Source organism: Coregonus clupeaformis, chromosome 21 (genome assembly GCF_020615455.1).
Source record: "Coregonus clupeaformis isolate EN_2021a chromosome 21, ASM2061545v1, whole genome shotgun sequence".
Taxonomy (NCBI): Eukaryota; Metazoa; Chordata; class Actinopteri; order Salmoniformes; family Salmonidae; genus Coregonus; species Coregonus clupeaformis.
Window position 1 is genome coordinate 15,333,424 of NC_059212.1, and position 288,358 is coordinate 15,621,781.

The following is a 288,358-nucleotide window of genomic DNA, read 5'->3' on the forward strand; positions in this document are numbered from 1 at the left end:
GGTGCAGTAGATTCTCTCTTTCCACCTCAGTGATCATTTGGCGCGTCTGACTCCTGTGACTCCTGCCTTCGTGAAGTGGCAGTTACCACCTGCTCCCCATGACCTGAGTGCTGCTTGTCTCAGTCTAATTCAGGGACATGTTGGCAGAAGCCATTTGAGGACCACACAGTGAGTGAAGGACAGTCCTGGTTGGCTGTCACTGCCTGGATGACTGATGATGCAATTAGTGCATTCATCTTAAGATAGATAGGCACAGTATGTCAAGCCATTTGATATTGACTTGCCCATACTACTTGCAGTCTCTCTACACTATATTCGACCAGCTATGCAGCCTATGCAGCAGCACAACATCAGAATAGAACATTCTGTCGGATCGATGTGTGTACATGTACTGTAAGCCTCAGTGGCCATGAGATAATTGCATGCTTGTCCATGTCTTGTGTCTCGCAGAGTATTTTATGGCCTGTTTTGTCATGTTCCTCCAGTGTGATGTAAAGCTATTGATGAGACAAAGAGAACCTCCAATTGAATCCTCCGGAGTGCCTAGCCTTTATTATGACGAGAATCGTCTTTGCTTCGATAGCCCTGATTCATTACTGTAAATGAGTTAGCCTGGCCCTTCGCCAGCCAGCACCACTCCCTTGAAAGAGCCTTTCATAAAGCCAATGCTATGGTGGAATATGGTTATTATGAAAGCAACCGCTAATGGGGCTTTGATGAGCGTGCTTGAATTCCAGATGTTGATGTGAAGAGGAGATCACGCCCCCAAATCAAAGATACTGTAGTTTACAAAAACAACATCAGCAGGTTGTTAGAACTTGAACAGTGTATCATCTTAAAACAGAGTGCATATTTGAGTTTTATCTGATAGTCTCATGCTTTACCTTATTATGCCACTTGTTCCCTTACACAAACGTACATACACACACACACACACTCTCTCACACACACACACACACACACACACACACACACACACACAAACACACGGTCGGTAGGTGACGGCCCTCAATCTAATTTAGCTCTCACTGGTGACCTCCCTCACCCTGCATTGATAGCAGCAATGGGTGATAGGGTCAGTCTGCTAGGGACTGATAAACTCAGTGCACAGCGGCAGTCCGTCCGACAACGCTGAATGCAATCACTCAGAATGAGCCAGGCATCGCTGGGTCTGAGTGTTGGACCTAATCTGTCTCCATAGCAACTGTCCAGGTACGTCTGACTGTGACTGCAGTCGGTCAGCCAGCTGGGAGAGTTGAAGGGAGACAGCGTCAGCGTGGTAACACAGTGCCGTTACAGAGGGAGAGCCCTGATGAGTTATCTTGGTGATTATCATATAAAGATAATGGTGTTAATTGCCTCTCACAGGGCATGTATATGGAGATTGGCAGAGCTGTGAGAACACCACTGAGCTGCCAGAGAGAAGAGCCACCAGGGCTGAGAGTGGCAGGACAGGACAATACTGTAAGATGGAGGGGAAAGTAACCTCTCTGTCTCCTCCTGTTCTTGGAAGTTGTGGAATTTCTACAGATGGATTGTGTATCAGGTATGGGCTGAAGGTAATGGTGGATTGGACAGTACCATCTGCCCCAACATCAGTCATTTTAGGTGTACTATGGTTTGAATTTTGGAATTATAAAAAAAAATCCATTATTTTCTAGCTCATCTTGTTCTGTCAATGGTTAAGGAATCCACTCACCTTTAGGCTACAACCTGTCTCTTTTCATCCTAGGAAGGTTACTTTTTGTAGATTGACAATACAGACAGATCTATGTCTGCTGGTGAAGTTTAAACACAATAATTAACATGAAAACCTTTTCCAGCCTGAAGCTGCATCTGAAGCTGAAATGCATGAAATATTGAACAATTAATATTTCAGAATTACCCAGAAAGTGTGTGAGATTGATGAGATTGCTTAATTAGCAGGTGATGAGATTGCTTAATTAGCAGGTCCCATTCAGATTCTCTAACCATCTATTTGAAACCCATGTCTCCTGATCCTATCATCCTAACACCAGCGCTCTTCTTCTGTGGTGGCAGAATGGTGGGTGTGCGGTCCTCGACATATCGTCCCTATTATAGATGTGAATGTTCCTCACAGCCCTGTGATATACAGCTCCATTTGGTAGCGATGCCTGATGTTTCAGGGGGAACATGTCTTATTAAAGCAATAAAAATGACTCCAATAATGTTTAATGAGCTCCCCAACTGGAGAAAAAAATGCAATTTGGCTTTTTAAAGATATATTACCTTATCTGTCTTTGTCTGTCGGATAAAGCCGCATTTTGAAGTCTCTAATGTTCTCTTTTTTGTGCCTTTGAAAATATTAAAATGAACGTAAGTATTGATTGGAACTAGAGGCTGCAAAAGAGAGACACTCTATCATCTTCTCTGCAGGAAGTGGGAGGATAAACTTTTTAATGACGTACAGTAAGTTTTTCCGATAAGAAGAAAATAAGTTTCATGTATTGTACAGCTCTTAGCTACAGTAAATCTAAAAAAAGATTTGCATGAAGCCAATATAGGTTGAAATCTTGTTAAAATAAAAAATAAATAAAACATCTGGTGTCATAAAGGTGTGTCTGTTGACCTTGTTGGTCTCGTTTTACTGATAACTGTCATCAGTGATATGTTTGTACCAAGTTAATGTGCTTACAAAACCCCATGTCTCCTCAAATATAGTTCATGTTTGGAATGCCAGTGCCAGTGGATTTGTAACAATAGAGTTTACCTGAGGATTATTTGGTTGAATCTCAAGTATTATAGGATTACAAGGGATTATGTGTTGAACTAGATTATGAGTTCAAATGTTAAAACTGATACGGTACTTGACCTGAGACACTCTGATTGGGATCTGTAATCAAAATAAGCGAAGCATGTTGTGATGCGTCATTTTTCTTTACATAACATTGTTTATTTTTAGTTGCCAGACAACTACTGAAGGCCATTCTTCCTGTGGAGTTATTTACAACATGGACCTCTGTCTATACTGTCCCTATGCACAACATGGTCTGACAGGAACATTCATCAACACAATAAATTGAGGCTTGCAAATACACCCTTCAGAACCCGTTATGAACTATGGCAAAATTTTACTGAATTCACTTAAATCTGAGCGTCCATCAGTTTCTGACCAGTTTTTTTTTCTACGTTATCTTGCAGCTTGGTGAGGAAACCTTCAACAGAGCCAAGCTCCTGAACGTGGGCTACACTGAGGCCCTGAAGGATGCAGAGTATGACTGCTTCATCTTCAGCGATGTGGACCTCATCCCTATGGACGACCGTAACCTCTACCACTGTTACGACCAACCACGACACTTTGCCATCGCTATGGACAAGTTTGGCTTCAGGTAGATCAATTGTATTATGTACTCTCACTCTCATGTACAGTGCCTTCGGAAAGTATTCAGACCCCTTGACTTTTTCCACATTTTGTTATGTTACAGCTGTATTCCAAAATTTATTTTTCATCATCAATTAATGACAAAGCAAAAACTGGTTATTAGACATTTTTGCAAATGTATTACAAATAAAAAACGGAAATATCAAATTTACATAAGTATTCAGACCCTTTACTCAGTACTTTGTTGAAGCACCTTTGCCAGCGATTACAGCATCGAGTCTTCTTGGGTATGACGCTACAAGCTTGGCACACCTGTACTTGGGGAGTTTCTCCCATTCTTCTCTGCAGGTCTGCTCTGTCAGGTTTTACTGAGAAGTGGCTTCCATCTGGCCACTCTACCATAAAGGCCTGATTGGTGGAGTGCTGCAGAGATGGTTGTCCTTCTGGAAGGTTCTCCCATCTCCACAGAGGAACTCTGGAGCTCTGTCAGAGTGACCATCGGGTTCTTGGTCACCTCCCTGACCAAGGCCCTTCTCCCCCGATTGCTCAGTTTGGAACCACCAACTTTCAAATTTCTTGAAATTTTGTGTATTGACTGACCTTCATGTCTTAAAGCAATGATGGACTGTCGTTTCTCTTTGCTTATTTGAGCTGTTCTTGCCATAATATGGACTTGGTCTTTTACCAAATAGGGCTATCTTCTGTATACCCCCCCCCCCCCATACATTGTCACAACACAACTGATTGGCTCAAACGCATTAATAAGGAAAGAAAGGCACACCTGTTAATTGAAATGCATTCCAGGTGATTACCTCATGAAGTTGGTTGAGAGAATGCCAAGAGTGTGCAAAGTTGTTATCAAGGCAAAGGGTGGCTACTTTGAAGAATCTCAATTATAAAATATATTGGTTACTACATGTGTTATTTCATAGTTTTGATGTTGTCACTATTATTCTACAATGTAGAAAATAGTTTAAAAAAAGAAAAACCCTGGAATGAGTAGGTGTGTCCAAACTTTGGACAGGTACTATATATATATATAATTTTTAAATGCCAGGATCTGGAGTGAAAGTCAAATCTGACAACTGCCTCAATGCTTTGACAGTTATTTTCCTCTTGCAGGCTTCCTTACGCGGGGTACTTTGGCGGGGTTTCTGGGCTGAGCAAAAAACAGTTTCTCAAGATCAATGGCTTCCCCAACGAGTACTGGGGCTGGGGAGGAGAGGATGACGATATCTATAACAGGTAAGGCTGCATGGCAGAAATATTCCAAAAAACACCCATCAATCCCAGCACCATACCAGAAAATGAATGGTGCAGTCATTTTATTTGACATTTAGTTTAGAGCTGATACAGTAATTTGCATATTGGGTAGAATAACTCTCAGACCAATGTCCTTGCTACAGTATCACTAATCGCTACTTTAACAGCTGTACTTTAACAGTTTTGAATTATTTAATGCTGATAACATTCTAAAGGCACAGATAAGGTATTAAAAGAGTGAAGTAGGCATAGCTACATGTCTTGTTAAACGCAAAATGTATGCCTGGCCTTTACTTTATCATTGAAATACTTATTTCTTGAATGTCCAGATAGAATGTCATTGTTCTTCCCGACCACATTCTGTCACAATGCTGCTAGCTCACAGACGGTCCTGATTTCAAAGTGTACGTTTGTGTCAAACAGCAGAGGACACAGAGCAGCAGTTACTAATTTCACTGACATTTGTTTAGAGTAGAATAGATCGCTCTTTCTTGTCGTCTACCACCTTCCCTCTAGCTCAGGTGATACAGTGAGGGAAAAAAGTATTTGATCCCCTACTGATTTTGTACGTTTGCCCACTGACAAAGACATGATCAGTCTATAATTTTAATGGTAGGTTTATTTGAACAGTGAGAGACAGAATAACAACAAAAAAATCCAGAAAAACGCATGTCAAAAATGTTATGAATTGATTTGCATTTTAATGAGGGAAATAAGTATTTGACCCCTCTGCAAAACATGACTTAGTACTTGGTGGCAAACCCTTGTTGGCAATCACAGAGGTCAGACGTTTCTTGTATCTGGCCACCAGGTTTGCACACATCTCAGGAGGGATTTTGTTCCACTCCTCTCTGCAGATCTTCTCCAAGTCATTAAGGTTTCGAGGCTGACGTTTGGCAACTCGAACCTTCAGCTCCCTCTTTAATGCCTTGGCCGTGTGTTTTGGGTCATTGTCATGCTGGAATACCCATCCACGACCCATTTTCAATGCCCTGGCTGAGGGAAGTAGGTTCTCACCCAAGATTTGACGGCACATGGCCCCGTCCATCGTCCCTTTGATGTGTTGAAGTTGTCCTGTCCCCTTAGCAGAAAAACACCCCCAAAGCATAATGTTTCCACCTCCATGTTTGACGGTGGGGATGGTGTTCTTGGGGTCATAGGCAGCATTCCTCCTCCTCCAAACACGGCGAGTTGAGTTGATGCCAAAGAGCTCGATTTTGGACTCATCTGACCACAACACTTTCACCCAGTTCTCCTCTGAATCATTCAGATGTTCATTGGCAAACTTCAGACGTGCATGTATATGTGCTTTCTTGAGCAGGGGGACCTTTGGGCGCTGCAGGATTTCAGTCCTTCACGGCGTAGTGTGTTACCAATTGTTTTCTTGGTGACTATGGTCCCAGCTGCCTTGAGATCATTGACAAGATCCTCCCGTGTAGTTCTGGGCTGATTCCTCACTGTTCTCATGATCATTGCAACTCCACGAGGTAAGATCTTGCATGGAGCCCCAGGCTGAGGGAGATTGACAGTTATTTTGTGTTTCTTCCATTTGCGAATAATCGCACCAACTGTTGTCACCTTCTCACCAAGCTGCTTGGCGATGGTCTTGTAGCCCATTCCAGCCTTGTGTAGGTCTACAATCTTGTCCCTGACATCCTTGGAGAGCTCTTTGGTCTTGGCCATGGTGGAGAGTTTGGAATCTGATTGATTGATTGCTTCTGTGGACAGGTGTCTTTTATACAGGTAACAAACTGAGATTAGGAGCACTCCCTTTAAGAGTGTGCTCCTAATCTCAGCTCGTTACCTGTATAAAATACACCTGGGAGCCAGAAATCTTTCTGATTGAGAGGGGGTCAAATACTTATTTCCCTCATTAAAATGCAAATAAATTTATAACATTTTTGACATGCATTTTTCTGGATTATTTTGTTGTTATTCTGTCACTCACTGTTCAAATAAACCTACCATTAAAATTATAGACTGATAATTTCTTTGTCAATGGGCAAATGTACAAAATCAGCATGGGATCAAATACTTTTTTCCCTTACTGAATGTGACTTCCAACATTCTATCTACGAACCCAACTCTCTGTTCCCAAAGTGTTAATAAAATAGAGCGTTTTGGATTGGCCCCATTCCGTGGGATGTGGGACGGTATTCTGGGGATTATTGCATCACAGAGGCTGGCAGGATGTGCATTAGCTTGTGTGTGTCTGCCCGAGCCCTCACGTCTAAAGAGAACACTTGATTGGAGGGATGTGGTTGGTGGGCTATGGGAACTTTAATAGCATGATAGTAGCTGCAATAGATTTGATCCATGAAAGCATCAAGATTTCCCCAGAGATGTTTCCTTCAACAGAGCTATTTTTGTTTCAGTGGATGATGTGGGATGCGCTGGGATATTATCCTCCTGCATGCTGCTGCTTGTACCAATACATGAGCGTGAAAAGCTAAATTCAACATTGTAGACACCAAAATAAGCATATAAAAAAGAGCATGAAGGTTCTCTTTCATTGAAATCCAGAACATTTTCAGGCCTCACTTTTTTTTTATACCCTTTTATATAAAGCAATTTGAAATGCCCTTGAATATACACTGGATGTCATGGCCAGGCAGAGAGGGACTGATGGTGATGGTGTTAGGCTAGCTTGCAGCAGAGTGAATAGACTCAGGCTACGTCCCAAATGGCACTCTATTCCCTATATAGTGTACTACCTTTGGCTCTGGTCAAAAGTAGTGCACTATATAGGGAATAGGGTACCATTTGAGATACAGCCCTAGACTGGGCTGTGACTGGGGTGATGCTGTAGGTCTCTCCCCTAGGCACCCGGCGAGATGGTAATGTGTGAGTGATGGGGCCTGGGCTGTTGCTGGTGTCTCTCTTTCTCTCCCCCTCTCTTACAGCCCCTGTGGGGATGGCTCCTTTCCCTGGGTCTAGCTGCTACAGTACATGGCATCCTAGCCCAAATTGGGGCCTGCAAACACAATCCCAGCTCGGGGGAGTCCATGTCCCTGCTCAGCGCTTTGAGGCCGTGCCCACAGTCTGTTAATCAGAGTTCCATGGGTGCCAGAGCGAAGGGATGTCAGTGACAGCACTCTTCCCTCTTTAAAATCACATCTTCTGTGTAGGCTAGCCTAAAAAAACACAAGAAAGAGGATTTCGACACCCACCACCTCAGATTGTTCTGAAATCGTTTTTGTAGTTAGTAACAGATACGATTAGCATTCCTGAAACATTATTTTGTTTAAATATAATTTGATCTCTGAGAAATTAAGCTAATTGATTGCACCCAAATTGGCCATTTTAATTGATAGGATTCAGATTATATTCAATAAATATAGTACCCAACATCCGATTTGGACTAAACTTCTTCCTACCAAAGAGTAAGACACAAAGGAATCCCAACAAAATGTAAAAAGCCACCCACGGAACCCCCACACCCTATGCCAATCCCACCCCAACAACCAGTATACAATATCAGTTCTCTATATTTGACAAGTAGTATGAAGCTGTGGCTTGTAGTATTGCTTCTCCATACTATGTAATGTAGATAACCCAGCCACAAAGACAGAACAGCTTTCCCAGTTTGACAACAGATGCCGCTCCGGCGGGAGAAATCAATAGGCAAATATCACAGCCCATCACAACACTGGTGGTTAAGTAATACTGTGAATCACTATCATTCCAATATTAGTGCCAGATATATCTGAAATTACAATGCAAAAATACAAAAATATGTGTAGCACCTTTAAATTCTCTGAGATCAAATTACATTTTAACAATATAATGTTTCATGAATGCTAATGTTACCTGTTTCTAACTACAGAAACGATTTCAGAACAATCTGAGATGATGGGTGTGAAATGACACGGAACGATTCCTATGACTTGTAGAGAAAGAGAGAGAGTGCTTCCTTTGTGACAGTAAGGTTCAGTGGATTCAGCCTAAAGCAGGGACTGCGCCTGCCTGGAGTGCACTATGTGTCACTGGCATACTGGCTCAAAATCCCACATAGTAATAATAGCTGATGCCTCACACACTCTGTGATGTAGCACAACAGATCTTCCAGAAATGAGGGAGGCTAACTCGGATTAGAGTGATTAAGGGGAGTAGTGTGTTACACACTGTAGTTCACAAGAGGACAGTCACCAAGAATCCAACCACAGTTATTCTTAGAGCAGTAAAGACAAAAAAAATGTTTTCATGAATCATGATGCACTCTGCTCTCTATGTTAAGACCTCAAAGTCTATTTTGTGATATTTTCATTTTATCATTTATTTACATCATATCTTGGTTAGACTGCATAGGCTATACTCTGCTGTAACTCCAGTGATAGCATAGCACAACTAGTGTTATGGCGCGGTAGTGCACTCAGAGACTGGTTGCCAGCAGGATAACAAAATATTGTGGGGAGTTCCTCGTTTATTGTAGTGCTTTTGGATCTGTGCCATGCTGTCAGAACCTGCTGGGGAAAATCCCTTATGATTTTCTTGGAGGGAATACCTCATGTTACAGACGGTGCCAACTTCTCCAACAATGATGACCCCCTTTTTTTAAATAATCATACGTCTTCAGAAAAATGCCTGGGTTGATTTACCCCCACTCAAATAAACAGTTAAAGGGGGAAATGTGGTTATTTTCCGGCATTTTTAATGGGCTGCCTTGGGGTTACCTCCTCCTGATGTCTGTCCATTATCCTTCTTTTGTTAGAAAATATCTAGTTAAAGAAATTATTTTGAAAGTACATTTAGACGACACTCTTATCCAGAGCGACTTACAGTTAGTGAGTGCATACATTATATATATATATATACTGGCCCCCCGTGGGAATCGAACCCACAACCCTGGCGTTGCAAACGCCATGCTCTACCAACTGAGCTACATCCCTGCCGGCCATTCCTTCACCTACCCTGGGCCAATTGTGCGCCGCCCCATGGGTCTCCCGGTCGCAGCCAGCTACGACAGAGCCTGGATTCAAACCAGGATCTCTAGTGGCACAGTTACACTGCGATGCAGTGCCTTAGACCACTGCGCCACTCGGGAGGTTCATTCAGACACTTCATTTAACTCTATGGTGGTCCTTAAGGGCCCAATATCCTCATCTTACTAAGTACCATAATATTGATTAACTCACACCTGGATTACCCAGGCAAGGCTAACCATTGATTGGGAGATAGAGCTGAGACTGAGCTCCGTCATCACTATACAGTTTCATTGAGTGAAGGAAGGAAGGGTAGACAGAAATAGCTGGAGGTGATGTTGGCAGTACTGGAGAAACAGATAGATGACACTATTTTCCCTGCTTCCTGTAGAGCCTATTCACCCTGAGACCACCAACCGGAATGGAAGGAAACTTAAAAAGCTCTGTCTCTATCACCCCTCCTGGGCATGTACGTACAACTGAAGAGCAGCAGATCCATCCAGTGTCTTGGATGGGCAACTCCTTGGCTGTCAGCATCTGTGCAGTGAAACACAGAGACCTGGAGGGACAGTTAGGGACATATTTACTTCTACTACAAGGTGACTAACTGTCAGAGCTCCGACTATCTCTGGTGACAGAGACAGACAGACAGACAGACAGACAGACAGACAGACAGACAGACAGACAGACAGACAGACAGACAGACAGACAGACAGACAGACAGACAGACAGACAGACAGACAGACAGACAGACAGACAGACAGACAGACATGGTCTGTCTGGTGGCAAGTGCTCTCCCTGGCCTAGACATACACCTGGCTGATACTGAGAAATATACAATCCCAAGTCATAGCCTATTTCATGGGCATAAGTGGTCCGTCCGTACATTCACTATCATAGGACTTTCCGTAACAAACATCAACAGTCCAGACACTATCTAGTCTACATTTCATAGTGCACAGTGTCACTCTGCTGTGTTCTGTCTTTAATAGAAGGAGGGAGATAGAGGAGAAAAATGCTAGCTTTGGCAGGACACTCATTTCTCGAATGCCCATGTGTGGCTATTTCTAATTAGAGGGAGACAGGAGGGAGTGGATAGAGAGTGGGCAGGCAGGCAGCAGAGATTGAACCACCGCAGTCAGCAAGACAGACAGAGCACTCACTCAATCCAACATGAACGATTTCAGCTTCGCTGCACTCATCTCCTCTTCTCTCCCCACTGGCTTCTTTCTCAGCAGCACTCCATTCATTTCGGTTCTGACAGAGTAAAATGAGGTAATGCCGCAGATTCCAATTCCCCTCGACTCCAAGAGTCTTAATGCATTTAAGAAAGACTTGCGAGAAATGAAAAAAAAGCTGGAGAAATTCTTCATTCATTCAATCAAAAGGGCACGCAAGGCCAAATTAGCTGTCTGGACAGCTGTATCAATATTACCACTCTGACTCAGGAAAACAATTATTTATTGTAAATTTTTTGTTGTAATATTTAATAGGTACACTGAGAGTGAATGATATCAGTGGCAATGTTAGAATACTAAGGAAGTCAACAAAGGGACAAGCATTGCAATGTGTATGTATTGAGAGAGAGAAACCATTTTGCAGTAATGTCAACCATACAACAAACATACACACAACTGACAATGTAATCCTACTTCTGTTTCTTCTCCTTTCTCTAAGCCTGAATAATACTTTGCTTTCTTAATCTAGGACAACAGCAGTGGCGATTTTAGCATGTCAATCTTGGTGGGGCAAACTAAAATACAAATGTTTTAGATACATGCCAGCAAACCCACCACACTACACAACACAACACTAAACAATACATGAATTGCACTATAACGGTGACAAACGGTGCCCACACACTGTTAGGGCCTACATAAAGCTGTCCCAACAGCAGAGGCCCAACAGCAGTCCCTACACCTTACCACTGCTACACCTGGCTATCAGTGGAGCCTTGTCTGGCAGCGAGACAGTTCATTCAGCCACATTTACTGCCTTTTAAAAGAACATAGCTGATATGGCTGACTTGCTTAAACAAATGTGGTTTCTACTGACAATTGAGATGTACAAACTATGGAATAAGGGGATGACGAGCGGATAAGAGGCAATCCGTAATTTCAATGAAGACATTAATGAGCGAGCTAGGACGGACGTAGTCAATATAACTATTTGTTCAGCACTTTTGAAATGTACAGCGACAGAATTCAGAACATGGGCCGTTCTTACAGTATTCTCCCTGTACACCAAGTCAGAACCGTAGGATAAATAAAGGGGGCATATAAGCAGACAATGAAAGCTCTTACAATATTCGATGATGACATTTCTCTAAAACAGGATATAGGCTAAATGTGCACCACAGAGTCAGAACAGTAGGGTAAGTTATGAGGGGAAAAGGGACCAAATTATGAGGGTGAGGCACATGGGCTACCAACAGCTTACTACCCAACATACACTTAGTATTACTTTCTTAGCTACAGTATACATATCTCCCTGGAATATTAAATCATTTATGCAGCAGCATACAATAAATTTTTGGACTCACCTTGTTGTGCTGTGCTCACTTGAACAGGAAGGTGGCGCGGCGGTCCTTCGTGGGCAAATTTTGTCATCAAAGTCTGGCATTCTCTGGATTTATGGTGCTTTCAAGACAACTGCGAACTCAGAAAAAAACAAAGTCGAATCATGATGACGTCAGTGATCTTCAGGTCGGAGCACTAGAAAGAGGCCAGAGTTCCCGATTTGCAATTCTGAGTTGGATGACCGTCCAAAGCGTATTTTCCCAGTCGGAGCTCGTTTTTTTTCGGAGTTCCCAGTTGTCTTGAACTCAATGAAATCAGATTTCCCAGTTCTGAGTTTCCAGTTGTTTTGAGCGCGGCAGTAGTCCTGCTGGATTGACACCATGGCCAATGTTGAATGTTTATCCTTTTAAGCTTGGAGAAGAGACCCTTAAACCTAGACATGGGACCACACACCCACTCCACTGAATAGCAGGCTAGTGATTGCTTTGCAATGTTTGCAGTTAGCCACTGATTCCTTCCAAACCACTCATTGTTGAATTTGCTATTTCCAACTTGTTGTGTAATGTTTATGTCCAATGGCCGATGAGCACCGATACGTTTTATCTATTATTTCTCTTCATTATTTCTCTTCATATGACAAGGATTAAAAAGGACTTGCCAGTAGATTGTCGACTTGATTCATGATGATGACTGCTAGCTTGCTAGCTAAGATTTTGAAAGTATGATGTTGACATGATCAGTCCAATCAAAGCTGCTGTAGATATAACGTGATTTGACGTCATTTTATTTGTGGCCAATGACCTTGAGCCTTCTTGGATGGGCACTTCTAATGTAACTCTATGACAGCCCCCAAGGGGCTTGAATTTTCGAGCTCTACCCTTAGATTTGGAGGTGACGTAGTGTCCCCATGAGTGACAGAACACTGAGCCAATCACGGCGCAACTAGAGAACATTACCAACCCCTACGCTCCGTAATTTCCGCTGGCTGCCCCACCACCACAGAAAGCACTGAGCTCGGCTGAAACACCTGCATTTTGGAGCTGCCTTACTCAAGAAAGCAAAAAAGAGACCAAGTTTGTATGTGGCTTTATTAACTCAATTTTTTATATATATTTTTACATTGTTTGATATGTGATACGTAATAATGCCAAAATAACATGCAAAGCAGGCATCTCATTTTTTATATAAAAACTATTTTTTTGCTCTGCCCCACCTGCCCTGAATGACAGGTCGCCACTGGACAACAGATATCTTGCTTCTCAACAAAGAAAATCTTATCTCATTGTGCCTGAAAGCGGAGTGAAAAACATTATGAAAACAATCTGTTGTGCAAGGTCAGAGGTTATTTTTCCTCTCTTTTTTAGTTTCTACCAAAAATGCTTTGGATTATATTATATCGCTCAATGCTCTCTCTTCATCATGCCCCCTCTGAGAGTTTTGAAAAGTTTTGATGGAGTTCAAGGAATCTGGTTCAGAATGAATGCGCCCACAGATCCTTGGCACACAGCGCTGTTCAATACGATTGAGCCAATTTGGTGTGCTCGTTGGGCTGAGACGGCAGCATGTGAAAACATGGAGGAGAGAAGTCAAGCTAATGAGTCGAAGGGTGCAGCAGCAGCACATGGCTTTTGACTAAACAGAACAGTAAATTATGATAAAGAAAACCTGTCAGAGACCCATGTTGTCGATGCATGTCTCATACAGTACAGCTCATGTCACGGACACTACATCTTACAATACATTCACATCTTCTCCTAAAGTAAAGAAATTGTAAAAAAAAAAAAAAAAAAAAAAAGGATGTATGCCTTACCTCCTTCTGATGTCTGTCCATTGTCCTTCTTTTGATAGAAAAAATCTAGTTCAATAAATTATTTTGAAAGTACGTTCAGACACCTGTTGTAATTTAACTCTATGGTGGTCCTTAAGGACCCAACATCATCAGCTTACTGTGCAAACTACCATAGTATTGATTAACTCACACCTTGATTACCCAGCCAAGGCTAACCATTGATTTGGGAGATAGAGCTGAGACTGAGCTCTGTGCCCATCCCCCTGCCTGCCCTCTTATCTCCTTGAAATCACTGCAGATGGTTGGAGCTTTTTCCACCTGATACCTTGAAACCACAGTTAACACTACAGAATGTCTTGAAGCCAAAGAAGTCACTGAATCGTTCAGTTTACAGCTGGTCTGTAACTGGCCTGAAGTGGATGATAATCATGTAGGTGTACAGTATTTGACACATACCCAGTTGGCCAGTTAGTTTAAGTAGCTTCTGCCAAGCCCTAAATGAGCAAGGTATACATACCTATTCTGGTTGCATACAGTAGGCTTCATCCCAAATGGCATCATATTCCCTACACAGTGCACTACTTTTGACCAGAGCCATCCCACTGGGCACAAACTGGTTGAATCAATGTTGTTTCGATGTAATTTGTCAACGTATTGTGACGTGGAATCTACGTAGAAAATACATTGGATTTGAAAAAAGTCATCCACGTAAACAGGTTGTTTTGTGGGTGAAATTTCAACCACAGGATTATGTCATCGTGGTAACCAAATTTCAATATAGACGAACCTTGTATAAAATATGTTGAATTTGTACCTTTAAAACAACGTCAGATCTCCAACGTTATATCCGCTATCAGAAAAATATATAATAGGCTGGGCAGCACCTCTTACTGGAGAACTGATCTATCTACAGCTACCCTTTGGTCTCCCATCCATGGTTTTAACCAAACCCAGCTCTGCTTAGCTATGATATTTTTTACTGACTATTACTTATGTGCTATCGTGCGAATGATTGGTGAGAGAGCTCCACTTAAAAACTAAATAGATTCACTGTTGCTATCGAAGCCATTCCAAAGGGTAGGTTTAACAGAGCAAATGAAATATGACCATACTTTATCACTCATATACAGTGGGGGAATACTCATTTGCAGAAAAACAGCCCCAAAGCATGATGTTTCAAACCCCATGCTTCACAGGAGGTGTGGTGTTCTTTGGATGCAACTCAGCATTCTTTGTCCTCCAAACACGACAAGTTGAGTTTTTACCAAAAAGTTATATTTTGGTTTCATCTGACCATATGACATTCTCCCAATCCTCTTCTGGATCATCCAAATGCACTCTAGCAAACTTCAGACGGGCCTGGACATGTACTGGCTTAAGCAGGGGGACACATCTGGCACTGCAGGATTTGAGTCCCTGGCGGTGTAGTGTGTTACTGATGGTAGGCTTTGTTACTTTGGTCCCAGCTCTCTGCAGGTCATTCACTAGGTCCCCCCGTGTGGTTCTGGGATTTTTGCTCACCGTTCTTGTGATCATTTTGACCCCACGGGGTGAGATCTTGCGTGGAGCCCCAGATCGAGGGAGATTATCCGTGGTCTTGTATGTCTTCCATTTCCTAATAATTGCTCCCACAGTTGATTTCTTCAAACCAAGCTGCTTACCTATTGCAGATTCAGTCTTCCCAGCCTGGTGCAGGTCTACAATTTTGTTTCTGGTGTCCTTTGACAGCTCTTTGGTCTTGGCCATAGTGGAGTTTGGAGTGTGACTGTTTGAGGTTGTGGACAGGTGTCTTTTATACTGATAACAAGTTCAAACAGGTGCCATTAATACAGGTAACGAGTGGAGGACAGAGGAGCCTCTTAAAGAAGAAGTTACAGGTCTGTGAGAGCCAGAAATCTTGCTTGTTTGTAGGTGACCAAATACTTATTTTCCACCATAATTTGCAAATAAATTCATTAAAAATCCTACAATGTGATTTTCTGGATTTTTTTTCCTCAATTTATCTGTCATAGTTGACGTGTACCTATGATGAAAATTACAGGCCTCTCTCATCTTTTTAAGTGGGAGAACTTGCACAATTGGTGGCTGACTAAATACTTTTTTTCCCCACTGTATGTTATTAACAAAGTGATGGAACACCCAATTCCCCTGTGTGAAAACGTTATTGCCCCATTACACTCAATAACTGGTTGTGTCACCTTTAGCTGCAATGACTGCAACCAAATGCTTCCTGTAGTTGTTGATCAGTCTCTCACATCACTGTGGAGGAATTTTGGCCCACTCTTGCATGAAGAACTGCTTTAACTCAGCGACATTTGTGTGTTTTCAAGCATGAACTGCTCGTTTCAAGTCCTGCCACAACATTTCAATTGGGATTAGGTCTGGTCCATTCTAAAACTTCAAATGTGTTGCTTTTTAGCCATTTTCATGTAGACTTGGTTGTGTGTTTTGGATCATTGTCTTGCTGCATGACCCAGCTGTGCTTCAGCTTCAGCTCACAGACGGATAGCCTGACAGTCTCCTGTAGAATTATCTGATACAGAGCAGAATTCATGGTTCCTTCTATTAAGGCATGTCGTCCAGGTCATGAGGCAGCAAAGCATCCCCAAACCATCACACTACCACCACCATGCTTGACCGTTGGTATTTTTTATTTTATTTTTATTTTATTTTAAAACCAGTTGAGAACAAGTTCTCATTTACAACTGCGACCTGGCCAAGAAAGCAAAGCAGTGCGATAAAAAACAACAACACAGAGTTACATATGGGGTAAACAAAACATAAAGTCAAAAATACAACAGAAAATATACAGTGTGTGCAGATGTAGCAAGTTATGGAGGTAAGGAAATAAATAGGCCATAGTGCAAAATAATTACAATTTAGTATTAACACTGGAATGATAGATGTGCAAGAGATGATGTGCAAATAGAGATACTGGGGTGCAAATGAGCAAAATAAATAACAATATGGGGATGAGGTAGTTGGGTGGGCTAATTTCAGATGGGCTGTGTACAGGTGCAGTGATCGGTAAGGTGCTCTGACAACTGATGCTTAAAGTTAGTGAGGGAGATAAGAGTCTCCAGCTTCAGAGATTTTTGCAGTTCGTTCCAGTCATTGGCAGCAGAGAACTGGAAGGAATGGCGGCCAAAGGAGGTGTTGGCTTTGGGGATGACCAGTGAGATATACCTGCTGGAGCTAATACTACGGGTGGGTGTTGCTATGGTGACCAATGAGCTAAGATAAGGCAGGGATTTGCCTAGCAGTGATTTATAGATGACAGACATTACAGTGAAATGCTTACTTACAGTCCTTAACCAACAGTGCATTTATTTTTAATAAAAAAAGTAGAATAAAACAAAAAAGTGTTGAGAAAAAAAGAGCAGAAGTAAAATAAAATAACAGTAGGGAGGCTATATATACAGGGGGGTACCGGTGCATAGTCAATGTGCGGGGGCACCGGCTAGTTGAGGTAGTTGAAGTAATATGTACATGCGGGTAGAGTTAAAGTGACTATGCATAAATAATTAACAGGGCATGTTTGGCAGCATGAGTGAAGGAGGCTTTGTTGCGAAATAGGAAGCCAATTCTAGATTTAACTTTGGGTTGGAGATGCTTAATGTGAGTCTGGAAGGATTGTTTACAGTCTAACCAGACACCTAGGTATTTGTAGTTGTCCACATACGCTAGGTCAGACCCGCCGAGAGTAGGGATTCTAGTCGGGTGGGCGGGTGCCAGCAGCGTTCGATTGAAGAGCATGCATTTAGTTTTACTAGTGTTTAAGAGCAGTTGGAGGCTACGGAAGGAGTGTTATATGGCATTGAAGCTCGTTTGGAGGTGTGTTAACACAGTGTCCAAAGAAGGGCCAGATGTATACAAAATGGTGTTGTCTGCGTAGAGGTGGATCTGAGAGACACCAGCAGCAAGAGCGACATCATTGATATACACAGAGAAAAGAGTCGGCCCGAGAACTGAACCATGTGGCACCCCCATAGAGACTGCCATAGGTCCAGACAACAGGCCCTCCGATTTGATACATTGAACTCTATCTGAAAAGTAGTTGGTGAACCAGGCGAGGCAGTCATTTGAGAAACCAAGGCTATTTAGTCTGCCAATAAGAATGCGGTGGTTGACAGAGTCGAAAGCCTTGGCCAGGTCGATGAAGACGGCTGCACAGTACTGTCTATTATCAATCGCGGTTATAATATCGTTTAGGACCTTGAGCGTGGCTGAGGTGCACCCATGACCAGCTCGGAAACCGGATTGCATAGCGGAGAAGGTACGGTGGGATTCGAAATGGTCGGTGATCTGTTTGTTAACTTGCTACAGCACAGGCGATCAGGAAGCACGGCTGTTGAATTGCGTGTTCTAGCGGGCCGGTGCTAGCAGATGGATCTTTGTGGTCGTCGCAACGGGAAGCCTGTTGAAACCACAGACGATTACGTCGGCAGACCAGTCGTGATGGATCGGCGGGGCTCCGTGTTGACACTAGGAAGTCCCGTCCGGGTGACAGAGAGGTAGATAGCCGGGAGATGGGCCTGACTCGAGGCTAGCTCAAGGCTGATTAGCCAACCACAACATCCATTCGGTTGCAGCTAGCTAGTTGCGATGATCCGGTGTTAAAGGTCCAGTGATTCAGTGATTCCGGCAGAAAATCCGATATGTTCTGGGTCGATAACGCGCTGTGCAGACTGCCCGATAATAGTCCAGGCTAGAGCTGGCTGGTAGGTAGTGCAGGCCACGGACAATGTTGAAAAAAACCGCTAATGGTGGCTAATAGCAAGTAGCTAGTTAGCTGGTTACTCCCGTCCAGTAGACAGAGAGGTAGATAGCCGGGATATGGGCCTGGCTAACTGGTGCTTGCTTGGTACTTACTGTGGAATGCAGTGTTTGGTTTTCACCAGGCATAATGGGACCCATGTCGTCCAAAAAGTTGACTCAAGTTTGCCAAAAAGCACCTGGATGATCATCAAGACTATTGGAAGAATGTCCTATGGACAGATGAGTCAAAAGTACAACTTTTTGGATGACATGGGTCCCATTATGCCTGGCGAAAACCAAACACTGCATTCCACAGTAAGAACCTCATACCAACGGTCAAGCATGGTGGTGGTGGTGTGATGGTTTGGGGATGCTTTTTTTATGAGATAAATGAAAGAAGTATGTAATTGTTGTGTTCTTTGTTAACTTAGGTTCCCTTTATCTAATATTAGGTTTTGGTTGAAGATTTCATAACTTTCAGTATCAAAAATATGCAAAAGTAGAGAAAATTAGAAAGGAGGAAATACTTTTTCACGGCACTGTACATCTTTAAATGTTGATATTTGGTTGCGTTGTCAACCAAACACAATTGAACATGACTTTTGTAATACAATAAATAGCTATTTATTGTATTAGCTATCTAGTTACATTAGTTTTTACAAACTAATGTAACATTCAACCTTGAAATGAGGAACACATCCATTGCCACATTGAGGTTACTGTAACTATAAATGTCTTCTGATGTAATCATGTAAAGCGTGCATGTTCAAGATAGCATGCATAGGTCATCGCAGGTCTCTGAAGATCTTATGCGCAGAATCTCGAACGGCATTGACCACTTGCACCATGTAATCTATAGCCATTAAAAGCTTTGAAAGGCTGGTCATGGCTCACATCAATACCATCATCCCAGACACTCTGGAGCCACTCCAATTCGCATACCACCCCAACAGATCCACAGATTACGCAATCTCTATTGCACTCTACACTGCCCTCACCCACCTGGACAAAATTAATACTTAATAATGCTGTTCATTGACTACAGCTCAGCATTCAACACCATAGTCCCCTCTAAGCTCATCCCCAAGCTCAGGACACTAGGACTGAACACCTCCCTCTGCAACTGGATCCTGGACTTCCTGACGTGCCACCGCCAGGTGGTGAGGGTAGGCAACAACACATCCGCCACGCTGACCATCAACATAGGGACCCCTCAGGGGTGTGTGCTTTGTCCCCTCCTGTACTCCCTGTTCACCCACGACTGCATGGCCGTGCATAACTCCAACACCATCATCAAGTTTGCTGATGACACGACGGTGGTAAGACTGATCACTGACGACAATGAGGCAGCCTATAGGGAGGAGGTCAGAGACCTGGCAGTGTGGTGCCAGGATAACAACCTCTCCCTCAACATCATTAAGACAAAGGAGCTGATCGCGGACTACAGGAAACGGAGCGGTCAGCACGCCCCCGTCCACATTGATGGGGCTATAGTGGAGCGGGTCGAGAGGAATTAACATGGTCCACTCCACACACACACACACACACACACTTGTGAAGAGGGCACGACAGTGCCTCTTCCCCCTCAGGAGGCTGAAAATATTTGGTATGGGCCCTCAGATCCTCAAAATGTTCTACAGCTGTACCATTGAGAGCATCTTGACCCGCTGCATCACATGGTACGGCAACTGCAAGGCACCCAACTGCAAGGCGCTACAGAGGTTGGTGAATACGGCCCAGTACATCACTAGGGCCGAGCTCCCTGCCATCCAGGACCTCTATACCAGGCGGTGTCAGAGGAAGGCCCCAAAAATTATCAAATACACCAGCCACCCAAGCCATAGATTGTTCTCTCTGCTACCACATTGCAAGAGGTACCAGTGCACCAAGTCTGGAACCAACAGGACCCTGAACAGCTTTTACCCCTACGCCATAAGACTGCTAAACAAGACTGCTAAATAGCTATCAAATGGCTACCCACTGCTGCTACTGTCTTACTGTATCTATCCTGTTGCCTAGTCACTTTAACCCTACCTATATGTACAGTGGGGAAAAAAAGTATTTAGTCAAATCAAATCAAATCAAATCAAATCAAATTTTATTGGTCACATGCGCCGAATACAACAGGTGCAGACATTACAGTGAAATGCTTACTTACAGCCCTTAACCAACAGTGCATTTATTTTAAACAAAAAAGTAAGAATAAAACAACAACAAAAAAGTGTTGAGAAAAAAAGAGCAGAAGTAAAAATAAAGTGACAGTAGGGAGGCTATATATACAATAGAATAAAGTGACAGTAGGGAGGCTATATATACAGGGGGGTACCGTTGCATAGTCAATGTGCGGGGGCACCGGCTAGTTGAGGTAGTTGAGGTAATATGTACATGTGGGTAGAGTTAAAGTGACTATGCATAAATACTTAACAGAGTAGCAGCAGCGTAAAAAAGTATGGGGTGGGGGGCAGTGCAAATAGTCCGGGTAGCCATGATTAGCTGTTCAGGAGTCTTATGGCTTGGGGGTAGAAGCTGTTGAGAAGTCTTTTGGACCTAGACTTGGCACTCGGTACCGCTTGCCGTGCGGTAGCAGAGAGAACAGTCTATGACTAGGGTGACTGGAGTCTTTGACAATTTTGAGGGCCTTCCTCTGACACCGCCTGGTATAGAGGTCCTGGATGGCAGGGAGCTTTGCCCCTGTGATGTTACTGGGCCGTACGCACTACCCTCTGTAGTGCCTTGCGGTCAGAGGCCAAGCAGTTGCCATACCAGGCGGTGATGCAACCAGTCAGGATGCTCTCGATGGTGCAGCTGTAGAATTTTTTTGAGGATCTGAGGACCCATGCCAAATCTTTTTAGTCTCCTGAGGGGGAATAGGCTTTGTCGTGCCCTCTTCACGACTGTCTTGGTGTGTTTGGACCATGATAGTTCGTTGGTGATGTGGACACCAAGGAACTTGAAGCTCTCAACCTGTTCCACTACAGCCCCGTACGATGAGAATGGGGGCGTGCTCAGTCCTCTTTTTTTTCCTGTAGTCCACAATCATCTCCTTTGTCTTGGTCACGTTGAGGGAGAGGTTGTTGTCCTGGCACCAGCACGGCCAGATCTCTGACCTCCTCCCCTATAGGCTGTCTCATCGTTGTCGGTGATCAGGCCTACCACTGTTGTGTCGTCGGCAAACTTAATGATGGTGTTGGAGTCGTGCCTGGCCATGCAGTCATGGGTGAACAGAGAGTACAGGAGGGGACTGAGCACGCACCCCCTGAGGGGCCCCCGTGTTGAGGATCAATGTGGCAGATGTTATGTTACCTACCCTTACCACCTGGGGGCGCTCCGTCAGGAAGTCCAGGATCCAGTTGCAGAGGGAGGTGTTTAGTCCCAGATCCTTAGCTAAGTGATGAGCTTTGAGGCACTATGGTGCTGGAATGCTGAGCTGTAGTCAATGAACAGCATTCTCACGAGGTGTTCCTCTTGTCCAGGTGGAAAAGGGCAGTGTGGAGGCGAGATTGCATCATCTGTGGATCTACATAGCGGTATGCAAATTGGAGTGGGTCTAGGTTTCTGGGGATTATGCTGTTGATGAGCTATGACTAGTCTTTCAAAGCACTTCATACAGACGCTAGTGCCAATGGTCGGTAGTCATTTAGGCAGGTTATCTTAGAGTTCTTGGGCACGGGACTATGGTGGGCCCGTTTGAAACATGTTGGTATTACAGACTCAGTCAGGGACATGTTGAAAATGTCAGTACACTTGCCAGTTGGTCAGCACATGCTCGGAGTAATTTTCATCATAGGTACACGTCAACTATGACAGACAAATTGAGAAAAAAATTCCAGAAAATCCCATTGTAGGATTTTTTATGAATTTATTTGCAAATTATGGTGGAAAATATGTATTTGGTCACCTACAAACAAGCAAGATTTCTGGCTCTCACAGACCTGTAACTTCTTCTTTAAGAGGCTCCTCTGTCCTCCACTGTTACCTGTATTAATGGCACCTGTTTGAACTTATTATCAGTATAAAATACACCTGTCCACAACCTCATACAGTCACACTCCAAACTTCACAATGGCCAAGACCAAAGAGCTGTCAAAGGACACCAAAAACAAAATTGTAGACCTGCACCAGGCTGGGAAGACTGAATCTGCAATAGGTAAGCAGCTTGGTTTGAAGAAATCAACTGTGGGAGCAATTATTAGGAAATGGAAGACATACAAGACCACTGATAATCTCCCTCGATCTGGGGCTCCACGCAAGATCTCACCCCGTGGGGTCAAAATGATCACAAGAACGGTGAGCAAAAATCCCAGAACCACACGGGGGGACCTAGTGAATGACCTGCAGAGAGCTGGGACCAAAGTAACAAAGCCAACCATCAGTAACACACTACGCCGCCAGGGACTCAAATCCTGCAGTGCGAGACGTGTCCCCCTGCTTAAGCCAGTACATGTCCAGGCCCGTCTGAAGTGCATTTGGATGATCCAGAAGAGGATTGGGAGAATGTCATATGGTCAGATGAAACCAAAATATAACTTTTTGGTAAAAACTCAACTCGTCATGTTTGGAGGACAAAGAATGCTGAGTTGCATCCAAATAACACCATACCTACTGTGAAGCATGGGGTTGGAAACATCATGCTTTGGGGCTGTTTTTCTGCAAAGGGACCAGGACGACTGATCCGTGTAAAGGAAAGAATGAATGGGGCCATGTATCGTGAGATTTTGAGTGAAACCCTCCTTCCATCAGCAAGGGCATTGAAGATGAAACGTGGCTGGGTCTTTCAGCATGACAATGATCCCAAACACACCGCCCGGGCAACGAAGGAGTGGCTTCGTAAGAAGCATTTCAAGGTCCTGGAGTGGCCTAGCCAGTCTCCAGATCTCAACCCCATAGAAAATCTTTGGAGGGAGTTGAAAGTCTGTGTTGCCCAGCGACAGCCCCAAAACATCACTGCTCTAGAGGAGATCTGCATGGAGGAATGGGCCAAAATACCAGCAACAGTGTGTGAAAACCTTGTGAAGACTTACAGAAAACGTTTGACCTGTGTCATTGCCAACAAAGGGTATATAACAAAGTATTGAGAAACTTTTGTTATTGACCAAATACTTATTTTCCACCATCATATGCCAATAAATTCATAAAAAATCCTACAATGTGATTTTCTGGAGAAAAAAAATCTCATTTTGTCTGTCATAGTTGACGTGTACCTATGATGAAAATTACAGGCCTCTCTCATCTTTTTAAGTGGGAGAACTTGCACAATTGGTGGCTGACTAAATACTTTTTTTCCCCACTGTACATACAGTGCATTCGGAAAGTAGTCAGACCCCTTGACTTTTTCCACATTTTGTTACGTTACAGCCTTATTCTAAATATGATTAAATAGTTTTTTTCCCTCATCAATCTACACACAATACCCCATAATAACAAAGCAAAAACAGGTTTTTAGAAATGTTTGCCAATTTATAGAAAATAAAAAACTGAAATAACATTTACATAAGTATTCAGACCCTTTACTCAGTACTTTGTTGAAGCACCTTTGGCAGCGGTTACTGCCTTGAGTCATTTACATTTTAGTCATTTAGCAGACGCACTTATCCAGAGCAACTTACAGGAGCTATTAGGGTTAAGTGCCTTGCTCAAGGGCACATCAACAGATTTTTCACCTAGTCGGCTCAGGGATTAGAACCAGCGACCTTTCGGTTACTGGCACAACGCTCTTAACCCCTAAGCTACCTGCTGCCCCTGCCGCTACCTGCATTCAACTGAAATGTCTTCCGCATTTAACCCCACCCCTCAGAGAGGTGCGGGGGGGCTGCCTTAATCGACATCCATGTCATCGGCACCCGATGCTAAGGCTTGTGCTTCAGTCAGAAACAGAAATGATTCTAGCTAGTTCATTGCTGGAGTGAGTAACTGACGGCATAAATAATGAGGAAGTTAATTAGCGGGGATAGCTTTGTCTCGACTCTGGTGTGGCTGGGGTGATAATCCACAGAGAGAAACTGGCTACAGGAACAAAACTGCCTGCTTTACCTTTCCTGCCAAAAGCTTAAACTGATGAGGGAAAACAATTGCCAGATGAACACCCCGTCCTATCAGCACATCTACAACAAACATCATCTGCAACTCCAAAGATTGATCAAGGCTGAAACAAAAACCTCTAGAGACCACAAGCCTTAAAATGAAACTCAGAAATAGTGTAGAAAAAAGGAAATCCAGTTTTAAAATATTTTATTCAAAATAAAATGTTTATGCCCACACCAGGTGGTCATTTTGAGGAGTGCCCAAAATTTAGACAAGGCGTAAAGTATCTAGGGGACCAGGATGGCGCATCCCCTTCACCGGTGACACTCAAGCTGGACTTGAGGACAGATGTTCTAAATAGTCAGATGGATGCTGAGGTCCTAGTCCTGCTCCATGGGCTCCTCACAGGTCCCCGTGTCCAGGCTGCCGCTCTCCATGGCGCCCTCTCAGGAGTACTGCTGGAGGGAGCAGGGGCTCTCTCTTCCCTGGCTCTGCTCTCCTCACTGCTACTGCTGCTGACGCTACTGCTGCTGCTGACTGGATCACTGCCCTTATCGCTGTCCCGGGCCTCAGGGCTCTCCAGGACGCCAGCAAGGGCCTGCTGTTCTGACTGGTCCATGTCATTACATTCCTCTTGGGAGCCACAAGGAACCTCCCTCTCTGCCTGCTCGTTCTCCCCGGGGTCTGCTGATGGCTCCAACTGTGTGCTCGATGGCTCTTGGTCTTCACAAGTCCCAGCAGTACTGGGAGCCTCACTTTTCTTCTTGTCGTCATCCTCCTCCTCCTGGACAATGGACTCTTCCACTTTCGACAAACTGTCAGTGTGGCCGGGTCTGAGGGTGTCCCCCTCCTCCTCTTCATCCTCCTCATCCTCTTTGTTGAACTTGAGCCTCTTCACCTCGTGTTGCTCCGCCTCCATATCCTCCTCTTCATCGTCCACATGGTGCTTGTTCTTCACAGAGCTCCCCAGGGTACTTGATGCCGACACCTCACTGGAGGGTTTGTCGTGTCCCTGCTCTGTGGTAGGATCTTTGTTTTCTGTACTGTCCGGTAGGCCGTTTGTCGCTAGAGAGAGCTTTGGTCTGTTCAGCGGCCTGGGGGTCCCTGGGCCATTCACTTTCCTCTCTGTAAAAGCAGATGAGTTCCCAGGCAACATAACACCATTCATTCTATTCACACCACTGCATCCGTTTTTCTCTGAAGTAGGATGCACACAGCTGACCACCATCACATTCTTCTCAACACCTCTGAGGAATTTCTCTGTCCCTGTGTAATTCCTCTTGGGTTCTGTAAGCAGCTCACACAAACGCTGGATCGTAAATGGAATTCCATTGTATCCATTCACAATCTTCAGTATCCTCTCCTTCATGTCCTCAAATGGAATGGACTCCACATTGGGATTGGCTACCCCCCTTTGATCGGGTGCTGAGGCTTTGAAGTCGTCCATCACCTTCTCCATTTTGAAGAGGAAATAGCTTTTAAACTGGGACCACTGAACAATGGTTTCTCCAGTCTTCGCAACATGACACAGAAACTGGTCCAGCAGGGGAGCCACTTCTTTCTTCCCTTTATTGTCAAAGTCTTTGAGCGCCTCTTGGAGTGAGTCAATTTCCATCATGTTGAGTCTTCTTGGGTATGAAGCTACAAGCTTGGCACACCTGTATTTGTGGAGTTTCTCCCATTCTTCTCTGCAGATTCTCTCAAGCTCTGTCAGGTTGGATGGGGAGCGTTGCTGCACAGCTATTTTCAGGTCTCTCCAGAGATGTTCGATCGGGTTCAAGTCTGGGCTCTGGCTGGGCCACTCAAGGACATTCAGAGACTTGTCCCGAAGCCACTCCTGCGTTGTCTTGGTTGTGTGCTTAGGGTCATTGTCCTGTTGGAAGGTGAACCTTCGCCCCAGTCTGAGGTCTGAGCGCTCTGGAGCATGTTTTCATCAAGGATATCTCTGTACTTTGCTCCGTTCATCTTTGCCTCGATCCTGACTAGCCCCTGCCGCTGAAAAACATCTGTAGGGATGGTGCCAGGTTTCCTCCAGATGTGATGCTTGACATTCAGGCCAAAGAGTTCAATCTTGGTTTCATCCGACCAGAGAATCTTGTTTCTCATGGTCTTAGAGTCTTTAGGTGCCTTTTGGCAAACTCCAAGCGGGCTGTCATATACCTTTTACTGAGAAGTGATTTCTGTCTGGCCACTCTACCATAAAGGCCTGATTGGTGGAGTGCTACAAATATGGTTGTCCTTCTGGAAGGTTCTCCAATCTCCACAGAGGAACTCTAGAGCTCTGTGAGAGTGAGCATTGGGTTCTTGGTCACCTCCCTGACCAAGGCCCTTCTCCCACGATTGCTCAGTTTGGCCGGGCGGCCAGCTTTAGGAAGTGTCTTGGTCGTTCCAAACTTCTTCCATTTAAGAATGATGGAGGCCACTGTGTTCTTGGGGACCTTCAATGCAGCAGAATTTTTTTGGTACCCTTCCCCAGATCTGTACCTCGACACAATCCTGTCTCGGAGCTCTACGGACAATTTCTTCGACCTCAAGGCTTGGTTTTTGCTATGACATGCACTGTCAACTGTGGGATCTTATATAGACAGGTGTGTGCCTTTCCAAATCATGTCCAATCAATTGAATTTACCACAGGTGGACTCCAATCAAGTTGTAGAAACATCTCAAGGATGATCAATGGAAACAGGATGCACCTGAGCTCAATTTCAAGTTTCATAGCAAAGGGTCTGAATACTTATGTAAATATGGTATTTCTAAAAACCTGTTTTCACTTTGGCATTATGGCATTATATTATTGTGTGTAGATTGCTGAGGAAAAAAATGCATTTAATCAATTTTAGAATTAAGGCTGTAACGTAACAAAATGTGGAAAAAGTCAAGGGGTCGGAATACTTTCTGAAGGCACTGTAGCTACCTCAATTACCTCGTACCCCTGCACATCAACTCGGTACTGGTACTCCCTGTATATAGCCATGTTATTTTTACTCTTCATTGTTATTCGTTATTCACTGTGTATTTATTCCTTGTGTCACTATTTCTATTTTAATTTTATTTTTTATCTTTAACTCTGCATTGTTGAAAAAGGACCCGTAAGTTAGCATTTCACTGTTAGTCTACGCATGTCTGTTGAAGCATGTGACAAATAACATTTGATTTGAACCTATACGAATTTTTCTCTCAATTTCCCTCACTTAATCCTTAGTGTGGTTGTTTCTGGGTCATGAATACACAAGGGGATTACTTCGAATCCACTCTCTGCATTATGTATTACCAAGCCATCTCTCTGGTGTTACTGGAAGAAAATACACAAACCCTAACACAACACAAATACCCTAACACACACACGGACACAAATACACGCACAGACAGACAGGCACTCACGTGAGCACACACACACACACACACAAAGACACTGTATATGTTATTGATCTCCATGTACTCCAGAGAAGGAGGGAGGTTCAGCGAGAGGCACCAGCTAGCTTAGCGACCCAGCTGAAGCAACGTGATGATCACATGACAAATGCAGGGAGGGTCATTTTTTTCTCCAGGGGCTTCAAACGGATAAAGAGCCAAGGGGGGATATTATAATGACCTGATTTGTTCAAGCAATCCAGCAGCTGGAAGCAGCATTTTACTCAAACAAATGGCTTTGTTTTCCAAGACAGTTAGCATGGCGGCTTAGGCTGGTCTCTTCAGGAACGCTAAGAGACACTTAATGGGAAGAGCCTGGATTCTCTTCAATCTGTTCTACTGAATTTGTTTTCGTAAATGTTTTCTTTGACTTGCTTGGCATTTTCTTCTCATCTGGGCTAATGAGGCTTTGATGGCGGGATGCAGAAGCAATGTGTTTTGCTGTTTGTTTGTCAGTCAGTAAGAGCGAGGCCCACAGATACAAACTGTCAGGCTTGGCTGCACCAATAACACAGGAGATTTTGCATGAATCAGAGCATTACAGAGAGAAATAAAACCATTTCATCCCATCTTGGGGACCAAACATTGTAAACACCCAAACGGTTCCATATCGCTCCGTAAATGAATATAATTTCTTATTTTCCTCCCTCTAGGTCTAGGATAGGCTTTAGTTTGTACAGATTGGTTGTCTACAGTCAGTGCCTTGCGTTACCCCATTTGTGTTGCATTACAGCTTAACTTGAGATTGCTATTACAGTGTCTCGTCATGGCTGGCATTGCTACAGCTGTTTTGGAGCAGTTATGACTTATATTTCTATGGCTGTAAGTGTGATCATGGTCGCTTCCCAAATGGCAACCGACAGTATTTCCTATGTAGTGTACTTTTTTTGACCAGGGCCCATAGTGCACTATGTAGGGAATAGGGTGCCATTTGGGACGCAAACTCTAAATGATTCTTTCTAAAGCATGACTCCTCTGTTGTAGGATCACCCTCAATGGGATGAAGGTGGTTCGACCGGACGTACGGATTGGCCGCTACAGGATGATCAAACACGAAAGAGACAAGCACAATGAACCCAACCCACAAAGGTTTGCATTTTATTCCTGTATTTTCCTCCCTAGACACTAGCCTGGCCTCAGATTAGTTTGTGCTGTCAACAATGACATAGAAGTTGGCAAGACAGCACAAACAGATCTAGGACCAGGCTACATTTTCCTCCCTAAACACAACATTCGTTCTAACTACAGAAGGTACAGAAAGTGCAGTTTCTGGAGCTATTGCTCAGTTACCAAAGTTGGCTTTTTGATCAAGGTTGTCTCACACATTATACTACCATCTTATGGTTGAAGGCTGCTTTAAGATGAATCCCCCATCTCATATCCCATAGATTTGGCAGGAAAATAACACCTCACAACACCCCTCATAGAAATGGATTATCATTGTTTATTCACTGCTAAGAGGGCTCTTTCATGCATGAATAGCCAACCCATCAATGACTCTAAAAAGAGCAGATCGATAACAGCATGGCTATATGCAGCGCTGTTAGTTGTGATTGTTCCCAAAGCCCAGAACCCTACAGGTCTGAGCTGCAATTTGCAAAACATTTATTGCATAGCATGAGTGGACTTACTTTTGTAGCTCTTTATCAGAAGCAGGCTTTTTGTAGTAGTTAAACGTCCTTTCTAAGTGTAGCTGGAATTTAGACCGAAAGGATTTGACAAATGTGATTGATTGACGTTATTACATTTGCCAAGGTCCCGTCTTGCGCTGCGCAGAATATCAGATCTTAACAACGATTGGAGAAGTGTTTAGCATCACCAGTACCACATCCTTATGATATATATCTTGTCAAAAATGCAACATGACTTAGGAAGGCCACCAAAGATTCAGAAATGTCCATTCCCAACAACAACATTTTCCGTCTAGATAGAACTGCCAAAGGGGGCGGAGTTGCAATCTACTATTTGCATCCTGTAGCACTAACTCCAAAAAGTTTTGGGACACTGTAAAGTCCATGGAGAATAAGAGCACCTCCTCCCAGCTGCCCACTGCACTGAGGCTAGGAAACACTGTCACTACCGATAAATCTACAATAATCGAACATTTCAACAAGCATTTTGCTATGGCCCTCTCCACCGGCTACCCCCCCATCAGCTCTGCACCCTCCGCTGCAACTTGCCCATGCCCCCCCCCCGCTTCTCCTTCACCCAAATTCAGATAGCTGATGTTCTGAAAGAGCTGCAAAATCTGGACCCCTACAAATCAGCTGGGCTAGACAATCTGAACCCTTTCTTTCTAAAATTAGCCACCGAAATTGTCGCAACCCCTATTACCAGCCTGTTCAACCTCTCTTTCGTATCGTCTGAGAACCCCAGAGATTGGAAAGCTGCCGCAGTCATCCCCCTCTTCAAAGGGGGTGACACTCTAGATCCAAACTGTTACAGGCCTATATCCATCCTGCCCTGCCTTTCGAAAGTATTTGAAAGCCAAGTTAACAAACAGATCACCAACCATTTCGAATCCCACCGTACCTTCTCCGCTATGCAATCTGGTTTCCGAGCTGGTCATGGGTGCACCTCAGCCACGCTCAAGGTCCTAAACGATATTATAACCGCGATTGATAAAAGACAGTACTGTGCAGCCATCTTCATCGACCTGGCCAAGGCTTTCGACTCCGTCAATCACCGCATTCTTATTGGCAGACTAAATAGCCTTGGTTTCTCAAAGGACTGCCTCGTCTGGTTCACCAACTACTTCTCAGATAGAGTTCAATGTGTCAAATCGGAGGGCCTGTTGTCTGGACCTCTGGCAGTCTCTATGGGGGTGCCACATGGTTCAATTCTTGGGCCGACTCTATTCTCTGTGTATATCAATGATGTCGCTCTTGCTGCTGGTGTCTCTCAGATCCACCTCTACGCAGACGACACCATTTTGTATACATCTGGCCCTTCATTGGACACTGTGTTAACAAACCTCCAAACGAGCTTCAATGCCATACAGCACTCCTTCCGTAGCCTCCAACTGCTCTTAAACGCTAGTAAAACTAAATGCATATCTCACTGGTCATCCCCAAAGCCAACACCTCCTTTGGCCGCCATTCCTTCCAGTTCTCTGCTGCCAATGACTGGAACGAACTGCAAAAATCTCTGAAGCTGCAGACTCTTATCTCCCTCACTAACTTTAAGCATCAGTTGTCAGAGCAGCTTACCGATCACTGCACCTGTACACAGCCCATCTGTAATTAGCCCACCCAACTACCTCATCCCCATATTGTTATTTATTTTGCTCATTTGCACCCCATTATCTCTATTTGCACAACATCTTCTGCACATCTATCATTCCAGTATTAATACTAAATTGTAATTATTTTGTACTATGGCCTATTTATTGCCTTACCTCCATAACTTACTACATTTGCACACACTGTATATATATATTTCTATTGTGTTATTGACTGTACGTTTTGTTTATCCCATATGTAACTCTGTGTTGTTGTTGATTTTATCGCACTGCTTTGCTTTATCTTGGCCAGGTCGCAGTTGTAAATGAGAACTTGTTCTCAACTGGCTTACCTGGTTAAATAACGTTTTTTTTTATTTTTTATGACTGCAAACAGAGATCTATACACTACCGGTCAAACATTTTAGAACAGCTACTCATTCAAGGGGTTTTCTTTATTTTTGAAAACTATTTTCTACATTGTAGAATAATAGTGAAGACATCAAAACTATGAAGTAATACATATGGAATCACGTATTAACCAAAAAAGTGTTAAACAAATCAAAATATATTTTATGTATTAGAATCTTCAAATAGCCACCCTTTGCCTTGATGACAACTTTGCACACTCTTGGCATTCTCTCAACCAGCTTCATGAGGTAGTTACCTGGAATGCATTTCAATTAACAGGTGTGCCTTCTTAAAAGTTAATTTGTGGAATTTCTTTCCTTCTTAATGTGTTTGAGCTAATCAGTTATGTTGTGACAAGGTAGGGGGGTATACAGAAGATAGCCCTATTTGGTGAAAGACCAAGTCCATATTATGGCAAGAACAGATCAAATAAGCAAAGAGAAACGACAGTCCATCATTACTTTAAGACATGAAGGTCAGTAAATCCGGAAAATTTCAAGAACTTTGAAAGTTTCTTCAAGTTCAGTCGCAGAAATCATCAAGCGCTATGATGAAAGTTCATTAGTGTTACCAGCCTCAGAAATTGCAGGCCGAATAAATGCTTCCCAGAGTTCAAGTAACAGACACATCTCAACATCAACTATTCAGAAGAGACTGTGTGAATCAGGCCTTCATGGTCGATTGCTGCAAAGAAACCACTACTAAAGGACACCAATAAGAAGAGACTTGCTTGGGCCAAGAAACACGAGCAATGGACATTAGACCGGTGGAAATGTGTCCTTTGGTCTGGAGTCCAAATTTGAGATTTTTGGTTCCAACCACCTTGTCTTTGTGAGACGCGGTGTGGGTGAACGGATGATCTCTGCATGTGTATTTCCCACCGTAAAGCATGGAGGAGGAGGTGTTATGGTGCGGGGGTGCTTTGCTGGTGACACTGTCTGTGATTTATTTAGAATTCAAGGCACACTTAACCAGCATGGCTACCACAGCATTCTGCAGCGATATGCCATCCCATCTGGTTTGGGCTTAGTGGGCCTATCATTTTGTTTTTCAACAGGACAATGACCCAACACACCTCCAGGCTGTGTAAGGGCTATTTGTCCAAGAAGGAGAGTGATGGAGTGCTGCATCAGATGACCTGGCCTCCACAATCACCCAACCTCAACCCAATTGAGATGGTTTGGGATGAGTTGGACCGCAGAGTGAAGGAAAAGCAGCCAACAAGTGCTCAGCATATGTGGGGACTCCTTCAATACTGTTGGAAAAGCATTCCAGGTGAAGCTGGTTGAGAGAATGCCAAGAGTGTGCAAAGCTGTCATCAAGGCAAAGGGTGGCTACTTTGAAGAATTTGTTTAAAACACTTTTTTGATTACTACATGATTCCATATGTGTTATTTTATAGTTTTGATGTCTTCACTAATATTCTACAATGTAGAAAATAGTAAAAATAAAGAAAAACCCTTGAATGAGTAGGTGTTCTAAAACTTTTGACCGGTATTGTATATGAAAATATGTTCATGTTTCCGCCCTAACTATGGGAGTTGTTTGCCCAAAGACGGGAAGGCAGGCGACAAGTTTAGGTCCAAAATAAGCCCATAGAAACACATTGGGCTTATTTCGGCAAGAGTGAAACCTCTCGCTTTGCCGCTTCCTCTCTGCTGCAAAAGATACAAGTAGGAATGTCTGACTGAAATACGGGACACATCGACTTAAAATAGTGGTGTTTGAATTTGTAGCTATCCTGCACACATAAGTATGTGGACACACATTCAAATTAGTGGATTCGGCTATTTCAGCCACACCCGTTGCTGACAGGTGTATAAAATCGAGCACACAGCCATGCAATCTCCATAGACAAACATTGGCAGTAGAATGGCCTTACTGAAGAGCTCAGTGACTTTCAACGTGGCACCGTCATAGGATTCCACCCTTCCAACAAGTCAGTTCGTAAAATGTCTGCCCTGCTAGAGCTGCCGCAATCAACTGTAAGTGCTGTTATTGTGAAGTGGAAACGTCTAGGAGTAACAACGGCTCAGCCGCGAAGTGGTAGGCCACACAAGCTCACAGAACGTGACCGCCGAGTGCTGATGCGCGTAGTGCATAAAAATAGTCTGTCCTCTGTTGCAACACAAACATAGGCACAGACACATGGATACACACACGATAACATTCGCACTATACACACGTACACATGGATCTTGTGTTGTAGATATGTGGTAGTGGTGGAGTAGGGGCCTGAGGGCACACAGTGTGTTGTGAAATATGTGAATGTATTGTAATGTTTTTAAAATTGAATGAACTGCCTTAATTTTGCTGGACCCCAGGAAGAGGCAGCAGCTAATGGGGATCCATAATACATACAAATACAAATACTGAGTTCCAAACCTCTGGAAACAACGTCAGCACAAGAACTGTTCGTTGGGAGCTTCGTGAAATGGGTTTACATGGCCGAGCAACCGCACACAAGCCAAAGATCACCATGCACAATGCCAAGCGTCGGCTGGAGTGGTGTAAAGCTCACCGCCATTGAACTCTGGATCAGTGGAAACGCATTCTCTGGAGTGATTAATCATGCTTCACCAACTGGTAGTCCGATGGACGGATCTGGGTTTGGCGGATGCCAGGAGAACGCTACCTGCCCGAATGCATTGTGCCAACTGTAAAGTTTGGTGGAGGAGGAATAATGGTCTGAGGCTGTTTTTCATGGTTCGGGCTAGGCCCGTTAGTTCCAGTGAAGGGAAATCTTAACACTACAGTATACAATAACATTCTAGACGATTCTGTGTTTCCAACTTTGTGGCAACAGTTTGGGGAAGGCCCTTTCCTGTTTCAGCATGACAATGCCCCCATGCACAAGGCTTTGGTCCATACAGAAATGGTTTGTCGAGATCAGTGTGGAAGAACTTCACTGGCCTGCACAGACACGCTGACTGCAAGCCATGCCTAATCACCCAACATCAGTGCCCGACCTTACTAAAGCTCTTGTGGCTAAATTGAAGCAAGTCCCCGCAGCAATGTTCCAACATCTAGTGGAAAGCCTTCCCAGAAGAGTGCAGGCTGTTATAGCAACAAAGGGGGGGCCAACTCCATATTAATGCCCATGATTTTGGAATGAGATGTTTGACGAGCAGCATGGTGGTGGCAGCATCATTCTGTGGGGATGTTTTTCAGCGGCAGGGACTGGGAGACTAGTCAGGTTTGAGGGAAAGATGAACAGAGCAAAGTACAGAGAGATCCTTGATGAAAACCTGCTCCAGAGCGCTCAGGACCTCAGTCTTGGGCGAAGGTTCACCCTCCAACAGGACAACGACCATAAGCACACAGCCAAGACAACGCAGGAGTGGCTTCGGGAGAAGTCTCTGAATGTCCTTGAGTGGCCCAGCCAGAGCCCAGACTTGAACCCGATCTAACATCTCAGGAGAAACCTGAAAATAGCTGTGCAGCGACGCTCCTATTCCAACCTGACAGAGCTTGAGAGGATTTGCAGAGAAAAATGGGAGAAACTCCCCAAATACAGGTGTGCCAAGCTTGTAGCGTCATACCCAAGATGACACGAGGCTGTAATCGCTGCCAAAGGTGCTTCAACAAAGTACTGAGTAAAGGGTCTGAATACTTATGTAAATGTGATATTTCAGTTTTTTTTTTTATACATTTGCAAAATTTCTAAATGCCTGTTTTTGCTTTGTCATTATGGGAAATTGTGTGTAGATTGATGAGGGGAAAAAAACTATTTAATCCATTTTAGAATAAGGCTGTAAGGTAACAAAATGTGGAAAAAGTCAAGGGGTCTGAAAATCTTTCCGAATGCACTGTACATTATTGGGTCATCTAGTATAGGACATGCTATCAGAAATGAATTACAAGGCTTTTTGTGTAGAAGTCAAAAGTGTGTAACGTCAGCTAGGCTACTTTTGTATGGGTCAGAGTAATTGCTTGCTGAATTGACACCAATTGAGTTATATAAATCATAAGAGCAGAGTCAGGGTCGGTCACGTTGGCTTTATGACAATCAATACATCAGAGGCTGATTGAATCTGTCACTGACTCACTGTGTGATAGACATACAGTGAGGGAAAAAAGTATCTGATCCCCTGCTGATTTTTTATGTGTCACGCCCTGACTCAGGGGACTCTTATATGTTGAGTCAGGGTGTGAATATTCTATGTTGTGTTTATCTATGTGAATGATCTAGTATGTGTAGATCTATGTTGGCCGGTGTGGTTCCCAATCAGAGGCAGCTGTCGCTCGTTGTCTCTGATTGGGGATCGTACTTAGGCAGCCTATTGGCACTCGTTAGTTGTGGGATCTTGTTCCGTGTTTAGGCTAGTTTTGTGTTCAGCCTTTGGACTTCACGTTTCGTTTGGTTTGTTGTTTTGTCATGTGTTTATTCGTTGTAAATAAACATGTATGCATATCACGCTGCGCCTTGGTCTGACCCGTCCTTAAACGAATGTGACAGAAGATCCCACCAAACACGGACCAAGCAGCGTGCCCAGGAGCAGACAGCCTGGACATGGGAGGAGATCCTGGACGGAAAGGGATCCTGGACATGGGAGGAGATTCAGGCTGGGATGGATCGCCGTCCTTGGGAGGAGACAGTGGAGGCCTGGTATAGAGAGGAGCAACGGCAACGCATAAGGCGCCGGCCGAGGAAGAAGCCCGAGAGAAAATGTTGGGGGGGGGGCTAAAAGGGTGGTCGGGGAGCGATGGAGAAGAGCCCCGACCACTGTACTCGTGGGGGCTCAGGGTGGAGTCCTCACGGGAGGAGGACTGGGCGCAGAGAGTGAAAGACTGGTACAGTCGGAGATCTCTGACGTCAGTTCCCAGTCCGGTACACCTCGTTCCTGCTCCTCGCACCAAGGCAGTGGTGCATGTTCCCAGTCCGGACTTCACGTTTCGTTTGGTTTGTTGTTTTGTTGTGTGTATATTTGTTGTAAATAAACATGTATGCATATCACGCTGTGCCTTGGTCTGACCCGTCCTTAAACGAACGTGACCGTATGTTTGCCCACTGACAAAGACATGATCAGTCTATAATTTTAATGGTAGGTTTATTTGAACAGTGAGAGACAGAATAACAACAACAAAATCCTGAAAAATGCATGTAAAAAATTTTATAAATTGATTTGCATTTTATTGAGGGAAATATGTATTTGACTCCTCTGCAAAACATGACTTAGCCCTTGTTGGCAATCACAGAGGTCAGATGTTTCTTGTAGTTGGCCACCAGGTTTGCACACATCTCAGGACGGATTTTGTTCCACTCCTCTTTGCAGATCTTCTCCAAGTCATTAAGGTTTCGAGGCTGACGTTTGGCAACTCGAACCTTCAGCTCCCTCCACAGATTTTCTATGGGATTAAGGTCTGGAGACTGGCTAGGCCACTCCAGGACCTTAATGTGCTTCTTCTTGAGCCACTCCTTTGTTGCCTTGGCCGTGTGTTTTGGGTCATTGTCATCCTGGAATACCCATCCACGACCCATTTTCAATGCCCTGGCTGAGGGAAGGAGGTTCTCACCCAAGATTTGACGGTACATGGCCCCGTCCATCGTCCCTTTTGATGCAGTGAAGTTGTCCTGTACCCTTAGCAGAAATCCCCCCCCCCCCCAAAGCATAATGTTTCCACCTCCATGTTTGACGGTGGGGATGGTGTTCTTGGGGTCATAGGCAGCATTCCTCCTCCTCCAAACACGGCGAGTTGAGTTGATGCCAAAGAGCTCGATTTTGGTCTCATCTGACCACAACACTTTCACCCAGTTCTCCTCTGAATCATTCAGATGTTCATTGGCAAACTTCAGACGTGCATGTATATGTCACGATCGTTACAGGAAGCGGACCAAGGCGCAGCGTTGAAAGCAAACATATTTATTATACGAATGATCACACGATCAAAACAACGAAACGTGACGTCCTTGGTTACATAAACAAACCAACACGGAACAAGAAACCACAACACAAAGTGAAAAGACAGACAGTTAAATATGGCTCCCAATCAGAGACAACCAGCTGACACTCGTTGCCTCTGATTGGGAGTCACTCAGGCCAACATAGATATACAAACATAGACTTACACACCCTGGCTCAAGATAACATAGTCCCCAGAGCCAGGGGCGTGACAGTACCCCCCCAAAGGCGCGGACTCCGACCGCGCCAAACAACCACAACAGGGGAGGGACCGGGTGGGCACTCCGCCTCGGCGGCGGATCCGGCTCGGACATGACCCAGGCACGGGTTGTGCTGGACTGACGACGCGCACCCCTGGCTTGGTGCGTGGAGGAGGAACGGGCCTTACCAGGCTGACGACGCACACCGTAGGCTTGGTGCGTGGAGCAGGGACAGGCCGGACTGGGCTGACGGAGCACACCACTGACTTGGTGCGGGGAGCAGGAACGGGCCGGACCGGGCTGACGGGCGCACCCTGACTTGGTGCGGGGAGCAGGAATGAGCCGGACCGGGCTGACGACGCGCACCACTGACTTGGTGCGGGGAGCTTGGATGGGCCGGACTGGGCTGGCGACGCGCACCACCGACTTGGTGCGGAGAGCAGGAACGGGCCGGACAGGGTTGACGAAACGCACCACAGACTTGGTGCGGGGAGCAGGAATGGGCCGGACTGGGCTGGCGACGCGCACCACAGACTTGGTGCGGAGAGCAGGAACGGGCCGGACAGGGCTGGTGACGCGCACCACAGACTTGGTGCGGGGAGCAGGAATGAGCCGGACCGGGCTGACGACGCGCACCACTGACTTGGTGCGGGGAGCTTGGATGGGCCGGACTGGGCTGGCGACGCGCACCACAGACTTGGTGGGAGTGGCAGGAACAGGCCGGCCCGTACTGGGAACACACACCACTGGCCCTACGTGGGGATCAGGAACAGGCCGGACCGGACTGGCAACACACGCCAGTACCTCTCGCCGTGCCTCTACAACCTCCCTCCCCCCTGGTGACCAGTGACTCCCGTAACCTGGCGGCCTCCTCTGCCAACCCGCTGGACCGCTCTATCGTGGCCTCCTGCTGCCCCGACGTCGTGAGCCCCCCCCTAAAAATTTTCTGGGGGTCTCTCCTCCCCGTGGGCCAGGCCTCCATCATTCTCGCCAGACTCTCACCCCACTGCTCCAAAGTCCAACCTCTCTCCTCTTCTCTTGGCTTGGCCCAGTCGAGACTCCTACTCCACTGCTCCCAAGTCCATCCTCTCTCTTCTTCACGCTGCTTGGTCCTGTTATGGTGGTTTCTTCTGTCACGATCGTTACAGGAAGCGGACCAAGGCGCAGCGTTGAAAGCAAACATATTTATTATACGAATGATCACACGATCAAAACAACGAAACGTGACGTCCTTGGTTACATAAACAAACCAACACGGAACAAGAAACCACAACACAAAGTGAAAAGACAGACAGTTAAATATGGCTCCCAATCAGAGACAACCAGCTGACACTCGTTGCCTCTGATTGGGAGTCACTCAGGCCAACATAGATATACAAACATAGACTTACACACCCTGGCTCAACATAACATAGTCCCCAGAGCCAGGGCGTGACAGTATATGTGCTTTCTTGAGCAGGGGGACCTTGCAGGCGCTGCAGGATTTCAGTCCTTCACGGCGTAGTGTGTTACCAATTGTTTTCTTGGTGACTATGGTCCCAGCTGCCTTGAGATCATTGACAAGATCCTCCCGTGTAGTTCTGGGCTGATTCCTCACCGTTCTCATGATCATTGCAACTCCACAAGGTGAGATCTTGCATGGAGCCCCAGGCCGAGGGAGATTGACAGTTATTTTGTGTTTCTTCCATTTGCAAATAATAAATAGTTGTCACCTTCTCACCAAGCTGCTTGGCGTTGGTCTTGTAACCCATTCCAGCCTTGTGTAGGTCTACAATCTTGTCCCTGACATCTTTGGAGAGCTCTTTGGTCTTGGCCATGGTGGAGAGTTTGGAATCTGATTGGTTGATTGCTTCTGTGGACAGGTGTATTTTATACAATGAACAAACTGAGATTAGGAGCACTCCCTTTAAGAGTGTGCTCCTTATCTCAGCTCGTTACCTGTATAAAAGACACCTGGGAGCCAGAAATCTTTTCTGATTGAGATGCAAATCAATTTATAACATTTTTGACATGCGTTCTTCTGGATTTTTTTGTTGTTATTCTGTCTCTCACTGTTCAAATAAACCTACCATTAAAATTATAGACTGATCATTTCTTTGTCAGTGGGCAAATGTACAAAATCAGCAGGGGATCAAATACTTTTTTCCCTCACTGTACAGGCAGACAGAAAGGCAGACAGGCAGCCCGGTTCACTGGAGTTAAGGTATTAAAGTCTCTGATGTTTTAATAATAAGTACATAGAGGAAGGATGCACAAGAAGTCGTCACTGTCTCAAAAACCTGTTTTATTTCCTGAAAAAAACTCCTTATTTTATCCTTGCATTATTATGTTGTATCTATCCTCACGTGAAAAAGCATTATGCCTCCAAAATTACTCTTAGCTCAACAAATTAGCCTTGTTTAACATAATTATGCAGATTCTGCTGCAAACCCAGTCTTACCCTCCACACACCAGGGCATCCTTCAGTGTATCCAGGAGAGAGTGGTTCTAATCTCCTACCACAGCCAGTGTTTACTGTTTACCAACGAGGATGTTTTTGTTGATTAATGTTGACTACCTCTACAGCTCTGTTAATGCCCCCACCCCGCTCTGTTTGGTCAGTAGGAAGTAGGAGATGTGGTTTAGACATGGTAATGAGACATTAGGCTTGCCAAAAGAAGAATGACTACCATTCATCACAAGTCCAAAAGATTAGTTAGCACTGCCTTGCACCGGGGCTCATGCATATTAAATCAGTGGATACAAGGCTTCCTCCTTCCACAGAGTAGCATCATCATCAAATATCCATTCATAAATCATTTCATGTTAAGATGGTTTTATGGCTTTTTTACCTGCTACCTTGCCGAAATGAGTAGACACCAAAACATGAATTAGGGAAGCTTTTAGTGACTTTTAGTGACTTTAGTGCAGTTTTCCATGCTATTACAGTCCATATTTAAGTAATATGTGAGAATATCTCAGATCTCTCCAACACAGGCCTCGTTGTGAGATCATTGAGAGACTGATTAAGTACAGTAGTAGAGCATAGTCAGGCTATTGCTTTTAATCTTCTCTCCTCTTATAGATAAATCTCTCCCCTATCTCTCTCTCTCTCTCTCTCTCTCTCTACCCCCCTCTCTGTCACTCCTTCCCCTCTCATTTAAAGGGCTCTTAGCCTAAAAGTAATTTAGCTTTAATTTAGATTCCAGACTAGATCTCTGTCTATAGAAATCTCTGTTTAGCTGTAACTGACAAGGTGCTGCTGCGGGATTCTTCTTGGGTTGAGTTGGAGTGTGTCGTAATGGGTTAATGTCCAAGCCCTGTGTTGCTCAGTTGGTAGAGCATGGCGCTTGCAACGCCAGGGTTGTGGGTTCAATTCCCACGGGGGGCCAGTATGAAAATGTATGCACTCACTAACTGTAAGTCGCTCTGGATAAGAGCGTCTGCTAAATGACGTAAATGTAATAAAAATACATCTTGTTTGAGCCATTCACTTTTTTTTTGAAGATTTAATATTCACTGCTGGCGCTCTCTGCCTGCACACAGCTACTGAAGCAGTTTATCCATGGCTCTTCTCACATAGTAAAAGGACATCTGAGAAAACCATGGGACATTGTAGCCTTGGCATTGGACAATGGATGACTGTTACAGATGGATGATTCCTGTATTTGTCCTCTGAGTTCCAGTACATGCCCATATCACCACCTATTGGCCAATATGGGAATAACAAGAAACATGCAAAACCAACATGTATGTTAGCCACAATGATGAAAAAGTAAAACATACAATAACATTTCACTGCTTGCTACAATGCTAATATTTCCCTGTAATAATAATGAGTTTTTCCCTCATCTTCTCCAGATTCAACAAGATCCAGAACACCAAGAACACTATGAAGAGAGATGGGATCAGCACGTTAACGTACCGCGTGGTCCAGTTTAAGAAATACCCTCTCTACACCAACATCTCTGTGGAGATCGGCAAACCTCCGCCCCGGCCTTTCAGGGGATAGACAGATCGAGAGACCCGGCCTTGACATGGAGAGGGAGGGAGATGGGGCAGAGAACGGTAATGCACAGCAGAGAGCCTCCATCTCTGCCCCCACCTCTACCTCCCTCAGCCCGAGCCAGACCCAGATTCCCCCCCATCGACATGGGCTAGGAGCCCTCCCAGACCCCTCACAGCCCACTCTGAGTGGGGATACATAGCCATTGCAGTCCAACACTGCCCACAGCTCAACGGTTACGGCAGGCCCCCAACCTGGGACGCTGACTCTGGGGGGACTAATCAGAACATACTATATCGGCACAAAATGAATGTGTACTGTCTGTGCCTGCATCTAACGCAGGCTTTCTCCATTTCCCATGTCTCTGCCGTTGAGAAATGGTTCTGGAGCAGAGCGACATTGTGCACCAACTCCGGTCTCTCTTTGGTCTCTTTCTTTATGTGGATGGAAACAAGTTTGAGAGACATACAGTGAATAAAGACCTCCTGGTTGTGGATGGGTATGACTATCTAAGGAACTGGTTTTGACCTGTTTGTGGAGAAGAGAGGTCCAGTAAATAGAACAGAAGATGAACTTCTGGCATGGTTCTGACAGGTGATCATCAGACGTGTTCTGACGTGTTCTCACTCATAGAGGTTATAGTAGATAGTGATGGGAGTGTAAACCTTTGCTGTTTGACAATGGATTCAATACAGTTTTAGAAGAGGATCATCTCTTGCTCAAAATACAAGACTCTACTAAATGTTTTCTTTTTAGTTTCAAAATAAAATTATAAGGCATTGATAACCTAGTGGTGGAAATTGTGAATACTGTTGATAAGGAGAGTCTAGTATGGTGAATATTTGCATTGTAGCATTCATTCCATCCATTCAAAGGCAGAAGCACACTGCACTGAGGTGATAAGAACAGAACGGAAGTTAGTTATTTCCTCAGGGTGGATTCCCCTAGATTAAATGGAAAACTAGCCCACATACAGTAAGAAAATATCAAATATCATATTACTATTAACACTACCAGTGTATGAAAGCCTTTTAACATCTGAAGTAAGTAAGCTTTTTCTTCTCTCACTCTCTTCTCCTTTTTTTGTACTGCCTAAACACCAAACTGATGCCTTCAGAATTTTTATGAGGGCCAATGATAAGGAATGCTGCATTCTGGGATTTTTAAAAACAACATTCCTGTTGTGTGAAGTGACGTGGAAATCTTTTTGTACTATCAATGGTTTTCTTGACCAGGCTTGAGTCAGTGAGTATTTACCCGTTTCCCTTCTGTTTATTTTTAAGAGCCTTTTAAAGTTTGAGTGCATTTCCCTTTTTTTTCTCGACAACACTCTCCACTGCCTTTTATTCCTCTCTCTGGCTCTTCCATACTTCTCTCTTTGTGCCGTGTGTCTGTGTGAACACCACAATGTTTTTCTGTACTTGGCCGTCTGATGAATACACAGACAGCTGAGTCTGAAGCACACTGCTCCTCTATAGAAATATCAGGAGGACATCAACAATCCTTTCTCTCTCTCATTTCTCTCTTCTCTCTCTCATTCTGCTGCCTTTTCATTTTGGAGTGCGTTACTACTGGTGTGAGTTGCTGTGCCCTTGGAAAAGAGAGCACCTCGCAAAGTGAATACTCTACTCCCCATTCTACACTGGAGACCGATGTCCTTTTACGCTACTCTATTTATCTGTAACTGTCAAATGGATTTACTGTGTATGTACTGCTCCCTGATAGCTGTGGACCACAGGATTTTGAATTTCACATATTCCTGCCTATGGTCCCAGTATAGTATGATTCATCAGGCTGCCAAGCTTCTACTTTTATGTTCCATGCTGAGGGAATAATTCTCCAAAAGGCTAAATATACTACTTGGAACTTTGGGAAGGAGCTTTTATATATAGCTAGCATCATCATTACCTAAAACCTGTTTAACAGAACGAGCTCACTACTGATGTAGCACACAACCCTGAAAATGCTTGGTACTAAAATTTTATTCACTGGTTTCATTAAATGAAATAATTTGGGGGGTTTTCTGCTGATGATGGCTTTTTATCATAACTCCAGTCAAAGATCTTACTGTACAATTGGTGGATATTTGGTTTTCTGTACAGTAGACTACAGGATGTGATTTGTGTACATATCAGACTTGTAGACTCACTCAACAGCTAGTAGTGATCATTACAGGTGCATGGACAGGCATTATCATGTAATTTGTGTTGTTAACAGAGGAAAACATATAATAGAACTCAGTCTGTTCTGTTGACTTGATATCTATATAGAGATCATGACCCAAGTAGGCTACTACAGGAATAATAAATCCTATTGGTTCTATTATATCAATCTAATCATGAATCATATTGGTATATCCATGATATTATCTTATTTGGCCTATAGGCTGTATTCTGCCCCACTACCCCACACATAGTGACTGTGGTATAACATTGTAGGTACTGTATAATACAGATTTAATATGATGCGTATTGACAGGGGGACCTTTCAGCATAAGCTTAGAGACATCCTTCCCAGGACTGTCTCTCTCTCTCTCACAACTCGCCAGCTTTGAATCAGTGATAAAGCACCACTCCTTGTCTGTGTCCCAAATGGCACCCGATTCCCTACATAGTGCACTACGGGGCTCCTATGAGCCCTGGTCAAAAGTAGTGCACTATATAGGCAATAGGGTGCCATTTGGGACACACCCCTCTGTTCCCACCCTCCCCGCAGTCAACTATTATTATCTTCAGTTTGTCCTGGTAATGTATAATTGCGGGGCATCAGCTTTTTTCGTTGACCATGTTTTTGATGCAGCCTTAAGTAGGAAAAGCTGGAAGGTGGAATGCTAATGTGCTGTCCACCCTTTGGAGTGTGTCTGAAGTTCTCTCTTCATCCATCTCCTGTTGGCAGACATTGCACAGCATCCTACTTCTTATACGTTTCAACCAAAGGCTCATTGAGCAATCTTTTCCCTCATTGTCAGAGTTTAAAGGAAGTGGTGGGTAACTGAAAGAGGAACATGATAGGGTGAGGGCATTGGAGAACAACATCAACTACTGACTGCCTCGGGCCTTCAAGCCTGAGTGCATTTTTAAAGATTCACTGTATCTATCTAGGTTTTGTACATTGAATGTTGAAAATGTTATATCTTATATAGAATGCATAATGTCATATCAAACCTACTTTTTCTATACAATCAATAAATCTGATGGTAAATGAGATACACTCATGTGATTGGTTTGTTTTTCCTTGCCAGATGAGAAAATAGGTTTCACATGCATGTTGTCATCTTCGTCCCAAATTGCACCCTATTCCCTTTATAGTGCACTACTTTTGACCAGGGCCCCTTTTGACCAGGGCCCATAGGGCTTGGTCAATTAAGTAGGGAATAGTGGTGCCATTGGGATGGATCCGTCCACAGTCCTGACAAGGGGGCTGATAATAGTTTATTTCCTCCATTGTTTCCAGTTGCCATGGCATTCAAAGAAACTTCTAATACATTTCTCATTCACTCTGTCTTTGGGGCGTAATAGAAAATAGAACATGTGCTGAGACTGAAGAAAATAGAGTGATGGTTAGAAAAACTCCTTCTGCTTTTAAAGACAAAGTGGAATTGGTAGCGGTAAAACATATTTTTTATTTTTTTCTCTCACAAGTAATTAAAATGGTTGAGCCACTGCTGTTCTTTCGACTAGTAAGTATTTATGTCAGAGGGAGGTTAAGAAACACAATCACACTGCATTGCAGCTCAAATTGAAAGGCTAAAACTACTTTGCTTAGACAGAATCTGGCTCTAAGGGGAGGCTACGCCTAGATTAGAAATTGTTTGCATTAGCCAAATTCTAATATAATATCTACTAATAGCAGTCTCGACCAAGTCCCGCTCCCATCAGTGGATGCATTACAAAGAAAGGATAATTCCTAGGTTGTGTTAGAACTATGTTCATACTGTCTCAGAGATAAATCCACAGCATAACTTGGTTGAACAGAAAACGTAACAGTTATTGTTAAGATGCCAGCACTGTCCCCAAACTGTCAACAACAGGGATTTGGGGAAATTGGACAATGAACCGCTGGCATCCCCTTACTGACAAGACATCCAGTGTGTAATAAACATCCTACTACACAACAATGGCACACTGTAGACAGCATAGTTAATGGACATACAAGGACATACAAATACATTTTATTTTCACTTACTGTAAGTTTACATTGGGTTTTTAATGAAAGATGGAGGGAGTTACAAAAGGCATGGATTAAAGATAAACAACGTACAACAATTCAATAACATAATCAAGAGACATATTAGGAGAGTCGACTGGAGAGGTGTAATCAGAGCCTTTCCTGAAATGACAAGGCTTGGATGTTGGCATGTAGTCTATCCATATAGTCTATCCATATAGTCTATCCATATGGTATATCCATATAGTCTATCCATATAGTATATCCATATTGTCTATCCATATAGTCTATCCATATAGTCTATCCATGTAGTCTATCCATATAGTCTATCCATATAGTCTATCCATATAGTATATCCATATGGTCTATCCATATAGTCTATCCATATAGTCTATCCATATAGTCTATCCATATAGTCTATCCATGTGGTCTATCCATGTAGTCTATCCATATGGTCTATCCATATAGTCTATCCATATAGTCTATCCATATAGTCTATCCATATGGTCTATCCATATAGTCTATCCATATAGTCTATCCATATGGTCTATCCATATAGTCTATCCATATGGTCTATCCATATAGTCTATCCATATAGTCTATCCATATAGTCTATCCATATAGTCTATCCATATAGTCTATCCATATAGTCTATCCATATTGTCTATCCATATAGTCTATCCATATGGTCTATCCATATAGTCTATCCATGCAATGGTCCCTTCAAAATGGATGTGAAGGAAGCAAGTGAACAGCGTATAGTATATTCATGTTCATACCAATTTATTTGTATTTACACTGAACAAAAATTATAAACGCAACATGTAAAGTGTTGGTCCCATGTTTCATAAGCTGTAATAAAAGATTGCAGAAATGTTGTGCACACATTTGTTTACATCCCTGTTAGTGAGCATTTCTCATTTGCCAAGATAATCCATCCACCTGACAGGTTTGGCATATTAAGAAGCTGATTAAACAGCATGATCATTACACAGGTGCACCTTTTGTTGGGGACAATAAAAGGACAATCTAAAATGTGCAGTTTTGTCACACAACAGAATGCCACAGATGTCTCAAGTTTTGAGGGAGAGTGCAATTGGTATGCTGACTGCAGGTATGTCCACCAGAGCTGTTGCAAGATAATTTAATGTTAATTTCTCTACCATAAGCCGCCTCCAACGTCGTTTTAGAGAATTTGGCAGTACGTCCAACTGGCCTCACAACCGCAGACCACGTGTATGGCGTCGTGTGGGCGAGCGGTTTGCTGATGTCAACGTTGTGAACAGAATGCCCCCATGGTGGCGGTGGGGTTATGGTACGGGCAGGCATAAGCTATGGACTACGAACACAATTGCATTTTATCGATGGCAATTTGAATGCACAGAGATACCGTGACGAGATCCAGAGGCCCATTGTCGTGCCATTCATTCGCTGCCATCACCTCATGTTTCAGCATGATAATGCACGGCCCCATGTCGCAAGGATCTGTACACAATTCCTGGAAGATGAAAATGTCCCAGTTCTTCCATGGCCTGCATACTCACCAGACATGCCACCCACTGAGCATGTTTTGGATGCTCTGGATCGACGTGTACGACAGCGTGTTCCAATTCCCGGCAATGTCCAGCAACTTCGCACAGCCATTGAAGAGGAGTGGGACAACATTCCACAGGCCACAATCAACAGCCTGATCAACTCTATGCGAAGGAGATGTGTTGCGCTGCATGAGGCAAATGGTGATCACACCAGATACTGACTGGTTTTCTGAACCATGCCCCTACCTTTTTTAAAGGTACAGTTGAAGTCGGAAGTTTACATACACTTAGGTTGGAGTCATTAAAACCTGTCTTTCAACCACTCCACAAATTTCTTGTTAACAAACTATAGTTTTGGCAAGTCGGTTAGGACATCTTCTTTGTGCATGACACAAGTAATTTTTCCAGCAATTGTTTACAGACAGATTATTTCACTTATAATTCACTGTATCACAATTCCAGTGTGTCAGAAGTTTACATACACTAAGTTGACTGTGCCTTTAAACAGCTTGGAAAATTCCAGAAAATGATGTCATGGCTTTAGAAGCTTCTGATAGGCTAATTGACATCATTTGAGTCAATTGGAGGTGTACCTGTGGATGTATTTCAAGGCCTACCTTCAAACTCAGTGCCTCTTTGCTTGACATCATGGGAAAATCAAAAGAAATCAGCCAAAAAAAATGTGTAGACCTCCACAAGTCTGGTTCATCCTTGGGAGCAATTTACAAACGCCTGAAGGTACCATGTTCATCTGTACAAAAAATAGTACACATGTATAAACACCATGGGACCACGCAGCCATCATACTGCTCAGGAAGGAGATGCGTTCTGTCTCCTAGAGATGAACGTACTTTGGTGCGAAAAGTGCAAATCAATCCCAGAACAACAGCAAATGACCTTGTGAAGATGCTGGAGGAAACAGGTACAAAATTATCTATATCCATAGTAAAACGAGTCCTATATCGACATAACCTGAAAGGCCGCTCAGCAAGGAAGAAGCCACTGCTCCAAAACCGCCACAAAAAAGCCAGACTATGGTTTGCAACTGCACATGGGGACAAAGATCGTACTTTTTGGAGGAATGTCCTCTGGTCTGATGAAACAAAAATAGAACTGTTTGGCCATAATGACCATCGTTATGTTTGGAGGAAAAAGGGGGAGCTTGCAAGCCAAAGAACACCATCCCAACCGTGAAGCACGGGGTGGCAGCATCATGCTGTGGGGGTGCTTTGCTGCAGGATGGACTGGTGCACTTCACAAAATAGATGGCATCATGAAGAAGGAAAATTATGTGGATATATTGAAGCAACATCTCAAGACATCAGTCAGGAAGTTAAAGCTAGGTCGCAAATAGGCCTTCCAAATGGACAATGACACCAAGCATACTTGCAAAATGGCTTAAGGACAACAAAGTCAAGGTATTGGAGTGGCCATCACAAAGCCCTGACCTCAATTCTATAGAAAATTTGTGGGCAGAACTGAAAAAGCGTGTGCGAGCAAGGAGGCCTACAAACCTGACTCAGTTACACCAGCTCTGTCAGGAGGAATCTGTCAAAATTCACCCAACTTATTGTGGGTAGCTTGTGGAAGGCTACCCGAAACGTTTGACCCAAGTTAAACAATTTAAAGGCAATGCTACCAAATACTAATTGAGTGTATGTAAACTTCTGACCCACTGGGAATGTGATGAAAGAAATAAAAGCTGAAATAACTCATTCTCTCTACAAGTATTCTGACATTTCACATTCTTAAAATAAAGTGGTGATCCTAACTGACCTAACACAGGGAATTTTTACAAGGATTAAATGTCAGGAATTGTGAAAAACTGAGTTTAAATGTATTTGGCTAAGGTGTATGTAAACCTCTGACTTCAACTGTATCTGTGACCAACAGATGCATATCTGTATTCCCAGTCATGTGAAATCTATAGATTAGGGCCTAATGAATTTATTTCATTTGACGGATTTCCTTATATGAACTGTAACTCAGTAACATCTTTGAAATTGTTGCATGTTGTGTTTATATGTTTGTTCAGTAAATTATGGATCCCCATTAGCTCTTCCTGGAGTCCAGCAATATTAAGACAGTTATATACAATTATGAGTCTCTGACATTATGATAGTGAGTTGTTTATAGTTTACAAACCTATAACATTCATAAAAAAACATAGTTGCTTACACTTGCCTTTAGCTTTCAGAACCTGACAATTGTTTTTCATATCTATAATGTTCCATTTGTCACGCTCGTCTTGAGAAGAAGCGGGCCAAGGCGCAGCGTGATATGCGTACATATTTATTTCAGTGTACACACAACGAACAAAACAACAAATGATACGAAACGTGAAGTCCTACGGTTACACAAACCAAACGGAACAAGATACCACATTAAACAAATGCCAAACGGCTACCTAAGTATGGCTCCCAATCAGAGACAACGAGCTACAGCCGTCTCTGATTGGGAACCACCCTGGCCAACATAGAAATACCAAACTAGAAGCAACACAACCTAGAACAAAAAACATAGAAACTAACACCCTGGCTCAACATACGAGAGTCCCCAGAGCCAGGGCGTGACAGTACCCCCCAAAGGCGCGGACTCCGACCGCGCCAACCAAACACAACAGGGGAGGGACCGGGTGGGCACTCCGCCTCGGCGGCGGATCCGGTTTCGGGTATGACCCCCACTCCCTCTCTAACCCCCCAAAGCGCCCCTGGTCCGGTCTGGCCCTGCTGGCCGGAGCTGGACTGAATACTGGTGGAGCGGATTGCTCTAGCTCCGGAGTGGAGCAGCTGACCGGTGTCGGACCAGGCACCGGTGGAACAGGCACGGGCTGTGCCGGACAGACGACGCACACCACTGGCTTGGTGCGGGGATCAGGAACAGGCCGGACCGGGCTGGCGACGCGCACCACTGTCTTGGTGCGGGGATCAGGAACAGGCCGGGCCGGGCTGACGACGCGCACCACTGGCTTGGTGCGGGGAGCAGGAACGGGCCGGACCGGCTGGACGACGCCGCACCACAGGTTTAGTGCGGGGAGCAGGAACGGGCCGGACCGGGCTGGCGACGCGCACCACTGGCTAGGTGCGGGGAGCAGGAACGGGCCGGACCGGGCTGGCGACGCGCACCACTGGCTTGGTGCGGGGAGCAAGAACGGGCCGGACCGGGCTGGTGACGTGCACCACTGGCTTGGTGCGAGAGGCAGGAACAGGCCGAACCGGGCTGGCGACGCGCACCACTGGCTTGGTGCGAGGGGCAGGAACAGGCCGAACCGGGCTGGTGACGCGCACCACTGGTTTGGTGCGAGAGGCAGGAACAGGCCGGACCGGGCTGGCGACGCGCACCACAGGCTTGGTGCGAGGGACAGGAACAGGCTGGACCGGGCTGGCGACGCGCACCACAGGCTCGGTGCGAGAGGCAGGAACAGGCCGGACCGGGCTGGCGACGCGCACCACAGGCTCGGTGCGAGAGACAAGAACAGGCCGGACCGTACTGGGGACACACGCCACTGGCCCTACGCGGGGATCAGGAACGGGCCGGACCGGACTGGCAACACACCCCTGTACCTCTCGCCGTGCCTCTACATTCTCCTTCCCCCTGGTGTCCAGTAACTCCCGTAACCTGGCGGCCTCCTCTGCCAACCCTCTGAACCACTCTATCCCGTACTCCTGCTGCCCCGTCGTCCACGGCGTGAGCCCCCCCCTAAAAAATGTCTGGGCTTGTCTCTCCCCCGTGGACCAGGCCTCCATGGTTCTCGCCCAACTCTCACTCCACTGCTCCCAATTCCAACCTCTCTCCTCATCACGCTGCTTGACCCAGTCGTGGTGGTATCTTCTGTCACGCTCGTCTTGAGAAGAAGCGGGCCAAGGCGCAGCGTGATATGCGTACATATTTATTTCAGTGTACACACAACGAACAAAACAACAAACGATACGAAACGTGAAGTCCTACGGTTACACAAACCAAACGGAACAAGATACCACATTAAACAAATGCCAAACGGCTACCTAAGTATGGCTCCCAATCAGAGACAACGAGCTACAGCCGTCTCTGATTGGGAACCACCCTGGCCAACATAGAAATACCAAACTAGAAGCAACACAACCTAGAACAAAAAACATAGAAACTAACACCCTGGCTCAACATACGAGAGTCCCCAGAGCCAGGGCATGACACCATTCATGACAAATTCAAATACAATGGAGATGGTATACCTCAATTAATATCCATCAAAGTTGGTCAAAAAACCTTCCAATAACAATACTAGACAAGTGTAACATCCCAAAATGTAGGATAGTCCCTATAATCTACACTACATCAAAACATTCTTACTAGTGTAGAAATACATGGCTACTTCACTGGCTTAATCCTTGTTTAGAGTATACACACAGTTGAAGGAGGCAGTTACCCCCTCCTTCAACTACATTAGGAAAGGTTTTGGGCCAAGGAATGTTCAAAAGATAGTTCACTCCCAAATCGAAGTTAGTCAGATGTGTTTTCAGATTTCAAAAGTGGTCTAATATCAAGATGAGAATCATAATAATATGCCATTTAGCAGACACTTTTATCCAAAGCGACTTACAGTCATGCGTGCATACATTTTTGTGTATGGGTGGTCCTGGGGATCGAACCCACTACCTTGGCGTTACAAGCGCCGTGCTCTACCAGCTGAGCTACAGAGGACCAGAATCATGAGATGGTCCCAAACCATCTGTTGTGTAGATCCAGCTATCTGCCTCCATCCCCCAAAAAATAGAAATTATGAAAATAGATAGTGCCATTCTTTCCCATTAATTTGGGATGGAGGCTTATAGTTGGATGTTATAATATATATAATAAAATATACAGTGAGGGAAAAAAGTATTTGATCCCCTGCTGATTTTGTACGTTTGCCCACTGACAAATAAATGATCAGTCTATAATTTTAATGGTAGGTTTATTTGAACAGTGAGAGACAGAATAACAACAAAAAAATCCAGAAAAACGCATGTCAAAATGTTATAAATTGATTTGCATTTTAATGAGGGAAATAAGTGTTTGACCCCCTCTCAATCAGAAAGATTTCTGGCTCCCAGGTGTCTTTTATACAGGTAACGAGCTGAGATTAGGAGCACACTCTTAAAGGGAGTCCAGCTAATCTCAGTTTGTTACCTGTATAAAAGACACCTGTCCACAGAAGCAATCAATCAATCAGATTCCAAACTCTCCACCATGGCCAAGACCAAAGAGCTCTCCAAGGATGTCAGGGACAAGACTGTAGACCTACACAAGGCTGGAATGGGCTACAAGACTATCGCCAAGCAGCTTGGTGAGAAGGTGACAACAGTTGGTGCGATTATTCGCAAATGGAAGAAACACAAAATAACTGTCAATCTCCCTCGGCCTGGGGCTCCATGCAAGATCTCACCTCATGGAGTTGCAATGATCATGAGAACGGTGAGGAATCAGCCCAGAACTACACAGGAGGATCTTGTCAATGATCTCAAGGCAGCTGGGACCATAGTCACCAAGAAAACAATTGGTAACACACTACGCCGTGAAGGACTGAAATCCTGCGGCGCCCGCAAGGTCCCCCTGCTCAAGAAAGCACATATACAGGCCCATCTGAAGTTTGCAAATGAACATCTGAATGATTCAGGGGAGAACTGGGTGAAAGTGTTGTGGTCAGATGAGACCAAAATCGAGCTCTTTGGCATCAATTCAACTCGCTGTGTTTGGAGGAGGAGGAATGCTGCCTATGACCCCAAGAACACCATCTCCACCGTCAAACATGGAGGTGGAAACATTATGCTTTGGGGGTGTTTTTCTGCTAAGGGGACAGGACAACTTCACCGCATCAAAGAGACGATGGACGGGGCCATGTACCGTCAAATATTGGGTGAGAACCTCCTTCCCTCAGCCAGGGCATTGAAAATTAGTCGTGGATGGGTATTCCAGCATGACAATGACCCAAAACACACGGCCAAGGCAACAAAGGAGTGGCTCAAGAAGAGCACATTAAGGTCCTGGAGTGGCCTAGCCAGTCTTCAGACATTAATCCCATAGAAATCTGTGGGGGAGCTGAAGGTTCGAGTTGCCAAACGTCAGCCTCAAAACCTTAATGACTTGGAGAAGATCTGCAAAGAGGAGTGGGACAAAATCCCTCCTGAGATGTGTGCAAACTTGGTGGCCAACTACAAGAAACGTCTGACCTCTGTGATTGCCAACAAGGGTTTTGCCACCAAGTACTAAGTCATGTTTTGCAGAGGGGTCAAATACTTATTTCCCTCAATAAAATGAAAATCAGTTTATAACATTTTTGACATGCGTTTTTCTGGATTTCTTTGTTGTTATTCTGTCTCTCACTGTTCAAATAAACATACCATTAACATTATAGACTGATCATGTCTTTGTCAGTGGGCAAACGTACAAAATCAGCAGGGGATCAAATACTTTTTTCCCTCACTGTATATAATATATGCCATTTAGCAGATACTTTTATCCAAAGCGACTTACAGTCATGCGTGCATACATTTTATTATTTATTATTATTATTTTATGTATTGATAGAAGATTGTGTGGGACGTGAACTCATCTTGACATTAGACCACTTTTTAAGTCAAACTTTGATTTGAAAGTGAACTGCCACTTCACAAGTTCATTCATTGATAACAGCTCGAGTCCTTTGGAATAGGTTTAGGTTTAGACAAGAGAACACAAATACATCCACATTTGTGCTACATGCTACAGTACATGTCAGTTAGTGTCTCTTCCTCTTCTAGTCCTGCTGATAATTCATTCTGGGGTGAAGTTTCCCCATGGTACAGATCTAGGATCAGTTTCTCCTCCCCCAATCCTAACCTTAACCATTAGTGGGAGGAAATGCTAAACTGACCCAAGATCAGTGTCTAGGGGCAGCTTCACCCTACACCGGGGCAAATGACTGGTCCTACTTTACATTAGTTATTCTGGCTAGCCTCTTCAGGGGTGCAGTTACGTACGCGGGCACAGGTGGCCAAGCGGTTGCCCTCCCAGTAGCCAGCGTCACCTGAGTCATGACAGCGACACTTTGTGCAGGAGTCCACCCATACAGGTTCCCCCCCTGGGATCACATGGCTGCGGGTCGAATCCACATAGCAGTTGGGCCCTGGGGAAACACACAATCATTTTTGTTAACTTGCCATCTGGTTGTGATATTTTGCATTGTGCTTCTCTTTCCATGAGGATAAACTATCACCCCTACCATAAAGAGGAGAGGGTATTTTCAGTAGAAGTTGAACTACAGACAATAAGACTTGATTAACTGTGAATTTCTGTAATTGAAAAAACGATGTATACTTAATTGCGTGGTCATAGACCACCTAAAATCAAACCATGAATGCATCTTCAACTGGCTATTTTCCAACTCGATAAACTTCCTTTAAAAAAGCTATTGTGTGTCTCAGTAGAACAGGAGAGAGTGGATCGGTCATTGGTAACGGTGTGTGAAGAGCATTATTTCATGCTGATATAGTTATTTCTTCCCCCCACTACTTCCATTTGTTTGGATAAATGATCACCTTCATACAGTATATTGCTGCTTGTGGTGCTGACAACAGTAATGTGACAAAACTAACAGCATGCATCACAATAAGGGGTAAATTATGAAGAACTGTTTCTGCACAGAGAATAGACAATGTGAGGAATCTGAACATCAACTTCCCTGTATCTCATCTCCCTTTGCCTAGAGTAGAATAAATTAGAATGCTTCATTGTCAATAAAGAATTTGATGACCTGTGATATCACACAGTCACTTACTGTAAGTGTGTGTGGAGAATAAGAGGTGGCATTTGAGTGAGTTTTGCTAATTATAATGTAGGAATCATGATTGTAGCTAGCTGATATTGACACTGATGGATATGCTAGCTTCTACTTAGGTGAGACATACTTAGACAAGTTCCTTATTTCCCTATTTCCCTTAATGTTCTATATCATCCACAGGAGATTACCCACTTCTCTGTCTCTCCAGGACATCTTTTAAAAATGAGTCATCCGTTCGCAGGTTCTATGTAATAACCATGAGGTCAGTTCACTTACCCTCTGGGCACTCTGGGCAGCACTTGCCATTGGTGTAGACAGGGTTGACGCAGGGCGGGGGGGCACAGTCTGCCACCAGGCAGCGGGCGATGCCATCACTGTCACAGGTACACTGCTCGCACTCATTGGGCTGCCAATCACACAGAACAGAACACAGGCTGTCAGAGACAGAGGACAGCGTCCCAAATGGCACGCTATTCCTTTTATAGTGCACTACTTTTGACCAGAGCCCATAGGGGAATAGGGTGCAATTTGGGATGCAACCACAGACATAGTCCTACCAGTGTTCTTTAGACTGCCACTGGCAGATACTGTATCACTGTTAGACATGAGCAGTTGGACGGAAAATACCTCCCAAGACGTTAGTTCTCATTTATAGAGACAGGGCACTCGATTGTACAATGATAAGACTGACTTATGCAGGTGCTTTAAAGTGAACTGTGACAAGGTTAACTGTGACAGCATTTTGGTTTTCGTGAGCTATAAGCTTTGGTGTACATGCTACACTATATCCCATTTCAAGATACATCTGAAAAAGATAAGTCTGACATATGTAACCATAATGCCATGTTTAAGATGTGCTTATATATGTGTAATGTATGTTTTATTGTATTGAGTTAATGGAAACCGTTAACATATGTTTTCCCTGTCATGGTATTGGATGTTTATCAGCATCTCTGCATGTGGTTCAGATACAGAGGTTGGGTTAAATAAAGTGGAAGAAAAGAACACTATGAGGCTCTGGGCTTAACGTCTCTGAGCTCATCCAGTGCTGTGTCAGAGGGCTCTGATTACCCCCTTAGGGATCTCCCATTAACCATAATAACCTCATCAAGAGGACAATGAGCCAACAGTAAATCTCACTGGATTGGCTTTTCTGTTGCCAGAGTTGTTTCATATTCTAATTCATTGACTGAGGGGGTATTGAATTTCTGCTTGGCTTTGTTGGCTCTGCTTTCCTCTTTCCATTGAAGCAAAGGAAACAAATCAGTGGGCTGAGTTTATTCTTCAAGGAGGTTGAACTGCGGCTAATGATTCTGCTGATCACAGCAACAGACAACAAATCAATAGCACAGTAACGCAATCAGAAACAAGAAACACAGATGTAATTAGAAACAAACAACAAATATGACTGAAGAACCCATTCAATATTATGGATGAGGACTATGAAAGAGATTATCAAAACATTTAAATGGGCATCCAGAAGAACCTCAATATCAAGTGGGTGATTTATGTCTATATCTGTTCTCTCAATTTACATCTGCACTGTCACATTTGAATAGATTGGCTGTAAGTGTAGCAAGATTCAGTATTTAACAGCAGCATACTGCCTCCATGTGACAGTATCTCCACAAATTACAGACCCTGTCAGTAACAGCTTTTCAGCTACTATCATAACTGAGCAGTGTAAAATTAACTAGCTACACTTTATCCAAATGTAAAAGAACAATAGGCCTTCATAGCTGTAGTAGTAGTTCTACAACAAACCACTGGGTGGCGCAAATCATTCATATTCGAAATTTCATCACCATGTAGTGCCAAAAACAGCCCGACGCCCAGATATGTTTCAGTGAAGAAAATACTATAAAACATACTGCAGGGTGAGTTATTCTGGGCCATACAACGTTTCTGTAGTGATACACTACATTACCAAAAGTATGTGATAACAGCCTCCCTTTGCTGCCATAACAGCCTCCACCAGATGTTGGAACATTGCTGTAGGGACTTGCTTCCATTCAGCCACAAGAGCATTAGTGAGGTCGTGCACTGATGTTGGGCGATTAGGCCTGGCTCGGAGTCGACGTTCCAATGAATCCAAAAGGTGTTTGATGGGGTTGAGGTCAGGGCTCTGTGCAGGCCAGTCAAGTTATTCCACACTGATCTCGACAAACCATTTCTGTATGGACCTTGCTTTGTGCATGGGGGCAGTGCCATGCTGAAACAGGAAAGGGCCTTTCCCAAACTGTTGCCACAAAGTTGGAAGTGCAGAATCATCTAGAATGTCATTGTATGCTGTAGCATTAAGATGTCCCTTCACTGGAACTAAGGGGCCTAGCCCGACCCATGAAAAACAGCCCCAGACCATTATTCCTCCTCCACCAAACTTTACAGTTGGCACTATGCATTCGGGCAGGTAGCGTTCTCCTGGCATCCGTCAAACCCAGATTTGTCCGTCCGACTGCCAGGTGGGAAGCTGATTCATCACTCCAGAGAATGCATTTCCACTGCTCCAGAGTCCAATGGCGGCGAGCTTTACATCACTCCAGCCAGGACTATCGTTTCTCTTTGCTTATTTGAGCTGTTCTTGCCATAATATGGACTTTTACCAAATAGGGCTATCTTCTGTATACCCCCCCTACCTTGTCACAACACAACTGATTGGCTCAAATGGATTAAGAAGGAAAGAAATTCCACAAATTAACTTTTAAGAAGGCACACCTGTTAATTGAAATGCATTACAGGTGAGTACCTCATGAAGCTGGTTGAGAGAATGCCAAGAATGTGCAAAGCTATCATCAAGGCAAAGGGTAGCTACTACATGATTCCATATGTGTTATTTCATAGTTTTGATGTCTTCACTATTATTCTACAATGTAGAAAATAGTAAAAATAAAGAAAAACCCTTGAATGAGTAGGTGTTTGACCGGTAGTGTATATGAAAAGATGTTCATGTTTCCGCCCTAACTATGGGAGTCGTTGGCCCAAAGACGGGAAGGCAGGCGACAAGTTTAGGTCCAAAATAAGCCCATAGAAACGCATTGGGATTATTTTGGCGAGAGTGAAACCTCTCGCTTTGCCTCTTCCTCTCTGCTGCAAAAGATACAAGTAGGAATGTCTGACTGAAATACGGGACACATCAACTTAAAATAGTGGTGTTTGAATTTGTTGATAAAATGTGGGACATGATTGTTTGGTGCGGGACAAAGGGCCAAAATGCAGGACTGTCCAACAGAATCCAGGACATGTGATCACGCTACTTATTTCATATTTATAAGAGATGTAGCTATCCTGCACACATAAGTATGTGGACAGGTGTATAAAATCGAGCACACAGCCATGCAATCTCCATAGACAAACGTTGGCAGTAGAATGGCCTTACTGAAGAGCTCAGTGACTTTCAACGTGGCACCGTCATAGGATTCCACCCTTCCAACAAGTCAGTTCGTCAGATTTCTGCCCTGCTAGAGCTGCCGTAATCAACTGTAAGTGCTGTTATTGTGAAGTGGAAATGTCTAGGAGCAACATCGGCTCAGCCGTGAAGTGGTAGGCCACACAAGCTCACAGAACGTGACCGCCGAGTGCTGATGCGCGTAGTGCATAAAAATAGTCTGTCCTCTGTTGCAACACAAACATAGGCACAGACACATGGATACACACACATGATAACATTCGCACTATAAAACACTATGTCTGGCGCAAACCCAAACCTCTCATCACCCCGAGATGTTTTTCATCGGCAGGGACTGGGAAACTGGTCAGAATTGAAGGAATGATGTATGGCATTAAATACAGGGAAATTCTTCCAGAGATTTGAGACTGGGACGGAGGTTCACCTTCCAGCAGGACAATGACCCTAAGCATACTGCTAAAGCAACACTTGAGCGGTTGAAGGGGAAACATTTAAATGTCTTGGAATGGCCTAGTCAAAGCCCAGATCTCAATCCAATTGAGAATCTGTGGTATGACTTAAAGATTGCTGTACACCAGCGGAACCCATCCAACTTGAAGGAGCTGGAGCAGTTTTGCCTTGAAGAATGGGCAAAAATCCCAGTGGCTAGATGTGCCAAGCTTATAGAGACATACCCCAAGAGACTTGCAGCTGCAAAAGGTGAATAGTTATGCAAGCTCAAGTTCTGTTTTTTTTCTCTTATTTCTTTTTTTTTTGTTTCACAAGAAAACATATTTTGCATCTTCAAAGTGGTAGGCATGTTGTGTAAATCAAATGATACAACCCCCCCAAAAAAATCCATTTTAATTCCAGGTTGTAAGGCAACAAAATAGGAAAATTGCCAAGGGGGTGAATACTTTCACAAGCCACTGTATAGTGTATATCAAGAGATATGTGAACAATAAATCAAATACGTTACTTTTGAATAACATCTCCAGTTTGGAAGCGCATATTTGTGCACAGACAGACTTTGGAGCGCCGACTTCAGGAGGTAGCAAAACGACCAACATGACAGTAAGAGGAAAATCAATATACATCAGTCCACTCAATAGACATTTGAGAAGTAAATGACATCCCAGAAATATTGTTTATTAATTCCAGGCAAAGTTTCACCTGATCATCTCGTGCCAAGTAGGGCAATATTTATTATAGCCTACCTGGAAATGTTGTTCCAGTTCATACACCTCTCCCCGGTACTCGCAGCCTATCTTCTCACATCTTGGGCAGCAATCAGTGGGATAGTGGCTGACATGGATGCAAGCCGCGGGCAAAGAGGTGCATTCCGTCCTTGCACAAGAAGACCCTTCTGTGGTGCATTCACACTGCGTGCAGTGGTCCGAGTCTAGAAAGTACCATTCTCCCACATAGTAGACGCTGCCGTTCGCATCACAGGTGTTCTCCTGTCCAGCCACAGAGAAAGCCAGACCGACCTGGACACAGAACAGTAGAGACATCACGGAACGCATAATCCCCATCGAATAGCGTTTATTTGAAAACATTTTCGTGACCAAAAAACTATCCAAAAAATACTAACGAGATTGTGTTCCAGTGTCAAGGATTTAAAAATTCCAAAATGTACTTTAGTGTTTATGGTCATAGAGCAATTTCTACCACATTGTTGAAGAATATAAAATCTTCATAACATTTCTTCAGATGTCCTAGCCTAAAACCTTTCTTAGGTTATGTTCTCAGATCCGAGGCAGACATTTGCAGAGAGGGGAAGTTATTACGCCTCTATGTGGATTATGTTTCAATTCACACGTGACTACCCAGTCTAGTGCTCAGACTCTGCTCCTCGGTCAACTGTCTGTGAGCTATGGCATACTCATTTATGGTCAAATTATGAAATAAATAAGATTAAATTATTTGTCTTTTTTTAATCGTGCTATTTTATGAATTAACAGATTAATTAAGATACATTTGGTTATTATAGAGAATACATCTTTCACTTTGTATTCAAACTTGGTCATGAAATTTGAAAGTAAAAAATAAATAAATGCAGCCTATTATATAAAGCTGTAAAAATGTTCCCGTGGATTTTCTTTTGAACATTTTTATTTACATCAGCCTTGTGCTAGAAATAGTTTATTCTAAGCATAGGTAGAGGGAGACTGATCTCGCGATATGTCTGCCTTGGAGACAAGAACGCTTACACTGGATACAGGAAGCAACAAGGTAAGTTTACTATTTTTTATTTACTAGCATGTTAGTTCCTCTCAACAGTTGTAAAATGTAGAATTTAAGGACAAATATAACGTGCATTAAATAAGTAAGTGAATGATGTTACTGAGACGCTGCACTTTCTTGTAAATGCCCTTATTCTAGACAAACTAGCTTGCTAACATTTCCCAATTCCAGTTAGATGCCAATGCCAGGCAAGTGAGGCAACCAACCCACGCTAGCATCCTTGTTGCAAACCGGCAGGCTAGGAAGCAAAATACTTATAGCCCATACATATTTCACTGACTACTTGAAATTCTTCCCTCTGTTATACAACTCCTAGATAAAGTGCCTCATGGAAGAAACCGAATGTCCACAATCAGTGTGGAATCTTATCGTGGACCATGTCCCTGAGTCAGAGCTCCCAGAGATCCGGGTCCTTCTTGGAGAGACTCTGATTGACATATACACAGAGATGTATTCTGAGGTAAGGACCAACACATCTCTGTAATGATTGATAACCCGTGTAGCTGATTGATAGTCCCGTGTAGCTCAGTTGGTAGAGCATGGCGCTTGCAACGCCAGGGTTGTTGGTTCGATTCCCACGGGGGGCCAGTATGAAAATAAATAAAAATGTATGCACTCACAAACTGTAAGTCGCTCTGGATAAGAGCGTCTGCTAAATGACAAAAATGTAAATGTAAATAACGGAGCATGAGCATTGTTCCAAACATCTGCATTTAGGTAGCAATCAACAATAGCTGAAAATTACACTTGGCCAAAACAAGGGTGGAAAACAATCTAACAAAAATAGATGACATGAAACTGTGGACATGCCACCATCACAAGAAGGCATTTGTAGTCTTTGAAGTAGCTCTAGTTTAGCAGCCTTACATGAGTGAGGCTGTACATGCAGCTATTTAAGACTAGATCCTCAGATTGTTCCAAAACAACACACTCACTGTGGCCCTTGAGACTATCGTTAGGCCTACGCACTGTTTGTTCTGAAGCCAACTACCCCGTCTGAAGATGGTATCAAGTAGCCTAAAACAGGGACAGGAAAGCTGTCAGCCAAAAAGGCTACAAATAATTTTCATAGTATTATACTAAACTGGCTGGGAAATACAATCCATTAAAAATGCAGGAATAACTTAAAATTTATTGGGTAATGTTGGGTTCATATTCAAAAAGGGAAAAGAAATACAGTACATTTCAAACCACAGATTTCCTGTCTAGGTCATCATACAGTTACGGTATGTTCTGATAGGGGCAATGTTTTAAATATCCATGCTATGTCAATTAGTTCCATATTAGTGCAATAGTGTAATTACATTCAAACTATACAGGCCAAATTGCTAATAGAAGGAGAACCCTGGAATAGTTGACTAGAACAAAATGACACAGGCCCTCAAATGAGCTAAACAAGTCAGGGGACCAATAAAGGGGTTGAGAGGGCTAATCCTGTCTTGTTGGGAAGACCATTATGAACGTACACTGAGTATACAAAACATTAGGACATTCCATGACAGACTGACCAGGTGAATCCAGGTGAAAACCATGATCCCTTATTGATGTAACTTGTTAAATCCACTGCAATCAGTGTAGATGAAGGGGAGGAGACAGGTTAAAGAAGGATTTTTAAGCCTTGAGATAAGAGGGTAGATTGGCAAGACAAAAGATTTAAGTGTCTTTGAATGGGGTATGGTTGTAGGTGCCAGGCGCAGCGGTTTGAGTGTATCAAGAACTGCAACGCTGCTGGGTTTTTCATGCTCAACAGTTTCCTGTGTGTATCAAGAATGGTCCACCACCCAAAGGACATCCAGCCAACTTGACACAACTGTGGGAAGCATTGGAGTCAACATGGGCCAGCATCCATGTGGAACGCTTTCGACACCTTGTAGTCCATGCCCCGATGAATTGAGTCTGTTCTGAGGGCAAAAGGGGGTGCAACTCAATATTAAAAAGGTGTTCCTAATGTTTTGTACATTAGGTTCAAAACTCTTTAGATATCCCGGAAGGACTTAAGATTTCTAGTAAGTATTAGAACAAAGCACAGAGCCCTATTCACTCAACCAGCCTTACATTTCCCTCATTCATTTTGTTTAGCTTTCTACCCAGTAGTAAATTAATGCTTTCCCTCAGCATTAGATCTCTAGATGAGAATCATAGTAATACTACCCAGATTGGTCTTCTCTCCATCAAGGTCGCCATTGTTTGCAGCAGTTCAGAGAAAATAACACAGGATATGACACAAGGCACGTTTTCTTGGATCTCTGCCAAACCATGTGGGTTTGAGCTATCATGTTCTCAAGACATTAGTAATGCCTGTGTCACTGGGTATGGTATAGGGTACAGTCAATGTTTGGTTTGTTGATGGATAGCATGACAAAGCAATAATTCGTTTTTGAATAAAGAAAATATTTTTTTGCCTATTTCAGTTGTTTATCACATTCAACTTCTTCAATCTCCATTTTGAAGTAACGTTAACAACAACAACATGTCAATAACCCAGGTTAACCGCACTGTAATTCCTCCCCCATTTCGTGTGATGGGTTTCACTTGGAGATTTACAAAGCAGTGAACAGCTTGTTACTGTTGTTAGCATCCTGGGGGCTCACACCATAAACACCTGACTGGAGAATGGCTGGCTGGGGCATTACAGGAAGCAGTGTGTGGCTGCCTGGCCGGAATTCAGCTAGACATAGTGGTAGTGTGTGTGTGTGTGTGTGTGTGCAAAACACAGGGACCGACCATGTTTAAAAGTTCTAATTTGGACAGCAGTGGGCTTTGAAGTTGTCCTTTCCATGGAGCATAGGAAGTGAATGTCAGGGACCAGGTGTAGAAAACGTTAATAGACTCCAGACTTTACACTTCTTTACCAGCGCTGTGCCTCTGCCATCAACCAGACTATTTGCTTGACTTTTTCTCTTTCCTCTTTTGTTTTCTTTCTTTCTGGCTTAGGGTTGCAAAGGGAGGGTATATTACTGGAAACTTTCTAAGTTTACCAGTAAACTACCAGAATGTTAGTATCTTTCAAGGTCATCTAGTGGCCCTTTTGGGTTCTTCAGATTATCACAGGTGTAATTATCTATGGCCCTCTGTAAAATATATGAAATAATTAATTAAGGTGATTTTAAAATAAAATATATAATGACAAAGCTGTAAAATGTTATTCTAAATATAAACTATCAACTTAGTGAATACCATTGGTGTTTAATATGAGGGTTTCAGCACTTTTATTTATTTTACTATGCCAATATATATTTGTTGTCAAACTAGTGGCAGTTGTGAACACAGTCAATAGTTGGAAGAGTTGCAGAGTTGATTAAAAATAATGCCATTATTGATTAGATGCTTTTCATTAATTAGGCTATTTTCTATTGAATCATATGGTCTATCTACTAGAAACTCATGGACAATATGGACACAGATATAAGAAATGTATACTATATATAAATATATTAAAATTATTCAAGTATAAATTACCAAAGTCATGATAGGTTGCCATAGATTTTCTGTTAATTAGGGATCCCCTGTAGCTCAGTTGGTAGAGCATGGCGCTTGCAACGCCAGGGTTGTGGGTTCGTTTCCCACGGGGGTCCAGTATGAAAATGTATGCACTCACTAACTGTAAGTCGCTCTGGATAAGAGCGTCTGCTAAATGACTAAAATGTAATTACCAAAATGACTGAAGTTTCTGGTAACTTTAGTAAATTACTGGTATCTTTGCAACGCTAGTCTGGCTACAGTTTTACAACACTTTCCAGCAGTAGCCTCTTTAATAGTTTGTTCCGTGGAGGAAGTGTTTTTAAAGAGTAGGGTGTAAACTTGTTGGGGGAAACCAGCCAACTGAAAACACATGCAGTAGTTCTATGCCCAACAGTGGCCAGAGCACAGAACTAAATAGAACACATGTGAATTATAGTATTTCTATGGGCCAGGGTCTCAATTTAGTATCATGCCAAGGCATCAGCTACTCTTCTTGGGGTCCGGCATATTAAGGCATTCATAAAATAATTTAAACACTACAATACGTTCATAACAGATTTCACAACACACTAAGTGTGTGCCCTCTGGCCCCTACTCCACTACCACATATCTACAACACAAAATCCATGTGTTCATGTGTGTATAGTGCGTATGTTATCATGTGTGTGTATGTGTGTGTCTGTGCCTATGTTTGTGTTGCTTTATCTGTTTAAAAAAAAATCTGATTCTACTTCTTGCATCAGTTACCTGATGTGGAATAGAGTTCCATGTAGTCATGGCTCTGTATAGTACTGTGTGCCTCCCATAGTCTGTTCTGGACTTGGGGACTGTAAAGAGACCTCTGGTGGCATGTCTTGTGGGGTATGCATGGGTGTCTGAGCTGTGTGCTAGTCGTTCAAACAGACAGCTCGGTGCGTTCAACAAGTCAATACCTCTCACAAATACAAGTAGTGATGAAGTCAATCTCTCCTCCACTTTGAGCCAGGAGAGATTGACATGCATATTATTAATGTTTGGTCTCTGTGTACATCCAAGGGCCAGCCGTGCTGTGGTCAGGTGCCACAAAGTCCCTCTTTGTGGCACCTGACCACATGACTGAACAGTAGTCCAGGTGCGACAAAACTAGAGCCTGTAGCACCTGCGTTGTTTATAGTGTTGTTAAGAAGGTAGAGCAGCGCTTTATTATGGACAGACTTCTCCCCATCTTAGCTACTGTTGTATCAATATGTTTTGACCATGACAGTTTATAATCCAGGGTTACTCCAAGCAGTTTAGTCACCTCAACTTTCCACATTATTTATTACAAGATTTAGTTGAAGTTTAGGGTTTAGTGAATGATTTGTCCCAAATACAATGCTTTTAGTTTTTGAAAATTTTTGGAGTAAACCACCCATTCTTGCCACCCATTCTGAAACTAACTGCAGCTCTTTGTTAAGTGTTGCAGTAATTTCAGTTGCTGTAGTAGCTGACGTGAATAGTGTTGAGTCATCCGCATACATAGACACACTGGCTTTACTCAAAGCCAGTGGCATGTCGTTAGTACAGATTGAAAAAAGTAAGGGGCCTAGACAGCTGCCCTGGGGAATTCCTCATTCTACATGGATTATGTTGGAGAGGCTTCCATTAAAGAACACCCTCTGTGTTCTGTTAGACAGGTAACTCTTTGTCCACAATATAGCAGGGGGTGTAAAGCCATAACACATATGTTTTTCCAGCAGCAGACTATGATCGATAATGTCAAAAGCCACACTGAAGTCTAACAAAACAGCCCCCACAATCTTTTTATCATCAATTTCTCTCAGTTATTTGTAAGTGATGTGCTTGTTGAATGTCCTTCCCTATAAGCGTGCTGAAAGTCTGTTATCAATTTGTTTACTGTAAAATAGCATTGTATCTGGTCAAACACCATTTTTCCCAAAACTTTACTAAGGGTTGGTAACAGGCTGATTGGTCGGCTATTTGAACCAGTAAAGGGGGCTTTACTATTCTCAGGTAGCGGAATGACTATTGCTTCCCTACAGACCTGAGGGCACACACTTAAATTGAAGATATGGTAAATAGGAGTGGCAATATTGTCCGCTATTATCCTCAGTAATTTTCCATCCAAGTTGTCAGACCCCGGTGGCTTGTCATTGTTGATAGACAACAATCGTTTTTTCACTTCTTCCACCCTCACTTTACGGAATTCAAAATTACAATTCTTGTCTTTCATAATTTGGTCAGATATACTTGGATGTGTATTGTTATCATTTGTTGCTGACATGTCATGCCTAAGTTTGCTAATCTTGCCAATGAAAAAATCATTAAAGTAGTTGGCAATATCAGTGGGTTTTGTGATGAATGAGCCATCTGATTCAATGAATGATGGAGCTGAGTTTGCCTTTTTCCCCAAAATGTCATTGAAGGTGCTCCAAAGCTTTTTACTATCATTCTTTGTCATTTATCTTCGTTTCATAGTGTAGTTTCTTCTTCTTTTTATTCAGTTTAGTCACATGATTTCTCAATTTGCAGTACGTTTGCCAATCGGTTGTGCAGCCTGAATTATTTGCCATTCCTTTTGCCTCATCTCTCTCAACATTTCACATTTACATTTTAGTCATTTTGCAGACGCTCTTATCCAGAGCGACTTACAGTTAGTGAGTGCATACATTTTTTTTCATACCATTTTTAAATTCCTCATCAATACACGGGGCTCTAACAGTTTTTAAAGTCATTTTCTTAATGGGTGCATATTTATTAGTAACTGGGATAAGCAATTTCATGAATGTGTCAAGTGCAACGTCTGTTTTCTCCTCATTACACACCACGGACCAACACATATTCTTTACATCAACAACATAGGAATCATTACAAAACATATTTTTTTATTTCACCTTTATTTAACCAGGTAAGCCAGTTGAGAACAAGTTCTCATTTACAACTGCGACCTGGCCAGAGGTCCAGACAACAGGCCCTCCGATTTGACACATTGAACTCTTATCTGAGAAGTAGTTGGTGAACCAGGTGAGGCAGTCATTAGAGAAACCAAGGCTATTTAGTCTGCCAATAAGAATGTGGTGGTTGACAGAGTCGAAAGCCTTGGCCAGGTCGATGAAGACGGCTGCGCAGTACTGTCTTTTATCGATCGCGGTTATAATATCGTTTAGGATCTTGAACGTGGCTGAGGTGCACCCATGACCAGCTCGGAAACCGGATTGCATAGCGGAGAAGGTACGGTGGGATTCGAAATGGTCTGTGATCTGTTTGTTGCATGGGCAAGTTGCAGCGGAGGGTGCAGAGCTGGTGGCCGGGGTAGTGGTAGCCAGGTGGAAAGCATGGCCAGCCGTAGCAAAATGCTTGTTGAAATTCTCGATTATTGTAGATTTATCGGTGGTGACAGTGTTTCCTAGCCTCAGTGCAGTGGGCAGTTGGGAGGAGGTGCTCTTATTTTCCATGGACTTTACAGTGTCCCAAAACTTTTTGGAGTTAGTGCTACAGGATGCAAATTTCTGTTTGAAAAAGCTAGCCTTCGTTTTCCTAACTGATTGTGTATATTGGTTCCTGACTTCACTGAAAAGTTGCATATCGCAGGGGCTGTTCAATGCTAATGCAGTATGCCACAGGATGTTTTTGTGCTGGTCAAGGGCAGTCAAGTCTGAGGAGAACCAGGGGCTATATCTGTTCTTAGTTCTGAATTTTTTGAATGGGACATGTTTATTTAAGATTGAGAGGAAAGCACTTTTAAAGAACAACCAGGCATCCTCTACTGACAGAATGAGGTCAATATCCACCCAGGATACCCAGGCCAGGTCAATTAGAAAGGCCTGCTCGCTAAATTGTTTTAGGGAGCGTTTGACAGTGATGAGGGGTGGTCGTTTGACCGCGGACCCATTACGGACGCAGGCAATAAGGCAGTGATCGCTGAGATTCTGGTTGACGACAGCGGAGGTGTATTTAGAGGGTAAATTTGTCAGGATGATATCTATGAGGGTGCCCATGTTTACAGATTTAGGGTTGTACCTGGTAGGTTCGTTGATAATTTGTGTGAGATTGAGGACATCTAGTTTAGATTGTAGGTTGGCCGGAGTGTTAAGCATATCTCAGTTTAGGTCACCAAGCAGTACGAACTCTGAGGATAGATGGGGGGCAATCAATTCACATATGGTGTCCAGGGCATAGCTCGGGGCTGAGGGGGGTCTGTAGCAAGCGGCAACAGTAAGAGACTTATTTCTGGAAAGGTGGATTTTTAGAAGTAGAAGCTCAAACTGTTTGGGCAAGACCTGGATAGTACGATAGAGCTCTGCAGGCTATCTCTACAGTAGATTGCAACCCCACCCCCTTTGGCAGTTCTATCGAGACGGAAAATGTTGTAGTTGGGGATGGACATTTCTGAATTTTTGGTGGCCTTCCTAAGCCAGGATTCGGACACTGCTAGGACATCAGGGTTGGCGGAGTGTGCTAACGCAGTGAATAACTCAAACTTAGGGAGGAGGCTTCGGATGTTAACGTGCAAGAAACCAATGCTTTTACGGTTACAGAAGTCAACAAATGATAACGCCTGGGGAGTATGAGTGATACTGGGTTAACATCTACAGGGCCTGGGTTAACCTCTACATCACCAGAGGAACAGAGGAGAAGTAGAATAAGGATACAGCTAAAGGCTTTAAGTAGTGGTCTTCTAGTGCGTTGGGTACAGATAAAAAAGGGGCAGATTTCCGGGCGTTGTAGAATAGATTCAGGGCATTATATACAGAAAAAGATATGGAAGGATATGAGTACAGTGGAGGTAAACCTAAGCGTTGGGTAACGATGAAAGATATAGCATCACTGGAGGCACCGATTGAGTCGGTCTCCGCGTGTATGGGGGGTGGGACAAAGGAGCTGGGCTGGGGGATCTACAGTGAAATAGTACAATAAGAAATAACCGAAACAGCAATAAGCAAGGCATATTGACATGGGAGAGAGGCATAAAGCAATCACAGGTGTTATTCGAGAGAGCTAAGACAACAGCTGGTAATGGCGACAAAGTTTGGACTGAGGCTAAACATAAACAGGATGCGGTACCGTATAAAGGAACAGTCCAGCAGGCATCAGCTGTATAGCTGAGTTATCATAAGGTCCGGTGAACAGCAATAGGAGAGTTCGGAGGTAGTTCGGGGGCTGCTATAGCACTGGCGAGCAAGAGGCCACGGCTAGCGTGTGCTAGCAGGCCGGGGCTAGCAGATGGATCTTCATGGTCGACGTCGTAACGGGAAACCTGTTGTAATCGCATCAGACGATTTCGTCGGCAGACCAGTCGTGTTGGATCGGCGGGGCTCCATGTCAACACTAGGAGGTCCCGTCCGGTTGACAGAGAGGTAGATAGCCGGGAGAAGGGCCTGGCTCGCGGCTAGCTCGAGGCTGATTAGCCAACAACAACGTCCATTTGATTGCAGCTATCTAGCTACGATGATCCGGTGTTAAAGGTCCAGTGAATCAGTGATTCTGGCAGAAAAACCGATATGTTCTGGGTCGATAACGCGCTGTGCAGACAGTGCAGACTGGCCGATAATAGTCCAGGCTAGAGCTGGCTGGTAGGTAGTGCAGGCCACGGACAATGGTGAGAAACCGCTAGCGGTGGCTAATGGCGAGACATGGCTACTATATTAAGATCACTACATCCGATGGATCTGGATACTGCTTTCAATAACATTTCTGGAGCATTAGTAAAGATGTGATCAATACATGTTGATTATTTCATTACTGTGCTGTTTGTAACTACCCTGGTAGGTTGACTGATAACCTGAACCAGGTTGCAGGCACTGGTTACAGTTTGACGTTTTTTCTTGAGTGGGCAGCTTGATGAAAGCCAGTCAATATTTAAATCAACCAGAAAATATACCTCTCTGTTGATATCACATACATTATCAAGCATTTCACACATGTTATCCAGATACTGACTGTTAGCGCTTGGTGGTCTATAGCAGCTTCCCACAAGAATGGGCTTTAGGTGAGGCAGATGAACCTGTAGCCATATTACTTCAACAGTATTTAACATGAGATCCTCTCAAATCTTTACAGGAATGTGCTTCTGAATATAAACAGCAACACCTCCACCACTGGCATTTCTGTATTTTCTGTAAATGTCATAACCTTGTATTGCTACCACTGTATCATCAAAGGTATTGTCTAAGTGAGTTTCAGAGATAGTCCGAATATGAATGTCATCTGTTACTAGAAAGTTATTAATTTCATGAACCTTGTTTCTTAAGCTACATATGTTAACATGGGCTATTTTGAGCACTTTTCTGTGATGCTTGCTTGTTTTCATTGCTTTACTGGAACATTTCGCAGGTCTTTCTGATACTGTATCTCATCATTCATAATGACTCATCGCTCTTCATTATAAGCCTAAAGTTACACAGCGTAGTCTCCTGATGTCCTATCCCATGTCTCCCCATGTTTCCTACTGCCAGGTGACAATGTGGCAGCAGATTTGGCAGACGTTGCGCCATAAAAAGGGTAACAGGCCGAAGTCCCCTCGCTCCCCCCTGGCTGACCCCCCTGCTATCAAGGAGCTGCTGAAAGCTGAGATCCAACTGCTGCTGGGCACCGTGAGAGAGAGAGCATCCCAGGAGGGCAGGTGAGGAGAAGACTCCTGTTTGATTACAAAAACTACTCAACTCCATGTATGCATCCCAAATGGCACCCCAGAGCCCATAGCACTCAGGTCAAAAGTAGTGCACTATGCAGGGAATAGGGTGCCATTTGGGACAAAGCCCATTACTATGCAATTACAATGCAGTTACTGAAGTCCTACTGTACGTAACAACAACATGTTTATGGCCTATGAATCATTGTTGGCAACTTGTTTGAATATCAGCACAAGAAGCCCTGGAAGAAAATACTATTAAAACCCTGTGGGCATTCCTTCCACTTCCTCTTCTTGTTTTCTCTTCAGGTTGGAATTGATAAAGCATTTATGAAATTGTCATACACCAACACTTCTTCTTACATCATGATGTTGGATTAGCCTAATGGTTGAATTTTGGGGAAATAAAATGTTTAGATTTTCATTAATCAGACAGAGGACCAAGGAGAACGTGACATTGTTGGGATGGATGTCTGTAGATCTCGTTTCCCAGGCCAGGCCTTTTCTCCCCATCTTTCTCTCCCTTCCTGTCTCCCTGCCGGTCTTTGTTAGTTCCATGTGATAAATGTTCTGAGCCCATTAGAACCATTGAGACTTTTATTTCCACTGGAAAAGGGTTGGGCCTAGGGGTCATGACCCTTGTTTCACACTTTGTACCTTTAGTTTTCTTCAACAATGAAAACTTTAAATGCTAACTGTGTTTTTAGTCTGTTACAAATGGTTTGGTAATAATTGGAACAAAGTGTAGGGAAGGGAAAGGGGATACCTAGTCAGTTGTACAACTGAATGCATTCAACTGAAATGTGTCTTCCGCATTTAACCCAACCCCTCTGAATCAGAGAGGTGCGGGGGGCTGCCTTAATCGACATCCACGTCATCGGCGCCCGGGGAGCTGTTGTTGTTGGGGGTTAACTGCCTAGCTCAAGGGCAGAATGCCAAAAAGCAGTAATTTACAGGTACCTATGTGAAGGGGAGGCCTGTCCATCTCTCAGCAACTGGTAGGAGGCTCTGAAGAATGTAGCTCTGCCTCAACTCTGCCCATATCATTTTAGTTTTGTTGCTATTTAGGAAAAACACAAATTACTGAAGATTGTTTCCAATTTATGTGATACACCAGTTCAGTATTTTGGCAGTGGCTATCTCACAAAAATCTCATTCATAGCTATATTGTAACTTTAAATCAGACCACCTTATCTGCAACATCAGATTTTGCTGAGACTATGAGACTATTAAAAGGTATTCTAGGAATGTGTATCCTTTCATAGTTGTTGACATTCTGAACCAAATCCAAACCATTGAGGGATTATTTCACTTAAAACAAACCCCGGCGGCACTTACAGTCCTGTGTACAGATCAACGAGGTGATGCAAAGACTTTGGGTATCAGTGCCATGTTAACCCTGCTACCACGTAATGCTTTGAACACCTGCCCAGTTCCAACCACCCTGCTGCCTGCCGGTTGGTCCTGTTGGTCTCTGCCTCTGCCCTGTGTTTCTGGTTACGTCCCAAATGGCACCCTATTCCCTACATAGTCAAGGGCTCTGGTCAAGAGTAGTGCACTATGGCTGTGTTTACACAGGCAGCCCAATTCTGATCTTCTTTTCACTCATTAGTCTTTTGATCAATTGGATCAGCTCTGAAAAAGATCTGATGTGAAAAGATCTGATGTGATTGGTCAAAAGACTATTAGTGGAAAAAATATCAGAATTGGGCTGCCTGTGGAAACGCAGCCTTAGTAGGGAATAGGGTGCCATTTGGGATGCAGCCTGTGTGTATATCTCACATGATCCCCTGTCTTTGATGAGCTAATTAAGACATCACTGTAAATCAGCTGAACTGCTTTCAGGACAAAGCTGCTGGATCATTTCCCTTTAATATTGCTCCTGGTTTGGGCCTTTCTCTTTTTCCTTGCCCAAAGGAAACTGTTGAGTTGACTCAATACCCTACAGCCTAGGGCTTTAATGAACAAGGGTGTCTGAGTAGAGTGGCTAGAATTAATCTTTCTTTGAAAGTGAACTGATTTAATGGACCTGGTTGGCAACTGTTTGGACCACCTCTCCCCTTGTGTGGTTGTCCCTCCATGCCATTGTCTTAGTGATTTGTGGTCGGCATCCTCAGTGCAGCTGCACCTGTTCCATTATGGAGAGAGAGAGAGGGGGTATGCTGAATTCCCATTGAGTAAAGACTCTACTCTGAATAAATAGGCTTCAAATGGCGGTTTGTTTTCTGAAAGCGGGCCCAAGGAGGTCCTAAATTCTCGGAACGGAACTAGTATAACAATTGGAGCTGGAGGAGCTGGGAAGTGGGTTAAAAGTGGCTGTGGTTGTGGTGTAACTTATTTTACATCCGTAGTTTATCAATGTTCCAGGACGGAGGGGGATTTGAACTGTCTTTTTTTTGTGTATTGTGAACATGGTGTGGTTTTTGATGTTGGGGCAGGCATCTGTGCCATTTTTGTTAACTGAGATCAGGACTTCTTCTCTCTCGGGGATTAAGATGCTTAGTGATCTATACTACACTGCCTCACAATGTAGTCTCTGTTCCTATCATCACAGAGAGACTGGGTAGCTCCACTAGCAGCCTGCCACTGAAATGGAATTGTTACATCTACTCACCACCCCCCCCTTCCTCCACACACTCTTGTTCACCAGAAGCTGTGCACTGTAGTGTGAGACTGAGGCATAGGACTCAAGAGCTGCAAAGCTTCAGTAGAGTCAGTATTTTTATATTCCTTTGATAATCATCTTTGCTGATATATGGGTCCAACTTAGAGCTATCCACAATTGATCCACTATTGTGTCAATCAATACTACAGATCCGCTATTGAGTCAATCCTACTGTTAGGTTCTTTCTAAGTTCTGGTTCAATAATCCAGACGGATACCAAAGAAAGCTCAGGCTAGATTTATTTACCACACACCACATAACCGCAGCTGCAAAGAACACCGATACAAAGTCACAAGCACAAATATTTCTAACTTCCGACTGAGCCACCCTTCCCAACTAGACCCCCCCTTCTGTGTCTAGGATGAACAATCAATCTCTGTTGCTGGGCAGGTGGTGTTATCACCCCAGCTTGAGTCCGGAACCTTGGTTCTCCTCCACGCCTCTCACAGGACTTCTTATCAGTCAGGAGAGGCCTTGAGTTAGGGAGTACACATTCTTGCAGTCCACTAGATAATTATTATTCTCATACACAAAGAGCTTAAACCTAACAATACTTTAAATCCCTAAGAATATATATAAACTGTATATTCATATTAAGAGCATATACAGTAATGGTATAGAACAGTGAAGATATAAGACAGTGTTATAGAACAGTAATTACAATCTATCAGCTCTAATTCCAGAAACTTGGCACCTATTCAACCCTTATAGAATCATGCTTGCCCTCAGAGACAGGCCCCCGTTGTACTTTCCCTCTGCCCAAATACAATGCACATAGATCATTCCATCTAACCCATAACACAATAATTACTACTGCTAGGCTAATTATACAATTATAAACAGATTAAAACGGGCTCAAGTCTGTATCCAACAATAAGCTACGGCATTGTTACTTGGTTTGGTAACCTGACAGTGCAGCTCAAAGCCCAAATCTTGAGACTGACCAAGACAGCAGGGAAGATTATAGGCATGACACTTCCCTCCAGGAGACCATCCTCAGACAGGCCATTAAGGTCATATTGGACCCCACACATGCACTGAACATAGAGTTCCAGCTGATGCCATCAGGGAGGAATATAGGGTACCTAGATGCAGGCATGATGTTTTTGTCCCCCTGTCAATTAAACTGCTAAACAGCAGGGGAGACACAGGCAGACTAGGGAGATAACGGACTGGAGCCTGGCTTGTTGGCCTTCATCATGTGGAACTGCCACCTAGTCACAGCCTTGCCTTGCATGAACTTATTAACTTTTTGTGTGGGTTGGGAGGGGGGTGTATGATGGGATGTTATTCTATGTATGTTGTGTCAATTGATTCTATGTATTTATGTGGAAGCAGCAGCTCTATCTATTGTCCAAGTCACATTTTCCCCTTGGAGACAATAAAGTATATCATATCATATATCACAACAGGCCGTAGCCTAGAATGTTGGCTTTGGCCAAAGGAGAGGATGTATTTTGTAAGCTTTTTGGGTCATTAGTCTTGCCCCCCCCCCCCCTCGAGCAGTATTTCTTTGTAATGTGATTTCAAAAAGGGGGTTGGGCATCCTTGGCCAGCATCTGCAACAGCCTTTTTTCTGAAGATCAAAAGCAGGTGCAGCTAAATGGCAGTGTCCACTCTGTGGCAGCCTTCTGACTAAAGCCTCAGTGTAGTAACATAACATCCCCACTCTGAAACAGCTGGGGTGTTCTCCACAACCATAATCCAACAGACCTTGTTCCATGGCTGGTGACTCTTGGAAGGAGATGAAAGGCTGCAGGACTGCTGCTGCTATAACATTCCCATTTCTCTCTCTCTATCTCTATCTCTCTATCTCTCTATCTCTCTATCTCTATCTCTCTCTCTCTCTCTCGCTCTCTCGCTCTCTCGCTCTCTCGCTCTCTCGCTCTCTCTCTCTCTGCTTCACTGCTTTAAACTTTTCAGCATGGGAGTCTGAAGATTAGGACAGGGGGTTTTGTCATCCTATTCCCTCCTCTCTGATGCCTTCACACTATGTTGGGGGTTATTTGTTTGTATCTATTTACTTTCAGGGATGGAGACGCAGACTTGTTCCGGTACAGTCCTAGTGTGGTGAATTACGCCTTGAGTGTCCCTAGCAACCATTGTGACACTGTGAATAGTAGGCCTACCTCTAGTGGAATACAATTCAGCCAGAGCCAACAAGCAGAAAGGTTAGTCTGACTGTTAAGAGTTAGATACTTTCCCATACTGTAATACAAATGCCACAACACAAGAGGAAAAAGTGCAGCTGAAAACACACATTGTGTATTTCTTGTTATCTGTCATATGGATAGACCTTAGACATGCGTTTCTGGTCCCACAGGTCCTGTTCGCGGAGCTCAGTCACTTCTACTACCAGCCAAGATGACATTGATGCCATGAGACACAAGCTGAACATCACTCACATAGACGACATTGTGGCCCACCTCAAGTAAGTGACTAATTGCATCAGAGCAACTGTTCCAAAAATTACCAAGTAGAGATTTTTAGGCAATGATCCCTATAAAATGCAACCCATTTGAAATGAGTATTGCGATAGACAGTAGTAGTTTTAGTATGTCTGCCGTCAATGCATTGCAGATTCTATGACTTCAAGATCTTAGTCTGTGTCCTGCAGAGTCCCAGACAGGAAAGACCATGAGCTATGGGGTGAATGTGAGCCACAGTCAGAGAAGTGCTGTAATGAAATGAATACAGCTGTGGGACTGTGGGAAAGGGACCCCCTTCTCCTCCTCCTCAGACATTCCTCTGTGCAGTCATATTTCTCTTCAGACTTCTGTCACTCTGGCCCTCTCTAAATCTGCCTGTTTGGACAGACCAGAAATGTCCTCGTCATTGTACACACATGGAGTTACAGTAAAGACAAAGGGGCTAGCTATACGATAGGAGTACTGGCCAGCTTCCATCTACCCCGCTGTATCTCTTTTTACCTTCCTCTGTTCTCGTTCCCTCTATCCTGTCCTGGACAGTCCCTGGTCTCTCGCTCCTGGTCATCGTTCCCCTCTCCCCTCTCCTTTTCCCATGTCTGGCTCCCCTCTCTCCTGCCTGTGTCCTCCACCCTGGTTCCCCTCTCCTGCCTGTGTCCTCCACCCTGGTTCCCCTCTCCTGCCTGTGTCCTCCACCCTGGTTCCCCTCTCCTGCCTGTGTCCTCCACCCTGGTTCCCCTCTCCCTTTCCCCTGGCTTCGTGGCAGCCAGAGCCAGGCATCTGGAGCTCCCCTACCCACCTGGGCCTGTAGGGGAATGCAAACACTACCTTGGAGGGGAGCTGGGGGAGAGGAGGAGGGGGTGGAGGGTGGAGGGTGGAGGGTGGGGGACAGCCAGCCCTCTCCTCTCTCCATCCCCTCACAGAACAAAACAACCCATTGTAAGAAAGTGAATACCAGATCTCAGCATGCAGAAGATTCCTTTGCTTCTAAAAAAGAAAGAAGTGAATTAAGTCTACAATAGTTACATAACTGAGAAAGAGAAATAGGCCACTGCTCCCTCAATACCATAAGAAAAGTCTTAAAGTGGATGTGGATGTAGTGGTCCCTTTGTGGACTATAACATACTATTGTGCAGACTCAGTCTCTGCTTTTGGCTGTCTGTTTAGGATTCAAGGTCGTATTCTGTGAAAACAGGCGGCTGAGTTCCTGGAAAGCTGCACCTTGATAGCATGCTAAGTTAGAATAAATACATTTGAATTGTTTTTTGTTTAACGCTATTCACTTTTCTTTAGTTTATTAGTGTATAAATTCTAATTTATGAACGGTCATTAAATGCTATGGTTTTAGAGTTTGACTAACAGTTGTGTTCTCTCTTCACTACCAGATCAGTCCTGTCAGAAGAATGTGAGGTGCTGAAAAGCCAAGTTCAGTTTCTGCAGGTAAGATTCGGTTTGATTCCAGTCAATACCAGATAGGTTGCTATTTTGGAAAATCACACTTTTTTGTTCCAATTTAAATATAGTCTGTGCTCTGAGAAAATGTACTGCATGTGCAGTAGTCTATGTGCTTGCACTGAGATACAGGGTATGCTGTACCCAAGGGTCTGAGTAATAGCCAAGGCCATGAAAATGAGATAGCCAGACTATAATATGTATTTGTATTTATTATGGATCCCGATTAGCTGCTGCCAAGGTAGCAGCTACTCTTCCTGGGGTCCAGTAAAATTAAGGCAGTTTATACAATTTTAAAAACATTACAATACATTCACAACAGATTTCACAACATATTATGTGTGTGCCCTCAGGCCACTACTCTACTACCACATATCTACAAAACAAAATCCATGTGTACGTGTCTGTAGAGCGCGTACAGTGCCTTGGAAAAGTATTCATCCCCCTTGGCGTTTTTCCTATTTTGTTGCCTACAACCTGTAATTTAAATGGATTTTTATTTGGATTTCATGTAATGGACATACACAAAATAGTCCAAATTGGTGAAGTGAAATGAAAAAAATTACTTGTTTCAAAAAATGCTAAAAAATAAATAACGGAAAAGAGGTGCGTGCATGTGTATTCACCACCTTTGCTATGAAGCCCCTAAATAAGAGCTGGTGCAATCAATTACCTTCAGAAGTCACATTATTAGTTAAATAAAGTCCACCTGTGTGCAATCGAAGTGTCACATGATCTGTCACATGATCTCAGTATATATATACACCTGTTCTGAAAGGCCCCAGTCTGCAACACCACTAAGCAAGGGGCACCACCAAGCAAGCGGCACCATGAAGACCAAGGGGCTCTCCAAACAGGTCAGGGACAAAGTTGTGGAGAAGTACAGATCTTTTAACATACCACAGAGCACCATTAAATCCATTATTTAAAAAATGGAAAGAATATGGCACCACAACAGAGAGGGCCGCCCACCAAAACTCACGGACCAGGCAAGGAGGGCATTAATCAGAGAGGCAACAAAGAGACCAAAGATAACCCTGAAGGAGCTGCAAAGCTCCACAGCGGAGATTGGAGTATCTGTCCATAGGACCACTTTAAGCCATACACTCCACAGAGCTGGGCTTTACGGAAGAGTGGCCAGAAAAAAGCCATTGCTTAAAGAAGAAAATGAGCAAACACGTTTGGTGTTCACCAAAAGGCATGTGGGAGACTCCCTAAAGAAGGTACTCTGGTCAGATGAGATTAAAATTGAGGTTTTTAGTCATCATGGAAAGCGCAATGTCTGGCGCAAACCCAACACCTCTCATCACCCCGAGAACACCATCCCAACAGTGAAGCATGGTGGTGGCAGCATCATGCTGTGGGGATGTTTTTCATCGGCAGGGACTGGGAAACTGGTCAGAATTGAAGGAATGATGGATGGCGCTAAATACAGGGAAATTCTTGAGGGAAACCTGTTTCAGTCTTCCAGAGATTTGAGACTGGGACGGAGGTTCACCTTTCAGCAAGACAATGACCCTAAGCATACTGCTAAAGCAACACTTGAGTGGTTTAAGGGGAAACATTTAAATGTCTTGGAATGGCCTAGTCAAAGCCCAGACCTCAATCCAATTGAGAATCTGTGGTATGACTTAAAGATTGCTGTACACCAGCGGAACCCATCCAACTTGAAGGAGCTGGAGCAGTTTTGCCTTGAAGAATGGTAAAAAATCCCAGTGGCTAGATGTGCCAAGCTTATAGAGACATTCCCCAAGAGACTTGCAGCTGTAATTGCTGCAAAAGGTGGCTCTACAAAGTATTGACTTTGGGGGGGTGAATAGTTATGCACACTCAAGTTTTCAGTTTCTTTGTCTTATTTCTTGTTTGTTTCACAATGAAAAATATTTTGCATCTTCAAAGTGGTAGGCATGTTGTGTGAATCAAATGATACAAACCCCCAAAAAATCGATTTTAATTCCAGGTTGTAAGGCAATAAAATAGGAAAAATGCCAAGGGGGGTGAATACTTTCGCAAGCCACTGTATGTTATCGTATGTATGCATGTGTCTGTGCCTGTGTTTGTGTCTCTTCACAGTCCCCGCTGTTCCATAAGGTGTGTTTTTATCTGTTTTTTAAATCTTATTCTACTGCTTGCATCACTTACTTGATGTGGAATAGAGTTCCATGTAGTCATGGCTCTATGTATTACTGTGTGCCTCCCATAGTCTGTTCTGGATTTGGGGACTGTAAAGAGACCTCTGGTGGCATGTCTTGTGTGGTATGCATGGGTGTCCATGTCCATGCTGTGTGCCAGTAGTTCATACAGACAGCTCGGTACATTGAACATGGCAATACCTCTCACAAACACAAGTAGAGATGAAGTCAATCTCTCCTCCACTTTGAGCCAGGAGAGATTGACATGCATATTATTAATGTTTGCTCTCTGTGTACATCCAAGGGCCAGCCGTGCTGCCCTGTTCGGAGCCAATTGCAATTTTCCTAAATCCCTCTTTGTGGCACCTGACCACACGACTGAACAGTAGTCCAGGTGTGACAAAACTAGAGCCTGTAGCACCTGCCTTGTTGATAGTGCTGTTAAGAAGGTAGAATAGCACTTTATTATGGACAGACTTCTCCCCATTTTAGCTACTGTTGTATCAATATGTTTTGACCATGACAGATTATAATCCAGGGTTACCCCAAGCAGTTTAGTCACCTCAACTTGCTAAATTTCCACATTATTTATTACAATATTTAGTTGAAGTTTAGAGTTTAGTGAATGATTTGTCCCAAATACAATGCTTTTAGTTTTTGAAATATTTAGGAGTAACTTATTCCTTGCCCCCCATTCTGAAACTAACTGTAGCTCTTTGTTAACTGTTGCAGTAATTTCAGTCGCTGTCGTAACTGACGTGTATAGTGTTGAGTCAGCCGCATACATAGACACACTGGCTTTACTCAAAGCCAGTGGCATGTCGTTAGTACAGATTGAAAAACGTAAGGGGCCTAGACAGCTGCCCTGGGGAATTCCTGATTCTACCTGGATTATGTTGGAGAGGCTTCCATTAAAGAACACCCTCTGTGTTCTGTTAGACAGGTAACTCTTTTTCCACAATATAGCAGGGGGTGTAAAGCCATAACACATACGTTTTTCCAGCAGCAGACTATGATCGATAATGTCAAAAGCCGCACTGAAGTCTAACAAAATAGCCCCCACAATCTTTTTATCATCAATTTCTCTCAGCCAATCATCAGTCATTTGTGTAAGTGCTGTGCTTGTTGAATGTCCTTCCCTATAAGCAAGCTGAAAGTCTGTTGTCAATTTGTTTACTGTAAAATAGCATTGTATCTGGTCAAACACAATTTTTTCCAAAAGTGTACTAAGGGTTGGTAACAGGCTGATTGGTCGGTTATTTGAGCCTGTAAAGGGGGCTTTACTATTCTTAGATAGCGGAATGACTTTTGCTTCCCTCCAGGCCTGAGGGCACACACTAGTAGGCTTAAATTGAAGATATGGAAAATAGTAGTGGCAATATCGTCCCCTATTATCCTCAGTAATTTCCCATCCAAGTTGTCAGACCCCGGTGGTTTGTCATTGTTGATAGAAAACAATACTTTTTTCACCTCTTCCACACTTACTTTACGGAATTCAAAATTACAATGCTTGACTTTCATAATTTGGTCAGATATACTTGGATGTGTAGGGTTTGTTGCTGACATGTCATGCCTAAGTCAAAATCATTAAAGTAGTTGGCAATATCAGTGAGTTTTGTGATTAATGAGCCATCTGATTCAGTGAATGGTGGAGCTGAGTTTGCCTTTTTGCCCAAAATGTGAAAGCTACCATGGAGAGAACAAGCCTTTCACTCCTCCGAAAGAGCTGGCTGCCACCGACACAGGCCTACAGCTGCCTGTTTAACACAATGGAAACCAATGTAACCTGTTGTTGACCTAATGACAGTCATCATCACCAAGCCCTCCTCAGATGGACCTGATTAACTTCAACCGCTGTTAACAATGTGCATATTATTATATTCCCTGCATACGCCCAGCCTGCAAGCTACTGCTGAGGCCAGAGGCACTATGTTTTGCTAAATGCCCTGCTGCACAAGATTGATCCTCCTTCAATCAGTCCAAGTTCCTACTGTACTCTCCTCTACAGTCTACAGACTGGGCCTGGCTGCCTCTCTGTCCTGCTCATCTGGCACTGAAGGAGAGAGAACTGAACAGATGGGGAAGCCTGCCCAACAGATGGGGAAGCCATCTCTGTATGTGCTGCAACACACATCTCCAACCACTATCACACGCAGGACACATCCCTGAGATTTAGGGACTAGGATAGGCTAGAACAGAGCCAGTTTGTCAATGTTTGATCTGTTAGGGATGTTTATGCCACCATTTTTGTGGTATGTTAAGCGCAATTCAAAGGCATAATGAACAGAAGAAAAGTACTTGACAGCAATTTGTACAAATATAGGTATAATGTCCCACTTCCCCGAATGGGAGTTGGAGGATTTAATTCAGTGACTTGGCCGTGGACCAGGACAGTAAAGTGCTCTGTCCCTGCAATGATGCTGTTTTCAAAGAGATGCAATTTTAGGAGTAAGGCCGGTGGGCAGTCTACGGTAATGACTAAATTACCACAATATCTCATGATCCTCGAGCTTGGAAAGTATGTAGACTAGTCGACATGGTCCCAAATAGAGGTCATATACAGTTGAAGTCAGAAGTTTACATACACCTTAGCCAAATACATTTAAACTCAGTTTTTCACAATTCCTGACATTTAATCATAGTAAAAATTCCCTGTCTTAGGTCAGTTAGGATCACCACTTTATTTTAAGAATGTGAAATGTCAAAATAATAGTAGAGAGAATTATTTATTTATTTCATCACATTCCCAGTGGGTCAGAAGTTTACATACACTCAATTAGTATTTGGTAGCATTGCCTTTAAATTGTTTAATTTGGGTCAAACGTTTCGGGTAGCCTTCCACAAGCTTCCCACAATAAATTGGGTGAATTTTGGCCCTTTCCTCCTGACAGAGCTGGTGTAACTGAGTCAGGTTTGTAGGGATCCTTGCTCGCACACGCTTTTTCAGTTCTGCCCACACATTTTCTATAGGATTGGGGTCAGGGCTTTATGATTGCCACTCCAATACCTTGACTTTGTTGTCCTTAAGCCATTTTGCCACAACTTTGGAAGTATGCTTGGGGTCATTGTCCATTTGGAAGACCCATTTGCGACCAAGCTTTAACTTCCTGACTGATGTCTTGAGATGTTGCTTCAATATATCCACATAATTTTCCTTCCTCATGATGCCATCTATTTTGTGAAGTGCACCAGTCCCTCCTGCAGCAAAGCACCCCAACAGCATGATGCTGCCACCACCGTGCTTCATGGGGTGGTGTTCTTCGGCTTGCAAGCAGCCCCCTTTTTCCTCCAAACATAACGATTGGCCATTATGGCCAAACAGTTCTATTTTTGTTTCATCAGACCAGAGGACATTTCTCCAAAAAGTACGATCTTTGTCCCCATGTGCAGTGGCAAACCGTAGTCTGGCTTTTTTATGGCGGTTTTGGAGCAGTGGCTTCTTCCTTGCAGAGCGGCCTTTCAGGTTATGTCAATATAGGACTCGTTTTACTGTGGATATAGATACTTTTGTACCTGTTTCCTCCAGCATCTTCACAGGGTCCTTTGCTGTTGTTCTGGGATTGAATTGCACTTTTCGCACCAAAGTACGTTAATCTCTAGGAGACAGAACACGTCTCCTTCCTGAGCTTTATGATGGCTGTGTGGTCCCATGGTGTTTATACTTGCGTACTGTTGTTTGTACAGATGAACGTGGTACCTTCAGGCATTTGGAAATTGCTCCCAAGGATGAACCAGACTTGTGGTCTACAATTTTTTTTCTGAGTCTTGGCTGATTTCTTTTGATTTTCCCATGATGTCAAGCAAAGAGGCACTGAGTTTGAAGGTAGGCCTTGAAATACATCCACAGGTACACCTCCAATTGACTCAAATGATGTCAATTAGCCTATCAGAAGCTTCTAAAGCCATGACATCATTTTCTGGAATTTTCCAAGCTGTTTAAAGGCACAGTCAACTTAGTGTATGTAAACTTCTGACCCACTGGAATTGTGATACAGTGAATTATAATTGAAATAATTTGTCTGTAAACAATTGTTGGAAAAATTACATGTGTCATGCACAAAGTAGATGTCCTAACCGACTTGCCAAAACTATAGTTTGTTAACAAGAAATTTGCGGAGTGGTTGAAAAACGAGTTTTAATGACTCCAACCTAAGTGTATGCGACTTCAACTGTAACACTGGTCTAAGTAGGAGAAAGATTAGACTGAGAAGGTGGTGTCGCGTGTTATCCTTTTACCACTGCACTGCGGGAATAGTAGGCTGTTTTATTTTCAGAGTAAAAGGACAGCCATTTCTGCGAAGCAGGGTTTGGGTTTCAAGTCGACGCTCCATTGAGAAGTTGTGGGCTGTGTACATCCCAAATAGTACCTTATTCCCTTTATAGTGCACTACTTCTGATCAGAGCCCAATGGGTTAAATGTCATGCACTACATAGGGAGTAGGGTGCCATTTTGGAATTTACCGCCAGTCTGGTATTCCATCTCCCTTGGCAGCAGTCTGAGCCGGGGTAGTCTAACCACCCTCCTCTCAGACCTCACATCTCAAATGAATAGCCTCCTCTGTAACTAGATCACTCTCTACTTCTGTTTGTTTACATTTCAAAAAACCAAGAGGATCAGCTAGGCACTCGACAACCCTCCGCTAGCTAGACAGTGGGGAGTGGGGATGACGCATAGCTCCATGATACGTCAGTGGCACGCAGTGAGACTTTGCGTAAATACCTCAAAGCAAAAAGCGTGGCTGGTGGGAGGGAGGTAGGCTGGTTTTCCTGCGGATGAGACACAGAGACACTTGACCCCTGTGGTAGCCCCCAGACCCCATCCTCCTCATACCAGGCCACCTCTAGTAGCATCTCTAGTAAGGAGGATTCCTCTGGTGGTGGGGCTCCTAGCTATCTGAATATCTGAGTCTGAATATAGATGTTAAAAGAGAGACCAAATCCTTATGGAATGAACACTGCTGCTGCTGAATCGTTTAGTGGCTCATTCTGCATGTAACACCCCCTCCCCTCTCCCTCCAGTTTCATTATTTCTCATTTGTTATATTATTCCAGCTCACCAGTAGCTGGCTCCCGTAGTTGACCTGTGGTGTTATGTCTTGTCTGTGGGATTTGTTGCTTGCAGGATAGTGTGGAACAGGAGCACCAGAAACAGCATGATGTCACTGAGGCTCCAGAGCCCACTGTAACAGGTGAGTGATACACTTACTGTACAGTCATACACTATTAGGGTTTAACAATTCTGGTAACTTTACCAACATTCTCAGGTTTTACAGAAATCCTATTTGGAATATTCCTGGAATCAGGATGGAAAAAGCAAGAAAATCTAGCAATCCTCCAACCCTAAAAATGTTTTGGGGAAAGTTACTATACATTTTGCAACCCTAACAGTAATACACTATCCTGGTTGACATAACAGATCTATATTGGGCCAGCTGAACACCAGAGCCCAGAGTTAATAGAGGTGACTGGGCCCAGATCCATAATAGTTTCATGAGTTCTGGTGTTTTCCCGTAACATGTGAACTACACTGCCCTGACAATGACTGTCGTTCCGTTTTGAGGTATACATTAGTGTCCTAAGTCTATTGACATGCAATGCACACTTCCTAAAAAAGACTAACCAAAAACACAGTTGCTTTTCTTTATTATTGTATTGACCTGACATAAATGACTGAGTCCTGACATTTCTGCTATATCTAGAAGTCAATCAGATAAATTGAGCCTTACTACCATCTAGTGGTTTATTGTTACAAAATACTTTTACTTCTAATTTTTTACATTTTGCAATTACGAATAACCAGTAGAAGCCAGTGTTGTCAAGCTCTCATCTGCTACAAATATTGAACAACATTGCAGCTTGAGTAAGTGGAAACAGTTAATGAAACTCAAGACACAGATAATCAGGTGAAAAAGATAATGGTCAATAGAGTGGTAATTGAACTCTGTCAACAGGTATTACCTCTCCCCTCTCAATGTCCCGTTATCTGGGGCTTTGCGTCTGACGCTAATTTCAAACAGGCCGACCCGGCTGTCAGTCTTCTCACCATTTCCAGTCGGATTGCGGGGTGTTGTTAAACTTGTCAATCCCATGTCATTGTTCCCCTTTCTAATTGACTTGATCCAGAGTTGAGCCCTGGTGTTTCTTTCTCTGTTGCAGAGTAGAATGAATCCCTGGGAGGGTGTCTCAGAGCAGGGCGTGTAGCTAGCTGTCATTCTGACAGACATCATTTGCAGCTTAACGCACTTTAAATGGAGGCCTGTCACTGTATGCATCCCAAGGGCACCCATAATCCCCATGATGTGCACTAGTTTGGGTTTTGGTCAAAAGTAGTGCACTTAAAATGGAATAGAGTGCAGTTTGGGATGCTACCACTGTCACCAAGCCACAGCAGAGAAGAGCAGCCATCTATAGGGGTATTCTAATCTCCTCTTCCTAGAAAAACTGCTCCACTACACAAGTAATATATTTCCTCTTTTCTTTTAAGCAAAATGAAATTGGTAAGGGCCACTGTGGTGGTGGTGGCTGTATGTCTGTCGACCATGTGGAAGTGTGGGTTGGAAGATGGCCCTGCCTGCCTGCTCTAGAATAGTGTTGTAGAAATGTGTGTGAATGATTTTCTCCTGGTGTCGGTTGATTTACAGAGCTGAAGGAGGAGAGGAGAGTCATCCAGATGGATCTGAAGAGGCAGAGTCTCAGTCTCAGCCTCACCTACTGTCCCTCCTCCTCCCCTGTGGAAACACGCCTGCAGATGAGATCCAGGTTGGCCTCCAGTCTGCTCTATACTCTCCTTTCCAACAGATCCAAAATACCTGTTTTACAACTTTCTGTTCTGTGGATTTACAGGCATTCAGGGGCTTTCTAAGAAACCTTACGGCATGGACAGTTCCTATCTCGTGAAAGGATCTTAAAGCATCATAGGGCTAGATGTGTGATCGTTAGAGTGTGATTGAAATTTAAAGGCAATGTTCCCGCGTTAGTGGAGACTGCATTCATGGTAAACGCTTCATGTTGGCTCAATAGGAAATTACCTTTTACATTTCTATCGCGCAATATGTAACACTTCAGCGATACAGATTGAATAGAACCCCTACTTTAAAGGTTTAAAGGTGTTAATGGCGTTGTTACTCTTCTCAGGTCGACAGGATGGACAGGTTTTCCTGCGGATGAGACCCAGAGACACTTGACCCCTGTGGTAGCCCCCAGACCCCATCCTCCTCATACCAGGCCACCTCTAGTAGCATCTCTAGTAAGGAGGATTCCTCTGTTAGACAGGATGAGAGGCCAGCCACACAGCTCACCCAACATCAGAGGACCCAGCCCTCTCCAACCCTCTGAATATGAACAGCTAAGGACTTACAGCCAGAGCTCTGAGGCTTCCCACCCCTGTAACAGAGGACCCACCACCACCCAAGACAGGGACAGCTACCGACCACCCCTGGTCGCCTCTGCCAGTACAGTAACAACCCTTGGACCATACCTTAATCCTGCCTCAGAACAGAGAGTAAAGGGCAGAATTTGCAGGCGTAGTGGTCAGGCTGTGACTGAGGGAGCTCAAAGACATGATGACTCATGGTCAGACACAGTAAACAGCTGGCCCTGTCTGTTTCTGTTGGACACCGTACTCTAGGCTCCTCCACACAGCCTCCTGGGAGCAAAGGGAGCTGTGAGCAGATGAGCCCCGTAAGCATGTTCCACCCTGCGCCCCCCGCCATGCAGAGGACAGCCAGTAGAGGGCAGAGTGCGGGCAGGCACCTGTGTCTGCCACAGGGGGACAGCCTGGTCAGCTCCTTGTGAACTAAACTCTTTACTACAGAAGAAGAGGATACACAGGCAGCCTAATTCTGATCTTTTTTTAATTAATTGGTCTTTTGACCAATCAGATCAGCTCTGAAAAAAGATCTGATGTGATTGGTCAAAAGACTGATTAGTGGGAAAAATATCAGAATTGGGCTGACTATGTAAAGGCGACCTCTGATACTGTAATGTATGTTCTACCTGCAGTCTGGTCAATGTATGTCACTCCTAAAATGAGATATCCTCACAAACAAGTGTCTTATCAGAGGTCAATAGTACTCATACTTGTAAAAGGGATGTCGTAATCTCTTTAATATAAAGAATTTGAGTGCTGGCATTGGCTATAGTCTTCCTCAATGAGCCAAGAGGCACAGGGATGTTATATGGTGATTTTCAAGAGACTGATAGAAGACCTGAAAGAGAACACAAGACAATATGGTTGAATGCTTTCGAAATTATTAAACATTTTATCTACCTATTCAACCATTTAATGAATGTATTTGGATAAATGTTCAAATGTCTGTAATACATGTTTTATTACGGATCTGCTTTCTCCCATCTAACAAAAGCGATTACCTGTTCAGAAAGAGAAAACACTGCATGTTGTGTAATCTAGATGGGACATAAACCACACTTGAGTGATCTTTAAAATAGATTTTATTTACCATTTGTAATTGAACAGTTTACGATATACAGCTGACATGACTAAGACAATTCGATGGATTTTGGCCCCAAGGTTCAAGAGACATGGTTAGATATATACACTGCTCAAAAAAATAAAGGGAACACTTAAACAACACAATGTAACTCCAAGTCAATCACACTTCTGTGAAATCAAACTGTCCACTTAGGAAGCAACACTGATTGACAATAAATGTCACATGCTGTTGTGCAAATGGAATAGACAACAGGTGGAAATTATAGGCAATTAGCAAGACACCCCCCAATAAAGGACTGGTTTTGCAGGTGGTGACCACAGACCACTTCTCAGTTCCTATGCTTCCTGGCTGATGTTTTGGTCACTTTTGAATGCTGGTGGTGCTTTCACTCTAGTGGTAGCATGAGACGGAGTCTACAACCCACACAAGTGGCTCAGGTAGTGCAGCTCATCCAGGATGGCACATCAATGGGAGCTGTGGCAAGAAGGTTTGCTGTGTCTGTCAGCGTAGTGTCCAGAGCATGGAGGCGCTACCAGGAGACAGGCCAGTACATCAGGAGACGTGGAGGAGGCCGTAGGGAGGGCAACAACCCAGCAGCAGGACTGCTACCTCCGCCTTTGTGCAAGGAGGAGCAGGAGGAGCACTGCCAGAGCCCTGCAAAATGACCTCCAGCAGGCCACAAATGTGCATGTGTCTGCTCAAACGGTCAGAAACAGACTCCATGAGGGTGGTATGAGGGCCCGACGTCCACAGGTGGGGGTTGTGCTTACAGCCCAACACCGTGCAGGACGTTTGGCATTTGCCAGAGAACACCAAGATTGGCAAATTCGCCACTGGCGCCCTGTGCTCTTCACAGATGAAAGCAGGTTCACACTGAGCACGTGACAGAGTCTGGAGAACGTTCTGCTGCCTGCAACATCCTCCAGCATGACCGGTTTGGCGGTGGGTCAGTCATGGTGTGGGGTGGCATTTCTTTGGGGGGCCGCACAGCCCTCCATGTGCTCGCCAGAGGTAGCCTGACTGCCATTAGGTACCGAGATGAGATCCTCAGACCCCTTGTGAGACCATATGCTGGTGCGGTTGGCCCTGGGTTCCTCCTAATGCAAGACAATGCTAGACCTCATGTGGCTGGAGGTGTCAGCAGTTCCTGCAAGAGGAAGGCATTGATGCTATGGACTGGCCCGCCCGTTCCCCAGACCTGAATCCAATTGAGCACATCTGGGACATCATGTCTCGCTCCATCCACCAACGCCACGTTGCACCACAGACTGTCCAGGAGTTGGCGGATGCTTTAGTCCAGGTCTGGGAGGAGATCCCTCAGGAGACCATCCGCCACCTCATCAGGAGCATTCCCAGGCGTTGTAGGGAGGTCATACAGGCACGTGGAGGCCACACACACTACTGAGCCTCATTTTGACTTGTTTTAAGGACATTACATCAAAGTTGGATCAGCCTGTAGTGTGGTTTTCCACTTTAATTTTGAGGGTGACTCCAAATCCAGACCTCCATGGGTTGATAAATTTGATTTCCATTGATAATTTTTGTGTGATTTTGTTGTCAGCACATTCAACTATGTAAAGAAAAAAGTATTTAATAAGATTATTTCATTCAGATCTAGGATGTGTTCTTTTAGTGTTCCCTTTATTTTTTTGAGCAGTGATAACGTACCAGTACTGTGTTCATTTCATTTGTGCTTTATTCTCCCTTATGATATAATTTACATTGGCATAACATCGTGTCTACTCTGCTGAGTGACAACAGTTTACTCAGACCATTGGAAATACCTTATTTCAAAATGGAAGTTTGTATTATTAGATATGTTATAAACACATTACTTGATTTAAAGTGCTGAAACAACTTGTAAAAACACTTTTATGAGTAAGAAATTCAGAGATCTCTGATTGTAGCGAACCACAGAGCAGATAAATCAGTTTTAGTACAGTAGAGGCTTACTATCAATTTCCAGAATTGGTAACATATATTCATCCCATATATAGAATACTTACTACAGTGATTTCAATATGAGTTGATGAACAATTCATTTCTAAACAATGTCAAAGATATTAATATTCATCCAATGTGTCCTTGAGTGCACATTTGACACTACCTGCTTATGTTTATAATTTTAAAGGCAGGGTCTCACCAAATGATAAAATGCCAAGTTAATGAAATAATCCCAGTGACAAAAAAAGGAAGAATAAGATGAAAACAAAGTCCCCCAATACATTCATCTAATGTAATTTCCTGTATTTACGATGTTATTTAGTATTTTATTCAGATCCCCATTAGCTGAAGCAGCAGCAGCTACTCTTACTGGGCCCTAAACAATGTTACTGATTATGGTGTTTGATTTCCTTTTCTTGTTTTGTAAATTACTCCTCCACCAAATTGAAAAGGCCAGTCTGTTTACGCAAACGAATTTACAGCACAGTCGCTATATTGTAAACAGATGTGACTGTAGTACAGTACCACAGTGTTGGCATTATTACTATGTAAAATAGATTAACACTTATTATGTACTTTCCCCAACAGTCATGTAGCTGCAGACATGTCATGTACCTCCAACAGAACATACTGTTAAATGCATTCCTTTGAATTTCAAGTTTCAACCCAAACTTTTGTTTGGCAATACTTTTGATATCAGCTGCCTTTTAGAACAAGATAAAGGTAGTGTCATTGAACATGGATGATAAAACTTGACGATAAAATACATGTTTGTTTAGTACAAAAACAAAATATCTCTTAAAAAGGTAGATTGTGTTTTGTTAGATGAAAAGATGGATAGTTACTGATTGATTAGAATTATATGACATCAATACTGACACTATCCTGATCTAAAAATAGTAGTCAGCAGTAGGGTATCCACTACACAGAAATACATATTACACTAAACATTGGCAAATTTTATTACAAGAAAATAAAAATACCCCGCCTACCCCCAAATAAAAACATAAAAAAACAAACACCAGTTCCAATTTTTTTTTACATTACTGTACAAGTATCTGCTAGAGGAATAATTCCGGGGACAGCAGAGACCAAAGGGTTGCAATAGCATGGTGGTTATCCTAACTTACTACTGTTATAAAGAGAACTACAAGTCAACAGTTCAACAGCAACAGGAAGAAGAAGTAAAAGCCCTAGAGGACTCCCTGGCCTGAGCCGGATGTCGAGAATAACCATACATCATTTAATTATGTTATCAAATTATGTCTTCTGGGCCATTATATACTAACCCACTTTATCTCAACCATTTAAACTCCTTATTACCAAAATGATATGTATCCATATTGTGTTTAGAACTTGAAGACACACATATCAGTTAAAATCATCATTATTATTAATATCCTGTGCTATCGTCATTCTCCTCTGCTTTATAACAGATGAATTAGTGTAGTCGTACTGTGCTTCTGTCATCATCACAGGAGAACACACTAGTCTGTTTCCATCTGAAGTCAAACTTGAGTCTGTTGTGCTGTATCTAACCTACTGGTGTGCTTGTTTTTTTTGTTTAAATAACCAATGACTTTGGGTATGTCCCAAATGTCACCACATTCGGGACCAAATAACACCTATCTACTACCCTGAGTGTCAGATATGCCTCCTGTTGGACTGCAACGTTTCATTTCCATTTAGGATCATGTCTGGATAGTTAACTGTCATTACACTTTTAACACCGTGAAACTGAAGTAACATGGAAGTGAACAACTCATAGTCATATGACAGCAGAAACTGGATTTATGCAGTCAGATAAAAGATGTTGAACATTATATACAGTGACGTACTGGCTAAAGAAGAAACTAAAAAATCGGAAGTTTCACTAAGATGCGATGCTCTAGCACTTTAGCAGCTACATTGCCAGACTACCTCTCTCCATCAGTGCAGGCCAGGCAAGGACACAGTGGATTTACGATGTTACCACAGACAGGTCGTTGCCTCACTGCAACACAGATGTAACAGAGCAGAGACGAATGCTTCAAATTAGATGGAGAGATGGGACTTCTTGACAATTGCCAATTCCAGCAATCTGTGAGAGCACTACTCCCACCCTAAACCCAACCCCCACAGCATCCTGTCACAAAGTGACTGAAATACATGTCCCTCCCACTCCAACCCCCTAAAATAAAACAATTACCAATAAAAAAATCAAGTCATGGATGAGGAATGGTAAACATTACTGTTATTTCTTAAGATGCTGTTGCTTCTTTACAAAATCAACACGTTTTCCATATAATTATTTACTATGTTACTTTACAATAATAAAATATAAAAATAAGAACATTCTATAGAGAGAACGATACTATACAACTACATATAAACTACATAATTCAGTAAAGATGACTGATGTTTTTTTTTAACTCCTTCTCCAGGCGAATCAATGGCCTCTCTCCTTCCTGTTTCCACATCCAATCACACCACTACGTGGCTCAGAGCTTTAAAATGCCTGTAAATACATGTATTTTCCTCTGCAAAGATACCTGCTGATGCAAGTCTCTCAGTTTTGAAAAAGTTAACAAAGACACATACTCCAGCTATGCCACCGAGATATTAAAGTTCATGCATGTTCAACATGTTTTTTGGTAACATGCCTGGTTGGGGCAAATCCTACTTGTGAGTAACAGAGGCTATGAGGCAACACCACTGTGTACTCCCTCCTCGATATGCTAGCTGCTTCGGTCCTCAATCAAACGCTCCCTTCACAAATGAGATGCCACAAGTGAGATGCCACATTTCGAGATGCATTTCCCACGGAAATGCCTGGAAGACTAAAAGAGAGATGGCACTTTATTGTACTGAGTTGCATCCATCCATCCACCCATTTGTTTTTGTGTGTGAACATGTTATGGTTGTCTTTTTCTTAGCTCCCTCTCTTATGTAAAGCCTACCATAATCATAGAAACATTTACTCAGTTATTGAGTAAATGTGTTCAATAAGTAGGAAATCGTTTTGGGACCCTGAGAATGGGCATTAGGAAGTGATGTGCTTCAGTCAGGGTAGCTGTTCAGAAAGCTGGAGACCAACATTCTCTGTGTGTGAGGGGGGTTGGTGCTGTAATGTATGTTAGTTGTTTGCCATCATTGGAAGTACAAGGGCTTAACTGTGTAGTTAGTCAAATTAAATATTTGTCAGATCAGTAGCTAAAAAGCCATTGGCTTACTCCAATATGAGTTGTTATGGGTAACCCTAAAGCAGCATACGTAACAGTCTGAGTAATGGAGACTATATTGTATTAGAGGGTACTGAGAGCCAAAAGCTATAACGTAGATCAAAACAGCAGAAGGGAAAGATCAGTCCCTAGAGTGGTTCCATTTGGATGTCTACAGCACTGACCCAAAGAACACTTGGCCTCCAGCTTTAAAAACCCCAGCACTGTCACTAGAAAAGTTGCCAATTCCGATGGATATCTTTACAGATGAAGGAGAAAAATGTTGTCCCTCCCCTATTGTGCCATGTACACACAGTGTGTACACACGCCTGCATAATATGAAGAGGAGAAAAAAAAAAGCATTATTAAATGACGTCGAAACAAGAAGTTAAATTATTTTGGATGACGACCAATTTAGAGAGGTTAGAAATAATAAGCCCTTACAATATGTAAAGGTCTCCAGTGAGCGGGCTCTCCCCCACGTGCTGTGGGAAAGGGTGGTTGGGTGGGGACTGGCGCAGGCCCAGGAGGGGCCTCTATGTGCTGGGGGTAGTGTTGTGTGCTGTGGAGCCGTTGCTGCCCTGGATGGTGAGGCTGATCTCATCCCTCTTCTCATCCTCCTTCTCCTTCTCTTTCAGGGGACACACCTCCACCTCTCCATCTGAGCCTGGGGTGGCGTAGAGGCCTATCCGGTGCTCACTCAGGGCCGGGCCCCACTTCATATCTGGCTTGCACGAATTCTTCAACCGCTGTAAGGGGTAGAGGGTCAGAGGTCAACGTGATGGGAGCAACATAGGTTTATTATTTATTACTAATTAGAGGCAGGTAAAGCAGTTGAGAAAATTATGTAATACAAGTTACGTAATAACATAACACCAATCGGGTTCTCCCTTTTACCATTCATTTCTTTCAGATCGAGCACCACTTCGACTAAATGTTCCATTTAACAAACAAAACAAAAACAACACTTTCACCAGTCTTAGAATACCAACCACATCTGCTTCCAACACTAAACACAGACAGAGCTCTACTAAAAAGATCCTGTGGATTTTACCTCTAAAAATGTGGTTCCCTCAGACTTGCCGATCTTGTAGAGAGCATAGATGGGTATGCAGATGACGGAGGACATGGCCATAAGGAAGCCGATGGCTAGGGACCAGCCAGGGTACACGTAGTCGTTGTAGGTGATGGGCTTGTACTGGATCACTGTGAAGATCAGGATAAACTGGAAATACAAAGACAGAGAGGGACTATTCATGTCAAGTTCACAGAGATCCTACAAATCACTAGTCACTCTGTTCTATATGTCATTCTATGGACAAGTACATGAAAACTTTGAAACAGACCAACATTGACATTTGCATAAAGTCCATACAGTATGTTCATCAAGTTGTGTCCTAGGTCTAGGTCATTCTGTTGCAGAAAGATATTTTGCACAACAGGTTTTGTTGAGAACAAGGCAAAAGTGAAAGTCTTGCCATACAGATGAATGGAATGCAGAGCAGGTGAAGCCTCTAAAACATGCCAACTCCGAGGCCGTGGAGTGGTAGCTACTGGAGAGGGGGCTGATGAAATGCTCTTACAGATATGATGATGGGGGACACGAATCTCCAGCAGACCCGGAAGAAGATTGGAGGGGGGAAACCCAGCATCATCTCAACATCCTTGAAGTATTTCTTGTGTCCTGAACACAAACAGTACAGCTTGTTGTCAGTCATTCAGTCAGTTTGATTAGCTGTCACCAATAGCCTTGGCAGAGTGTTGTGGACAATATATATTTATAATCAAGGAAAGACAGTTGGACTCACCATAGACGTACATAATGCAGATGCACATGATGCAGGAGATGATAACCAGAGAGAAACTAGCAGCGTAGTTATCCATGAGCAGCAGCCAGTAGATCCCAGCCTAAAGACATGAGAGCACAAGTGGAGAATACAACATCAGTATACATCCTGAATATTTGTTTGGACTAATGATTATACCCCTGAATAATTAAGTGTGTGTTTATGTGTGTGTGCGCACATGCATGTATATTAGGGTTGAATGGCGGGAACCCGGTTACCAAGATTTACCGCCCAAAACAACTCCCTTTTCCCGGGATAAACAACAGCAAGAAACTGAAACATTATAATCAATGATTTCTATGAGCTGTTAAATTATATGCGATGTCTAAATCTGGCTTCTCTACGGCCTTCTCTCTGCATGAATCATCAACGCTCAGGGTGGGGACATACAGACCATCTCAGTATGGAGCGCAGTTCACAATGCATGTAGACCTATCATCTCATCATGGTAACTTTTTTTCTTGTGACAGGTAGGCCAACATTTGCTGCAGCATAGTCTATGCTACAGTAATATAAAGACAGAATGCGCGTCTAATTAACCATCTCCATCTCAGTGGAGGCTGCTGAGGGGAGGAAGGCTCATAATAATGGCTGGAATAGAGTCAATGGAGTGGTATCAACCACACGGAAACCACGTCTTTGATACCATTCCATTGACTCCATTCCAGACATTATTATGAGCCATCCTCCCCTCAGCAGCCTCCACTGCTCCATCTGGCTTTCGGGGGTTTAATTGTAAAGATTTTGTATTTATTTTCTATTGCAGCTGCAGAGTTTTAAAACAGCCTATCACTTAAATATTGTTGCTTTAAATCCATGCACGTGCGAGCACTCTCTCACAGTCTTTCTCTCTCCATCAATTCCATTCAAATTGCATCCAAAATAGATAATCCTGTTCAAGATTGAGATAGATAGATATACTAGCCTACCTCTTTCAGGTAATACATTCAATGCAGTTTTAGCCTTATATTTAGCTAATGAATGATGGGTTATGCATAATAAGCTTCTAACTTATAGCCTCTGTCTCTTGCGCAATATGCACGCACCTATGCTTCGCTGGCCTCCCTCCTTAAAAAACGCTCCTTAGCTCTTGGAGTCCCATGGAGGAAAAGCTAGACTAGAATAGCTTGCTGGACATTTTTTCTTTAGCATTTCTTATTCCGATATACTATTCGAAGAGGGACGCAAGCTCTTGTTTGCTGAATGTTAAATACAGCAGCCAATAGAACTCACGGGTAGTTTGAAGAGCGAACGTGCGATGGCGGTAGGCTATAACAGTTATTTATTCAGACCCATTCAATCTTTGTGAAGACAAATGAAAGCCGTCTGCATCTAATTCTAGTCCTATATTATTCAAGCATGTCATTAGAATGATGAAGATAAGGACAACAAAACTTATTTCATTTATCTGTTGAAAGCGAGGAATGAATGAAGCAACAACAGAGAGAGAAAGAGGAGGTAGGCTAATAACATTAGGGGAAATATTATATGAAAGGTATATATGCGCCAGCCTACTAATTATACAAATATTATATTTCAAAATTAAAATCAAATTCGCTAGCCTAGATTTGTACTTTGTAGGCCACATGTGCTGCACCCGAATTGCATGTTCTCTCCCTGCTTTATCATGGGTTTGAACAATGTGTGTATTTCCAGTCCATATAATACAGTATTTGGTATTTTATTAGGATCCCCATTAGCTGTTGCGAACTCTTCCCGGGGTCCACACAAAACATGTAGTCATTTAGCTTTTCTGGATTTTTTTTCTCATTTTGTCTGTCATAGTTGACGTGTACCTATGATGAAAATTACAGGCCTCTCTCATCTTTTTAAGTGGGAGAACTTGCACAATTGGTGGCTGACTAAATACTTTTTTCCCCCACTGTAGCATTGTATTTGGTCAAACACAATTTTTTCCAACAGTTTGCTAAGAGCTTGCAGCAAGCTGATAGGTCTGTTGTTAGAACCAGTAAAGGCTGCTTTACCACTCTTGGGTAGTATAATTACTTTGACTTCTCTCCAGACCTGAGGACAAAGAATCCCCCCCCCAACTAACTTTACAAAATTCAAAACGTCTTTTTTTTATGCATGAGTATGATGGCTCACTGTTCATTGTAGCATTTCATGCCTAAGTTTGGCCACTTTGCCAATGAAGTAATCATTAAAGTAATAGGCAACATCAAATGGTTTTGTGACGAATAAGCCATCTGATTTGGATTGTTGAATTCGTCTTTCTGCCCATAATTTAAAGTACTCCAAAGTTTTTTTTGCATTACTCTTTATATCGTTGAGCTTAGCTTCATAATACAGTTTCTTCTTCTTTTTGTTGAGTTTAGTCACATAATTTCTCAATTTGCAGTAAGTCAGCCAGTCAGATGTGCAGCCAGACTTATTAGCCACTCCTTTTGCCCCATCTCTCTTTTTACCCCATCCACATAAGAGTCACAGCAAAAACTTTTGTATGATCTCTTATACAATATTTTAGGCCCAGCTTTCAGAACTGGCTTTCCTGGATATAGCCACTATATTGTGATCACTGCATCCAATGGGTACGGATACAGCTTTAGAACAAAGTTCTTCAGTATTAGTAAAAATGTTAACAATACATGTGGATGATCTTGTTCCTATAGTGTTTGTAAACATCCTGGTAGCTTGATTAATAACCTGAACCAGATTACAGGCACTGGTTATAGTGAGAAGCTTCCTCTTGAGCGGACAGCTTGATGAAAACCAGTCAATATTCAGGTCCCCAAGAAAGTAGACATCTCTGTTTACATCACATACACTATCAAGCATTTCACACATATTATTTAGATACTGACTGTTAGCGCTTGATGGCCTATAGCAACACCCCAAAAGAAAAGGCCTATGATGTGCCAAGTGAACCTGCAACCACAACACTTCAATAACACTTGACACAGTCCCGTGTAGCTCAGTTGGTAGAGCATGGCGCTTGCAACGCCAGGGTTGTGGGTTTGATTTCCACGGGGGGCCAGTATGAAAATAAAATAAAATGTATGCACTCACTAACTGTAAGTCACTCTGGATAAGAGCGTTTGCTAAATTACAAAAATACATATATATTCTCTAAGCATTACAGGAATATGGCTCTGAATATATACAGCAACACCTACCCCATAAGCATTCCTGTCTCTTCTATAGATGTTATATCCTTGTATTGCTACTGCTGTATCATCAAATTAATTATCTAAGTGAGTCTCAGAAATGGCTAATATATGAATGCTATCTGATGTTAGCAAGTTATTGATTTCATGAACCTTATTTCTAAGGCTACATATATTAATATGGGCTATTTTCAGCTCTTTCCTGGGTAGCATATCAGAGATAGACATCATATGGAAAAGAGCAAACAAAGAAAGATACAAAAATAATCAGTTGGTGTGTGCTGCGGGGTTGACGCTACAAACCCATAGGCTTGGGTCTCTCATCCCTTCCAGGCTTTTGGGGGGAGGGTGGACAATGAGCCTGTCATAGCGGATGTAAGCAATGTCCCCACGCGCTCTGGCAGCTTTCATGGCTGGGATAAGTTATTTCCTCTTCTGACGCACAGCTTCCGGATAGTCCTTGTTGAGGAAGATACACATTCCTCTCAAGTTCTTGGCTCTTTCCAGAACAGCTACCTTGTCCTTGAACCTCAGGAAGTTGACCACTATCGGCCTTGTTATCATGGATTCACATACAGAACTGATGTCCTCTCTCAGTGATTTACAGATTGCTGTCATCTTGCCTTTATCTGTTTAAACTCATCGAGCTGACCCCGGGAGAACTGCAAACTGTTCTTCAGGTCCTGGACCTTTCTGGTCAGGTCGTCCATTCTTTTATTAGTTGACTCCACCAGTATTGGGACACTTGAAGCTAGGGAAGATTGAAAACAACAACAAACAGCAGGGATCTAGACAGCCACAAGCCCGGGACAATCCTCAGTCCCAGCCACAATGGCTAACCGCGTCGCGGGCTGCGTTCAAGCCCTCAAGAAAACCCAGGCGCTAGCTTGATAGGCAACTAGCTAGCAGATAGGCTAGCTGCTATGCCAATCAGCTCATCAGACCTGGCCTTGGTCGGCAGGATCACTGGACAGATAGTAGCGGTCCCAGCAACTGATGCCAACCGCGTCGCGGGATCCAAACTCAAAAGGTAGCTAGCTACTAAGAAACTTTTCAATAGACTTTCAAAACTGTCCAAAACAACAAACCGAACTCTCCCTCATTCCGCGTTCAACAGAAAGTGGCGAAATGCATACTAAGAGGACAGTATAATACAATACAGTACAGCAATACAGTTCACACTCAAAAAGATTAGCCTACTGGAGCTAGTTTCATTTATTTACCCAAGAGAGCATATACCTAGCTACATATATGGGATTTTATGTTTTTCTGTCGTGCATAATGTGCAGTAGCCTATATATCATATATGTATTGGATAACGCCACAATCATTTGGGCTTTTTTGGGCTTAGGCTCATAAAATGTATTTAATGTAGCTAAGGCTCATAAAATGTATTTAATGTATGGATCATCAGGCTCAGGTAGCGTCATGCTTGAATTTTCGATCAAAGCTCTAATCAAATCCAGACACAGGCCTATTTATATGCTTTTGAATGACACTTCCGGTTTTGGCGGAAATACCGGGTTACCCGGAAGAAACGTGATTTATTCTTGGGATGGAACATTGTAAAATACCGGGAAAATATTCAACCCTAATGTGTATTTATGTGTATGTTTGTGTGTATGTGTGTGTACACATCTCCATTACCTGTGTGGTGAGCGGCACCCCCAGCAGGAAGCCCACTATAGCCACTCCTCCTGTGACCACCGTCTTGTTCCTAATGATCCAGTCAGTACCAATCTCATCCACGATGGCTGTCACCAGGGTCTCCAGCAGGCAGAACTGCACACAGGGACACATTGACAGGTCAACACTCAGCATTGACTTCTTATATCTACTTCTCTCAAAAACCCACTTTCTCCAACATGAAAACCCCCCAAAATCAACATGTGTCAAGTTGAGCCCAACTGACTACATTCGGTCATGCAGTCCTTAAATTATATCGAAAATTAGTCCTATTAGACAGGGGTTGCATCCCAAATGGCACCCAATTCCCTACATAGAGCCCTAGGGTAATAGGGCGCCATTTGGGACACAGTCAGGATGTCATTGTGGCATGGTTGACTGACTCACTTGCGTCCCCAGGCCCAGCAGGATGAGCATGAAGAAGAAGAGCAGGGACCAGAGGGGGGAGATGGGCAGCAGAGTGAGGGCCTCTGGGTAGGCCACGAAGGCCAGGCCAGGGCCGTGGTCGGCCACCTCAGATACATCCACGTTCAGGTGGTGGGCCATGAAGCCCAGGATGGAGAAGATGACGAAGCCTGCATACACGCTGGTCGCACAGTTGGTGATGCTGATGATGATGCTGTCTCTGTATGGGCGACCAATCAGAAAAGAGAAAACAGGAAGTACATTTTATTAGTAAAAACCAAGAAATAGTATGCGTTTTATAGGTTTCTGTGTAGGTAACCACTAAGAGGCAATCTGTGCATTTCACCATCATACATACTTCCAGTGCAGATTCATGCATACTAAACAGTCTAAATATTAATTGCATAAGCAAAAATTATGATCATACTAAATAGAGAGAGGTGTGAGAAAATATTTTTCCTGGTTTCTAACAACTGGTGGGTTTATCAGTCACTACACTATCATTGATTCATAGTATCCCGTCCATCATTTCACTACTTTCACCACATGGTGGTGCTATAGAGAAGAGAAAACCTCTTCCAGTTTCCAAGGGTGCTTTGAGTTTGACTACCGTAAACTACAATGAACAATGCAACCGCAGGTTTAACCTCTATGGGATTGGTGTCCCGTATACGGGACGGTTGATCTAACGTGCGCTAATGTGATTAGCATGACTGTTGTAAGTAACAGCAAACTTTCCAGGACATAGACGTCTTATATGGGCAGAAAGCTTAAATTCTTGTTTATCTAACTGCACTGTACAATTTACAGTAGATATTGCAGTGGAAAAATACCATGCTATTGTTTGAGGAGAATGCACAACAACAAAAAACTTATCACGGCAACTGGTTTGATACATCACCTCTGAAGGTAAATAATGTACTTACATTCAGTAATCTTGCTCTGATTTGTCATCCTAAGGGTCCCAGAGATAAAATGTAGCATAGTTTTGTTTGATAAAATCAATTTGTATATTCAAATGTAGGAACTGGGTTCTACAGTTTGAACCCCTGCTGTCTCTTGCGCCACACCCACCCCGCCCAGCCATCTAGATGTGTGAAAGTTTGTGTATAAGCTAATGATACATCATGTATGACATTCCTGGGAGTGTGTAAACTTACATTTCGTATTACCATATCATTTGTGTATGTTCTCTATAGTTATGTACTTGAAAATGTAGCAATTGACCAATTTGGCACATTTCGGCAGACTTGATACAAAATAGTCCAGTATTGCAATGCTTCACTGAATCAATCTGAAACTTTGCACACACACTGCTGCCATCTAGTTGCCTAAATCTAAATTGCGCCTAAACTGCAATATTATATTGTGGCCTTTCTCTTTCATTTCAAAGACGATGGAAACAAAAATAATAATAGAAAACACATTATTTTTTGTTTGTATTATGTTTTACCAGATCTAATGTGTTATATTCTCCTACATTAATTTCACATTTCCACAAACTTCAAAGTGTTTCCTTTCAAATGGTATCAAGAGTATGGATATCCTTGCTTCAGGTCCTGAGCTACAGGCAGTTAGATTTGGGTATGTCATTTTAGGCGAACATTGAAAAAAAGGGTCAAATCCTTAAGGTTAACAGGAGTCAAAAAAATACATTTTGTCTCTCTACTCCCAGTGCACTGCCTCTGGCCTCCACCTACAGTACAGTGGCATGCAGTGCACACCATCACACCATACTCCATAAATTCCTGCGATTTGCAGCTGCCCTCCTCCATTCTGCACCCTTTCTGTTAATCACTGCTGACACTGTAGCGTGATCGCACCCAGAGAGGCAACAAAGACCCTTTCTGATTCACTCCAACCGAGCATGAAGAAGTACTGGAGTGTAACCGCACACACTGCCCTTCACTTCTTACACAACCCAGACAGGAGAAGCGTCCCAATTGGTGTCCTATTCCCTCTATAGTGCACTACTTTTGACCAGGGCCCATATGGTGCCATTTGGGATGCACACAGGGTTTATTTGGTAGTAGAGGGGAGAGTTTAGGGGTGAAAAGCGAGGGAAGAGGAAGAGTAGAGTACCTGTAGCAGTTGTTGTGGAACTTGTTGTAGGAGGCCATAGTGATGAGCCCTCCCCATGCACAGCCCAGAGAGTAGAAGATCTGAGAGGCAGCGTCTCCCCACACCTGGACAGATAGACAATCATGTGTCAATACAACCACTGAAGAACACTCTTATTTCATATCTGAGGCATATTCCATCTGATTATAAAGTAGTCTCTTTCAACAGCTGTGTGATGAGACAGCCTATAACGTTACGCTATGAAGAGCTACAGAGCTATTATATGATGAATAAACAGTCAAGGTTAACAACTCATAAAGTAGTACTTAACTAGCTACAGTAGCTAATGACATAGATTTACATGACTTATTACTATATTTACTACATTTCCTATATGATTATCCATACCTTAGCGTCAAGGATCTTATGCCACTGTGGGGTCAGGTAGTACTTGATGCCAGTGACAGCTCCCTCCAGGGTGATGCCTCTGATGAAGAGGATGGTCAGCACCACGTAGGGGAACGTCGCTGTGAAGTACACCACCTGAGGACCGTCGAGAGGTGAAGAGTGAGAAACAACATCTCCTAATGTGTGTCAATGATACACTATGACTAGGAGTTTATCCTGACCATAGACTAAGTAACCTGACCGGGAAACACTACTGGCCCAAACAATGACATTGGGGAGGTGAGAGAGAACGTAGAGAGATGAGAGATAAGAGAGAGAGAGAGAGAGAGAGAGATAACATTTACATTTTAGTCATTTAGCAGACGCTCTTATCCAGAGTGACTTACAGTTAGTGAGTGCATACATTTTTCATACTTTTTTTTTTTCATACTAAGAGAGAGAAAGAGAGAGATAAGAGAGAGAGAGAAAAGAGATATAAGAGTAGTCCCGTGTAGCTCAGTTGGTAGAGCATGGCGTTTGCAACGCCAGGGTTGTGGGTTTGTTTCCCACGGGGGACCAGTATGAAAAAAAAAAACTCACTAACTTTAAGTCGCTCTGGATAAGAGCTTCTGCTAAATGACTAAAATGTAAAATGTAAAATAAGAGAGAGACAGAGAGATAGACACCGCTGCTCACCTTGCCTGAAGACTTGACTCCTCTTATGAGACAGAGGAAGACCACCACCCATGACACGGCCAGACATCCCAGAATAGGGAGACGGACTTCCCCGAAATTCCCGATGTCGTCTGAGATCTGCAGCACGTAGTGTCTGTGGGGAATACACACAATTAATCACAGTGTCTATTCACAGCAGCATCTTAATAGAGAAATGTAGAAGGTAGAGTCAGTGCCGCAGGGACAAACAATGGCTATATGTTCATTCATGAGAGATAGAGAAGGAGAATTGTTCGGATGTTCCCTGGCATTACAGCGAGCGAAGCACATATTTCAATATAGTAGCATGACCGAAAACAACTTGGTGGCAACACAATGGATTATCTTTACTGACAATTGGCAGGGAAAACAACTCCTTTCATGGTATACTGAAGACACCACCCAGAATGAAAGCTAAGCACAAACCATTTAGAAAGCCAATAACCAAGCACACTGCTCCCTTTGAATGGGCCCTAATCTCTATGCTAGGGGAATAAAACAGCTACACTACTCCCCATTCACTAGGGAATCAAGATACTATTATTGTCTAGGAAAATATACTAAACATCTAATCTTGTGTACTTCAGACAGTCAACTACAGTATGAGTAATGCTTGTTGAATGCTGGATGATTAAATCATAGGCCAGGATTAGCAAAGCACACATGCCTGCCATCTGACTGGACTGGACTATAGCATCTAAAACAACATGCCTTCTAGAGATACACAAACATTTCTGTTTACCCATGCACCACATGACCAGAAGTATGTGGACACCTGCTCATTCCAAAATCACGGGCATTAATATGAAGTTGGTCCCCTCTTTGTTGCTATAACAGCCTCCACTCTTCTGGGAAGGCTTTCCATTAGATGTTGGAGCATTGCTGCGGGGACATGCTTCCATTCAGCCACAAGAGCATTAGTCAGGTCGGCCACTGATGTTGGGCAATTAGGCCTGGCTCTCAGTCAGCGTGCCAATTCATCCCAAAGGTGTTCAAGGGGGTTGAGGTCAGGGCTCTGCACGCGCCAGTCAAGTTCTTCTATACCGACCTTGACAAACTATTTCTGTATGGAGCTCGCTTTTCCTTCACTGGAACTAAGGGGCCCAGCCCGAACCATGAAAAACAGCCCCAGACCATTATTCCTCCTCCACCAAACTTTACAGTTGGCACTATGTATTCAGGCAGGTAGCGTTCTCCTGGCATCCGCCAAACCCAGATTAGTCCGTCGGACTGCCAGATGGTGAAGCGTGATTCATCATTCCAGAGAACATGTTTCCACTGCTTCAGAGTCCAATGGCGGCGAGCTTTACACCACTCCAGCCGACGCTTGGCATTGTGCATGGTGATCTTAGGCTTGTGTGCGGCTGCTCGGCCATGGAAATCCATTTCATGAAGCTCCCGACGAACAGTTATTGTGCTTATGTTGCTTCCAGAGGCAGTTTGGAACGATTTTTACGCGCTATGCGCTTCAGCACTCGGTGGTCCCGTTCTGTGAACTTGTGTGGCCTACCACTTCGTGGCTGAGCCGTTGTTGCTCCTAGACCTTTCCACTTCACAATAACAGTACTTAGAGTTGACCGGGGCTGGTCTAGCAGGGCAGAAATTTTCCGAACTGACTTGTTGGAAAATCCAAGATGGCGTAGTAGTGCAGTTCTGTTTTTGTCGTGTGTCTGTAAATAGCCTGTAAATACCCTGTTTTTTTGTATTTTTCGTACATATTTCCCTATCAGACTTTTCATCCTTCTACAAAATATATTTTCCTGCAACCCGCCTCACTCAATGTGGAACGGATTCTATTATTTCGAATACCACCGTACCTTCTCCGCTATGCAATCCGGTTTCCGAGCTGGTCATGGGTGCACTTCAGCCACGCTCAAGGTCCTAAACGATATTATAACCGCGATTGATAATAGACAGTACTGTGCAGCCGTCTTCATCGACCTGGCCAAGGCTTTCGACTCTGTCAACCACCGCATTCTTATTGGCAGACTAAATAGCCTGGTTCACCAACTACTTCTCAGATAGAGTTCAGTGTGTCAAATCGGAGGGCCTGTTGTCTGGACCTATGGCAGTCTCTATGGGGGTGCCACAGGGTTCAATTCTTGGGCCGACACTTTTCTCCGTGTATATCAATGATGTCGCTCTTGCTGCTGGTGACTCTCAGATCCACCTCTACGCAGACGACACCATTTTGTATACATCTGGCCCTTCATTGGACACTGTGTTAACAAACCTCCAAACGAGCTTCAATGCCAACACTCCTTCAGTAGCCTCCAACTGCTCTTAAACACTAGTAAAACTAAATGCATGCTCTTCAATCGAACGCTGCTGGCACCCGCCCACCCGACTAGAATCACCACTCTCGACGGGTCTGACCTAGAGTATGTGGACAACTACAAATACCTAGGTGTCTGGTTAGACTGTAAACTCTCCTTCCAGACTCACATTAAGAATCTCCAATCCAAAGTTACATCTAGAATCGGCTTCCTATTTCGCAACAAAGCCTCCTTCACTCATGCTGCCAAACATGCCCTCGTAAAACTGACTATCCTACCGATCCTTGACTTCGGCGATGTCATTTACAAAATAGCCTCCAACACTCTACTCAGCAAATTGGATGTAGTCTATCACAGTGCCATCCGTTTTGTCTCCAAAGCCCCATACACTACCCACCACTGTGACCTGTACGCTCTTGTTGGCTGGTCCTCACTACATGTTCGTCGTCAAACCCACTGGCTCCAGGCCATCTATAAATCACTGCTAGGCAAATCCCCGCCTTATCTTAGCTCATTGGTCACCATAGCAGCACCCACCCGTAGTCTGCGCTCCAGCAGGTATATCTCACTGGTCATTCCCAAAGCCAACACCTCCTTTGGCCGCCATTCCTTCCAGTTCTCTGCTGCCAATGACTGGAACGAATTGCAAAAATCTCTGAAGCTGGAGACACTTATCTCCCTCACTAACTTTAAGCATCAGTTGTCAGAGCACCTTACTGATCACTGCACCTGTACACAGCCCATCTGAAATTAGCCCACCCAACTACCTCATCCATATATTGTTATTTATTTTGCTCTTTTGCACCCCAGTATCTCTATTTGCACATAATCTCTTGCACATCTAGCATTCCAGTGTTAATACTAATTGTAATTATTTTGCACTATAGCCTATTTATTGCCTTACCTCCATAACTTGCTACATTTGCATACACTGTATATATATTTTCTGTTGTATTTTTGACTTTATGTTTTGTTTTACCCCATATGTAACTCTGTGTTGTTGTTTTTATCGCACTGCTTTGCTTTATCTTGGCCAGGTCGCAGTTGTAAATTAGAACTTGTTCTCAACTGGCTTACCTGGTTAAATAAAGGTGAAATAAAAAAATTAAAAAATAAAAAGGTGGCATCTTATGACGGTGCCACATTGAAAGTCACTGAGGCCATTCTAATGCCAATGTTTGTCTATGGAGATTGCATGGCTGTGTGCTCGATTTTATACACCTGTCAGCAATGGGTGTGGCTGAAATAGCTGAATCCACTAATTTGTATATATAGTGTACTTTATGTGCCAAAACATGTTGGACGCTACTTTACTACCCATATCTAGGTGCAGTAGTGTGTGTATTAACCCTTGCAGCATCTACTCCAGTCTCTTTAATCTAGTAGGCCTGACTTAGTGTCAGCCGTGCCCACACCTTCCCACTCAGCTACTGTAGGGTTCCAAAATTACAGTAACTCCCAAAATTCCCAGGTTTTCCAGAGATCCCGGTTGGAAGATTCCCGGAATCAGATAGGAATAAGCAGGAAATCCGGAATCATCCAGCCAGGACTTCTGGAAATCCTGGGAATTGTTTAAGTGTACACTCAGGCCTTACTTCCAGTACTCAACAGATTTAGAATCAAATCTGTTGGAATTCGAATAAAGATTGATAACTGACTCTGGGTCCGGTGTTAGGCCTTACTTCCAGTACTCTACAGGTCTAGTAGTAACTCCCTCTCACTAAGGCCTTACTTCCAGTACTCCTCACTGGGGCTGGTCCTCTTGGTCTTATTGACTACCTCCACAGCGACCTCAGCGGCAACGGTGACCAGGCTGCGGGTGACGTTGGCCAGGGTGTTGTTGATGCCCGTGGGCGTCACCACGCCGTTGCAGGTGGGCGTGTTCCAGGGGTTGTTGCAGTAGGTCCACGGCAGCAGGTTGGTCATGGAGGAGAAGAAATAGTAGAAGGCGATGCAGATCACCACGTTGTAGTAGATACCGATGTAGGTGGACACCACCATCATCCCGTAGCCCACACCTAGTGAGGGAGAGAGAGAGGGTAGAGGACTTCAGAATGCTACCAGGCAAGACTGTGGCTCTCTGACTGAAGACATTTTGAAAATCTGTAGGTTTTCTAAGAATGTTTACATATGCATTCCAAGCCGACAATAGATGCTGCAATTTATTTTCAATCTTTCAGTTTCCTAAGCATCAGATAGTCAGTGATTAGTTGGATGCCACTGACCAATGGCAGTGATAGTAATGCCAATCACCAACGCCAGCAGTGGTTGTTGGCTCACCTTTGAACATGACTGAGCATTGGCAGCAGTGTTTTAAACATGACTGACCAATGGCAGCAGTGGTTGTTAACTGGCTCACCTTTGAACATGGGGCTGATCCTCCAGACCCCCAGGCATCCCTGGCTGGCGAACTGTCCGAAGGAGAGCTCCAAGAAGAACAGGGGGATCCCACAGAACACCAGCATGATGAAGTAGGGGAACATGAAGGCTCCTGTAGAACACAACATATGGGTCAGTCAACTCTACAAGGACAGGTCAACAGTTATGAAATTGATTAGAATTCAGATTTGTGTTATTTAACTCTTTACACTATTACTTATTGTAAGTAGGTATACGTTTATTATTGCTGCTCACAACCAATGGCTTATCTAATTGTTATTCAAATGAAATATTTATAAATATACAGAAACTTCCATGCCATGACAATATCCCATTTCTGCTAAGTAATGCTCTGTGAGTGAGTGGACAGATTTTAAGGTCATGTTTCTGTCTAGAATAGAAAAACAGTTCAGAAATAGAAACGTTGTCATCCCATGACATTGACAATTTCATTTTTCTGCTATGTAACGCACAGTGAATAAGCAGTCTAATTGTAAGGTCATGTTTGGATCTAGACACAGAAAAAAGGTCATATAGAAAAGCATCCCATGACAATATCCTATTTCTGCAACGTAGTGCCTTTTGAGTGAGTGGTTAGATTGCAAGGTCTCTGATGTTTGTGTTTACGGCCAGCCAGCCAGCCAGCAGTGAGAAAATGTCATCAAGCCAAAGGAGGTGAGTGGTGTCTACATCACCAACAAACTATCATGGTCCAAACATACCAAGAAAGTCGTGAAGAGGGCACGACAACGCCTTTTCCCCCTCAGGAGACTGAAAAGATTTGGCATGGGTCCCCAGATCCTCAAAAAGTTCCACAGCTACACCATTGAGAGCATCCTGACTGGTTGCATCACCGCCTAGTATGGTAACTGCTTGGCATCTGACCGTAAGGCGCTACAGAGGGTAGTGCGTACGGCCCAGCACATCACTGGGGCCAAGCTTCCTGCCATCCAGGACCTATATACTAGATGTGTCAGAGGAAGGCCCACAAAATTATCAAAGTCTCCAGTCACCCAAGTCATAGACTGTTCTCTCTGCTAACGCACGGCAAGCGGTACCGGAGCGCCAAGTCTAGGTCCAAAATGCTCCTTAACAGCTTCTACCCCCAAGCCATAAGACTGCTGAACAATTAATAAAATGGCCACCCAGACCATTTGCATTGACTCCCTCCCCCCTTTGTTTTTACACTGCTGCTACTCGCTGTTTATTGTCTATGCATAGTCACTTTACCACTACCTACATGTACAAATTACCTTGACTAACTTGTACCCCCGCACATTGACTCGGTACCGGTACCCCGTGTATATAGCCTCATTATTGTTATTTTATTGTGTTACTTTTTATTTACTTTAGTTTATTTAGTAAATATTTTCGGAACTCTATTTTCTTAAAACTGCATTGTTGGTTAAGGGCTTGTAAGTAAGCATTTCATGGTAAGGTCTACCTACACATGTAGTATTCGGCGCATGTGACAAATACAATTTGATTTGATTTGAGTCCTAAGGAGCATCAGACAGAGAGGGATGCTAAGCGAGGCAGCAATCCTCTGTCTGCTTGATTGGTTTAACGGGGGGCCACTGGGGCCAATGGATCTGGGGAATAATGACCTTTGGTGCTGTAGTCTGAGATCATGGGTTAAAGGAAGGACTGGAGAGTGAGGAGCAGACCGCCTGCGTCCCAAATGGCACCCTATTCCCTATATAGTGCCTTTTGGGCCACAGACCAGGCCACAGCCAGCTGATAAAGTCTATTGTGATGTTATTAGCCTTGAGCTACACCAGTCCCCTTGGCTATAATACTCAGCTATTTGATTGTGTGACCTAATGCACAGGCTACTGTATATGTATGCCCTTCTATGGCGATCCCTGGTCGCAAAATGTAGTCCCGTGTAGCTCAGTTGGTAGAGCATGGCGCTTGCAACGCCAGGGTTGTGGGTTCGATTCCCACGGGGGGCCAGTATGAGAAGAAAAAAAATGTATGCACTAACTGTAAGTCGCTCTGGATAAGAGTGTCTGCTAAATGACTATAATGTAATGTAATGTAGAAGACTAAAGCCAACTGTAGGAGTGAAAACATTTGAATTGAGGGGGAATGAAGCCAAGAATAACTTGGATCCATCTGACACAACGTGAGGAACTTAAACTTGAGCATACTTGACAACTCATGCTACTTTGATTGCTTTTCAAAGCACTGACAAAAGGTATTGTGGATAAACTAGAATGCATTGCTGTCATTACTACTATATAATTAGTGTGTTGAGTGTGAAGACATACCTCCTCCATTTCTGTAGCAGAGGTAGGGGAACCTCCATACGTTTCCCAGGCCCACAGCATAGCCCACGCTGGTGAGGATAAACTCTATCTGGTTCCCCCAGTTCCCTCTCCTGGAGTTCTTATCCGTCTTCACGGGTTCCCCTGGAACAGCTCCATTCTAGAACACAAAGAGAGAAGAACATTAGAGACGTTAGAACGTTAGAGAGGACCTGTATCTAGTCTACCTCCAGACTGGAGTAGGTAGGTGATTCTCTCAATGAGACACCATATTCAAATCAACAACAACCAACTCAACAAACAGGCCTATTAGACCAACTACATTCAGCTGAATGTAAAGTTCCAGGGTGCACTTTGCACCAATATTGAACACAAACCAGCAAGACAGTGTGAAATAGGCTACTGTACTAGTGAGTAGACAGTAACACTATACTGTACTAGATGTCCAGTGGTTAGGCTAAAACTGCAGCTGGCAAAATGAACAAATGATTTAATTCTAGAGTACTTCTTTCCTTTTGTCCAGTTATAGGCCTAGTTCTACATTGCATGTTAGAACTCCAAAGTCGAGATGGGCCCATTGGAGCGAACTTGATTTAAACTGAAATAACCATTTGTTGTGTGCACAAAATCAACATTTGGTCTTATAGTCCTGATCTGAAGTTTGCTCCCTCCATCTGTTGGTGTCAGATGGTCCTCGTTCTGACTTGACCTCCTCACTCACCCCAGGAGTTGACTACTGAGCCTCCATTACGCTTATCTGCCTCCAACTCACATAGCTAGAGCAACACTTGTTCCCTCACATGACACCACAGAAGCAGTATAACAAATAATTGTATATATTACACTTAATACAACTCCTTCAGGTAAATGTTATACTGTAGTAATCATAAATGTGACAAAGGTTGGGATTGCTGTGGGGTTTTGGTGTCTCTTATGGTGTGGCCTGGAGTGCACTGTGGAATGTGCACATTGGTTAACGTGCAGTCATTGCCATGGAAGGCAAAGGCTAAATGACTAAAATGACTAAAATGACTAAAATGAAGGCTCAGTACGAACGAACGAACGAACACACACACACACACCCCATTGGAGTCTGCTTTCTGAGTTCCCTGGGCCATTGCTCCCAGCAGAGAGTCGGCCTCACGCAGGCAGGCGACTTATTCATCAGCCAAAAATGGAAAACAAAACAGAAAAATCCCATATTTTCGTGATTGCTCCGTAGTCATCCTTGGAGTCTGGTTGCGCCCAAATGTTCTATTTCAAAATAAATGTAACCTTTTCACAACAATCCCCAACCCTTCGGTCTTGAATTGTAAACTGAAGAGAGAATAAATACAATATCACCAAACAGAACTCTTGCAAATCAATAACATTATTACAGCCAAAATGTCCCTTTAGTTATCTTTGGCTGGCCATTGAGCATGAGACTTGTGCACCTGTTCGGGTGCACATCTCAAGGCTGTGTCTCGAGACTGCTCCCCTCAGCGTGATGTCTGTGTTTGTGTGTGTTGTGTATGTTTTAAGTGCTGAGTCTGGAGGAGGCGCACACCTGCTCAGTGTGAGGTGAGGCCAGCTGCACAGCCGAGAGGGCCCAGGGTGAAATGAGAGCCCAGCCAACCCTCACAGAACAGTACAGCACAAAAGACAGCAGACAGACTGGGCTACATGTAGCCTGCTGCCCCCCGACCTCCAGCTCTCCCACCTGTGAGAAGCCAATGCTTTCAACACATGATCAGTAGACAGGTTTCCACAGACCCAGGTTTATGCGACATGTGTAGGCCTAATGGAAACGGCAACTATTGGATAAATGTTCTAAAGATCAGCAAAAATGTTATCCGTTCGACAGAGGTGGAATTTTCTTTGCCTGAACTTTCTTTATGATAGAAACAGTGTTTTTCGAATAAATTATCATTGCGGAATAATTTAAAAAAGGTACGCGGGACACGATGTCATAACGTGACTATAAAGCGTGTCGTAGTAAATATATATAATGTTATAGCTTGGTCTGACTAAAATCTTGTGCATGACCCATCTTGTGTTGGGCCTTTGTATTTAATACAATGCACAAAGACTTCTATCTTGTCGGCCTTATCAGCAGGTGGCTATGGACAACACCCACGCCATAGGTCTCTCAGTTCTCCCAACTCACGACTTCTTGCTCTGAGGACATACACACACACACCCACACACACACACACATATACACACACACACACACACACATCATCATTGTTAAACATACACACACACACACACACACATACACACACGCACACACACACACACACATCATCATTGTTAAACATACACACACATACACACACACACACACACATACGCACACACACACACACACACATCATCATTGTTAAGCACACACACACACAAAAACCCCCTTCTCTTAGGCTGAACATCTGAAGACAGAGAACCCGACTCAGAGCCAATGCAATGGAGGTGACCTCGACCAACTCATCAGGACCAATCAGAAGATCAGAACTACTAGAATCAACCTACTTTATTTTATTGTATAAAATGTCAGCACACAATGTTTAGGGGCTCTCTCTCAGATATCTCCCTACGAGATTGACGAACGGGTCCGTGCACGCGATTTACAGATATCTTTACCTCTGAATAAACTGCCTTATATTATACAATTATCCACCTTGTCCAAAAGTCTCTACTTGGTCTCCGTTCTCCAATAAACTTGTTTTATCAACAAGCGCCACATTTAATTCTAAACGCTTACAGCTTGCTAATTCAATTTCTTCAAATATAAAATTATGTTTTTTTGCAGGATCTTTGTCCTGACTTTCAAGAATACCTGAATTGCTTCGCCTTACTTTTCCGGTTGGCTGAATGCAACTTTTACCATCCAATTATTTCAGATCTACAGGAGTGCAAGTTTCACTATGGCACGGACCGTGGCGATACATTGGCACTGGATAATTATTAGAATATGGCAAATATTAGTAAATTCTTGCATTCTATCCATGCTGGCTTTTGCGGGCTACCTGAGACATGAAACAGAAAGGTGGGAGGGCATATGCAGGCTGTCGCCAATGTATTAATTCGCAATTTGGATCATGGAAACACTTCAACCACTTAATTATTATTGTTTTTGGTGTGAAGGAATTACGTACATTTGTTTTTAGTGACACAAGACAGTTCAATGGAAACACACCGTAACAATCAATTGTTGCATCTATTTTGTATGCAAACTTTCTAAATGTCGCCAGAAAATCAGTGGATGAGTTAGTGGAAACATAGCTAGTGTTTTCCCCTCGGATTTATTTCAGCAACGTTGTAGAATGTAGCGCTAGAGGGGTCTGGGGCATGATGAGGAGCAAGCCGTGGCTGTGCGCTCGTGGCTCTCAAGGGATAGTGCAAGATTATGGCAATTAAGCCCTTTTTCTACTTACCCAGAGTCAGATGAACTCATGGATACCATTTTTATGTCTCTTCGTCAGGGGTTGGAACCGGTTCAGGGAACAGAACTGAAATCCGGAAAATAAAGAAATTTTTCGAGGAACAGAATCAGAACCGGGAACAAACGTGATCTATAATGTTCTGGAACATAACCATTATTTTAAAAGCATGGGTTAATAACGTACATTTTTTAAAGTCCCACAAAAATCGCAACAAAGCGCCTATGCAAAGCCCTCACTCTGTCACTTAGAAACGTATTCCAGTGTCGGCCTGCCTGCCAGCTGAAAAGCTTTGCCAGTGTGTGTGCGTAGGCAACCTGCCCCTCCCCTTCTGAAGCATAGTCTAGAAGCCTACTGACGTTACAAGTGTGATTCAGAAATTAGGGAGAGAGATTTTATTTAGAGAAGAATGGATTACATTTTTCAGTGCTAGTTAAGGATACTATAGTTATCACGTTTCACATTGGACTTATTAACTACAAAAAGGTAAAATGTGTTTTTATTTTAATTCTGGTGCCGCTCTGCAGACACAAGCTTGTTAGCTAGCTAGCTGGTCCTATGTTAAGCCAACTCTCTGAAGTTCAAAGACATTCAAAGTTCCTTCATATAAGCCACTCCTCCATAGGTATAATTCTGTGGGCCTATTTCAGAAAATGCATGTCATAACAACAAGATGCCAAGGGCTTCAAGCCAAGCATCCTCCTCCTCCTCCATCCTCTCTCACTGTCTCCCCACCTGCAAAATATCAGTCGAGTCTTGCGCCCTAAACTCATCTATCCAATGCATGTACAGCAAATAGCTTGCTCGCTCAATAGCAAGCTGCTCTATCCGCACTGATTAGTGAAGTCATTTAATGTTGAGCTAAATGTAAAAAATATATATATTTCAGAGGTTTAAAAAGGAACATAAAGGAACAATATAAACCGTTACTTTTTTTTGGTTCGGAACAGTGGAACGGAATGAAAAAAATAAATGTTTCCGTTAAAAACGAAACGATTGGAAAATAATTTGGGTTCCAACCCCTGCTCTGCGTGCAGTTTGAAGGAAGTTGAAGGCAGTTTCGTGAGCCATTTAGCATGCTAGCTGTTCCCATAGACTGTGTGTTGAGACATGAAAATTGTATCCATGAGTTCATCTGGTAGGTAGAAATAGGCTTAATTGCGGAATTTTCGCACTATCCCTTTAAAAGCGTCTCAGCAAATATTTTGTCATTTTTGTTGTTATTTAAAAAAAAAAAATCATATTTTCTGGGAGTGGCGGCAACGATTTAGCAGCGGCGGGCCTGGTGGCAACTCATAAACTCAGCAAAAAAAGAAACGTCCTCTCAGTGTCAACTGCGTTTATTTTCAGCAAACATAACATGTGTAAATATTTGTATGAACATTACATTTTACATTTTAGTCATTTAGCAGACGCTCTTATCCAGAGCGACTTACAGGAGCAATTAGGGTTAAGTGCCTTGCTCAAGGGCACATTAACGTCATTTAGCAGACGCTCTTAGCCAGAGCGACTCACAAATTGGTGCGTTCACCCTATAGCCAGTGGGATAACCACTTTACAATTTGGGGGGGTTAGAAGGAATACTTTATCCTATCCCAGGTATTCCTTAAAGAGGTGGGGTTTCAAATGTCTCCGGAAGGTTGTGAGTGACTCCGCTGTCCTGGCGTCGTGAGGGAGCTTGTTCCACCATTGGGGTGCCAGAGCAGCGAACAGTTTTGACTGGGCTGAGCGGGAGCTATGCTTCCGCAGAGGAAGGGAGCCAGCAGGCCAGAGGTGGATGAACGCAATGCCCTCGTTTGGGTGTAGGGACTGATCAGAGCCTGAAGGTACAGAGGTGCCGCTCCCTCACTGCTCCATAGGCAAGCACCATGGTCTTGTAGCGGATGCGAGCTTCAACTGGAAGCCAGTGGAGTGTGCGGAGGAGGGGGGTGACGTGAGAGAACTTGGGAAGGTTGAACACCAGACGGGCTGCGGCATTCTGGATGAGTTGTAGGGGTTTAATGGCACAGGCAGGGAGGCCAGCCAACAGCGAGTTGCAGTAGTCCAACATTCAACAACTGAGACATAAACTGAACAAGTCCCACAGACACGTGACTAACAGAAATTGAATAATGTGTCCCTGAACAAAGGGGGGGTCAAAATCAAAAGTAACAGTCAGTATCTGGTGTGGCCACCAGCTGTATTAAGTATTGCAGTGCATCTCCTCCTCATGGACTGCACCTGATTTGCCAGTTCTTGCTGTGATATGTTACCCCACTCTTCCACCAAGGCACCTGCAAGTTCCCAGACATTTCTTGGGGGGAATGGCCCTAGCACTCACCCTCGATCCTGCTCCCGCTCCAGAGTACAGGCCTCGGTGTAACGCTCATTCCTTCAACGATAACCGCAAATCCGACCATCACCCCTGGTGAGACAAAACCGCAACTCGTCAGTGAAGAGAACTTTTTGCCAGTCCTGTCTGGTCCAGCGACAGTGGGTTTGTGCCCATAGGCGACGTTGTTGCCGGTGATGTCTGGTGAGGACCTGCCATACAACAGGCCTACAAGCCCTCAGTCCAGCCTCTCTCAGCCTATTGCGGACAGTCTGAGCACTGATGGAGAGATCGTGCGTTCCTGGTGTAACTCGGGCAGTTGTCGTTGCCATCCTGTATCTGTCCCGCAGGTGTGATGTTCTGATGTACCAATCCTGTGCAGGTGTTGTTACACATGGTCTGCCTCTGCGAAGACGATCAGCTGTCCGTCCTGTCTCCCTGTAGCGCTGTCTTAGGTGTCTCACAGTACGGACATTGCAATTTATTGCCCTGGCCACATCTGCAGTTGTCATGCCTCCTTGCAGCATGCCTAAGCTGCTCTAAGCTGTTAGTGTCTTAACGACCGTTCCACAGGTGCATGTTCATTAATTGTTTATGGTTCATTGAACAAGCATGTGAAACAGTGTTTAAACCCTTTACAATGAAGATCTGTGAAGTTATTTTGATTTTTACGTATTATCTTTGAAAGACAGGGTCCTGAAAAGGGGACATTTCTTTTTTTGCTGAGTTTAGTTTACTCATAGTAACAAACTCAGCACATAAAATATAGACTGAACTTTGACTTCACATTCTCCATCTAGGCTTGAATGTTGAGTAAGTTGGAATTTTGTCCACAATGTACCCAGAATTCTAATATATTTCAATAGTTTTATGATTAGGGTATGTAGTTATTTTGTTAGATACTTCTCCCTATTATTTTAAATGTTATTTTTTCAAAGCCATTTTAGCTGTCATGCTAGATGTTCGGTCTGATCCGATTTACAAATCATGGGAATTTTATCGTGCCATGTAGACATTGATGTAGACATTGCCTCCCTCCAAGGCACTTGTTGCTAGGCAACCCCCTGGACTGGCCCCAGTTAAAGCCAATGTGAGAGACTTGCTAGCAAACACTTGTGCTATAAAACTAAATAAATACTGCACTCTGACCCACAAAACTTATTTGCTAGATTCATGATAGTAGTGTTAGACAAAGCAAGGAAAGTGATTCAAAACGTGATGTATTTTTATTGGGATTTGCAGTTGTGCTAGGTTCTGCAATAACTTACTCATCCTTTAATTCAGTGGTTCCCAACCTTTTTCGGTTACTGTCCCACCAACTGAATTTTGCTCTGCCTGGAGTACCCCTGAAGTACCACTTTATGTACATTTTACCAGTAGGCCTATGGTTTCATGAGTCCTCTCAAGTACCCCCTGTGGATTGGCCAAGTACACCCAGGGGTTCTAGTACCCCTGGCTGGGAACTACTGCTTTAATCAAGCATTGATAGGACTTTTTCCCATGCATTAGAGATTGGAAAACTATTGGCAAACTATGGAAGTAAAATTATTTCTAGGATTTGCTTTATTCCAACTCCTCTCCACTCCACTATCTGTTCTGATACTGTCTCCAGGCTGTCTCTCTGGCTGGGCTATTTGCCAAATGTAAACCTTTCCCTACACCTTATGGGTCCTGGTCAAATGAAGAGCACTAAATAGGGAATAGGGTGCCATTTGGTCTGTTGCTCTGGATGCTGGCTGTTCAGTGTTTAGGCCCGTGGTGTGTACTCCCTGGAGCAACCTGCCTGGTCAGTCACTGCAGTGAACAGCACAGAGCAGACAGACCGCCCCATTCAGATCCACACACTCAGCCCATCTCTTCTCTTTCCTTCCCATCCACATCGCACGCCCAGCTGGGCCCATCTGCCCTTTACGTAAGATGCACACATGGTCAGGACATAGCCCTCTCTCTCTATCGGTCGCTCTCTCGCCATCTCTCTGAGGGGCCCTTCCAAATCAGTGGACCCAACCTAACTCCCACTACCCTGCCCTCTTCTAGCGCACTGCACACAGGAACACCCCGAGAGAGAGAGGAAGGGGAAAGAGAGAGGGAGGGGGGAAAGGGAGAGGGGAAAGAGAGAGGGAGGGGGGAAAGGGAGAGGAGGGGGGAAAGAGGGAAAGCGAGAGACAGGTTTTAAAATCGTGCAAGGAAGTGCGAAAGGGTGAGTGTGCTAAAGTTTATGTAAAGAGGATTCCCATTCAGCACTCGGTGCTAAGACTTGGGCAAATACTGTATATACACTCAGGTGATATATCTCAAATATGACCACTGGCTACCTTTCAAATGGGTCAGTTTGAATATGGGTCATTTGGTGCAAGCATGGCTTATTGGCTTGTCATACTTTAACACAGTTATTTTAGTTATTGTGAAAGATAAAAAAGATAACCAAATTCATTTTATTAAACCTGCCTAGGTCTTGGTCCACATTTGACTAAAACACGTACAGACCTACTGTACCATACCAACTAATTGAATGGAGAGCGGCACACACCTAACAAAGCATGGCCAATGTCGTAGTAATAGACATGCTCAATCTCCACTTGATTGTAAACCCAACCTAGGGCCTGACCAGACTCCCAGAGGAGCAGCCTACTACTACACTACACACAGTAGAGTAGAGACCAAACTGCCAACAGGAAAATACAGAATTGACCAAGACAAACAGGAAGAACCAGAGCTCCTGATAATATTATAGTACACTGGTATTAATAGCTGCCTGGCGCTGTTGCCCATCTTCATTACTGCCTGCTGTTATTGTGAAGTTCCAGTCTACGAGGCCTGCTGGCCACCCAAAGCTCCCTGGCATTTACTGACAGCTCCTGCGTGCATCCTGACTAGGCATGCAACCAGCATGGGTCCTCAGATCCTCAAAAGGTTCTACAGCTGCACCAACGAGAGCATCCTGACTGGTTGCATCACTGCCTGGTATGGCAACTACTCGGCCTCCGACCACAAGGCACTATAGAGGGTAGTGCATATGGCCCAGTACATCACTGGGGCCAAGCTTCCTGCCATCCAGGACCTCTATACCAGGCAGTGTCAGAGGAAGGCCCTAAAAATTGTCAAAGACTCCAGCCACCCTAGTCATAGACTGTTCTCTCTGCTACCGCACGCCAAGCGGACGTTGTAACCAAAAATAATTTCAGTACCAATCATTTAAAGTGGCACACGTAGATACCCTTGTTAACGAACTAACTAACGTCACCTTGGGATTAAACAAGGGTGGGTTCAGTGCAACTCAACTGTAATTAAATAGACCCGGGTCCACAATGTCCTCAAAGGCTGCATTATAAAATGTCTGTGAGGTGAAAGTAATTCCACTAAAGACAGCGAGACTGTGGCTTCTCACCCGGCTAGCAGAGGCCCACATTCCTCCAAATCCCATTGGGCATGGTGTGAATACCTACTTTCCATGGTTGATTAATAAAGTGTAATGGTGATTTGTCAGGAAAGACAGGGGAAAGTTGTGCGCAATCACAGCAGACGGATGGCTGCGATGACTTCCCAGAAGGTTACATCTCTGGGTTACATCACTCAAACAGTGCTTACAGTCACAATCACATCAAGTTCCCCTGGCTAGCTAGCTGGAAGATATGATCCTATGCATCATGTCCAGCAAAACATACATTTTCAGTTTCCACTGTTGAAATAGGCCTATGTTTAGAATATTTGAGATAGAGAGCTTTAAAACTTATTGAAAGTCATATCTTGGTCATATTGAATTTAGAATTGTATATGCATTTTTATATAAAAACATTACATCAAATTGTTTGATTATTACGTTTTTTCCCCAAAAGCAACAAATTGAATTTGAAAACAAACACAAGCAATATGCGAGATATTAGGTAGGCTAAATAGTCTGCCATCCCACTACATTCAAATACTAACAATGGGTAGACAAATAAAAATTCCACCTTTAGTCTGAATTTTTAAGGCCGCCAAATACATCCCAAAAACACTGCAATCGCCTTACCTTTGAGATTTCCATAGTAAATGTGACATACCCCTTTCCAAGCACTGATGCAACAGCCACAGTCAGTGGCTGAGCAACTTGAGGATCTGACTGATACTTAGGGAGGGTCTGGGGGGCCAGTAGGAGTGGTTTCCAAGACAGAAACCAAGAGCTGGGCAAAACAGCCAGTGAGTAACAAATCCCGTGTGTTGCCTTACGCAACAATAATTATGCGTACTTAGAAGCAGAACAACATTTGATGTTGACCAAAAATGTACCTCCTTGATTGGTTTTCCTAAATAATTTAAAATGGCTTGGCATGTATACTGCCCTTTTAATACAGGGTGAAACCCATGCAGGCATAGCAAAACCAATATAAATGTAATTATTTTTATGTTTAGGCTAAATGCGTTGGGAAAAATACAGAATTTGACATAAAAATGCAAGATAAACGGCAAGAGGAATTGCCTTGCTAGTTGACAATGTTAGTAGTTAAGTTGCCACAAGTCTCGTACTGCCAGACTCTGTAGTCTATTCCCGTGTTCCCTTAACACCTTTATGCTCATAATAATCACATCATAAGATAATATTAATAGGATCATGTTCAAATCCAATAACTGGGTGGATTTTCGCAGATAAAACAAAAGGATTGCATGGCTGAACGCTATCGACACTCATACAGAAAGAACTGTCAGCGCTGATTTGTGCTGACAACCAGGTCTAGCTTCAGCCACGCAGTTCGCTTAACTAGATCATTCAATTAGTGTGCACTGTGCATGGCTGTTAAGTGATGCGGGAGACTAGCCTGCGGAGCCATTGGCCAATGCAAGCTGTTCACCTGACCCTCGATCCCCCAATCACACACACAGAAAACCAACCACACACTCACAGAATCATACACAAATAGACAAACAAACACACACACACACACACACACACACCTCATCCCCTCAACCTTACCCGCTCTCATCCCCAAATCCATCCCTCTCTCTCCCTGACAAAAACATCAAATATATCATGAACTCCGACAATTCACCCAGCAATACCTCTGAACCCCATCCCAGTTGGCAAAGCAGTTAGCTACATGTAACTGGCCTTACTGCTCATGAATGAGCATTATTCTTTGGTCTTTATTGGACTGTACAGCTTTGAGCTACAGTACACTTTAAAAACAGACATCCCATGCTGTTCTAGAATACTGACAATGTAGACATCAGACAATGCAGACTACATTTACTGTAATCTCTGACAAAACTTAAAAGGCTAACTTTACCAATTCGATTCAAGGATGAGGCAATTTAATAGATCTTTAAAGAGTGTGCATCATTATAATCGTAATTTCAGGATTACATAAATTGACCCAGTTTTGTCTCTCCTCAAAGAAGAGAAGACAAAGTCATGCAATACTGTTAGACTGTATGATTAGAAGGACATACACATCTTCAAAGTCTGTTAGCATCAGGTCCTGACAGCCTCCCATCATCACACACATGGCTGAGGTCTGGTTAAGCACACAGAGCTGGGAACTGGGGAGGTCAGTTTATCATTTTAAATTAAACCACAGATATAATGTGCAAATAAGAAAATCAACTAGGCTACTTATGTTGACTTATTGAGAACTTTTCAGTGACATGACTGGGATTTTAGGGTCGGTATTACTACATGGGTCTATCAAGATCTGCACCAATTACTCTTCTAAAATATCTTCAGCAAACTAAATCCTAGATGTGTTGCACAATCTGTTTTAAAGATGTTTAGATGACAGAGATGAGCAATCAACAAAAAAAATAATAATAATGGAAAACTGATGCGTGCAACCAATTACCTTCAGAAGTCACATAATTAGTTAAATAACTTCTCTACCATAAGCCACCTCCAACATCGTTTTAGAGAACCGTAGACAATGTTTATGGCGTCGTGTGTGCGAGCGGTTTGCTGATGTCAACGTTGTGAACAGAGTGCCCCATGGTGGCGGTGGGGTTATGATAAGGGCAGGCATAAGCTACGGACAACGAACACAATTGCCTTTTATCGATGGTAATTTGAATGCCATATCTCAGACTGGCCAATAAAAATAAAATATTAAAATGTGTAGTCTGAGACATGGCTTTTTCTTTACAACTCTGCCTAGAAGGTCAGCATCCCGGAGTCGCCTCTTCACTGTTGACGTTGAGACTGGTGTTTTGCGGGTACTATTTAATGAAGCTGACAGTTGAGGACCTGTGAGGCATCCGTTTCTCAAACTAGACACTGTAATGTATTTGTCCTCTTGCTCAGTTGTGCACCGGGGCCTCCCACTCCTCTTTCTATTCTGGTTAGAGCCAGTTTGCGCTGTTCTGTGAAGGGAGTAGTACACAGCGTTGTACGAGACCTTCAGTTTCTTGGCAATTTCTCGCATGGAATAGCCTTCATTTCTCAGAACAAGAATAGACTGACGAGTTTCAGAAGAAAGTTATTTGTTTCTGGCCATTTTGAGCCTATAATCGAACCCACAATTGCTGATGCTCCAGATACTCAACTAGTCTCAAGAAGGCAAGTTTTATTGCTTCTTTAATCAGCACAACAGTTTTCAGCTGTGCTATCATAATTGCAAAAGGGTTTTCTAATGATCAATTAGCCTTTTAAAATTATGAATTTGGATTAGCAAACACAACGTGCCATTGGAACACAGGACTGATGGTTGCTGATAATGGGCCTCTGTACGCCTATGTAGATATTGATAGAGGAATTATGATTATGACTAATATTGTTCCACCCCAATACTGATGATGACTGTGTGGACTGTGTTAGGGTTATCATTATAAACCCACTAACAGAGGGGGTGAGTTAGAAACTGCTGAGACAAACATTCCAGGAGGGAGGGGACTTAGAAACTAGTTAATCATTCTATACCGTGGAAATGTACAGGCCGCCTAAAGGTGGGCGGAGCAAAGTTCCTTTGTGTGAAGGGTTATAAAAGGTTGTGTGTGTGTTTTGGCGGGAAAGCTCTCCATGATTAAATAAAACAGATCATTCTTGCTGGTTGTGGACCTTGTTTAATTCATGATTAAAACCAGAGCATTACATCCTCTGGGAATTATTCAAGCTTGAGTTTAATTAGAGATAGAAATTCTCGTGACAGATATTCCATAAAAAATCTGCAGTTTCCAGCTACAATAGCCATTTACAACATTAACAATGTCTACACTGTATTTCTGATCAATTTGATGCTATTTTAATGGACAAAAAAATTGCTTTTCTTTCGAAAACAAGGACATTTCTAAGTGACCCCAAACCTTTGAACTGTAGTATATATACACACTACCAGTCAAAAGTTTGGACACCCCTACTCATTCAAGGGTTTTTCTTTATTTTTACTATTTTCTACATTGTACAATAGTAGTGAAGACTTCAAAACTATGAAATAACACATATGGAATCATGTAGTATCCAAAAAAGTGTTAAACAAATGAAAATATATTTATTTTTTAGTTTCTTCAAAGTAGCCACCTTTGCCTTCATGACAGCTTTGCACACTCGTGGCATTCTCTCAACCAGCTTCATGAGGTAGTCACTTGGAATGCATTTCAATTAACAGGTGTGCCTTCTTAAAGTTAATTTGTGGAATTTATTTCCTTCTTAATGCGTTTGAGCCAATCAGTTGTTTTGTGACAAGATAGGTGGGGTATACAGAAAATAGCCCTATTTGGTAAAATACCAAGTCCATATTATGGCAAGAACAGCTCAAATAAGCAAAGAGAAATTACAGTCCATCATTACTTTAAAGACACGAAGGTTAGTCAATACGGAACATTTCAAGAACTTTGAATGTTTCTTTAAGTGCAGTTGCAAAAACCATCAAGCGCTATGATGAAACTGGCTCTCATGAGGACCGCCACAGGAAAGGAAGATCCAGAGTTAAATCTGCTGCAGAGGATAAGTTCATTAGAGTTACCAAACTCAGAAATTGCAGACCAAATAATTGCTTCACAGAGTTAAAGTAACAGACACATCTCAACATCAACTGTTCAGAGGAGACTGTATGAATCAGACCTTCATGGTTGAATTGCTGCAAAGAAACCACTACTATAGCACACCAATAAGAAGAAGAGACTTGCTTGGGCCAAGAAACACTAGCAATGGACATTAGACCGGTGGAAAGTTGCCCTTTGGTCTGGAGTCCAAATTGGGAGATTTTTGGTTCCAACCGCTGTGTCTTTGTGAGACGCAGTGTGGGTGAACGGATGATCTCCGCATGTGTAGTTCCCACCGTGAAGCATGCAGTGGATATTTTAATCAATGATGTGGAGAGACAAGGTCAATTACCAATCAGAATATTAACTTTATATAAAAATGAATCAATAAGGGAGCTGGTCACAATACCCACACAGGAGTGAGTAGAGTGAGAGCCCACTGAGTGGAGTGAGCCTCTGGGTTATATACCATCTCAGGATAGGTCAGGATAGGTGCAACCTCAGAGATAAAATACAATGGTTCCAGACACTAACCCCACACATCCTGTGCCAGTCCTTAGCCCCAAATACAAAGAACTCATTGGTCAGTAATAAGAATTTAGAAGGACATTTGTTGTTACTTTTTTTTTTTTTGGGGGATCAGCTTAATATTGCAGATAGATTGTAACTTCCATCAATGTAATTGTCTGCATCACTTCCAATCCCCCATGTTTTCTTATATATGCATATACAGTGGGGAGAACAAGTATTTGATACACTGCCGATTTTGCAGGTTTTCCTACTTACAAAGCATGTAGAGGTCTGTAATTTTTATCATAGGTACACTTCAACTGTGAGAGACGGAATCTAAAACAAAAATCCAGAAAATCACATTGTATGATTTTTAAGTAATTCATTTGCATTTTATTGCATGACATAAGTATTTGATATATCAGAAAAGCAGAATTTAATATTTGGTACAGAAACCTTTGTTTGCAATTACAGAGATCATACGTTTCCTGTAGGTCTTGACCAGGTTTGCACACACTGCAGCAGGGATTTTGGCCCACTCCTCCATACAGACCTTCTCCAGATCCTTCAGGTTTCGGGGCTGTCGCTGGGCAATACGGACTTTCAGCTCCCTCCAAAGATTTTCTATTGGGTTCAGGTCTAGCTAGGCCACTCCAGGACCTTGAGATGCTTCTTACGGAGCCTCTCCTTAGTTGCCCTGGCTGTGTGTTTCAGGTCGTTGTCATGCTGGAAGACCCAGCCACGACCCATCTTCAATGCTCTTACTAAGGGAAGGAGGTTGTTGGCCAAGATCTCGCGATACATGGCCCCATCCATCCTCCCCTCAATACGGTGCAGTCGTCCTGTCCCCTTTGCAGAAAAGCATCCCCAAAGAATGATGTTTCCACCTCCATGCTTCACAGTTGGGATGGTGTTCTTGGGGTTGTACTCATCCTTCTTCTTCCTCCAAACACGGCGAGTGGAATTTAGACCAAAAGGCTCTATTTTTGTCTCATCAGACCACATGAGCTTCTCCCATTCCACCTCTGGATCATCCAGATGGTCATTGGCAAACTTCAGACGGGCCTGGACATGCGCTAGCTTGAGCAGGGGGACCTTGCATGCGCTGCAGGATTTTAATCCATGACGGCATAGTGTGTTACTAATGGTTTTCTTTGAGACTGTGGTCCCAGCTGTCTTCAGGTCATTGACCAGGTCCTGCTGTGTAGTTCTGGGCTGATCCCTCACCTTCCTCATGATCATTGATGCCCCACGAATTGAGATCTTGCATGGAGCCCCAGACCGAGGGTGATTGACCGTCATCTTGAACTTCTTCCATTTCCTAATAATTGCACCAACAGTTGTTGCCTTCTCACCAAGCTGCTTGCCTATTGTCCTGTAGCCCATCCCAGCCTTGTGCAGGTCTACAATTTTATCCCTGATGTCCTTACACAGCTCTCTGGTCTTGGCCATTGTGGAGAGGTTGGAGTCTGTTTGATTGAGTGTGTGAACAGGTGTCTTTTATACAGGTATCAAGTTCATAAAGGTGCAGTTAATACAGGTAATGAGTGGAGAACAGGGGGGCTTCTTAAAGAAAAACGAACAGGTTGTCACGGATTCTGCCGAGGCTGCTCCTCCTCCTTGCTCGGGCAGGCTTTGGCGTTCGTCGTCCCCAGAGTACTAGCTACTGCCGATCGATGTTTCGGTGTTTGTCTTGTTTTGTCTGGATTAGTACACCTGTTGTCTATTATGTTTGATTGTTTAGCCTATAATTTCCCTTGTCTCACGTTTGCTATTTGTGTGTTATTGTTGTATGTCTAAGTTGATGTTCGGCCTTGCTATTTTTCCATATTACGTATATGGTGTATTTCCCTCCAGTTGTGGAGGCGTTTGTTTTGCACTTTACATTGAGTAAAGTAGTCTACCTGAATCTCTGTGTCCTGCGTCTGACTTCACTCGCCGCGTACACATCACCTTCTAACAGAATAACACACCACCATGGAGTCAGCAGGATCAGCGGTACCGACGGGGTCATTGGAGGAGCGCGTAAGCAGCCAAGACGCCATGATCTAGAGACTTGGCACCGCCATGCAGGATGTAATGGACACTTTGAGCCGATGGGAAAGAGGAAGTTTGCCTACACCTCCTCCAACAATACCACCACTATCGGCCAGACCCATCGTTCCATCTCCGGAGTCCAGTGGGATTCGGCTCTCGCTCCCGAGGGCTTATGATAGCACCGCGGCCGGGTGTCAGGGTTTCCTGCTCCAAGTAGAACTCTACCTGGCAACCATTCACCCTGGTTTCCGCCCTCATCTCCTGTCTGTCCGGCAAGGCATTGGAGTGGGCCAATGCCGAATGGAGGGGAATAGACGCCGCCACCGTCAGTTATGCGGAGTTCTCCCGCCGTTTCAGGGCGGTTTTCGATCATCCCCCAGAGGGGAAAGTGGCGGGGGAGCGTCTGTTCCACCTCAGACAGGGGAAGAGGAGCGCGCAGGAATTCGCACTGGATTTCCGGACTCTGGCGGCCAACGCGGGATGGAATGAGAGGGCCCTCATCGACCACTATAGGTGCAGCCTACGGGAGGACGTTCGCCGAGAGTTGGCCTGCAGGGACACCAACTTAAGCTTCGATCAGTTGGTGGACATGTCGATTCGTCTGGATACCCTGCTGGCTACCCGCGGACGTCCGGAGCTGGGACCGTCCATTCCATCCCCCAGCACCTCCGAGCCGAGCCCTATGGAGCTTGGAGGTGCTGGTGCTGGAGAAAGGAGGAGAGAGACCCGGAGAGAGGCCGTCCCCTGCACCAACTGTGGCCGTAGAGGACACACTGCGGTTCGGTGCTGGGGAGGGTCTCCTAGGGATCGAGGCAGCAGGTCACGCACTGATGAGTCATTCCCGGTGAGTACGCGCCCAACTCACCCAGAGCTCTCTGTTGTCCACTTGTGTATCCAAGTTGTGTTTCCCCAGGTTTCTTCTCACTCCCAGCATAAGGCGCTAGTCGATTCAGGCGCAGCTGGGAATTTTATTGATCGTAGTTTCTGTTATAGGTTAGGAATTCCCCTCGTACCAGTTGATGTGCCCTTCCCTATCCATGCCCTAGACAGCCGCCCTTTGGGGTCGGGATTGATTAGGGAGGTCACGGCACCACTTAAGATGAAGACGCAGGGGGGTCATGAGGAAATTATACAATTGTATTTGATCGACTCTCCTGCGTTTCCCGTGGTGTTGGGGCTTCCTTGGTTAACATCTCATGACCCCAACATTTCGTGGCAACAGAGGGCTCTCAGGGAGTGGTCTGATCAGTGTGTCGGGCGGTGTATAGGTGTTTCCGTAGGGGCGGAAGTCCGAACCAAATGCCCGCACTGCACATTCCTCCTGAGTATAATGATTTGGCACTCGTCTTCAGTAAGAAGAGGGCGACTCAATTACCACCTCATAGACAGGGGGATTGTGCGATAGACCTCCAGGCAGGCACTGCACTTCCGCGTAGTCATGTGTATCCTCTGTCTCAAGAGGAGACGGCGGCTATGGAGACATACATCGCCGAATCTCTGGGACAGGGATACATACGGCCCTCCACTTCTCCTGCGTCCTCAAGTTTCTTTTTTGTGAAGAAGAAAGATGGAGGTTTGCGCCCGTGTATTGATTACCGTAGTCTCAATCAGATTACCATTAAATACAGTTATCCTCTCCCTCTGATTGCGAGTATGACGGAGTCATTACACGGAGCGCGATTCTTCACAAAATTGGATCTCAGGAGTGCTTACAACCTGGTGCGCATTAGGGAAGGAGATGAATGGAAAACAGCATTTAGTACCACCTCGGGTCACTATGAGTATCTCGTCATGCCATACGGCTTAATGAATGCTCCTTCAGTCTTCCAATCATTTGTGGACGAGATTTTCCGGGATTTGCATGGACAGGGTGTAGTGGTGTATATTGACGACATTCTAATATACTCTGCTACACGAGCCGAGCATGTGGCCCTGGTGCGTCGGGTGTTGGGTAGGCTGTTGGAGCATGACTTGTATGTGAAGGCGGAAAAATGCCTGTTTTTCCAGGAGTCCATCTCCTTCCTGGGACATCGGTTGTCCGCGTCAGGGGTGGAGATGGAGATTGACCGCGTTTCAGCCGTGCGTAATTGGCAGACTCCTACCACGGTTAAGGAGGTGCAGCGGTTTTTGGGTTTTGACAATTACTACCGGAGGTTTATCCGGGGTTTTGGACAGGTAGCAGCTCCCATCACCTCCCTGCTAAAGGGGGGCCCGGTGTGTTTGCAGTGGTCGGCTGAGGCGGACAGGGCGTTTAGACATCTGAAGGACCTGTTCACCTCGGTTCCGGTGCTGGCACATCCGGACCCCTCTTTGGCGTTCCAAGTGGAGATGGACGCTTCAGAGGCGGGGATTGGGGCTGTACTGTCTCAACGCTCGGGCACGCCTCCTAAACTCCGTCCCTGTGCCTTTTACTCTAAGAAGCTCAGCCCGGCGGTACGTAATTATGACGTGGGGGACAGGGAGCTGCTAGCGGTGGTTCAGCCCCTAAAGGTGTGGAGGCATTGGCTTGAGGGGGCTAAACACCCTTTTCTCATTCTGACTGACCATCGTAACCTGGAGTACATCCGGGCAGCTAGGAGACTGAACCCTCGTCATGCTAGGTGGGCCATGTTTCTGGCCCGGTTCGTCTTTAAGCTCACGTATATACCAGGGTCACAGAACATTAAGGCAGATGCCCTGTCCCGGCGATATGACACAGAGGAGAGGTCCATTGAGCCCACTCCCATACTTCCGGAGTCTTGTCTGGTGGCACCGGTGGTGTGGGAAGTTGATGCGGAGATCGAGCTGGCGTTACGTACCGACCCTACTCCTCCAGAGTGTCCGGAGGGGCGGAAGTACGTGCCGCTCGAGATCCGTGATCGACTGATTTATTGGGCTCACACGTCACCCTCCTCTGATCATCCTGGTATTGGCCGGACAGTGCACTGCCTTAGTGAGAAGTACTGGTGGCCAACCTTGGCTAAGGACGTGAGGGTTTATGTCTCCTCCTGCTCGGTGTGAGCGCAGTGTAAGGCACCTAGACACCTGCCCAGGGGAAAGTTACAACCCCTACCCGTTCCACAACGGCCGTGGTCTCATCTATTGGTGGACTTTGTCACGGACCTTCCCCCCTCCCAGGGGAATACCACAATTTTGGTCGTTGTGGATCGGTTTTCTAAGGCCTGCAGTCTCATTCCCATGCCAGGTCTCCCTACTGCCCTACAAACTGCTGAGGCCCTGTTTACACACGTCTTCCGGCACTACAGGGTACCTGAGGATATAGTGTCTGATCGGGGTCCCCAGTTCACCTCTAGAGTCTGGAGGGCGTTTATGGGACACGCTTGGGGGGTCTCGATTAGCCTTACCTCGGGTTTCCACCCTGAGAGTAATGGGCAGGTGGAGAGAGTAAACCAGGATGTGGGTAGGTTTCTGAGGTCCTATTGCCAGGACCGGCAGGAGGAGTGGTCGGGGTATATCCCCTGGGCAGAGATTGCCCAGAACTCACTTCGCCACTCCTCCACTAATCTGACTCCTTTTCAGTGTGTGTTGGGGTATCAGCCGGTTCTGGCACCCTGGCATCAGAGCCAGATCGAGGCTCCTGCGGTGGATGAATGGTTTCAGCGCTCGGAGGAAACATGGAACGCTGCGCATGTCCATCTGCAGCGGGCATTCCGTAGGCATAAGGCGAGCGCCGATCGCCACCGCATTGAGGGTCCAGTTTATGCACCTGGAGATCGAGTCTGGCTCTCGACTCGAAACCTGCCCCTTCGCCTGCCGTGCCGGAAGCTGGGTCGGCGGTTTGTGGGGCCATTTAAAGTCCTGAGGAGATTGAACGAGGTATGTTACAGGTTACAACTGCCCAATGATTACCGCATTAACCCCTCGTTCCATGTGTCTCTCCTCAGGCTGGTGGTAGATGGTCCACTCCAGGAGAATGAGATACGAGAGGCTCCTCCGCCCCCACTGGACAACGAGGGGGATCCGGCGTACTCAGTCTGGTCCATCGTGGATTCGAGACGTCGGATGGGGGGTCTGCAGTATCTCGTGGAGTGGGAGGCGTACGGTCCGGAGGAACGGTGCTGGGTGCCTAGGAGGGACATCTTAGATCCCTCCCTCTTGACGGAGTTCCACCGGAGTCATTCAACTCGCCCTGCTCCGCATCCTCCTGGCCATCCCCAAGGCCGGGGACGGCGCACGGCTGGAGCCGCGCGTCAAGGGGGGGGTACTGTCACGGATTCTGCCGAGGCTGCTCCTCCTCCTTGCTCGGGCAGGCTTCGGCGTTCGTCGTCCCCGGAGTACTAGCTACTGCCGATCGATGTTTCGGTGTTTGTCTTGTTTTGTCTGGATTAGTACACCTGTTGTCTATTATGTTTGATTGTTTAGCCTATAATTTCCCTTGTCTCACGTTTGCTATTTGTGTGTTATTGTTGTATGTCTAAGTCGATGTTCGGCCTTGCTATTTTTCCATATTACGTATATGGTGTATTTCCCTCCAGTTGTGGAGGCGTTTGTTTTGCACTTTACATTGAGTAAAGTAGTCTACCTGAATCTCTGTGTCCTGCGTCTGACTTCACTCTCCGCGTACACATCACCTTCTGACACAGGTCTGTGAGAGCCGGAATTCTTACTGGTTGGTAGGTGATCAAATACTTACGTCATGCAATAAAATGCAAATTAATTACTTAAAAATCATACAATGTGATTTTCTAGATTTTTTAGAAAACCTAAAAAATCGGCTGTGTATCTTTTCTCTGTGTATATCAATGACGTCGCTCTTGCTGCTGGTGACTCTCAGATCCACCTCTACGCAGACGACACCATTTTGTATACATCTGGCCCTTCATTGGACACTGTGTTAACAAACCTCCAAACGAGCTTCAATTCCATACAACACTCCTTCAGTAGCCTCCAACTGCTCTTAAACACTAGTAAAACTAAATGCATGCTCTTCAACCGAACACTGCTTGCACCCGCCCACCCGACTAGAATCACTACTCTCGACGGGTCTGACCTAGAGTATGTGGACAACTACAAATATCTAGGTGTCTGGTTAGACTGTAAACTCTCCTTCCAGACTCACATTAAGAATCGGTTTCCTATTTCGCAACAAAGCCTCCTTCACTCATGCTGCCAAACATGCCCTCGTAAAACTGACTATCCTACCGATCCTTGACTTCGGCGATGTCATTTACAAAATAGCCTCCAACACTCTACTCAGCAAATTGGATGTAGTCTATCACAGTGCCATCCGTTTTGTCTCCAAAGCCCCATATAATACCCACCACTGTGACCTGTACGCTCTTGTTGGCTGGTCCTCACTACATATTCGTCGCCAAACCCACTGGCTCCAGGCCATCTATAAATCACTGCTAGGCAAATCCCCGCCTTATCTTAGCTCATTGGTCACCATAGCAACACTCACCGTAGTCTGCGCTCCAGCAGGTATATCTCACTGGTCATCCCCAAAGCCAACACCTCCTTTGGCCGCAATTCCTTCCAGTTCTCTGCTGCCAATGACTGGAACAAATTGCAAAAATCTCTGAAGCTGGAGACACTTATCTCCCTCACTAACTTTAAGCATCAGTTGTCAGAGCACCTTACCGATCACTGCACCTGTACACAGCCCATCTGAAATTAGCCCGCCCAACTACCTCATCCCTATATTGTTATTTATTTTGCTCATTTGTACCCCAGTATCTCTATTTGCACATCATCTATTGCACATCTATCATTCCAGTGTTAATACTAATTGTAATTATTTTGCACTATAGCCTATTTTATTGCCTTACCTCCATAACTTGCTACATTTGCACACACTGTATATATATATTTTCTGTTGTATTTTTGACTTTATGTTTTGTTTTACCCCATATGTAACTCTGTGTTGTTGTTTTTATCGCACTGCTTTGCTTTATCTTGGCCAGGTCGCAGTTGTAAATGAGAACTTGTTCTCAACTGGTTTACCTGGTTAAATAAAGGTGAAATAAAATAAATAAAATAAATAAAAAAAAGTATCAAATACTTGTTCTCCCCACTGTTTATACACACACACACACACACATACATACATACATACATACATACACACACACATACATACATACATACATACATACATACATACATACATACACACACATACATACATACACATCCCTTTAAAAAATATATATATATTCCCCTTTATTACTTTCCAACCCCGCCACCCCTTCCCCACTTGGAGTAAACTAGTGAACAACAACACCTAGGCCTCTACTTCCAGCACATACCCACTATCCACATCTTATGGACACAGCTAATTCTACAATAATTACATTTTGTTTGTTCTTTCTCCTGAACTACTTCTACTCTCAACCTCTCCGATCATTTTCATGATATCCATCCGGTTTGTTTCTATATGCCATATCTTTCTAACTGTGCTCCTTCACAAAAGCTCCCAACCTACAACCCATACACTTATTATTGACACAGCGTGCCTACATTATTAGTTATCTTGTTATTGTTTGTTGTTAGTTGTTATTAGTCCCATCCTTCAATTCCATTCAACACCTCCCATCTATCTTTTAACACCATCCACATAGGATTTCAATTTGCCATTTATATTTTAACTGTACAGGGATGTCTTACAAAAGTTCTGAACCTTTCTATTCTCATTGTTTCTACAGATCGTGAATTGAAAAGAAACATTTTTGCTAATAGTATTATTATGTTATTGATCGATTGACTATGACTTTTCAGATCACCCAGTAGTGCTATCTGCAGGGTTAGCTCCAGGTACATATTGCAATCCTGGACCTGTGTCCAAAAACAAGCTACAAATGGACAGTACCAAAACAAATGATCTAATGATTCTGTCTCTTCGCAGCTAAATCTGCAGAGCTGGGATGATTGTATCCCCCATATAAATAACATTCTATTGGTAGCAAGAATTTTATATAATAATTGAAATTGAAAGATTCTAAGTTTTGAATCCGGTGTCGTTTTGCGTATCAGTTCATAAACACTATGCCATGGGATCGGTACGTCAAAAATCTCTTCACAACTATTTTGCAATCTATATGGGACGGCTGTCAATTCTTTGGTCCTTAAATGAAACTGATATACTTTTTTATTTATCACAGTTTTCCTTAACCAATTATGTTCTTTAATGCAAGGCCGACAGACAAGTTCCTTACTTTCTCCACCTTCCACTTTCCTCTTCCATTTTTGCAATAAGGCTGCAATTATTTGGTTGTAATTTTGGGTAGAGCAGACATTTCCATATGTTTTTGTTACCTGCATGTGCGACATAACTCCACCAGTCCTACCGATAATATCATTTACAAAGATTATACCTTTTTTTGTAAATTAGTATATTTGAGTTTAACCACATTTGTTGTTACTTAGTTTCCACCTTGCTAGAAAGCGAACCAGGGGAGAGAACAATCTCCCAAGGCCAAAGGAGGGGGTGACTGACACACAGACATTGTGGAGACAAGTGATTTGTTCCCATTCCTCATGCCATGCCTTCACATGGTCTGCAATAGGTAAAAACACATATTCACATACGGAAACAAAGTTTCCTTCTGACCTCCTTTGCCCTATTCTCTTTCAGATATTCTGCATAGCAACAGGGACATGTGATAGCCAAGCCTGACTTCTCCCCTCTCTGTGTCCCAGGTGACTGAGGCCCATATGAGGGAGGAAGTGCAGCTGCCCACAACAGAGTCCGGAAGGAGACATTCTAATAACAAGAGTTCAACAGTCATAAGCATATTCTGCAGATAAGACATCTTAATTATCTATGTTACCTAATTCATTCTGATTTCTCCACCTAAAAGCATGGAGGAGGAGGTGTTATGGTGTGGGGGTGCTTTGCTGGTGACACTGTCTGTGAATTATTTAGAATTCAAGGCACACTTAACCAGCATAGCTACCACAGCATTCTGCAGCAATACGCCATCCCATCTGGTTTGGGCTTAGTGGGACTATCATTTGTTTTTCAACAGCACAATGACCAAACACACCTCCAGGCTGTGTAAGGACTATTTTACCAAGAAGGAGTGATGGAGGGCTGCATCAGATGACCTGGCATCCACAATCCCCCGACCTCAACCCAATTGAGATGGTTTGGGAGGAGTCGGACAGCAGAGTGAAGGAAAAGCAGCCAACAACTGCTCAGCATATGTGGGAACTCCTTCAAGACTGTTGGAAAAGCATTCAAGGTGAAGCTGGTTGAGAGAATGCCAAGAGTGTGCAAAGCTGTCACCAAGGCAAAGGGTGGCTATTTAAAATATATTTTGATTTGATTAACACTTTTTTGGTTACTACATGATTCCATATGTGTTCTTTCATAGTTTTGATGTCTTCACTATTATTCTACAATGTAAAAAAATAGTAAAAATAAAGAAAAACCCTTGAATTAGTAGGTGTGTCCAAACTTTTGACTGGTAGTGTGTGTGTGTGTGTGTGTGTGTGTGTGTGTGTGTGTGTGTGTGTGTGTGTGTGTGTGTGTGTGTGTGTGTGTATGTATATATATATATATATATATATATATATATACACACACACACACACACATACACATATATACACATACACATATACACACACACACACAGTGGGGAGAACAAGTATTTGATACACTGCCGATTTTGCAGGTTTTCCTACTTACAAAGCATGTAGAGGTCTGTAATTTTTATCATAGGTACACTTCAACTGTGAGAGACGGAATCTAAAACAAAAATCCAGAAAATCACATTGTATGATTTTTAAGTAATGAATTTGCATTTTATTGCATGACATAAGTATTTGATCACCTACCAACCAGTAAGAATTCCGGCTCTCACAGACCTGTTAGTTTTTCTTTAAGAAGCCCTCCTGTTCTCCACTCATTACCTGTATTAACTGCACCTGTTTGAACTCGTTACCTGTATAAAAGACACCTGTCCACACACTCAATCAAACATACTCCAACCTCTCCACAATGGCCAAGACCAGAGAGCTGTGTAAGGACATCAGGGATAAAATTGTAGACCTGCACAAAGCTGGGATGGGCTACAGGACAATAGGCAAGCAGCTTGGTGAGAAGACAACAACTGTTGGCGCAATTATTAGAAAATGGAAGAAGTTCAAGATGACGGTCAATCACCCTCGGTCTGGGGCTCCATGCAAGATCTCACCTCGTGGGGCATCAATGATCATGAGGAAGGTGAGGGATCAGCCCAGAACTACACGGCAGGACCTGGTCAATGACCTGAAGAGAGCTGGGACCACAGTCTAAAAAAAAAACATTAGTAACACACTACGCCGTCATGGATTAAAATCCTGCAGCGCACGCAAGGTCCCCCTGCTCAAGCCAGCGCATGTCCAGGCCCGTCTGAAGTTTGCCAATAACCATCTGGATAATCCAGAGGAGGAATGGGAGAAGGTTATGTGGTCTGATGAGACAAAAATAGAGCTTTTTGGTCTAAACTCCACTCGCCGTGTTTGGAGGAAGAAGAAGGATGAGTACAACCCCAAGAACACCATCCCAACCGTGAAGCATGGAGGTGGAAACATCATTCTTTGGGGATGCTTTTCTGCAAAGGGGACAGGACGACTGCACCGTATTGAGGGGAGGATGGATGGGGCCATGTATCGCGAGATCTTGGCCAACAACCTCCTTCCCTCAGTAAGAGCATTGAAGATGGGTCGTGGCTGGGTCTTCCAGCATGACAATGACCCGAAACACACAGCCAGGGCAACTAAGGAGAGGCTCCGTAAGAAGCATCTCAAGGTCCTGGAGTGGCCTAGCCAGTCTCCAGACCTGAACCCAATAGAAAATCTTTGGAGGGAGCTGAAAGTCCGTATTGCCCAGCGACAGCCCCGAAACCTGAAGGATCTGGAGAAGGTATGGAGGAGTGGGCCAAAATCCCTGCTGCAGTGTGTGCAAACCTGGTCAAGACCTACATGAAACGTATGATCTCTGTAATTGCAAACAAAGGTTTCTGTACCAAATATTAAGTTCTGCTTTTCTGATGTATCAAATACTTATGTCATGCAATAAAATGCAAATTAATTACTTAAAAATCATACAATGTGATTTTCTGGATTTTTGTTTTAGATTCTGTCTCTCACAGTAGAGGTGTACCTATGATAAAAATTACAGACCTCTACATGCTTTGTAAGTAGGAAAACCTGCAAAATCGGCAGTGTATCAAATACTTGTTCTCCCCACTGTATGTATGTACAGTGAGGGAAAAAAGTATTTGATCCCCTGCTGATTTTGTACGTTTGCCCACTGACAAAGACATGATCAGTCTATAATTTTAATGGTAGGTTTATTTGAACAGTGAGAGACAGAATAACGACAAAGAAATCCAGAAAAACGCATGTCAAAAATGTTATAAAATGATTTGCATTTTAATGAGGGAAATAAGTATTTGACCCCTCTGCAAAACATGACTTAGTACTTGGTGGCAAAACCCTTGTTAGCAATCATTAATATTATTGGCGGAATGTGACCGGTCAGTGAGAATAGTTCAGGAATGTTATGACCATCTCAAGAAGTAGGCCTACATGTCTGGGCTCAGCTGTATAATTTAACACCAACTACCAGACTTATCAATCGCTACTATTGTTGTACAGCTGCCAAATCCACACCACATAGGCCATTTCAGTAAAGGAAGTTATGTTTGAAAATGGCCTAAACCAATTACAACTTATATTGTATTTCTTACATCAAAGGAAGTTCACAGTGGGCAGTCCCATCTGCATTTATTATTTTATCTACAGTATGTCTGCTAGCCAGGTTAAACCAGCTGGAATGCTATGTATGCATCCCCAATGGCACCCTATTCCCTTTATAGGCCTAGTGCGCTATAAAGGGAATAGGGTGCCTTTTGGGACGAAGCCTATATGTCCGCTAGTTCTTCATACTTATCTCACTAGCAGTGAATGATTTGATTGTTTCTATACAGCAGTGAGAGCATAGCCAGCCAGCTAGGCTGTGTTGTATTGCAGTGTGGGGCTAGCTGCCTCTCCTCTCTGCCAGCTGTGGGTCCATGAGCACAGCATGGCTAGAGACAGAGCACACAGCACTGGGAGAGCCAGAGGCCCTGAGCACACATATGTCTGTGCACTCACTCCTCTGCTGCCTGCCCCCCCTCTCTCTCGCCTTGCGCGTAAACACTCCCACCACTGACTGACTTCCGCTCCATATACTGGCCCTCTTACCACCACCTGAACCCAGATGGGAGCGCTGAAAATAGGCCGGAAAAAAATTGGAAATTAATGTTGGATTGGAGTCGGATGGAGTGAATATCGGGAGCATCAGTGGTACATAAACAGTGGTCCCTAAATAAATTACTTCAACTATACTTCCAGAACTGAAAATCACTGATTTAGCTAATTTAACACCCATTGCTTACCAAAAATATGTTTACAGCAACTAGGCCTTAATAGTAGCCTACTGTTGGTATTTTAAATAAATCCCATCATTTCAGAGTCCTCTTAATCCATCCATTTATCCGCTATAATAAGAAGCAATTAATCCACCTCTTTTGTAAACCGTTGGTGAAAAAACATCAGGGATATTTTCACGGGAGTTCATCTTATTATAGTTTTGCAGAATTAGTCTATCATTGCAACCAAACTGCTCCACAAGGTATTGAAGTTAAATATGCAGTACAATAATATAACTCTCATACCCAGACTTAGGAACAGCAGTAATCTGCTCCAAAGCCTCCACGGGGAAATAATTGTTGCTTATTAACTCTCATTAAACAACCATCATTAGCGTTCTGACAGTCTGTTTTGATCTAGAAAATCTGTTTCTGTATAGTGAAATCACTCTGGTCAATCATTCCAAGCTACGTTTTCAACTGCAATATTGTTTTGCCCGATTGAAAACTGTTCGGACAAAATAAAGAGACTTCCGTGTCAGCGATATCTAGGCACTTACAAAATAAAGAGACTTTGTGTCAGCGATATCCAGGCACTTACTTCAACAGCGATCTCTAGGCACTTACTTCAATTTGAGGCACAAAATCACCCCACTACAATTTAGTAAATAAAAAAGAAATGTATAAGGATTAAACAACAATTTGTGGTCAAATCTTTCCATCAAAATCAATGTAGAAATCTTGCAAGCTGTAGCCTATTCCCAAACTACAATCTATCATGGCTCAAGACACCGGAAACAATTTAAAGCAGATTTCAAACAATATCACCATCAAATGAAGCCAAATTGTCTTTACCAAACCAAGGGATGATGTTATGCGTTTTTAGAGTGAGAGTTAATTCTTCCTCATTGTGAAAGGCTGTCAGACTAAGTCAGAGGTGTCTACCCACCCTACCACGCAATTACCACATCTTCTGAAGTTCTTATTACTTCAATTATTACTCAAGCATGCTTTACAATCTCAGATGACCTTAGACAACTGTATTCCTACAGTGCGGTCGGACTACCGCAGAGAACTCAAGTAGGCTAGATCGGCTCCTTTATGAACAAGGAAATGGGGCTTGACTGCAAACGGAACATGTATTTCGAGAACAACAAATTGAAAAAGATGAAGTGGTTTTAGCGGTACCCTATACCATAAAAGTAGCTATATCAATAAAAAAAAGTAACTTCCCCTTTGGTGCGGAGAGAGTAACTTACACCACATGATTGTCAGTCAGGGGTGTGTGACTGTATGGTAGATAGGTAGCTGTCCTATACAAAGCGACAAGGCACTGTCTGTCTGAAGGGTCTGCGGTGTCAGCTGCACCTGATCCTAGATCTCTCTATGTGACCCATCGTCCTGTCAGATATATTAGTTCACATCCAACAACTTCTGTACTTTATTCAATTAACCTTCTCAATATAACTTTACTCAACAGAACCTTAACCGGCTTACTATACAATTCACCAAACAGTATGTGGTCTATATCAACTTTTAGGGATATGTCTATATCATAGTGACAATTATAAATGACATACAGCACCAGGTATACACTGATGTTAATGCTACCTGAAACCTGAACTTTCTGAAGCACATAGGCCTAGATTCTAAAGCATGTTCCATACCAGGACTAAATCAGAGGGACTTTGAATAATTTAAGGAAATAACTCTACAAACATTGATTGCATCCTTCGTCACATGCACATCATCTGAAGTGTAAATAGACACACATGGATGAGAAGACTTTCACTCAAATCTGTGTCCATCCTAATAAAGGTGGCGATGGGAGGCGAGGTGCTGACATAAAGTGAACGAAGAGAAGTCTGCAAACGGACAGTTTGGACACACACTAGAACAACGTATGTCATGTTCAGTAACGTTATTAGCTAGGTCATGCAGGAAGAAAATAAAAACATAGATAGAGAACGGCCTACCTGCACCCCCAAGTTAGACCAAATAGACAAGCGTTATACCGAACAGCCCAGCGCCTTTTGAGAGAGTTATGCCAATCAATATTGGCTTGACAACTTATTTTTTTGTGGTGAAACAGCATTGTAAAAGAAGCACTGTAATACAGACGAGAAATCTAGATGACTACTAGTCAACACCTAGAGTGCCCCTAGACTACTAAGGGCACAGTACATTCATTTAGATGCATGGCCGTAACAAATACTCTACAATAACTGTACACACAATTCAAAACAAGGGCATACACTGTACAATCAAAATATATATCTCTAAAAAATATTGCTAAATTCAACCTTTACCTACCGCAAGCAACGCCATTCTTTCTCTTCATAGAAATGTTTCTTTAAAAGTATATGCAATGATCTCAGCGGCCCGATTCTTTGTATTTGCTACTCAGCTATAGGAGGCTTGCTCAGTCTTGACAGCGGCCAACCAAAGGACGTGACAAGACTTGGCGCTCCATATAAATCGGCAAGGAACAATGTGCCATAACGGATATCTATATATTTTATTTTAAACAAATCTTTTGGTGGAATTGTTTAACTGACAAGTCCCTTGGCCACTAAAAACAGTGGCAAAGGAAGAGAGAAAGAAGATATGAGCCAACTCCACATTTTAGGACACTTTTCCCTTCACTCTGTCACTCTTTCACACAGTTACCCTGCCCACTTCCTTAGAAACTATCAGACACCCCTCTGCCAGCACCACCAGAACTTCCCACTGCAATTAGTTATAAAAACTTTTAAGTCCCGCGACACGTGGTCTGATTTTTAAAGAGCTGTATCCCCCTTCTCACGTGGTATGGGGGCTATTGAGTCGTCACAGACACCCTGAATGATAGCCGAAAAATAAGGCAGTTCAGACAATAGGTCGTCTTGATTAATTCAATTCTTTCAGGACCTTGAACCGTCGTCCGGGCAGCTCCACACAATTGCTGCTTTGATAGTTTGGATAAATTCACTCTCTCCCTCTAATTTGAAAAATCCAAAATGACTGATTTAATCTATTTTCTTTCCTGTTAGTAACTGTCGGAAGTGTTCTCCATGAGCCGACAAAATGACAACATTTTGCTTGAGATCATATGTATCATATCTGTGTATCAAATAGAACACAAGATGAAAAGAATCAGTACAACAACAAAAAAACTGACCTGGTCGGCTGTACAGGCTGCATTGCTGTTGGACTCTGACATGATTTGATAGTGCACAGTGGTTCTCTCGTTTCCACTCTGAGTTCTTCATTCACACCTTTCCTATCAGTTCCGCAGCAAGAGGGAAAAAAAGAACAGCCTCGTTTTGCCCTGGGTTGATTAATGTCTGAATTATTTTCACCTCATTTCATCTGATGGAGTTCTGTTTCCTTTCTGCCTCTCTCAATCATGCGGCATAGTAGCCCTCGCTCTCCCTCCCCACTCTCACTCGCCCTCCCTTCCTCTCTCCTTCACTCCCTCGCTTTTGCTTGCCCTCTCAGTGTCCCCCTTCTGTTGTACTTCATGAGTTTAGGAAAATGCCCCCCTCCCATTCCCAAAAAGACAGGCAAGATCCACAGCCTTTGCCTCTACCTCCACAATGAATGGGTCGTTGTCATTGCAGCACCTTGGCTGCATACAGAGCGAGGGGTGCTGCTGGTTTAGCTGCCTGGAGTCAGGGCTCCTGCCAAGCCTTCCTCAACAGACTAAAGAAAAAGTGAGGAGCTGTGCGCTTCCACTGGACTCACTACCCTTGCTGTCTCTATATTTCTTCCACTTTTTTTCAAAGCAGCTGCACCCAGACCACCAACACTCCCATTCTTAAACACTTGACTCTCAAATCCCTGTTCCTTGACATTGTCAATTCCTCCCTGTATGTAGTGCAAAAGGCAAAAGGCTATACCCTTCTCACTGCCTGCAACATGCTTGCATTTCTCGATCAGCGTTGGAACATGACTTTACATTATTATGCAGTCCTATAAAGGCAAATTACCATACCCTCATTGGAGGAAATGAGTATGTACAGACATCAGTTTAAAAAGAAAAGTAAACAAAGTTGTCTCAGAATAAAGTAGTTGTGCTCTATTGCTATTTTAAAGAGCAAAACAAATATTCCAACAATTAGGCTACTATTTGCTAAATTTAATTTAGGACGTTTGAAATTTGATTAGCAGAGAAGTTGCTTTTGAATTAAACAACATAAAGGGGTAAGTTATGCTAGTAATCAAGGTCATTGAAATCATTATTTTTTTTTTTTATATATATATATATATATACACACAGAATAAATGCTATAAAACAATGTGTAGAAAAAATAACTGACCCGAGATGAAGGCTAAAATCAGATACATTTTCTTGCATGCTAAATTCCAGAAATATAACGCCTGATGGAGACCTAAAGGTCGAAATGTTGTATCAATAAAATCACCTGGGAGCATGAACAGCAGTGTGCAGCATTTCTATCCTCTACATCTCCAGCACCTGCAAAAAAGCACCTGGATGTGCGTATGTTCTTCAGCTATCCTCCTGATTCCTGCTTATAAGCAAAAACTAAAGCATGAAGCACCAGTGACTCGGTTAATAAAAAAAGAGGTCAGATGACGCAGATGCTAAGCTACAGGACTATTTTGCTAGCACAGACTGGAATATGTTCTGGGATTCTTCCGATAGGATTGAGGAGTACACCACATCAGTCACTGGCTACATCAATAAGTGCATCGATGACGTCGTCCCCACAGTGACCGTACGTACATACCCCAATTATTTAACCTTTTCTATAAAAAACTGCATTGTTGGTTAAGGGCTTGTATGTAAGCATTTCACTGTTGTATTCGGCGCATGTGGCAAATAACATTTGATTTGATTTGATTTTGTACAATTCCAGAAATATACATGAAAAGTGGGAAAATCAGTTCTTATCCACTGCTGTAGCAGTTGTCAAATAATGCTGCTACATATTTTTTTTCATTGTACTGCAGACAAAACCATGAGGAATGAAATTGCTTAGCTAGGCGACAGCACACTTTCTGCATGCTCTTTATTAGTAAACGTCTGCAGACGAGCGAGTGTGTGGTGTGTGTGGGATAGCGGAATAAATGACACACATGCAGAGCTCCTCTGGGGTTCCATATGAGGCCCAGGCAGCCACGAGCCTGGCGGTGGGGGATTTTGACACTGTAGGTCATTAGAAACTCTACAGGGGCCGCAGCCAACTCCTATTAGTCAGCCACCAGAGAGCCTGTACACCACAGAATAGGTCAGATTTAATGAGGATTTTTCACTGCGCTATTTTGCCTGCCACTTATCAATAGTTGAAAGGAGAGTGTTGTGGAGAGGGTGACTATGACCATGAAAAGAGACAAGATTACTATAAAAGCCAGTTGACATGTTGGGGAACTTGTTTTCCTAATTGCCCTGTTATGTCTGCTATTTAGCTCCAATTAAACATCACAGATGCCATGTTCTGTAATTGCCCAGATCTGTTAAATGTTTTTATTTTTTTCCACTTTACAACTACTGCTGGAATGTAAATTCAAATAATTGAAACTAACATTCCCACATAAGGATTTGTCATTAAAAGTCAGATCCAATGGCATGGTCCCTTGGGAAGAGAGCAAGAGCGTTATAGTTCAACCTCCTGACTCCACAGAGACAGACCGACCTCCCAGGACAGATGATGGGGGTCAACCGGTTAACCCTTTCCTGGCACCTCCCTACTGGGCGTCAGTCATACCCAGGTCATACCCTGCCCATCGCACACAACCCTGCTGCTAAGAATACATAGGCTAACCCCCAAATGAGACAGGGAGACGGGGACCTCCCTCAGAACTCACCACCACACTCCTCACACTAATGACACTGAATATGGTAGTGGCGAGGGGGGAGTTGCGTGATGGGGGCCATTGGGACAGGACAACTTCCGACTAAGGCATGCAAGAATTTAGAAAGAGTCGTCTGGTTGTGCACAGCCCATCAATGAGGCGGCCCGGCAGCCTGAGAAAAGCCCAGTTGCTATAGAGAACAGGGGTAGGCCACAGTCCTGCCAGAGAGAGGGAGAGGAGAGAGAGATAACACGAGAGAGGGAGGGGGCGTAGCACTGGGTGTTTTATCTAAACTTGCAGTATTTATTTCCTACTACGCTCCTATCAGAGAGTAGATCTCACCATCTCACCCATTTCATTTGCTGAGAACGTTTGAGTTGAGTTCTTGCATTTTTTTGCAAAGGATTTTCTTATACTTATTGGAAGGATAAGGCTACCGTTATATCAGCTATAAGATAGAAAAATCCCCCTATTACACAACATCTCAATCTAATAGAAGTAAAACAAAACAATCATTAAAGTGGCACAGAATGCTCCCAAGACTGTTTGAAATGAGCTGCCTTTGGGACTCTTTCCTATTCAGAGCACGCTGCCTCTATTGACAAGCCAAACAAGGGTCTTCAGTGTGGGCTAAATTACTACTGCTGACCAAACATCTCACTTTCGCAACTTTCTGCCCTGTTGGATGTGCCGTGTCCATTTGTCATTGATCTTAGAACATTACCGTAGAGACCTCTGTTAATTGGTATGACATATAGATTTTCTCCGTCTAGTATTCTTTAGTGATAAATGTAGCATCCAGTGCAGTGCTCAGAGATGTCCATCTCACCCGTGGAGATGGTAATGTTTGGTCCTATTAAATCCGCCTGCATAAAGATCTCTGTCCCTTATTGCAATTAACTTAATATCTCATCACCTCTGATTAGGTTCCCAAGTAAGTGATGGGGTGTGTGAAGGCTTGGCACAAGGAAAACTTTGATAACCCTCAATTTTATCAACAGTTCAGACCGGGAAACAGAAAAGTGACTCCAAGTAACTCTGGAGAATCTCTCAGGCCGGACGGACTACATAACATGGAGGACAGAAACCAAAGAGAGCCTGACAGCCTTTGTCTGGGCAACAAAAGGACAAATTCAATGAGCTATGGTCGGAAAACAACTTCCTGAGCATTTCTTCCAGTTTGAAGTGTGACGTCTGCTTAGCCTGGCAGCTTTCAGGGACACAGGAGAGCAATCTCTAACGCTTGGGTTAACCTGAAGTTTCCATGATAATTTCTCCCCTCCGTTATTTAGCTGGAAGGGCCCCAGCTGTTCATTCTTTATAAATAGCGTGTAGCTCAGATCGCTTCCAGGGAGAATGGGGCTCAGTGGAGTAGCTTGGGAACAAATCGGGCTGGAAAAAGCACACAACATACACATTTTTACAAACATATGGGACCATTGCTGGGGATGAAAGTGAGGTACATGTGACTTTAGTTCGCCTCACGTGGATTCAACAATGAGCAAATTAGAAGAGCAGCAACAATCGTTGTCGGGGATTAGTTACCAAAAGGTTGGAAATCTAATATTTGACTAGTAGCCTACATACACAGCAAATGTTTCAGGAGTAACCATTCATTTACTACAATCATTCCAATCGAATCAAAAGGATAATTTGAATTTCTTGGCATCAGCTCATTGTGCAGATTTACCTGGTATTTCATTCTTCCTACATACTTTCATAATCTTAAAATTAAATGAACTCTTATATAAGAGGGGTAAAAACTTCAACAGAGGAACATTTTTGTGCAATGGCAAGGTTGAAGGCCTTGTCTCTAGCTAGGTCAACAGAACTGGTCCAGGGTGGTTGTAGGATTCTAGCTCCTGTTTGGATTTATGTAAGAGTTCCAAAAACCAGACACAATGTAACATAGCTTATCGAACATGTGAATACTCAACAACAACAAAAAAAATATATACACTACCAGTCAAAAGTTTGGACACACCTACTCATTCCAGGGTTTAACTTTAATTGTACTATTATTTACATGGTACAATAATAGTGAAGACATCGAAACTATGAAATAACACATATGGTATCATGTAGTAACCAAAAAAGTGTTAAACAAATCAAAATTTATTTTATATTTGACATTCTTCAAATAGCCACCCTTTGCCTTGATGACAGCTTTGCACACTCTTGGCATTCTCTTAACCAGCCTCATGAGATAGTCTCCTGGAATGCATTTCAATTAATAAAATGTTATAAATGTATTTGCATTTTAATGAGGGAAATAAGTATTTGACCCCCTCTCAATCAGAAAGATTTCTGGCTCCCAGGTGTCTTTTATACAGGTAACGAGATGAGATTAGGAGCACACTCTTCATGGCCAAGACCAAAGAGCTCTCCAAAGGATGTCAGGGCCAATATTGTAGACCTACACAAGGCTGGAATGGGCTACAAGACCATCGCCAAGCAGCTTGGTGAGAAGGTGACAACAGTTGGTGTGATTATTCACAAATGGAAGAAACACAAAATAACTGTCAATGTCCCTCGGCCTGGGGCTCCATGCAAGATCTCACCTCGTGGAGTTGCAATTATCATGAGAACGGTGAGGAATCAGCCCAGAACTACACGGGAGGATCTTGTCAATGATCTCAAGGCAGCTGGGACCATAGTCACCAAGAAAACAATTGGTAACACACTACGCCGTGAAGGACTGAAATCCTGCAGCGCCCGCAATATCCCCCTGCTCAAGAAAGCACATATACAGTGGGGAGAACAAGTATTTGATACACTGCCGATTTTGCAGGTTTTCCTACTTACAAAGCATGTAGAGGTCTGTAATTTTTATCATAGGTACACAAAAACTGTGAGAGACGGAATGTAAAACAAAAATCCAGAAAATCACATTGTATGATTTTTAAGTTATTAATTTGCATTTTATTGCATGACATAAGTATTTGATACATCAGAAAAGCAGAACTTAATATTTGGTACAGAAACCTTTGTTTGCAATTACAGAGATCATACATTTCCTGTAGGTCTTGACCAGGTTTGCACACACTGCAGCAGGGATTTTGGCCCACTCCTCCATACAGACCTTCTCCAGATCCTTCAGGTTTCGGGGCTGTCGCTGGGCAATATGGACTTTCAGCTCCCTCCAAAGATTTTCTATTGGGTTCAGGTCTGGAGACTGGCTAGGCCACTCCAGGACCTTGAGATGCTTCTTACGGAGCCACTCCTTAGTTGCCCTGGCTGTGTGTTTCGGGTCGTTGTCATGCTGGAAGACCCAGCCACGACCCATCTTCAATGCTCTTACTGAGGGAAGGAGGTTGTTGGCCAAGATCTCGCGATACATGGCCCCATCCATCCTCCCCTCAATGCGGTGCAGTCGTCCTGTCCCCTATTCAGAAAAGCATCCCCAAAGAATGATGTTTCCACCTCCATGCTTCACGGTTGGGATGGTGTTCTTGGGGTTGTACTCATCCTTCTTCTTTCTCCAAACACGGCGAGTGGAGTTTAGACCAAAAAGCTCTATTTGTGTCTCATCAGACCACATGACCTTCTCCCATTCCTCCTCTGGATCATCCAGATGGTCATTGGCAAACTTCAGACGGGCCTGGACATGCGCTGGCTTGAGCAGGGGGACCTTGCGTGCGCTGCAGGATTTTAATCCATGACGGCGTAGTGTGTTACTAATGGTTTTCTTTGAGACTGTGGTCCCAGCTCTCTTCAGGTGATTGACCAGGTCCTGCCGTGTAGTTCTGGGCTGATCCATCACCTTCCTCTTGATCATTGATGCCCCACGAATTGAGATCTTGCATGGAGCCCCAGACCGAGTGTAATTGACCGTCATCTTGAACTTCTTCCATTTTCTAATAATTGCGCCAACAGTTGTTGCCTTCTCACCAAGCTGCTTGCCTATTGTCCTGTAGCCCATCCCAGCCTTGTGCAGGTCTACAATTTTATCCCTGATGTCCTTCCACAGCTCTCTGGTTTTGGCCATTGTGGAGAGGTTGGAGTCTGTTTGATTGAGTGTGTGGACAGGTCTTTTATACAGGTAATGAGTTCAAACAGGTGCAGTTCATACAGGTAATGAGTGGAGAACAGGAGGGCTTCTTGAAGAAAAACTAACAGGTCTGTGAGAGCCGGAATTCTTACTGGTTGTTAGGTGATCAAATACTTATGTCATGCAATAAAATGCAAATTAATTACTTAAAAATCATACAATGTGATTTTCTGGATTTTTGTTTTAGATACCGTCTCTCACATTTGAAGTGTACCTACAATAAAAATTACAGACCTCTACATGCTTTGTAAGTAGAAAAACCTGCAAAATCGGTAGTGTATCAAATACTTGTTCTCCCCACTGTACATGCCCGTCTGAAGTTTGCCAATGAACATCTGAATGATTCAGAGGAGAACTGGGTGAAAGTGTTGTGGTCAGATGAGACCAAAATTGAGCTCTTTGGCATCAACTCAACTCGCCGTGTTTGGAGGAGGAGGAATGCTGCCTATGACCCCAAGAACACCATCCCCACTGTCAATCATGGAGGTGGAAACATTATGCTTGGGGGTGTTTTTCTGCTAAGGGGACAGGACAACTTCACCGCATCAAAGGGACGATGGACGGGGCCATGTACCGTCAAATCTTGGGTGAGAACCTCCTTCCCTCAGCCAGGGCATTGAAAATGGGTCGTGGATGGGTATTCCAGCATGACAATGACCCAAAACCACTGCCAAGGCAACAAAGGAGTGGCTCAAGAAGAAGCACATTAAGGTCCTGGAGTGGCCTAGCCAGTCTCCAGACCTTAATCCCATAGAAATCTGTGGAGGGAGCTGAAGGTTCGAGTTGCCAAACGTCAGCCTCGAAACCTTAAAGACTTGGAGAAGATCTGCAAAGAGGAGTGGAACAAAATCCCTCCTGAGATGTGTGCAAACCTGGTGGCCAACTACAAGAAACGTCTGACCTCTGTGATTGCCAAGAAGGGTTTTGCCACCAAGTACTAAGTCATGTTTTGCAGAGGGGTCAAATACTTATTCCCCTCATTAAAATGCAAATCAATTTATAACATTTTTGACATGCGTTTTTCTGGATTTTTTTGTATTTATTCTGTCTCTCACTGTTCAAATAAACCTACCATTAAAAGTATAGACTGATCATGTCTTTGTCAGTGAGCAAATGTACAAAATCAGCAGGGGATCAAATACTTTTTTCCCTCACTGTAACATATTTTGATTTGTTTAACACTTTTTTGGTTACTACATGATTCCATATGTGTTATTTCATAGTTTTGATGTCTTCACTATTATTCTACAATGTAAAAAATAGTAAAAATAAAGAAAAACCCTTGAATGAGTAGGTGTGTCCAAACTTTTGACTGGTACTAATATATATATATTTCTTTTCAAATACATTTTCAAAATGTTAATGTTTTGCTATGTGCTACATAAAGGAATAATTGTCAAGTCATGGTAATAACTGAACACAATATTAGTTATATTCGTTAAATTACTTCAAAACAATATGTTTTTGGAGAATGAACATGTCTATTAGACTTCATATGTATGCACATATTGCCACTGCAAATGTAGTGCAATGGAATGTCAGCGAGAAAGAGCGAAAACTTTAAATCACTGACTATGTAAATGTGTTATGATGCGTCGTTGAAGAAAGGCGGCTGCACGCTATTTTTTGCAATTATACGTTTTCAAAGCTAAACATGATTTGAAATGGTGGGGGAATTTAAGATGCTTTCGGTGAGCCTTGGACATGGAAGGACTCAAAGTGATAAATAATGTGAAGGCGGGTATTCCTGTGAGGGAGCCCTGAGAACAGCAGACCCCCTTCATCCCATGCCGATATCTCCCATTCACTAGACAAGGGGCAGAGCAGGTTGAGTTCAAGCGCAACAAATTAAATAAATATGGGGTGCAAAGCCTTTGAAGGACCTCAATTGGACTGTTGAAAATAACAATAATAAAAGAGACGAGAAGATTTAAGAGGCCCGTTGAGGGAACACAATGCAACTGCTGTACATCATTTTACAAACTAGCCAGCAGACGAAAGTGGGTCTCTTTTTTACTTTGTTTCTCCTTTCTTTGGAGGGGGCTGCCATTAAACAGAAGGTTGAGGAAGAAAAGTTGAAGAAAAACATCATTTTCAGCCTGAGTGGTTTCTTCAAATGAAATCTAAAAGGCCGAAACGCAATGGGTCCTTTGGTTGAGGGAGCTTTTTAAAGGAAGAGCAGCAGTGGACGTCTTTGTCCCCTCACTGTAACTTCGCCACAGTGGCTGCATTTTCCCTGGCTCTGCCGCTTGGTGCACTGTACTAACAGTGTACACAGGCCTAACATAAACATAAATCATGTTTAACTTCTACTATGCTCCCTCACATCTGTTCCCATGCCCCCGAAGGCAGCATGGTTGCACAGTTACAAAGATGTGAACACTCAAGCTAATCCAAGTGAGTGATTGACAGCTGAATATAGTCCTCCTTACATAAGGAGGAAAGGAAAAGCTTTTGCGCAGACTGAAGACGTATAGGACAGACAAACTCAACTCGAGACCTAAAGGTATTGTCTTTACGCAAACTTCACATGGCAGGGCAACTGTTTACAACATATAGTCGTTGAGATCATCCACACCTCAATACTACAGTCATAATCTTGCCAGTTTTCCAAAGTGAGAATGTTAAAAAGTTGGCAACATAAAGGACTGAAGCCGGGTGTACACGACTTTCAAAATCCTAACGTCGCTGAGCCTCTCACATTAAACAACAATCTTTCCTGTATGTTGTTGAGAAAAGTAGCAAAACTTTTGTAGTTCTCGATGGCTAACGTTATATCTTTCAAAAAATGGCATGGTAGAAAGGACTGTCAACACATACTGAACAGCTCACATTATAGACAGAAGCCTGCTACATGGCAGACCAATCCAAACTCATCTCCTGGCATGTCCAGCCCATCCATTATCTCAGCCAATCATGGCTAGCGGGAAGGTTCCTGTCTTTTTCCATGGCTAAACCAACTAGGCTCGTAATTTAACAATTTTATTCGTACTTATGGATGGAATACAATTTTGTTATTAAGGCACATGAAAGTTCACATGTTCCAGAAGGCATTTCTGTCAAATAAATGCATTAAAAAATATATATGTTTACGTTCAAATGCCGCTCAGTAGTGACGTGCGACATACGCCTAGTTTCCTGAAACGAGTCACAAATATCTAGCCAACATTTTGAATTGAATAACATTGCTTGTGAACTTTAGAGCTGTAACGATTTCACACTTTGGCTTTGATTAAAGGCAAGTACAAACGCATACTAGTAGTATGCAAGCGGTACCGGAGCGCCAAGTCTAGGTCCAAAAGGCTTCTTAACAGCTTCTACCCCCAAGCCATAAGACTCCTGAACAGCTAATCATGGCTACCCGGACTATTTGCATTGTCCCCCCCACCCCACCCCACCCCACCCCCTCTTTTACGCTGCTGCTACTCTGTGTATTATCTATGCATAGTCACTTTAACTCTACCCACATGTACATATTACCTCGACTAACCGGTGCCCCCGCACATTGACTCTGTACTGGTACCCCCTGTATATAGCCTCCCTACTGTTATTTTATTTTACTGCTGCTCTTTAATTATTTTTTATTTTTAACTTATCAATTTTTTACTTAACACTTGTTTTCTTAAAACTGCATTGTTGGTTAAGGGCTTGTAAGTGAGCATTTCACTGTAAGGTCTACACCTGTTGTATTCGGCGCATGTAGCAAATAACATTTGATTTGATTTGAGTAGTCATCGCTCCTGCTCGAGAGTCTACACATTCTGTGTGATTGGAAACATCATCATCATCATCATCATCTCACTGGCTTCTTCTCTAGTGAGGTCTCATTGGCAATTGCTGATCACCGTTCTCAAAACTTGACGTTGCAGATTGTGCGCCTATAAAATCAAACATGTTTGAAAATATTGGGACATCTGTGACTGCTCAAAGATGAGATCAGTAGCCCTCAGATTGCGTCTCTGAACCGCTCACATTAAACTAGCTTCGGTGACGGCCGCACGCCCTGAGTAGGCAACGACATCGGGATTTTGTCTCTGATCTCAAAAACTTGTCTGGGACAGCTAAATCGGGGCCAAAATCATATAGTGTACACCCGGCTGTAGCACAGATAACTACATCATATGCAATATGCTTCTTTTTTTTCTTTTTTTTTCACTGCTATGGAGCAAATGTGGCCAATACCAATTTTAGGGAGGCAAAAGTCACCGATTACCGTTAGCTCTGCCGATATATGGTTATTTTGAGGTGAATTAAAAAAATATTTACACAAATTGTGCTCCAAAGGATTAACAGATACTCTAAATTATGATTTAACAAAATATTAAAATTAACATTATATTTGTAGTTTACAGGATATCCACCAAAAAGCAACTATTTCCTCTATAAATACAACAGTAAATATAAAACTTGTTTAGTTTACCTTCTTAGGTACAACTTAAAGATGTGTATCTATGGCAGTGTATAAGAAGTATGCAAAAGTGTTTGTTCTGAATGAATTAAACTTTGTCTCAAAGTAAATCTGAAACTGCATAGTTCACAAATTCACAAATAATCATTGAAATGTAGTAACATGCAGTTCGTAATGTCACCGCTAGGTGTCAATGTCAGCATTTGTCTTGAGTAGATTTACTAGTTGTTTACAACAGTCAAAGGTTATGTAAACAAACACTTTATGGCAACCTCGCAACGAGAGTACATTACGACACGCACAAGCTAGCTGTTCATTACAACAATGTTTTCTTACAGAACCCATATATACGTTACACTGTCAATACTAAATGTATTGGCTCTACATTTCAACTGCAGTGGCATGCGCTGATGACTGGAAACGTTTATGCAGGCAAATGCTTGCCGCGCTGGTTTTAGTCACACATTCTAATTTAGCTAGCTAACTAACATTAGCTACTTATCTAATAATGTATGTAAGCACATGGCCGGAACGATAGATCTGCGCCAACGGTCTTGCTTTTTGCAGATTGCATATTTCGGAAAACAAACAAAATAAACCCACTTGCTAACATAATCCGCCCAGACAGTAACAGTGTTATTTTTTCATCGAGGACGAGTGTTCACTTTGGGGCCTGTAGTGTCAGCACATAAGTAGCACAGATAACTAGCTAGCAAACTACATTGCTGGCTAGATAGCTAAGCTAATGACCTTGCTGGCTAGCTAGCCTGCTAACGTTAACTAAGTGAGAATGTGATGAGGACAGGGCTGCTTGCTTGGTGTACTTTTGACTTACTTATTCAAATACGCTGGCTGTGGCAAGCTACTCACCGTTAAACCACCATGCCTACTCTCTCTCACATTGTGACCTAGGGCTGAATGATGTTCGATGAGCAGCTCATAGAGAGCCATCTTCAGGCAACCATTGAACATGTTAAAAGAAAGACCTCAAATAAGCAGACATATTTGTTTATTCTATGTATATAGTTTAGGCATATAGTTATATAGTTATATAGTTTAGCAGCAGTCAGACAGGATGCTGTGGAATAAAGACCCATACAAATATTTCTGTAAAAGGCTAATATTGGTCGGGCTCTACTCTTGAGGTGGAGCTTTGAGTTGTGTTCTCCATTTGGCCATTCCCAAGAGACGAGCAGGAGAGCAGCAGTCAGACAGGATGCTGCTCGTTGTCCTACCACATTTAAATGAGCTGCCGAGCAGACAAATGTGCAAATCCCTCACCCCACTCCCTTTCCCAACATATCCTCTCTCAAAGCATAAAAGACAGCTAGCTGTCTCGTAAAACGGTGCGCCAAAAACTCATCCGGCTGCCAATTCAGGGAAAGTGAGTCCAAAAGCTATAAAAGATGTTAGAGAGCGACTCAAAAGATAAAGCCTTTCTTAGAAAGGTTGGAAAGAGTCAGACTTGGGTTTCTAAAGCACAATTGCAAGCAGAATGATACCAGCCTGTCCATGGCATGTAAGGACTCTGCTTGAATAGATAGCAGCAAGGGAAATTAAGTATACAACGTCTAAAACATAAATTAGGTTATGTATAACTATCTGTATATACACTATATATAAAAAAGTATGTGGACACCCCTTCAAATTAGTGGATTCGGCTATTTCAGCCACACCCGTTGCTCACCAGTGTATAAAATCGAGCACACAGCCAAGCAATCTCCATAGACAAACATGCCAGCAGAATGGCCTTACTGAAGAGCTCAGTGACTTTCAACGTGGCACCGTCATAGGATGCCACCTTTCCAACAAGTCAGTTTGTCAAATTTCTGCCCTGCTAGAGATGCCCCGGTCAACTGTAAGTGCTGTTATTTTGAAGTGGAAAGTCTAGGAGCAACAACAGCTCAGCCGCAAAGTGGTAGGCCACAAAAAGCTCACAGAACGGGACCGCTGAGTGCTGAAGCGCGTAGTGTGTATAAATTGTCTGTCCTTGGTTGCAACACTCACTACCGAGTTCCAAACTGCCTCTGGAAGCAACGTCAGCACAAGAAATGTTTGTCTGGAGCTTCATGAAATGGGTTTCCATGCCTGAGCAGCCGCACACAAGCCTAAGATCACCATGCGCAATGCCAAGCATCGGCTGGAGAGGTGTAAAGCTCGCCTCCATTGGACTCTCTGGTGTGATGAATCACACTTTACCATCTGGCAGTCCGACGGACGAATCTGGGTTTGGCGGATGCCAGGAGAACGCTACCTGCCCCAATGCATAGTGCCAACTGTAAAGTTTGGTGTAGGAGGAATAATGGTCTGGGGCTGTTTTTCATGATTCGGGCTAGGCCCCTTATTTCCAGTGAAGCGAAATCTTAACGCTACAGCATACCATTACATTCTAGATGATTCTGTGCTTCCAACTTTGTGGCAACAATTTGGGGAAGGCCCTTTCCTGTTTCAGCACGACAATGCCCTTGTGCACAAAGCGAGGTCCATACAGAAATTGTTTGTCAAGATCGGTGTGGAAGAACTTGACTGGCCTGCACAGAGCCCTGACCTCAACCCCATCAAACACCTTTGGGATGCATTGGAACGCCGACTGCGAGCCAGGCCTAATCACCCAACATCAGTGCCTGACCTCACTAATGCACTTGTGGCTGAATGGAAGCAAATCCCCGCAGCAATGTTCCACCATCTAGTGGAAAGCCTTCCCAGAAGAGTTGAGGCTGTTATAGCAGCAAAGGGGGGGCCAACTCCATATGAATGCCCATGATTTTGGAATGAAATGTTCGACAAGCAGGTGTCCACATGCACTACATGACCAAAAGTATCTACTGTATGTAATGTAATATACTGTCTGCAAGCGAGCCGTGGCAGTGAAGCAGTGACAGTTAGTGATGGCGGGAGAAGGGCTCGGTCCTGTGGAATGACTAGCATCACTGTCTGTCAGTGGAAGACAACAGACTCAGCCATGGGGACTGGAGCACGAGCGAACCAATCACAGAAGGGGAGGGAAATGGAAGGGAGGATCTTTGGCTCTTATCTACCATTGACTTCTCGTTTGGACCTAAAGGTTCGACCTCAGGGTTTGACCTGTTACTGAGGCCTTGGCCTGAACATATTTACAGAGTGGTTTGAGCACTAGGACTAGTAAGACACACTAATTAAATACAATACAAATAATTTATTTTACTACTTGCCATCTTTATTTTATAAGCTTACTGTGTATCAAACTGTCTTACAACTGAATAGCCCTGAAACAACCTGCAAGAGGCAGTACATTTATTTCAAAATATTTATTTAGTGTAATATTTATTAAGTTACGCTAGTTCTCCGGAGAATTACATCCTAATATCAAATATGAAATTACTGCATTTAATCTAACCTAGCATGATGTCTACTGTATTCCAGTTAAGGCAGTTAAGTAGTGAATAAGCTGTATTTGTTTAGTGGAGTGATTCCCGTGGCCCCCAGCCATGGACACACTGTCCAGACAATTACAGAAGTGGCTGCTGCAAAAGCCACATTGGCCAAGTCAAACAATCAGCCTGTAGTATACCTGCTTGACAGACACTTGGGTCCGATTGGGTAAAGCCACACAAGGTCCAGTTACTTCAGTACTACTACTATAGCCTGGGGTGGCTGCTAGCCACTATCCCCAGTATTTCTAATAAACCAAACATCTTCTCAGTGGTTAAACATCGAAAAGGATGAAGGCATGGCATAAAAGATTAGGGATGGTCAAAACCGGTTTCTTACAAATTATGTAAACATAAGACACATACACAATACATAAAAAGACAAATGAAACTTCAGAAAGTTTGGCTTATTTCACGCTAGCATCTTGTAGAATCACATCGATCAAGTACAGGTAACACCTTGTGGACGATGATAAATAGGGTAGGCCCATGTCTTCAAATGATAGGCTAAACCAAAATAAAAAACCTTCACACAAAATACTACTAAAACAGCATTCAAGTGCTATTTAATGACTTTATCCCAAGTAAATGTATAATCAAAATGACCTTCCAAGCAACTGACCAGCTCTTTGGTTGATATGCAATAATATTTTATTTTGAGTGTGAAACAATGATTTCATTTTCCTTTGATCAAATAAGAATTTATAGCCTTTTAGGTACGAATTGGGTTCTCTCTAACACAGTACAAATGTGGCATTATTACCATAACAAATGTAATTAGAATAACTATATTTCAGGGAAAATTAGGTTTAATAAAAAAAGTGGGATGTTTACTGACATTTCAGACTACAAACAAAAAATGACAGTAGGTCTACAGTAAAAAATTACTAGAAAACTTGGGAAACTACACAAACTTTACTTCACTACAGGCTGTGCAGTAGCTGGTGACAGCTCATGAGACCTCCACATTAAATAATGTTACAAATGTAAGCTAGAATTCTAACTATATTTACTTTCTGTAATGAACATAGTTAGCAACAATAAAAATGGTAGACATGCATTTATTTAATTAGCCTACATTTTGTTAATTAGGCCTCTTCAATTCACCTCCAGTTAGCTGATCCTTGGACCATCTCTGTACAGCGCTCACAAGGGCAGCATAGGGTCAACAGCTGTACACTGCTATCCATCATCAATGACAAACAATACTGCTCAAGTGTGATCAGCCACTTTCAAAAGTGAGTAGCTTCAATAAGACCTGATTTCAAATCGGACATAAAGAAGACTCCAGTCTCTGACAAGGTGTGTGAGGAGATCAGTAAGGGGGGAAGACTGAATAGAAATACAACAAACAAAAACTCCAACTCACCACAATCACCGAAAACTGCTTTTCCTCCATGCTTCAGTCAGGGGTGCTTTCAAGTGGAGGGACCTCTCTCTCTTCCGTGAGGATGTGGTCTATGTCCGTGCTGCTGTGTGTCTCTTTTTGGGACTCGTATTCTTCTGGACACTGGTGTGTTTCAGTAGCAGCGGCTCGCATGCGGCTTCGCCCCGTTGCTCACTCGATTCCCTTGTTTCAGACCGCAGCTGAAGTGGCGTTTTTCCTTTTTGTTAATTCTCCCCTAATCCAGGAAAGTTTCTTTGCTGTGAAACGGACATGTGACAAGGAGGGGGGTGGAGGCAACACTTTTAGTTCCTTTCCCAATTTCAAACAATTTCATCACTGGAAAAATGTAACCTTTGTCCCTCCCCATCTAAATGTTCAAGACACTTGTCTTTAGCTGACCAAAGGCACCCAGTGTTGCTTATATATCCCCAGATAGGAGAGAGAACTAGATTAGCATTTTCCTGAAAACCAGTCGCTGTAACAATGTGCTATTGTATAAACAGATGAGTCTACTGTTGGGGGAAAAAGCTCAGACTTCTCATTGACTGCACATTGCACAACAAGTGCAGAGAGCATTAATCGAAATTAACTAAGAACATTGGAAATGAACAGTGTATGTAAATACTTCTCAGCATAAAATTGGTTTGGAACTTGATTTTGCATTTTTCTCTTTGATTCAAGTATGTGACAAATGTAAAATGTTTAAACTCAAACACTTTGAAATCAATTCGGCTACTCTCTGTATCACGGGAAGACTGTTAATCCTATAAGCGAATTAATTCCATGGGAAAATGCACAGCAACATCCCTATAACAAAAGTTAGTTAAATTGAATTACACAACAATAATATCATACATGACAATATAATTTATCTAGGTATTATTACAGCATTATTTTTTATATTTGAAAAATTCCAATCAAATCAAATTTTATTGGTCACATACACGTGTTTTGCAGATGTTATTGCGGGTGTAGCGAAATGCTTGTGTTTCTAGCTCCGACAATGCAGTAATATCTAACAAGTAATATCTAGCAATTTCACAACATATACCCAATACACACAAATCTAAGTAAAGCAATGGAATTAAGAATATATAAATACAGTGGGGAGAACAAGTATTTGATACACTGCCGATTTTGCAGGTTTTCCTACTTACAAAGCATGTAGAGGTCTGTAATTCTTATCATAGGTACACTTCAACTGTGAGAGACGGAATCTAAAACAAAAATCCAGAAAATCACATTGTATGATTTTTAAGTAATTAATTTGCATTTTATTGCATGACATAAGTATTTGATCACCTACCAACCAGTAAGAATTCCAGCTCTCACAGACCTGTTAGTTTTTCTTTAAGAAGCCCTCCTGTTCTCCACTCATTACCTGTATTAACTGCACCTGTTTGAACTCGTTACCTGTATAAAAGACACCTGTCCACACACTCAATCAAACATACTCCAACCTCTCCACAATGGCCAAGACCAGAGAGCTGTGTAAGGACATCAGGGATACAATTGTAGACCTGCACAAGGCTGGGATGGGCTACAGGACAATAGGCAAGCAGCTTGGTGAAAAGGCAACAACTGTTGGCGCAATTATTAGAAAATGGAAGAAGTTCAAGATGACGGTCAATCACCCTCGGTCTGGGGCTCCATGCAAGATCTCACCTCGTGGGGCATCAATGATCATGAGGAAGGTGAGGGATCAGCCCAGAACTACACGGCAGGACCTGGTCAATGACCTGAAGAGAGCTGGGACCACAGTCTCAAAGAAAACCATTAGTAACACACTACGCCGTCATGGATTAAAATCCTGCAGCGCATGCAAGGTCCCCTTGCTCAAGCCAGCGCATGTCCAGGCCCGTCTGAAGTTTGCCAATGACCATTTGGATGATCCCGAGGAGAAATGGGAGAAGGTCATGTGGTCTGATGAGACAAAAATAGAGCTTTTTGGTCTAAACTCCACTCGCCGTGTTTGGAGGAAGAAGAAGGATGAGTACAACCCCAAGAACACCATCCCAACCGTGAGGCATGGAGGTGGAAACATCATTCTTTGGGGATGCTTTTCTGCAAAGGGGACAGGACGACTGCACCGTATTGAGGGGAGGATGGATGGGGCCATGTATTGCGAGATCTTGGCCAACAACCTCTTTCCCTCAGTAAGAGCATTGAAGATGGGTTGTGGCTGGGTCTTCCAGCATGACAACGACCCGAAACACACAGCCAGGGCAACTAAGGAGTGGCTCCGTAAGAAGCATCTCAAGGTCCTGGAGTGGCCTAGCCAGTCTCCAGACCTGAACCCAATAGAAAATCTTTGGAGGGAGCTGAAAGTCCGTATTGCCCAGCGACAGCCCCGAAACCTGAAGGATCAGGAGAAGGTCTGTGTGGAGGAGTGGGCCAAAATCCCTGCTGCAGTGTGTGCTAACCTGGTCAAGACCTACAGGAAACGTATGATCTCTGTAATTGCAAACAAAGGTTTCTGTACCAAATATTAAGTTCTGCTTTTCTGATGTATCAAATACTTATGTCATGCAATAAAATGCAAATTAATACTTAAAAATCATACAATGTGATTTTCTGGATTTTTGTTTTAGATTCCGTCTCTCACAGTTGAAATGTACCTATGATAAAAATTACAGACCTCGACATGCTTTGTAAGTAGGAAAACCTGCAAAATCGGCAGTGTATCAAATACTTGTTCTCCCCACTGTATATGGACGAGCAATGTCAGAGCAGCATCGACTAAGATACAATAGAATATAGTATATACACATATGAGATGAGTTGTTTCCTGAAGTCCACGATCATCTCCTTTGTTTTGTTGACGTTGAGTGAGAGGTTATTTTCCTGGCACCACACTCCCAGAGCCCTCACCTCCTTCCTGTAGGCTGTCTCGTCATTGTTGGTATTCAAGCCTAGTACTGTTGTGTCGTCTACAAACTTCATGATTGAGCTGGAGGCGTGCTTGGCCAGTCATGGGTGAACAGGGAGTACATGAGGGGGCTGAGCACGCACCCTTGTGGAGCCCCAGTGTTGAGGATCAGCAAAGTGGAGGTGTTGTTTCCTACCTTCACCACCTGGGGGCAGCCCGTCAGGAAGTCCAGGACCCAGTTGCACAGGGCAGGGTTCAGACCCAGGGCCTCAAGCTTAATGATGAGCTTGGAGGGTACTATGGTGTTGAATGCTGAGCTATAGTCAATGAACAGCATTCTTACATAGGTATTCCTCTTGTCCAGATGGGATTGCATCGTTTGCGGATCTATTGGGGCGGTAAGCAAATTGAAGTGGGTCTAGGGTGGTAGGTAAGGTGGAGGTGATATGATCCTTGACTTGTCTCTCAAAGCACTTCATGATGACAGAAGTGAGTGCCACGGGGCGATAGTCATTTAGTTCAGTTACCTTTGCTTTCTTGGGTACAGGGACAATGGTGGCCATCTTGAAGCATGTGGGGACAGCAGACTGGGATAGGGAGAGATTGATTATGTCCGTAAACACACCAGCCAGCTGGTCTGCGCACGCTCTGAGGACGCGGCTAGGGATGCCATCTGGGCCAGCAGCCTTGCGAGGGTTAACACGCTTAAATGTCTTACTCACGTCGGCCATGGAGAAGTAGAAACCACAGTCCTTGGTAGCGGGCCACGTCAGTGGCACTGTATTATCCTCAAAGCGGGCGAAGAAGGTGTTTAGCTTGTCCGGAAGCAAGACGTCGGTGTCCGCAATGTGGCTGCTTTTCCTTTTGTAGTCCGTGATTGTCTGTAGATCCTGCCACATACGTCTCGTGTCTGAGACGTTGAATTGCGACTCCACTTTGTCCCTATGGGCATTACAAAGCTACTATGCCCATTTATCCTTAAGGGAAAAAACTACAATGACGCATCACACTGTTAACATATTTAAGCTGATCTATATCTATTGAACCTGTTTTTCAGGTACTGTATTACAAATGTTATTGATGTTTTTGCATATGTACAATGTTATATAAGATAACCAGAACCTAATCCAAACAACATAGCCTACTTCTGAAGTCAGGACCCTTAGGCAAAACAACATAATATTACATAATATTATTATCCTACTACAGCATAGTTAGTTGTAACTTGTAGCCTCACCAGTATCACATCTCCCTGGTCATACTTGTCCATTTTACACCCGCAGGCTGAAATAGCCAGGTCTTAACCTCTTCAGCATCAATGCTTTGGGAGTCTGTTGACCTGACATACCACAGTGAGGTAGGATGCCAAGACTACTTAGTTAGTCTTGTCCTCAGTTTAACTCAGCAAATGTGAGTCTGACCAACTGACCACTATATTACACTGCCTAGTAGACTATATTCATCATAGTCCTATAATATATTTATGCTACAAAGTACTCCTTGTGTAAGCTACTTTAAAAAACTAATTTTATCAACAATCTGTCTTAGTGATTTTGGGGGACATACATCAAATACAAATCATAAACATGACCGCAGCAATTCAGCCAAGGCACTTTCTACCACAGACACACATTAGGCCTACTTCTCAATCAACACTACATCAAGAGCATGCTGTAAAAAGGTTTGCCATATATAGCTCCCATTCAAATGTAACGCACAGATTAATCAAACATGCCCAGGGCAAAATATTGAACCCAATGCAACAAAGAAACATTGAAACATTGGTTAAAAGACAAGTCTTACCATGACAGAAGTAGCAATGCCCCTCAAAGATCGAACAAGCTTTGGGTTTTTACCAGACAGTGTAGGCTTTAAAAGGAACTACTAGATAAGATAGGATGTCAGGCTCAGCAGTGAGGAACCAACTGGTCTGCAGAGTGAACCGTCCTGTAACTATCCCACGCTCTCCACTCAGTCAGTTCTGTTAATTTCCCTCAGGTCTGCTCTAGTAGTACATATGAATGTTGCGCCACAACCATTGGAAACCCCTGGGAGGAGTGAAAAAGGATTATTGGTGGAAAAGTACAGGTCACTTCTCCAGTCCTGTGTTCTCAATCTCAACACCCATTGCCGAGAATGAGTAGCCTATGTCCAAATCATCTATTCATTTCTTTGACTAGCCTATATATATATATATAACTGCATCGATGTAGAAAGTTACTTCCTAGTTAATCCTTTTTACATTGTCAGCAGGAACCTAAGCCTAGGTATTCTTAGAATATTGGGAAACAATTTATAACATTATCATAACTGTGCAATTATTCTGGTAAGTGCAGTGACAAGTTTTGTTATTTGTCATTGTTACACTGTACACCAAATTCAGTCACTGAAGTATGTTCTACAAATCTAAAAACGAGCCTAATTTAAACTGTTCTAAGTATAATAATAAGTAATAAAGATACATATATTACATTGTACTTACAAGAATAATTAGGCTACACAACAATAAGTGTGTACTGCATCTACAGGCCTACATGCCCATATGTGACCACCTCAATTCGTTTTTTTGTAGCAAAATTTGAAAGTGTTTTTTACATTGTCTAAAAGTAGAGACTCAGAGATACAAAATGGTATATCATACACTGCAATTGAGGAACAATGGTGAAGTAATTCTGCTTTGAAATTTGATAAACTTGTAACCCCACTTTTGAGAAAATGGCTCTTGAATGTTTTGGCACACCTACTGGAGAGCTCTTCTCTTCAGCCTTAGCCCCACCCATCTCTAAGGATTCACGTGAGGCGATGTGCTAAACAGTGTGAGTAAGGTAGTGTAGTAAACAACTGAAGATTTCAAAACTAAAAGTTGTGAAAGTATATAGTAACCTACAATTCTTTACATTACCGTCTCCGGTAAACACACACTATATTAAATAAAATAAAAAAGTGTATTTGTCACATGCACAGGATACAGAAGGTGTAAACGGTACAGTGAAATGGTTAGTAGCATATTTGCATAGTAGCAATATCAAAAATAGAAAGTGTCCAGATAAAAATATTTTATAAATATTTGTTCCCGCTTTAAATGAAGTTCAGCTTAAAGGCTTCATAAAGCCTTCATAATGACTACATAAATGTGTTACAAAGCATCTAACTGTATTTCATGCTTTATAAAGGGTTCATAAAAGTGGCATAACTGTGTGACAATCACCAATGTCAAATGTGACATAATCCACCATGTCGAATATGATATAAATATGTGCTTTATAAAGGGTGACATGTTGTGCTGAAGGACAACTCTAAAGTGATGTCATGTTAGTCACATTACACCTAATCTCGTTCCCAGACACTTCCGCCCAAATACGTGGAAGGTCTGTAGGATCAACCCATCAAACTTGGCCTTCATTAGTTAGGGTTAAGTTTAAAATCACATTTTAAGAAGGTAAATTGTGGAAATAGGCAAGGTTTAGACATAATTATGATTTTGTACTGTGTTAAGTAGTGACGATGACAAATACTTTACTCAGTATGATCACTCCTATATAATTCTATGGTCACTCCCACTTTGAATGGTTGATATCCCAGGCTTATACAGTATGTGCAATAGCCTGGAGATGACGTTACACCAAGAAACACGTACCTTGATGAAAGAAATTGAAAGGGTCTTTCTTCTGGAACCAAGTTACATGTTCTTCAGTACACAAACACAACAACAACGAGCCATACCGAGCGGCGCTGGGCCCAGTCAGGTATTTGACACATTGACCCACTCCCCCGCTGATAAATCAGCCACAAAATGTTGGCACCATTGTAACAGGTTGTAATCAAGCCCTGGTCTCCAGCATGGGAACAGAAGAGGAATACCTGGTGGGGTAGTCTAAAGTTGGACTACCCCAAATCATCTTGTTTCTGACACACACACACACAAACGCAGGCTTTGCAGGTCCATCAACCCATTTAAATACCTCTCACACCCTAGAGTAACCTGTGGATCATGAAAGAACCTTCATAAATCAGCAGAATGTTAATACTTACAGTACCAGTCAAAGGTTTGGACACACCTACTCATTCCAGGGTTTTTATTTTTTATTTTTTTTACTATTTTCTACATTGTAGAATAATAGTGAAGACATCAAAACTATGAAATAACACATATGGAATCATGTAGTAACCCAAAAAAAAAAAAAAAAAAGTGTTAAACAAATCAAAATATATTTTATAGTTGAGATTCTTCAAATAGCCACCCTTTGCCTTGATGACAGCTTTGCACACTCTTGGCATTCTATCAACCAGCTTCACCTGGAATGCTTTTCCAACAGTCTTGAAGGAGTTCCCACATATGCTGAGCACTTGTTGGCTGCTTTTCCTTCACTCTGCGGTCTGACTCATCCCAAACCATCTCAATTGGATTTAGGTCAGGGGATTGTGGAGGCCAGGTCATCTGATGCAGCACTCCATCACTCTCCTTCGTGGTAAAATAGCACTTACACAGCCTGGAGGTGTGTTGGGTCATTGTCCTGTTGAAAAGCAAATGATAGTCCCACTAAGCCCAAACCAGATGGGATGGCGTATCACTACAGAATGCTGTGGTAGCCATGCTGGTTAAGTGTGCCTTGAATTCTAAATAAATCACAGACAGTGTCACCAGCAAAGCACCCCCACACCATAACACCTCCACCTCCATGCTTTACGGTGGGAAATAGACATGCGGAGATAATGTGTTCACCCACACCGCGTCTCACTAAGACACGGCGGTTGGAACCAAAAATCTCAAATTTAGACTCCAGACCAAAGGACACATTTCCACCAGTCTAATGTTCGTTGCTCATGTTTCTTGGCCCAAGCAAGTCTCTTCTTCTTATTGGTGTCCTTCAGTAGTGGTTCTTTGCAGCAATTCGACCACGAAGGCCTGATTCACACAGTCTCCTCTGAACAGTTGATGTTGAGATGTGTCTGTTACTTGAACTCTGTGAAGCATTTTATTTGGCCTGCAATTTCTGAGGCTGGTAACTCTAATGAACTTATCCTCTGCAGCAGAGGTAACTCTGTGTCTTCCATTCCTGTGGCGGTCCTCATGACAGCCAGTTTCATCATAGCGCTTGAGGGCTATCTTCTGTATACCCCCTTGTCACAACACAACTATTGGCTCAAACGCATTAAGAAGGAAATAAATTCCACAAATGAACTTTAAGGCGGCACACCTGTTAATTGAAGCTGGTTGAGAGAATGCCAAGAGAGTGCAAAACTGTCATCAAGGCAAAGGGTGGCTATTTGAAGAATCTCAAATACAAAATATATTTTGATTTGTTAAATACTTTTCTGGTTACTACATGATTCCATACGTGTTACTTCATAGTTTTGATGTCTTCACTATTATTCTACAATGTAAAAAATAGTAAAAATAAAGAAAAACCCTTGAATGAGTAGGTGTGTCCAAACTTTTGACTGGTAGTGTAGTTTGAAGTGAGAAACCTTCGGTCATTCATAACACATCCATAAAGACTATATTGCATGACGCCGTCCTTAATTTAAAGTCAGACCTCTTCGGTCATTCATAACACATACTGTACATAAATGCCTTGTATCATATGATGCTGTACTTACTATAAAGTCAGACACCTTCGGTCATTCATAACACATACATAAAGGCTTAATGATGTAAACACAAATGTATTAACACATCCGGAATTATCACTAACAGCTAAAACAAATAAACATAAGACATGTTCAAACTATACATTTCCTTTTATTTTTACATTTTTAAAACAATGCAAATACATGAAGTTTTAAAAAGTCCAGCAATGCATTTACATTGAATATTACACAGGGCTGTGAATAGTGTATTAAATAGTAATGGATTAAATAGCTTTTTTTTTGCTCATCAATACCCCATAATGACATTGTGTGTAGATTGTGTGTAGATTGATGAGCAAAAAAATATATTTAATCCATTTAAGAATAAGGCTGTAATGTAACAGAATGTGGAAAAACTGAAGGGGTCTGAATACTTTCCGAATACTGTATATATTTTTAGGAACTCAGTTGGGGTCTCAACTTACTGTTTAGAGTTTGAATAGTAGAATACATGAGGTGCAAATTCGAAATTTAGTGGTGCATCAGAAGTTTTTCTCTTGTTATGTCAGTCACTAAATTAGCCATGTAAGTTACTGTAGCTGGCTAGACTATCTAAACTTGTAGTAATCATGAACGAATACCGACCGGGCACACAGGGCACGTGCCCAGAGGCCCTGACCTCCAGGGGGCCCCATTGATTTTGTTAGTCACTCTCACTCAGATATCATATTAACATGGCATAAGTCATAGCACATACTGTACATAAATGCCTTGTATCATATGATGCTGTACTTACTATAAAGTCAGACACCTTTTTTTGTAGAATTGCAGGAAATTAGCTGTAAAACAGCAAAAAAAAAAGTCCCTGTCCCATGGCAAAATGTGTAGAATTGCATGAAATAAACTTTTTTTTAAACGTGTTTTGCCCGCAAGGTGAAGGGGTCCCCCAATCAAATCTCACTTAGGGCCTACCAAAAAGGGGCATGTTTTAAAAACATGAGCTTGGATCCCAGGAAAACACTGAATTTCTGAAAAGGTTTAAGAACCTCTGACATAGACCATGGCCTTTCTACCATATCTATGAGATCATCAGGTCCTAGATAAATTACACTTGCTGGGAACACATCTTCCTCAATGGTCTCTTTTCTGAGTAGACCTTGGCTTAGGCTAACTTATCGATATTGAGATGGCTCATGTTCGGAAGAAAGATGACAATTTCAGGAGGAATTGTGGGTGTAATGACCAAAGGTCAACATCTAGCCTGATAACTACATATTTGCAAATAGGCCTGTGGTTCCTTGTTAAGTCAACTTGTATCACTCTAATTAAAAGGTGTAGTGAGGCAGCGAAGCTGAAATATCCATAACGATAGTTAATTTTGAGTTAAAAAGCACCAAGAGGGTCTAGCTGTTCGGCTCTAGCCATTTAAAAACAATAATATATTCTAACAATGGGATCAATATTGGCTTTGGCTAGGATTAGCCTATAGAAGAAATGAGTGAAGTATGCATGCCGATGTCTGCCATCACATCAAACAGATGAATTCATACCATGGCCTGCTCAAGTGGGCAGGTCCTAAAACTCACTTGACCCTTGTGTTATAGCCTCTTTGTAGCCAATTTTAGGCTAAGTGGTGTAGTTGAACTCAGCCAAACCCATTACTCTTATCCTAAGCAATGGCAGGAAAAGCAGTAATGACAATCTGCTATGGTATGATTGGCCTCCTCCTTTGTCTCTGTAGCTACATGATACTACACCTCCTCCCCTGCCCTCCGCCCACCACCCCATAGATAGCACTGGGGCTCAAACTACAGATCCTCACTGCTGTTTGTTGGGCTAGGCCTAAATATGGCACTAACTTCTGAGGGAGTTCTCTAAAACCAAATCCAACCAGCTAAGTGTGAAATTGGGAAAGACATTCTAGATACACTTTCTTAAAAGTTATGTTCGTAGTATTTACTGGCATTACTATCAGCTGTGTTGATTTGCTTCTCCTTTATATCCCCTCTGTTATGTCTGAGTGGGTAAGATGACACACTACTACACCAGAGACAGATATAGGCCTAGACCTAGTGTCAGTCTCGTGGCATAGTGGAGGTGTACAAAGTATTGAATTTCACTATTCTGGGGTTTCTGGTTTCTGCTAAGGATGAGTGACATCACAACTGGTGTCTGAATACTCACTGGATTTGAGGAACATCAAATGAACATCTATAAAACATTGTGGTCTGGCTGTAATACAGCAAAGCAGCTTATCAATGGATTTTTCACTTTGCACTGGGTGAAAACACTAAGTCAAACTCAACTCCAGGCTACCTGACCATAACAGAGAAAGTTCAAAATACAACACTTTGCACTGGATGAGAAGGAAACCCTTTATAAATGTATTTCTGTGGTAAAAAAAAAAAGGTACGAGAAACATTTTATATTTAATTTAATGTTACTCAACAAATAAAATGGGTTACATAAACAAGATGGAAATGTCTGTTTCAGGCCCTGTGGGTTGGGGCGGTTTAATTAGCTGAATGAGTTAACAGTGATGACATATGTGACCCGTTTCAAGATGAAGCTAGGCTTATGTCACATGTCACTAGTTCACGGGATAGGCATTTGAACGGTTTTTCTTTTCTTCTATCAAAATAAATTTTTTTGCAGAACTTCCTTCTGGAACATGTGAACTTCCATGTGCCTTAATAACAAACTTTTATGCCATCTGTAAATAGAAATAAATAAATAAAAATTACGAGCCTAGTTGGTTTAGCCACGGAAAAAGACAGGAACCTTCCCGCTAGCCATGATTGGCTGAGATAATGGATGGGCTGGACATGCCAAGAGATTAGTTCGGATCGGTCTGCCATGTAGCACGCTTCTGTCTATAACATGAGCTGCTTAGTATGTGTAGATAATCCTTGCTACCGTGTCTATTTTGAAAGATATAACGTTAGCCATGGAGAACTGCAAAAGTGTTGCTACTGCTCTCAACAACATTGCTGCGCTGAATTTAGCAGGAGCTATCTACAAAGATCAGTGGGGAAAAGTTGTGATGACTACTTTCTGCACACGGTCAGTGTGAACCGGAGTGACTTGACACAACGGACCAAACAAGCTGTAGCTAGCTGTACAAACAAAACGGAAAAGACACGCTACCGTGAAGCATTCATCCATGTATACGGGTAAGAGTCTAGATTAATGTTTTCATATAATACGTTTCTAATTTTGTTTTCGTTGCAAGTTAAAGTGTACTGTTAGCTAGCTAGCGAATGTTAGCTTGCTGGCTTCCTAGCTGACGTTAAGTGTATGATCTGTGTAGTAATATTACTTGTATCTTAACATCCATTTGCATTGCTAGTTATAGTCTAATGTTAGCTAGCTAGCTAACATTAAACCTAGTTGGTTAGCTTTAGGTACCTGCAGATTCATACTACACATTTCATGCATGGTGGCTAGCTATGACAATCTGTTTGTACTGTATCTATGGGTTGGTATTATCGTTCATTGTTTAGCTAGGTACATGTCTAAACAAAAGACTCCACTTCGCAAGATGCTTACATGACCCATAGCCAGGTGTGTCTGAGGGTGATTATGGCCATCTATTGTATTTCATGAACATATGTACAGTGAGGGAAAAAAGTATTTGATCCCCTGCTGATTTTGTACGTTTGCCCACTGACAAAGAAATTATCAGTCTATAATTTTAATGGTAGGTTTATTTGAACAGTGAGAGACAGAATAACAACAAAAAAATCAATGAAAAAGCACGTCAAAAATGTTATAAATTGATTTGCATTTTAAATTAGAGAAATAAGTATTTGACCCCTCTGCAAAACATGACTTAGTACTTGGTGGCAAAACCCTTGTTGGCAATCACAGAGGTCAGACGTTTCTTGTAGTTGGCCACCAGGTTTTCACACATCTCAGGAGGGATTTTGTCCCATTCCTCTTTGCAGATCTTCTCCAGGTCATTAAGGTATCGAGGCTGACGTTTAGCAACTCGAACCTTCAGCTCCCTCCACAGATTTTCTATGGGATGAAGGTCTGGAGACTGGCTAGGCCACTCCAGGACCTTAATGTGCTTCTTCTTGAGCTACTCCTTTGTTGCCTTGGCCGTGTGTTTTGTGTCATTGTCATGCTGGAATACCCATCCACAACCCATTTTCAATGCCCTGGCTGAGGGAAGGAGGTTCTCACCCAAGATTTGACGGTACATGGCCCCGTCCATCGTCCCTTTGATGCGGTGAAGTTGTCCTGTCCCCTTAGCAGAAAAACACCCCCAAAGCATAATGTTTCCACCTCTAGGTTTGACGGTGGGGATGGTGTTCTTGGGGTCATAGGCAGCATTCCTCCTCCTCCAAACACGGCGAGTTGAGTTGATGCCAAAGAGCTCCATTTTGGTCTCATCTGACCACAACACTTTTACCCAGTTCTCCTCTGAATCATTCAGATGTTCATTGGCAAACTTCAGACGGGTCTGTACAGTGGGGAAAAAAAGTATTTAGTCAGCCACCAATTGTGCATGTTCTCCCACTTAAAAAGATGAGAGAGGCCTGTAATTTTCATCATAGGTACAGGTCAACTATGACAGACAAAATGAGAGAAAAAATTCCAGAAAATCACATTGTAGGATTTTTAATGAATTTATTTGCAAATTATGGTGGAAAATAAGTATTTGGTCAATAACAAAAGTTTCTCAATACTTTGTTATATACCCTTTGTTGGCAATGACACAGGTCAAACGTTTTCTGTAAGTCTTCACAAGGTTTTCACACACTGTTGCTGGTATTTTGGCCCATTCCTCCATGCAGATCTCCTCTAGAGCAGTGATGTTTTGGGGCTGTCGCTGGGCAACACAGACTTTCAACTCCCTCCAAAGATGTTCTATGGGGTTGAGATCTGGAGACTGGCTAGGCTACTCCAGGACCTTGAAATGCTTCTTACGAAGCCACTCCTTCGATGCCTGGGCAGTGTGTTTGGGATCATTGTCATGCTGAAAGACCCAGCCACGTTTCATCTTCAATGCCCTTGCTGATGGAAGGAGGTTTTCACTCAAAATCTCACGATACATGGCCCCATTCATTCTTTCCTTTACACGGATCAGTCATCCTGGTCCCTTTGCAGAAAAACAGCCCCAAAGCATGATGTTTCCACCCCCATGCTTCACAGTAGGTATGGTGTTCTTTGGATGCAACTCAGCATTCTTTGTCCTCCAAACACGACGAGTTGAGTTTTTACCAAAAAGTTCTATTTTGGTTTCATCTGACATTCTCCCAATCCTCTTCTGGATCATCCAAATGCACTCTAGCAAACTTCAGACGGGCCTGGACATGTACTGGCTTAAGCAGGGGGACACGTCTTGCACTGCAGGATTTGAGTCCCTGGCGGCGTAGTGTGTTACTGATGGTAGGCTTTGTTACTTTGGTCCCAGCTCTCTGCAGGTCATTCACTAGGTCCCCCCCGTGTGGTTCTGGGATTTTTGCTCACCGTTCTTGTGATCATTTTGACCCCACGGGGTGAGATCTTGCGTGGAGCCCCAGATCGAGGGAGATTATCAGTGGTCTTGTATGTCTTCCATTTCCTAATAATTGCTCCCACAGTTGATTTCTTCAAACCAAGCTGCTTACCTATTGCAGATTCAGTCTTCCCAGCCTGGTGCAGGTCTACAATTTTGTTTCTGGTGTCCTTTGACAGCTCTTTGGTCTTGGCCATAGTAGAGTTTGGAGTGTGACTGTTTGAGGATGTGGACAGGTGTCTTTTATACTGATAACAAGTTCAAACAGGTGCCATTAATACAGGTAACGAGTGGAGGACAGAGGAGCCTCGTAAAGAAGAAGTTACAGGTCTGTGAGAGCCAGAAATCTTGCTTGTTTGTAGGTGACCAAATACTTATTTTCCACCATAATTTGCAAATAAATTCATTCAAATTCCTACAATGTGATTTTCAGGATTTCTTTTCCTCAATTTGTCTGTCATAGTTGACGTGTACCTATAATGAAAATTACAGGCCTCTCTCATCTTTTTAAGTGGGAGAACTTGCACAATTGGTGGCTGACTAAATACTTTTTACCCCCACTGTATATGTGCTTTCTTGAGCAGGGGGACCTTGCGGGCGCTGCAGGATTTCAGTCCTTCACGGCGTAGTGTGTTACCAATTGTTTTCTTGGTGACTATGGTCCCAGCTGCCTTGAGATCATTGACAAGATCCTCCCGTGTAGTTCTGGGCTGATTCCTCACCGTTCTAATGATCATTGCAACTCCACGAGGTGAGATCTTGCATGGAGCCCCAGGCTGAGGGAGATTGACAGTTATTTTGTTTCTTCCATTTGCGAATAATCGCACCAACTGTTGTCACCTTCTCACCAAGCTGTTTGGTGATGGTCTTGTAGCCCATTCCAGCCTTGTGTAGGTCTACAATCTTGTCCCTGACATCCTTGGAGAGCTCTTTGGTCTTGGCCATGGTGGAGAGTTTGGAATCTGATTGATTGATTGCTTCTGTGGACAGGTGTCTTTTATACAGGTAACAAACTGAGATTATGAGCACTCCCTTTAAGAGTGTGCTCCTAATCTCAGCTCGTTACCTGTATAAAAAGACACCTGGGAGACAGAAATCTTTCTGTTTGAGAGGGGGTCAAATACTTATTTCCCTCATTAAAATGCAAATCAATTTATAAAATTTTTGACATGCGTTTTTTTCTGGATTTTTTTGTTGTTATTCTGTCTCTCACTGTTCAAATAAACCTACCATTAAAATGAGACACTGATCATTTCTTTGTCAGTGGGCAAATGTACAAAATCAGCAGGGGATCAAATACTTTTTTCCCCTCACTGCCCAAGCCTAATTCAGTGCAGCCCTCCGGTTCTCGTTGAAGACTGAATGTGGCTCCCGGGCAAAATAAGTTGGACACCGTCTTAGAGGTTATCCACCCACCCACTGTTAGCCTACAGTATATCATCTAGCCCAGTCCAGCAAAAAGGTAAAAAAAATTCCCACTGTCCATTTAAGTTCAGCTACCACACAGTCATGTAAATTATAGATTTTATCTAACCTTAGATCTTAGGTTATTAGCAGGTACTTTGTGAGTCACCTGCATTTTGGTACATACAGTGCATTTGGAAAGTATTCACACCCCTTGACTTTTTCCACATTGTCACGTTACAGCTTTATTCTAAAATGGATTAAATAAAAAACTAAAAAACTTAATCTACACAAAAAAAAACAATGACAAGGCAAAAACAGGTTTAGAATGTTTTGCAAATATATAAAACATTAAAAAAACAAAATATCTAATTTACATAAGTATTCAGATCCTTTACTCAATACTTTGTTAAAGCACTTTGACAGCCTCAAGTCGTCTTGGGTATAACGCTACAAGCTTGGCACACCTGTATTTGGGGAGTTTCTCCTATTCTTCTCTGCAGATCCTCTGAAGCTCTGTCGGGTTGGATGGGGAACGTCGCTGCACAGCTATTTTCAGGTCTCTCCAGAGATGTTAGATCGGGTTCAAGTCCGGGCTCTGGCTGGGCCCCTCAAGGACAGTCAGAGACTTGTCCCAAAGTCACTCCTGAGTTGTCTTGGCTGTGTGCATAGGGTCATTGTCCTGTTGGAAGGTGAAGCTTCGCCCCAGTCTGAGGTCCTGAGCACTCTGGAGCAGGTTTTCATCAAGGATCTCTCTGTACTTTGCTCCGTTCATCTTTGTCTAGATCCTGACTAGTCTCCCAGTCCCTGCCACTGAAAAACAACCCCACAGCATGATGCTGCCACCACCATGCTTCACCGTGGAGATGGTGACAAGTTTCCGCCAGACGTGACGCTTGGCATTCAGGCCAAAGAGTTCAATCTTTGATTCATCAGACCAGAGAATCTTGTTTTTCACGATCTGAGAGTCTTTAGGTGCCCTTTGGCAAACTCCAAGTGGGCTGTCGTGCCATTTACTGAGGAGTGGCTTTCGTCTGGCCACTCTACCATAAAGGCCTGATTGGTGGAGTGCTGCAGAGATGGTTGTCCTTCTGGAAGGTTCTCCCATCTCCACAGAGGAACTCTAGATCTGTCAGAGTGACCATCGGGTGCTTGGTCACCTACCTGACCAAGGCCCTTCTCCCCCGATTGCTCCGTTTGGTGGGGTGCCCAGCTCTAGGAAGAGTCTTGGTGGTTCCAAATTTCTTCCATTTAAGAATGATGGAGGCCACTGTGTTCTTGGGGACCTTCAATGCTGCATAAATGTTGTGGTACCCTTCCCCAGATCTGCTCTGACATGCACTGCCAACTGTGGGACCTTATATAGACAGGTGTGTGCCTTTCCAAATCCTGTCCAAGGTGGACTCCAATTAAGTGGTAGAAACATTTCAAGGATGATCAATGGAAACAGGATGCACCTGAGCTCAATTTCGAGTCTCATAGCAAAGGGTCTGAATACTTATGTAAATAAGTGAATGTTCTTTTTATTTATTAAATGTGCAACAACAAAAAAATCGAAAAACCTGTTTTCGCTTTGTCATTATGGGGTATTGTGTGTAGATTGATGAGGAAAACATGTTATTTTATCAATTTTAGAATAACGCTGAAACGTCACAAAATGTGGAAAAAGGGAAGGGGCTGGCTAGCAAACTAGCTAGCCAGCTAACGTTAGCTATTTAGCCTACTAACGTTAGCCATTAGCCTAGCCAACCAGCACAGCTATGGTCGGCATGCTAGAGCCCAACTACTGAAGACCGGTTAGAACACAACTAACACAACTAAAACATAACCGCAGATCAAAAGAGCAGAGACTTACAGATTGATGGCTGAGGCCCATCCGATGGTAACAGTAAGGAAAAATACAATAGCTATAGTGAGAAAAATACAAAATAGAAAGATTCCAGATGTCAGCTAGCTCCCTAGCACTAAGCCAAGGTAGGAACAGTTGCAAAACTCCCGTAGCCTACATCAGAGAACATGCCGAAAAGTTGACAAAACAAAAAGGAGAACAGACTAGCTACCACCGTTACACAATTAAAGCAAGCAGTTATGATTTTCACTTTCGTTTTGAGCCCATGGCAAGAAGGCACCAGAGCCTGCAGTGCTAACGGGATCCCACTAGATAACACAGCCACAAAGTATGTGAAGAGCATGAGGTGTGGCTAATGTTAGCCAGCTTGAGCTAGCATACGAACTCGGTTGCACAGAGTAGACGTTGAGAAATAGTGCATTGTGGGTAGTTCCAAAGATATCCGTAAATAAGTTAATAAATATGTAAAAAATAAAATACAAAAACTATGTTTGTAGTTATAGGTAACTAGATTGTGACTACAACTACAGTTTAAGTCGGAAGTTAACATACACCTTAGCCAAATACATTTAAATTCAGTTTTTCACAATTCCTGACATTTAATCCTAGTAAAAATTCCCTGTTTTAGGTCAGTTAGGATCACCACTTTATTTTAAGAATGTGAAATGTCAGAATAATAGTAGAGATAATGATTTATTTCAGCTTTTATTTATTTCATCACATTCCCAGTGGGTCAGAAGTTTACATACACTCAATTAGTATTTGGTAGCATTGCCTTTAAACTTGGGTCAAACATTTCGGGTAGCCTTCCACAAGCTTCCCACAATAAGTTGGGTATAACTGAGTCAGGTTTGTAGGCCTCCTTGCTCGCACACGCTTTTTCAGTTCTGCCCACACATATTCTATAGGATTGAGGTCAGGGCATTGTGATGGCCACTCCAATACCTTTACTTTGTTGTCCTTAAGGCATTTTGCCACAACTTTGGAAGTATGCTTGGGGTCATTGTCCATTTGGAAGACCCATTTGCGACCAAGCTTTAACTTCCTGACTGATGTCTTGAGATGTTGCTTCAATATATCCACATAATTTTCCTTCCTCATGATGCCATCTATTTTGTGAAGTGCACCAGTCCCTCCTGCAGCAAAGCACCCCAACAGCATGATGCTGCCACCCCTGTGCTTCACGGTTGGGATGGTGTTCTTCGGTTTGCAAGCCACCCCCTTTTTCCTCCAAACATAACGATGGTCAGTATGGCCAAACAGTTCTATTTTTGTTTCATCAGACCAGAGGACATTTCTCAAAAAAGTACAATCTTGTCCCCATGTGCAGTTGCAAACCGCAGTCTGGCTTTTTTATGGCGGTTTTGGAGCAGTAGCTTTTTCCTTGATGAGCGGCCTTTCAGGTTATGTCGATATACATTTACATTACATTTTAGTCATTTAGCAGACGCTCTTATCCAGAGCGACTTACAGTTAGTGAGTGCATACATTTTTTCATACTGGCCCCCCATGGGAAACGAACCCACAACCCTGGCGTTGCAAGCGCCATGCTCTACCAACTGAGCTACACAGGACTCGTTTTATTGTGGATATAGATACTTTTGTACCTGTTTCCTCCAGCATCTTCACAAGGTCCTTTGCTGTTGTTCTGGGATTGATTTGCACTTTTCGCACCAAAGTACATTCATCTCTAGGAGACAGAACGTGTTTCCTTCCTGAGCGGTATGACGGCTGCGCGGTCCCATGTTGTTTATACTTGCGTACTATTGTTTGTACAGATGAACGTGGTACCTTCTGGCGTTTGGAAATTGCTCCCAAGGATGAACCAGACTTGTGGAGGTCTGCAATTTTTTTTCAGAGGTCTTGGCTGATTTCTTTTGATTTTCCCATGATGTCAAGCAAAGAGGCACTGAGTTTGAAGGTAGGCCTTGAAACACATCCACAGGTACACCTCCAATTGACTTAAATTATGTCAATTACCCTATCAGAAGCTACTAAAGCCATGACATCATTTTCTGGAATTTTCCAAGCTGTTTATAGGCACAGTCAACTTAGTGTATGTAAACTTCTGACCCACTGGAATTGTGATATAGTGAATTATAAGTGAAATAATCTGTCTGTAAACAATTGTTGGAAAAATTACTTGTGTCATGCACAAAGTAGATGTCCTAACTGACTTGCCAAATCTATACTTTGTTAACAAGAAATGTGTGGAGTGGTTGAAAAATGACTTTTAATGACTCCAACCTAAGTGTACGTAAACATCCGACTTCAACTGTAAATTACTAAATCTTTGACCACATTGTGTTGTTACTTTGGTGTGTAAAAACTCATGCTTCGCACCTCAAGTAGATCCAACTTTTAAGATTCCAAACAACAGCGATCCTATTAAATTACTAGAGGGCCTATGTCTAAGTCCTATAGTCAACTGATTTGAGCCAGTGTATGGCTGTGGATTGACTGCATTGTTTGAATGGAGTGTTGGCATATTGACAGTTAATTTGAAAAATTAATGGAATCATTCCTCTAAAACAGGCTGGCTATTCTAATGTTTGACTTTCAGTCTGATGAGGGTATAATTTCATACCAGCATGAATGACAATGCTAAACAAGCAAAACATTTGCAATTTTGAGGCCGCAAAACATGGATGTTGGCCTACATAAAAAAAACATGGTATCTGCTACTACTCACAATACTGCATGCCTGGCATTCTGAGATGCCCTCTCATACCAGTCTGGTTAGTTGTGAGATATGCACCGTTAACACCCTCCCAAAAACAACAATGAAATATTTGGGCGCAAAAGCACACAGTGGACACAGCAGTCTCCCTTCAGTTTAATTATAGAGCTTTGGGAAATTTCCATTAGGGCTTACAGTGCTTTGTCTGTCCGTCTTTCACCCATCCCTCATCTTGGGCGTCTTCCCACAATGCAGTAGTGAGTGTCACGAAGACACTCTCCTCATTCACACACTGTGATAACTGAAACGTAGGCTACTCAATAGACCTAGGCTACACGCTGTATTCCGATTCATTTCATGGTTTTGATTTAGTGCATTGTCGAGTTTTAGTGCGGCCTTATGTAAGAGTAGACTACTTGTGTCGTATCATAACTAAATGGCACAATCCAAATTATCTGACACAAATTAGGCCTACTACAAATGCCTTTGATTTAGGCCTATATCAACAATGTTTATGTAACAGGTCTTCAGCATAGTGTAGGGTAAGGTTTAAAGGCAGTGTAGCACTTACAGTGCCTTCAGAAAGTATTCATAACACTTGATTTATTCCACATTTTGTCGTGTTACAGCACGTGCCAAACTCATTCCACGGAGGGCCGAGTGTCTGCGGGTTTTTGCTCCTCCCTTGTACTTGATTGATGAATTAAGGTCACTAATTTGTAAGGAACTCCCCTCACCTGGTTGTCTAGGTCTTAATTGAAAGGAAAAACCAAAACCCGCAGACACTCGGCCTTCCGTGGAATGAGTTTGACACCCCTGTACACAGCCTGAATTGGATTCAATTTATTTTTACCCCAAAATGACAAAGTGAAAACATGTTTTTAGACATTTTGACATATGTATTGAAAATGAAATACAGAAATATCTCATTTACATAAGTATTCACATACAGCTGTGAGTCTTTCTGGGTACATCTCTAAGAGCTTTGCACAGCTGAATTGTACAATATTTGGACATTATTATTCTTCAAGCTGTCAAGTTGATCATTGCTGGACAATCATTTTCAAGTCTTGCCATACATTTTCAAGCCAATTTAAGTCAAAACTGTAAATAGGCCACTCAGGAACAATGTCGTCTTGGTAAGCAACTTCAGTGTATACAGTCGTATGAAAAGGTTTGGGCACCCCTCTGAGGCTGCATAATAATTTACTCTGTCATCACAGAAAATGATCACAGTGGCATGCCATTCATTTTCTAATAAAAGCTGAATACTGGGGTATTGTCCAGACAAAGATTTTTTGTGTAGCAATATTAAGTTATATGTAATTAAATCAGATGTGAAAAATAGGCTATGCAAAAATTTGGGCACCCTTGTCATTCTGTTGATTTGAATACCTGTAACTACTTAGCACTGATTAATTGGAACACACAATTGGTTTGGTGAGCTCATTAAGCATTGCACTTCATAGACAAGTGCATCCAATCATGAGAAAAGGTATTTAAGGTGGCCAATTGCAAGTTGTTGTTCTCTTTGACTTTCCTCTGAAGAGTGGCAACATGGGGGCCTCAAAACAACTCTCAAATGACCTGAAAACAAAGATTGTTCAACATTATGGTTTAGGGGAAGGCTACAAAAAGCTATCGCAGAGATGTAAGCTGTCAGTGTCCACTGTGAGGAAATGGAAGACCACAGGCACAGTTCTTGTTAAGGCCAGAAGTGGCAGGCCAAGTAAAATATTGGAGAGGCAAAGGCGAAGGATGGTGAGAACGGTCAAAAACAGCCCACAGACCACCTCCAAAGACCTACAACATCATCTTGCTGCAGATGGTGTCACTGTGCATCGTTCAACAATTCAGCGCACTTTGCACAAGGAGAAGCTGTACAGGAGAGTGATGCGGAAGAAGCCTTTTCTGCACACACGCCACAAACAGAGTCGTTTGAGGTATGCTAACGCACATTTGGACAAGCCAGCTTCATTTTGGAATAAGGTGCTGTGGACTGATGAAACAAAGATTCAGTTATTTGGTCATAACAAGGGGCGTTATGCATGGCGGCAAAAGAACACAGCATTCCAAGAAAAACACTTGCTACCCACAGTACAATTTGGTGGGGGTTCCATCATGCTGTGGGGCTGTGTGGCCAGTGCCGGTACTGGGAATATTGTTAAAGTTGAGGGTCGCATGGATTCCACTCAATATCAGCAGATTATTGGGAATAATGTTGAAGAATCAGTCACAAAGTTGAAGTTACGCCGGGGCTAGATATTTCAACAAGACAACGATCCAAAACACTGCTTAAAATCTACCCGGGCATTTATGCAGAGGAACAAGTACAATGTTCTGGAATGGCCATCCCAGTCCCCAGACCTGAATATCATTGAGAATATGTGGGATGATTTGAAGCGGGCTGTCCATGCTCAGCAACCATCAAACCTAACTGAAGTGGAGATGTTTTGTAAGGATGAATGGTCCAAAATACCTTCATCCAGGAATCCAGACACGTCTAGAGGCTGTTATTTTAGCAAAAGGAGGCTCTACTAAATATTGATGTGATTTTTCTGTTGGGGTGCCCAAATGTATGCACCTGTCTATTTTCTGTTAATCCAATAAACCTAATTTCACTACTGAAATATTACTGTGTCCATCAGTTATTTGATAGATCAAAATGAAATTGCTGATCCAAACACCCAATTATTTATAAATGGAAATTGTCAGGGGTGCCCAAACTTTTTCATACGACTGTATTTGGCTTGTCTTTTAGGTTATTGTCCTGCTGAAAGGTGAATTTGTCTCCCAGTGTCTGTTGGAAAGCAAACTGAGCTAGGATTTTGCCTGTGCTTAGCTCTATTCCATTTATTTTAATTTTAAAAAACAACTCCCTAATCCTTGCCGATGACAAGCATACCCGTAACATGATGAACCCCTCCACCATGCTTGAAAATATGAAGAGTGGTCCTCAGTGATGTGTTGTGTTGGATTTGCCCCAAACATAACGCTTTGTATTCAGGACATAAAGTTAATTTCTTTGCCACATGTTTTGGAGTTTTACTTTAGTGCCTTATTGCAAACAGGATGCATGTTCTGGAATATTTGTATTCTGTACAAGCTTCCTTCTTTTCACTCTGTCATTTAGGTTAGTATTGTGGAGTAACTACAATGTTGTTGATCCATCCTCAGTTTTCTCCTATCACAGCCATTAAACTCTTACTGTTTTAAAGTCACCATTGGCCTCATCGTCAAATCCCTAAGGGAAAAAATTTGAAAACAGTCAAGGGGTATGAATACTTTCTGAAGGCACTGTATCTGTACGCTTTTAGTGCCACAATATAGCCCTAGGCTAGGCCTAATTCTGGTTTCACACTGCAAAGTTACGTTCTGGAGCCAGAAACTACAAAACATGTAGCTGAACTTTGGGTAGTGGATGCAGGCTATTTCTGTCTGAGGAATGTCTTCAGAATGCCAGTGCAGGGCCAGCTGGCCAATGGTATCAGTTCACATTCTATGCACCTGGTCAAGACCTGATCCACAACAGTGGTGTTTAGGCCCCGACCTAGGCCCTACATGCTAATACAGTATATATGTAAACCATTTCATGTCAATATTTTTCTGCCAGCCTCCCCTCAGAGGATATAAACTTCTACAATGTGTGGATATTAGGCCTACTAGCTTTCAAACAATGGACAAATAAGCATATCATAAGTAAAGATAAGTAAAAAAGGTCAAATTCTTCCAAATGTGTCTTAACAGTAGGCTATAACAACAATAATAATAAATGCCATTTAGCAGACAATGTAATCCAATGCGACTTCCAGTCATGCATGCATACATTCTGTTACGTATGGGTGATCCTGGGAATTGAACCAACTATCCTGGCCTTGCAAGCGCCATGCTACCAACTGAGCTACAGAGGACCAATATGGTAGAACATTTCCACTTAAGAAGACAATAACTTTGTTGAGCTAGTCCTAACTCATAGCTAAGTGGGAGAAACGAGACATGAGAACTAGGTGGGAACTGATAGGACACCTACTGTACAGTGTTGATGTACAGTAGTCTTATTTTTTTAAGGCGCTTTAAATCCAATGTATTATTATTATTATGCTACGCAAACAAACAAAATAATTAATGAATATCTTCCGAGTTCTAACATGACTGAACTTGAACAACATTAATATTGAAGCCAGGACTTTGATATCGTTAAAAGGTCATTTGTGGCAGTTCGGCAAAGGACTGTTATTAGAAAATACTTTAGAAAATAAACCTAGCTGATAATGAATATGCCTACACAAAACTAACATTTAGATACAGATCTGTGTGATGGGTGCATTCTGTATGTTGTGTGGGAGGTTGCTGAAGGACTTATTGTAAGTGATGAGGAATGTATTAATTTTTTTACAAAAATAAAAAACACGAACCATAGTAGTAGTTAGGCTACACCTGTCAATTTTTAAAGGTGAAGTTTGACAAAGTATTATTGTGGAGTATTTTTGGCATTTGGAAACAAGGTGGCATTTAGAATTAATATTTAAATGAAGGAAACCTTCACAAGCCATAGCAGTAGGCTAGTTAAAGTACCTGTACCTGTTCATTTCCAAATGTAAAGTGTGACAAAGTATTTTTGGAATTTGGAAAATAAACCTCATACTATTCATAAAACTGACAGGAATATTTCCAATCCAGTTCATAGTGTTATAGTGGTTTCGGTCCAACCTGTTGAAATATCATCCATTCTTTCTTTTTTGAAAGTTGACAAAAAACATGTTATTTTTTATTGAGAAAAGTAACTAGTGCTATAAAACACCATCACATTTACAATGGCAACATTGACCTCTGGGGGTAGCATAACTTCACAGCAGCAGCACAGAAGAAATAGGCCTATTGAAAAATCACACTGCCACTAAATGTTAATAATAGTCACTCAGGAACTAATAAACCAAAATAGTTTAGGGACATTTGAAAATGTTCACAAGACATTCTAGCTAGCTATTTTGGTTGTGATAAAAGTTTGTAAAAATTAATGTTCCCTACTCTGGTAGGCGGCAAAGAGCAGACCCCAGGAGTGGGTGTGAGAGAGGCCCTGCTGTGAAGGTGAGGGGGGCTGGGTTGCATTCATGCATGTACAGTAGAGCTACTATTGACATAGCCTATTTCCCAGCTTTTACAGAAGCATTAGAGTGAGTATGGTTATAGACAACAACTCTGACAAAAACCACAAAGGTTTCTGTCACTAATAAACTACACATTAAAGAGGGGAGATTCACAAATGTTCATGGGGGATCCAGGTGTTAAGTTAAAGCTACAGTCTAATATGTTCTGCTGTCCCATGGTAATTTCAATAAATGATACGAATTGACACTCTTTGGTTAAATGATAACCCAGTATCTCAGACTGTATTAGTCCATTGTTAGTTTTTCTGTCAGTTGAGTGTTTATAAACAAACAAGCTCCAAAATATGTCTAATAAAACTTAGACTCAATCCTTTCATCTATACATTAGAATATATCTATGAATTAGAGGGTGATGATGAGCAACGGCTATGCTATTTCACCAGGCTGACCCAGACCCATCCCTCAGTTTACCAAACAGTGTCAGGCTGTTGAAATGACAGAATGTGCCTTTAAATGTTTGTAGACTTCTTGAGCTAACTTTTTGAGAAATGTCCAACGTTGCACAGTGACTTCCTCTATATGATGCCCTGACATCATGGAATGGTTGCTCGCGATTCTCACAGCGTACTTTCACAAACCCCACAGAAGCACAACAACCAGGAAAGTAACATTAGCTGATACACTGCCACGTAATGTTGAAATTGGTCTTGCATTTTGTATCAGTAACTAAGACACCACTGTAACTTCAGTTCATTCAAAAATTGACTTAGCTAGCAAGTGAATATTTGGAGATAAATTCACTTGAGTTTTCGTCGAACAGGGAAACAATGTAATGGGGCTAGCGTTGAAATGTCTGTATCACGTCCTTGTTAAACAAATATGTATCATTCTCTGAGTAAACAACTAGCTAGATAGCTAGCTATCAAGCTAATTTCAAGTATCTTCAGGAAAGCCAATATTGAATGAAGCATGAACATAGTTACAGCATCCAGACATGGAAAGCCTACTAGCCCTTGTCTTTACTGTGGGCTAATAAGGTTGATTGACGCCTCTTCAAACTACTAAATATGGCAAGAAAACTAGCTAGCTATAACAATGTATGAACATCTTATTTGAATGGTTTGTGTCATTGATTGCTTACCGTGTCGTGAACATCTGGTGGCTAAATATCAACATAGAATTTTCGGTGTTTCATCACCTTGTCTTGAGCCTTCCTCTTCTTTCAAACTATGCCCCGCCTTTTACTAATATCATTTCAATAATTGCTTCGCCCATAAATTGAGTCTTGAATTATGAGCTGCAGCGCGTGCATGAATCCATTCGCCACAGTTTGATCCAAGTATCCACTTTTAGCAAACTACCTTGTTATTCACCGACCTGTTACAATGGGAATGTCTTGTTCTGTAATGTAAGGCAAATTAACACAACGTAAGCTTGACAGGCTGAACTGAAACTGTGGACTATAAGTCAAGGCTTTTAGGTCCCGTCCCCACAACAAATGATGAGCTGGGACCGAGAGATTGAGAAACTGTTTCTATCTCCAGGCCATCAGACTGTAAAACACTAGCTGACCTCTGCCTAGTACCCTACCCTGAAGCTTAATCACTGCTGCCCTATGTACAGAGTCATTGAACACTTGTCACTTTAATGATGTTTACGTACTGTTTCACCCACTTTATATGTATATGCTGTACTAGTCATGGCTCATCGAATATAATTTATATTGTTATTTTTCTGGATTATGTGTGATTTATTTGTATTTTTTATTGCTAGGTATTACAGCACTGTTGGAATTAGAAACACAAGGATTTCGCTGCACCTGCGATAACATCTGCAAATCTGTGTATGCGACCACTAAACTTTGATTTGATAATGAATAATGACGATGATAAGAGATACTATCATTCATGAAGATCACACTGATAGGTAATGTAGCTTGTCTGACATGCTTTTGTAACAGGCGTGCGTGCACGTGCTGAGGAGAATGACAACGCTCTTTTGTTTTAAGTCAGGTGGCTAGAAACAGCTAAACCTACTAGGCTACTATACATTGTACCATTTGTACCATTGTACCATTTGTCATGGAATGATGTACGAGAATGACATTCTCAGGCTAAAATTATATCTAATAGCTGTCTACAAGTCTGTATCATTCACAGGATGTCTTTGCAGATGTCGGTTGAGAGAGACAAGGGGCAAGTGAGTACAGTCCAACTGTGACATGAAAAGACATTGAAATTTGGTCTGTCTGCCCTGGCCTTGATTTCAACGTCAACAGACATTGTTTTGTGGTCCAAACCGGCCTTGTATTCAACATCCACAGATGTCCAGTACAGTAGAGCAAAGTATAGTTAAGTACAGTATAATGTATTATATTGTACTATACTGTACTTTACTATACTTCACTGTACTGAACTAAACTCTACTGTACTGTACTGTATTCTACTGTACTGAACTAAACTCTACTGTGTTCTACTGTACTGTACTGTACTGTGCTGTCCAAACTTGTGAAACATAGACATCCATGATTTGTTCAGAGTTGGTCAAGACTGACCAAATGTGGTCTTGTTTGGGGGCGGAGCTCATTAGAATAATATCCAGCATGCTTCGCAAGTGTTCCTTTTCACATTTGCAGTCAACGTTCTTTTGGGTCTGGAGGCGGTAGGCAGGGTACTCACGCATCACCCCAGGTAACGAACACCCAAACATGTTCAGAGCCCTTTGCGGCGCACTGTACTTTATCTATCTCCTTTCCCGATCACTTGGTACGTTCCCAGTGTAAGGCGCTAGTCGATTCAGGCGCAGCTGGGAATTTTATGGACAGGGCATTTGCACACCGTCAAGACATTTAATTGGTTCCCCTAACAATTCCACTCCCCATCAGAGCACTTGATAGTCGACCATTAGGGTCCGGGTTGGTTAAGGAAGTTACGGTACCAGTCACCATGATTACGCAGGAGACGCATGTTGAGCAGATCACCTTTATGATTATTGAGTATCCTGCTTACCCTGTAGTCTTGGGTATCCCGTGGTTAGCCCTTCACAACCCTAATTTCTCATGGCCGCAGAGGGTTCTTATGGGATGGTCACGTGAGTGTCTGGGTGTTTCCGTTGGTGCGACCACGGTGGAAAGTCCAGAGACGCAAGCGACTAAATTACCACCTCATCGGGAGGGGGATTGCGCGATAAACCTTCGGGTAGACGCTGTACCTCCCAGGAGTCATGTGTATCCCCTGTCGCAGGCTGAAACGGAGGCTATGGAAATATACGTCACTGAGTCCCTGCGCCAGGGGTATATACAGTGGGGAAAAAAAGTATTTAGTCAGCCACCAATTGTGCAAGTTCTCCCACTTAAAAAGATGAGAGAGGCCTGTAATTTTCATCATAGGTACACGTCAACTATGACAGACAAATTGAGAAAAAGATATCCAGAAAATCACATTGTAGGATTTTTTATGAATTTATTTGCATATTTTGGTGGAAAATAAGTATTTGGTCACCTACAAACAAGCAAGATTTCTGGCTCTCACAGACCTGTAACTTCTTCTTTAAGAGGCTCCTCTGTCCTCCACTCGTTACCTGTATTAATGGCACCTGTTTGAACTTGTTATCAGAATAAAAGACACCTGTCCACAACCTCAAACAGTCACACTCCAAACTCCACTATGGCCAAGACCAAAGAGCTGTCAAAGGACACCAGAAACAAAATTGTAGACCTGCACCAGGCTAGGAAGACTGAATCTGCAATAGGTAAGCAGCTTGGTTTGAAGAAATCAACTGTGGGAGCAATTATTAGGAAATGGAAGACATACAAGACCACTGATAATCTCCATCGATCTGGGGCTCCACGCAAGATCTCACCCCGTGAGGTCAAAATGATCACAAGAACGGTGAGTAAAAATCCCAGAACCACACGGGGGGACCTAGTGAATGACCTGCAGAGAGCTGGGACCAAAGTAACAAAGCCTACCATCAGTAACACACTACGCCGCCAGGGACTCAAATCCAGCAGTGCCAGACGTGTCCCCCTGCTTAAGCCAGTACATGTCCAGGCCCGTCTGAAGTTTGCTAGAGTGCATTTGGATGATCCAGAAGAGGATTGGGATAATGTCATATGGTCAGATGAAACCAAAATATAACTTTTTGGTAAAACTCAGCTCGTCGTGTTTGGAGGACAAAGAATGCTGAGTTGCATCCAAAGAACACCATACCTACTGTGAAGCATGGGGGTGGAAACATCATGCTTTGGGGCTGTTTTTCTGCAAAGGGACCAGGACGACTGATCCGTGTAAAGGAAAGAATGAATGGGGCCATGTATCGTGAGATTTTGAGTGAAAGCCTCCTTCCATCAGCAAGGGCATTGAAGATGAAACGTGGCTGGGTCTTTCAGCATGACAATGATCCCAAACACACCTCCCGGGCAACGAAGGAGTGGCTTCGTAAGAAGCATTTCAAGGTCCTGGAGTGGCCTAGCCAGTCTCCAGATCTCAACCCCATAGAAAATCTTTGGAGGGAGTTGAAAGTCCGTGTTGCCCAGCGACAGCCCCAAAACATCACTGCTCTAGATGAGATCTGCATGGAGGAATGGGCCAAAATACCAGCAACAGTGTGTGAAAACCTTGTGAAGACTTACAGAAAACGTTTGACCTGTGTCATTGCCAACAAAGGGTATATAACAAAGTATTGAGAAACTTTTGTTATTGACCAAATACTTATTTTCCACCATAATTTGCAAATAAATTCATAAAAAATCCTACAATGTGATTTTCTGGAATTCTTTTTCTCATTTTGTCTGTCATAGTTGACGTGTACCTATGATGAAAATTACAGGCCTCTCTCATCATTTTAAGTGGGAGAACTTGCACAATTGGTGGCTGACTAAATACTTTTTTCCCCCACTGTATGTCCCTCCACTTCACCTGCCTCCTCGAGTTTCTTCTTTGTGAAGAAGAAAGATGGCGGTTTATGCCTGTGCATTGATTATCGACCACTGAATAATGTGACGGTACGATTTAGTTATCCTCTTCCCCTCATTCCTTCAGTGATTGAGTCAATGCATGGGGCCCGTTTTTTCACCAAATTAGACCTCAGGAGTGCCTACAACCTGGTGCGTATTCGGGAAGGGGATGAGTGGAAAACAGCATTCAGCACAACCTCGGGGCATTATGAATACCTGGTGATACCCTACGGTTTGATGAATGCTCTATCCGTTTTCCAGTCCTTTGTGAACGAGGTGTTTCGGGACATGCTTGGTCGCGGTGTGGTGGTCTACATCGATGACATCCTGGTGTATTCTGCTATGCGCGCCGAGCATGTGTCCCTGGTTCGCAAAGTACTGGTTCGACTGCTGGAAAATGATTTTTATGCCAAGGCAAAGAAGTGTGAGTTTTTCCAGCAGTCAATCTCCTTCCTCGGGTATCGCATTACCACCACAGGTGTGGAGATGGAGGGAGACCGCATTGCAGCCGTGCGTAATTGGCCAACTCCAACCACGGTAAAGGAGGTGCAGCGCTTCCTTGGCTTTGCCAACTACTATCAAAGGATTATTTGGGGCTTTGGCAAGGTCGCAGCTCCCATTACCTCCTTGTTGAAGGGTGGGCCGTCCCGGCTCCGCTGGTCTGTTGAGGCTGATTTGGCCTTCAGTAGATTGCAGGGTCTGTTCACCTCAGCCCCGGTACTGGCTCACCCCGATCCATCACTACCGTTCGTAGTGGAGGTGGATGTGTCCGAGGTAGGGATAGGAGCTGTCTTATCCCAACGCTCAGGCACGCCACCCAAGCTCCGCCCCTGTGGCTTTTTTTCTAAGAAGCTCAGCTCGGCGGAGCAGAACTACGGCGTTGGTGATCGGGAGCTGCTGGCTGTTGTCCGAGCTTTGACGGTGTGGAGACATTGGCTCGAAGGGGCGAAACACCCTTTCTCGTCAGGACAGACCCACCGTAATCTGGAGTACATTCGGGCAGCGAGGAGGCTGAATCCTCGCCAGGCCAGGTGGGCCCTCTTCTTCACCCGGTTTGATTTCACACTCTCATACATTCCGGGTACGAAGAACGTGAAGGCAGACGCACTGTCTCGGCTGTATGACACAGAGGAGAGGCCCAGAGACAACACCCCCATACTCCCAGCCTTATGCATTGTGGCACCGGTAGTATGGACGCAGATATAGCGCAGCCATTATGCACAGATCCATCTCCACCGCAGTGTCCAGCTGGGCTGCAGTACGTGCCTGCGCTTATTCGTGATCGACTGATCTACTGGGCACACACGTCACCCTCCTCTGGTCATCCAGGTAACGGTCATACAATGCGCTGCCTGACCGAGAAGTACTGGTGGCCTACCTTGGCTAAGGACGTGAGGGTGTATGTTTCCTCATGCTCAGTGTGCGCCCAGAGTCAGGCACCTAGGCACCTCCCAGCGGGTAAACTACAACCTTTACCAGTTCCACAACGACCATGGTCTCACCTGAGTATTGATTTTCTCACAGATCTTCCCCACTCCCAAGGTAACACCACTATCCTGGTCGTTGTGGACCGCTTTTCAAAGTCCTGCCGCCTCCTTCCTCTGCCCGGTCTCCCCACAGCCCTACAAACTGCGGAGGCTCTGTTTACTCACGTCTTCCGGCACTACGGGGTACCAGAGGATATAGTGTCCGACCGAGGTCCCCAGTTCACGTCTAGAGTCTGGAAGGCGTTCATGGAACGTCTGGGGGTCTCGGTCAGCCTGACCTCTGGTTTTCACCACGAGAGCAATGGGCAGGTGCCGCGCGTCAGGGGGGGTGGGTACTGTCACGACTTCCGCCGAGGCTGCCCCCCCTCCTGGTTCGGGCAGGCTTCGGCGTTCGTCGTCACCGGAGTACTAGCTACTGCCGATCCCATTCTCATCACTCCACTTGTCATGTCAATCACACACACCTGGTGCTCATTCCCCTAATTAGTATGTGTATAAGTGTTCCCTCTGTGAGTGATTGTTTGTTGTGAGAGTGTGTAGCTCGGTTGAGCTACATTTCACTGTGTTATTGCCAAGGTGGATGTTTTCCCTTGTATAGTTTCGTTTGACGCTTGGGGCGTTTGATTTATGCAAACGGATTCAACTTTGTACTTCGGTATTTTACCTCCTGCACCTGACTCCTTCATTCACACCTCGTCACAGCTGTTGGTTTTTTCTATTGGTCTAAAAAACTTTGACCATGATCCCTGCCAGTTCTAAAGCTTTTGAAAAAGCTACAAACAACAATGAAAAAAGTTGAAGTTTATTTAATTAAGTTGTTGCGAATTGCTAGATTTGTTCCTTTTTGTGATTAATATTTAACTTGCCTATTTTGATTTGATCTGCCTAGTTTGGCCTGATTTGATGACTAGATTTAATTACTTATTATTTATTGAACTTTTGATTTATTGAATGATAGATTTTGAAATGTATTTAATTTGTTTGAACATTGAATCCTGTTTTGACGAAATGTAATTGTTCTGAGAAAGATGGAAAATGCTTTACCTTGTTGCTAAGACAGGTGGGAAGCTGAGTCTTGAGGGATTTCAGAGAAGGCAGTGCGATGCTAGTGGGCAGGTTAGCTATTAAAGTCTTGAAGGAAGGAGAATTTGAACAGGTCCTGGATATTGACTCTACTTTTTAATCTGGCATCACTGCATAATGTTCAGAGAAAATAGTTACTCTTTTACTATGATATAAACAGTATTCCTCAGCTACAGTAGCATACTGACCACTCAGAGTAAAATAACTAAAATATTTCCCATTTGGATTCAATCCCATGTGTAATAAACAGGTTATTGAAGTATATAAATATGAAAGGGAAAATGTGAATGTCATTGGGTGTCCTGTTGCCTGGTCAGAGCCGTACCGCCCCACTGGTGAGTTTAGCTTCTGACCTAGTGTTGAGTTCACCCAGCTCAGGATTCCTCTTTTAAGTAAACAAATGAAACCATAGCAGGGCCTCCATGACAACGAGCCACAACCCCAAACTGTGTACAGTGCCTTCGGAAAGTATTCAGACCCCTTGACTTTTTCCACATTTTGTTACGTTACAGCCTTATTCTAAAATTGATTAAATAAATAAAAAATCCTCAGCAATCAACACACAACACCCCATAATGACAAAGCGAAAACAGCCTTTTAGAAATCAGGAATACCTTATTTACATAAGTATTCAAACCCTTTGATATGAGACTCGAAATTGAGCTCAGGTGCATCCTATTTCCATTGATCATCCTTGAGATGTTTCTACAACTTGATTGGAGTCCACCTGTGGTAAATTCAATTAATTGGACATGATTTGAAAAGGCACACACCTGTCTAAATAAGGTCCCACAGTTGACAGTGCATGTCATAGCAAAAAACAAGCCATGAGGTCGAAGGAATTATCCGTAGAGTTCCGAGACAGGATTGTGTCGAGGCACAGATCTGGGGAAGGGTACTAAAAAATGTCTGCATCATTGAAGGTCCCCAAGAACACAGTGGCCTCCATCATTCTTAAATGGAAGAAGTTTGGAACCACCAAGACTCTTCCTAGAGCTGGCCAAACTGAGCAATCGGGGGGAAAGTGCCTTGGTCAGGGAGGTGACCAAGAACCCGATGGTCACTCTGACAGAGCTCTAGAGATCCTCTGTGATGGGAGAACCTTCAAGAAGGTCAACGATCTCTGCAGCACTCCACCAATCAGGCCTTTATGGTAGAGTGGCCAGACGGAAGCAACTCCTCAGTAAAAGGCACTTGACAGCCCGCTTGGAGTTTGCCAAAAGGCACCTAAAGACTCTCAGACCATGAGAAACAAGATTCTCTCGTCTGATGAAACCAAGATTGAACTCTTTGGCCTGAATGCCAAGCATCACGTTTGGAGGAATCCTGGCACCATCTCTACGGTGACGCATGGTGGTGGCAGCATCATGTTGTGGGGATGTTTTTCAGCGGCAGGGACTGTGAGACTAGTTAGGATCGAGGCAAAGATGAAAAGAGCAAAGTACAGAGAGATCCTTGATGAAAAACTCCTCCAGAGCGCTCAGGACCTCAGACTGGGGCGAAGGTTCACCTTCCAACAGGACAATGACCCTAAGCACACAGCCAAGACAACTCAGGAGTGGCTCTGAATGTACTTGAGTGGCCCAGCCAGAGCCAGGACTTGAACCCGATCAAACGTCTCTGGAGAGACCTGAAAATACAGCAATGCTCCCCATCCAACCTGACATACAGTTGAAGTCGGGAGTTTACATACACCTAAGCCAAATACATTTAAACTCAGTTTTTCACAGTTCCTGACATGTAATCCTAGTAGTATCCCAGTTAGGATCACCACTTTATTTTAAGAATGTGAAATGTCAGAATAATAGTAGAGAGAATTATTTATTTCAGCTTCTATTTCTTTCATCACATTCCCAGTGGGTCAGAAGTTTACATACACTCAATTAGTATTTGGTAGCATTGCCTTTAAATTGTTTAAAACTTGGGTCAAACATTTCGAGTAGCCTTCCACAAGCTTCCCACAATAAGTTGGGTGAATTTTGGCCCATTCCTCCTGACAGAGCTGGTGTAACTGAGTCAGGTTTGTAGGCCTCCTTGCTCGCACACGCTTTTTCAGTTCTGCCCACAAATGTTCTATAGGATTGAGGTCAGGGCTTTGTGATGGCCACTCCAATACCTTGACTTTGTTGTCCTTAAGCCATTTTGCCACAACTTTGGAAGTATGCTTGGGGTCATTGTCCATTTGGAAGACCCATTTGCGACCAAGCTTTAACTTCCTGACTGATATCTTGAGATGTTGCTTCAATATATCCACATAATTTTCCTTCCTCATGATGCCATCTATTTTGTGAAGTGCAACAGTTCCTCCTGCAGCAAAGCACCCCAACAGCATGATGCTGCCACCACCGTGCTTCATGGAGTGGTGTTCTTCGGCAAGCAGCCCCCTTTTTCCTCCAAACATAACGATGGTCATTATGGCCAAACAGTTCTATTTTTGTTTCATCAGACCAGAGGACATTTCTCCAAAAAGTACGATCTTTGTCCCCATGTGCAGTTGCAAACCGTAGTCTGGCTTTTTTCTGGCGGTTTTGGAGCAGTGGCTTCTTCCTTGCCGAGCGGCCTTTCAGGTTATGTCAATATAGGACTTGTTTTACTGTGGATATAGATACGTTTGTACCCGTTTCCTCCAGCATCTTCACACGGTCCTTTGCTGTTGTTCTGGGATTGATTTGCACTTTTCGCACCAAAGTACGTTCATCTCTAGGAGACAGAATGCGTCTCCTTCCTGAGCGGTATGACGGCTGCGTGGTCCCATGGTGTTTATACTTGCGTACTATTGTTTGTACAGATGAACGTGGTACCTTCAGGCATTTGGAAATTGCTCCCAAGGATGAACCAGACTTGTGGAGGTCTACCATTTTTTTCAGAGGTCTTGGCTGATTTCATTAGATTTTCCCATGATGTCAAGCAAAGGGGCACTGAGTTTGAAGGTAGGCCTTGAAATACATCCACAGGTACACCTCCAATTGACTCAAATGATGTCAATTAGCCTATCAGAAGCTTCTAAAGCCATGACATAATTTTCTGGAATTTTCCAAGCTGTTTAAAGGCACAGTCAACTTTGTGTATGTAAACTTCTGACCCACTGGAATTGTGATACAGTGAATTTAAAGGGAAATAATCTGTCTGTAAACAATTGTTGGAAAACGTATTTGTGTCTTGCACATAGTAGATGTCCTAACCGACTTGCCAAAACTATTGTTTGTTTATCAAGAAATGTGTGGATTGGTTGAAAAACAAGTTTTAATGACTCCAACCTAAGTGTATGTAAACGTTCGACTTGAACTGTAGCTTGAGAGGATCTGCAGAGAAGAATGGGAGAAAGTCCCCAAATACATTTAACATTTTAGTCATTTAGCAGACGCTCTTATCCGGAGCGACTTACAGTTAGTGAGTGCATACATTTTCATACTGGTCCCCTGTGGGAATCGAACCCTCAACCCTGGCGTTGCAAGCGCCATGCTCTACCAACTGAGCTACACGGGACAGCAAATACAGGTGTGCCAAGCTTGTAGCGTCATACCCAAGAAGACTCGAGGCTGTAATCACTGCCAATGGTGCTTCAACAAAGTACTGAGTAAAGGGTGTGAATACTAATGTAAATGTGATATTTCCGTTTAGCAAAAAAGTCTAAAAACCTGTTTTTGCTTTGTCATTATGGGGTATTGTGTTAAGATTGATGAGGAAAAAATGATTTAATCAATTTTACAATAAGGCTGTAACGTAACAAAATGTGGAAAAAGTCAAGGGGTCTGAATACTTTCCGAAGGCACATGAGTTAAAATCTGCCATCGCTTGACACTGTCAATACTTGGCTTCTAGAGGATTTATGTTATTACTGTGTAATTACTGTATAACAATAAAATGTGAAGTAATGTATATTAACACTTACGACAATATGTCTAACTTTATGACACAGTTATTGAATGGCACAGTCAACTGTCCAAAAGGATAAGATATAGTTAGGCCTATATTTGGGGGACGTGAAATTATTTATTCATTCCCTGCAACCATAAGAATCATAGACAAGCTACCCAGTCACTTAGGATGCCTATCTGTTGGAAGGGAAGGGAGACAGCTAAAGTAAACATTGTATTCCCCACACTATGCTAAGTAAAACCCAGGTTGAACCACCCATATATCAGACAGAGTTGTATTATTCAGCTCAATGTAGGCCACATAGCAGGCAACGGGTGGAGGAAATGTTTTACGCAGACACAGAAGTCCCAATATACTTAAGACACAGGCCACCTTGTTTGGGATCAGAGTTTAAAATACCTACAACATACAATTCTAGCCTCACATATGGACCAGGAACACTTTGGAACTTGTGGAGGTCATGGGAAGTAAAAAGCTAAATGAGACCACATTATACTTGTAATATTATTACAATGTCCATCAACAGTTTTGGTAAGGACTGCTTTGTCAGGAAATGTGTTTGTGTTTAGATTTGTGTATTAGTTAATGTAATTTTGGAGTTTAAAGTGAACGAAGACCAAGGAAGGAGTGATATTCTTGGTTTGGTGTTACAGCTTGGTTACATCAGTGCAATGGTACAAGACTGCCCTCATGAGATAGATGATAGAATTGACAACATTTTTCACTTTTAAGTAGCCTAATAAATGCAAGTTGGTAAAATGAACAGGAGAGGGCGACAATCGCCATCTGTACAGCCAACCATGATAGTGGGACCCAATATCCACCTTATTACAGTGTATTACTGTAAATATAGGCCTAACTATTGCTATGGCATCTCTTCAGTTTGGCTTTAAATTATTTAATTACATTGGTTGGTGAGACCATGGTGCTTGCCTACGGAGCTGTGAGGGGAACGGCACCTCCGTACCTTCAGGCTCTGATCAGTCCCTACACCCAAACGAGGGCATTGCGTTCATCCACCTCTGGCCTGCTGGCTCCCCTACCTCTGCTGAAGCACAGTTCCCGCTCAGCCCAGTCAAAACTGTTCGCTGCTCTGGCACCCCAATGGTGGAACAAGCTCCCTCACGACGCCAGGACAGCGGAGTCACTCACCACCTTCCGGAGACATTTGAAACCCCACCTCTTTAAGGAACACCTGGAATAGGATAAAGTAATCATTCTAACCCCCCCTTACCCCACCCCCCAAAAAAAAAAAATACGTAAATGTAATGTAAATGTAAGCACTGAAGTATCCAACCTATAGTTCTTAAAACCACTGTGCTCAGAACTTGTGCTGCGTAGACTAAAGATAAAACTTCAAATGCAGTGTACTTTATGAGGCCGTTAAAAAAAAAAGATACATCTTAAGTGATGCTTTAATCAGTCTCTTGAGGAAAGGCCTACAAACGTTTTGGCGGTAAAGCCATCCTTAATGTTGGTTCCAACCAATAGCACCTGTCTTACATAATGCCAACCATGACATTGCATGAAAATGCTGTATAAAAGGTATTATTATTAATCAAAGTAGATGTGCATCTGACAATTAGATTTCAATGTAAGGAGCCACACATATTTTGGTTTCATTTTGAATAAAAAATTGACATATAGGCCTAAATCAGCATGGGTACTAGTGATATTAGTCATTATAAGGAGACATACAGTGGGGGAAAAAAGTATTTAGTCAGCCACCAATTGTGCAAGTTCTCCCACTTAAAAAGATTGTCATCATAGCACGTCAACTATGACAGACAAATTGAGAAAAAAAAATCCAGAAATTCACATTGTAGGATTTTTAATGAATTTATTTGCAAATTATGGTGGAAAATAAGTATTTGGTCACCTACAAACAAGCAAGATTTCTGGCTCTCACAGACCTGTAACTTCTTCTTTAAGAGGCTCCTCTGTCCTCCACTCGTTACCTGTATGAATGGCACCTGTTTGAACTTGTTATCAGTATAAAAGACACCTGTCCACAACCTCAAACAGTCACACTCCAAACTCCACTATGGCCAAGACCAAAGAGCTGTCAAAGGACACCAGAAACAAAATTGTAGACCTGCACCAGGCTGGGAAGACTGAATCTGCAATAGGTAAGCAGCTTGGTTTGATGAAATCAACTGTGGGAGCAATTATTAGGAAATGGAAGACATACAAGACCACTGATAATCTCCCTCGATCTGGGGCTCCACGCAAGATCTCACCCCGTGGGGTCAAAATGATCACAAGAACGGTGAGCAAAAATCCCAGAACCACACGGGGTGACCTAGTGAATGACCTGCAGAGAGCTGGGACCAAAGTAACAAAGCCTACCATCAGTAACACACTACGCCGCCAGGGACTCAAATCCTGCAGTGCCAGACGTGTCCCCCTGCTTAAGCCAGTACATGTCCAGGCCCGTCTGAAGTTTGCTAGAGTGCATTTGGATGATCCAGAAGAGGATTGGGAGAATGTCATATGGTCAGATGAAACCAAAATATAACTTTTTGGTCAAAACTCAACTCGTCGTGTTTGGAGGACAAAGAATGCTGAGTTGCATCCAAAGAACCTTACCTTACCATACCTACTGTGAAGCATGGGGGTGGAAACATCATGCTTTGGGGCTGTTTTTCTGCAAAGGGACCAGGACGACTGATCCGTGTAAAGGAAAGAATGAATGGGGCCATGTATCGTGAGATTTTGAGTGAAAACCTCCTTCCATCAGCAAGGGCATTGAAGATGAAACATGGCTGGGTCTTTCAGCATGACAATGATCCCAAACACACCGCCCGGGCAACGAAGGAGTGGCTTCGTAAGAAGTATTTCAAGGTCCTGGAGTGGCCTAGCCAGTCTTCAGATCTCAACCCCATAGAAAATATTTGGAGGGAGTTGAAAGTCTGTGTTGCCCAGCGACAGCCCCAAAACATCACTGCTCTAGAGGAGATCTGCATGGAGGAATGGGCCAAAATACCAGCAACAGTGTGTGAAAACCTTGTGAAGACTTACAGAAAACGTTTGACCTGTGTCATTGCCAACAAAGGGTATATAACAAAGTACTGAGAAACTTTTGTTATTGACCAAATACTTATTTTCCACCATAATTTGCAAATAAATTCATTACAAATCCTACTATGTGATTTTCTGGAATTTTTTTCTCATTTTGTCTGTCATAGTTGACGTCTATGATGAAAATTACAGGCCTCTCTCATCTTTTTAAGTGGGAGAACTTGCACAATTGGTGGCTGACTAAATACTTTTTTCCCCCACTGTACATGGTGTTGATTTATATATTTCTCACACGTTGAATTCAAAATGAGGAAACCAAAATATAACCATGGTTACTTTTCCTGGACCCCAGGTAGAGTAGCCACTGCCTTGGCAGAAGCTAATTGGGGATCCTAATAAATACTATACTTAAGCCTATATAATTGTCTGTGAAGGTGTGTAAATAATATAATTTTAGGTCTACAGTATACTATGGGCCACGTTCAGTAGTATGTCCCTAGGCTTGTCTTAGGAAGCCTCAATAAAAGTGTTACCTATTACTATTACAAAGGGGATATTAGACCTCATCCTAGACCCACTGTTATAAAAATGTATGTCCTTTAGGAGGGTGTTTCGATTTCTCGGCCAGACCATACTGTGATCTTAACACTATTCATGTCAAATAAAAAATAAAAACAATTATTCATTTCCATATTATTTTATTTTCATAAAACACAGAGCTATTGCCTTGATGATTTTACAAAACTATATTGCACTTACAGAGTGAAATATAATTTGTTGCTGTCCAAGAGTGAAAATGCATTGCCCTTACAAGTTTTTAAATATTTTGCCCAGAGCTTCAAGTATATCTAGTACAGTTTTGGGAGAATATTTCCTTACAACGTTAGCATCATGTTGTATACAAAATGTATGAAACATTGAAAGGCAGTGTTTAGTACCTCATTTAATTAAGAGCACTTTGAGAAGCTTAATAAGCCTAAGTATTCAAACAATTAAATAGAAGATTTAAAAAATGTTTTGAAATGTGCATAGTTTTATTGTAAATACTATAGAAAACCATAGAAATTCTGGTGATTCTTGTAAACAGCAACAAAGTATCAAAGTTATGCAGTAGGCGTAAGTGATAGAAAACAAATGTCAATTTACATGTAGGCATATGTACAAAGAATATTGGGTAGGCTACAGCCCTTGTTCAGTGTTTTATTTCAAAAGCCAAAATAGCAACCATCAGCAGTCACCAACACTCAATAATTTAAATGGAAGAGTAAGCAAGAAAGGCTCTCCTTTTCCTTAAATATTGTACTACCATAATTTAGAAGAGAATAATAGTATGTACAAGCATTTACATGTCATGTCCAGTCTATTGCCATGATACAAAAATAGAACGTTCAAAGTCAGATCCAACTGTCTCTGTTTACATGTGCCTCTTCATGTGCAGTGCGAGGTGATCTGAGCGCGAGAAGGCCCTCTCACACAGGTGGCACTGGAAAGGCCTCTGACCGGTGTGCTTCCTATAATGACGAGTCAGCTCGTCAGACCTAGCAAATTTCCAACCGCAGCCTTCCCAATTGCAATGGTACGGTTTCTCACCTGTGGATTACAAGGACAATACAGTTAGATTTTTGTGCATAATAGGCTAGTGTGTGTAATTATTTTTTGAAAACATAGCAGATAGATTCCAACAAAACAGAAGAACATGTAGGTTATATAGTAAATTAAATGTGCAATTACCTGTGTGTGTTCGCATGTGAGCCTTTAGATGGGAACTCTTGGTGTAAGTCTTCCCACATCCTGGGAATTCACAGCTGTGCGTCGCCGTGCGCTTTCTCGCCCATGACCGGCGGCCCCGTTTGGGTTTGCCATCTTCTGGCGCGTAGAACTCCAAAAGTGGCGAAGATGGTGGGGTCAATATCACCCCCGGCATGGACGGGTGGTGCACCCGTATGGGCTCCCTGAACATCCTGTACTGTCCATGATACTGTTGCGCACCTTGGTGATGCGCGTACTGCGGTGGATATGGCTCATACTGTTGCGGGTGTGCCATGTGAGAATGCTGGTGATGAGAGTTCATCTCTGCCAAGTGACAGTCTTTGCGCCCCATCCGATCTCGGGACACATTCTGTTGCATGCCGTGAGGTACAAACCCCTGAACAGCAGGTTGATGGTGCGCGAACTCTGTGTGCATGGAAAGCATGTGTTTCTCGTCATACATGTGTCCTATGAAGTCACCTGCCATCATGCACGACTGCTCAGTGTTTTCTGTCTTTATTTTGTATCCCATGGGATGAGAGTTGGTCACTTGTAAGTGGACTGGAGTGGCAGTGGCTATGTTCAAAGCACGCAGTTCAGTGTACTCCCGCCTGTCCGTGGCAGGACGCTTCAGCCTGTAGTCTAGCAGTGTGTCACTCTGATAGTTCATCTCTGGGGTTAGCAGCTCGGCTACCAGACTGTGCCCAGGACTTGTGTTGAAGTTATAGCTGCCATAAGCGTTGGGTGTGAGCTGAGAACCGTCACTGTCATGCCCTGTGCTGCAGCTTTCTGGCGACTCAGGCAGTGAGTATGAGCACGACTGTTGAGATGAGTTGTTATTGTTGTTGGTTCCACTTTCAGATCCAATGGTGTTGGATAAAATGAACTCTAAATCCAAGAATTTCCCCAGGTCATCTTCATCTCTGGTCACTGCAGGTGATTCAACGATACTGAGCTCCACTTCGATCTGGGATCTCAAGTCATCACCTGTTGTTCTGGTATTACAACCATCTACTTTCCAGTCCTATAATGTAAATAAAACGACATTGGCATTTAAATATTGTTTCAGTCAAGAACCTCTTTCCAAAACAGTTGTTGATTTTTCTTTGTGTAGCCTATATAGGCTATACCCACTGGACACATAAGTACGTTTTGATTTACCTTTGTTTGAGTCAACTAACGTGAATTCAACGTGAAATGTGAATTCAACGTGAAATCAACCAAAATTGTCACCACGTATTTGGATTTAGGTTAAAAGTTGGGTGGGAAAATGACGAAATTCCCTTAGGTTAATTGCTTTTTTCAAATACAATCAGTTTTCCACGCTGATTCAACGTCATCACATTGCATTTTTTGGGTTGAAATTACGTGGAAACAACGTTGATTCAAACAGTTTTTGCCCAGTGGGTACATTTATCTCGTGCAAATGACAATGGCTAAATAAACAAAAGAAAAGCAAGCTATAGACTTAAATTGCACACTATGTTATCAACTTTGTATTTTCAGCTAGTTTCTGTTGAAGAAATTACATCGGGGGAAAAAAAGTACACTTACATGGACAATTGCAGACTGTCTTTCCTCCATAGTCTTACTGCTGGAAAACGTAGTAATCGACGGCAGCATCGCATCAGCGAGAGCCATTTCAAAATGTTATTCTACTTAACCTTTCACACCTGTCCAAATTCAGTAAGGCAAACGAAGCTGAAAGATTTACCACAAAACATCTAACGATACGCAATCCAACTCTTAACCAAACGATATAACCCCTGATTACTGTAGTGCCAGCCAATTATAGCCCCGTCCCTTTGTGGGCGTGTCAGAAGCCGTTTCACCTGTCGACCAATAGGGTGAAGTGCTGAGGTAGGCTATACTTTTATTATAAAATCTTACAAAATATCAAAATCGTATTTACAAAAGCCATAGTATGTTTGCCTTAATTAAATAGTCAAAGGGTTGTATCGGGCATATAACACTTTACTTTTCAGTAAGTTTTACTTTGCAGAGAGAGCTGTGATGATGAGAAAGCTGTCATGATATTGAGTTTCAAAAAAGCCAAGTTGAATTTGTTATTATCATTTGTGAAGTCTATAGTTGTGCTATTACATTTATTGCAACTCTATTACCCTCTGATTTCAATCAAATTATTAATCAATAATAATAACCATGTAATAACCATTTATTAATATTACTATATTATTATATATATATATTATAAGGAGACTGTTCTACATTTATATTTATTGATAGTCATTTGAAACGTTGTCCCCTGTGCTTTCCCACTCAAAAACAAGGACTTCAGATTCTATCATGGAATATAACTGAAGGGGGCAGGCGACACTTACCCTGTGCAAACTCGCTATGCAATTAGTTCAATAATATGATAATTTGTCTGATATAATTAATCTGAAATAAAGGGATAATGGTTTATACCCTTCAGTAAATAGTCATGACAGTATGGCCTTCTGAATTAGACCAGTCAAAATAAATATTTTCAAGTGTTTTAAAAGTAGCAATCCTAGGCCTAACACTCATGAACGTAACACCCGATGATTGCATTATTTTGTAAGTAAAATATCCAGCTACTTCTAGAGTTTCGTTTCACTTCTCTCTAACAGACCTTATTTTCGATTTGACAATCTATAGATAGGCCGAATCTCAATCGGCAATATCATCAATTTGTCTCAACGTGATCCCCTAGTTGTTTAACATTTAAACAAATAGAAATGTGTGAACTTGTGACATTTTCAGGGCCATCGAAACAACTTGTTAATCTTGACCGTAATGTTCGTTAATGATCTTTAACATAAACAAACCCATTCGTTGGCTTGATTATTATGGAAATGAAGGTACTTGGCGCATAGAGCATCTGTTGCTGGGCTTGCCGTCCTGATTACAAAGATGAATTTTTCAAACATGTTAGGTCATAGAATCATATACTTTTTTTGTTGAGCTGGAAATATACAATTTAAAGAATTTTACAAACAAATATCGTCTGATGTTCAACATGACATGGCCAGCTGCAAAAAAAGATGTGAAACATTGTGTTGGGCAGCCAAGGTTCTGCTTCAAGTCCCATGCACTATCATGCTATATTGTAGGCCTATTTGTTAATAGACTACAGGGGTAGTTTCTAATTGAGGGAAAAGTGAGTAAGAGATATGTAAATTCTCTTTTATTCAGAATTAAACCAGAGACTCATAGCCTATCTAGAGCTCATTTGCCGAGTGGACTGCCCTGCAAGAGAATCTACTCCATGCCTTTATACCCTGTTATTTTTAAACGTCCTACGCAAATCAGATTCAGTAACCGTTGTGTCTGGAGCCAAGTGGAAATGGAGTTAGTTTCCTGAGGAAAAACGGGACACTTTTGCTGCACTCCACTTTCACTCTTCTGTGACTGCGCGTACCACACACGCGCTCGCACGTTATTCATTTTTTTACAGTGTCATAGATACTTAACCAGTCAATGTCATGTCCACCGATATAAAGTAGATATTTCGTTTTTGGATTTTGGCTCAATGTCAACCGAAACGAAAGCACTATTAAAAAGTTTTAGTAAAAATGAAAACGTCCATAAACAACTCATCATTAAACTCATAACGTATAGGTTGCTATAGACCTGCTACATGTTAAGAAAGAGAAGAAAGGACATAGAAATAAGAGGTTGTAGAAAGGCACAAAAGGAGAAAGCTGTTTCCTATCTTGTATTGTATTTACAATAAGACATTTAGGACAAATAGAGAGAGAGATAAGAATTGCTGGTACAGGGTCACATTTCTCCTTTTGTATTTCTCTGTGTTCAAAGAGAGGAAGGCTCCTCTTGTTTTCTAAACACAATCTAGAAGATTACACATTGGCAGACAGTGCCATGGCCCACTTCCTGGATACATTTCATTTTACTTACAAGGACATATATGATGGGACATAACTTGTCTTGATTAATTATTTTGCAAGCAGCTCAATCCAAAAATATAATTGTTCTCTCTGGACTGTAATTTTCTCATAACTTACGCCTAAACCATACCTCACAATAATTACTTATTATTGTGATTAAACATTTTAGCTTGCAAATCTAACTTGAGTTGCTGCAGCAACCATTGGTTTCAGTGAAATAAAACATAACAGAGGTGGTGTAAAAGTATGATTTGTTTCCACACACAGCAGTGGTCCTCTTCCATTACATTGTCATGCATATATGTGCTGTAAGTGCATGATAACATATGTTTACACAAATGGGTTTATGTCCAAAGATACAATTATGTTTTGTAGACTAAGCAGCAGTCACACCACAATAAAAAGGACAGTGTCAATGGGCTTTTTATATGATGCATTTATTTTGACCAGATTTGGACAATTGTAAGCACCCTTAGCCTTAGCACCTACACCGTGGCCTTTTGTGCATGGATGTAATGTTTCTACTTATGGTTCTATATGAAAGTATTCTTTCTGTCAAGATTACACATTGTGGCTTTATCAAATATATTTTGTGGTTCATCACGAGTTCTTCAGAATCTATTCCACCTCTACTCTGATTGATGATGACTACCTTTCTTTTTGAGTCACTCATCATTCTGCCCTGTAATTGGCTCTCTGTCTCTATCGCATGATTGTTAGTCATCACAAGCTAAGACAGATGGATCATGTCTGTTCAAAATAAATAAAATATCCTCACACTATGTCAGCAGTAGTATGGAGGTTGATTCCCGCACAGCAGTAGTTGATGTTACTTCAATCCATGGCAGCCATATCACTCAGCCCCATTAGTGTGACCAAGTAAATATTTGTGCCCACCATCACTACCTCCATTCCCGTTCAATCTTCCCTTAGCCTGCTGACCATGTTATCTGTCTGAACAAGCCTAGAAGGCTTCTCTCCTCTCTGTCTCCTGAAGGAGACTGGACAATAACAAAGAGGCTGGAGACGAGACCTCAATCACCACATGACTGGTTAAATGTCCCAGCCAGGAGCCAGCCGACCTGTCTGCTAGAATGAAAGGAACAACCAACACAGGTTACTTCAGATGCCATATCTTAATTTGATCATCCTGTTGTTGCAAGACTTTTCATGCACAGCAGGAAATGCAAACTTGTAGTGCATTCCAGGTTTAAAAAGGCTTCTAAAGTTTGTAATTCCCACTTTAAAATGTCAGACTTGATTTGCCCTAATGAAAAATGTATAAACCCCTACATAAAATGTCCATTAATTATAACCCACATAATAATTCACATTTCCTGTTGCTGCAGGATTATCTTCCTGCTGTAGCAAACTGGCTCAAATTAAGATTCTACATCTGTGGTGTGTGTGGTGTGTGTGTGTGTGTGGACTAAGCAGAGAAGCCTGCCTAGATACCCCATACCACGACAGTCTCAGGACAGAGCACACAATTAGAGATTTTCACTGATTGTAGTTGTGTTTTTGTTGCAGAAACTTTTGAACATATTTTTAATGTTGTTGGTCCTTTCATCATGGTGTGTTGTGTTGGTCATTAGACCATCCTACATCCTTCTTCTCTCTCTTCTCTCTCTTTGATGCATGATAATAATAACCCAGAAGTGGTTGGGACATACTGTAGTCTTTATTTCTTCTTCTTCTTCCCCCTCTTTTCCCACTGTTATGTTTATCTTCCTGTCTGACTGTAGTTTCACTCAGGCACTTCGACAAATGAATTACAATCTAATCTGGTGACTCCAGTCACTAGTAATTATCTTCCATCCCAGTAGCAGAGGGGAAACCCACTGCTATCTAATATAAATACGCTGCCTTGCATGACATGAAAAAGAAACACAGAAGCTTTACCTTTTCTAATATATCAAAGGAGGTGAGGCTATTGGTCAATGAGAGAGGGAGTAGGAACAAATACAAAGTCTTGGGATAATCATGGGAAAAGAAAAGCAATAACACTGGCTGGGTAGTGGCTGGCTGACTGACTATTCAGTAATTCTGCTCTTCCTGAGAGCAGCACATGTGTGCTACATTAACCACTCTGTTGTATGGACTGTGCTGGAACCTGCTGGCTCACTGTGAAGTTGAGTGGAGGTGTATGGCACTATAATGATACCTGAGTCTACTGTACCTGACCTGGCCATCACAGTGATTTTGCAGTGATGTCCATCTCTTTCCACAGAGTTCTACAGTCTGCTGCTTTCACTGGCTCACTGGCTTACTGGCTCCTGATGGCCCCTGACCCAGCCAGGGTCCTGTTCTCAGTCACTCATCCCCCTCTTGGGCCCTTTGTCCTGGGATGTAATTGCCCTTGCCGGCTTTGGAAGAACCCTTGTCTGGGGACACAAAACCGTCTCTCTGTGTGTCTGCATCTGTCTGGGGTCAAAAGGACACCCCAAGAGGACCTGTTTCAGCTCTCCTCGCTCTCCTACTCACTAACAATGGGGTAAATACCTGGGAAAAGCAATTATTTGCTCTCCTATCTGTTCTCCAGCTTTTCATATTCTACTGCTGCAGTCAGAATTCAGTTGAGCCAAATAAATATTGTGTCACTTACTAGAGTCCCTGCTTGAACACAATTAGGCTAGCTAGATTCTCCATCTCACTTTTGAAACTTCAGCCACCTAAATGTTTACAGCACAGGGAATCACGTTTGATACTCCTTTATGTGTGAAGCCACTACCAACTGAAAATAAATACATTTCATTATCAAGTAAAATTCTGAATCCAACAGTATCTGACCACCTGCATATTCACATCATGGACAGATTTGTTTACATTGGAGGTTGTACATGTGGTTCTCTTTCAGTCGGTCACTCGGTATAGAGCCCCACAGTGGAGGTGTCATAATACCCATAAAACGTAGCAGTCAAACAGGGAAATGGTTCCAATAGTTTTTCCACCATTCATTTTTCCCATAGGACATTTTAGGAACACTTAAAAATAAGGTCTGTGTTTCATGTAGGCTTAACCTGGCGTGACATTTTGATAACCATGTAAATCTCTCTCGGACAAGGTGACTTTTATCAATATATTTGGCTCTATTTACTCTCAGATTCGAAAATGCAAATTATTCATGACTCAATTTAACAATAGATAGTTAATCCAGAGATTCTTACCTTTGTATCGATTCGGCATTCTCGTCCAGATCATCATGGCATTTGTAGTTCTTTATGATAGCTACATTAGCAGTTAATTTGCATTTCATTTTTTGAGGGTAAATACAGGTGAATATATTGGTAAGTCGCTTTGGATAAAAGCGTCTGCTAAATGGCATATTATATTATATATATTATTATTATAAAAGTCACCTTTTCCCAGAGAGATTTACACGGTTATCAAAATGTCACACCAGGGTAAGAGTTTCTAAAATCCCCTATGGGAAAAATGAATGGTGGAAAAACGATTGGAACCATTTCCTTGTTTGACTGCTAGGTTTTATGGGTATTATGACTCATACTGTGGTACTCTATAACATACTATGGAGAGTCAACGACCAATCCTATTCACCTGAAGCAAACTGAAATCACGCCCAACGGTATTCCTGGCTATAATACCGGGGAATGCGGGGCTATAATAAGTGGCATACGTTTGAGGGTTGGTGTCAGGTTAAAGGAGTTTCTCCTTTTCAGAGCTCTTTGGTGGACATTTTGATGTTCTTGCAATAGCTTTTTGAGCAGCATTTTCCACATTGAAGGTTTATATGGCAGCCATCTTGGCGTGTCATGTAGGGATTGACAGCTCTACCCTGGGGTCTCATCCTCTAGTGGTGCGGTTCCTGAAAGGCGTGCGTCGGCTCAGACCGGTGTCTAAGCCTATGGCACAGACCTGGGACCTGCCTTTGGTCTTGGACCCTCTGTGTGAGCCTCCGTTTGAACCATTGGAGTCTGTGGACCTGAAGGTCCTTTTCTACAAGATTACACTGCTTAACATATTTTGGCCCTGCTCGGTCAGGGCTCGCTTGAGAGCGGTACTGAATTGAGGAGATAAATGTGAGCCCCGGTATTATAGCCGGAAAGACGGGGCTTCCAAGGGCATGATTTCAGTTTGCTTCAGGTGATTTTTTATTTTTTTTTTTACCTTTATTTAACTAGGCAACTCAGTTAAGAACAAATTATTATTTACAATGACGGCCTACACCGGCCAAACCCGGACCACGCTGGGCCAATTGTGCGCTGCCCTAAGGGACTCCTAATCACGACCGGTTGTGAAACAGCCTGGAATCGAACCAGGGGTTGAATAGGATTGGTTGTTGACTCCCCATAGTATGTTATACCTCGTTTCCTCCTTCAGTGAACAGCAGTTATATTCATAACTGTAGGTTTTACACAGACAAGTGCCTGGATAGCATAATGTTATTCCAACCAAAGATGCATGCATGTGGATCGTGTGGGCTGCAACAAAGACACAACAAAAACAAATAAGCTCTGTGAAAATCACACACTGTGGCCAAATGGGTCTTTGAAAGCCTCTGAATATTTTCTTTGGCTGCTTAGGTCTCTTGACTCCATGAAAAGACTGCACTGATTTCAGGTGGTTAAATTGTCCATTAGAAATACACCTGGAATAAACACTTATGACGCCTGCAGACTTGGCGTCTTGTTTCAGTTCATTGGGGCTGACTTCTTTAGTAAAGAATGTGAAAAATAGAGTCTAGGAGTATTGTTTCTTTGCACCTGATTGTGTCTTTCACCTTTCAAGACCAGTTCCCATTTAAAGTCATTGTCATTGCTCAGTCTACACCCGCTGACATAATATAAATGCTGAAGTCAGATTAAATAGTAGAGACTTGCATGCAGTGCATCACCCCTTGACCTCTCATTCACACCAGATCCACACTGATTTGTCTAAGGTTTTCAAAGAGCCTTCATCTAAAAGGGAAATAAATTACATAATTCTAAACATTGCATCATCTGATCCATCAAAATCATTTGAATACCGCCTGATTGCTTTGCTTGGGCTTTCTTCAAAGTATGATGGGTAACACTTTCTTAGGGTTCACATACAGTATAACAGTATAGGAGCTCTTTGAACTACACTCCAATCTGCTATAAAAACACTGCTTTTGTGTCAAAGAACCAAACATCAGGCAGCCTTGCTTTCCTTACGAAATTCTCACAGCACAACAAGAAAGTTCCAACTCGTGTTACTGTCATGGTTCGTTCTAAAATACCATAATGCTTGAAATACAGCTAGTACTTGAAAACGGACCCATCTGGAGCAGCTGAGATGGTTGGTGTGATGGCTCAGATGGTTCAGCTGAGATGGTTGGTGTGATGGCTCAGATGGTTCAGCTGAGATGGTTGGTGTGATGGCTCAGATGGTTCAGCTGAGATGGTTGGTGTGATGGCTCAGATGGTTCAGCTGAGATGGTTGGTGTGATGGCTCAGATGGTTCAGCTGAGATGGTTGGTGTGATGGCTCAGATGGTTCAGCTGAGATGGTTGGTGTGATGGCTCAGATGGTTCAGCTGAGATGGTTGGTGTGATGGCTCAGATGGTTCAGCTGAGATGGTTGGTGTGATGGCTCAGATGGTTCTGGAGCTTGAGGAGAGTGTGCTCCTACAGCTGCAGTGTACTGTACCTTATGTTACAGTACTGAAAAAGGTGTTCGTTTTCAGTTGTTCTCAAAAAACCAACCCACTTGTAATGATAGGACCGTCTCTATTCAACAAAACATTGGAGCAAGAACACACACATCAGCCTTACTGGCGAGATATTCTGTCTTTCTTATATTTCAAAAAAATCTGTGTTACTGAATGATAGTTTACAAATGATAGTCAGAAAGTTCATTTCGTTCAATATCAGCTAATGTGTAGCTAGTATCAGTGTGCAATAATTCATCAAAAATGGACTGCTGAGAGATTATTGTTGTCTGGATACAATCAATTAACTTTGGCTAATTGAGCTATAGACATGATATAATATCCTTCCATTCTGTACATCCCCCTAATTACACAATGAATGGCTCTCTCTAGCTGGGTAAAACAAACTCATATTGACAGTTGACAGAATAATTCTGGGTAGATCATCAGAGCAGACCTGTGGCTCTAGTCCTGGACCAAACCGGTGGAACAGGTCCATCCTATAATCCTGCAGGTTGCCATGAAAGCCTTTGGGCTGCTAATAGGCAGACAACCTGAGAGACTCCAGGATAATTGCCGGTTCAGTTGTTCTCTCTCTGTTACCCATTCACACTTGATCTGACTGAGCTAAAACCAAATGCTAATGCTATGGACCAAATGCTAATGCTATGCTCATTGAGCATAGACTTTCTGGCATTGTCACCCAAAATAATTCCCATAGCCAATTGAGCTGAGAGCAACATGAATATTAACTCATGTTAGACTTACTTACTGATTCATTCACATCTTCATGTCAAACATTCTGGTTGTAGAGACATGGATGAGTCATTTAAAATATATTTTCAAATATCTATGTTCTTCATCCGCATTACCATTATCATTTCCATTCCATTTTCAGTATTGAAGGGATGTTGAGACAGATATTCAATATGTCCAATAGGTTTGCACAGTCAGTGGGGTTTATTGCAGTGATACTCATGACCATTCTAATGACTACCAGGTGTAAGTATCAACACTCTACATGCCCTTGTCGACAAACACCTCACTAATTTGATACGGTTCCCCCTGAAACCAATGCATATAATCAATTGTCATGCTGAGTGTCATGGGACAAAAAAAAACAGAGACTCTCACATCCGAGTAAGATGCCTATTTTATCAGATGTGTGTGTAATTAGCTTTCTATTATTCACAAGAATCTCGAAAGATGGGACTATTCACTGAAAATAGCTTTTTAACATTGCAATTGCTAATGGCAGATTTTTGATACAGTATTTATCTTCTTGTTCAGACACTCAAATGAGCATCCTGCTTGCAGAGTTTTGGTACCCTACAGTATGGAAGCCAATGTGGTTGGGGTGGGAACAAACTGGAAACAAATCCACGGTTTTATCTGAGAAGCCAAATATTGTCTTCACAACAAACACTTACAAGAAATGTATTGTGGTCTTTGTCTGAAGCAAAGCTGTAGGTTTTTAGGTAAAACCACTGGGGTAAAACTCTCCTGGGCTGTCACCTGGCAGGCTGGTGGAGAGGCTTTCGTACTCTAATGACCCTGAGAGCTATGCTGGAGGGGGTGTATACCCCCAGCATGGGCAACCAAGCTGGACAGGTCGAAGGGTAGGAGGCAGACAAAACAGTCACTGGTCCTCCAGGTTGGTGGTTGTGCATGGGGCTAACTCCCCCACCACATAATAAAATAGTTTGTTACAGAAACCTTTACTAAAGAAAGAAACGGACTGGATCAAAGGCAACAACCCGACAGAGATCATCTCTCCCCCAAGACTGTGACAATGATTGGGTTTTGGAATGTCAGAATGCTACATGAAACGGGGAAGGCAGCTCAAGTAACAAGAGAGATGGATAGATACAGGTTGGCGATATTAGACCTAAGGGAGGTACGATGGACAACATCAGGGCAACACCTCTGATACTCAGGACCACCAAACAAAGATGACAACCACAAAAATTGAGTAGGTCTCATGCTGACAAAGATAGCAAGAAGAAGCACGATTGAATGAGAACCCATAAATGACAGAATCCTGACAGCCCGCTTCCAGCCAAAGTTCAGAAACATCAGCATAGTGCATTGTTACGCACCAACTAACCTTGCCCGAACAAAACTCAATTCTACGAGCAACTGCAAGTTGTGCTTGACAGGCTAACGAGACGAGACATCCTAATTGTCATGGGCGACCTGAACGCTAAAGTGGGCAGTGTTAACACCGGGAGAGAGTTCATCATGGGCAAGGAGGGGATAGGAGCAATGAATTGTTTGCAGATTTTTGTGGAACAAATGACCTGGTAATCGGAGGAACCATCTTCCCACATCGCAAGATCCACATGGCATACCCTGACATTGTGACAGAGAACCATTTTCTCTAAGGTGGTATTACAAGTTTATCAACTTTCAAAGCAGAATTACTTTCTCATTGTACCTCAACTGCAGTGTATGATATCCCATGTTCTAGATCGGAGTCTCTACTTTTATCCAATGTAAAAAACACAATTTCAAATGATTTTGCTACATAGGACCGAATCCAGGTGGTGGGTCACATATGGAAAATACTGAAACACTACGGCATCCCAGGGAAGATTGTTTGCCTCATTCAGAGCGTATACAACAACACAATCTGCCATGTCATACACAATGCAACCCTCTCCGTACCATTCTTAGTGGACACAGGAGTAAGACAAGGATGTCTTCTCTCCCCAATCATATTCTCCCTGGTCATGGACTGGGTAATGAACATCCATCAGCCAACCACAGGGAATCCAGTGGTCTTTAACTTCCAAACTGGAGGGCCTAGACTATGCAGATGATGTAGCACTGTTGTCACACACATCACAACACATGCAGGCAAAAACGGATAGGCGCATCACCGTCGTCTAGAGCACAGGCCTGGACATCAATGGAGGCAAAACCAAACTGATAAGGATCAACACATCTCAGGTAACCCCAATCCTCCTGGAGGAACAAGGCATAGAATATGTGGACTACATGACCTAGGCAATATTATAACTAAAAGTGGAGGAGCAGATGAGGATATAAAAACAAGAATAGGAAAGGCTAACTTGGAAAAACATCTCACACAAAACATCATGCCTGTACTACTCTATCGTGCAGAGACATGGAGACTGATCAAGAGCCTGGAACACAAGTTACAGGTCTTTGTCAACTCCTGCCTCAGAATAATCTTGCGCATATGGTGGCCTGAGCGCATCTCTAATATAGACCTGTGGAAGAACCAACCAGAAGCCCATCTCAAGCACCACCCAAGAGCGGAAATAGAAATGGGTTGGTCACACAGTCCGGAGAGGCCCGGAGAACATTGCAAAACATGACCTGGATTGGAATCCACAAGGCAAGCAAAGAAGAGGGCATCCAACAATGACCTGGAGCAGGTGTCCAGACGCAGAACTCTAGAAGATCCGCTTGTCATGGCCTGAGGCAAAGAAAGCAGCCCAAAAATGGCAACATTGGAAAACTTTAGTACAGGCCCTATGTTCATCCAGGAACGAAGAGGATTAAGTGAGTAAGTAAGTAATTAAGTAAGTACTGGGGTAAAACTCCCATAGGCAAGGCCTGGCAATGTTCGCGCTCATGTGGCATTTGATTTTATAACCTGACACTCGGTCCTATCCCTATTGGCCCAATGTCTTTGTGATGATAAAGATAGAGGAATGTGACATGGCTGAGCAGGCTGTCAGGTACAGAACTAGCTGTAAGAGCCAACTCAGGTGAATAAACACAGCACTCTGTGATATGTGCTGTTTTCTACAGGCCCCTGGAATGTACATGACTCATTCAACCTGGTGGGGAATGACAGTTGTCAACACTCTCAAGTGAATTTGTATGTTGAGCGCAATAGAGACGTATCAGTAGAAACATATACAGACTTGAGTGGCTACGCGGTGGTGGCAAAAAGAAGGGAAATTGTGGACTTTTGTATTGATTGATTTACAAAACGTTAAGAACATTAAACATTAAGAAGCTCTTTCCATGACATAGACTGACCAGGTGAATCCAGGTGAAAGCTATGATCCCTTATTGATGTCACTTGTTAAATCCATGTCAATCATTGTAGATGAAGGGCAGGAGACAGGTTAAAGAAATGTTTTAGCCGTGAAACAATTGAGACATGGACTGTGTAAGTATGCCATTCAGAGGGTGAATGTACAACAACTGCAACGCTGCTGGGTTTTTCACGCTCAGCTGTTTCCTGTGTGTATCAAGAATGGTCCACCACCCAAAGGACATCCAGCCAACTTGACACAACTGTGGCAAGCATTGGAGTCACCATGGGCCAGCATCCCTGTGGAACGCTTTGAACACAGTATAGCTGGTTTATAAAGCTGTATACAAATACTTGTTAGCAAAAATGAAAATTGTAGAGTTGGCATTCTATAATCTATGAATTTGACCATTTGTAGCAAATGTTTATGATGTTATAGAATTGTTTGATTCTTATGCATAGCTCTGCTGAGGTAAGATGTTTCATAATGTTATTATCTAATGCCTCCCCTTTTCACCAAGTCTACTGTAAATTCAATCTGCTGGCCTTTCAAATGCTGACAGGAAGATAAGCCTGTTGTTGAAACTATTATGAGATTTAGCCCTGAATGCCTCCAGGCCTTTGAAAGTGCAAGTGCTCACACACAAGCTCCTCCCCTCATATTCAAATCAGGAATTAGAGCTGGCATTGGTTAGACATGATTTTCAGTGGCTTGCGAAAGTATTCACCTCCCTTGGCATTTTTCCTATTTTGTTGCCTTACAACCTGGAATTAAAATTGATTTTTGGGGGGGTTTGTATAATTTTATTTACACAACATGCCTACCACTTTGAAGATGCAAATATTTTTTTGGGTGAAACAAACAAGAAATACGACAAAAAAACCAGAAAACTTGAGCGTGCATAACTATTCACCCCCCCAAAGTCAATACTTTGTAGAGCCATCTTTTGCAGCAATTACACCTGCAAGTATCTTGGGGTATGTCTCTATAAGCTTGGTACATCTTGCCACTGGGATTTTTGCCCATTCTTCAAGGTAAAACTGCTCCAGCTCCTTCAAGTTGGATGGGTTCCGCTGGTGTACAGCAATCTTTAAGTCATACCACAGATTCTCAATTGGATTGAGGTCTGGGCTTTGACTAGGCCATTCCAAGACATTTAAATGTTTCCCCTTAAACCACTTGAGTGTTGCTTTAGCAGTATGCTTAGGGTCATTGTCCTGCTGGAAGGTGAACCTCCGTCCCAGTCTCAAATCTCTGGAAGACTGAAATAGGTTTTCCTCAAGAATGTCTCTGTATTTAGCGCCATCCATCATTCCTTCAATTCTGACCAGTTTCCCAGTCCCTGCCGATGAAAAACACCTCCACAGCATGATGCTGCCACCACCATGCTTCACTGTGGGGATGGTGTTCTCGGTGTAATGAGAGGTGTTGGGTTTGCGCCAGACATAGCGTTTTCCTTGATGGCCAAAAAGCTCAATTTTAGTCTCATCTGACCTGAGTACCTTCTTCCAAACGTGTTTGCTTCTTTTTTCTTTAAGCAATGGCTTTTTTCTGGCCACTCTTCCGTAAAGCCCAGCTCTGTGGAGTGTACAGCTTAAAGTGGTCCTATGGACAGATTGTCACGTTCGTTGAATGACGGGTCAGACCAAGGCGCAGCGTGATATACGTACATGTTTATTTACACTGAATATACACACGACAAAACAACAAACAAACGAAACGTGAAGTCCTAAGGTTGTACAAACAACAAACCTTACCCGGAACAAGATCCCACAACTCAATAGTGCCCATAGGCTGCCTAAGTATGGTCCCCAATCAGAGACAACGAGCGACAGCTGCCTCTGATTGGGAACCACCCCCCCCCCCCCCAAAGGTGCGGACTCCGACCGCACAACATAAACATAACAGGGTAGGGGCCGGGTGGGCATTCCGCCTCGGAGGCGGATCCGGCTCGGGGCGTGACGACCTCTCACTCTCCGCCTCCCTGTTGCGCCCCTGGTCTGGTGTGGACCTCGGCGCGCTACTTCCCCTCTCCTTCCTCCCACGATACGCCAGGCCCTGTCTGGACCCTGGTGTGGGAGACCCCGAACCTGGAGAGGGGTTGACATCATGGTCTGGACTGGAGCCGCTGACCGGAGCTGGATCAGGCACCGGTGGAGCGGACTGCTCTGCGCCGAGACCGAACTTGACCCGGTGGAGTATCAGGCACCGGTGAGCGGACTTCTCGCGATGGAGCGCTGACCGGAACTGGACTACCCGTGGAGCGGACTGCTCTGGCTCCGGAGTGGCGCAGCTGACCGGAGCTGGATCAGGCACCGGTGGAGCGGACTGCTCTGGCTCCGGAGTGGAGCAGCTGACCGGTGCCGGACAAGGCACCGGTAGAACGGGCACGGGCCGTGCCGGACTGGACAAACGCACCACTGGTCTGGTGCGAGGAGCAGGCACAGGCCGGACCTGACTAGGAACACGCACCACTGGCTTGGTGCGAGGAGCAGGAACGGGCCGGGCCGGACTGGCGACGCGCACCACTGGCTTGGTGCGTGGAGCAGGAACAGGCCGGGCCTGGCTGGCGACGCACACCACTGGCTTGGTGCGAGGAGCAGGAACAGGCCGGGCCGGGCTGGCGACGCGCACCACTGGCTTGGTGCGAGGAGCAGGAACAGGCCGGGCCGGGCTGGCGACGCGCACCACTGGCTTGGTGCGAGGAGCAGGAACAGGCCGGGCCAGGCTGACGACGCATACCACTGGCTTGGTGCGAGGAGCAGGAACAGGCCGGGCCAGGCTGGCGACGCGCACCACTGGCATGGTGCGAGGAGCAGGAACAGGCCGGGCCGGGCTGGCGACGCGCACCACTGGCTTGGTGCGAGGAGCAGGAACAGGCCGGGCCGGACTGGCGACGCGCACCACTGGCTTGGTGCGAGGAGCAGGAACAGGCCGGGCCGGGCTGTGGAGGCAGACTGGAGGTCTGGAGCGGAGAGCTGGCACAACCCGTCCTGGCTGGATGCCTACTTCCGCACAGTATGTGTGAGGCATCAGCACAGGACGCACTGGGCTGTTCACGCGCACTGGCGATACAGTTCGTAGAACTGGCGCAGGATATGCGGGACCGAGGAGGCGTACTGGAGACCAGGAGCATTGAGCCGGCACACCCCGTCCTGGCTGGATGCCCATCTTCACACGGCACGTGCGTGGTGCAAGCACAGGACGTACAGGACTGTGCCGGCACACTGGCGAAACAGTACGTAGCTCCGCATAACATGGAGCCTGCCCAGTCATACGCTTCCTCGCATGAGTACGGGGAGTTGGCTCTGCTCTGACACTAGGCTCCGCCAATCACCCCGTGTGCCCCCCCAAATGTTTTTCTTGGGGCTGCTTCTCGGACTTCCTCCTCGACCGGCCTCCTCCTTGTTGCCGTTGCTCCTCTCCTGCCTGGGCATCTACCTTAGCCCATGGTCCTCTCCCCGCAAATATCTCTTCCCATGACCACAAATCGGCCACCTGTGACATGGCCATTCGCTCCGCCTGTGCACTCTACTTGGTCCTCGTTTGGTGGGATCTTCTGTCACGTTCGTTGAATGACGGGTCAGACCAAGTCGCAGCGTGATATACATACATGTTTATTTACACTGAATAAACACACGACAAAACAACAAACAAACGAAACGTGAAGTCCTAAGGTTGTACATACAACAAACCTTACCCGGAACAAGATCCCACAACTCAATAGTGCCCATAGGCTGCCTAAGTATGGTCCCCAATCAGAGACAACGAGCGACAGCTGCCTCTGATTGGGAACCACACCGGCCAACATAGAACTAAACATACTAGATCACAAACATAGAAAAAACACAACAAGGAATATACACACCCTGACTCAACATATAAGCGTCCCCTGAGTCAGGGCGTGACACAGATACTCCAATCTCCGCTGTGGAGCTTTGCAGCTCCTTCAGGGTTATGTTTGGTCTCTTTGTTGCCTCTCTGATTAATGCCCTCCTTGCCTGGTCCGTGAGTTTTGGTGGGCGGCCCTCTCTTGGCAGGCTTGTTGTGGTGCCATATTCTTAAAAATTTTTAATAATGGATTTAATGGTGCTTTGTGGGATGTTCAAAGTTTCTGATATTTTTTTATAACCCAACCCTGATCTGTACTTCTCCACAACTTTGTCCCTGACCTGTTTGGAGAGCTCCTTGGTCTTCATGGTGCCGCTTGCTTGGTGGTGCCACTTGCTTAGTGGTGTTGCAGACTCTGGGGCCTTTCAGAACAGGTATATATATACTGAGATCATGTGACACTTAGATTGCACACAGGTGGACTTTATTTAACTAATTATGTGACTTCTGAAGGTAGTTGGTTGCACCAGATCTTATTCAGGGGTTTCATAGCAAAGGGGGTGAATACATATGCATGCACCACTTTTCCGTTATTTATTTTTTTAGACTTCTTTTTTTCATTTCACTTCACCAAATAGGAAAAACGCCATGGGGGATGATTTCCCTTATGTCTTAATTCACTTTTTGTTACTGTTGCCTTACACAACTAAACAGGACATGGCAGCATTCAGTAGCCTTCATGCCATGCAAGTACTTGATAACTACTTTGGTACAGAATGAAGTTACTTAGATGTACATGGTAACTACTGATAAGCTGCATGAGACAATGATTAATGAAAAAATGAATATTCCATTTTTGTATTTACTATTTGCTACTTGCATGTAATTAAAATGATTTGTTACTACATATCATCTGTGCAAATTAATGTAAAACATGACCCGTACCAAATAGAATACTAAACACACATTACAATATAACAAATTATTAGGCTACATCTAATTCACATTAGAATGTTTTTGATGGTGCAACTGCAATCTAACCAAAATCAGGATTAAAGGGGAAAACTTTTTAAAAGAGGCCAATCTAGTTCCACGGGAACACAGAGGTCACCAGTCTATCATTAGGACCAGTTAATGAAAGCCTTGATTGGAATGGGGAAAAGGACTGGCCCAGGGCTAGATGAACAGAATTGCAGTGCTGGTCACAGCTATCATTATCTCCTCATCCATAAAATATGACTGGCATCTCCCAGATAAGGGTCAAGCCATGTCACCTGAGGTAAGATTGATGTAACATGGCCATGTGACAATGTGATGTGAACCTATTGATAATCTTTTGATTCAAGTGACAGAACCAATAATTACACTGAACAAAAATATAAACGCAAAATTCAACTTTTCAAAGATTTGACTGAGTTACAGTTCATATAAGGAAATCAGTCAATTGAAATAAACGTGTTATTCCCTAATCTAAGGATTTCACATGACTGGGAATACAGATACGCATCTGTTGGTCACAGATAACTTTAAAAAAGGTAGGGGCATGGATCAGAAAACCAGTCAATATCTGGTGTGACCACCATTTGCCTCATGCAGCGTGACACATCTCCTTCGTGTAGAGTTGATCAGGCTGTTGATTGTGGCCTGTGGAATGTTGTCCCACTCCTCTTCAATGGCTGTGCGAAGTTGCTGGATATTGGTGGGAACTGGAACATGCTGTCGTACACGTTGATCCAGAGCATCCCAAACATGCTCAATGGGTGACGTCTGGTGAGTATGCAGGCCATGGAAGAACTGGGAGATTTTCAGCTTCCAGGAATTGTGTGCAGATCCTTGTGACCTGGGGCCGTGCATTATCATGCTGAAACATGAGGTGATGGCAGCGGATTAATGGCATGACAATGTGCCTCTCATCACGGTATCTCTGTGCATTAAAAATTGCCATTGATAAAATGCAGTTGTGTTCATTGTCCGTTGCTTATGCCTGCCCATACCATAACCCCACCGCCACCAAGGGGCAATCTGTTCACAATGTTGACATCAGAAAACCGCTTGCCCACACGATTCCATACACGGTTTTTGCCATCTGCCCGGTACAGTTGTCTGCCATCTGCCCGGGACAGTTGAAACCGGGATTCATCCGTGAAGAGCCAGTGGCCATCGAAGGTGAGCGTTTGCCCACTGAAGTCGGTTACGACACCGAACTGCAGTCAGGTCAAGACCCTGGTGAGGATGACGAGCATGCAGATGAGCTTCCCTGAGATGGTTTCTGACAGTTTGTGCAGAAATTCTTCGGTTGTGCAAACCCACAGTTTCATCAGCTGTCCGGGTGGCTGATCTCAGATGATCCTGCAGGTGAAGAAGCCGGATGTGGAGGTCCTGGGCTGGCGTGATTACAAGTGGTCTACGGAAGGTGAGGCCAGTTAGACGTACTTCCAAATTCGCCAAAATGTTGCTGGAGGCGGCTTATGGTAGAGAAATTAACATGATGTTCTCTGGCAACAGCTCTGGTGGATATTCCTGCAGTCAGCATGCCAATTGCACACTCCCTCAAAACTTTAGACATCTTTGACATTGTGTTGTGTGACAAAACTGCACATTTTAGAGTGTCCTTACACAGGTGCACCTGTGTAATGATCATGCTGTTTAATCAGCTTCTTGATATGCTACACCTGTCAGGTGGATGGATTATCTTGGCAAAGGAGAAATGCTCAATAACAGGGATGTAAACAGATTTGTGCATAACATTTTAGAGAAATAGTTACAACTTTCGTAGGAAGGTTGTTATTAACGTTGTACTTGAAAATGCTTGTAATGTAAAGCCTGCCTCAGACTACTCATAGAACAGCTAAGTGCGTCCTTAGAGGCTTTTTTGCCCTCCCACATCACTTTATACACAGAAGATCTCCGCTAAACATAGAATACATGGTTTATCCATCTCTGTTACCACTGATAGCTTCAGAACAAAGTTGACTACAAATACAGAGTTGCCCTCCTCAGAAAAGCGTGACTACGGCTGCATTTAGACAGGCAGCCCAATTCTGGTATTTTTTCACTAATTGGTCTTTTGACCAATCAGCAGAGATGGGGACAAAGTCACTATTATTCGAGTCACAAGCAAGTCTGAAGTCACAAGGTTCGAGTCTCAAGTTGAGTCCCAAGTAGAAAGGGTCAAGACTTGAATCAAGTGCAAGTCATACATTCTAAGAGCAAATCAAGTTGAGACAAGTCTCAAGTCAAGCAACAAAAAAAATCTATACATACAGCGAATTGTTCAAGTTCAAATCTTTGTCTATTTATTGAGGCTACCAGACAGCCCTTTTCATTATTTTGTCTAGAACACATTTTGATTAGCTCATATAATTGTAAAATAGGGACTTTGTAGCAGTCGTAAGGGCATGAAATCAGCAGAAGGCAAGGCAGGTTGACATGGTCAGAGTGTAGATATATTTACAGGTCTTGGTGATCCAATGGTGACAGCGCCATATACAACATATATAGATTTACCAAATATACATGGGCAAGAGCCCTGTCCTATCTAAATGGACACATGTAGAGGGCAAGACTGTACAGCCAATCTGTCTAACGGGAGCTCAAACAGGTAGGCCTACATAATATAAGCACTTGGCCCCCAGGAACATACCATTACCCAATTGGCAATTACAACCAATAAACTGGTTCAACAATGTAAAAGGCAATTTCTATATCCATTTTTAAATTGGTACATTCGTCTTAATAAGACTTGATTATTAATGATATTTAAACACCATGCATACATGGAACAACATTTTTATCTTATTCAACGTTCTGACTAAAGCGTATAGCGCAGGCCACGTAGCCTGTTTCTATGCACAATGAGGCGTGCAAGCTCCTATCACGCACAACAAAAATGACAGAGACATAGGACAAGGAACTCCAACATAACCTGGGAAATATGAACAAAGGAAACCATACATTGAATTAAATAAACAGAACTTCTACCTCATGATTCTTGCAAACGTTCATGTGCACTATAAACATGTCTCTGGTAGCATAATCCACATAGACTCTGTACAACAAAATGAGTGACAAAACATTACAAAACCTGGCCAGATAATTTCAAGTCATCACTCTCAAGTCAAAGTCGAGTCCCGAGTCTTGAGGCTCCAAGTCCAAGTCAAGTCTCAGGTTATTTTACTTTCTATCAAGTCGAGTATCAAGTCATCAAATTTGTGACTTGAGACCGACTCAAGTCCAAGTCATGTGACTCGAGTCCACAGCTCTGCCTATCAGATCATCTCTGAAAAAGATCAGAGCTGATCTGACCTATTAGTGGAAAAAATATCAGAATTGGGCTGCCTCTGTGAACGTAGCCTAAATGCAGAAGTTAGGACATGCTGGACAGGTGTGAGTTTCTGGTGACTGGAGTTTCAGTCTATCCCCTCCCCCACACCTGATAAGTTTAAACACAGTTCCTTGGGGGATAGGGATTAGTAAAATGGGGAGGGGAATAATTGTCAAGGAAATAGTGTCTTCACCAAATTCAGTTAATCTACACAGCAGCTGCTGGTTATCAAGCCGGTCTTATGGTAGATCTCTCTACCATAGTTTGTTTCACATTCGTCTATAAAGAGCAAGTGAAAAGAGGTCTTAACACAAAGCTACAGTACATTCATTTTGAGAATTCATTCTGATTGGCACGTCTCCTCCCGCTGCTCCCCTCCAGCGCTCTGATTCGCCGGTCTACTGAGCAACCGGTCTGAGCGCACCACCTCGGCAACACAGGAATGGAAACCCAACGCACCCAAATCACCTCCAGCGTACCTGCACCTCATCATCTCATCACCACCACTATATAGCCCTGGACTGTTCAGTCATTGTTGTGTGTAATTGTTAGCGTCATGTCGGTTACTTGCTCTTTGTTATTCTCTTTCTCATTGTTAAGTAAACCTTTAACTTGTTAATTCTTGCGTCTGCGTCCTGCCTCTTCATATCCTCAGTACTCGTCACAGAATTACACACCTCTCACGAAAATGGATGCAGCAGGTAATCCTCCTGGAGTTTCCCAGAACCTCGCCCAGCACCAGCAGCAGCTTGCCCAGTTGAACGCCGCCATGCAGGAAGCACTCCGAACTCTGCATAATCTGCCCAGCGCTCCTGTTCCACCTCAGGGAGCGGCGAATGCCCCCAGTCCACCTTTTCCCGTGCTATCACCAACTTCTGAGGGACCCCTCGCCCTACCGGAGCGCTATGACGGTAAAACTACTAAATGTAGCGGCTTCCTGCTACAGGTTTCACTTTATCTGACGGAGGACTGAGGTCGTGCATTGACTACAGGGGGCTGAATGCAGTCACCACCAAGTACCGGTACCCCCTCCCTCTGGTTCTGTCGGTCATCGAGCAGCTACGAGGGGCCCGGTACTTTACCAAGTTGGACCTGAGGAGTGCCTACAACCTGATCCGAATCCAGGAAGGAGATGAGTGGAAGACGGCATTCAGCAATACCTTAGGCCACTATGAATACTGCGTCATGCCCTACGGCCTCGCCAACGCACCTTCTGTGTTCCAGTCCTTCGTCAATTACATGTTCCGAGACATGCTGAGTAAACAGGTGGTGGTGTACATCAAAGATATCCTGATCTACTCAGCTACGTTCGAGGAGCACGTCAGGGACGTCAGAGCTGTCCTACTCTGCCTCTGGGAACACAGCCTGTTGGTGAAGGAGGAGAAATGCGAATTTCTTCCGGCGTTTCATCAGGTCCTTCAGCTCCATAGACGCCCCGCTCACCTCTCTCCTTAAGGGTGGGCCTCAGAAGCTGGCCTGGAACGGAGATGGACTCCTGGAAGAACAGACATTTCTCCGCCTTTGCATTACAGGTCATGCTCCAACAGTCTACCAAGCACCCGACGAACCAGGGACACATGCTCTGCGCGGGTAGCGGAGTATATTAGAATGTCATCAATATACACCACTACACCCTGTCCATGTAAGTCCCGGAAAATCTCATTCACAAACGATTGGAAGACTGAAGGAGCATTCATTAACCCGTATGGCATGACGAGGTACTCATAGTGACCTGAGGTGGTACTGAATGTTGTCTTCCACTCATCTCCCTCCCTAATGCGCACCAGGTTGTACGCGCTCCTGAGATCCAATTTTGTGAAGAATCGCGCCCCGTGTAATGACTCCGTCATACTAGCAATCAGAGGGAGAGGATAGCTGTATTTGATGGTGATCTGATTGAGACCATGGTAGTCAATACACAGGCGGAAACCCCCATCTTTCTTCTTCACAAAAAATAAACTTGAGGACGCAGGGGAAGTGGACGGCCGTATGTATCCCTGTCTCAGCGATTCGGCGACATATGTTTCCATAGCCGCCGTCTCCTCCTGAGACAGAGGATACACATGGCTACGTGGAAGCGCAGTGCCTACTTGGAGGTTTATCGCACAATCCCCCTGTCGATGGGGTGGTAATTGAGTCGCCTTCTTTTTACAGAAGGCGAGAGCCAAATCGGCATATTCAGGTGGAATGTGCATGGTGGGAACTTGGTTCGGACTTTCCACCGTCGTGGCCCCTACGGAAACACCCACACACCTCCCGACACACTGATCAGACCATCCCTTGAGAGCCCTCTGTTGCCATGAAATGTTGGGGTCATGAGACGTCAACCAGGGAAGCCCCAACACCACGGGAAACGCAGGAGAGTCAATCAAATACAACCAAATTATCTCCTCATGGCCCTCCTGCGTTTTCATCCTGAGTGGCGCCGTGACCTCCCTAATCAACCCAGACCCCAAAGGGCGACTATCTAGGGCATGGATAGGGAAGGGCACATCCACTGGAACTATAGGAATCCCTAACTTATGGGTGGAATGGCGATTGATAAAATTCCCAGCTGCGCCTGAATCGACTAGCGCCTTATGCTGGGAATGAGGAGAAACCTCGGGAAACACAACTTTAATACACATATGCGCAACAGGGAGCTCTGGGTGAGTTGGGCGCCTACTCACCTGGAATGACTCATCAGTGCGCAGCCTACTGCCTCGATTCCGAGGAGACCCTCCCCAGCACCGACCAGCAGTGTGTCCTCTGCGGCCACAGTTGGTGCAGGGGATGGCCTCTCTCCTGGTCTCTCTCCTAGTGCCAGCACCTCCGATCTCCATCGGGGTCGGCTCGGAAGTGCTGGGGGATGGAATGGACGGCCCCGAGTCCGGACGTCCGCGGGTAGCCAACAGGATGTCCAGGCGAATCGACATGTCCACTAGTTGATCAAAGTTTAGGTTGGTGTCCCTGCAGGCCAATTCCCGACGCAAGTCCTCCCTCAGGCTACATCTGTAGCGGTCGATGAGGGCCCTCTCATTCCATCCCGCGTTGGCAGCCAGTGTCCGGAAGTCCAGTGCGAACTCCTGCGCGCTCCTCCTCCCCTGTCGAAGGTGGAATAGACGTTCACCCGCCGCCTCACCCTCTGGTGGATGATCGAATACTGCCCTGAAGCGGCGGGTGAACTCTGCATAGTTGACTGTAGCGGCGTCTATTCCCCCCCACTCGGCGTTGGCCCACTCCAGCGCCTTGCCGGACAGACAGGAGATGAGGGCGGACACGCTCTCGTATCCCAAGGGCGCCGGTTGGATGGTTGCCAGGTAGAGTTCCACCTGGAGCAGGAAACCCTGACACCCGGCAGCTGTGCCATCATAAGCCCTCGGGAGCGAGAGCCGAATCCCACTGGACCCCGGAGATGAAGCGATGGGCATAGCTGATGATGGTGGTATCGTCGGAGGAGGTGTAGACCAACTTCTTCTTTCCCATCGCTCCACGGTTTTCACCAACTGTTCCATGGCGGTGCCGAGAGCCTGGATCATAGCCGCTTGTTGTTCTACGCGCTCTTCTATTGATCCAGCTGGCACCGCCGCTCCTGCTGACTCCATGTCTAAAGGGTGCGTTATTCTGTCAAAGCGACGTGTATGCGGTAGGCGAAGTCAAGAGCAGGACACCGAGCTACTGGCAGAAACTTTACTGGATTCAGTGCAACAAAACAAAGTACACTGGCAACCTCAAACAGCGAGGGAAATAACAAGACCCGCACACATGGGCAACTGCCGCAAAGACCAAAACAATAACGCACAATACACAATGAGAAACAGAGGGTTATAAAGGGAACACAATAAAACATAATGGGAAACAGGTGTAAACAATAAAGACCAAACAAGACAAACACCGAAACATCGATCGGCAGCAGCTAGTACTCCGGGGACGACGAACGCCGAAGCCTGCCCGAGCAAGGAGGAGGAGCAGCCTCGGCTGAATCCGTGACAGGTATTCCTTAAAGAGGTAGGGTTTCAAGTGTCTCCGGAAGGTGGTCAGTGACTTCGCTGTCCTGGCGTCGTGGGGGAGCTTGTTCCACCATTGGGGTGCCAGACCAGCGAATAGCTTTGACTGGGCTGAGCGGGAACTGTGCTTCCATAGAGGTAGGGGGGCTAGCAGGCCAGAGGTGGATGAACGTAGTGCCCTCATTTGGGTGTAGGGTCTGATCAGAGCCTGAAGGTAAGGAGGTGCCGTTCCCCTCACAGCTCCGTAGGCAAGCACCATGGTTTTGTAGTAGATGCAAGCTTCAACTGGAAGCCAGTGGAGTGTGCGGAGGAGCGGGGTGACATGAGAGAACTTGGGAAGGTTGAACACCAGACGGGCTACAGCGTTCTGGATAAGTTGTAGAGGTTATCTTTGGTCTCTTTGATGCCTCTCTGATTTAATGCCCTCCTTGCCTGGTCCGTGGGTTTTGGTGGGTGGCCCTCTCTTGACAAGTTTGTTGTGGTGCCATATTCTTTCCATTTTTTAATAATGGATTTAATGGTGCACCGTGGGATGTTCAAAGTTTCTGATATTTTTTTATAACCCAACCCTGATCTGTACTTCTCCACAACTTTGTCCCTGACCTGTTTGGAGAGCTCCTTGGTCTTAATGGTGCCGCTTGCTTGGTGGTGCCCCTTGCTTAGTGGTGTTGCAGACTCTGGGGCCTTTCAGAACAGGTGTATATATACTGAGATCATGTGACAGATCATGTGACACTTAGATTGCACACAGGTGGACTTTATTTAACTAATTATGTGACTTCTGAAGGTAATTGGTTGCACCAGATCTTATTTAGGGGCTTCATAGCAAAGGGGGTGAATACATATGCACGTTATTTAGTTTTTAGAATTTTTTGAAACAAGTTATTTTTTTCATTTCACTTTTGTGTATGTCCATTACATGAAATCCAAATAAAAATCCATTTAAATTACAGGTTGTAATGCAACAAAATAGGAAAAACGCCAAGTGGGATGAATACTTTTGCAAGGCACTCTAGATTAAAATGAATGGACATTTTTGTAGAGTTTGATAATTTTTTCGTTAGGGCAAATCAAGTTTTAGAAGCCTTTTTAAAACTCAAATACACTACAAGTTTGCATTTCCTGCTGTGCAGGAAAATCCTCAGCAACAAAAGAGCGATCAAATTAAGATCATAAATCTGGAGCCTGGGTAGAAGGGTCCTAACCCCTCATCACGCAGTCCCTCTTGAGTTTCAGTTGGTGCTGAAGCGCTATCTCCACCTGCCTTTGGCCCGACTGGCCTGGGAACGAGTGATTACTGGACTGTCGATAACCAGGAGCAGCCACACACTCCGGCTAGCTACAGATGTAGGATCTTAATATGAACCAGTTTGCTACAGCAGGAAAATAATCCTGCAATAACAGGAAATGTGAATTATGAGGATTATAATTGATGGATAGTTTTTGTAGGGCAAATCAAGTCCAACATTTTAGTGGAAATGACAAACTTTAGAAGCCTTTTCAAACCTAGAATACACTACAAGTTTGCATTTCCTGCAATTTTCAGCAACAAAAGAGTGATCAAATTAAGATCCTACATCTGTACAAGGTGTTCATCTAATATCAAGTTGTCATCAGCAGGACCTGCTGTACTTCCTAGGAAGAGAGTACTGAGACTAGGGGGACAGTAGCTCAATTGGTAGAGCAAGGCGCTTGTAATGCCAGGGTAGTGGGTTCGATCCCTGGGACCACCAATACGTAAAAATGTATGCACACATGACTGTAAGTCGCTTTGGATAAAAGCGTCTGCTAAATGGCATATTATATTATTATTATTATTATTATTATTATTTACGTCACAGTTCAGTTCCGTCTCTGTGGTTCCAACGGCTTGTTACATAGCCTTCTTACAGGCAAATCTAAAATGGGTCATAACCAATCTAGCACAACATAATATGTTTTTAAAACATTGTTTTTGAAGTTGTGGTTTATCTTGTATCTTGGTAGAATGTCGTTGTGACAATTAGTCCTCAACTCTGACCATCTGAATCATTGCAGAAAAAACGATCAGCAACAAAATCATTCACTAACATGGACATCCTGTTTATCATAGCATGCTGATACATCTCAAGAGCCATGTGGTTACATACCATATAGTTTAGCTCACCAAAACAGTTCTTCAAAAGACAACACTGAGTGGGGGTAAAGTTCTTCACCTCAGACATATCTGCATTTATTACTAGATGCCACTCAAAAGATGCCTTGGGCCCATCAGCGTGCCAGACATCTCTGTAGTTGGACAACATTGGACAGATGACAAGAGAATGAAAAACAACAATTAGGAGCAATCAGATAGTTGTCTGTACGTCTTGCCAGAAAAATACTAAAATCCTGGCTTAACTTCTTCAACTCTAAATATGTGGGGAGGATGTGCACTGCAATGTCATTTCCTCCTTAAGAGATATGGGAGGTAGAGATCAGGCCAAAATGGAGCACAACTGTCAATGTTCAAAACTGCTTATTGCCATGCTATAGCAATATAGTTTTTGCATGTTCTACAACGTTAATGTTATTCAAGGGTTGAGCAGAGATGAGTTATAGAATGATGAGTTGAGCACATGCATTTGTTGTTTTTATTTGATTGAAAAGAGGGTCTCTCAGAACCACATTTATTAAAGGTCCAATGCAACCATTTTTATCTCAATATCAAATAATTTCAGTGTAACAATTAAGTACCTTACTGTGATTGTTTTAAATTAAAATGGTCAAAAAGTAACAAAAATAGCTTCTTAGCAAAGGGCAATTTCTCAAGCAAGAATTTTGCTAGGACTGTCTGGGATTGGTCTGACTGGGGACGGCACAACTGAAAATGTTCTGTTATTGGCTGAGAGGTTTGGAACTCTGTTTCTTATTGGTCTTATTTGATGGTGAGAAAGTGAGTTTGAGATTGAACATGTGGAGACTTTCTGGAAATATACCCACTTTCTGGAAATATATCCACAGAACATATTGGAAACCCACTGGGCACACACTGGTTGACTCAACGTTGTTTCCAAGTCATTTCAATGAAATTACGTTGAACCAACGTGGAATACACGTTGAATTGACGTGTATACCACATGTTCCGGGATTCTTCAGATAGCATTGAGGAGCACACCACATCAGTCACTGGCCTCATCAATAAGTGCATCGATGACGTCGTCCCCACAGTGACCATATGTACATACCCCAACCAGAAGCCATGGATTACAGGCAACATCCGCACTGAGCTAAAGGGTAGAGCTGCCGCTTTCAAGGAGCGGGACTCTAACCCGGACGCTTATGAAAAATCCCGCTATGCCCTCCGACGAACCATCAAACAGGCAAAGAGTCAATACAGGACTAAGATTGAATCGTACTACACCGGCTCTGACGCTCGTCGGATGTGGCAGGGCTTGAAAACTATTACAGACTACAAAGGGAAGCACAGCCGCGAGCTGCCCAGTGACACAAGCCTACCAGACGAGCTAAACCACTTCTATGCTTGCGTCGAGGCAAGCAACACTGAAGCATGCATGAGAGCACCAGCTGTTCCGGATGACTATGTGATCACGCTCTCCGTAGCCGATGTGAGTAAGACTTTTAAGCAGGTCAACATTCACAAGGCCGCAAGGCCAGACGGATTACCAGGACGTGTACTCCGAGCATGTGCTGACCAACTGGCAAGTGTCTTCACTGACATTTTCAACATGTCCCTGACTAAGTCTGTAATACCAACATGTTTCAAGCAGACCACCATAGTCCCCGTGCCCAAGGACACTAAGATAACCTGCCTAAATGACTACCGACCCGTAGCACTGACGTCTGTAGCCATGAAGTGCTTTGAAAGGCTGGTCATGGCTCAACACCATTATCCCAGAAACCCTAGACCCACTCTAATTTGCATACTGCCCCAACAGATCCACAGATGATGCAATCTCTATTGCACTCCACACTGCCCTTTCCCACCTGGACAAGAGGAACACCTACGTGAGAATGCTATTCATTGAATACAGCTCAGCGTTCAACACCATAGTGCCCTCAAAGCTCATCACTAAGCTAAGGATCCTGGGACTAAACACCTCCCTCTGCAACTGGATCCTGGACTTCCTGACGGGCCGCCCCCAGGTGGTAAGGGTAGGTAGCAACACATCTGCCACGCTGATCCTCAACACGGGGGCCCCTCAGTGGTGCGTGCTCAGTCCCCTCCTGTACTCCCTGTTCACCCATGACTGCATGGCCAGGCACGACTCCAACACCATCATTAAGTTTGCTGACGACACAACAGTGGTAGGCCTGATCACTGACAACGATGAGACAGCCTATAGGGAGGAGGTCAGAGACCGTGTGTTGCCAGGATAACAACCTCTCCCTCAACGTGACCAAGACAAAGGAGATGATTGTGGACTACAGGAAAAAAAAGAGGACTGAGCACGCCCCCATTCTCATTGACTGGGCTGCAGTGGAACAGGTTGAGAGCTTCAAGTTCCTGAGTGTCCACATCACCAACAAACTATCATGGTCCAAACACACCAAGACAGTCGTGAAGAGGGCACGACAAAGCCTATTCCCCCTCAGGAGACTGAAAAGATTTGGCATGGGTCCTCAGATCCTCAAAATATTCTACAGCTGCACCATCGAGAGCATCCTGACTGGTTGGATCACCGCCTGGTATGGCAACTGCTCGGCCTCCGACCGCAAGGCACTACAGAGGGTAGTGCGTAAAGGCCCAGTACATCACTGGGGCCAAGCTTCCTGCCATGCAGGACCTCTATACCAGGCGGTGTCAGAGGAAGGCCCTCAAAATTGTCAAAGACACCAGCCACCCTAGTCATAGACTGTTCTCTCTGCTACCGCACGGCAAGCAGTACCGAAGCGCCAAGTCTAGGTCCAAAAGGCTTCTCAACAGCTTCTACCCCCAAGCCATAAGACTCCTGAACAGCTAATCATGGCTACCCGGACTATTTGCACTGCCCCCCCCCCACCCACACCCCATCTTTTTACACTGCTGCTACTCTGTTAATTATTTATGCATAGTCACTACCCACATGTACATATTACCTCAACTACCTCAACTAGCCGGTGCCCCCGCACATTGACTCTGCACCGGTATCCCCCTGTATATAGCCTCCCTACTGTTATTTTATTTTACTTCTGCTCTTTTTTTCTCAACACTTTTTTGTTGTTGTAGTTTTATTTAACTTTTTTATAAAAAAATTAATGCATTGTTGGTTAAGGGCTGTAAGTAAGCATTTCACAGTAATGTCTACACCTGTTGTATTCGGCGCATGTGGCAAATACAATTTGATTTGATTTGATTTGTGCCCAGTGGGAAGTGTGCAAAACCTGATGCCTGAGGTTTAGAATCATGTCCAAGTTGCATCATTTCTGGTAAAGGATATTCAAACAAATGTATTATACCATGTGTACATTTCATCAGTTTTGTTTGAAAATGTTCTTAATTTACTGTAAAGTTAATGACTCATCTTCACTAGTAATAGGTTGATTTATTGCCTGTTTTTTACAGTAGTGGTTCCCAACATTTTTCGGTTACTGTACCACAAACTGAAATTTGCTCTGCCCGTAGTACCCCTGAAGTACCCTCTCATATGCATTTTATCAGTAGGCCTATGGTCTCATGAGTCTTCTCAAGTACCCCCTGTGGATGGGCCAAGACCATAGTACCCCTGGTTGTGAACCACTGTTTACAGTAATATCTAACCAGATCATATTGAACAGTCTCACAAACAATTCCCACACTTGTAGCTGGTGGTGATGGGAATTGATGGGAATTGTTATTGTTGATAGAGAAAAAATGGCCCACTACTTTGATCTATACACCATATGAACTACGTTTCCTGCTAAACCATAGATTTGTTTGGGGAACAACAGTAGCCAGCCAGCCATCTAGCAAGGCCTACCCCATTCCTGCCTTGCTCTAAACCATATCTGTCCTTGCTGTCCCCAGCGATTTGGAAATTAGATGTGACAGCCTTATGGCACAACTGGGACCAAGAACCAAGCCCCTAAACAAACACAGACCCAGCGACACCATGCCAGTTCCCATACCGGACCACAGACCACACAATTCGCCAACGTAATCGATGGCACGGCAGAAAGCTTATTGTCATTTTCCACAGGTCCTCCTCCAGAAATGGCGCCCATGATAAAATCGCCCCATGACCACATGAAGAGAATAACCAACATCTAATTATCCAATTAAGGCTGATGGAGACGGGGGTGAGATAAAGATGTCAATGCTCACAGCCACTGGCAAAAACATGTAGTATTTTTTTCTGGCAGACGCCAGAGATTAAGGTTCTGCCCTAAAAGGTCCACATCCTGTGAGGCAAGATAATGTCAGATATCAGAATAAAAGAAAAGGCCAAAACCTCCCTCCAATGACATCTGAGATGAGTCATCCTGGCATGTTGTGTTCGGCTCAAAATACTCTTGCTTGGTTCTGATCAATTTCTATAATGTGCTTGTTACATTTCAAAATAGATAAACAACTCTGGCCTTTCTGCAAACTATCTTTTCCGTCTCTTTCCTTCAATGATGATGATTCATTCCCCATTTAAAACGTATTAGATCTTGTCTAAGCTACGTTCCTGAGCAAGGCCTTATCAAAACAGCAGTCATCATCACATCAAAAACACACAATGAACCGCTTTCATCGCCAGTCAGAAACTCTTATTGAATTCACGATACAAATCTTTAGTACAGAAAACACAGCATTTGTGTAGCTTCAGCTTGTATTGTCAGGTGCTTGTATGAGATTGTAAAACTTGACACTGAGTTGAAAGCCTGACATGCAGGGGCTCCCGGCGAGTTTAAATAAAAGCTCTCTGGCATCCAGCAATTATAGTGCCTGGTTAATAAGCATGGTATAAGGCCAGGAGCAGCTCTGCATCTATTAGCGGGATTGATCTCAAAATGAGAGTGAGCACATCATGATAACAGACAGCTAGACCCAGAAGTCAGGTAATGCAATGTCTTCTACCCAAATGCAGCATATAGCTAACACACTCAGCTGAAACAGAAAGAGATTATACTTTTTGTTGTTGTTGCTATGGTCTGTGTGAAAGAGATGAATGAGGCAATAACACATCATGACTTTATGTTCTCTCCGGACAATGGCTGAGTCCCAAATGGCTCCCTATTCTCCTATGTAGTGCATTTCTTTTGACAAGGGTCCATAGAGCTCTGTTCAAAAGTAGTGCACTACATAGAGAATAGTGTGCCATTTGGGATGCATGCCATGTCTCTACAGCTGCTCTTGGGTTTCTGTCTGCCCCATGTCATGATAATCTACTCCGATCCCCAATCACTCCAACTCTTTTCAGAGCAGCATATATAATACCAGGAAGCAGAGGTACCTGCTAAGGGTTACTGTACTCCGACCTGGTGTATTTGTCCCTGGAGGCCCAGCCAGCCACAGTACTGTTGGAGCCCTGCTACAATGTGACACCTATCGCCACCACCCCAAAGCACTGTGACAGAGGAGTTTTCTATGAGCTGAGCAGCCTGAGTTCCCTGGTGCCTGAAACCATATAGCCCCTACAAAACAAACGGTAATTAACGGAGAACACAAGGACACACAAACTGTAATGGAAGTCCTCTCCTCTCTTTCACTATTTTTGTTTAGTAACTCATTCAATTTGGTAACAGGAGCTGAGGTGATTTTACCATGCTGTGGGACTGAGGGGAGTGGAGATGGGGGTTTAGGGACTGCTCCAGGGGCTTTTTCTGAGGTTGTGAGAACGAAAGATTCCCTCACATTACACTATGGCCCCTTGGAGGGTCTTATTCCCTCTGAGGATAGTTTCCTTACCTCCATGGCCTGTGGCTTTTTACACAGGCTATGAATATCCTCTTGAATGAATGAGACAGTGCTACAGAGACTAGAATATTTACCATATAAACCATAGCCACCCTGAATGGGTAGTCAGTTATCTCCCTTTATGCACTTTTTGTCTGTTTTAAATATGTTTAAAGATATTTCCTCCGGCGACATTACAATAGAAAACACTGTACGAGTTTAACAACTCTTTTCCTGTTCTGGGCCAACTCTGCTTCCTTTACCATGTACTTGACCAAGAGGTAGAATACACCATATTAATTTTAAAAAATTCAAGTGGCCCTATGCCATGACTATATGGCTCATGGATATGTTGTTTGAAAGTATGAAAGACACTTGGGAATCAAAGTATGTACACCTGATGCAATTGGCTCCACAAACCCTTGAAAAATAGCCTTGATTTTTGAACTCAGAACAACAACAGTACCCGGAAGACATGGAGCAATTTGTTACGGTGCTGCTCAGAGGTGTTGCCTTCTCCTAACATACATCCCTTTTAACTTTAACTCATCTCACCTGTCACTTTCCCAGAGGGACACTGCTCCAAAGATGGGGGATCCTTTCCTCCTGGTTCTTGACACATTGTGTTCTGCGTAATTGTAGCTGCTTCACAAACTCTCTCTCTCTCTCTCTCTCTCTCTCTCTCTCTCTCAATTCAATTCAATGTAAGGGCTTTATTGGCATGGGAAACGTATGTTAACATTGCCAAAGCAAGTGAAGTAGATAGTAAACAAAAGTGAAATAAACAATAAATATTAACAGTAAACATTACACTCAGAAGTTCCAAAAGAATACATTTCAAATGTCATATTATGTATATATACAGTGTTGTAACGATGTGCAAATAGTTAAAGTACAAATGGGAAAATAAATAAACTGTCACGGTTTACTAAGCCAGAACCCAGAAGCAGACCAGGACAAGGTAAATTGAAACAAAGGTGAGTGTTTATTTAATAGATCCACGAGTGAGGCTGAATAATCCAGGGAACAGAGCGGGTGGCGTGGATGGGTTGTTGAGGGTGCAGTGGTAGGTCCAGTAATGGCTCGGCAGCCGCCGACCATCAGGCAGAGGTTGGGTGAAGGTTCCGGGTGAGTGACTGCAGATAGAACAAAACGGAGGTAAGTATACAGCAAGTCAAAAAGGTGCAAAACAACAAAACTAACGCTAGAAGTTCCAAGGCTGATACACGGACAAACATACTGTTCATGGCTAACGATCCGGCAGGGAATGGATGTTAGGACAGAGCCTAAGAAGGGTGATGATCAGGACCAGGTGTGCAGATTGCTGATGGGATGCAGGTGCGGAAATCAAGAGAGCTCCCGCCTAGCAACGTTGCCCGGCAACCAGGCAGGGAGCGTTCCAGAACCCTCGGGAAACTGGAGATCCCGAGCAGAAAAACTAATACCCAGACAGAAACCGACTCAGACTGCAGGGATCGTTACAGTACCCCCCTCCGGCCAGACGCCACCGGGCGGACTCCCCGGAGCGCCAGGATGGAGGCGGTAGAAGTCACGAATGAGGTCAGCATCTAGGATCTGTCGCCGCGGAATCCAACTCCTCTCCTCAGGACCATACCCCTCCCAGTCCACGAGATACTGGAAACCCCGGCCCCGCCGTCTGGAATCCATGATGCGTCGCACCGTGTAGGCAGGACCACCTCCGATCATCCGAGGAGGAGGAGGAGGAGGCGGAGGAGGCAACAGAGGACTGAGGAGAACAGGCTTGAGGCAGGAGACATGAAAGGTGGGATGGACTCTGAGCGTCCTCGGTAGTTTGAGTCGAACTGCCACCGGATTGATCACCTTCTCCACCACAAACGGACCAATGAACTCGGTAACAACTTCCTAGACTCAGTCCGTAAAGGAAGATCCCGTGTGGCCAACCAGACCCTATCTCCGATGGTATAGGTGGGAGCGGGGACCCGGCGACGATTCGCCTGGAGCTGATACCGGTCCGAAACTCTAAGAGTGCCTTTCTGGCCCGATGCCAGGTCCGGTGGCAACGACGAATATGGGCCTGAACAGAGGGCACTGAGAGCTCCTTCTCCTGAGAAGGGAACAAGGGAGGTTGGTAGCCATACAGGCACTGGAAGGGAGACATCCCAGTGGCAGATGTAGGGGAGAGTATTGTGGGCATACTCAACCCAAGGCAACTGAGAGACCCAGGAGGTGGGGTTGGAGGAGACAAGGCAGCGTAGCGTGGATTCCATCTTCTGGTTGGCTCTCTCCGCCTGACCATTAGATTGGGGGTGAAAACCAGATGTGAGGCTGACTGTAGCTCCAATGGCCAAACAGAAGGACTTCCAGACAGCAGAGGTAAACTGAGGGCCACGGTCGGAAAGCGATATCACTGGGCAAACCATGGACCCTGAAAACCTCCCTAACCAGGATCTCGGACGTCTCCGAGGCAGAGGGAAGCTTGGCAATAGGCACAAAGTGGGCGAACTTGCTGAATCTGTCCACGATAGTCAGAACGACCGTGTTTCCCTCAGAAACGGGCAACCCAGTGACAAAGTCCAGGGCCAGATGCGACCATGGTCGCCGGGGAATAGGAAGGGGTGAAGTAGTCCAGAGCTGGGCCGATTGGTACTCTTATTCTGCGCACACACTGGACAGGCAGCAACATAACCCCGAGTATCCTCGGCCATGGCAGGCCACCAAAAAGCGTCTGCGAAGAAACGCCATCGTCCGAGCCACGCCAGGGTGACAAGCCATCTTGCTGGCGTGGGACCATTTGAGGACAGCAGGACGAACCGACTCAGGCACAAACAACCGACCGGGTGGACCGTTACCGGGACCGGGCTGCGTCCGAAGGGCCGCCATCACCTCCTCCTCAATCTTCCACCTAACAGCTCCCACGACGCAGTTCCGGGGGGAGAATTGTCTCGGTCTTGGACCCACTCTCCTCCGTCTTGGAGAACATCCGGGGACAAGGCGTCCGCCTTGCCGTTCTTAGATCCAGGTCGGAACGTCAGGGAAAAATTGAATCGTCCGAAAAACAACGCCCACCTGGCCTGACGGGAGTTGAGACGTCTAGCCGATTGCACGTAAGCAAGATTCTTGTGGTCAGTCCAGACAATAAACGGTTGCTCCGCCCCTCCAACCAGTGGCGCCACTCCTCCAAGGCAAGTTTCACCGCGAGAAGCTCCCGGTTACCCACATCGTAATTCCTCTCCACAGGCGAAAGGCGACGAGTAGTAGGCGCAGGGATGGAGTTTACTGTCCGTGGAGCATCGCTGCGACAGGATGGCGCCAACTCCCACATCAGACGCGTCCACTTCAACGACGAACTGACGGGCCGTGTCCGGCTGAGAGAGAATCGGTGCGTTGGTGAATCGCCTCTTCAAATCCAGAAACGCTCGATCCGCCTCCGGATTCCACTTGAAGGTCCTGATACTGGAAGTCAAGGCAGTTAACGGAGCGGCCACACGGCTGTAATCCCGGATGAATCTGCGGTAGAAATTCGCAAACCCCAAAAATCTCTGGAGCTGCAATCTCGTACCGGGCTGGGCCCATTCCAGAACCGCTCTAACCTTCTCCTGGTCCATCCTAATCTCTCCCCCTGGAGATGATGTACCCGAGAAAGGATGTCGTGTGGGCGTGAAACTCGCACTTCTCGGCCTTCACGAACAGGCGATTCTCCAACAATCGCTGCAGAACCTGCCGGACATGCTGGACGTGGTCGGAAGGTTCCTTCGAGAAGATCAGAATGTCATCCAGGTAAACAAACACAAAGAGACCGATCATATCTCTCAGGGCGTCGTTCACCATACTCTGGAATACCGCTGGAGCATTGGTCAGTCCAAACGGCATCACCTGATACTCGAAGTGACCCATCGGTGTATTGAAACCCGTCAACCACTCGTCCCCCTCTCTGATCCGGACCATGTGATACGCATTGCGTAGGTCTAGCTTGGTGAACACCGTAGCACCCTGTAAGAGTCGAAGGCAGAACTCATCAAGGGCAGGGGGATACTTGTTCTTGACCGTGATGTCATTCAACCCCCGATAATCAATACACGGTCGAAGAGAGCCATCCTTCTTACCCACAAAGAAGAATCCTGCCCCCAGGGGGTGATGACGAGGGACGAACGAGACCAGCAGCTAGGGACTCCTTGATGTAGGTCTCCAAAGCCTCACGTTCAGGTCGGGAGATACTGTATAACCTTCCCTTGGGGTAGACAGCTCCAGGGAACAGGTTGATGGCACAATCATATGGTCGGTGGGGAGGGAGTGACAGAGCCTTCTGCTTACTGAACACTTCCCCCAAATCGTGATATGTCTCGGGAACCAGGGACAAATCTGGGGGTTTAGCCTCAATCACCTGACTGGGAACCGAATGGGGACAGGCAGTCTTGAGACAGTTAGCATGACAATCAAGGCTCCAACTCGTTACCTTGCCCGTCACCCAATCGAACGTGGGATTGTGTTCCTTCAGCCAGGGGTATCCAAGGACCAGAGGAACATGGGAAGACGGCAGAATGAAGAATGAAATCATCTCCGAATGATTCCCCGACAACAGCATCTTAACCGGTTCAGTCCTCATCGTGATACGTGCCAGACTACTGCCGTTCAGAGTGGTCGCTTCAATGGCTTCCGGCAATTGCTCCTTGGAAAGCCCCAGCTGTTCCACCAACTCGGCATCAAGAAAGCTTCCATCGGCACCTGAATCGATAAAAGCGTTAATCGCTAAGCTCTGATTCCTGTTCATAAGGGTAGCCGGAAACGGGGTCTGACAGAGGTATTGAGAGGAGTCGAAACTGGCTCGCTAAAAGTCCTCCCAACTTTAGCGAGCCGCGCAGTTTGACGACCGCCGGGAACAGGTGGCGAGGTAATGTCCCGAACCACCACAGTAGAGGCAACAGTTAGTCCTACGTCTGAGTTGGCGTTCCTCCTTGGTTAACCCGTGCCGCCCTACTTGCATTGGTTCAGAATCGGGAGACAGGACCTCTCCACTAATCCTGTGTGGTGGACGATGATCGACGTATTCTGGTCCAATCCCCGACCCGACTGGAACCTGAGAAGCTGATCGATTGGACGGAACCCATTGCTTCTCCCTCCTTCGCTCTCGGACTCGATTATCCACCCGAATAGACAAGGCTACCAAGCTGTCCAGGTCACTAGGCTCCGGATAGGAGATCAACTCATCCTTGAGCTGCTCCGACAGACCCTGGTAAAAGGCCGCTTGCAGAGACTCCTCATTCCACCCACTCTCCACAGCCAACGTCTTGAACTCGATCACGAAGTCGGCCACGCTGCGAGTTCCTTGGTGAAGCGAAAACAGGCGCCTAGCTGCGTCCCTCCCTCGGACGGAATGGTCGAAGAGCTTCCTCATCTCGGCCGTGAACCCCTGGTATGAAGCCATGCAGGGGTCTTGTCGTTCCCAAACGGCTGAAGCCCACTCCAGCGCTCGACCACGCAGCAACTCAATCACAAAGGCTATCCTAGCCTTGTCTGTGGCATAAGAGTAGGGCTGTAGATCGAACACTAACCCACACTGCATAAGGAAAGAACGGCATCTTCCCAGCTCCCCCTCATATTTATCCGGCGTCGGAACCTTGGGCTCACGGAAGGACACAGCTCCAGAAGCGGCAGGCGAGATGGGTGAAACCGGTAGTGGATCCTCCACCGGAAACTTGCGCTGGTTCTGGACCTCCGTCAGACCGGTAGAAAGGTTCCGAACTGCCAACGCGATCTCCTGTAGCTCCGTGCTATGATGGCCCAACATCTTCTCCTGATGGGTAATGGCATGGCGAACAGAGTCCAGGTCCGCTGGGTTCATTACTGGCCGGATCGTTCTGTCACGGTTTACTAAGCCAGAACCCAGAAGCAGACCAGGACAAGGTAAATTGAAACAAAGGTGAGTGTTTATTTAATAGATCCACGAGTGAGGCTGAATAATCCAGGGAACAGAGCGGGTGGCGTGGATGGGTTGTTGAGGGTGCAGTGGTAGGTCCAGTAATGGCTCGGCAGCCGCCCGACCATCAGGCAGAGGTTGGGTGAAGGTTCCGGGTGAGTGACTGCAGATAGAACAAAACGGAGGTAAGTATACAGCAAGTCAAAAAGGTGCAAAACAACAAAACTAACGCTAGAAGTTCCAAGGCTGATACACGGACAAACATACTGTTCATGGCTAACGATCCGGCAGGGAATGGATGTTAGGACAGAGCCTAAGAAGGGTGATGATCAGGACCAGGTGTGCAGATTGCTGATGGGATGCAGGTGCGGAAATCAAGAGAGCTCCCGCCTAGCAACGTTGCCCGGCAACCAGGCAGGGAGCGTTCCAGAACCCTCGGGAAACTGGAGATCCCGAGCAGAAAAACTAATACCCAGACAGAAACCGACTCAGACTGCAGGGATCGTTACATAAACATAAATATGGGTTGTATTTACAATGGTGTTTGTTCTTCACTGGTTGCCCTTTTCTTGTGGTAACAGGTCACAAATCTTGCTGCTGTGATGGCACACTGTGGTTTTTCACTCTCTCTCTCTCTCTCTCTCTCTCTCTCAGTAAGTATCATTGTCTTTAAAGGAGCACTATTCTCAGGGGATCAGCGGAGATCAAACAACATGTCTCCAGTTGACGTTCCGTTCGGAAGGAAGTGGTGGAATTCTAAAGCTCTGGGCAGCGAGGATTTAGCTTTGAAGGGGCAGGAGAACATTCCATGGGTCTGTGGGCCATCGTGAGTCACTGCTGAGGATACATACAAGTCACATTTTTATCTGATTAAAAACCAAAAAAAACAATTTATTTTCCTTGAAAGTCCCTGCAATTACAAGATTCTTGCATAGCCTCATCATAATTTATAAACACTGTTGTTTATCTGGTATTGTAATACTGAGCAGGACTTATACTATTGGCACAACTAGGTGCAGTGTGCCTAGTTGTGTCAGTATTACAATATAGGCTTACTGTTATGATATGGGAGTAGTACAGTGTTAGCACACTGGTAGGCGACACACAATTCCACACTCCATCCCCCAGGTCAAGAGCTGGGCTCTGCCAGGAATCCTTGATAAGTACATCAGGTGCAGCCAATTAAGTTGATTGTCAGTCTGGAAGAAAGAGAGGAGGCCAGAAGACTCTCAGGGGGCCTTTTGTTTGTTTCTTTGTGTAAGTTAACCTCTTTAGTTGGGCATGCCTTTTTGTACATATTTATTTAGTCACCATCTGAACAAATATTCTGTATTAGGTAAGGTAGCTGTCTCCTGGGTACATAAATTACATTCAACACCTAGGTGCATATGTTTACTTCTCATATTAATGTACACATCAAATCAGGTTACAGGCCAGTTAACTAGGCCTAAGACCCCTAGACTTAGCGAGTGCAGTAATATTAGCAGGCTAGTTAATCGGTTTTGTAACATGGGGGCATTTGTGGTTCTAGTCTGGGTGGTTGTGAATCGGTTTGGTTTTGGTGGTTGTGCATTTGTTGAGAAGGTTTGTAGCATATGTTTGTGTCGAGCTCACATGCTAGGTGAGGTTTGCAGCAGTGTTAGTGTCAGTGTCAGGTTGCTTGCTAGCAAAATAACTGATGGTTTTGGCCAACAGAATTGTGTGATATGGCTGTGCCCGCGAAGGTAGTCAATTGCTTGCAGCTGGTAGTCATTAGCTACTGTAGGGCTGAAGAGATGTTTGGCTTGTGGTTTTGGTAGCTGTTGTTGGAGCTGTTTGCTGGATTATATTTCCCAGTTTGGAGTCTGGAGGACTCTGTGGCACATGCATTTGTGTTAGCGCTAGGCTAGTGGCTAACTTGCTTTGGTGAATGCATTTGTGTAAGCGCTAGGCTAGTGACTAACTTTGGTTATGGTTTGTAGCTTTTGTGCACGGCGTGCCGATTGTTAAAAAAAATATATATATATTTTTTTGCCTGGTTGGAGTGGTTATCTCTGGGGCTTGGAGCGAGTGCATATGTTGGTTAGTGGTGCGCTAGTGGCTAACTGTGGCTATGGTTTGTAGCTTTTGTGCATGGCGTGCTGGTTTGGTTTTGCCTGTTTAGAGTGGTTATCTCTGTGACTTTGAACATGTATTAGTTAATTAGCTGTGAGCTAGTGGCTGTGACTTCTGTCAGTTGATTTATTGGCTCTCTTTAGCATAATGATGTTGACTATGGGGGCGTTTGAGCCAGTAGGGTTTTGTCAAGCTAATGAAGGATCAGTTATGTCAGGTGACAGAATTGCTGGAGGTTGAAATAACAGGGGAGTTGAACAAGTTAGATGTTGCAGTACCATTATGGGAGAAGTGGAGTGAGTTATTGTCTCCTGTTTGGGTGGATAGCAGTCAGGAGGAAGAAGACTTGTTGGAAATGGCGAGGTTAGAACAGGAGATAGCACTGCTGGAACAGCAGATGAATGAAAAACTGCATAGAGGGGAGAAAGTTTGTTGCCAGTCGTTCAGACAGTCCTTTTATTTATTTTTTATTTTTAAGGGGGTAGATCAGCTTTAATATTTCAGATTGTAACTTCCATCAATGTAATTGTCTGCATCACTTCCAATCTCCCATATGTTTTTTCTCTCGCATATATATATATATATATATATATATATATATATATATATTACACACACATACAGTGCTATGAAAAAGTATTTACCCCCTTTCTAATTTTCTCTACTTTTGCATATTTGTGATACTGAATGTTATCAGATCTTCAACCAAAACCTAATATTAGATAAAGGGAACATAAGTGAACAAATAACACAACAATTACATATTTATTTCATAAACAAAGTTACGCAACACCCAATTCCCCTGTGTGAAAAAGTAATTGCCCCCTTACACTCAATAACTGGTTGTGCCACCTTTAGCTGCAATGACTCCAACCAAATGCTTCCTGTAGTTGTTGATCAGTCTCTCACGTCGCTGTGGAGGAATTTTGGCCAACTCTTCCATGCAGAACTGCTTTAACTCAGTGATGTGTGGGTTTTCAAGCATGAACTGCTCGTTTCAAGTCCTGCCACAACATCTCAATTGGGATTAGATCTGGACTTTGACTAGGCCATTCCAAAACTTCAAATTTGTTGCTTTTTAGCTATTTTCATGTAGACTTGATTGTGTTTTGGATCATTGTCTTGCTGCATGACCCAGCTGCGCTTCAGCTTCAGCTCACAGACGGATGGTCTGATATTCTCCTGTAGAATTCTCTGATACAGAGCAGAATTCATGGTTCCTTCTATTAAGGCAAGTCGTCCAGGTCCTGAGCCAGCAAAGCATCCCCAAGACATCACACCACCACCACTCTTTACCTTTGGTATGATGTTCTTACTGTGGAATGCAGAGTTTGGTTTTCGCCAGGCATTACTGGAACCATGTCGTCCAAAAAGTTATACTTTTGAATCATCTGTCCATAGAACGTTCTTCCAAGAGTCTTGATGATCATCCAGGTGCTTTTTGGCAAACTTTAGTCAACTTTTTGGACGAGATGGGTCCCATTATGCCAGGCGAAAACCAAACTCTGCATTCCACAGTAAGAACATCATACTTTTACATTTTTGTCATTTAGCAGACGCTCTTATCCAGAGCGACTTACAGTTAGTGAGTGCATACATTTTTTTTTTATACTGCCCCCCCCGTGGGAATTCGAACCCACAACCCTGGCGTTGCAAACGCCATGCTCTACCAACTGAGCTACATCCCTGCCTGCCATTCCCTCCCCTACCCTGGACGACGCTGGGCCAATTGTTCGCCGCCCCATGGGTCTCCCGGTTGCGGCCGGCTACGACAGAGCCTGGATCAAAGGTCAAGCATGGTGGTGGTGGTGTAATGGTTTGGGGATGCTTTGCTGGCTCAGGACCTGGACAACTTGCCTTAATAGAAGGAACTATGAATTTTGCTCTGTATCAGAGAATTCTACAGGAGAATGTCAGACCATCCGTCTGTGAGCTGAAGCTGAAGCGCAGCTGTGTCATGCAGCAAGACAATGATCCAAAAAATCTAGTCTACATGAAAATTGCTAAAAAGCAACAATTTGGAAGTTTTGGAATGGCCTAGTCAAAGTCCAGACCTAATCCCAATTGAGATGTTGTGGCAGGACTTGAAACGAGCAGTTCATGCTTGAAAACCCACACGTCACTGAGTTAAAGCAGTTCTGCATGGAAGAGTGGGCCAAAATTCCACCACAGCGACGTGAGAGACTGATCAACAACTACAGGAAGCATTTGGTTGGAGTCATTGCAGCTAAAGGTGGCACAACCAGTTATTGAGTGTAAGGGGGCAATTACTTTTTCACACAGGGGAATTGGGTGTTGCATAACTTTGTTTATGAAATAAATATGTAATTGTTGTGTTATTTGTTCACTTATGTTCCCTTTATCTAATTTTAGGTTTTGGTTGAAGATCTGATAACATTCAGTATCACAAATATGCAAAAGTAGAGAAAATTAGAAAGGGGGCAAATACTTTTTCATAGCACTGTATATACACATACATACATACATACATCCTTTTAAAAATTATATTTCCCTTCATTACTTTCCAACCCCACCACCCCTTCCCCAATTGGAGTAAACTAGTGAACAACAACGCTTAGGCCTCTACTTCCAGCCCATACATACTATATACATTTTTACTCCTGAACTTCCTCCGATCATTTTCATGATGTCCATCTGGTTTGCTTCTATATGCTATATTTTTCTAACTGTGCTCTTTCACAAAAGCTCTCAACCTATAACCTATATACTTATTATGGACACAGTATGCTTTACATTAGTTATCTTGTTGTTATTAGTTGTTATTAGTCCCATCCTTCAGCTCCATTCAACACCTCCCATCTATCTCTTAACACCATCCATATTGGATTTCTATTTGCCATATATTTTTTAACTGTACTGTGATGCTTTATAAAAGTTCTGAACCTTTCTATTCTCATTGTTTCTCCAGATTGTAAATTGAAATAAACACTTTTGCTAAAAGTATTATTATATTATTGATCGATTGACTATGATTTTTCAGATCACCCAGTAGTGCTATCTGCAGGGTTAGCTCCAGGTAAATATTGCAATCCTTTAGCCATTCCTGGACCTGTGTCCAAAAACAAGCTACAAATGGACAGTACCAAAACAAATTATCTAATGATTATGTCTGGGAAGATTGTATCCCCCATATAAATAACATTATATTGGTAGCAAGAATTTTATATAATAATTTAAATTGAAAAATTCTAAGTTTTGAATCCGGCGTCGTTTTGCGTATCAATTCATAAACACTATGCCATGGAATCGTTACGTCAAAAATCTCTTCCCAACTATTTTGCAATCTATATGGGACGGCTGTCAATCCTTTGGTCCTTAAATGAAACTGGTAAACTTTTATATTTATCACCATTTTCTTTAACCAATTATATTCTTTAATGCAAGGCCGACAGACAAGTTCCTTACTTTTTCCCCCTTCCACTTTCCTTTTCCATTTGTGCGGTAATGCTGTTCAGACAGTCTTGCCACTAAACCAGTTTCCACCAGTGATCAAAGTGATGAGCTAGTTTCCCCAAGTGATGTTTGTGTAACTCCAGTGAAAAGTCAGGGGGTAAAGTCTCTCAAGCAGAGTTTTTACATATCCCCAGTTTGTGAAGTTACTCATGTTCAGAAGAGTGCTGATGGAAAACCAGATAGGGAGGAGGATGATTTGTGTGGGGACTTGGAGGAAACATTCTTTGCCAAAGTAGACAGTGGTTCCCAGGAAATGGTTCTCACTAGTGAGGAAGGTGATTCTTGTGCGTCTCTAGATGAGACCTTCTGGGCAGAGATATGTGATGGAATGTGCCCTCTGCAGGTTGAAGATGAGGTTGATTCAGGTGTCAATTCAGGGGAGATGTTCTTTGTTGGGTTGAGTGACACTAAGCAACTAAGTTCTCTTTGTGGTCTGAGTAATGATTTGGTTACCCCAAGTGATCTGTTGGATTCAGAGGTTGTCAGTGATTATTTGATTCCTTTAGCTGACACATTCTTTGCCACAGTAGAGGAGGTTGTGGTTCTTCCGCAGGCTGCCCGTGAGGTTGTTTGGGTGTCAGATGTTGATTTAGCTGACACGTTTCTCGCTAAGCTGTGGGAGGGAGGAGATTCTTCATTGTCATGTTGTGATGTTCGTGAGGATCTGCTGGAAGGCCCGGTCTGAGTTTTGCAGGTTGACACGGGTGTGTCTTGTGATGATAATTGGGAGCTTGAACAAGTGAGTTTGGTGGAAAAGCCAGATCCACCGGTGTTACTTCCTATTGTTGAGGAGCGGTTGACAGTTCCTGCAGCATGTAGGCCTAGTGTGTCTCCTGTTAACGTGGAGGAAAGTGTAGAGGATATAGCTAATAGTTCCCCTCCAGTGAGTGTTCAGGGCTGGAGAAAAGTCATTTGGGAACGTGGATGGTGTCGCTAGTGAGTTTGCTGAAGTTGTGATTCACGTTCACTTGTCCCTGGTGGAGGGTGTTATATGTCTCTCCTTGTTGCTTACATATCATATGGAGCTTGGTGCTTGTGACCATGGGCCTAGGAAATGAGATGGTCTCTCAGTTTAGAACCAGAGGGGTCACTGGTTGTTCCCTGGTTTGTTCAAATCAGAGACTTTTGCCAGGAAGAAATTACCTGAGTGCTAGAGCAGTACATTTGGTGGTTTTGGTTTTTGACTGGTTTCTGGTTTTTGAGAATGACTATTTCACAGTTGAGGGTTTCTGTAGTCAAGTTTCATAGTTTTGCAGCTCTTGTGTTTATATTGGTCTCTTCAGCTAAGTAAGTTTAATGGAAAAGAAAAAGGGGGAAAAAAGTATGAAACTTTCGGAAAATAGATATTGGTGACAATTATTCGTTTTTCTTGTTGGGGGAGGTGTTATGATATGGAGGTTAGTGTAGTGTTGGCACACAGGTGGGCAACACACTATCCAGGATACACTTCTACACTCCATCCCCCGGGTGGCAGCACCAACCGGGTCAAGGCCTCTGCCAGGAAGCCTTGATAAGCACATCAGGTGCAGCCAATTAAGTTGATTTTCAGTCCAGGAGAAGGAGAGGAGGCCAGAAGCCTCTCAGGTGGCCTTTGGTTTGTTTCTTTTGTGTTAGTTAACCTCTTTAGTTGGGAATGCCTTTTTGTAGTTTGGTTTTTGTACATATTTATTTAGTCACCATCTGAACAAATAATAATCCGCTTGGACTGTTCGACCAAGAGGTTGTAGTGTCTAAACAGTTTATGACTTTGCTGAAGTTTGTAAATGGTGTGTTAGAGGAAGTTGACTCAGCTTGCGGAAGCATCTGGAAAGCATTACTATAGGGGCCCCCTAAAACAGAGGAAGTCTGTTATGTGGAGGCCTGGGATTGGTGGATGGGAAAACCACCCATATCATGTTACAGATTATAAATACCATGGTTGGAACAAAGGACGAGGAGGAACAACATATTAGAGATTGGGTCAGTTGCTGGTAGAGCACGGCGCTTGTAACGCCAAGGTAGTGGGTTAGATCCCCGGGACCACCCATACACAAAAAAAATTATGCACGCATGACTGTAAGTCGCTTTGGATAAAAGCGTCTGCTAAATGGCATATTATTATTATTGTTCTCCAGATGTCTGCAGGAGTCTGTAAATTGACGCTGAAATCTTTGGTGTAATAAACTATTGTAATCAAGGACAGTGTCAGCGGATTTCTTGTCATCACAGCATGATTAGCATCGTTATCTCGACACTACAAGGTCAAGATGGAGCTGGCCCTGGACCTAAAGTAAGGTAGCTGTCTCCTGGGTATAGATACAGTACATTCAAAACCTAGGCACATATCTCACTTCTCATATTAATCCACACATCCAATCAGGTTACAGACCAGTTAACTAGGCCTAAAACGCTTAGACTTAGCGAGTGCAACAATATTAGCAGTCTAGTTAATCGGTTTCGTAACACTTACTCAGTATGGTATTACAATACGAGATAACAATACTGGCTATAAAAAAAGTTGTTGCATGGGTGTCTGAGCTGTGTGCCAGTAGTTCAAACAGACAGCTTGGTGCATTCAACATGTCAAGTAGTGATGAAGTAAAGACTGAACAAGTTCAAGAGTAAAAATGTGCTTAACAAGTTACAGTTGAAGTCGGAAGTTAACATACACCTTAGCCAAATACATTTAAAATCAGTTTTTCACAATTCCTGACATTTAATCCTAGTAAAAATTCCCTGTCTTAGGTCAGTTAGGATCACCACTTTATTTCAAGAATGTGAAATGTCAGAATAATAGTAGAGATAATTATTTATTTCAGCTTTTATTTCTTCACATTCCCAGTGGGTCAGAATATTACATACACTCAATTAGTATTTGGTAGCATTGCCTTTAAAATGTTTAACTTGGGTCAAACATTTCGGGTAGCCTTCCACAAGCTTCCCACAATAAGTTGGGTGAATTTTGGCCCATTCCTCCTGACAGAGCTGGTGTAACTGAGTCAGGTTTGTAGGCCTCCTTGCTCGCACACGCTTTTTCAGTTCTGCCCACGCATTTTCTATAGGATTGAGGTCAGGGCTTTGTGATGGCCACTCCAATACCTTGACTTTGTTGTCCTTAAGCCATTTTGCCACAACTTTGGAAGTATGCTTGGGGTAATTGTCCATTTGGAAGACCCATTTGCAACCAAGCTTTAACTTCCTGACTGATGTCTTGAGATGTTGCTTCAATATATCCACATAATTTTCCTTCCTCATGATGCCATCTATTTTGTGAAGTGCACCAGTCCCTCCTGCAGCAAAGCACCCCCACAGCATGATGCTGCTACCCCTGTGCTTCACGGTTGGGATGGTGTTCTTCGGCTCGCAAGCTCCCCCTTTTTCCTCCAAACATAACGATGGTCATTATGCCCAAACAGTTCTAGTTTTGTTTCATCAGACCAGAGGACATTTCTCCAAAAAGTACGATCTTTGTCTCCATGTGCAGTTGCAAACCGTAGTCTGGCTTTTTTATGGCGGTTTTGGAGAAGTGGCTTCTTCCTTCCTGAGCGGCCTTTCAGGTTATGTCGATATAGGACTTGTTTTACTGTGGATATAGATAATTTTGTACCTGTTTCCTCCAGCATCTTCACAAGGTCCTTTGCTGTTGTTCTGGGATTGATTTGCACTTTTCGCACCAAAGTACGTTCATCTCTAGGAGACAGAATGCGTCTCCTTCCTGAGCGGTATGACGGCTGCGTGGTCCCATGGTGTTTATACTTGCGTACGATTGTTTGTACAGATGAACGTGGTACCTTCAGGCGTTTGGAAATTGCTCCCAAGGATGAACCAGACTTGTGGAGGTATACAATTAGCTATCTGAGGTCTTGGCTGATTATCTTTTGATTTTCCCATGATGTCAAGCAAAGAGGCACTGAGTTTGAAGGTAGGCCTTGAAATACAACCACAGGTACACCTCCAATAGGCTAATTGACGTCATTTGAGTCAATCAGAAGCTTCTAAAGCATGACATAATTTTCTAGAATTTTCCAAACTGTTTAAAGGCACAGTCAACTTAGTGTATGTAAACTTCTGACCCACTGGAATTGTGATACAGTGAATTATAAGTGAAATAATCTGTCTGTAAACAATTGTTCGAAAATGTACTTGTCATGCACAAAGTAGATGTCCTAACCGACTTGCCAAAACTATAGTTCGTTAACAAGAAATATGTGGAGTGGTTGAACAATGAGTTTTAATGTCTCCAACCAAAGTGTATGTAAACTTCTGACTTCAACTGTACATAGTAAGTTGCAATAATAGTGTTTAACATGATTTATGAATGACTGCCTCATGTACCCCACACGTACAATTATCTGTAAGGTCCCTCAGTTGAGCGGTGAATTCCAAACACCGATTCAACCACAGACCAGAGGTTTTCCAATGGCTCGTAAAGAAGGGCACCTATTGGTAGATGGGTAAAACTTTTTTTTTAAAGCAGACATTGAATATCCCTTTGAGCATGGTGAAGTTATTTAATTACATTTTGGATGGTTTATCAATACACCCAGTCACTACAAAGATACAGACGTCCTTCCTAACTCAGTTGCCGGAGAAGATGGAAACCACTCAGGGATTTCACAATGAGGCCAATGGTGACTTCAAAACAGAGTTTAATGACTGTGATAGGAGAACTGAGGATTGATCAACAACATTGTAGGTACTCCACAATACTCACCTAATTGACAGAGTGAAAAGAAGTCTGTACAGAATAAAAAATATTCCAAAACATGCATACTGTTTGCAACGAGGCACTAAAGTAATACTGCAAAATATGTGGCAAAGCAATTAACTTTTTGTCCTGAATACAAAGTGTTATGTTCGCCGCAAATCCAATACAACACATTACTGAATACCACTCTCCTTATTTTCAAGCATAGTGGTGTAATCGTTAAGGACTGGGGAGTTTTTCAGGAAATGGAATGGAGCTAAGCACAGGCAAAATCCTAGTGGAAAACCTGGTTGTCTGCTTTCCATCAGACACTGGGAGAAAAATTCACCTTTCAGCAGGACAATAACCTAAAACACAAGGCCAAATCTACGCTGGAGTTGCTTACCAAGAAGACAGTGAATGTTCCTGAGTGGCCGAATTACAATTTTGGCTTAAATTTACTTGAGAATCTATGGCAAGACCTGAAAATGGTTGTCTAGCAATGATCAACAACCAGCTTGACAAAGCTTGAATAATTTAGAAAAGAATAAATGGGCAAATGTTTCACAATCCAGGTGTGGAAAGCTCTTAGAGACTTACATTTACATTTTCGTCATTTAGCAGACACTCTTATCCAGAGCGACTTACAATTGGTGCATTCACCTTATGATAGCCAGTGGGACAACCACTTTCCAAATTAATTTTTTGTACTTTTATCTTTTTCATAATTTATTTTTTATTTTTATTTTTTGGGTGGGTTAAGGAGGGGTAGAAGGATTATTTTATCCTATCCCAGGTATTCCTTAAAGAGGTGGGGTTTCAAGTGTCTCCGGAAGGTGGTGAGTGACTCCGCTGTCCTGGCGTCGTGAGGGAGCTTGTTCCACCATTGGGGTGCCAGAGCAGCGAACAGTTTTGACTGGGCTGAGTGGGAACTGTGCTTCCGCAGAGGTAGGGGGGCCAGCAGGCCAGAGGTGGATGAATGCAATGCCCTCGTTTGGGTGTAGGGACTGATCAGAGCCTGAAGGTACGGGGGTGCCGTTCCCCTCACAGCTCTGTAGGCAAGCACCATGGTCTTGTAGCAGATGCGAGCTTCAACTGGAAGCCAGTGGAGTGTGCGGAGGAGCGGGGTGACGTGAGAGAACTTAGGAAGGTTGAACACCAGACGGGCTGCGGCATTCTGGATGAGTTGTAGGGGTTTAATGGCACAGGCAGGGAGCCCAGCCAACAGCGAGTTGCAGTAATCCAGACGGGAGATGACAAGTGCCTGGATTAGGACCTGTGCCGCTTCCTGTGTAAGGCAGGGTCGTACTCTCCGAATGTTATAGAGCATGAACCTACAGGATCGGGTCACCACCTTGATGTTAGCGGAGAACGACAGGGTGTTGTCCAGGGTCACGCCAAGGCTCTTCGCACTCTGGGAGGAGGACACAATGGAGTTGTCAACCGTGATGGCGAGATCATGGAACAGGCAGTCCTTCCCCGGGAGGAAGAGCAGCTCCGTCTTGCCAAGGTTCAGCTTGAGGTGGTGATCCGTCATCCATACTGATATGTCTGCCAGACATGCAGAGATGCGATTTGCCACCTGGTTATCAGAAGGGGGAAAGGAGAAGATTAGTTGTGTGTCGTCTGCGTAGCAATGATAGGAGAGGCCATGTGAGGATATGACAGAGCCAAGTGACTTGGTGTATAGCGAGACTAGGAGAGGGCCTAGAACTGAGCCCTGGGGGACACCAGTGGTGAGAGCACGTGGTGCGGAGACAGATTCTCGCCACGCCACCTGGTAGGAGCGACCTGTCAGGTAGGACGCAATCCAAGAGTGAGCCGCGCCGGAGATGCCCAACTCTGAGAGGGTGTAGAGGAGGATCTGATGGTTCACAGTATCAAAGGCAGCAGATGGGTCTAGAAGGACGAGAGCAGAGGAGAGAGAGTTAGCTTTAGCAGTGTGGAGAGCCTCCGTGACACAGAGAAGAGCAGTCTCAGTTGAATGACCAGTCTTGAAACCTGACTGGTTTGGATCAAGAAGGTAATTCTGAGAGAGATAGCAAGAGAGTTGGCTAAAGACGGCACGCTCAAGAGTTTTGGAGAGAAAAGAAAGAAGGGATACTGGTCTGTAGTTGTTGACATCGGAGGGATCGAGTGTAGGTTTTTTGAGAAGGGGTGCAACTCTCGCTCTCTTGAAGATGGAAGGGACATAGCCAGCGGTCAAGGATGAGTTGATGAGAGAGGTGAGGTAAGGGAGAAGGTCTCCGGAAATGGTCTGGAGAAGAGAGGAGGTGATAGGGTCAAGCGGGCAGGTTGTTGGGCGGCCGGCCGTCACAAGTTGCAAGATTTCATCTGGAGAGAGAGGGGAGAAAGAAGTCAAAGCATGGAGGGAGGAGAAGGTGGCAAAGAGCTTCCTAGGGTTAGAGGCATATGCTTGGAATTTAGAGTGGTAGAAAGTGGCTTTAGCATCAGAAACACCCACAGGTGTAATCACTGCCAAAGGTGCTTCTACAAAGTATTTCATTTTCAATACATTTGCAAAAATATCTAATGATGTTTTCACTTTGTCATTATGGGGTATTGTGTGTAGATAAAAATCTATTTAATCTATTTTGAATTCCATGTAAGTCTAAATGTAAGTCCATGTAAATCTAAATCATTAAATGAGCCATTCGCAGTTTCACTGTACCGGCCGTGTGTACTTAGACTTGCATGGCTTAATCTTTGAGACGAGCATATGCTACTGGCAGGATCAACACAACTAAATATGGAACAAGTCAAGGGGTATGAATACTTTCTGAAGGCACTGTATGTAATAAAATATTTCCAGTGGTCTGGGGGAGCTATGGAAAGTGAAAGACTGCTACCTTCATACCACAGTACTAACTCTCTCCAGCCCCTTTGGAAACAGGAAGCCCTTCTATTTGTGTGGTCATGGAAAAGGTCATCTCACCTTTCCATCTGGTTAAGGGCCTACCGCTGAACTGTGGTTATTACACCTGCCATAGGTCAGCCTACACACGCACACTGGGCCCCAGAATAGACACACATACTGCTCTCTGGTGATAAGGCCTAAACTCTGAAACAAGCAATGAACAGCCATGTTTCCAGTGGCATTTATTCACTTGTCAGAATAGAATACATAATGACATGGTGCATAAAAATAACTAACTTTGTTGTTGAAAAGCAGTAAAATGGAGTTCAATCAAATGAAAGCGAAGAGTTTACATTTTCAGCAAGATAAGTCAATACATACAGTGGGGAGAACAAGTATTTGATACACTGCCGATTTTGCAGGTTTTCCTACTTACAAAGCATGTAGAGGTCTGTAATTTTTATCATAGGTACACTTCAACTGTGAGAGATGGAATCTAAAACAAAAATCCAGAAAAGCATAACTTAATATTTGGTACAGAAACCTTTGTTTGCAATTGCAGAGATCATACGTTTCCTGTAGGTCTTGACCAGGTTTGCACACACTGCAGCAGGGATTTTGGCCCACTCCTCCATACAGACCTTCTCCAGATCCTTCAGGTTTCGGGGCTGTCGCTGGGCAATATGGACTTTCAGCTCCCTCCAAAGATGTTCTATTGGGTTCAGGTCTGGAGACTGGCTAGGCCACTCCAGGACCTTGAGATGCTTCTTACGGAGCCACTCCTTAGTTGCCCTGGCTGTGTGTTTCGGGTCGTTGTCATGCTGGAAGACCCAGCCATGACCCATCTTCAATGCTCTTACTGAGGGAAGGAGGTTGTTGGCCAAGATCTCGCGATACATGGCCCCATCCATCCTCCCCTCAATACGGTGCAGTCGTCCTGTCCCCTTTGCAGAAAAGCATCCCCAAAGAATGATGTTTCCACCTCCATGCTTCATGTTTAGACCAGAAAGCTCTATTTTTGTCTCATCAGACCACATGACCTTCTCCCATTCCTCCTCTGGATCATCCAGATGGACATTGGCAAACTTCAGACGGGCCTGGACATGCGCTGGCTTGAGCAGGGGGACCTTGCGCGCGCTGCAGGATTTTAATACATGACGGCGTAGTGTGTTACTAATGGTTTTCTTTGAGACTGTGGTCCCAGCTCTCTTCAGGTCATTGACCAGGTCCTGCCGTGTAGTTCTGGGCTGATCCCTCACCTTCCTCATGATCATTGATGGCCCACGAGGTGAGATCTTGCATGGAGCCCCAGACCGAGGGTGATTGACCATCATCTTGAACTTCTTCGCCAACAGTTGTTGCCTTCTCACCAAGCTGCTTGCCTATTGTCCTGTAGCCCATCCCAGCCTTGTGCAGGTCTACAATTTTATCCCTGATGTCCTTACACAGCTCTCTGGTCTTGGCCATTGTGGAGAGGTTGGAGTCTGTTTGATTGAGTGTGTGGACAGATGTATTTTATACAGGTAACGAGTTCAAACAGGTGCAGTTAATGCAGGTAATGAGTGGAGAACAGGAGGGCTTCATAAAAAAAAAAACACGTCTGTGAGAGCCGGAATTCTTACTGGTTGGTAGGTGATCAAATACTTATGTCATGCAATAAAATGCAAATTAATTACTTAAAAATCATACAATGTGATTTTCTGGATTTTTGTTTTAGATTCCGTCTCTCACAGTTGAAGTGTACCTATGATAAAAAATTACAGACCTCTACATGCTTTGTAAGTAGGAAAACCTGCAAAATCGTCTGTGTATCAAATACTTGTTCTCCCCACTGTAGTTAGCACACACTTGTATTAAAGTTGAATCACAGACTGCAGGTAAGACTGGACCTCGGCACCTCTACCTTACACTGGTACTGATTTGGTGGCATTATAGGACATTTTACAGATACTATCAGATTTCTACTAAAAGATTATGAATGCTCTAGTACAGTTGTGTGGGTGAGCCGAGATGGACAGGAAGATGTGTCATACTGAATGATAAACATAATTCTGGAATGTGCTTGTTGCTTAGCTGCATTGAGGGTTTTTGGGGCTGTCAGGTCTCTAAATAAGGACAATGTTTGAGAACTCCTTATTCTGTCATGTTTTTTATTTTTTATCTTTCAATATAGGCAGACATACAGGCTATACCAACATTTATGACTTTGTTTGTAAGCATTACTGTATGTAAATGTACCATCATTGTCACGTACTGAAGTGGGTGTCTCCGTGCACATTTCTTTCCGATTCACCAATCAACTGATAGCAAACACCCAAAATTTGTTTTGTTTTTTACAGGAAAAACGATCTCAGTCGACATTTAAATGACTAAAACCAAACTGAAACTGTGTAGAAATGATAATGGACCTACATTTATAGTCTCTTCACTCTGTCCAGCTTGCTAACAGTCATCGTAACGAAAGCTAGACTGTCAGGGAGAACAGAAAATTCCAAAAGCGATGGATAGAGGAAATACGTTTTAAGTGCGGCCCTCAGGACCACCGAATGCGGCCCGCGGGGAAATGAAGTTTGACTTCCCTGCCCTAAAGCATCTTTGGTTGAAAGTGTTGGTTCCCGGGAAGACTAAAGGAATCTAATTCGAGCTGCATGAAAATAACAGCTTTCTTCCTTGTCGTGTTCCTCATCTACCTGCCATTTTTAAAGGTGAGGCTGCCCCTTGCTGAGCCTGGTGTGTCCAGGCTGCTCCCATCCCAGGACTCCCTGTAGAGCTCAGAGACCTGCCCAGATCAGTCTCTCTCTCGGAGTCTCTCTGAGGGTCGAGTGGACAGTTTGATGTGGAATTCCAATTCCATTGTAATCTGGTTTACAGCTTGAGTCCTGCTTACAGCTGTTTAATACTACATCATAGCATCAATAAAATGTCTGAGTTGTTTCAACCCCAATTGATTTAGATGGCTATTCATATTGAAGTGAGGTCTACTTACAGTATGAACAAATTACTTCACAAATGGTGTGCTGTATGTCGTACTACTGTACCTACAGTACATTTATGCATCACCAAATAGGACCCTTACTATATAATGCACAGTACTGTGCAGTCGACAAATATGGTTGAATCAAACTGGCGTGGATATAAATTGAATATAAAACAGTCAATCTAACATGAGCGATCACCATTGCCTGCAGCCACCAGGGCATGCAGCGGCTGTCATTTAGGTGCTGAGTAAATTTCAGGCCAGAGTGTTTGGCGTGGCCGGGGGCCGGGGCCTAGCTACAGTGAGAAATGGAACACTAGTCACTTTAATAATGTTTACATATCTTGCATTACTCATCTCATATGTATATACTGTATTCTATTCTATAATATTCTACTGTATCTTAGTCCATTGCTTGTCCATATACAGTGAGGGGGAAAAAGTATTTGATCCCCTGCTGATTTTGTACGTTTGCCCACTGACAAAGACATGATCAGTCTATAATTTTAATGGTAGGTTTATTTGAACAGTGAGAGACAGAATTACAACAAAAAAATCCAGAAAAACGCATGTCAAAAATGTTATAAATTGATTTGCATTTTAATGAGGGAAATAAGTATTTGACCCCTCTCCAAAACATGACTTTGTACTTGGTGGCAAAACCCTTGTTGGCAATCACAGAGGTCAGACGTTTCTTGTAGTTGGCCACCAGGTTTGCACACATCTCAGGAGGGATTTTGTTCCACTCCTCTTTGCCGATCTTCTCCAAGTCATTAAGGTTTCGAGGCTGACGTTTGGCAACTCGAACCTTCAGCTCCCTCCATAAATTTTCTATGCGATTAAAGTCTGGAGACTGGCTAGGCCACTCCAGGACCTTAATGTGCTTCTTCTTGAGCCACTCCTTGGCCGTGTGTTTTGGGTCATTGTCATGCTGGAATACCCATCTACGACCCATTTTCAATGCCCTGGCTGAGGGAAGGCGATTCTCACCCAAGATTTGACGGTACATGGCCCCGTCCATCATCCCTTTGATGCGGTGAAGTTGTCCTGTCCTCTTAGCAGAAAAACACCCCCAAAGCATAATGTTTCCACCTCCATGTTTGACGGTGGTGATGGTGTTCTTGGGGTCATAGGCAGCATTCCTCCTCCTCCAAACACGGCGAGTTGAGTTGATGCCAAAGAGCTCGATTTTGATCTCATCTGACCGCAACACTTTCACCCAGTTCTCCACTGAATCATTGAGATGTTCATTGGCAAACTTCAGACGGCCCTGTATATGTGCTTTCTTGAGCAGGTGGACCTTGCGGGCGCTGCAGGATTTCAGTCCTTCACGGCGTAGTGTGTTACCAATTGTTTTCTTGGTGACTATGGTCCCAGCTGCCTTGAGATCATTGACAAGATCCTCCCGTGTAGTTCTGGGCTGATTCCTCACCGTTATCATGATCATTGCAACTCCATGAGGTGAGATCTTGCATGGAGCCCCAGGCCGAGGGAGATTGACAGTTCTTTTGTGTTTCTTCCATTTGCGAATAATCGCACCAACTGTTGTCACCTTCTCACCAAGCTGCTTGGCGATGGTCTTGTAGCCCATTCCAGCCTTGTGTAGGTCTACAATATAGTCCCTGACATCCTTGGAGAGCTCTTTGGTCTTGGCCATGGTGGAGAGTTTGGAATATGATTGATTGATTGATTGCTTCTGTGGACAGGTGTCTTTTATACAGGTAACAAGCTGAGATTAGGAGCACTCCCTTTAAGAGTGTGCTCTAATCTCAGCTCGTTACCTGTATAAAAGACACCTGGGAGCCAGAAATCTTTCTGATTGAGAGGGGGTCAAATACTTATTTCCCTCATTAAAATGCAAATCAATTTATAACATTTTCTACATGCGTCTTTCTGGATTTTTGTTGTTGTTATTCTGTCTCTCACTGTTCAAATAAACCTAGCATTAAAATTATAGACTGATCATTTCTTTGTCGGTGGGCAAATGTACAAAATCAGCAGGGGATCAAATACTTTTTTCCCTCACTGTACCTGCCCACAGGTGTATGGGTCTGGCTAGTGGACATGTCCCCTGCAGTGCAATGTGGTGGTGTAGGCCTGGGGCAGAGCAGGGTTTGGGGCAGGGAGTGGAGATGCCTGCTGGGGGTCATAAGGAGCCCTCCTCCCCTCTCTGCAGGGTGCCTTACTACAGCATCGACCCCCTGCAGACCCTCAGACCTGCCTGGATGCCTCAGCAGACACACACAGGTGAGTCTCTCTCCAGGTGCTCCGCACCACTGTCACATACTTTTATACCTGTCTAAAAGGGAAATGCATGTTGCTTAGTGTAATTTAATGTACTATTTATTTTATCAAAACTAACATTGTATAATGTCTTGAGAAATGTCTGAAGAAAATTCTGGTAAGTGAAGTGTAATCTATCAATTGTTAGGTTTTCTGTTTTCTTTTCCAGAAATATGTAAATTATGACAACTATTGTAATGTTTCATTTTGATTGAATTAGACATTCCTAAATCTGTTTAGTTGATTAACATTTTTAGAAATGTGTATGTGTCAACCCGTTTAGTGATTACAGAATGGAATGTGTTACAAAAGCAAACTGATGATGTCTAACTACTCAACGTTAACTGTCGAGCGTTCCAGTTTATTGTTATAATTACTCCATAACCATATACAGATCTCAGATATTCCTCCAGGGACGCTAAAATAACTGTTAGTATTTCTCTGTTAAATAACATGCTGTCAACAGTGATATGCACACATTGGTAAAGGTTTACGCTTGTGATAAGAGTTCAGAGGAAAATAATTCAGTTAATTACAGTAGTCACAGATTCCTGCATCATTCCTGGCAGAGTGAAAATGTTTCCATGACTGAGATTCAAATGTGAAACTGGTTGTGTCCCAAATGGTACCCTATTCCCTTTATAGGTTGCTATGGGCCAGGGTCAAAAGTTGTGCACTATAATGGGAATATAGTGCCATTTGGGATACATACTGTGTGTTTAAAGTACCAAAATAAAGGAACGGTCAGTGTTCCAGTGGATCAGATGTAAAGATTGAGGCCAAAAACAACACTGAGTTTACAGCCAAAAGAACAGCAGAAATGTCCCTTTGATTCCACTACCAGTACACTATTCTTAGGGGAACAGCTAGTGATGTAAACATACGCAAGTGCCAAATATGGATCAGGTGGTTCAGAATACCATGTATTGTACTAAGACCTATTCTGAACATCTACATGCTCTGAAATAGGATACAAAATAACTATGCATTATCGACACATAGATTAACGATGCATTATAATCCAAATGCTGCTACCAAATGGACTATCTATGAGATTTAAATCACATTAGATCCTGTTGGACAGGGGTGAGTGAACTGGTGAAAAGTGGTGTCATTGGTTTGAACAAGTTTCTCAATGGCAAGCCATCACACAGATCAGTCTTATGCAAGTTCAGGCTGAGTTTGTAGGTTTACTGCAGGGTTCCTGTCTGTAATCCTGTATGGACTGTGCCCTATCTGAGGCTTTGAAATTAGGGTGCGGCTCGCTACTGACTACAGGTGAGCTAGTTGGTGGCTGAGTCATAGGAGTTAAGCCCAATAAAACAATATAAATATCTGTTTATATGGTTAATCACTCAACACACCTTGCCATTGACAAATTGTTGGATGTGTCATCAATTGCTAGTCTCCTAAACTTCACCTTTTCTGCATCTTGATATAAAGTGGATATAATGCACACTCATAACTACCATTGAACTAATTCCTGGTATGTAACATGACACATGATTATTGACTTACTCTACATACAGTAGCATTAGGCCTGTATGACCATTATGGAGCATGGTAGGACTAATAGTAGCAGTAGGCCTGTATGAGAACTATCAAGCTACTTCTGACCAGGAGGTTGTTCCTTGGCGTACACATCACCGACAAACTGAAATGGTCTACCCACGCAGACAGTGTGGTGAAGAAGGCGCAACAGAGCCTCTTCAACTTCAGGAGGCTGAAGAAATTCGGCTTGGCACCTAAAACCCTCACAAACTTTTACATATGCACAATTGAGAGCATCCTGTTGGGCTGTATCACCGCCTGGTACGGCAACTGCACCCCCCGCAACCGCAGGGCTCTCCAGAGGGTGGTGTGGTCTGCCGAACGCATTACCGGGGGCAAACTACCCGCCCTCCAAGACACCTACAGCAGCTGATGTCACAGGAAGGCCAAAAAGATCATCAAGGACATCAACCACCCGAGCCACTGCCTGTTCACCCCGCTATCATCCAGAAGGCGAGGTCAGTGCAGGTGCATCAAAGCTGGGACTGAGAGAATGAAAAACAGCTTCTATCTCAAGGCCATCAGACTGTTAAATAGCCATCACAAGCACATTAGAGTCTGCTGCTGCCTATTGAAATCACTGGCCACTTTAAGAAATGGAACACTAGTCACTTTAATAATGTTTACATATCTTGCATTACTCATCTCATATGTATATACTGTATTCTATTCTATAATATTCTACTGTATCTTAGTCCATTGCTTGTCCATATACAGTGAGGGGGAAAAAGTATTTGATCCCCTGCTGATTTTGTAAGTTTGCCCACTGACAAAGAAATGATCAGTCTATAATTTTAATGGTAGGTTTATTTGAACAGTGAGATACAGAATTACAAAAAAAAAATCCAGAAAAACGCATGTCAAAAATGTTATAAATTGATTTGCATTTTAATGAGGGAAATAACTATTTGACCCCTCTGCAAAACATGACTTAGTACTTGGTGGCAAAACCCTTGTTGGCAATCACAGAGGTCAGACGTTTCTTGTAGTTGGCCACCAGGTTTGCATACATCTCAGGAGGGATTTTGTCCCACTCCTCTTTGCAGATCTTCTCCAAGTCTTTAAGGTTTTGAGGCTGACGTTTGGCAACTCGAACCTTCAGCTCCCTCCACAGATTTTCTATGGGATTAAGGTCTGGAGACTGGCTAGGCCACTCTAGAACCTTAATGTGCTTCTTCTTGAGCCACTCCTTTGTTGCCTTGGCCGTGTGTTTTGGGTCATTATCATGCTGGAATACCCATCCACGACCCAAGGAGGTTCTCACCCAAGATTTGACGGTACATGGCCCCGTCCATCGTCCCTTTGATGCAGTGAAGTTGTCCTGTCCCCTTAGCAGAAAAACACCCACAAAGCATAACGTTTCCACCTCCATGTTTGACGGTGGGGATGATGTTCTTGGGGTCATAGGCAGCATTCCTCCTCCTCCAAACACGGTGAGTTGAGTTGATGCCAAAGAGTTCCATTTTGGTCTCATCTGACCACAACACTTTCACCCAGTTCTCCTCTGAATCATTCAGATGTTCATTGGCAAACTTCAGACGGGCATGTATATGTGCTTTCTTGAGGAGGGGGACCTTGCGGGTGCTGCAGGATTTCAGTCCTTCATGGCGTAGTGTGTTACCAATTTGTTTTCTTGGTGACTATGGTCCCAGCTGCCTTGAGATCATTGACAAGATCATTTGAGTCAATTGGAGGTGTACCTGTGGATGTATTTCAAGGCCTACCTTCAAACTCAGTGTCTCTTTGCTTGACATCATGGGAAAATTAAAAGAAATCAGCCAAGTCCTCAGAAAACGAATTGTATACCTCCACAAGTCTGGTTCATCCTTGGGAGCAATTTCCAAATGCCTGAAGGTACCACGTTCATTTGTACCAACAATAGTACACAAGTATAAACACCATGGGACCACGCAGCTGTCATACCGCTCAGGAAGGAGACGCGTTCTGTCTCCTAGAGATGAACATACTTTTGTGCGAAAAGTGCAAATCAATCCCAGAACAACAGCAAAGGACCTTGTGAAGATGCTGGAGGAAACAGGTACAGTGGGGAAAAAAGGATTTAGTCAGCCACCAATTGTCCAAGTTCTCCCACTTAAAAAGATGAGCGAGGCCTGTAATTTTCATCATAGGTACACGTCAACTATGACAGACAAAATGAGAAAAAAAAATCCAGAAAATCACATTGTAGGATTTTTTATGAATTTATTTGCAAATTATGGTGGAAAATAAGTATTTGGTCAATAACAAAAGTTTCTCAATACTTTGTTGTATACCCTTTGTTGGCAATGACACAGGTCAAACGTTTTCTGTAAGTCTTCACAAGGTTTTCACACACTGTTGCTGGTATTTTGGCCCATTCCTCCATGCAGATCTCCTCTAGAGCAGTGATGTTTTGGGGCTGTCGCTGGGCAACACGGACTTTCAACTCCCTCCAAAGATTTTCTATGGGATTGAGATCTGGAGACTGGCTAGGCCACTCCAGGACCTTGAAATGCTTCTTACGAAGCCACTCCTTCATTGCCCGGGCGGTGTGTTTGGGATCATTGTAATGCTGAAAGACCCAGCCACGTTTCATCTTCAATGCCCTTGCTGATGGAAGGAGGTTTTCACTCAAAATCTCACGATACATGGCCCCATTCTTTCCTTTACACGGATCAGTCGTCCTGGTCCCTTTGCAGAAAAACAGCCCCAAAGCATGATGTTTCTACCCCCATGCTTCACAGTAGGTATGGTGTTCTTTGGATGCAACTCAGCATTCTTTGTCCTCCAAACACGACGAGTTGAGTTTTTACCAAAAAGTTATATTTTGGTTTCATCTGACCATATGACATTCTCCCAATCCTCTTCTGGATCATCCAAATGCACTCTAGCAAACTTCAGACGGGCCTGGACATGTACTGGCTTAAGCAGGGGGACACGTCTGGCACTGCAGGATTTGAGTCCCTTGCGGCGTAGTGTGTTACTGATGGTAGGCTTTGTTACTTTGGTCCCAGCTCTCTGCAGGTCATTCACTAGGTCCCACCGTGTGGTTCTGTGATTTTTGGTCTTGTATGTCTTCCATTTCCTAATAATTGCTCCCACAGTTGATTTCTTCAAACCAAGCTGCTTACCTATTGCAGATTCAGTCTTCCCAGCCTGGTGCAGGTCTACAATTTTGTTTCTGGTGTCCTTTGACAGCTCTTTGGTCTTGGCCATAGTGGAGTTTGGAGTGTGACTGTTTGAGGTTGTGGACAGGTGTCTTTTATACTGATAACAAGTTCAAACAGGTGCCATTAATACAGGTAACGAGTGGAGGACAGAGGAGCCTCTTAAAGAAGAAGTTACAGGTCTGTGAGAGCCAGAAATCTTGCTTGTTTGTAGGTGACCAAATACTTATTTTCCACCATAATTTGCAAATAAATTCATTAAAAATCCTACAATGTGATTTTCTGGAGAAAAAAAATCTCAATTTGTCTGACAAAGTTGACGTGTACCTATGATGAAAATTACAGGCCTCTCTCATCTTTTTAAGTGGGAGAACTTGCACAATTGGTGGCTGACTAAATACTTTTTTCCCCACTGTACAAAAGTATCTATATCCACAGTAAAACAAGTCATATATCGACATAACCTGAAAGGCCGCTCAGCAAGGAAGAAGCCACTGCTCCAAAACCGCCATAAAAAAGCCAGACTACGGCTTGCAACTGCACATGGGGACAAAGATCATACTTTTTGGAGAAATGTCCTCTGGTCTGATGAAACAAAACTAGAACTGTTTGGCCATAATAACCATCGTTATGTTTGGAGGAAAAAGGGGGAGCTTGCGAGCCGAAGAACACCATCCCAACCATGAAGCACGGGGGTGGCAGCATCATGCTGTGGGGGTGCTTTACTGCAGGAGGGACTGGTGCACTTCACAAAATAAATGGCATCATGAGGAAGGAAAATTATGTGGATATATTGAAGCAACATCTCAAGACATCAGTCAGGAAGTTAAAGCTTGGTCGCAAATGGGTCTTCCAAATGGACAATGAATTTGTGGGTAGAACTGAAAAAGCGTGTGTGAGCAAGGAGGCCTACAAACCTTACTCAGTTACACCAGCTCTGTCAGGAGGAATGGGCCAAAATTCACCCAACTTATTGTGGGAAGCTTGTGGAAGGCTACCCGAAACGTTTGACCCAAGTTAAACAATTGAAAGGCAATGCTACCAAATACTAATTGAGAGTATGTAAACTTCTGACCCACTGGGAATGTGATTAAATAAATAAAATCTGAAATAAATCATTCTCTCTACTATTATTTTGACATTTCACATTCTTAAAATAAAGTGGTGATCCTAACTGACCTAAGACAGGGAATTTTTTCTTGGATTAAATGTCAGGAATTGTGAAAAACTGAGTTGAAATGTATTTGGCTAAGGTGTATGTAAACTTCCGACTTCAACTGTATATATTCTTAAATTCCATTTGTGTGTATTGGGTATATGTTGTGAAATTGTTAGATATTACTTGTTAGATATTACTGCACTGTCAGAGCTAGAAGCACAAGCATTTCACTACACCCGCAATAACATCTGCTAAACACGTGTATGATACATAAAATTTGATTTGATTTGAAGCCTAATGATTGATGGCCACTGGGTTGGGGACTGATGTCACTTGTCTGCTCTGTGGGCTTCCCAACAGTGCGCCAGCTGGCATCCCTGGGATGTCCTGCTGGAACAGGAGTCAGAAGAGGTTGCACACTGAGGAATGTTGTTGCAATTTAAGCGGCCATTACTACCTGCTAGCTGTCTTTCTCCCCGGCCTTTATTGCCCGGGGATTCAATTGGATTGGAGCTGTAAACCCTTGTGTTTCATGGGGCTGGGCAGGTAATTGAAGGAAGGCAGGCCCTCATTCAGGCTCCATGGGGGTTACAATCGCAGGCCAGCCCTAGCCTTTGGGCTGCTCTGCCAGGAGCTAAAGAGGGCACAGCAGGGGAGCCTATCAAACACCACTGGTGCCTTGCTTCAACTCCAAACACACAACACTGGATTCCAACTACTTGTTCTATGCCTGTTATGTCTTGTACTGCATATTGCAATGAATAAGGATTTATGGTATAATGTAAATGAATGTACTATTTCTTATACCAAACTAACATTGTATAATGTCTTGAGAAAGGTCTGAAGAAAATTCAGGCAAGTCAAGTGTAATCAATAAATTATGCTTGTTAGGACGTATAAATATGTTAATTATTTCATTTAGATTTTATTAAACTTTCCTAAATCAGTTTTGTTGATTTAAAATGTGTTTAGAAATGCGTAAAAATCACAAAGCGATCATAGCATGGATAGAAATGTTTTATTTATTAGTCGGGACTTGGCTACTGAGCTCTCTTTACATAGGTGGAGTTTCTATAGAAGACAAAAGAGAGCAACCTGTTACTGTAACCGGAAGAGAGGCTCTGACAACCTCAAGTCTTCCCTCAACCCTCCCCACCACACCAGTCCTATGCAAATCACAAGGAGGTATAGTCAACTCTTCAATAGTAACTGAAACAGCAAAAAGCAACTGCACATACTCTCAATAATCCCACTGTGAATAAAGGATATGCTAAAATGTTCAAAGACTTCAGCACTGTATACATAAAAGGGCTGGGTCCCCGATGTTAAGGACTAAGCTTAGGAGTCGGACAGTGAACATCTCAAATGACAATCATGAGTTGTCTCAAATAGGCTTGAGATAAGGGGGATGCTTAAAGCATAGGTGTTATGCATGGTCACAAGCTTTTTCTTAAGATGAACAAGCCCTAGGAAATAAAGAACATCACACTTTTACTCAATCTTAACCATTTAAAAGTATAATTAAAGCACCAAACCACAATACAATAGACTGTCTAGTGGTCAGTAGGTTTTACATTCTATAAAATTCCAATGATGTAATTTTGAGGCTTCGCTAGCATGTCCGTAGTATGACTGATCAAAGGTGATCCAAAGGCTAAACTCATGTTCCTCTTTTGGCTCTTCCCTGTATTTTCACAGCTGGCCAATGGTGGTTGTTTCAGGCCGAGGTGTAGCGTCATCATCCTGGATGGCAGGCAGGGGAAGACGGGATGCCCTGTCTGCACGTCACCAGCTGCCTGGGTCAGGCCTGTAGAGAGAGAGGGGCAGGGCAGTCCTGGCCAGGCTTACAGTACCTGGCTCTGGTTCTGGCAAAGAAGCTGAGTAGCAGTAAAGACTATCACACCAGAGAGCACTTCCCCCATCAACACTACAATAACTGCTGCCTGATACATCCCAGCCTAGGCCAGGCCAGGCCAGAGCCACTATCACCTCCTGGGACACATTGTAGGAGATGCATGGAGTATAAATGCTGATGATAGTCAACTGTTTAATAATGCCCTTTTAATGTGTTTGATTTAACAATAAAATCTTAATCCCAGCACTTTATCCAGCCCGTATGTACAGTAGATATAGATTACAATGTATTAGCAGGTACCTCTCAGAGCGGTTGGGTTAAATGTGGAAGACACATTTCAGTTGAATGCATTCAGTTGTACAACTGACTAGGTATCCCCCTTTCCTTTCCTTTTTCCTTCCTGTATATCCTCACCATTTAAGCATAGCCTGACGTGATACACAAAACCATGTCAACGCTTTGATTGGACTGAACCTTCCAAACAGACAGTGGTAAGGTTTGGGTGTCCTGAGTCAGCCTATGGGGCCACTAAAATATGTTGTATGGAGGCAGAGGATAAGAGAGACCAGGGGATCCCTGAAGGCGTCAGCAACAGCAGTGAGGCCCATGATAGGCAGATAAAGATCAGGATCAGGCCATGTCTGGACTCATCAGCTGCAGGGTAGTGGCTACACGGTCAGGGCCTGGGGCTGCTATGGTGGAGGAGAAATACCTCCACTATTAATCCTTACAAGACAGAAATGTGCCTTCTGTTGTACCCAACCCCTCCCACACACACATGGTTGAAGAGGCTGCAGCAGAGGAAGGAAGGCATAAACATTGTCTATGTGCTCTCTATAACAAGAAATTATACTTTATAGACAAATAAAGTAATACAGCAGTACCAGAGCGGGTTGGAGGAGCATGTTCATACAGTACATTTCCCAGCAACCTGAATCATCCATTTGCCCATTAGCCTCAAGCCATAACCATGATGTATAGCAGCTCAGCTTGTTTGTCTTGAATGTCCACCAAGACAAACCTTGCAATGTGGTCTCAGGACAATTAGTATTATTATTTTGTACTTTTCGTTATATACAATTGGTAGTTACAGTCTTGTCCCATCGCTACAACTCCCGTAAAGACTTGGGAGGCAAAGGTCGATGTGTCCTCCGAAACACGACCCTGCCAAGCCGCACTGCTTCTTGACACACTGCTCGCTTAACCCGGAAACCAGCCGCACCAATGTGTCGGAGGAAACACTGTACAACTGGCGACCGTGTCAGCGTGCATTCACCCAGCCCGCCACAAGGAGTCACTAGAGTGCGATGGGACAAGGACATCCCGGCCGGCCAAACCCTTCCGACACAGCCCGGGAGCGAACCCGGGTCTATAGTGATGCCTCATGCGCTGCGATGCAGTGCCTTAGACTGCTGCGCCACTTGGGAGGCCCAATTCGTATTATTCTGCATATAAATCTGTGACACTCCATTTAGTATGATATGTTACATTACTTTAGGTTACATTATGAATGGAATAGTGGTTGTACAATATCATACGAATTAGAGGACGTATAGTATCATATGTCTTACCCGGTCGTGCAATAGCATATGAATTGGATGATGTAATTTATCAAACATCTGGGAGAACGTATAGTATTATTCGTCTTTACCTGAGACCAGGTTGCTTGTTGCATTGTAATAACAAAGGAGAACTACCTGACTATAGAAGCCCTGAAGCCCAAGGCTAAAAATAAAACAATTAAGTAGACTCTTGGAATTATCTAGTTTGAACGACATAGTATTTCTTTTAAATGACTTAGTATCTTGTTTGAACGACTTAGTAAAACATTTTTTTACTAAGTTGTTCTAAAGATATACTAAGTCGTTCAAACGAGATATTAAGTTGTTTGAACAACTTATCTCGTTTGAATGACTTAATTGTTCTTTTGTCTAAATAGTCCTCATTTGTTATGCAGCTGTCAGACCGTGTAATGGTTGCTGCAGCCATTCATTCATTCCATCCATTGATATTATTATTTATTGACAGGTTAAAAAATGGTGTCAGCCTTCTCTCCCGCTCCCCAATTCCGCTCTGGTACTGCTCAACCACAAGCTCTGGGCATGCTCTGCCTAGCATATTTCATTTCCTTTATCACTATTCTTTTAATTAGGCCTATTTAGTTGTATTTATTTAGCTTACCTCACCCACAGTAGCCTATATCTAGTTTATATTCTACTTTCTAACATTATGTAGTTTCTATTTTAAAGGACTTCTAATGTATTAACGGATGTATTAACGGATGTTTTTAGATAGGCAATATATAGGCTACTGTAAAATGTATTTGAGTTTTTCTTGGAATAGAAACACCATAATATTAATCAATTTAATTAAGCTAAAATATCATAAATAAACCATAAATAATAAAGGACAGTATCAGCTTCTTTTCATAAAGAAAGGGGAATAAATCATCTCAAACTGCAGCGGTCAAATGATTTGAGCACAGAAGCAAGCACCAACAAGCTTCACATGTGCATTGAGCTTGGGAAATGCGCTCTACAAATTAAATATTATATTATTACTATTATTAAAAGACTGAAAATACACATGTACAAATTAATTAGATAAAGGAATATTAGTGGGAATATAGCCATAATATATACAAGAGAAAGGAGAATGGAATATATTTAAAAAGTATAAAATTGAAAAATACATTGAGATGAAACCGCCCATGTGTGTGGATGCTATTACTGTGTCTATTGTGCAAATTATTTAGATTTGATTGGAGAAAGAAAACAAGTAGGCCCTCAGGTCATGTCTCAATACTGCCATCTGCAGGACTCTATTAGTACTCTATTACATTTAAGTAGGGACCAGGACTGAGTCCTGTAGGAGAGTGTCACAAGGCTACACTGTTGGAGGGAAAACACAGCGGTCCTTGATTGTGAGCTAGAATTAAATGTTGAATGAAATGTGTGCGACACAAGAGGTAAACAATTGTTTTCCATCAATAGAATCAATGTAGTGAGGTAACGTGATATCATAAGGGAATCGCTTAGACCGCACTTACCGATAGGACTAGTTATCGCAGGAGTGTAAGCTAAGGGTCAGGCAATTTGACAGACAAGACTTGGAGGTAAGACTCCGAGACCAAAGCTGGCTGCCTCAACTCACCTGCCTGGCTTCTGCAGGACTGTAATTACTACTGTCAGTACTGTGAGGGCATGCAGGATGCTGGGTGCTTTGGAAGCTGATAGAGTAGATAAGAATCATGAATCCCATAGCAGGGGGTCAACTCTTATTGTAGCCTAGACCAGTGTTTGCCAACTCCTCGAGTACCCCCAACAGCACAACTTTTTGTTGTAGCCCCGGACAAGCACACCTGATTCAACTTGTAAACTAATCATCTAGCCCTGTATGTCTAGGACTGAAGTTGGGAAACACTGGCCTAGGCATTATTATGAGATAAGAAATAATGTATAGCTGACACTTCAATTGTTTGTTCTATAGAATAAATCCATGTTAGCTATTGTAATATTGAGGTTTTCATGTTTTCTGTAAAGAATTGGCCACATAAGGCTATGTTACACTGTATATATATGGATTGTGCAAACTATTGATCTAAGTTAAACTTATATTTTAAAGGAGTCATATTCTGCCTTTGACACTAAAATGGAGGTTATGTTAACAGGGCAGTGGTTAGGGGACCAATGCAGGGGCTTCCCTTAACACTACAGCTCCGGTTCAAATGAACATACATTACACTGTTACTGTAGTTTAGTTAAAGTATATAAGACCTTTACTGCAGGGGGGTAAGAATGCAGTTTGACCAGATTCACATAAAGTTGATTTGATAGTGGAGGTATTTCTCCTCCACCATAGCAGCCCCAGGCCCTGACCGTGTAGCCACTACCCTGCAGCTGATGAGTCCAGACATGGCCTGATCCTGATCTTTATCTGCCTATCATGGGCCTCACTGCTGTTGCTGACGCCTTCAGGGATCCCCTGGTCTCTCTTATCCTCTGCCTCCATACAACATCTTTTAGTGGCCCCATAGGCTGCCTCAGGACACCTAAACCTTACCTTTACCTGTTTGGAAGGTTCAGTCCAATCAAAGCGTTGACATGGTTTTGTGTATCACGTCAGGCTATGCTTAAATGGTGAGGATATACAGGAAGGAAAAAGGAAAGGAAAGGGGGATACCTAGTCAGTTGTACAACTGAATGCATTCAACTGAAATGTGTCTTCCACATTTAACCCAACCGCTCTGAGAGGTACCTGCTCATACATTGTAATCTATATCTACTGTACATACGGGCTGGATAAAGTGCTGGGATTAAGATTTTATTGTTAAATCAAACACATTAAAAGGGCATTATTAAACAGTTGACTATCATCAGCATTTATACGCCATGCATCTCCTACAATGTGTCCCAGGAGGTGATAGTGGCTCTGGCCTGGCCTGGCCTAGGCTGGGATGTATCAGGCAGCAGTTATTGTAGTGTTGATGGGGGAAGTGCTCTCTGGTGTGATAGTCTTTACTGCTACTCAGCTTCTTTGCCAGAACCAGAGCCAGGTACTGTAAGCCTGGCCAGGACTGCCCTGCCCCTCTCTCTCTACAGGCCTGACCCAGGCAGCTGGTGACGTGCAGACAGGGCATCCCGTCTTCCCCTGCCTGCCATCCAGGATGATGACGCTACACCTCGGCCTGAAACAACCACCATTGGCCAGCTGTGAAAATACAGGGAAGAGCCAAAAGAGGAACATGAGTTTAGCCTTTGGATCACCTTTGATCAGTCATACTACTGACATGCTAGCGAAGCTACTGACCACTAGATAACAGTCTACGTTGTTTTGCCTTACATACGGGAGAATTTACATTGGTGTTTAGGGGAACTAAAATGACAAAGGTTAGGTGAATTTACATAGCAGGTTAGGTAAATTGGGTTAAGTTTAGAATAAGTGTTAGGGGAAGGGTTAGCTAAAATGCTACAGTTTTTACATTTACATTTACATTTTAATCATTTAGCAGACGCTCTTATCCAGAGCGACTTACAGTTAGTGCATACATTATTTTTTATAAAAAAATTTCATACCCCCTGTGGGAAACGAACCCACAGCCATGCTCTATCTACTGAGCTACATCCCTGCCGGCCATTCCCTCCCCTACCCTGGACAACGCTGGGCCAATTGCGCGCCGCCCCATGGGTCTCCCGGTCGCGGCCGGCTACGACAGAGTCCCAGACGAGACTCGAACATGTTTCGTATGGCTCTGAGGCCAGGCTGAACCATACCCTTTGATGTCATTAACATGGCTGGCCCACCTTTGGCAGCCAAGCTGAAACTGACACTCAACTCAGATTATTAAGTGCAGACAGGATGAGTGAGGAAGCTGAAGGGCCACGAGGACCAGGGGATTGTTAGAATTAAGAGTCCCAAGGTCTCGGCTGAGATGGAAATGGGCAGCCCTTTTGTTTCTATAGTCGTCACAGTGAGTCGCTCCATACTTTAAGAAAGAGCCTCTCCCATTTCATTGTATTGGTATCTGAAGCTGTAGTCCTGCACTAGTACTGTCAATTCTGAAGTCAAGACATTTCACTTTGCAAAAGCATTCCATGGTCTAGAAGGAAAAAGTGCTTTTATTTACCATATATTTTCACATCCCTTCTTTTTGCATCAACAGGGGAGGTAAAAAGTGGGAAAACCCCTTGTTTTCTGTTCCCTTTGTGTGCCCTACAAACTCTGGATTCAGAGGTAGAGTAGACATGACCACAAAGTAGCCCTCTGTTGCCGTGCGTTACGTAGTTAAAGATCTGAGGTTAACTGATGGAGACATGCAGGCTAACGGAAGGGGACTTGGTCCCTAGCTGGTCCCCTAGCTGCAGGCAGGCAGGCAGGAGAGGAAATGCCTCTGTTCTGGAGACCATTAGTTGCTGGCCCATTAGGAGCGCATTAACTACTACAGCCAAGAACATGATCATCCACCACTTCCTCCACCTCCTCAGTCATGACACAGATCCGTCAGGAGGCTAGGACAGTTAACCCCGTTCACTGACCATGAGGAGTGATTGACGTTGTAACCTCAATATGCAGGTAATGACACACATTTTAGTCATGCTTAGTACGTGAAAGGTGATTGGCCTGTATATGGGACTTGGTTGACAATGCCCAGTACTATTGAGACACCTTATCTGAATTGCCCTTTATACCTCTAACTGTATACAGTACATCTGTGTACACTCCTAATTCAGTTGCCCCAAAAAAAACATAAAGAGGATCCAATTCAGACACTCAGTAGTCATGGGTTATTCTGTTCAAACAGAGCCAAACACTTTTTGTTAGAGGTACTTTGGGTTGGTAAATAGATCGGATTTGCCCTAGTACATAGCAGCCGTTCAAATAACACTAACCATGGCCTACCACAAAGTATACTAACAATACACATGAAATACATTTTTACTTCAGTTTATTTAGTAAATATTTTCTTAACTCTATTTTCTTAAAACTGCATTGTTGGTTAAGGGCTTGTAAGTAAGAATTTCACGGTAAGGTCTACACCTGTTGTATTCGGCGCATGTGACAAATAAAAAGGTAGATGGAGCACCTGATATGAGCCCCTTTGACAGAGACAGAGAGAGAAAGAGAGCGACAGACAGACAGACAGACAGAGACAGACAGTACAACACAACATGGGGGTTAGGTTGCTTATGTATTTTCCTGAGATATCTTTGGAGATCTACCTGTATGGTGCAGAGAGCACATAAATCACAGGTAGGCCTATGCAATCACAGGTATGCCTATGTCCTCGGGCCAGCACATGCAAGAGTGCATTTCACATAAATTAACTGAATGAGAATGTAGAATAAATAGGAGTTAGCATTGTATACTTGCAAGCTTGGAGTCAAGCCAGCTTTATGACAATTCCTTTGTTCTCTATATTTGGCACCATGCTGAGGTGTAGTTCTCTTTGCTGACTGATAAGAGGATAGGACCTAAATGCATATACCATTAGTCATTTAATAGTTAGTATTAATACATGTGTATACATGCACGGGATTACATGAATGTGGGAATGTTTAAGAGTCTGACAGTCCTTGTTACATAAGAAATGCAGCCAGATTCACGTGGTTGACTGTGAAGAGCCAATCCCACAGCCTGGTACTGTGTATGGTGATTCTCATCTTGTGATTTCATTGATTGGCAGTTCATTAACTGCTGCAGCCATTAAGGTGAATGCAATAATGCATAAACAATTATTGCCACACTTACACAGAAAACAATTTTTGCTTGGTTGCTTTATACCGTGGAGTCCCATCGTATCGACACCATGACTCACTCTAAGGAAACCTAAGCTGTCTTCTAAGGTCCCCACCCTTACTGTTCGGCACCCACACACACCTCTACATTATCGTCCTCTTATTGGTTGGCCAGGTGGCAGAAAACCGCAGTGCAGAGGTTGGAGAGGAGGGTGGAGCTCGTTATGAGTCATGAACCCCTATGCCACTCTCTACAAACCGGTCCCCCTGCTATCTCCAGGTCAGTCGTTTCTATGAAGATAGATTGACAGTTTTATCATAAAGCAGAAATGAGCATGCTGTGTTGGTCCTCAAATGCCTTTTTTTCTAAATCTAACGTTAAGTTTTCATACAGATCTTGTTAATGATAGCACTATTGTTTTAGTAGCCTACCAATCAATTCATTTATTGACCCAGTAAAGCAATTCAACAGTCTATTCCATATCAGTACATATTGTGCGCCCAACCTACACCAACCAGAAGGGAGAAAGCCTTTGCATGACTGCTACAACATGCACTAGTTCACAGCTGTGCAAACCTGCCACAATCAGCCTCTGAATCACCACTTCATTCCCCCTCAGCAAACTGAACTTTGACTGTAAATAGAAGATTAAGAAACACAACACTTATTTACACATTATAACATCAATCACCTGAGAACAGTGTTCCAGGCTGACTGGGGTAGATTGTGATGCTTTTTCAGTTACCACATTTCTCATATGGGCCCCTTACTGAGGCAAGATCAAAAAGCTTGTGTTGAATGTTTGCCAATGCAACTTGAGTGATAACAGAATCTCTATCAAACTTTACTAGAGATAAATGGAGAATTATTTCTGATTATCACAATTTAATATTTAATGTTGACTGTAAAGACACATGATGAGTATCTAATGCTGGATGCATGTCATACATTATCTAACATATAGGCTAGAACAGGCTATGGGAGGGTATGGGCTTCCTGACACTTTTTTCCATAAACTTCTAAAGGAGTTTCCTTCTACTACTGAATGTGTGATTGACTGTAAGTACAAATCAAATCAAATTTTATGTGTCACATGCACCGAGTACAACAGGTGTAGACTACCATGAAATGCTTACTTACGAGCCCTTTGCCAACAACGCAGAGTAAAAAAAATGAAATAAAAAGGAAATAGTAACACAATAAAATGACAATAACGAGGGTATATACAAGGAGTACCGGTACTGAGCCAATGTGCAGGGGTACGAGGTAGTTGAGGTACCCCTGCACATTGCATGGATTCCTGTTTGCTCCAAGACATGGATTTATGATAGGGATGGACGCCTACAAAAAATAAAGATGAGTGGACAAAATCAGTCCGGTAAAATGACAAAAAAGGAGAAGAGTTCGGTGATCAAAAGTGAGTATTTAAAACTCTCCACCATGCTTAAAACACATTAGGTGATTGGCATTGCTAACTTGAACCTCCAAGAAATAACCAAGAAATACAATTTAGATGAGACATTGATCAAACTAAAACAATGTGCCAAGCAAGACAGCACGTTGAGAGGTATTTCCAATTTGACTGAAAAGGGAATAAGACAAGGCTGAAGACACAGCAGATCCTCGCTATCTATAAACCAAAGGCACTGTACGTCATATAATCACACCATTCAGTATACAGTTACAAGAAATCACCTGCTCTTACATAATGCACTGAGACCAGTGGAAGAACCAATAATATAATATTAAATGGGTCCAGGGTGTAGTTATCATGCAATTTGCAATCTAATCTGCAGTAAAGAACATCAAAATTGATTGATAGAAGTGGGGGTTTCTCCTTTCAGACTGATTGTTTGGGACCACACTGTCCTGTACACCTTTGCCCTCAAGACATACAGTATACAGTAGATGAAACCTGATTATTAGCAACCTTAACTAATATACAACAAAAACAGATATGCTGTAACCCTGACAAAAGTTTGCACCATCTAATTGGCTAAGCCACTGAGAGTGGCTAGCCAGGTTGGGTTGATATAGGACAGCTATGGTCTGGCATTAGACAAGTGACTTGAAGTATGAAAAATACTGACTATGGTAGTGTTAGTCCTAACCCTAACCCTAGCTTCATGTCCACACCCGAGCTCAACCCTAACCGTAGCCATAACCCTAAACCTAACCCTAGCTTCATGTCCACACCCGAGCTCAACCCTAACCCTAGCCATAACCCTAAACCTAACCCTAGCTTCATGTCCACACCCGAGCTCAACCCTAACCCTAGCCATAACCCTAAACCTAACCCTAGCTTCATGTCCACACCCGAGCTCAACCCTAACCGTAGCCATAACCCTAAACCTAACCCTAGCTTCATGTCCACACCCCGGCTCAACCCTAACCCTAACCGTAGCCATAACCCTAAACCTAACCCTAGCTTCATGTCCACACCCCGGCTCAACCCTAACCGTAGCCATAACCCTGAACCCTAGCTTCATGTCCACATCCTGGCTCAACCCAAACCTTAGCTATAACCCTAACCCTAGCTTCATGTCCACACCCTGTGTCAAAAATAACAGAAAGGCCTGCACACTGAATATGCTCCAATTACCACCTTTATTGACAACTTTTCTATCCACAAGGAACTTCCTCAGGTCAAACAGACTGAGTGCTCACATCCCCAAATATATACATATTCCACCCCCACATGACCATTACGCACGACACATGGTGGATGTGAAAACAATTCGAAACAATGCATTAGCCCAGCACCTAAGGATGTGCATACGACCACAAACTTTTCTACACCCCGGCTCAACCCAAACCCTAGCCATAACCCTAACCTTAGCCCTAGCTTCATGTCCACATCCCAGCTCAACCCGGAATCCTTACAGAAATAGTTACATAGTAATCAGCACACTGTGTAAAGGTTTACCCAATGTGCTTTGTGAGTTGGATTCACTCTCAATTGACAGAAATTGTAATTACATGTTATCACCATGCTACTCATTTAGTTGACTCCCTTACTGATTTTGGCAAACAAGTCAAGATATATTTGGTGCACGAGAGCTTGTGTGTGTACGTGTGTGTGTGTGTGTGCGTGTGCATACTTGAGAGTGTGAATACTGTATGTTTGAGAAGAAGAGAGAAAGGAGGGAGAAGAAAGAGTGAGAGAGAAAGGGGGGGGGGCTCTGAACCCAGGAGGCATGTGGCATCTCTCCAGAGTGGCTGGGGCATGGGCCATGGCACGTATCGGAGGTCCCCCTGGGACACTACAACACAACGAGCTGCTTCCAAAATGAAAAGAGGAAATTCAAGGTTTCGCTACTGCGCAACTTCAAAGCACTGAGATGGGACGGCAATTTACATTGGTGATTTTCTATTTAGATGCCATTGCAACAGTGGCACCATTATAACTAATATCTAAGAGTCCCCCTGTCGCCATCTCTCTCTCTCTCTCTCTCTCTCTCTCTCTCTGATAAATGCACAATTCTAACATTTATTCTTCCTGTTGCCACTGACCCTTCAAAGTTATACTCAGCCAGGCAAAGAAAGGTACACAATGAGCGCTTGCCTGACAAACGACTATACACACATCAAAATGAAAACAGGGTGTATGAATCAGAGATTCTGATAAGTCAATTTGTTTGCGCTAAACTTTGATATCCATCTCAGCTTCTTTTTCAACTTAGGTCTCGTGTTTTCTGTCCTGCTGTTATCTCTCTCTCACTCCCTCTCCCTCTCTCTCTCTCTCTCTCTCTCTCTCTCTCTCTCTCTCTCTCTCTCTCTCTCTCGCTCTCTCTGCACGGTTCTGTGTGTGTGTGGATTCCGTCAGAAGGAGTCTCGATGGCGGCTGCAGCGGATACCATACTCTCATTATTGCCCCTGACTGATCCAATAGCTCATAAACAACATGATGGTGATAAGAACCTGCAGACGTGACGACGCGTCCCCAGGGAGTGCTATCACAGTAGACGTCACATAATAAATCATTTCTAACAAACTGGCGACAGTGCTCATGCATCACGCTGTCACTGTCGTTCAATTTGTGGATGGTACATAACTGCCTATGTCAGGCAACAGATCAGGTGATAAGGACTGCTAGGAATATGAGGACGGGATAGAGAACATAGTGATGTGTTTGAGTGGTCCCACGTGGCTCAGTTGGTAGAGCATGGCACTTCCAATACCAGGGTTGTGGGTTCAATTCTCACAGAGGACCAGTACAAATGAAAATGTATGCACTCTCTTCTGTAAGTCGTTCTGGAAAAGAGTGTATGATAAAAAAATATATATGAGGAAGGAAACCTTTTTTTGTTGTTTAATCAAGAGTTAACTTGTAGATACAGAGATACAGGATAAATATCCGTGACAGTAACTACTTCCTCTGGAAGCAAATCCCTCAAGGAAAGTTGACATATACCTGCCTAGCACATGCCTTTTCTCTGGAAGAAGGAAGACAAATGACAACAACCATCAGAGGCAGCGCCAAGCATTGATAGAGTAAAATAACAAACAATTACCATAAACTCAAAGTGAATTTACAGTGAAATGTTGTTTACCCAAACCTGGGAAACTGCCAATGTATTTTGACAGCTTTCCAGGTACCATTACTATAGCAACGTGATTTACCGTCAGACATCCAGCCTGCTGTTTTATTCCAACAGTCCATAGTAAACAGATAGGGGAGACACCAGGGACGGACTGGGACCAGAAATCGGCTCTGGTATTTCTAACACACTGGCTCATTTCTTTCCTTGAGGCCCCACACCGGCCCATTTTTTTCCCCTCGAGGCCCCCATACCGGCCCATTTTCTTCCTTGAGGCCTCCACACCGGCCCACATTTTTTTCCTCAAGGCCTCCACACCGGCCCATTTTCTTCCTCTAGGCCTCCACACCGGCCCATTTTCTTCCTCTAGGCCTCCTCACCGGCCCATTTTCTTCCTCTAGGCCTCCACACCGGCCCATTTTTTTCCTTGAGGCCTCCAGTGGTTGTCTTCAGCAAAGCGGTATTGTCCAATGCCACAGATGTGATGGTAGCCAGAAGGATGATGAAAACAACAATAGAGTTAGGGGCACCAGGGGCATTAAATCATTACCATATAACTAGACAAGACCGTTTGGTTACCGGTCTGACTTATTTTTTCTTCCTCTCTTTTTGAGGTGGTTTTACAAGGATATTATCTCACAAAAAGATGCACGTCATTGGTAGACATTCCAGCAGTACCTGATGCTCCTTAAGGTCGCAAAATAGCCTAGAACATATCAATGATAAAATAATAAGCACACAACACAGGATGTTAAAGGTAATATATCAAACATTTTATTCACATAAACTTGTGAAACAACTGTTGCAAGGACTTTAGGAAGAGTTTTTCTCTAGTGGATTTTTTTCCTTCATTACTACTGATATGTGATTGGGGTACAAATGTTGCATGTATGATTTGCAGGTAGAAATGTTACATGTATAACCTTTAAATGCTTCCAGTGCTTCAGTCTTTTAACCACAGACTATTTTCACACCTGGCTTTATTTGGCGTCACCTTTACTGGGCCTTTAAAGGTAGTAACTCTTTAAACATAATGGGATAGTTCAGTGAAATAATCTATTCAGATATTTGTTTTCTTACCTCGTAAGCAATGTATGGACTGCTCTTAATCTCTCATGAACAGATTCTGCAGTGGTGGGATGGAATGCGTATCGAGCAGCAGTAGTTCCGGTGTTTGGGTTTTCGTCACTGATTATTTGGATGGACCAGGATTGGGAGTGCTTAAACTTCGCAAACCGGAACTCCCAATTTCTAACACGTATGGACCCAGAACTTAATCACGCAGAAGACCAAATTAGGCGATATTTTAGTGCTGGGTTAACCGAGATTACACTGCTCTCCACACTTTGGTTTTGGTTGAAAAGTCACTGCCAAGAAAGGCTTATGTTAGCATTTTCAGACAAAAATGTGACTCAGCATAGAGTGTGTCGGAAGTTACACATCACACTATTACAACAGTGTGACTGTTTTGGAATAAAATGTTCAATATATTTTCTTAAACATCCTCTGTAATGTGTGTTTATTGTTTAACCATTGATATGTTCTAGGCCATTTTGAGACCATAAGGAGCATCAGGTACTGCTGGAATGTTTACCATGTCCTTTTTGTGAGTAATTACACTGGTCACTCAAAACATTTATAAAGTGTAAATACCCCACACTTTAGATGAGACCATGCCAATATACTTAACTAATGATTAGTAAATGGTTTATAAGGACCTACAGTTGAAGTCGGAAGTTTACATACACCTTAGCAAAATACATTTAAACTCAGTTTTTCACAATTCCTGACATTTAATCCTAGTACAAATTCCCTGTTTTAGGTCAGTTAGGATCACCACTTCATTTTAAGAATGTGAAATGTCAGAATAATAGTAGAGAGAATCATTTATTTCAGCTTTTATTTCTTTCATCACATTCCCAGTGGATCAGAAGTTTACATACACTAAATTAGTATTTGGTAGCATTGCCTTTAAATTGTTTAACTTGGGTCAAACGTTTCAGGTAGCCTTCCACAAGCTTCCCACAATAAGTTGGGTGAATTTTGGCCCATTCCTCCTGACAGAGCTGGTGTAACTGAGTCAGGTTTGTAGGCCTCCTTGCTTGCACACGCTTTTTCAGTTCTGCCCACAAATGTTCTATATGATTGAGGTCAGGGCTTTCTGATGGCCACTCCAATACCTTGACTTTGTTGTCCTTAAACCATTTTGCCACAACTTTGGAAGTATGCTTGGGGTCATTGTCCATTTGGAAGACACATTTGCGACCAAGCTTTAACTTCCTGACTGATGTTTTGAGATGTTGCTTCAATATATCCACATAATTTTGCTTCCTCATGATGCCATCTATTTTGTGAAGTGCACCAGTCCCTCCTGCAGCAAAGCACCCCCACAGCAAGATGCTGCCACCCCCGTGCTTCACGGTTGGGATGGTGTTCTTTGGCTTGCAAGCCCCCCCTTTTTCCTCCAAACAACGATGGTCATTATGGCCAAACAGTTCTATTTTTGTTTCATCAGACCAGAGGACATATCTCCAAAAAGTACGATCTTTGTCCCCATGTGCAGTTGCAAACCATAGTCTGGCTTTTTTATGGCGGTTTTGGAGCAGTAGCTTCTTCCTTGCTGAGCGGTCTTTCAGGTTATGTCGATATAGGACTCGCTTTACTGTGGATATATATATTTTTGTACCTGTTTCCTCCAGCATCTTCACAAGGTCATTTGCTGTTGTTCTGGGATTGATTTGCACTTTTCGCACCAAAGTTCGTTCATCTCTAGGAGACAGAATGCGTCTCCTTCCTGAGCGGTATGACGGCTGTGTGGTCCCATGGTGTTTATACTTGCGTACTATTGTTTGTACAGATAAACGTGGTACCTTTTTTTCTGAGGTCTTGGCTGATTTCTTTTGATTTTCCCATGATGTCAAGCAAAGAGGCACTGAGTTTGAAGGTAGGCCTTGAAATACATCCACAGGTACACCTCCAAATGACTCAAATGATGTCAATTAGCCTATCAGAAGCTTCTAAAGCCATGACATAATTTTCTGGAATTTTCCAAGCTGTTTAAAGACACAGTCAACTTAGTGTATGTAAACTTCCGACCCACTGGAATTGTGATACAGTGAATTATAAGTGAAATCATCTGTCTGTAAACAATTGTTGGAAACATTACTTGTGTCATGCACAAAGTAGATGTCCTATAGTTTGTTAACAAGAAATTTGTGGAGTGGTTGAAAAACAAGTTTTAATGACTCCAACCTAAGTGTATGTAAACTTCCGACTTCAACTGTATATTAAACATCTTATGAATGATCTTATGATTCACTATTCAATAAATGTGTGAATAACTAGGTTGCTAACATTTACAAAGGTGGGAGTAATGATTCATAAATTATGAATAAACGATTTACTAAATGCTTTATTACGTGGAGTTATTATGAAGTGCTACCAATACTGTATGTCTGCAGTTGTACAAAGTATAGATCATTGAGTGGTTGGCTCTTTCAGGATAGAACATACTTCCTGAGATAAGCGTGCAGAAAGTTACAGTTATGTATGTCAAGATTAAGATCTGCACTGTTTGATACAAGCCACAAGCTGTTCGGTAAAGGTATTTTTATTTTCATTCTCACAAAGTCAAACAGGATGTGATACCTTAACTCTCTCATGCATCCCTGCACCAATGTAAAAAATGCATCCTAGAGAGCTTAGTAGTCTGACATACAGGCTGGTCTGACATGTACAATGGGGGAAAAAAGTATTTAGTCAGCCACCAATTGTACAAGTTCTCCCACTTAAAAAGATGAGAGAGGCCTGTAATTTTCATCATAGGTACACGTCAACTATGACAGACAAAATGAGATTTTTTTTTCCAGAAAATCACATTGTAGGATTTTTTATGAATTTATTTGCAAATTATGGTGGAAAATAAGTATTTGGTCAATAACACAAGTTTCTCAATACTTTGTTATATACCCTTTGTTGGCAATGACACAGGTCAAACGTTTTCTGTAAGTCTTCACAAGGTTTTCACACACTGTTGCTGGTATTTTGGCCCATTCCTCCATGCAGATCTCCTCTAGAGCAGTGATGTTTTGGGGCTGTCGCTGGGCAACACAGACTTTCAACTCCCTCCAAAGATTTTCTATGGGGTTGAGATCTGGAGACTGGCTAGGCCACTCCAGGACCTTTGAAATGCTTCTTACGAAGCCACTCCTTCATTGCCCGGGCGGTGTGTTTGGGATCATTGTCATGCTGAAAGACCCAGCCACGTTTCATCTTCAATGCCCTTGCTGATGGAAGGAGGTTTTCACTCAAAATCTCACGATACATGGCCCCATTCATTATTTCCTTTACACGGATCAGTCATCCTGGTCCCTTTGCAGAAAAACAGCCCCAAAGCATGATGTTTCCACCCCCATGCTTCACAGTAGGTATGGTGTTCTTTGGATGCAACTCAGCATTCTTTGTCCTCCAAACACGACGAGTTGAGTTTTTACCAAAATGTTCTATTTTGGTTTCATCTGACCATATGACATTCTCCCAATCCTCTTCTGGATCATCCAAATGCACTCTAGCAAACTTCAGACGGGCCTGGACATGTACTGGCTTAAGCAGGGGGACACGTCTGGCACTGCAGGATTTGAGTCCCTGGCAGCGTAGTGTGTTACTGATGGTAGGCTTTGTTACTTTGGTCCCAGCTCTCTGCAGGTCATTCACTAGGTCCCCCCGTGTGGTTCTGGGATTTTTGCTCACCGTTCTTGTGATCATTTTGACCCCACGGGGTGAGATCTTGCGTGGAGCCCCAGATCAAGGGAGATTATCAGTGGTCTTGTATGTCTTCCATTTCCTAATAATTGCTCCCACAGTTGATTTCTTCAAACCAAGCTGCTTACCTATTGCAGATTCAGTCTTCCCAGCCTGGTGCAGGTCTACAATTTTGTTTCTGGTGTCCTTTGACAGCTCTTTGGTCTTGGCCATAGTGGAGTTTGGAGTGTGACTGTTTGAGGTTGTGGACAGGTGTCTTTTATACTGATAACAAGTTCAAACAGGTGCCATTAATACAGGTAACGAGTGGAGGACAGAGGAGCCTCTTAAAGAAGAAGTTACAGGTCTGTGAGAGCCAGAAATCTTGCTTGTTTGAAGGTGCCCAAATACTTATTTTCCACCATAATTTGCAAATAAATTCATTAAAAATCCTACAATCTCAATTTGTCTGTCATAGTTGACGTGTAGCTATGATGAAAATTACAGGCCTCTCGCATCTTTTTAAGTGGGAGAACTTGCACAATTGGTGGCAAGCAACACTGAAGCATGCATGAGAGCACCAGCTGTTCCGGATGACTATGTGATCACGCTCTCCGTAGCCGATGTGAGTAAGACTTTTAAGCAGGTCAACATTCACAAGGCCGCAGGGCCAGACGGATTACCAGGACGTGTACTCCGAGCATGTGCTGACCAACTGGCAAGTGTCTTCACTAACATTTTCAACATGTCCCTGACTGAGTCTGTAATACCAACATGTTTCAAGCAGACCACCATAGTCCCCGTGCCCAAGGACTCTAAGATAACCTGCCTAAATGACTACCGACCCGTAGCACTGACGTCTGTAGCCATGAAGTGCTTTGAAAGGCTGGTCATGGCTCACATCAACAACATTATCCCAGAAACCCTAGACCCACTCCAATTTGCATACCGCCAACAGATCCACAGATGATGCAATCTCTATTGCACTCCACACTGCCCTTTCCCACCTGGACAAGAGGAACACCTACGTGAGAATGCTATTCATTAACTACAGCTCAGCATTCAACACCATAGTGCCCTCTAAGCTCATCACTAAGCTAAGGATCCTGGGACTAAACACCTCCCTCTGCAACTGGATCCTGGACTTCCTGACGGGCCGCCCCCAGGTGGTAAGGGTAGGTAACAACACATCTGCCACACTGATCCTCAACACGGGGGCCCCTCAGGGGTGCGTGCTCAGTCCCCTCCTGTACTCTCTGTTCACCCATGACTGCATGGCCAGGCACGACTCCAACACCATCATTAAGTTTGCCGACGACACAACAGTGGTAGGCCTGATCACCGACAACGATGAGACAGCCTATAGGGAGGAGGTCATAGACCTGGCCGTGTGGTGCCAGAACAACAACCTCTCCCTCAACGTGACCAAGACAAAGGAGATGATTGTGGACTACAGGAAAAAAAAGAGGACTGAGCACGCCCCCATTCTCATCGACGGGGCTGTAGTGGAACAGGTTGAGAGCTTCAAGTTCCTTGGTGTCCACATCACCAACGAACTATCATGGTCCAAACACACCAAGACAGTCGTGAAGAGGGCACGACAAAGCCTATTCCCCCTCAGGAGACTGAAAAGATTTGGCATGGGTCCTCAGATCCTCAAAAAATTCTACAGCTGCACCATTGAGAGCATCCTGACTTGTTGCATCACCGCCTGGTATGGCAACTGCTTGGCCTCCGACCGCAAGGCACTACAGAGGGTAGTGCGTACGGCCCAGCACATCACTGGGGCCAAGCTTCCTGCCATCCAGGACCTCTATACCAGGCGGTGTCAGAGGAAGGCCCTCAAAATTGTCAAAGACTCCAGCCACCCTAGTCATAGACTGTTCTCCCTGCTACCGCACGGCAAGCGGTACCGGAGTGCCAAGTCTAGGTCCAAAAGACTTCTCAACAGCTTCTACCCCCAAGCCATAAGACTCCTGAACAGCTAATCATGGCTACTCGGACTATTTGCACTGCCCCCCCACCCCATCCTTTTTATGCTGCTGCTACTCTGTTAATTATTTATGCATAGTCACTTTAACTCTACCCACATGTACATATTACTTCAACTATCTCAACTAGCCGGTGCCCCCGCACATTGACTCTGCACCGGTACCCCCCTGTATATATAGCCTCCCTACAGTTATTTTATTTTACTTCTGCTCTTTTTTTCTCAACACTTTTTTTGTTGTTGTTTTATTTTTACTTTTTTTGTTAACAATAAATGCACTGTTGGTTAAGGGCTGTAAGTAAGCATTTCACTGTAATGTCTGCACCTGTTGTATTCGGCGCATGTGACCAATAAAATTTGATTTGATTTGATTTGATTTGACTAAATAGTTTTCCCCACTGTACATGTATGCGATGTCAGACGTCTTGTGAGAAGAGGATCATGACTATGTAAAATAAGTAATGATACATTCTTAGAAAAAATGATTCCAAAAGGGTTCTATATGGAACTTTTAGGTTCTAGATAGCACCTTTTTTTCTAAGAGAGTAGAAGTGGGGCCATGTATGTGAGTGCTACCTTCATTTGATCACTCTGTTGTCGCAGACAATTCTCCTGTGCAGCAGGAAATGCAAATTGTAGTGTATTTGAGGTTTAAAAAGGCTTCTGAAGTTTGTAATGTCCACTTTAAAATGTCATACTTGATTTGCCTTAACGAAAAATGTATCAACTCCTACAGAAATATCCATAAATTATAATCCAAATAATATTTCACATTTCCTGTTGCTGCAGGATTATTTTCCAGCTGCGAGAAACTGGTCAACTTAAAATAGCACATATGTACATGTGTTTTAAGATTGATGTCACTGATGAGGTACAGTAGGTCCTCTGTAGTGTTCAGCAGAAGACTACATGCATTAATCACTCCTCATATACAGTACATGAGCTCTGCTACGGGAGGATTACTATCAAGTGGTTCACCTGTCCCTCTCTCTGTCAACAGTCAAACCTCTTCACCCCACAACTTTTCATTCACTCGTCACAAAGTGTTGTGGACGTCATCAGGTGCATGGCTGAGTTGTAGGCCACACCGGTGGAATAGATGGTACAAGCTATACAGGAGTACGATCTAAATTTGACCAGCTTTTCACAGCAGGAAAATAAATTCTGCAGCAACAGGAAATGTGAATTATTGTGTGGATTATAGTTCATAAAATAAATTGTAGGGGTTGATACATTTTTCATTTGGGCAACTCAATTCTGACATTTTTAAGTGGAAATTACAAACTTTAGAAGCCCTTTTAAGCCATGAATACACCACAAGTTTGCATGTTGTGCTGTACAGGACATTTCCTGTAACAACAGGTTGATCAAATTAAGACGAGTTTCAATCGGTGACGTCACTAGCTCTGAGACTTTGAAGTAGTTGTTTCCCTTTCGTGGAGCAATAGGTAACGATGCTTCGTGGGAGGCAGTTTTTGATGTGTTCAGAAGGTCCCTGGTTCGAGCCCAGGTTGGGGCAAGGAGAGGGACGGAAGCAACACTGTTACACATATTAAACCAAGGGATTTACCTTATTTCCTCTGGCAGGTAGGTAGCTAGCTGCATGCCAATCATTTTTACCGCATAATTTACTGCTCACATTCTCTCTCGCAGAAATGAGCCAGCTACAGATAAAAAAAACATTACAGGAACTCACAGGTGGCTGGTGGCTCCTTAATTGGGGAGGATGTGCTCATAATAATGTCTGGAACGGCCATTGAATGGAATGGTTTGAAACATTTGGTTTTCATGTGTTTGATACCACTCCATTCACACAGAATACTTGCAGCCTTACTACAGATCCAGATATAGTCAACTACAGTACTGTATTGTATGTGTGTGTGTGTGTGTGTGTGTGTAGTATTACCTGACTGCTGCTGTGTCAACCCACAAAACCTGGACAAGCAAACTGCATTAGTGTGTCACATGATCATGCAAGGACAGTGAAGAAGGCTACAGGAGTTGATCAAAGTATTGAACCATTTACAAATACACACAGTTGATCCTGGTGAGGTTCAGAGAACTCATCATATCCCCCCAACATCAGACTCAGTAACCCTGGGAGTCAGATGTCCAATCTTTAATAATCTATAATTACCACTACGTATGATCACAACATTTCAGTCAGACACATTCATCAGCTTGATAGGATCAGGTTGCAGGTAGAGCTCCATGTGCTGCAGTGCTAAAGAAGGAGAGGCTTTGTAGATGACCCACAGAAAGCTCAGTATTCCAGGGGGGTCAGGTTGGCCCTGTGGCCCTGCCTATCCCCCCCTGGAGCCTCGTAGACAAGGCTTGGACAACATGTCCCTGATCAAAGAGGAGAGCACGACTGACCTGGAGGACACGGGGAGACGTGGTGACAGTGAATCTGATCTGTGGTCAGTGATCCATCACGTCTATACCTTGAGTGAGACCCTTCTGGACGCCAGATCAAATACCAATGAGGGTTTGTGAGCGAGGAAGCTATACTGTTGTTAAGCAAGTAGTGTGACGTTCTTTACAGTTGTGTTAGGATTTCATCATGTTAATGGTGTTATGAATTGTAAAAAATTCAGGAGAGAGGATCAGACTTGAATGGAACCACTAGTTGCCTTGAACGCAGCTCCCCAACAATCATCAGCTGCAATCATTGCTAATTAGCCTCCACACCGGTCCTCACTCTTCTTAATCACCACTGCCACCCTACTTAAACCTGACCAAACTAACATTCCTCCTTATTGTTCTGCAGTGCATGTTGTGTTGCATGACACTGTGTGCCACTAGCCTTATCAAGGTGTCCAGCCCTTCCCTTCTATCTAGTATCTCTTAGGGTCTTCCAAGGATTTCCTGGGGTGATTGCTATCACCACAGCAGCCAAACTAACACGGCCTGTCGACGATGTCTACCTGAGACTCCAAGCCAAAGTCTACAGAATCCACCTCCCTGTTTCCTTCATCTACAGAGTCCACCCCCCTGGATCCTTAATCTGCAGAGTCCACCCCCCTGGATCCTTCATCTGCAGAGTCCACCCCCCTGGATCCTTAATCTGCAGAGTCCACCCCCCTGGATCCTTAATCTGCAGAGTCCACCCCCCTGGATCCTTAATCTGCAGAGTCCACCCTCCTGGATCCTTCCTCTGCAGAGTCCACCCCCCTGGATCCTTCCTCTGCAGAGTCCACCCCCCTGGATCCTTCCTCTGCAGAGTCCACCCTCCTGGATCCTTCATCTGCAGAGTCCACCCCCCTGGATCCTTCATCTGCAGAGTCCACCCCCCTGGATCCTTAATCTGCAGAGTCCACCCTCCTGGATCCTTAATCTGCAGAGTCCACCCTCCTGGATCCTTAATCTGCAGAGTCCACCCTCCTGGATCCTTAATCTGCAGAGTCCACCCTCCTGGATCCTTCCTCTGCAGAGTCCACCCCCCTGGATCCTTCATCTGCAGAGTCCACCCTCCTGGATCCTTCCTCTGCAGAGTCCACCCCCCTGGATCCTTCATCTGCAGAGTCCACCCTCCTGGATCCTTCCTCTGCAGAGTCCACCCCCCTGGATCCTTCCTCTGCAGAGTCCACCCCCCTGGATCCTTCATCTGCAGAGTCCTCATTCTCACATCCATTCCATTTCCTCAAATATTCTAAACCCATTTTAATGTCTGGTCCTTACAATTGTGAAAGGCATTTTAGAAGTTTTCCTAAGAAATTATAACTAAGTTGTTTTCCCTCAATATGATTGAATGACAATCAGGGCAAGGTGCATGGAGACAAATGAGAGAAAGCAAGTTGCATATGACACAATGTGAGATATTCTCATTTGTCTCCTGGTGTTAAAGTCAGGTGCGCAACCAGAGACAGGTAGAGAGACAGGTTGGCTAAAAGTCCAACAGGGTGGTTTCCCCAGGAACCTCGTTCATTCCTTTTTGATATCGCTCTAATAATAGGCATCTTCTTTCTAATGCACACTACTTGAATGGTAAAGATGTGAAGAATGCAAAGTGAAACAGACCAAAGCTGATTGACTTCCTCAAACCGTTCATCTCTATCACACGGCTGGGGGGATATAATACAGTATTGTGCCTTAGAGGATTAATGCACTCAAAGAAGACATCGGATTTGTGGCATGGTGGAATCCTTAGTTGATACATCCATTTTTGGACTTGATATACACAGTGTACAAAACATTAGGAACACCTTCCTAATATTGGGTTGCACCCCCGTTTGCCCTCAGAATAGCCTCAATTCGTCGGGGCATGGACTCTACAAGGTGTGGAACGCGTTCCACAGGGATGCTGGCCCATGTTGACTCCAATGCTTCCCCGAGTTGTCAAGTTGGCTGGATGTCCTTTGGGTGGTGGACCATTGTTGATACACACAGGCGTGAAAAACCCAGCAACGTTGCAGTTCTTGACACACTCCAACTGGTGCACCCGGCACCTACTACCATACCATGTTCAAAGGCACTTAAATATATTTTTTAAATCCTTCTTTAACCCTAGAGTCTATTGACGCACCGGTGCGTCAATCTAAGTAACATAATAAAAAAATCCACATCAGAATTTTAAGCTAGAGATATCTCAATACACCTCATCCGCCTATAGCGGCCTTCCGCATCTGCGGTGGAAGATGGCCGAGCTACAGCGATGTTTGTCAGACCATGAGACATCATGAAAAACGGTCTCCTGACAAAAAGTCTGTAGCGTCCGAACGGTTTAGCCTACAAACTATTCCACTCTATGGAAAGATGAGACACTCACGAACACGATGGTGTTCTCCGTTTTTTCTGTGTCACAGGATTCGTCTGAAGGTAACCGGTTCCGGTTTTTAAAAATGTATGGAAGTATGGTGGTAGTTTTATGTCTACCCCAAAAAAGAGGTTAAATATGTTTTTAAAAAACTAAAATATTTCCTGAGCTTTCTTACTGTATATCTCCTAGATATAGGACAGACACTTCAAAAACTCATTCCTTGTGATTTTTTTTTTAACAGTCTTTTTTGCCATTTATAAATGTGTTATTCAATGTGTTTCTATGGGCTATAGTAGTAAAGGACAAATTCAATATTTAATACCTAAAGGGGTCCTAAAATTCCAAATCAAATAGCTAAATGATCCATGGTATGACCATCTTAAAACCATTCCATATGTCAGCTTAGAACCCCCCCCAACGACTTAGACTCTTAAGAAAGAACCTGTCTCCTCCCCTTCGTCTACACTGACTGAAGTGGATTTAACAGGGGGATTCACCTGGTCAGTAGTCTACAGCATGTCATGGAAAGAGCAGGTGTTCCTAATGTTTTGTACACTCAGTGTATACCCATTAATTCTTGAAGAATATAACTTAGAAATGCCTCATGAACTTAGTTCAACTGTCATACACCATCAGAACCCAAAATACAAGCCTGTTTTACTCCAATGCTTTAAACAATGTAAATGTAAACAAACACTGTATAGCCTAAAAAAATGTAAACTATAGTTCAGTCCATGCTTCCATAGCTCTGTCTATGAATCTGAGAGTGGTTACATTTCTCCAGGCTCATCCTTCAGCTTTTTACCAAAACACAAGTGGGGGGTGACGGCTTTGTTATTGTTTCAATTAAGGATTCTAGATTTAAAGGCCCAGTGCAGTCAAAATTCAGTTTTTCCTGTGTTTTATATCATATTGTACAACAACTGCAAAAGTGTGAACAAATTCGATCAATGTTATTTCCTGATTAGTTTCTGGTTGATAATACAACCTACACAGGACCTTCTAATCACCCGCCCACAATTGCTAATGGCCCATCCGCAACTGTCCGACTATATGTGATAAAGTGAAAATCTGATGCCCGCACCTGACCCTAACCAGCAAATATAGAAAATGAGCTTTAGGCTACAGTCAGAGACGGCAGAACGATTTTTTGACAGGGGATGCAGGATTTTTTGTGGGCCTAATTTAGATATGTTTCTGCTTATCATTTCCAACATTTTGGTAGGCTATTTGTTAGTCAACTTGTCTATCATGAGATACATGAAAGCTTCTGTTCTGTCATGATATGTTGCCATAGAACAGGGTTTCCCTCCAGGGTGCACATTTAGTTTTTGCCCTAGCACTACACAGCTGATTCAAATAACCAACTCATCATCAAGCTTTGATTATTTGAATCAGCTGTGTAGTGCTAGGGCAAAAAACAGAACGTGTACCCAAGGTGGGCCCCAGGACCGAGTTTGGGAAACCCTGCCCTAGAAGACTAAATAAAGCCTTGCT

At 43.5% G+C, this 288,358-nt stretch overlaps 5 protein-coding genes, 1 long non-coding RNA gene and 1 pseudogene across 11 annotated transcripts in view; 3 read left to right on the forward strand and 4 right to left on the reverse strand.

Annotated features, from left to right (window-relative positions):
- Positions 1–44,939, forward strand: part of LOC121535222 (beta-1,4-galactosyltransferase 2-like) — a 75,909-nt gene extending 30,970 nt beyond the window's left edge. The window contains exons 4-7 of the mRNA XM_045206124.1: positions 3,163–3,350; positions 4,466–4,588; positions 29,011–29,115; positions 41,601–44,939. Coding sequence (XP_045062059.1) covers positions 3,163–3,350; positions 4,466–4,588; positions 29,011–29,115; positions 41,601–41,751 — 567 coding nt within the window. The 3' untranslated portion in view covers positions 41,752–44,939. The remainder of the gene's footprint in view (positions 1–3,162; positions 3,351–4,465; positions 4,589–29,010; positions 29,116–41,600) is intronic.
- LOC121535221 lies at positions 24,430–26,231 on the reverse strand (annotated as a pseudogene).
- Positions 44,940–53,919: 8,980 nt separating the features above from the next.
- On the reverse strand, positions 53,920–60,477 carry LOC121535223 (von Willebrand factor C domain-containing protein 2-like). Its single transcript, XM_041842065.2, has 3 exons — positions 59,827–60,477; positions 55,501–55,630; positions 53,920–54,570 (listed from the first exon to the last, which is right to left on the reverse strand). Exons 1-3 carry the CDS (start codon positions 60,166–60,168, stop codon positions 54,383–54,385), a joined length of 660 nt encoding a protein of 219 aa, XP_041697999.2. The 5' UTR covers positions 60,169–60,477; the 3' UTR covers positions 53,920–54,382.
- Positions 60,478–60,701: 224 nt separating this feature from the next.
- Positions 60,702–88,196, forward strand: LOC121534620 (coiled-coil domain-containing protein 24). 2 transcript variants are annotated; one of them, XM_041841195.2, is made up of 9 exons: positions 60,702–60,844; positions 61,173–61,316; positions 70,753–70,919; positions 75,624–75,764; positions 75,917–76,024; positions 77,405–77,459; positions 84,726–84,792; positions 86,245–86,362; positions 86,738–88,196. In XM_041841195.2, exons 1-9 carry the CDS (start codon positions 60,794–60,796, stop codon positions 87,228–87,230), a joined length of 1,344 nt encoding a protein of 447 aa, XP_041697129.2. In that variant the 5' UTR covers positions 60,702–60,793; the 3' UTR covers positions 87,231–88,196. The 2 variants fall into 2 exon arrangements, with proteins under 2 accessions (XP_041697129.2, XP_041697130.1); XM_041841196.2 differs by lacking the exon at positions 86,738–88,196 and adding an exon at positions 86,447–86,731.
- A 2,742-nt stretch (positions 88,197–90,938) lies between these two features.
- On the reverse strand, positions 90,939–183,244 carry LOC121535224 (sodium- and chloride-dependent glycine transporter 1-like). Of its 5 annotated transcripts, XM_041842067.2 has the most exons (15): positions 183,103–183,244; positions 156,957–157,231; positions 141,080–141,181; positions 110,354–110,510; positions 108,061–108,192; positions 107,434–107,719; positions 103,408–103,540; positions 102,733–102,867; positions 102,346–102,449; positions 100,246–100,483; positions 99,820–99,954; positions 95,009–95,108; positions 94,784–94,884; positions 94,255–94,425; positions 90,939–93,949 (listed from the first exon to the last, which is right to left on the reverse strand). In XM_041842067.2, exons 3-15 carry the CDS (start codon positions 141,119–141,121, stop codon positions 93,737–93,739), a joined length of 1,947 nt encoding a protein of 648 aa, XP_041698001.1. In that variant the 5' UTR covers positions 141,122–141,181; positions 156,957–157,231; positions 183,103–183,244; the 3' UTR covers positions 90,939–93,736. The 5 variants fall into 5 exon arrangements, with proteins under 5 accessions (XP_041698001.1, XP_041698000.1, XP_041698004.1 ...); XM_041842066.1 differs by lacking the exon at positions 183,103–183,244 and having other exon boundaries at positions 156,957–157,346; XM_041842070.1 differs by lacking the exons at positions 141,080–141,181; positions 183,103–183,244 and having other exon boundaries at positions 156,957–157,346.
- A 13,845-nt stretch (positions 183,245–197,089) lies between these two features.
- LOC121534621 (Krueppel-like factor 4) lies at positions 197,090–199,875 on the reverse strand. The gene is made up of 3 exons (XM_041841197.1): positions 199,692–199,875; positions 198,120–199,161; positions 197,090–197,978 (listed from the first exon to the last, which is right to left on the reverse strand). Exons 1-3 carry the CDS (start codon positions 199,776–199,778, stop codon positions 197,803–197,805), a joined length of 1,305 nt encoding a protein of 434 aa, XP_041697131.1. The 5' UTR covers positions 199,779–199,875; the 3' UTR covers positions 197,090–197,802.
- Positions 199,876–238,736: 38,861 nt separating this feature from the next.
- LOC121534622 lies at positions 238,737–263,788 on the forward strand. The gene is made up of 4 exons (XR_005994652.1): positions 238,737–238,790; positions 255,643–255,848; positions 262,803–262,925; positions 263,439–263,788. It is a non-coding gene; the product is annotated as an uncharacterized LOC121534622 (long non-coding RNA).
- The last annotated feature ends 24,570 nt before the right edge of the window (positions 263,789–288,358 follow it).

What these genes read in the sequence shown, in the direction of transcription:
- LOC121535223 (XM_041842065.2), bottom strand. Translation starts at nt 60,168, where the DNA reads ATGTTTTCAAATAAACGCTATTCGATGGGGATTATGCGTTCCGTGATG. An exon ending in AACTGGAACAACATTTCCAG is followed by an intron (nt 55,631 to 59,826) that starts GTAGGCTATAAT and finishes TGTGATTGGCAG; the next exon opens with CCCAATGAGTGCGAGCAGTG. An exon ending in CTGCCCAGAGTGCCCAGAGG is followed by an intron (nt 54,571 to 55,500) that starts GTAAGTGAACTG and finishes GTGTTTCCCCAG; the next exon opens with GGCCCAACTGCTATGTGGAT.
- LOC121534620 (XM_041841195.2), top strand. Translation starts at nt 60,794, where the DNA reads ATGTCTGCCTTGGAGACAAGAACGCTTACACTGGATACAGGAAGCAAC. An exon ending in AGAGCATCCCAGGAGGGCAG is followed by an intron (nt 70,920 to 75,623) that starts GTGAGGAGAAGA and finishes ATTTACTTTCAG; the next exon opens with GGATGGAGACGCAGACTTGT. An exon ending in GCCAAGTTCAGTTTCTGCAG is followed by an intron (nt 77,460 to 84,725) that starts GTAAGATTCGGT and finishes TGTTGCTTGCAG; the next exon opens with GATAGTGTGGAACAGGAGCA.
- LOC121535224 (XM_041842067.2), bottom strand. Translation starts at nt 141,121, where the DNA reads ATGTCAGAGTCCAACAGCAATGCAGCCTGTACAGCCGACCAG. An exon ending in GATCAGCCCCATGTTCAAAG is followed by an intron (nt 107,720 to 108,060) that starts GTGAGCCAGTTA and finishes CTCCCTCACTAG; the next exon opens with GTGTGGGCTACGGGATGATG. An exon ending in TGTCCCCCATCATCATATCT is followed by an intron (nt 94,426 to 94,783) that starts GTAAGAGCATTT and finishes TTGTATTTCCAG; the next exon opens with TTTATCCTGATCTTCACAGT.
- LOC121534621 (XM_041841197.1), bottom strand. Translation starts at nt 199,778, where the DNA reads ATGGCTCTCGCTGATGCGATGCTGCCGTCGATTACTACGTTTTCCAGC. An exon ending in GACAGTCTGCAATTGTCCAT is followed by an intron (nt 199,162 to 199,691) that starts GTAAGTGTACTT and finishes TTTACATTATAG; the next exon opens with GACTGGAAAGTAGATGGTTG. An exon ending in TCACATGCGAACACACACAG is followed by an intron (nt 197,979 to 198,119) that starts GTAATTGCACAT and finishes TGTAATCCACAG; the next exon opens with GTGAGAAACCGTACCATTGC.